Raw genomic sequence first — 288,358 nt, forward strand, 5'->3', positions numbered from 1 at the left:
TGCTCAGGTGGGAGTGCCGGAGCAATGACATCCAGCTTTCATTCACTCGGCTCCCTTTATTAGAGCAACAGCCCCCAAAGCGCTGAAAGAACTGAACAAGAAAGCCCTGGAGGTACAGATGAGAAAGCGATAGGTAGCAGAAATCCTAGAGAATTTCTAAAAAGTTGGCTTCCAGAGGTAAGCGGCTAAGTGGATTGGAGGGATGGGTGAGGTTGTGTGTCCTCCGAATAAGTGTAGTAAATAGGAACCTCAGCACCTGTAGTCATCCCATTTGAGACCGGGTGGTCTTTCTTAGGTTAACAAGGCAGGGTTAGTTTAAGGTGTGTCTTGAGTTAACCTCTTATAAAATAAGATTACGTAAACAGAGATGGAGGAAGACAGATGCCAAGCCGAACAGAGAGCTCCAAGCAACCAGGAAACAGCAGCAGGCTAGACAAGGGCTTTCCTCCAGAGCGGACTACGTTACCGGTACGCTCGGTTGGCGGTGCTGCTGAATTCCGGCTCACAGCTACCCATGTAGAGCAGAAGGAAACACTGCCCGGTCCTGCACCTTCTTCACAAGTGTCCTCGTTTGAGCCCATGTTGCAGCCACTGTGTCAGCCCATCGTGTCGAAGCTCCTCCTCTTTTTCACTGCCCTCTACCAAACATGACGACCTTCTCCAGAGGCTGGGCTCTCCTGACAGCATGTCCAAAGTATGTGAGACAAAGTCTTGCCAGCCGTGTCTCTACAGAGCCTTCTGGCTGTACTTCTGCCAAGTCAGACTTGTTTGGGGGATTTTTTTGGTTTTGTTTGTTGGCACTTCATAGTACCGTCAAGATTCATTGCCAGTAACCACAATTCAAAGGCATTGATTCTTCTTCAGTCTTCCTTATTCAATATCTAATGTTCACACACAGATGAGGCCATTGACAATACCATGGCTTGGGTCAGGTACACCCAAGTTCTCAAAGTAACCTCTCTGCTTTTCTCTAAAGAGGCCTTATGCGGCAGATTTACCCAATACAATGCATTGTTTTGGCTTTGTTTTATCTCGACAGCTACTTCCATGAGCACTGGTTGTGGATCTAAACAAGATGAAATTCTTGATGACTTCAATCCTTTCTCCCTTTATCATGTTTCCCATTGGTCCAGTTGGGAGGATTCGGGTCGTCTTGACATTGAGTTGTCATCCACACGGAAGGCTGCAGTCCTTGACCTTCACCAGCAAGTACTTCTCGGCTCTTCCCTTCTAGCCAGCAAGATGTGTCACCTGCACATCACAGGTGGTTAACAAGCCTTCCTCCAAGCCTGATGCAGAATAATTCTTCAGCGAACTCAGCTGCTCTGGTGACTTGCTCTGCGACAGACTGCGTAAGTGTGGCGAGAGGATGCGAATCTGGTGCACAGCTCTCCTGGTTTTAGCTCCTTGTTTGTTTGGGTCATGTTTCCCAAAAGACTTAATGATACACAAGTTCTCCTACGCTGAGTAAAACACACCGGGGCAGAAAACCACAAACAGTAGGATATCTATTTAAAACAAAACAAAACCACACAGCACACATGCATGTGCATATGAAAAAATAGAGGAGGGTTAACAGTGGGGAATCTACATGGTGGTGGGCTTCCAGATAACTTTCTACCTGTTATTTGTTTACGAAGTCAAAATATATGCAGATTTTTAAAATCCCCTGGAATGTAAGTGTTTTGTGGCCGGCCCCGGAGACTGCTTCCCCCGAACTCTTTAAACAGTAACAGGGCACAGGGGCCACAAGGAAGCCTGCAAGGAGATTCTACCGAGAGCAGGAGGGCTGAGGGGGTGGCTGCAGGTCAACACCAGCTTCACTATTTAAATAGGCCTGTGACAGCAACTGTGGGCATGCAAAGCCACCCCCTCAGGGTACTTCTGCTATAGCAGCACCAGGTAACAAGTTCATGCAAAAGGGTGGACATTACAATGTTGCGGCAGTTACATAATCTCCTGTTGACTTATGAAAGAGTGGAGCCTAGCCTGTCAATCAGGTCGCAGCTTGAGGACCTTACTTGGAGTTGCAATGGAGATAAACAGCTCACTGGAGGCCAAATAGACACACTCTTTCTGCTGATCTCCCAGGGATATTCCTGTTAAGCCATATGTGAGTTATACCCATAGAGCTGGAGGAGTCACATGGAGAACCCTGCCAGCTCTGAGATGCTGCCACCGCCACTGGGGGTCCACAGGCTTTCCATCCACTGGCCTGTGAGCTTCCTCCATTCGGCATCGTTCCATGCGTTTCACGAGTCTGAAGAGGACTCTATAGATTGGTATCTGACATATGGACTAATATTGCACTTATGGACTTGATCTGGACTGGGCTGTTTTCTCAATAGCCGATTCAGTTTGGTTTAGTTTGTTCTTGTATATAAAGCTTTTTTTTAAAAAACATTTTATTAGGGGCTTATACAACTCTTATCACAATCCATACATACATCAATTGTGTAAAGCACATCTGTACATTCTTTGCCCTAATCATTTTCAAAGCATTTGCTCTCCACTTAAGCCCTTTGCATCAGGTCCTTTTTTTCCCCTCCCTCCCCACTCCATGAGCCCTTGATAATTATAAATCATTATTTTGTCATATTTTGCCCTGTCCGACGTCTCCCTTCACCCCCTTTTCTATTGTCCGTCCCCCAGGGAGGTCACTCATAGATCTTTGTAATCGGTTCCCTTTCCAACCCCCTCTCCCTCTACCCTTCCAGTATCGCCACTCATACCCCTGGTCCTGAAGGTATCATCCGACCTGGATTCACTGCACCTCCAGCTCCTATCTGCACCAGTGTACAACCTCTGGTCTAGCCAGACTTGCAAGGTAGAATTCGGATCATGACAGTTGGGGGGGTTGGGGGGAGGAAGCATTTAGGAACTGGAGGAAAGCTTCATCAGTGCTACACCGCACCCTGACTGACTCATCTCATCCCCTAGACCCCTCTGTCAGGGGATCTCCAGTGGCTGACAAATGGGCTTTGGGTCTCCACTCTGCACTTCCCCCTTCATTCACTCTGGTAAGATTTTTTTTGTTCTGATGATGCCTTATACCTGATCCCTTCGACACCATGATCGCAGAGGCTGGTGTGCTTCTTCCATGGGGGCTTTGTTGCTTCTGAGCTAGATTATAGAGCTCTTTCTTATACACATATGCGTGTCTCTGGTATTTGTTTCTCTAGGCTACGGGGACTAACACAAATGTGTTTATATCTTAAAAGCGAGGACGACCAAGGGATGCGTGGTGAAATACGCTGAGATTGGTGATTGCATTAGAGCTTAAACTCTTGGCACCCCAGTTTGTACCCCCAGCAGCCCTGTGGTTGGGCGGAGTGGTCAGGACCGAGCAACAGCGCACTCCCCAGAGTCAAGAGCACCGCGTCCTTCCTGCTAGTGAAGAACAATGCCAGGAGTTCTGTTATCACCCTCCATTTTATTCAGGTTGGTCGAGATGCCATTTACGTGTTTACACATTGACTTCGTTTTTGGTGTGGTTTCGAGTCTGTCTGTAATTTAGGCACATCGGCTTGTATTTTGTAGAAAACTCTTAACTTCAGGACACAAATAATAATGAATTTGCAAATTCTAGTTAACAGATTTCCCATACCACAACCACTGACATAGTGTTTAATGAAAAATAGTGACGGAAATAAAAAACAAACCCCAAGTGTCATTCTGGTGACTAAGAAATCCCTGAAAGAGCAGTAAGCCAGGATCACCACTGGCAAGGCTTAACAGACGACAGTTAGCAGCGGACCACACACGTCGCTTTGCTTTCCTAAGAGGAGCGGGAACTACAGGCATCAATTATTTATGCATTGAAATGGCATTGCCTAGTGTGAGGGGTTCACAGAAGCGTCGGCTCACCTCCTCTTCATCTTTTATTTTGGATAAGCTTCAACGATCATAGCATGGCCCTGCAAAGGAGGGGAAATCAGTCAGAAGAGCTAATACGGTCAAGGGTAACATAGTCAGGAGGCAGCAGAGAACAACGGGAAGCACAGAGACTGACTTCTGCTCCTAACTCCCAACTCCCCACCTGACCTGTGATCTTGGGAAAGCTCACTAACCCCTGTGAACACCAACTGCCTCATCTAGCAGATGCTGCTCAGGGTGCCATGCACACAGTGGTTTGGTGATCACTAAATGCCAGAACAGACTATGTACCATGTTCTACTGCTGGGTCTGCCTCCTAGTAGCTGCTCCACAAATGGTCATCAGATGAATATCCACTTTTCAGTCATTCCAAAATAAAGATTAAACAGAAAATGCCAGCAGAGGTAGCATCCTAGATAAGGAGGAGGCGGCCGTGGAAGTTTAAGTAATTCACTTAAACCATCAAATAATTAAGTAACAGGACCAGGGCTTGAAGCCAGGTCCAGATGCCACTAAAGCCCGGGCTTTGCCGTCTTCACTGCTTTCCACAGGCTGAGATGAGGACCACTGACGGGGTATGCCAACGGTGATTCCATGAGTTACGGTCCGTCTTATACCACACATGGTCCATCTCTCGGACTGTCTATCACCAACCCAGTTAGGAGACTAATCTCCACAAACGCTTATGGCACGATAGGTTTAAGGCACCAAGGTGAACTGTATGGGTATACATATTTGCTCATTAGTCCCTGTCTTCAAATCTAGCATTCACCGTAGTTGGGAACACTTTAACACAGGCACAAACAAGAGAACAAAATAAGAACTTAGAGCGGTTAGGGCTCAACTGCTTGGTGCGTTCCTGTAAGGGGTCGCAGCAGGTTAACATGCCTCTTCTCCAGCCTGATCTGAAAGCAGTGCTTGTGTTCCCACATCCTTTTTTTACTCTAGGCTGGTGGCTCTCAAATGGGGGCAATTTTACACACTCCCACACCTCCCCCTACCACCCCGACCCACAGGAGACCAGGAGACATTTGACACTGGCTGGAGATATGTTCAGCTGTCTCAACTGGGAGGGAGTACAGGGTGGAGACCAGGGGACAGCTAAACATTCTATAAAGCGCAAGACCTACACCAACCCATTGCTATCGCGTCCAGTGTCCTCCGCAGGGACAGAGGAGAGCGGCCCCACAGGGTATCCCAGGTGGTAACCCTGACAGAGCCAGGCACAGAAAGCACAGGCTAGTCCCTCATGATAGAGAAGGGTCTGGCCCAAAATGTCAAGCGTGCCAAGGTCCAATTCCGTCTCCAGTCTCCAAATTATGTCTGTATTGCTCATTTGGCTCATGATGAAACAATGCCAGGTTTCATCTAGCTTGTCATGTGTAGCATGTCATCGCCTCACTATAGAGCAAGCTTCTAGAAGAAAGGTATTGGGTACTATTCTTTGCCCATCCACAAATGGGCCCAGTGTTCTAAACAAGAGGACCTATGTGCCTCCTTCGCTTTGCAGTGGCGGAGAAGCACACCAGCTGCTCCTATCTTGCCTGCCTCTAACAGATGAAGCCAGATTAACACAACGCGTTGAGCGCAAAGCCTGAAATGTTTAATCTGATAAATAACTGATGCTTTGTTTTCTCAAAGCCCTTTGTGTGTGTGTGGGGGGGGACACCCAATATAAATAAAGGCTTCTAAAAGCAAGATGTTTCCGTTTTATCTATCTGTCTGATTCATTCATCTTGACTTGCTTATTCATTTATCCATCAGAAAATGAAAGTTTCTGTTAGCCTGGAGGAAAAGAACATCCATTCACGTCAGGAAGTTTAAAAAAAAAAAAAGCCACAGGCAGCTCTCCCTTAGATATTATGTCCAAGTAGGAAGCTGAGTCTGTGTCCAAGGGAGGCAGGTAGGCAGCACCTGCCAGAATAGCGCCACTCCCCTCAGCCACACTGCAGGAAGTTACCCCCAGGCACATTCATCCTCCATGAAAGCAAAGCTCAGTTTGCTAGAAAGACAGTTTTACCGCATGGAGAGATTTTCTAGGTAAAGTCTCAGAGTAACAAGTTAAGAAAAGAGCTTGGGTTGAAACAGCATTTTTCTTGCAAAGGATTATTGGAATTAAAGCTGTACCCCTCCTTTCATCCGCTACTCCATCCTTAAAAAAAAAAAAAAAAGCTTGCACTTTGTCTAGCTGCCTGTCGTCAGAAATATCGTGTGAAGAATGTTTTGAACTAAACTAAACCGAGACTCTGAGGATGGGCTTGCGCTTCCCCGAGAAGCTGAGTGTCTGGGACTTTTGTCTGAGGCCGCAGTGCCGTACCTGCCCTCCTGCTGCGCAGGCCGCCACCAAGGCGTACTGGCCGCCATCCTTCCGCAACCTGTTGGCAGCTGCCATGACCAAGCGGCAGCCAGTGGCTCCAAACGGGTGCCCGAGGGACAGCGATCCACCCCAGGTGTTGAACTTCTCTAACGGAGGTGCTCCAACCTGGCTCCCAGAAAGCAGAGGCACGTGTTAAAGACAGGTTTTTAATAGCGGACCGGGCTCTTCATCCGAGAGAACGACTGTGATGTTGGGAAAGAAGGGGCTGTAGAACAGCAACTGCACAGATCGTTTTACTGCCGAAGAAAAAGGCTCGAGGGGCACTATGAACGTCAACACCAAAAAATCCAAACCCAGCGCCATCAAGTCCATTTCAACTCACAGCAACCCTGTAGGGCGGGATAGAGCTGCCCTGTGGGTTTCTGAGAGAGTGCCTTTACAGGAATAGAAAGTCTTGTCTTTCTTCCTCAGAGAGGCTGATAGTTTCGAACCGCTGACCTTGTGGTTAGCAGCCAACGCAAAACTACTACGCCACCAGGGATCCCTTTCTGAAGGATCTATTTATTTTTTTCATCTAACATCAGTGTGAAGAACAAAAGACATCACAGAAATTTTGCTTTTATTTTTGCAAAAGAATTCCCAGTAAATATTTTAAACTAAGAAATCCATAAATGTTGCAAATCATTAAGATCTTTCATATGAAAGAGCTTCCCCCTCACATTCACACTACTAGTATGTTTTGGGAAGCCAAGTGCATTTAAAATCAGAAACTCACCTTGGTTTTTCTACCCATGTAGTTTTTTGCAAACCAATCAGAATCCATGGCTTTAAAATTAGCCAAAATCTGGCCCTGGGAGGGAAAAGAAGTCAATAAGGACTAGTTACTAATGTTCCTCTTTCTTTTAAGCATATGTGCATCTCATCTGACAGTTCAGTGAATCTTTAAATCCATTTCAGAGAAATTTTACTAAATAAACAGCTGGCTATTTCTGAAGGACTTTTACATGAGAATCTCGGGAGCTGTCTTTGCAGAATGCATGTGTGACCCTTGAGTCCCTCCCCTGCACCTTGTCCAGCAGGGTCAGTGCCACAGAACGTGGCAAGTGCCACCTCTGCTTATTCATATTCTAAACCAGGCCTTGCTCTCTTCCACCAATATGGACGGCATTTACTGTGGTTAGAGTCCTCTGAGAGGGTTCTTTCAGATGTTAAGTTCCACCTCTGCTTATTCGTGTTGTGAACCAGGCCGTGCTCTCTCCCACCAACATGGAGTATGTTCACTCTGGTTGGTGTCCTCTGAGAGAGGTCTTTCAGATGACGTACCGAGAAAGCTTCATGAAACTCAAAAGCATCAACATCAGTCATCGTTAGTCCTGCCTTTTCTAGAACTTTTGGAGTTGCGTAAGTTGGGCTGAAAAGGAAAAACAAGAAATATCTTAACACTTTAATTTTGTAATGTAAGCGACCCTATGTGTCCCCCAAACAGAGCTTTCACGGGTGTCAGGGTGTCCTCCCCGGCACACTTAGTAAGTGCTGGGGACCTCGGAGTGAATGGAACAGACACGGCCCTGCCCTTATGAGAGCTCTATGCTGGAGTGGGGGAGCAGGTAATTAAGAAGTACACCAATAAACAAGATCCACATGGGCTGTGATGTGCACGTCATGGAAAGTAAGTGGAGGGCTGAGACAGAGGCAGGCCCCTTTGACAAGTCCATCAGGGACACTCTCTTTGAGATGACACTTGACCTGATACCTGCAGGGTCAGGGCAACCTAAGGACATGTCAAGCTAGAAGAACCGGGAACTTAAAGGGAGAGGCAGGGGACAGGGGCAGGGTAGTTTGAAGAACCATGCAGACCGGTGATGCTAGAGCCTTGTGTGACGGGGACATTACCTAATATGAGGTTTTTATAAAAAGCTGTTATGAAGGTTGTGTTATTAGAGTAGGTAGCAACAAGGCGGGGGGGGGGTGTTATGAAACCGTCAATAGCAAAAGCAGAATACAAAGTTATACCTACATTGTAGTAAAAACGACACAAGGCAAATGATAGAGCAACAGAAAGTGCTGTTGTCTTAAAAGTCCTTAACACCCAGTTTAAAGAATTTAAGTCATGTTCAAGTTCACGTGAAAGAGGTGAGTGATGGAAGCAAGGCGCACACTTCAGATCGCACTGCTACCTACCCAAGTAGCAGTTGGTCTTTGGGGTCCTGAGACACGTACACAAAATCCCTAGGTAGAAAAACAGGGGTGAGCTCCAGTAACAGCCCAGAAACAGCCGAGGAAGTTCATGCGAACACACTTGTACTTTACCTCAAATATGCCTTTGGTTTATAGCCCATGGCCAGAGCCTTTTCCTCGGACATAATCAGCATCGCGGATGCACCATCGGTCTGAAATGCGAGCCAGCAGAATGTTAGCCCTTTAGTTGCCAGCTCATGACACTGACCCAGCGAGGCTACGTAACAGCACTTATTTCACGAGATCCATCCTGAAACCACGATTCAAAACCACGGACCCAGTTTGGGAAGAGGAGGATAGAGGAGTCTCTTCAAAAAAGTCCGACAATGATCAAAATGGATAAATGTAACAGGATGCCTAAGAGCTATGTGCTCAGAGCACACTTAGAGAGAACAGGAGGCAATCCATGAATTAAACAATCTTTTATCTATCTCTATATTGTTCTGGGCTGTTTCTCAGCTGCGGGCTGCCTGTCTATTTTCTTCTGCTTTCAGACTCTACAAATAACAAACCGACAGGAGGAGAAGAGGCAGGCAGGCGGGGGTGAGCATGGGTGCTGGGGTCTTCCCTCCTCTGACCCCATTCACTTTCCATCTCAGAAGCTCTTTACCATCTCGCCAAAAGAAAAAGCTCCCTCGGGACAAAGGAGCCGACTTTGTAAAACTGGAAAAATCAAAACAATCTCTATCACATTCTACCACATTTTTATAGCCCACTGACCCTGCAAACCCTCAGGTTGGTGGTTCCAATCCACCAGCCACTCCAAGGGAGAAAGAGGAGGCTGTCTGCTCTTGTAAAGACTTACAATGTTGGAAACCCTACACAGGGTCCCATGAGTTGGGAGTGACCAGATGGCAGTGGGTTTCAGAGTCCCCGTGAGGAGCTCTGGCAATGGAAGGGGTGAGGTACTGGGCTGTTACCTCTAAGGTCAGCGGTTCAAACACACCTGCTGTTCCCAGGGAGAGAAGATGAAGCGGTCTGCTCCAGTAAACATTTACAATCTTGGAAACCTTCGTGTCACTATGAGTCAGAACTGTCTAGCTGGCAGGAGTGGCAATTAAGGGCCCTGGTGGCGCAGTGCGGTAAGTGAAAGGCCAGCAATTCAAACCCACCAGCCCCTCTGTTGGGAACAAGACCATGCAGTCTGCTTCCATGAAGGTCAGCGTCTCGGAAAGTCCTGAGAGCAGTTCTGCTAGGAGGGGAATCCACGCGGTAGCACACTTATCTCACTTCAAGTGATTCGTGCCCCGGAGCTTCACGGAGCAAACCTGTACCGTTTCCATTTCTTCCTCAATTTAAAAATAGAGTCAGATTTGCATTGGGTTGCTACTGTATTCAATTAAGTAAGCAGGCATCAAATGGCTAGGATTTGATGATGTTTTTGTAAGGTGTGTGTTATGAAATGGTTGTTTCTTTGACCAGCTTTATTGAGATAGAATTCACATACATACCACACAGTACACCTCCATTTAAAGTGTCCCGTCCAGTGTTTCCAGTTTTTCCAGTCTATCTATAACTGCTTTAGATCTGATTTTAGAACCCTTTTAGCAAACCTCCGTGTTCATGAGCAGCGAGGTCCTCCAATTACCTTTACCCAGCCCCTGGTATCCATACAACCACTGCCGCTGGGTCCAGTCCAACTCACAGACCCTGCAGAAGAGCACACATACCCCACTGGGTGTCGAAGGCTGGGCATCACTATGACGCAGCACGCTACATTCTGTCTCCCTCGGAGCAGCTGGTGGGTTTGAACAGCCCCATGCGTACCACTGCACCCCCAGGTCCCCTTGGCAACCATACAGAATGTTATCTGTGTATGACAACCTTGTGTGGTTGTGTCTATATGAAGCCTATTTATTTGTATCTATTTTCTCTAACAGTTGCCAGACTCCCTAAAAGCCAAGGAGCTGACACGCTAGAGAGCAGCTGAGCACTCCAGCACGGTGGCACAGATGCGCAGGGATCCTTCTCTGCTCTTTGGAATGAAAGCTACTCGTGGACTTTTCCACTTCCTGCCCTAAAATGCTAATTCTACTCTCTCACCTGCGCTACCAATTGATGAGAAGACGAAGAATGCCTGTTGAAAAAAAATAAGTACGTAAACCTGAGTCACGCATATCCCGGGGGAGTAGCAGATGGACTATGGGCCCCCAATGAGCTCTAACCCTAATCTAGGAACAGTTAGTTCTGATCACGTGGCCCTGCTCCATACTCACCCTCATGTAGTGATCACTGAAGACAAGGGGCTACAGCAAAGTGTGGTGAAGAAAGCAGATGGTGCCCAGCTATCAACCGGAACAGTGCCTGGGATCTTAAAGGCTGGTATTCAAACAAGCAGCCATCTAAGCAAGGAGTCAACTAAGTCCACAAGGAAGAAGCACACCAGTTTGTGCGATCCAAAGATGACAAGAACAAAATTCAAATATGACAAAGGGAAAAGAGTCCGTATTGTGAATACCTAATTTGTAGAAGGCTATGGAGGGCAATGGGAACCCAAAACTCACCTGCAGAGTGTCTAGTCAGAAGAAGCGTCTGGCAGATCCCTCTAACTACAGGTAAGGGTCTTAAACTGCGTTATCAACAGATAGGGCTTGTTGCAATCATGACTATACTGGATCAAACTGGACACTTGGTCAGTTGACCTCCCTCTGAACCCAACCTGAATTTGCTCTTGGTGCAAGTATTTCTTGCTTGCTCCTTAAAAATTTCCCCTTCGCCTTCTAAAGATTCATGGTGGTCTTTCCTGTCTTACTCATTATTTACATTGTTAGCCCTGTATTACTATTTTATCCTTACCCCTTTATTTAGTTTTTGGTTTTATTGTTTCTGTTGGGTTTTCCAGTTTGTGAAGCGCAGAATGAGTAGCTGCATAGAGATAAGAACCATTGCCAAGGTTTATAAGGGAGGTGGGGAGGGATGGGAGACAGGGAGGGCGGGGGGGGGGGGTTGGGGGAACAAACAATGTATGTGGGGAGGGGGAAATTAAGTGCCAATAAAACTGTTAAAAAATTATGGCTGATCGGCATCCTGAGGATTAATAAAAGTACATTCATCTCAAAAAAATAAAATAAGCAAAGGGATATGATGTGGAACGGGAAAGGGATAATCATTTGGACCAGGTAAAGCCTAGCTTTCTAGCTTGTAATACAAATCCAGGAGGCTCGCTTTGGGGCAAACACTGCAAAGGAGGCAAGAGGGCAGCTCACTGAATCCACAGGACCACATGGCCTGAGCTGCAGCTACCCGTGTCCCTGCTAATGCTCCCCCTGACCAGCAGCTCCACAGGTGCTTCAGCGCCTTGCCTAGAGGTCAGGACTTTACCTCAATGGAGGCCGACAGACGCAGAGACTGCCCTAAACCAAAAAAACCCAAAAAACTGTTTAAAGCTGAAAACAGCACAGCCCCCCGCCCCAGCCCCCCATCTGGGTAGAAGAAAATGCCCAGGGGCTGGCAGTGGGATTCCATTGTCCAGCCCTGCCTTAGTCCACCTACTGCCAACTAAGGCTCTCTTCATTTTCGGAGACGTGGAAACGTCTTCTCATATTGGTTAAGTCACTTGTCTTCCTTTCTCTGACACACTGAAACTCTCTGAAGAGCTCTAATCTAGGAACATGGCAAACAAATTTACAATGCATCATCTCTACCTTAGTAGATGTTGGAAGAGGACTGAGAGTTGGTCACCTGGTGTCCCTGACATACTTTAGTAGCCACGCTTCTTATTTAGAAGAGGAATAAAAGAAAATTGGGTCCAAAAAGCCACCAGCAAAACCTTAAGAGTTTTTGGTAAAATGGCAGAGAAAGAAAATCTCCCCAAAGTCACGAAATGACCCCAAGAATCAGCAGGAGGTCGGAGCGACACAGAACAAAGCTGGCCCAAGCCTGTTTGGTGAGCTTCCCTCTGTCCCCAGGGCTGGTCTGAGGGCACCGTGAACAGGTGTAAAAGGGACCCTAACCATCTGGACTATATCTCCAGAAGACCCCGTCCTAGGTGGGTAGTGAACAGAAACCACATCCTGTAAGCAATGACAGCAGATCAATAGAAATATTCATTGAGGAGTGTACACACACACACACACACACGGACCTGAGAGTGCCATATGGGAAATGGGGGTCAGTTTACCCCATGGCGCATACAGGAAAGTAACCCTGGGGTCGGTCAAAAGCCGAATTCTCAGTGCTGCCAGAAGAGGCATCTCATTGGTTTTCTGCCTACTCTTCCCGTAGTTCAGGTGGCTGCTGTTAGCTCATAGTGACCCTCTGCACACAGAAGAAAATACTGCCCACACCCCCCAATTCACATTTCAACCAGGCCTTTCCCAACCAAAGAGGCCTTGCCCCCACCGCCCCTGTGCCTGGAGTGCCTCTGCTGCATTTCTCAGATCGGCTTTTCCTCTTTCTTCAAGACTTGTAGCTCAAGCTAAGGGATCTCTTCTGAGATTCCCTGACCACCCCCGCACCGTCCGTCTATCTGTGGTGTTTATCTTCAGGCTCCAGCACAGGCCGTGCTTCTTCTAACTGAGAAAGGGCCTGACAAGAACAGCTCTCTGTCATCACAATGGTGGTTGAATTAGGTGATTTCTACGATGTCTCTATTTTGTTTAACTATCATTTTAACCCAGTCTTTATCATGAAAAAACGGTATCTTGCAAGCCCCTATTCATAAAAACACAGAAAAGTGTACTTCAGGCTCTTCTACAGAGAAGACAGATAGCATCGATGGTTACCAGGAAGGAGGAATTCGCAGCTGTCACGGTGCCGTAGGGCTTGATGAAAGCAGGTTTCAGCTTGGCCATCTGCTCCAGGGAGGAAGGGCGGATGCCATTGTCTTGGGTAACTGTATCTTTTCCTACAAAAACACGGCCTTTTAAAACTCTAACAAGCATACGAGAGCACCTCCAACCATCCCTGTTCACGAGAAAGCAAGCCTTTCCTGGCATCAAGACGTTTGGACGTTGTCACGCTTTAAACTAGACACGTAAGAATTTGAGTAAGAAAACGATTTCACACTGTAAATATGTACTATGTTCTGCAGACGCCCAGTCACATTTACTTACCCTACTCAGTAGTCATCACATGATTCAGGACATTAAAAAATAGGTCAGGAAAATCTATAAGGCAGCAGTTCTCAATCTTCCTCATGCCTCAACCCTTTCATACAGTTCCATGTGGCGGTAATCCCCGAACCATAAAATTATTTTCGTTGCTACATCATCACCGTCATTTTGCTACTGTGATGAATCAGGCGACCCCTGTGAAAGGGTCGTTCGACCTCCAAAGGGGTTGAGACCCACAAGTTGAGAACCGCTGCTGTAAATTGATTCTTAGAAAAGCTCCTCTAAAATGTTTGTCAGTTATTATAACATAAATCAAAACTTGAGCACCACATTTTGTAATAAAAGTTATGTAATCTGGGAAAAAACAATTTACTTACTGAAAAGGGTTTGTTTGGTTTTTTTGTACTTTAGGAAAAAATCAGAACTCCCAATCAATTGCCCTGACGCATTCCCCTTTATAAAGGTAAATATGTACTGCACTTTGGACATGTCAGGGGAGAACAATCCCTGGAAAAGGCATGGTACTTGGCAGAGGGTCAGCGAAAAGAAGGCAGACCCTCGACAAGCGGGATTGACCTACTGGCTGCAACACGGTCTCAACCCTAACACTGATGAGGACGGTACAGGGCTGGGCAGTGTTTCATTCTGTTGGACACAAAGTCGCTCTAAGTTGGAACCAATTTGATGGCACTGAACAACAACAGCATAGACTGGATGCTAGGTCATACAACACGCCTCAATCATTGAAAAATCACACTGATACTGAAGTACTACAAAGCATTCCAGGTCACAATGCTATAAAATTAGGAATCAGCAGTTGAAAAAAAATCAAATGCAAGAAAACTGACTAATAGCTTCAAACTACTAGGTAATAAAATAAATTTTTTTAAATGAAAAATTGAAATCCCTTGAACCAAACAAGAATGAAAACGCAACATACCAAAACGTTGGGCCGCTGCAAATGCAGAGGTCAGAGGGGAATTTCTAACAAGAGATACGCACATCTGAAAAGAACTGACGCCACAGTTCACCCAAACCTCCACTCATTAGAAAACGAGCAGCAGCAAGGAAAGAATAGACACGAGCAGAAATAAACGCAACAGAAAGCAGACTCAATAAGAAGCCGGTTCTTCGAAAGTACTGATTAAATTGCCAAACTACTAGGAAATCTAGGGAAGGAGACGATGCACACAACACGAGTAAGAAATTAAATGGGCGATGTTAACAACAGAACTAACTGCAGAAAGGAGGATAATAACAGGGATACTGGGAAGGATTGTTTTTCAACAAACTTGAAGACCTAGAAGAAATGGATACATTTCTAGCATCAAACTACCCATCTAAACTACCATGGGCGGAAGTAGAAAATCTGAACACACTCCCAACAAAAGATCAAGCTATTCAGAAAACATATCGTGAGGAAGCGAGTCATACCAGATATACGCGAGGACGTTCAACATCAGAGAAACAGTGCGATCCCTTTTACCTGGGACTTTGAAGGGGACAATATCCGAAAGGAGCCCTTCATCCTGTGCTTTCTTAGCCAGCCTGTGAGACCGCAGTGCATATTCATCCTGTTCTGTCCGAGAAACAGCAAAGGCAGCGGCCAGGCGGTCTGCAGAGTGGCCCATGGTCTCACTGGTGGAGAACTCAGCCACTGCCGGGAGCTGGACAAGGAGACACACAAAGACCAGGGACATGGTTATCAGGCATTTTATAACATCAAGAGTCGTTGGCTTATTTGGAAAAAATAAAATCTATAAGGGGACTTAATAAAGTTCATGGAAAAATTCCATTATCTTGTTTTTCTATTTTCCCACAAACTTTTTGAAGCCCCCTCACAATACGTGTTTACTATCTCTCTATGAAGCCCAGGGCAATTTGTGTGTGTGTAGGATGTCTATCAGGGGGTTACAAATTCACGTTTTCTGACCATGTCTCTGACAGCAGTGAGTTTGGTTTCAGGGTTTTTTTTTAAAATCTTGCCCACATTGTCTTAATTACACCTACATCTCTGCAGTGAGATGCTTTGGAAGTACATGTCTTTTGTAACTGTGTACAGATCTTACCTCAGGTGCTAGGAAGTTAAATCTGAATTTAGAGATCAATGACAGTCGCTGACCCACAGTCTTGGCTTTATTGAGATCCAGCATCATTTTCCTCATTTTCCTCGAATGACGAATAGGGACATCAGACATTAACTCTACTCCACCGGCCACCACTACATCACACTGGCCAGAAGCAATTAAGCCAACACCTGTAAGACAAAGGTCATATGTACATTAACACCTTCTGTGAAAACTACTGTACCATTGATAATTTATATTCTCCATTAAAATTCTTTTGGAGGAATATGCAATGTTTTAAATAACTTAATATACTGTATATACTCGAGTATAAGCCGAGTTTCCCTACATATTTTTAATGCAGTTTTTGTGGTAAAATTAGGTGCCTCAGCTGAAATTTGGGTCAACTTATACTTGAGTATATACAACCCATCAGAAAAAAACAAGTTTCATTCAGGCCACATCGACATCAGTTTCTGGAAATATCCATTGAACCAACTCTTAAATCATATTCCATACTGGAATATTTTATATATTATACAAGGGGGCTTCAAAAAACACATGGAGAAATTCCATCATCTTTTAATCACATTTTCCCACATACTTTTATAAGCTCCATGTATAAGGCCCCCAGCTTTTGTTCTTATAGAAAGATTTCTTTCTCTATGAAAGGACTTTTAATTCCTACTTTGATTTTTACTTACTGAAAGCCCTCAAGAAACTGTAGCTTCTCAGATATAAGGCAAATGACTCACCCCCAACACACATACACACACAACCTTTTTGTGGCCACTAACAAGTCTTTGGTGTTTTAACTGGGAGCTGGTCACATGCTGTACAACATGGAGAATGATGCCACCACAGCATGACTCCCTGAGACCAAGGGGTTGAGGTAGTGTGTCCACACGAGCCTTGACGTTACTAAGAGAGCAGACGGTTACTCATTCTTTCAGGTTTCTTATCTTCTCACACTAAGGATGGATGCCAAAAGATGTCCCATGGTTTGCAAAAGTGTTTTAGGAGAATTTGCAACTACTTATAAAAATGCCAAGGATACGAGGAGGAAGGGAAGGGCAGAGCTGCACTATCTAAGCAGTGATCCACAACCACGTCACTACGGAAGGAGCTCTCTAATACCGCGCGTGTGTGCGCGCAATAGGGGGTGCCCTAGTGGAGTCACACAGGGCGCAGTCCTCTTCAAATTGCAAAGCAGTTTCCTTCAGTTGACAGCCCTGATGTCGCCAGCCACATTACCCATAGAGACAGCACAAGTGTACTTTTGTCTCTCAGGTAGAGAGAGTAAGAAACAGGTTGAGAACTCTAGTCAAGAGCCAACATTTTTAAATGTCACAAATTGAGATATTTTAATCACTTCTTTTAAAAGGGCACATTTTAAAAACCTTTTTAAAAAATATGGTTAAAAAATACATCAATAAGACACTGCCATTTTAACATTTTTACAGGCATAATTTAGCAACATTCATCACACTCATTATGTTGTACATGCATCCCCATTACCGGCCTGCAAGTTTTCCCATTACCCTTAACAGAAACTCAGTGCCCCTGAGCACTCTCTCCTCGTTCCCCTCTCCCGCCCACCCCCGTCAACCATGAGCGAATGGTGGTCTCTATGCAGATTATTGCATGGAAGTGAGGGCCCACAGTGTTTGTGCTTTTGTGGCTGAATGGGAACTCGAGACCGCCCTGAGTGTGTATAAGCCTTGGTTGGAAATACGTTCTCTCTCTCTCTGAGCAGATCTGGCTCTGGAGGTCACGATGGTCCCGGAGGGGAGCACTCGCATGCGCTATCTTGTCTGATGGCTCTTTAATTTCACCCCTCAATCACACAACCGCCCCTTGGACCCGGTTCGGTTGTGGAGGTTGGTAGCCCACAGCTAACTTATTTCACTTAGCATGTTTCTCAAGGTTGATCCACATGGTAGCATGTATCAGAACTCCATTTCTGAACGAGTACTTCTGACCTACAGAACAGTCACGGGTGGAGGACTAACATGTACCTTCTGCTTTCAAGTAAACGTACCTGTGGTCATGGCTTGATTGGCAGAGATGCAGGCCATTGTGACCGTGTGCGCAGGGGTCTTGTCGGAGAAGCCAGCTCCCAGGGCGGCCTTGGGGAGATAACAATGAAAGATGGTTTATTAAGAAAATGCAGCATGTAACTAATGCTCCACGTACGGCTTCCCTGCGTGCTGACTCAGGAGAGGGCTTTGGTAGAATATTCTGCAGTTATCACTGGACTGAAAATCCAAGTCAGCTCATCTCAGAAACGGCTTACTATATTTGCATCTACTTAGGAACTGGCAGGCTCTCTGTAAAATTCCTGGGAACCTGGTCTGGTGTGGTTTCTATCTCACTTGATTTCTCAGCAATGCTTTGCTTAGGGTCTTCAAGCATATTAATTTATCATTTGATTTTAACTGGCTGACATTTTCAAGAAGACCAAAAGTAAACCTGTTAAGAATAAATTCACGGAGTAATGAGTTCTATTATGGGGCGAGATCTTCATGGCCTGTGACCCTGCCTAGGCCTAATGGTAAAGCAAATGCCAAGCGAGAAAATAACTTGAAGAACTGACCACCAAAGAACAACGTGCCCCAGTAGCAGCAGCCCCTTGTCCTGTGCCCCACGAAGGGTGATCCTGATTGTAAGCAAGTCTCACTCACCAGCAACACAGTGAGGTGCCATGGCAACGAAGAACTGAAAAGCTTGCCAAACATGCCAGATCGATAAAAGAAATTCTGGAAAACTGAGTCACAAGTGAGCCACAGACAAAGGAAGGGCTGGCTCAGGAAAGAGCAGGAGAGCAGACACTGGTCAGGATGATGACAGGCTATGGGGTTCAAGAGAGAATAACCTAAGAGGTCCTGAGAAAACCCTGCCCTCTCCCGACTTGCTAGGTGCGCGGGTGTTGCTTCAAACTCACAGCGACCTCAGGAACAAAAGAATGAAACATTGCCCGATCCCGCATCCTTCGCACAATGGTGCCGCGTGGGCCCAGTGCTGCTGCCACTGCATCAATCTAGCTTGTCAAAGGTCTTCCTTGCGCTTTGTCTCTGCCCTTGGCTTTAGCAAGCATGATGTCCTTCTCCAGGGTCTGGACTCTCTGGAAAACACCCAAAGTATGTGAGATGACATCTCACCATCCTTGCCTCTAATGAGCATTCTGGCCATACTTCTTCCAAGACAGATTTGTTTGTTCTTTTGGCAGTCCTTGGTACTTTCAAAATTCTCCACCAGCAACCATAGTTCCAATGGATTGATTCGTCTTCAGTCTTCCTTATTCAATATCTGAATTTCACACGCATATAATGCATCTGTGTCAGGCACACACGAGTCCTCAAATCCTTGCTTTTCAACACGTTAACAAGGTCTTGGGCAGCAGATTTAGCCAATGCAATGTGCTGTTTGATCTCTTGACTGCTGCTTCCATGAGCGTGGATTGTGGATCTAAGTAAGGTGAAGTCTTTTCTCCATTTGTCATGATGTTACCTAGTGGTACAGTTATGAGGACCTTAGTCTTCTTGATCTATTGAGTTTGAATCCACACTGAAGGCTACCATCTTTGATCTTCATCGGCAAGTGCTTCAACTCCTCTTTACTTTCAGTAAGCAAGGCTGTGTCATCTACACATGGCAGCTTGTTAATAAGCCTTCCTCCAATCCCAATACTGCATTCTTCTTCTTATAAGCCAGTTTTTCTGATGATTTGCTCAGCATACAGATTGAATAGATACGGTGAGAGGATACAACCCCGTCACAAGCCATACCTGATTTTAAACCATGTGGTTTTCCCTGCTGTCACAACTGCCTCTTGAGCCAGGTGCAGGTTCCGCAGGAGCACACAGTAGTGTTCTGGAATTCCCATGCCTCTCCTCTTTTTCTCTGCCCTTCTAAAAGCCATAATCTATAGAAATATGTGTTACCATCATGTGCATTCAATATGACTGTCTTTTGCTCTTCCCTCGTAGGCCTGATATTAAGTGCCCAACCAAACCCTTATGTAGAAATGATTTGCTGAAAACTAGCCCCTGGGAATTGCATGTCAGCATTTCAACTTGGACTACTTCAAAGGGAAGCCAGGGGCAGGTCTTCAGAGAACGGGAGGAGAGTTGTGCAGTGGGACAAGGCAAGGGCACTCTGCGGTCATGATGTGACGAGTCCTTTCCAGCCTGTGTTACCCTTGGCCTCAGCAGACTCAGAACTGACGAAACTTTAAATAGCAGTGGTTGCTGGTGACCCATGTCCAGACACATGCTGCTGTTTAAAATTGGAAGAGCTCTCAGGCAAGCCCAGGCTCCAGATAGTCGTGCCCTATTTGGAAGGAGGAAGATGCCCTTTTCATTAAACTACAGAGCTCAGAAATATGAAGGGGCTTCAAAAAGTTCATGGGGGAAAATGCCATCATCTTTTTGCTCCATTTTCCATGAACTTCCTGAAGCCCCTTTATGCTACTTAAGGAGGCTCTGAGTGGGACTCAACTCGATGGCAGTGAGTTTAGTTGGGTTTTTGCATGTTGAGGCCTTTGGGTAAAGGCAGCTTCGTGGAAACTTAGCACCAGAAGCCTTTTAGGGTCTTATGTGAGCACAGTTAATACAAAAACAGGCAAGGGTCCCTAAAGAAATTCTTCAGTTAGCAAGAATATTAGCTTTTAGATCAAAACACAGCTGACACAGCCCCTCCACCCAAGTTTTCTCTGTAGCTCCTGCCAAATGATGGCACACTCCCAGCTGGTACTAGTCTCCAGCTGCTGATGCTGGGGCCATCAAGTTGCCCCTAACGGGGCTTCTGAGTAGAAATCCTTTCTAGGGCTTTCAGAAGATTGCCAAAGTGCCCCTAGTAGTTGGGCAATGAAATTGGTTTACTACTTAGGTTCTTCCAGTACGGGGCAAACAAACAAGCCCAAACTTACTGCCACTGAGTCGATTCCAACTCAGGGACCTTAGATAAGGTTTCCGCTGCCGCACCTCTTTACCGGAGCAGACAGCCCCATCTTCCGGCTGAGGGGCAGCTGGTGGTTTCAAACTCTGACTTTGTGGTGAGCAGACCAAGGTTCATCCGATGGTATCATAAGTATACAGCAGGGAGAGAGAACAATGTCCAGAATTTTTTACAGAATATTATCGGAGGGAGCTCCTTCCAGCTAGTTTCTGTGTCTGTCTTGATTTTGAGATAATATTCTGGGGTCAGAGCTCCAGAGAATATACATAGAGAGAAAAACATGGTAGGTTTAGCTTTAGGATAGAAGAAAAAAATGTAAACCAGATTTAATATATACTTGTTAAATGCTCTTTTAAGAGTCATTTTGAAATAGGAAAATTGTAAGTGTCTTGTGAATACCTTGCTGTGTTCATAAAACTGCCATATTCTAAACTGTTCATTTAGAAATGTGGAGGTCCAGGGAAAACAAACATTTCAGAAGGGAATTAGCATTCCTGTTCATTAATTCTTCTTTCCTACTCCCTCCCCCCACCCCCTACAACAAGCAGTTATTTTTTTGGTAGGCCATGTATTACTATGTCTTCTATGACAGTAAGAGACAAAGGTGGGTGGAACACGTTCCTTCAGTCCTGCTCACTTTCCCTGCTCTCTAGAGGGGCAGAGCTGGACTTTAAACTCCCCGACAATACCGAGCACAGCAATGCAGAAAGCATGGTCTAAAAACAAGGAAAATGGTTTATCTAGCACATGGAAGTGAGCCAACTCTCTCCAGAGAATCGCTCTCATACGGAAACGAAATCCTGAAGAGGAGTCTGGACTGTTCATTGTGAAATGCCTCTTGGGCACGTCACCCACAGACATTCCAAGGCCTGTCGTTATCTAGATTGCCTAACACACAGTAGGAGCTATGCCAACTGGGGCAAAGGCAAGCCTCTGTGAAATCAGTTTGCTCTAAAACCTGGAACAGGTGAGTAAGCAGTTATAAACAAGTTACAAGCAAGTCGTAAAATGAGCTCTTAGCAAATTGTAAAAGCCACAGTGCATAGAAGTACTCAGAATAGCACCAGCCACTTCCCTGAGCACTGCCCAAGCTAGGTCAATAAGAATATGCTATTTGATTTACAGTGGAATACTTTTAAAATAGATTAAAAAAACTGGTCATTATTTGCCTTTTGTCTGTGTGTTCAGAGGCTAAAAAAACTGAAGCTTCAATTGAAAGGGCCTGGTCAACGCAAACAAGCGATGCACAAAAAAGGCTTTCTTCCTTCACAGTCTTCCGGCTAATGCAGAAACTTCTCCACCCCCTTGCCCTACGCTGTGCAGACGCTTAAATGCTATGTAAATCATAAAGTCACCCTTTCGGTGAAAATGAAACAGGCAAAATTCACGTTAAGAAGTAAATTCCCGCCATCGAAACCCCAAAGGACTTTCTTGTCGGTCTTCCACTCACCTCTCTTGCCACATTGCTTGTTTTCACCTCCTGAATGACCGTGCCGAAGATGAGATAATCAATCACTTCCTTCGGGACATTGGTGCGGTGCAACAAGCCCCTGCGAGCACAGGGCCCAAACAAAGAGACAGTTCACGCACCAACCCATGGCACATCACTCTTATCTACAAAGGCTAGCCTGGAATCTAAAAACAGGGAGGCTGGGAAAAAAATCTACCATTTATTCAGTGTGCACGAGGGTGGAAGAAGGGGGGAGGGAATAAGGAGTAGCTGATATCAAGGGGCTCAAGCAGAAAGGCAAAAATGCTTTGAAAATGATGATGGCAGCATCTGGACAAGTTCATTTGATGTAACTGATGGATGGATTTTTGTAATATCGATAAAGACAAACCACAGGGAGGCCGCAGCTCTGCAGCAATCCCATAACTGGTTAGCTAAGAGAAGCCGTTGGCTGCTTATCCCAGCGTGGTTAACTCAGTCAGTCTCTTGATGCCTGATGCCAGGAAAAGCGGGAGAGCAGAAAGAACAATCGTATGGAGTAGGATAGAAAAAGCACGCTCATGCAAGCGGGGAAGGACGTTTTGGTAAAAGGAGGAGCAAGAGGCAAATATAAAATCAAGGAAAAGAAGCAAACATCCAAGTATATTAACATTAAATTTGAAAGGGTGATATAAACATAATATAAACAATAAATGTTTTTCTAGTTCTGCCCACTGATGGGCACTAGACGCAGCAACACCACAGTAAAGGGTAAACATCTGCTCCCAGACTTAGCTTCTAAGAGCGGTTCTCCACTGAAGGAGCCCAGGGTTCTGTTTAAAAATGAGTGGTACCAGGAAAAGCCCAAAGTGAGCCCCATTCACACCGTGTGCAGAGGAAGGCACTGCTCAAAGACCAGAGGGGCTGTATCACAAACAGACACGTAGGGGTACACGTTTGCCATAACCCATTACACCATATGCTTGAAATGTGTACATTGTATTGCAATACACTGTACTGCTGTATGCTGTATCTACAGACTAGTAAAATCACTGGAATCTAGATATCCCGACTCACAGCAACCCTACAGGTAGACCTGCCCCTGGGGTTTCAGAGACTGTAACTCCTTACAGGAGTAGAAAGTCTCATTTGTCTCCCTTGGGGCGGCTGGTGGTTTTGAACTGCTGACCGTGAGGTTAGCAACCCAAGGAGAAACATACTCTGCCCCCAGGGCTCTACAAAATAGAAAAAGGGAAAATACTAACTAATAAAAGGGACATTGGAGCCAGCTTGAAAGAGCTTAGACTGATAAAATGTGAGATATTGAGCATCAAAAAGAACAACCAAATTTGGTTTTCACACAGTGAAGGAATAACAATCTATCTGTCCCTATCATTTTAAAAGAAGGAAGGAGGAAAGGAAAGGAAAGCTGTGCTATTCAGGTAGAACTACTGTTACAGTTAGGTGCCAGTGAGAGAGTCCCTTAGGATTTCTGGAGAACCACATCAGCTGACAAGCATAAGAATAGAATTAGAAAAGTCACATGTCTGTAATTGCTAATGGAATAACTGGTTCGGGCAGAAAGACTTGGCAGATCTAAAACTATTTGGCGAAAGGTTGGTGGGGAATACGACAGTCATACTGTGCTGGGGCTTCACTTTACACACTACCAATTACAAAAGGCAAATACTATCTGTACAAAAAGAGTTGTTTTTTTCTCACCACATAAAAGCTAATAAACCCTGGGTATAAAAATTCTGCTAAATATGTAATTTTAAACTTAGAAATTGAAGAACAGCATCTTTAATTTAATATATATATAATCAAAAAAAGAAAAAAACAGAGAGAAAATGCATCTACTTACAAAAGTGCAGCTCTGGCTAAATCATGTGGCATCAATTCTTTATATCTGGAGAAAGAAAACCAATCATCTCAATCAAAACCCTGGAAGTTTACTATTTCTTCCAATCTACCTGAAACCCCCAGTGTTTCTTACCACATGCTGGTGTATCTAACAACGCATCGTCTCCACACAGGTAAAGTGGGGGAAGTTCTCAGTACTCGCCCTAGACCAGTGGTTCCCAACCTTCCTAATGACATGACCCTTTCATACAGTTCCTCCTGTGATGGTGGACCACCAACCATAAAGTTATTTTCTTTGCTACTTTATAACTGTCATTTTCGTACTGTTATGAATCAACTATGTAAATATCTGATATGCATGATGTAATTTCATTGTTACAAATTGAACAAAATGAAAGCATCGTGATTAATCACAAAAACAAGATGTAATTATATTTTGTGAAATATTTATTTCTAATGACAAATAAATGAAATTTTGTCTTGAAGCACGGTGTAGCATGTGTAACAGTCTTCACGCCGGGCACTCCTATGTGGGCGTATCTGCATGTGGGCGGACCTGCCTGGAGATGGATAGAGGAGTGGTGTCTCAGTTCCTAAGATCATCGGAAAGATGTGTTTTCTGATGGTCTTAGGTGACCTCTGTGAAAGGGTCATTGGACCCCCAAAGGGGTCTCAACCCAGTGATTGACAACTGCTGCTCTAGACTCTCTTTCCAAACAGCGCTGGTTTAAGCTAAGAGAACACTATTACTGTGATGCCATATATAATACTATACTCAGCACCTATAGGCTTCTTCCTGAGAAGAAGAAGGTGGTCAAACCAGTTTTGCCGCGTTATTTCACTGCTGGCTTTACTTATTCTCCATCGAGTTCATGAATGCGCTGTCTATAGATTAGCCCACTAGCAGTACGACTGCCCACAGAGTTGTATTTGTACAGCCCCCTGCAGTGCCTTGGAAGCAGGAGTAGGCAGCTCCAGCGAGCGTCGGTACTCACGAAGTGCCGGACAGCAAAAAGGGGATGCGAACACCTTCGACCACCACGATATTCTTCATGCTGGGCTTGGCCAAGGTCTTCTTCGTCTTGGTCTGGGTGGCTGTGAGGTAAAAAGTTCAAAGAACTATCAGTGAAAACTCGTGAAGTCTGACATCGTTATATTTTCTTTTAGTTCCCAAGTTTTATTAAAGGGCTTATACAAAATATTCCCAAGAAGACTTAATCCTCATCTTCCTCCTCTTCCTCATCCTGGTTAATCTGGAAGTAGCGTAATTCATAGCTTTCTTGGCTGTTGGCCACCACAAGCAACCAATCACGTAGATTCTTCTTCTTCAAATATTTTTTTGTGAGATATTTCAAATACCTTTTGGAGAAAGGCACCTCAGAGGTTACCGTAATCTTGCTCTTGCTTCTTTCAATGGTTACGACTCCTCCCCCAAGATTACCGGCTTTCCCATTCACGTTGACTCTTTCCTGAAGAAACTGCTCAAAATTGGCAGCGTCCATGATTCCATCTTCTACAGGGTGGGTGCAACCCAGCGTGAACTTCAGAACCCGCTTCTTTTTTTGACCCCCCTTCGCCACAGGCTTTTTCACAGGCGCCATGGCGGCAGCGGAGGCAGAAAGGGAGGCCAGCGCACTGCGCTCACGCCGACACTGTTATTTTTCACAGACAGATCTTCTTTTCAGATTAGTTGTATGGCTCAAGGCCACGTTACAATTGCCACTTAACAAACCATTTTAACAGTTCAAAGAAAAGCCAAGAAGCTGGTTAGCATTTACAAGTTTCTAAATCACATTGAAGGAAAAGAGATTACAGCAGCGATGAAACCACTTACGTCATTCACAAAATCCTTTTCACCCACGTAGTTTGATAACATCTTATGTTAAAAGCAACCGATGTTGCACATAAAGCCCCCAAAATACACCCACTGCCATCATGTCTATTCGGATGCAGTGACCCCGGTTGGTAGATCTTGCAAGTGCATTATTATAGCTAACTTGACCTCACTCCTTTCCTAACCAATAGGTACTGTTGGAATCCACTTACTATCCTCACTCCTTCATTACTAGGTGGAGGAAAATCCTAAATCACTGGAAATAAAATGTTAGCCACTCATACCCATTAATGTCACTGAGAAATAGTTACGATAAACAGATCTATTTTCACAACATGTATTCTACAAGGAACTTGGGAAACTGTGTCACCAGGGCCAAGAATTAGGCTGACAGGCAGGGTACAAAGATATTCTGGAGGTGTGCCAAAGGAGGCAGAAGCAATGGGGGAGAGGTGGTCACCCAAGCATGACACACTAAATGCTAGGAATAGAGCGGCTGTCAGTGGGGCTAGAAAAGAAAGGCCCAGTGCAAGAGGCTCTACGGAAGAAGACTAAGAACCTTGGCGGCTAATGAGATGAGGTGACTGGAAAGCGGGATTGCGGAGGAACGCCCCTCTTCCCCTGCCATCGGGTCCACCCTGACTCACAGCAACCCCCAGACACAGCAGAATTGCCCCTGTGAGTTTCTAAGGCTGTCAATCTTTCTTCGGTAGAATGGCTGGCGGGTTCAATCTGCTGACCTTGCAGTTAGCAGCCCAGCGTGTAATCTATGCCACCAGGCTCCTTAGAAACTAAGAAATCTGACTGCCTTACAAAGAGTGAGACTGGATTTGGAAGGAAGAGGAGGACACCCCTTTTTAAGCACACTAACTTCATCATAATGAGATATATCTAAGTGGAGGCATTCACTTGGCAGGTAGCTAGAGCTACAAAATGAAAACGGATGTGAGTTTAGAATACAGAAAAGGAAAACCAGGGGCAGATTCTTCTAGAGTTCGTCCTTCCCCAAGGTCGGGCAGAGACAGCCTGGTGTCCTTAGGCAAAGCTGATCAGAATCAAGCCAACAGCAACCCACACAGCTGACTAATCAGTACTCAGTGTTGTCTTCAAGCTTGCATGGCGTAAAGAAACTAATTCTAAAAAAAAAAGGAAAAATGAATTCTACAAGATGCCTTTTTGTTCCAGTCCCTTCAAGTCTAACAGCTCAGTCAAGGGGGTGGGGGTGGGGGGGGGAGTGGGAGGTGAGAGGTGGCCATGTGAGCTTCAGGAGGAATGAGTTATAAACATCATTGCAACCTAAAACCTGCTCAGCAGAGGCACACATGCCTGCTCCCTGTGCCCGCAGTCACCGGTGGGTCAGTCATGTTTCTTGTGCCTTCTTGCCCCACTGTCACCAAAGTATGTGAAAGCCACTGTGTGGAAAGCTGGGGATACAGAAAGGCTTAAGACTCTTAGAAGTTTGCCATCTAGTTTGGAAGAAACATATAAAAGAGTAAAGAGTCCTATAAAGGAGGCTCCTCTCAATGCGAGCTCAGTGCTTCCCCTCTATTGGTATTCAGTCATTCAGTCTGACTGCCTCCAGGTTGGCAAGGAGCAGGCCTGCTTGTGTGCAAAGCCAAGGCCTGGGCGAGCATTACAATCAGGGGAAAGGTGACGTGAGACAGAGAGGAATTCTTCTCTGTAGGCTATTGAAATTCTACATTCTGATTAGAGTTGCGAGGCTGCAGGAAATGGATTTGGTATCTGAAGCATTTCAAGTCAGACTTCAGCAGCTTCTGGGAGTATTCAGGGAATTCCTGAGAGCAGGAACTGGGGGCCAGAGTTTGCTTTTCTGGGTCTCACAAGCTTTTACCTTTGACAGCGTACAGTCACCACTTGTGTGTCAGTCTATTTAATGTGAAATTTTGCATTTTTCTCTTTTGGTCAGTTTCCATCTAACACAAACTCTGGCATTTGCAAATTTCACTGTATTGAATGTCCAATGATATAAAAATACCATCAAGTTTATAGCTTTCAAAGTGCTTCTAGCAATCTTCACCACTCCATTTTCTTCTTAGACACTACAGCACAGGAAAGTACAGTGACCAGTATGTGGCCACGTTACCCAGAGAGAAGCAAATCTGGAAGAGAGCCATCTTTTTTCATGAAGTTATTATCCAAGTACAAATACTACAGTGAACCAGAAACCAGGCGTTAGAGTACGCATGGAACCTAGGCAAGGAGAACAAGTATTAAGCATCTATCTGATAGAAAGTCTCAAATTCTGGGAAGCAGCCTCCTGTCAGCACGCTGGAGCCCAATGCCACCCACACCAGGCTGTATGCCCGTTGTCAATTTTAAAGTTAAAGGCAATAGCATCACTCATGGCTCTCACATAAAGGGGGTGGGCATAAATGAGTCTTGTTTTTTATATATGACATGAATGCAGAATCTAGACTCTGATATTTCAATCGGAAATGTGTATTTTACAAAATGACTGTACCTTGCGCGATCTGAAGCTTGGAGGAGCAGCTCAGTGGTCTTATAGCTGGAAAACAAAATACGCAGGCTTAGAGACAAGCCGGACGTGTGTATGTTTATAAGATGCTTCTAAACCCAAGTCTAATCTCAGAAAAGAAAGGAAGGAAGCAAGGTGTAAACTTACAAAATCCGAGGGCCCATTTGGATAGGTTGGGAAGGTTTTTCAAAGTGCAAGTCAACATGGTAGTCATTCTGAAACCTGAAAAGAGAAGGACAAAAATACATTCCGGGTTATTTGAACACTTACAGCTATGTTGAGGGGCAAACGTCCTTGGGTGGTACAAGAAGTGTGCTCTCAGCTTCTCCCCTAAGCACTGGTTGTCCCAAGCAAGACAGTGGTGCTTCAGAAAGGCCTGGAGATCAGCTTCCATAAAGATTCCCCTCAAGAAGAGTCTACAGAGCACGCGGTTCCACTCTGCAGCCCAAGCCCTCTCCAAGAGTCTGAATCCACTCGACAGCAACGGACTGGCTCTCGTTTTTTGCCATTGTAATCTATGATGTCCAATAACCTCATCTATGGCTATTAAAATAATATAAAATGTAACCTGTTGCCAACTACCCTTCCTCTACACTGTGACAATCACTTTTCTAAGCAGTTCATCTAATCTCAGACCAATTTATGAAGTGCGTATTACAATTCTACCCTTTGTGAGGTGAGGACACTGATGCCCAGGTGGGTGGGTGACTCACCCAAAGACCACAGATAGCAGGCAGCAGTGCTGGAACGTGAGTCCAAGCAGCCCAACTTCAGTGGGTGCCTTCTCCTCTAGGGTCAAAGGGATAGACAGACTGCTGGCCTGATCATGCAACCACCGATCCCAAGTCCCTGCTGTAGAAGGTGGTGCTGTGGTTATGAAAGCGCCTGGTGGCCCAGTGGCTACGTGCTGGGCTGCTAGCCAGAAGATTGGCCCTTCACACCCACCAGCCAATCTGCAGCAGAAAGATGTGTCAGTCCATTTGCTTCAACATTCAAGCAAACCAAACCTATTGGCTCTTGCGTCGATTCCAACCCATAGTGACCCTATAGCACAGAGCAGGACTGCCCCATGGGGTTCCCAACTTTACAGAAGCAGGCTGCCATATAGTTCACCAGCACAGCCACCTATAGATTCCAACACCAGCCTTCCGGTCTGCAGCCAGCTGCTTTATCCACTGCACCACCACGGGAGAAACCTCTGAAACCCCCAGGGCAATTCTACGCTACCTATAGGGTTGTTAAGAATCAGAACCAGCCCAAAGACAAAGGCCGTGGGTTACGGGCTTGATCGTGAATACGTTCTAGTCGCGTAATCCTTGTATGTCAGTCTGCTTTTCAGTGGTGGGAGGCATGTTGCTAAGATGCTGGAAGCTACTCCACCAGTATTTCATAGACTAGCGGGGTCATCTGTGATGGGCAGGTTTCAGTAGAGCTTCCAGACTGAGACAGAGTAGGAAGAATGTCTGGCACCATACTTCCAAAAAATTAATGAATGAAAACCTTATGTACCACAGTGGAATCTTGGGATAGTGTTGGAAGGTACGACAGAATGGTCACAACTGTGGACTCAGACACACCAGTAATCATGGATTGTGGCACAGGCATTCCATTGAGTTATACACAAAGTCGGTGTGACAGCAACTAGCAACAACTTTGTGATTATACAGAATTAAGTACAGAATGTCTATCTCTGAGGGACATACCCACTGACGTATTCAAGGAAGTATTCATACTCATTCTCCCAATTCACTGGAAACTTTTTCTAAGTTTGATATTACTTCAAGATAATTTTAAAACATTTAAATAACTACATATAAAAATAAATTTAAAATATAAAACCACTCTCCTTAAAAAAAAAAAGAAAAAGAAACAGGAAATTCCTAATAATGAGTTCCCACAAATCAGAAGGGGAGAAAAATAGCCAAATGGGCAAAGGTTATAAATTGACGCAGCAGGAACAACCGCTTTCACTGGCTCTCCGGGGCTTGATCTCCACCAGCAGCACCCTATGAACTAGCAAGAGATAAGAGCAGCCAACAAACAGGGAACTGGTTAAGTAAAGCATTTGTTTCACTGAGTGAAATAAGATAAAAAATCTAGAAATGTACCAATATGGCACCCCAGCTAAGCTATGACATTAAAAGTTAAAAGCAAGGGGTAAAATGGGGTGTGAAGCATGCTATTACTTGTGTTAGAAACAAGAATGCATGCATTTCCTTGTCAGGATATAAAACACAGTACCTGGTCAAAGAGGGCTAGAAGGGAACTGAGTAACTAGGACAGAGATTCTCAACCTTCCTAGTGCCGTGACCCTTTCACACAGTTCTTCATGTGGTGGTGACCCCCAACCATAGGATTATTTTCGTTGCTACTTCATCACTGTCATTTTGCTACTGTTATGAATCGGGTGACCCCTGTGAAAGGGTTGTTTGACCCCCCAATGGGGTCGCGACACACAGGTTGAGACCTGCTGAACTAGGAGAACAGGTGTCAGGTGACTTTTTGTTCCTAATTTTAAAATTTTGAACATGTTATAACCTAGAAAAAAACAAACTTGTAAAAAAAATAATAAAACAAACAAAAAAACCAAAAACAAACTTGTAAGGTTTGTCAATGAAGGCTATGGAAGCCAATCTCCAAAATGGTCCCCAAGAATTTCCTCCCCATGGTCGACACCCCATATTATCTCCTCATACTATACCCAAGTGGGTCTGCGACATCGAAGGGCAGGTGTGTCCCTTCTCAGATGAGGCTGGCACTGCAGTCTCCTTGGTCTCTTTCAGACCTCTGCTGTGGGGGAAGCCAGCTACCACGTTATGAGAAATCCTAAGAAGAGATCATGTGGAGAGGGACTGAAGCCTCCTGCCAAGTCATGCAAGTGAGCTTGGAAGCAGAGCCTGCAGATGACTGCAGCCTGGCCAGCGTTCTGACTACAACCTCACGAGACAGTCCACGTCCAGCATTTCAGTCATGGCAGCCCCAGATGCCTGACGCCCAGAAACCATGTGAGCAATTACTGCTTTAAGCGAAATTTTGTGGTGACTTGTTACACCGCAATAGATTTCTAATATAAAGTGCTTAGGGTTTAATTTTCACAAGGTCTTATAGACTAAAAGGGAGCCCTAGAGGTAAAGTAGGTTACACATTGGGCTGCTAACTGCAAGGTAAACAGTTCGAACCCATCAGCTGCTCCATGGGAGAAAGATGAGGCTTTTTTCTCCCCTCAGCCTAGGAAATCCACAGGGGCAGTTTGACCTTGTCCAGTAGGGTCGCTATGAGTCGGAATCCATGGCAGAGTCTGGTTTAAAAAAGGAACATGGGCTCAAACATGTGGACTGAAAAGAGATGGAAGAGTGTAAGCTCCGGGCTCACCGGCCTAGGTCCATTCAAGGGACGCTGGCTAGGGACACACATGAGACGGGCAGCACTGTTTCCAGAAGGTACTGATGATGCCACAGGGGTCTAGGACACAGATTTCCTTACATTCATTTTTAAATACAATTTTTAACAATGCTGTTGTTGCTCTTCAGTGCCATGGCATCTGTTCTGACCCATAGTGACTCTGTGCAGAACAGAACGGAACCTCAGAGTTGTTTTAGGCTTGAAGCTACTGTTGCCCGGTGTTAACCAATCTGGTCCACGGCCTTCCTCTGTTTTGCTGTTCCTCCACTTTACCACGCACGATGTCCTTCTCCTAGGACTGCAGCAATCTTAATACACGTTAAGTATCTTTTAGGCACTATTGGCTATCCATATAAACCCATCTATTAAAAATATTTTGTCCAGAGACTCTGTCAATATTGCAAAACTCGAGGCCTGAATTTTTTTTTCAGTTTAAGATATGCTGAATGTATTTTTCATTTTCAGTTTTCTAAATCTAGGTCTTTACATATTTCATTATATTACTTTTGTCTTCTTGAGCTGCCCTCAAAAATTTTCTGTTCAGCCTTCTGACTTCATCATTGCTTCCATTTGTCTTAGCTACTCTACAATTAAAAAGCAAGTTTCACAGTCTCCTCTGACACACTTCGCTCTTTCCCTCTTTCCTGTCCTTTAAAGGAAGCTTCACTTTTCTCACGCACAATGTTCATGAGGTCGCCTCACAGCTCATCAGTCTTGTCACTCGTGTTTCATGAATCAACTCTATTCTTGAGTGGTCTCAAAACTCATGTGGGCTATCTCCAGGGTCACATTTTGGCTCTCATGGACTTGTTTTTATTTACTTCAACTTCATCCTTCACTTACATACGAACAAGTGATGGTCTGTTCCACATTCATTCCCTGGCCTGGTTTTAGCCTGGTCTCCTCCCACAGATGTAGTCAATTTGGTGTCTGTGCATTCCATCTGGAGAAATTCACATGTATAGTCAGTCACCTTTTATGTTGTTAAAAAAGGGTATTTGCTATGTAGCATTCAAAATTCTGTCCTGCAAGTTCCTGCTTTCTTTCTGTCACCAAGACCATATTTTCCACCTATTGTTCTTTCCTATTTCCAACTTTTGCATTTCAATTACTAATAATCATCAATGCATCTTGAGTGCATATTGGATTAATTCCCGCTGGAAGGTGTTGGTAGAATTATTCAATTTCCGCATCAGGCTAATATTCATAGATATTAAAACTTTTTATAAAGTACCGGTAATTAAAACAGTGCAGTTCTGACATAGGAATAAATGAAACTGATCAACAGAACAGGGCACAGTTCAGATGCATACCCACACATATAAGAATTTAAAACTGAGCACTCTGAATGAATTTGTTGGGAAAATGGCAAATTATTTGGAAAAAAAAGTTTCATCCATAGCTAGTAACATATGTATAAACAAATTCCAGCTAGAATAATAAATATTTAAATATATATATTAAACTATACGAGGGAGCTTCAAAGGCTTTGTGGAAAAGTTCCATTATCTCTTAATTTCATTTTCCACAAATTCTTTTAACCCCCTCATGAAAGCATGAAAAGAAAGTGCCAGAGAATATTTTCACAATCTTGGATGGAGAAAGGTTTCCAACATATAGCACAAAATTAAGAAATCATAATGAAAAACATTTTTATCTATTTAAATAACAATATCTACAATGCAAAAGATACTATACAAGGATCTACATATAATCTCCTCCCTTGGGCATGGACAACAGAAAAGTGGGTGAAGGGAGACGTCGGACAGTGCAAGACATGACAAAATAATAATTTATATATTATCAAGGGTTCATGAGGGAGGGGGGAGTGGAAAGGGAGGGGGGGAAATGAGGACCCGATGCCAGGGGCTTAAGTAGAAGGCAAATGTTTTGAGAATGATGATGGCAACAAATATACAAATGTGCTTGACACAATGGATGTACGGATGGTGATAAGAGCAGTACAAGCCCCCAATAAAATGATTAAATAATTTTTTAAAGCTAAAAAGTGAACAACAGATCGAGGAGATATTTGCAGTATATGAAACAGAGAATGAGTTAATACACATATTCTTTTTTTAAAAAACAATTTATTAGGGACTCATACAACTCTTATCACAGTCCATACATATACATACATCAATTGTATAAAGCACATCTGTACATTCTTTGCCCTAAAATACACATATTCTTTAAGACTTATGGGATACAGAAAAGTTGTTCTCCATGTTGTCCCCCATATTATATGCCAAACCTAAAATGTTGCTTGCTAACACATGGTCAATGGCTATACATTTGGAGGTCAACTGCTTAAAAGTTATCTCCCTGAGGGTTATCAGCCAGCTAGGGCTGATCAGACCCTACAGTCTGTCTCATCCTAGGTAGGGCCCACTCCCTTATAAGGATAGATTGCTCCCCTGAAAGATAGCCCAAAGACTAGGTCACACGAACTCAGGGGGCACCAAGGTTAGGCTGCCATCTTGACTCGACTCTGCCCATCTTGTCACATGCATGCCCTTAGTGCCTCTCCTCCCTATTGCACATGTACACCCCTAGTTCGTCTCCCTCCTGTTACTATGTAATTATGGGGGTTTGCGCATCCCCTAAGTGTATATAAGCCGTGATTGGAAATATATTCACTTTCTCTGTGCTGATGTGGCTGCTGAGATCATGGCCGTCTGGGAGATGAGCAACTACATGCTTCATCTTGTCTGATATCTTTTTAATTTTACCCCTCAATTATACAACCGCCCTTTGCACTCATTGATTGTGGGGGCTGGTAGGCCACAGAGACTTCTAATAATTAGAAAATGAGAAACAGTCTGTAGTGGAATTTGTGGTTCCCACCACAATATCCATTCTACCCCAGTGTAGCTGCCATTTGGTACACCAAGGATTTAACTCAACCCAACATCAGGGCTTAAACCGAGAACTTACATAGATTATCAATTCACTTCAACTGCCACCCATCTCAAACAGTGTATGACATTCTCTTGACCACCTGCATTGATTTAGGGGTGATCTTGACATTCAAAACTTCTGAATGGAATTTGGGACACAAAGCATCTTTCCTCTTAAGACTGGGCATTGCAATTCAGCAGCTTGCAATGTGAAAATTTTTAGTCTGATGATAAAGCCAGGCGGAGCCAATAAACCCAGGGACAAGGGAACAAGAGAGGTAAAGTCAATTGCCAGGAGGGCACAGAATGCCTGATGGAGTTGGATCAAGTGCAATGTAGCCAAGAGGAAATACAGAAGCCGAATGAAGCTCGAACAAGATAGTGGGACAGGAGGAAAGTAAAAGGAAAGAGAGGGAAGAAGTAGGAGGCAAAAGACAGTTACAAAGGTATAAACACAGGCACGCACATATGTAAATATATTAATAAATACATATAGATCTATGTACATATATTTATAGGTCAATTATTAAGGTAGCAGACGACATTGGGCCTCTACTCAAGTCCTCCCTCAACGCAAGAACACTGTTCTAGTAACCTGGCATTCTGTGATGCTCACTTTCCAACATAATCACCAAAGACAAAATAGGTGCATAAGCTAATGTGGTGAAGAAAGCTGATGGGGTCCTTAAAGGCTTGAAGTTAAACAAGTGACCATCTAGCAGGGAAGCTACAAAGCCTACATGGAAGCACACCAACCCATGTGATCAAGGTGTCCATGGGATCAGGTATCAGGCATCAGAAGACCCAAAACAACCATTTTAACGCCAATGAGGGGGCTTGGAATGGAGACAGAACCCATCTGTGACAATTAGACATCCCCTCACAGAAGGGTCACAAGGAAGGGATGAGCCAGCCAGGGTAGAGTATAGCACCAACTAAACACACATTCTCCTAGTTCTTTAATGCTTCCTCTTCCACACTATCATCAGTCACATTTGTCTTACAAGTCTGGCTAGACCAGAGCGTGTACGCTGGTAAAGAAAAGAGCTCTTGACACAGCACAGATAAACCCCTCAGGATCAATAATGAGAGTAGTGATACCATGAGAGTAGGGGAAGGTGGGGGGAGGTGAGAAAGAGGGAATGATCGAAGTACAACACCTGTCCCCCACCCCCCAGCGAACAGAAATATGGGTGAAGGGAGACAGTGGACAGTGTAAAATATGAAAATAAAAATAATTTATAAATTATAATGGGTTTCACGAGAGCAGGAAGAAGGGGAAAAAGGAGCTGATACCAGGGGCCAAGTAGAAAGAAAATGTTTTGGAAATGATGATGGCAACATGTGTACAAATGTGCTTGATACAATTGATGTATGGATTGTATAAGAGCTGCAAGAGCCCCCAATAAAATGATTAAATTTTTTTAAATAAAATTTTAAAACAATCATAATGATAAAGCCAACTCCAAGAGGCCAAAGCTGAGAATCTAGAAAATGAAACCAGAACCCTGAGCACCTCACATCGGAAACTATCCTACACGGTACTTCTCAGTTCAGTTGAAGTCCATAAATACGAAATCAATAAGCCAACTTGGTTGAATTTTCTGTTATTTGCAACTGAACGTCTCCTTCCTTAAGTAGTTGGGGAAATGAGCAAACAAAAATTTAAAAGTATGGTTGATATGCAATTCTGGTAAGAATGCATCTAACTAAATAACTGGCTCTTTAATATACAACTGCTAGACGTGTGAATCCGAGGCCAGTAATTCCTCTTATAACTGACAGAAATGTTTAGCCCATAGACATGTTCAGAATGTTTGATGTAGCATCATTTGCACTTGTGAAAAACTAGTCTATGTGCACACCAACAGGAGACGGTTAACTAAATTATAGCATAAACATACTACGGAATACTGTTTAGTCGTTTGGAGGGAAAAAAGTCATGCATATGCTGAAGCATAATGATGTCCACAATTATACAATGAAAAGTTGAGTTGTGGAGCAATATGTATAGTAAGATCCAGTTTTGCGACAGTCAAGAAAGCCCATAGGGCTAATGAGTCTATATTCCAAAGGAATAAAAAGGGCTTTTACATTCTTGTTTCTTTTTTACAAGGAGCAATTTTTTTTATGTACAGCTTGCTTTCCATCTACATTTATACAAGGGGAAGTAAAAAAATACTGCTACAGAAATCTTTATTAAAATACCAAATGTGAAGCTATTGTAGTCTTTCACCTTCTCCCCATTTTAGTTTATATACTTCTGAAGATGGTGTTTCCACTTCTCAAACCTTTTCCCGGAGAAATCTGTGCTTGACGTTTTCATGTCAAAAGGCAGTGGGGCAGCCCCCAGGGGCTCACATCAGTGCGCTTTGGAAGTCTGAATGGGTGCAAGCAGGGCTCTAAGGTGGATGGGGTAAGGATGCCCAACAAAAGTCTCATAGGGCAGCTTTTGCTACCTTTCAAGTATGAGCAGCTGCATTGTCACGATGGACGTTTTCCATGGACTTTTTGAAGCCCCCTCATATACTCAGAACAGTGTCTGATGTCTACTAAGGGTTATACATGTATTTGCTACTATTAGTAGGTGGTGACATAAACTCATTCAGTTTCTATTCTGTATAAGCTACTGCAAAAATGTACTGAGGATCCAGCAAGCAATCTAATATTTCTAGAGCTTATAATTTTGTTGAGAGCATGCCACCTCCTACCACCCCCCCAAAAAAAACAAGAGCCAAAAGGGTCACCTAAATCAGTGACAAAGAGGGCAAACTAATAGCCCAATGGGACTCTAGTTAAGAAGAGTTTTATAAAATAGAACAAAGAGGGTGATAGGTATCTGTGTCGGCTCTTTCCTAGATCTGTGCAGGAAAAGCTTGCCATCCCTGATCTAAATAAAAGTGCTATACATCATCAGGTGCTGAAGGGAGCATTATGTGTACAGGGGGCAGGCCTGAACTGTAAAAATCCTGGGTATGGAAATCATTAGGAGCCCTTTTTATAATTTCCTAAGAAGTGATCACTGATCAGTCTGTTTTTTGCATAAAGGGCTCAAAGTGATGAGGGACTCATTACGTGACGTGAGCAGAAACTTCTCTCTCCCTATTCCTCATTTCAATCTCAGCATCCCTATCATTTACCCCCTTGTCTCTCCCTGGTTTCCTCTCTTGCCAGAATGTCCGTCTAATGAGGAATGGGGCTCAGGACTTATTTTTGAATTCTGGTTCCACCGCCTATCAAAAGTTTACTTCTCCCTCGACTTGCCATCTTTATCTAACAATGCAAACGATCCTACAGCGTGTAGGGTTGTGAGGATGAAATGAGATGATGTGAAAGTGTCTGGAGCACAGCAAACCTTCCGGGTCCCTTCCTTGTGGGACACATCACCTATTTCCATACAGGTCGACGGAGTACCAACGCAGCTGTCAGGCCTCGGTTCTAGGTCTCTCTCGGTACCACTAGTGATGTTGGGTAAAATCACTCCATCTGATTTCAGGGCTTCCGTTTCCTCATCGATAAAATGATGGGAGTAAATGACCAGAGGATCTCCTTTCTGGACTTGGAAAACCGAAACGCCTGCCGCCTTCCTCCTCCCCACTCCCACGGTACATGGGTGCAGGATGGAAGACTGCCTGAATGCCCACACGTCAGTGGCACAAGGTCACATGACCAGCTCCACCCTTTGTAGCAGAAAATGTGGTGGAGTCCAATCTGCGAACCATTCCCTGTCAACCACTCATTTGGGGGACGTTTACTCCGAGTTAACGTGGAGGCCCGTGTCTGTCCCAGAACTGCGCCCCACGGGGGTTCTCGGTAGTTGGTTTTCAGATGGCAGATCTCAGGTTTTCATCCCGGATGCTTCTAGCTGCCTCTAGAGTCTAGCACCTCCGTCCTTTCAGTGGCGGCCCGACTGGCTACCACTCAGAGAGCAGGTCGGCTCGCCTCCGAGTCGCTACAACTGATGTGCAACATCGCTCCAAAGTCACACAGTGTCGCATGCGACCGCAACAACCCACTCGCCCGTTGTGATACACGATGTTCATTATAACACCAGTCACTACTCAAGAGCCAAAAATAATACCACGAGCACCCAGACGGTAGCCTTAACGAACGCGCTCCGGGTACGGCAGACTCGGCCCGGTTAGCTTCCGTCCGCTCGCCTGAACTGGGGCGTCGGGGCCGGCGAGGACCCGCCTCAGGGCGGGCGGTTGAAAGGCGCGCGGACCCCGCCCGAGGGGAAGGGAAACGCGACCAGCACGGCACACGTACCTGAACTAGCGTCCGCTGGAGGTGCGACTCCCAAGCAAGCTTCGGACCCAAGTGTCAGGACTCGGCCAGACCTCGGGGTCCTGCCCGGAAAGGACCGCTCCCCCTTGGCGCCGCCCACGGGCTCCGCGGGCTGCCCGCCGAGCGCCTGACTGGAAAGCCTGGGGCTCCACCCCCCCCGGCCTGTTAAGCCGCCCTTGGCCGCTGAAGAAAGTGTCCTTTCAGTTCAGTCTCCCGGAAGCGAAGGGCATCCGCCCAACTCCGTATCTAGGTTTTCATCAGGCAGTACGTTGGACGCCGGGCCGGGCCTCGGTTGCTGGAAGAAAAGTCTTCTGCTCGAGCCCCGCGGCTGGAAGCGCTTTCCACTTCGGCTCTCTCCTCAAGATGGTGGCCTCCCGGGCGATTGGCAGCCTCCGCCGCTTCACTGCCTCCAGGACCCTCCGCTTCCCAGGTAAGCCTGACGGAGGGTGCTGCGGAGCCCGGGCCGAGGTCCGGAGCGGACAGGACGGCTCGGAGCTGCGTCTTCCCGCCCGTGCCTCCTCGCCGCCCCGGCGCTGGCGACCCGGCCCTAGTGGGCAAGACCTGGTCCTGAGACCCCGGCCCCTGCGTCCTTGGGAACGGACTGCGGGACAGGGTCTCCCGAGCCCCGCGGCGATGGCAGGCTTCCCAACGCCCCGATCCTTGCCCTCCTGCGGGTGCTTTCCGCCCGTCTCCCTCTCCGCGCTCCCGGGTTCACGCCCCTCGTTATTTCCGTCCGTGACAGCCCGGGGGCCTGGGACCCCAGCCGGTCACACCTCCGGCTTGGTGGCACCTACCAGCCACAAGCTCTGTCTTGAACGCTGCTTGCGTGCAATCAGCCAGCCTTGCACCTGACCGGCCCCGGCCACGCTCCTGCTGGGCCACCCCGCGTCTGTGCGTACCTGAACTAGCGTCCTCTGGAGGTGCGACCGACGAGAGGCCCCGAAACCTGCGAGAAGACACCTCGCGACGGCCCTGCGTTGGTGTTTGAAAGGAACAGGGCGCCGTCTGATCTTGTTTCTGACAGTTACCGGCCAGCGTGCGTTGTGGGGCGATCGCCTTCTCTGTCCGCGGGCAGTGAGAGGGTTAAAGTAAGCCCGGGCCTTGGAACACCGAGCCTTGGACGATCTCCCCAAATCTGTGAGGCAAAATGCGCCCGACTGCTTATTGCAGGATGTGCTTTCACAGGAATGGCGTGGCTCGAAATTTTCATTTGTAACGTGAATGTCATCTTTTTTCCCTCCGGGGTCACGTGCTTTGTTTTAGTCGGGTCGCTAGAGTTTCTCCTTGCTGTAAGGGACTCGTTTAGGAGGATTGAATCGTTTGTCTGCTTTCTCCTCAGACCAGTGGGTTTAGTCTCACCACGCCTCGAGTGTATACATAATCCTAATGTCAGTCACTTTACAGAAAATGGAGATACTTAAACATTGGGAGAGGGGTTAAAAAGCAAAACGAAACACAGCAAACTGATTATCTTACTACTCATATCTTATATCACTGAGCTGAACATAGGCTTTCTAGTCACCAACCTTTCACTCATCAGCTATGTGACTTTGGATAAATTTTAAAATGTAACCTGGCTCTATTTTCCTCATGTAAAATAAGTGATTTTCTGTGGCAAGAGAAGTAGCATGACAGACAGAGCAGTTAAAAAGCATTAAACGAAGAAAAAAAAAAGCATTAAACGTAGCATCTGACTTGGCATCAAGGCATGCCTTTCACCCTCTGGTGACCTTGGGCAATTACTTTAATCTGTGAAATGCAGAGTAAGCCACATTATAGGGTTGTTAAGAGAATTCTGGGGACTCTGAAGGCCAAAGCACTTGGCTACTAGCCAAGAGTCCCACCAGCCACTCCATGTGAGCAAGATGAAGCCGTCTGCTTCTGTAAAGATTTATAGCCTTGGGAGCCTTATGGGACAGTTCTAATAGAACACGCTAGAACACAGAGGTTTCTAGGGTTGTTGACAGCGGTTATTTTAGAGGTTGTATAAGTTTTTCATGGATTAAGTGCTCAGTAATTGTTAGCTACTTTCCAGCCCTGAATAGGACTCTCTAAACATTGTATTTTTAAAAAGGTAATTTTTATGTTTTACAGATGTGGAATAAAAAAAACTACGAGCTTCATTTTTCCATATAGAAATATATATACATGCACATAAATGTATGTAGATTTTATGTTGTGTCCGCATTCCTGAGAGGAGCACTGGTGGGCACAGTGGTTAAAGCAATCAAATGCTAACCAAAAGGTTGATAGTTTGAACCCACCAGCCACTCCAAGGAAGAAAGATGCGGCGATCAGGTTCAGTAAAGACTCCAGCCTTGGAGCCCCTGTGGCGTTGGTCTACTCTGTCCTGAGAGGTCACTAGGAGTCAAAGCCTACTAGTGGGCATTGTGTTTGGTTCTGGCTCATTTCCACTACTGCCAATTGTAATAGCAACCTAGACATTTTGAAAAGTAGTCTGGGGTGTGAAGTTTAAATCATCAGAACACCTGGATTGTTGGTCTCTCCCCAGTAAGTGGCTTTGTCAACATTCCTCAAGATTGTGACATTTGCTGATGGATGCTTACTTCCTTTGTAACCTGTTTTAAATTCTCGAATTTAAATTGAATATGACTACCAATTAATCATCTCTGGAACAAAATATTTCAGCTACCAATTCCCATTCCCACTTTTCTAAATTCCCAAACATGCAAGTGGCTAAATATTAAAGCAGGAAATGAATTTAAAGCCAATACTTACCCCCCCCCCCCAAAAAAAAGGCCAATACCTGTGTAGACTCCAAACCAGACCAAACTCACTAGGATTGACTCAGAAGGACATTAGGGGACAGAGTAGAACTGCTTCTTCAGGTTTCTGTGGCTAGAAATCATTATGGGAGCAGAAAGCCTCATCTTTCTCCCCTGAAGGAGCTGGTGGTGGTTTTGAACTGCAGACCCCACAGCAGTTGAGTCCGTAATCCACTCTTCTACTCTCCTTTAAATGTAACCCTCACTTCCCTATTCCAATTCCTCCTTCAAGACTGAATTTTGAGAAAACACTTGATTATAACAAGCAAGATAGATGAAGGGAGACATTGGACAGTGTAAGACATGAAAAAATAATTTTTAAATTATCAAGGGTTCGTGAGGGATGGGGGGGAGAAATGAGCTGATACCAAGGGCTCAAGTAGAAAGAAAATGTTTTGAGGATGATGATGGCAACGAATGTACAGATGTGCTTGACACAGTGGATGTAGGTCTGGATTGTGATAAGAGTTGTAGGAGCCCCCAATGAAGTGATTTTTAAAAAGCAAGATAACATTTTCAAATTTAGAATCGGTGTCAGCATACTCTAGCTGACCTCACTGACCAGTTTTTGCGGTCTTGTAGGTTTTTCTTGAGTTAGATTAGAATGATTAAAAAGCAGTGCAAAGGCTTCTGTGTCTTGGGCCGGCACAGTAAATGTAGGCTGAAGTTCACCCGACTGCTATCAAGTAAACTGCTGATTAGGTAGTTGGCACAGATCTTGGGCAAAGCTGCTTTGTACTGCTCCAGGGTTTGGCCTGTTGTGGTTTGCCATTCTTTTCCAAAATGCCTTTTTTTGTTCACTGGTTCTCTTCTCTTCTCTTCTCTTCTCTTCTCTTCTCTTCTCTTCTCTTCTCTTCTCTTCTCTTCTCTTCTCTTCTCTTCTCTTCTCTTCTCTTCTCTTCTCTCTCTCTCTCTCTCTCTCTCTCTCTCTCTCTCTCTCTCTCTCTCTACATATGGGTAATGGCAAAGATAGGCTAGTGGATAAGAGTTAAAAAAGGGTTTAGAGAGGGGGAAGATGGCCGACAGGGACACCCGCATACTCTGAGAGCTCCTCCAAACAAAGCGGGATTGGCGACCAGGTAGCTGAATAGTAAGAGTCTGGTGAGTGAAATATCCCCCTGGGACAGCACCCCAGTCCTACCCCACGTATTTGTCCGGAGCAGGGGTCTAGGTCAATGAGGACCGGACTAGTGGGACATCTCTGGCCACTAAGCTGACGTGAGCTCACTGGCGACCGGCTTAGGCTCCATCCCCAAACGGACGCCAGCCCAGAGCCACTTGCCTGCCCTGCCTACTCCAGCGGCCCACTCCCCACTCCCCATACGCGGATCTCCACTGGGAGAGAAGCTTTCCTCTCCCGCAGTTCCCCTCTCCCCGCAGGGCAGCGATCTGCCCTCGGGCCCACGTCCCTCCCTCCATTCATCCAAGCTCAGGGGAGCGGACCCGCGGGTTGTCTGGCGACCCCCACGGGGGACCATCCACCCGCACCGCTGCCGCGGACCTCTCCACCTGCCCTCCGTGCGCTGGCCTCCCACCCCCGCCCGCCCCCGCCAGCCCCTGGCAGCCTAGCGCCAGCTCCACTCCTGGCCGGGACCCTGCGCTGAGCACTTCCCGCCAACAGGAGCCATAGCCCAACCCGCGCCTGTACCGGACCCTGAGCTTCCGCGGAGCGCCGCGCCCCGCGCTGCTGAGTCTGCCCACCAAGGGCCCCCCCCTGCGCAAGGCACAAGAGTAGGTGCCCTCCCCAGGGTGCTGCGGGGACCCCGGCGGCCGTGACTCTGAGCCTGAGCAGAGGAAGGGCGCCATTGCCCCCTGCGGTTTCGCGCCAAAAGGGCGGAGAGCGAACACCATTGTTCCCTGCAGTGTCCAGCCCGGGCAGATCAAACACTCCACCTGCAGTCTAGGCTTTGCAGTCCCTGAGGAGCCCTCAGTGAGCTCCAGCCAGCTCTCACCACCTGGGGCCCTGTTGGGTCCCCAGTGCCAGCCCTAAGCCTGCCGCAGCCCGCCCCAGCCACCCCAGGAGACGGCACAGTGGCCTGAGCCTCCACACAATAAGGTTACTCCTGTCTCCCAGAAGCATGGGGCCTATTAAAGGATCAAGGAAAAATCAACAGACCACATCACTCCCAACAAAAAAATCAGAAAAACGAGGCACTTTAACAGACCTAACGTCACTCATAGAAGAAACAGATATAGATCAGCCACAAAAGGAAATCTTCAGAACTCTGCTTGCAGTAATACAGGAGCTAAGAGAAGAAAACCAAAATAAGGATGCAACGATAGAAGGGATGAAATGCACAATAGAGGGGATGAAGTCCACAATAGAGGGGATGAATACTATCCACCAAAAGGAACTGCAGAAACTAACAGAGGAGGTAGCAGAGGCCACACAAAAGGTCACAGAAGCTATATCTAGGCTTGAGGAGGCTGAGAACCGTATCAGTGAACTCGAGGACGCTCAAAACAAACGAAGCAAGCGAGAAAAACAATCAGATAGGAAAATTAAAGAAACAGAAGACAGCCTGAGATCAATGACAGATGCTATGAAGAGGAAAAATATTCGAATAATTGGTCTACCGGAACACAACATAACACACAAATCGACCGCCAAGATAGCAAAGGAATTCCTGGAAGAAAATTTCCCCAACCTAACAAAGGAGAATCCGACTCTCATACAGGAAGCAGAGAGGACGCCGGCTAAGCTAAACACCAAGAAGAACACGCCAAGGCATATAATTGTAAAATTATCCAACTTAGAGGAAAAAGAGAAAATTCTACGAGCATCAAGAGAAAGGAAGACAGTCACATACAAAGGAGCGCAGGTAAGGGTATGCTCAGACTTATCAGCTGAAACCATGAAGAGGAGGAGAGAATGGAGCAGCATCTTCCAAATTCTGAAAGATAAAAATGCCTCCCCCAGAATCCTATACCCTGCCAAGTTATCCATTAAGATAGAGGGTAAGATAAGGGTCTTCCAGGACAAGGAAGAACTCAAAAAATATACTGCAAGTCACCCGACCCTGCAGAACATACTGGCTGACTCACTATGGCCAGAAGATCAAGCTCCAACTAGAACCTCCAGGAGACCACCATATATCCCATCTCCATCTAGAAGCCAACATGCCAGCAACACGTACCAGGACAACACGGTCTCAGATGGAAAAGAGGACAGGATAGAAACCCTCCACTCAAACGCAGTACACTGATATGAAGGAAGATAGGCAAAGACCCAAAACACAAAACAGAATATGGCAACCATGAAGCCAGAGATTGTAATAATCACTTTGAATACAAATGGGCTCAATTCATATGTTAAAAGAAAGAGGCTGGAGGATTGGATTAGAAAACATAACCCATCAATCTGCTGCCTGCAAGAGACACACCTTAAGCAAGCAGACAAGCATATGCTGAGAATAAAGGGCTGGCAGAAAGTTTACCAAGCAAATGGTAACTCCAAGAAGGCAGGAGTGGCTATCTTAATCTCCGACAAAATGGATCTCAAGATCCAAAACATAAAAAGAGACAAAGAGGGACATTACATAATGCTCAAAGGCTCAGTAAACCAGGAAGCAATAAGCATACTGAATATTTACGCACCTAATAATGGTGCGGCAAATTTCGTCAAACAAACTATTAAAAAAATGACAGAAGAAATCACGGAAACAACAATAATAGTGGGGGACTTCAACACTCCACTATCAGAGAAAGACAGGTCACAGGGAAAGAAGCTCAGCAAAGAGGCCAGAGAGCTAAACAATGTAATTAGGCAACAGGGCCTGATAGACATCTATAGAGCCTTTCATCCAAAAGCAAAAGGTTTCACATTCTTCTCCAATCCACACGGATCTTTCTCAAGAATAGATCACATGCTGGGGCACAAGGCCAGCCTGAGTAAATTCAAACACATAGATATTATCCAGACGTCTTTCTCAGACCACCATGCCATAAAGCTGGAGATTAATAGAAGGGCACCCAGAAAAGCAAGGGCCACCAATTGGAGAATAAACAACGATCTCCTGCGACATGAATGGGTTAAGGTCCAGATCAGAGAGGATATCAGGAAATTTCTAGAAACTAATGAGAACGAGCATACAACATATCAAAACTTATGGGACACTGCAAAGGCAGTTATCAGAGGTAGCTTGATATCACTGAATGCATACATGAAAAAAGAAGAAAGGCGTATGACAGATATGTTAACACAAAACCTCCAACAACTAGAACAGAGTCAACAGAACTACCCCTCCAATAGCAAGAGAAAAGAAATAATAAAAATCAGGGCGGAGTTAAACCAGTGGGAAGACAAAAGAACAATGCAAAGGATTAACGCAACTAGAAGCTGGTTTTATGAACGAATTAATAAAATTGACACTCCCCTGGCAAAGCTTACCAAAGATAGAAAGGAACAATCATCAATAGCCAGGATGAGGGATGAATCGGGGGCAATAACAACAGACCCCAATGAGATAAAAAGGATAATCACAAAGTACTATGAAGGTTTGTATTCTAATGAATTCAGAAACCTGGAAGACATGGATAAATATTTAGAAAAACAATCTATCCCTAGATTATCTGAGACAGAGATCAAGAACCTCAACAAACCCATAGCGAAGGAAGAAATAGAGAGTGTCATCAAAAACCTACCAAGGAAAAAGGCCCCAGGGCCAGATGGCTACACAGCAGAATTTTACCAAACATTCAGGGAAGAGCTGACACCGATCCTCCACAAAGTATTCCATAACATAGAAAAGAACGGCAAGCTCCCAAACTCATTTTACGAAGCCAGCATTACTTTGATACCCAAACAGGGAAAAGACCCCACAAGCGTAGAGAATTATAGACCAATATCTCTAATGAACATAGATGCAAAAATCCTTAACAAAATATTGGCCAATAGAATACAAAGGAACATCAAGCATATCATTCACCACGACCAAGTAGGATTCATCCCAGCGATGCAGGGATGGTTTAACATCCGAAAATCCATCAATATCATTCACCACATCGAGAAGAAAAAGGATAAAAACCATATGATAATATCCATAGATGCAGAAAAAGCATTTGACAACATCCAGCATCCATTCCTAATCAAAACACTCATGAAGATAGGATTGGAAGGTAAGTTCCTCAAGCTCATACAAGCTATCTATGAAAGACCAACAGCCAACATCATAGTCAATGGAGAAAAGACAAGAACAATACCACTGAAAAAGGGTACAAGACAAGGATGCCCCCTGTCCCCTCTTCTATTCAATATCGTTTTGGAGGTTCTGGCTAACAACATAAGACAGCGGAAGGACATCAAAGGGATCCAGTTGGGAGAAGAGGAGGTGAAACTATCGTTATTTGCAGATGACATGATCCTATACATTGAAGACCCCCAAAACTCCACAGTTGGAATACTTACAGCAATAGAGGAATACGGAAGAGTAGCAGGATACAAGATCAATAAACAGAAGTCGGTAGGGTTTCTATACACATCGGACAGGGCCATGGAAGAGGCGATTAAGAGGGAAGTACCCTTCACAGTAGCCAAGAACAAACTGAAATACCTAGGAATATACTTAACAAAAAATACTAAAGACCTATATAAGCATAATTATAAAACCCTATTACAGGAAACCAAAAGTGACCTTCACAAATGGATGAAGCTCCCCTGCTCATGGTTAGGTAGGCTGAACATAGTAAAGATGACAGTTCTTCCTAAAGCACTCTACAAGTTCAATGCTATACCAATCCAATTACCATCAACCTTCTTCAAAGAATTGGAAAAACTGACCACCAACTTCATATGGAGAGGGAAGAAACCCAGAATTAGCAGAGAACTCCTCAAGAAGAAGGACACAATTGGAGGACTCGCCCTACCTGATTTTAATGCCTACTACACAGCTACAGTGGTCAAAACAGCATGGTACTGGCACAATGATAGACACTCAGACCAGTGGAAAAGAATAGAAAGCCCAGGAGTAAAATCATCAGCATATAGACAACTGATCTTCGACAAGGGCCCCAAAAACGTCAAGTGGGAAGCAGATGCCCTCTTTAATAAGTGGTGCTGGAAACAATGGATATCCACATGTAGAAAGTTGAAACAAGACGTCTACCTCACCCCATGCACAAGAATACACTCAAGGTGGATCACAGATCTAGAAGTCAAACCCCAAACCATCAGGACCATTAAGGAAGGAATTGGGACTAATCTCAGAGCACTGGCCCAGGGAGCACATAGGCTCACTGCAACAGGGAAGGGGACACACACAGGTGATCTGGAAATCGACAAATGGGATCTAATAAGAATAAAACACCTGTGCACCTCGAAAGACTTTGCCAAGAGGGTGACAAGGCAACCCACAGACTGGGAGAAGATTTTTAGTAATGACACGTCAGACAAAGGGCTCATTACTAAAATCTACAACACCATCATGACCTGCAAAAAGAGGAAAACAGTTAACCCCCTAAGGAAATGGGCAAAAGAAATGAGAAGAACTTTCACTAGAGAGGAGATCAATATGGCCAATAAATATATGAGAAAGTGCTCGAAGTCCCTTGCCATAAGAGAAATGCAAATCAAAACAACCATGAGATACCACCTAACACCCCTGAGGCTAGCCCAGATCAGTAAATCAGAGAGCAACAAGTGTTGGAGGGGCTGTGGTGAAATAGGAACCCTCCTCCACTGCTGGTGGTCGTGCAGATTTGTACAGACACTGTGGAAAGCAATCTGGCGATACCTAAAGAAAATGGAAATCGATCTACCTTACGACCCAGCCATCCCTCTACTGGGCATATACCCGGTTGAAGCAGCAAATAAAACACGACCAGTCATATGCGCTCCAATGTTTATTGCGGCACAATTCACAATAGCAAAGACTTGGAAACAGCCTAAGTTTCCATCGATAGACGAGTGGATTAGCAAACTTTGGCACATACACACAATGGAGTATTATGCAGCATTGAAAAGCACCGATGAGCACATGAAACACGTTATTTCATGGGAAGAGCTGGAAGGAATTATGCTAAGCGAGGTAAGCCAGTCCCAAAGGGACAGGTACAACATGAGTCCCCTGAGGTAAGTACAATCAGCATGACAGAAATGGGGCATTAATCCACCCAAGGGGAGGGTATTGTTTATATCTCCACAGGGAAAGTGGGACCAGACTTCAACCCAGTGTCGCAAGGTGTGAATGCATTATCCCGGCGTGGAGGACGGAACCGGTGGAGAGGTCTGGGAGGCAGGCCCCAGCACCATAAATTAAGTGGATTCCTGCCCCTCCCCCGAAAAGAACTTGTTCCAAAGGACGACATTGACCCTGCAGCTATGGGAGATGGTCATATTTGACCAGAGCACACGGGAGCAGATGAAGGGGCAGGAGGAGAGAGTGGAGCACAGCCTGGCCCACCAGGCCGTGATGATGATGTTCCTGAGTAGAGCAGCCAGTCCACAGAGAGAACAACATGGCTGGCCCTACTATGAGACATGATGCCCCTCAGTGACTAAGGGCGATACAGGGGACAGCACCGGAGACACAGTGCGGGAATTGCACCTGACCTGATCCCACCACACCGAGGCAATGCACTGGGGGAGTGCAGCGGAACAGCAAGGGAATGGAGTGGCAAGGTCCCCAGGGAATGCTGAAAGTGGACTTTGGGGCCAGGGCGTGGTGCCCCAACAGACTGGACTGGAAAACGCTCCTAAGGGCCAGCAAAGATCCCTGAACTAACTACAAGCTTTTCTCTTGTGAACTGTTTTGTTCTGTTCTTTTTCAGTGGTTTGTCTTGGTTGTTTTGTTGTCCGGTTATATACTGTTGCTTTGTGTTCCTCTGTCTAGTTTTCGTGCATGTTAGTGACTCCACAGGTCTGTCTGAATAGGACAGGCTGGATGAACTATCGGGAGGAAAAACAACGGGACCGACAGTTCCGGGGGGACTTGGGGTGGGGGGTAGGGGGGGTAAGGAAGTGGTGTTAACAAACCCAGGGACAAGGGAAAAACATGGGACCCCAAAGGGTAGAGAAGGGGGAGTGGCAGGCCTGGTGGGAAATGATCAAGGGTAAGGTTGATTAGAGAAGAGGTATACTCTAGCCCAGGTGGCAATGAAGCATGGTAGTAGGGCAGGAGGAAGGTCAAGGGAGATGGAGGAAAGAGCTAGGAGTCAAAGGGCATTCATGGAGGTCTAGACAAAGACATGTACATGCAAATATATATAGGAGGTTGGGGAAATAGATCTTTGTGTCTATATTTATAGATCAAGTATTAAGGTGGCGGAAGGACCTTGGGCCTCTACTCAAACACTCCCTCTATGCATGAATACCTTCTTTTATTAAATTGGAACTCTATGATGCTCACTCTCCCGACACAACAGCTGGAGCCTACATGGGTGAACAAGCAAATGTGGTGAAGAAAGCTGATGGTGCCCGGCTATCAAAAGAGATAGTGACTGGGGTCTTAAAGGCTTGAAGATAAACAAGCGGCCATCTAGCTCAGAAGCAACAAAGTCCACATGGAAGAACACACCAGCCTGTGTGATCGAGTGGTCCCAAAGGGATCAGTTACCAGGCATCAAAGAACAAAAAATCATATCATTGACTGCACACCTCCATGATAGGATCGCTGAAGACAAATGGGTGCATAAGCAAATGTGGTGAAGAAAGCTGATGGTGCCCGGCTATCAAAAGAGATAGTGTCTGGGGTCTTAAAGGCTTGAAGGTGAACAAGCGGCCATCTCGCTCAGAAACAAATAAGCCCACATGGAAGAAGCACACCGGCCAGTGCGATCACGAGGTGCCCAAGGGACCAGATATAAGGCATCATGCAAAAAAAAAAATATGTGTGTGTATGTATGTGTATTTATGTGTATATGTATATATGTATGTGTATATATATATTATATTAAATGAAGGGGGAAGTGCAGAGTGGAGACCCAAGGCCCAAGTGTCAGCCAATGGAGATCCCCTCATAGAGGGGCTTAGGAGAGGAGATGGGTTAATTAGGGTGTGAGGTAGTATCGATGAAGAACACAGCTTTCCCCCAGATCCTGGATGCTTCCTCCCCCCAACTACCATGATCCGAATTCTACCTTGCAGGGCTGGATAGGACAGAGGCTGTACACTGGTACATAGGAGGGTTGGAGATACAGGGAATCCAGGGTGGATGATACCTCCAGGACCAAGGGAGTGAGGGACGATGCTGGGAGAGTGGAGGGTGAGTGGGTTGGAAAGGGGAAACTGATTACAAGGAGCCACATGTGACCTCTTCCCTGGGAGAGGGACAGCAGAGAAGGGGGGAAGGGAGACCCCGAATAGGGCAAGATATGACAAAATAACGAGGTATAAATTACCAAGGGCATATGTGGGAGGGGGGGAAAAGGGAGGGAGGGGGGGAAAAAAAGGAGGACCTGATGCAAGGGGCTTAGGTGAAGAGCAAATGCCTTGAGAGTGATTGGGACAGGGAGTGTATGGGTGTGCTTTGTACAATTGATGTATGTATATGTATGGATTGTGGTAAGAGTTGTTGGAGTCCCTAATAAAATGTAAAAGCAAAAAAAAAAAAAAAAAAGAAAGGATGTTACAAGCACCTTTCTTGATTTTAAGCCATGCACTTTCCCCTTGTGTTGAACCATTGAACTATGTACACAGGTGAATACATTGCACATGAACACAGTGGAGTGATCTGGAATTCCCATGATTTGAATGCTATCCATAGTTTATTATGATTCACCTCGTTAAATGCCTTTCATAATGAGTAAAATACAAGAAAACAAAAAAAAAAAAAAAAAAAAAAAAGGGTTTAAATGAAATTCTAATAAATAACCTATTGTCTCATATTTTATCTTTAAAATTGCAACCCATGTCCATACCTCCTTACCTTTTTCTTATTTTGTTGAAGCACTTTCAGGAACTCCTGGTGGCATAGTAGGTTAAGCATTAGGCTGCTAACAAGTCTTCGGTTCAAACTCATCAGCCACTCTGGAAGAAAGATGAGACTGTCTGACCCCATATAGATTTTCAGTGTCTAGGCTCTAGGGAGCGATGAGTCCGAGTGACCTCAATGACAGTGAGCTAGCACTTATCTCCTAACATACTAGTTTCAACGTGATCCGATTTCTTGGGTTTTATCTATCTTTCCACACCATTTTCCCTAACCAGTTCATTCCCTCTCTAATTCATGTTGTCCTGCTCTAGTTTGAATCGCCTATTTCACCTCCCACTGGAACTTTTAGTACTTTACAGGGAAACGTTTTCTTGTTCACTTAAAATTCTTATCCAGTAGAGCCAAGTCTTCCCAGATAATATCTCGTGTTGCCTGAAAAATGTACATTCTGTTTACTCCAAGTACTTAGACCAGTGCAGAGCACGTGGTAGTCCAGAATGCAGGGCTTTCCTGCTTTGGGAAACGTGGTTGTACACTGACTTGCTTTTAGGAAAGTACTACAGATTTTTGTTGGATGAATGACTGTGGGGTGATGTTGAAAACCAAACCCACTGCCTTGGAGACCATTCTGACCCCTTTCAACCTTATCGACATAGTCGAACTGCTTCCTGTCGAGTTTCCAAGGCTGTCAATCTTTACGGAAGCAGACAGCCACGTCTTTGTCCCTGGGGACAGCTGGTAAATTTGAACCACTGACTTTGGTTGGCAGCCCAGTGCTTTAACCACTACCCTTCTAAGGATCCTCAGTGTTGGAAGAGGATGTCATTTAATGGGGGAAACACCTGATACAGATGCAATTAGAGTAAGGTGACCAGACATCTCGCTTTTGGCAGGGCAGTCCTGATTTTTAACAATTTGTCCTGCGTCCTGCGGCATTTTAAAAGATGTCCCGATTTTTGGAATGAATGCATGACAAGCTAGGGTATACGGTTTTTGGCTGCCATGTGGCTATTTTACCAGGATATGAGTTTTATCAATGGTGTCCCACTTTACCAATGTTTAAAATCTGGTCACCTTAAATTAGAGAACAAAACCCGAAATAATGAAGATCAAAATGCAGAGTGGGAAAGGAAAGATGGCTGTAGGTTGGATCTGAAGAACTGGACAATGTTGGAGCTATGATACAGATAAAAAGAAGGCAGAGTGCTAAGTGCAGATGACACAGATTTCAAATGAGGGGGGTGGGTGTGCCACGAGTGAACGAGAGGCCCCGAAGGTCAAGGAGGTAGCCAACTACCTCCTTCTATCTTCCTTTGGTGTAGCACTTTGACTTACAGGTATTGTTTACAATCATTGCATCACCTTTCTGTCTGTCTTTATAGAAACACCAAGTTTCACTAAGAGGGAGTTCATTTGTTTATGACCACACAGCTAGTAAATGATAAACCTGGTATCTGGATCCGAGTCTCTTGACTCTCAAAGTCCTTTGTCTTTTGCACTGAGGGCTGACTTGGATTCCTTTCAGAAAAAATACTGACATAACTTGAGGTCCTCCTAGTGTGGTTCCAGTGCCACCCACACAGCTCTCTTTTTTAAGTAATGTGTTGCCTTGCCTTTCAGATCAGCATATAGCTGCTGCTCTTTTCTGGGCTTTCTCTTCCTTTCCCTTCCCTTAAAGAATTGAGTCGTCGAAAAGGTGTAGGAAGCAAGAACCTTGGCTTTTATTGATGAGCCTCTCCTTTCTCACCCCACTAGCGATGGGTTCCCGGAAGCAGTGGTTTCCAAATGTATTGTTTGTTAGCTGTCTACTGTGAGGTCACCTTTTTAAAAATACAGATTCTGAGTTCCAACTCCACTAAATTCTGATTCTGTGGTGCTCAAGGTCTAAGAATATATTTCTTCAACTAAAGAAAACAAACAAAGCATTTTTTTTTAAATTACAAAAAAGACAAGAAACAATCTCACAACCAAACCAGAAGGCAACATCATGAAACTTGGAGAAAGGTTTGCCAAAGGTTTTGTTTTCTCAGGATCCACAGTCAGCACTCCAGGACTCAAACGATGTGTTGCATTGGGCAAATCTGCCCAAGACCTATTGAAAGAACCACGATGGTGCTTTGAGGGATTCTATGTACCTGTCCCAAGCCATGGTATTGTCAGCCACATAGCATGCATGTGGAAGCTAGACAGTACGGAAGGAAGACCAGGTAATCGATACAGAGGCATTATGATGTTGGCAAAGGACACTGAAAGCACGGTGAGCTGTCAGCGGAAACAGATTCGCCTTAAAAGAAGTGCAGCCCGAGCCCTTCTTGAAAGCAAGGGTGGTGAGGTGAACCTGGGGAAGGAGACACTGGTCCCTGGGAAAGGACATCGTGTTTCTTTTAAGCTGGGTTCTCTGAAGAAACAAAACTAGTGATGTTTGTTTGTTTATAAATTTATTTCAAGAAAATAACTCACTCGGTTGTATAAGTAGTCAAGTCAAAGTCCAGTCAGGTTCTGAGTCAACGGGTCGAATGGTAGCCTAGAGGCTTCTCCTGACTCCTATAGGTGTGGGGGCTGAGGAACCCAAGATTGACGGAAAGGTAGCAGACCATGGAGGTGATTAGATTCAGGGTCAGCAGGTCAGACTTGTGGCTGCAGAAGCAAAGGAATCCAAGATGGCAGGTGAGGTGGAAGGCCAATTCCCAGGATCAGCAGGCCAATGACTCAAGTCCAAAGAACCAAGGGCTGAAGAGCCAGATAGAGGACCCAGACCCAACCAAAGGCAAACAAGGTTATTTTTGGTTTGTTTGTTTGTTTTTCTGTTGAATACACTTCTGCCTGAACAGCTTTATTAATTGCTAATGTAATTTAGAACTTTTCTGTGATCTTCTGACAAGATTTTCATCTCCATCTAAAACGCTTTGTCTCTTCAGTGAAGCCATCTTTGGAGCTCGTCACTACTCTCCATTTGTCACCATGACTCTTCCAATGGGAGCAGCCTCTTTTGGTCCAGACTCTCAGATTTTCAGAGTAGCTTCGAAAGTTAAGGGAACGGTCATTATTCCACAGTTCAGTTCTCTGAAAACCTTCTATCTCCCACTGAAAGTCACAGTCCAGGAGGAAAGCAATCAAATGCTAGAACGTCAGGGTCAATTGGAAAGTCATTGTGAACATTTGCAATGGTCGGTCTTATTTATCCCACAAGCCTGCAAATGCACAGCCCTGGACAAGGGACCTCTCTGTGCACACATGTAACTTTTAAGAAGAGGAGGACATTATGAAGGGGCTGAGGTTGGATCACCAAAAGTCAGCACAGTGAGAAAACGCTACTGAACACTGCCAATTTAATAAACGAAAGTATTCATGCATTGAGGGAGTGCTTGAGTAGAGGCCCAAGGTCCTTCAGCCACCTTAATATTAAACCTATAAATGTAGACACTTAGATCTATTTCCCCATCCTCATATATATGTTTGCATGTACATGTCTTTGTCAAACAAGGTTTTTTACAGTATCCACTTACCCTATAAAGATAAGAGTCAAGCCACATCCTGAGGAAATGTCAATTGTCTGATTCAGGGCGCTGGCCTTGAGTACAGGTTGTATTAAGGTTGAATCCAACCCTAATATTTTTACAACTGATTGTAATTACATTGTGTCCAGGGGATATTAGATGTTCACCGCAAAATCACTAGGCATCCTGGCTCAACCTAGTTTACACAAAACCTAACTATCACACTTGGTGTAAAGTAGAAGGCCATTAAAAGAGAGGAAGACAGGCCCTTAAGGCTTAAGGAGGTAGATTAACATGATGGCTGTCATGGTGGGGAGATGGATCAACATGCTGACTGTCATCATGGGCTTCAAACTTGACAATTGTGATGCTGATTCAGGACCAGGCAGTGTTTCATTTTGTTGTACATCCCGCTGCTATCCTGTGGAGCTGGCTCCAGCAAAGACCTAACACCAACATGCTGGTCTAAATGAGCCCTGGCGGTGCAGTGGGTGAAAGGGACTGCTAACCGCAGATTTGGCAGTTCAAAATCCCCAGCCACTCTTTGGGAAGAGGAGACTGTCTGCTCCTGGAAAGATTTATAGTATTGGAAACCCTGTGGAGTAAGTGGTTCTGTTCTGTCCTATAGGGTTGCTATGAGTCAGAATTGACTATGGCGGGGATAGCTTGGTCTAGTGCTCAGCTGGGTTCTGTCATCTCTTCGCAGTACTGTGGTGGGCGTCAGAGTCCAACTGGAGATATTGGGCAGTCTCCCTCCCATTGTTGGAATTGGCTATGGTACAACCCCTTCCTGTTAGGTATGTGATTACCTGTAATTAGGGGGCCTTGCACACCCCTTAAAGATATAAGCCTTGGTTAGAAATACACATCTCTCTTTCTCCTCCTCATCTCCCACCTCCACGTGGACTACCAAGAGGGGCTGAGGTGAGCATGCTACCATGATATGTGTTTGACTCCTTCATTTTACTCTCTCTTATCTCCTATTTTCTATGACTTTACTATAATTTTTATATTTTATCGCCATGCAATTGCGCCTTTGGACCCCGTGATTTTGTTAAGGGCTGGTTTACTCTAACAGAAGTCTAGGGGAGAATCTATTTTCTTTCCTTTTCCAACATCTAGAGCATTAGTTCCTAAAAGGGGCAGTACCGGCCCCCCAGGGGGGTGCTGGAATAACCCGTGGGGGCTGCAAAAGCAGATGCCTACACTTTATCCTGGGCTTTGGGCTCCAAAACAAAAGATTTTAATTGCCAGAAGGCAATTAATCCTGTAGACTAGTGGACCACACGAAAATTAGTCTCTACACTCCTGAGATCAGAAGAACTAGATGGTGTCCAACTACCACTGTTACACATTTTTAGGGCCTGATGTACTCTAATAGGAGTCTAGGAGAGAATCACACAACTAACTATGCTAACCACAAGGTCAACAGTTCAAAACTACCAGCTACTCCGAGAGAAAAAATGAAGTTTTCTACTCCCATGAAGAGTTACAGTCTTGGAAAATGCCCTAGGGGCAGTTCTACCCTGTCCAATGGAGTCACTATGAATCGGGATCGACTTGATGGCAGTGAGTTTGGGTTTTTTTGGAGCTTGGACCCTTGAGAAGAATCGGAAGAAGCAAGAATGAAAACTAAACACAGGAAGGAAGTGGGAAGAGTGTTGTTACTTCCTGGGGGGTTGCAGTCAGTGTCAGGAAGCAGGATGTGCACGAATCGAATAGAAAACTCATTGTGCTTTTTAATCATCCTACTGGGGGCTCATACAGCTCTTATCACAATCCATGCGTACATCCATTGTGTCAAGCACACTTGTACATATGTTGCCATCGTCATTCTCAAAACATTTTCTTTCTACTTGACCCCTTGAAAACCCATTTTCTCTGTAACCTTTCACCCGAATTGCAATAAACAAATAACAAGAAAACATACATATAAAGACACATTTACAGCCCTAAAACCCCAGAGGTAGGTCTTCTCTCCATAGGGCCGGGAGGAGTCTGGGCTGACTTCCTAACGGTGACTATACTACTCGTTGCGATGTTGACTTTGAATTTGTCCTTCTGACCGACTTTCCATGGTAAATTCCAGGTTTGTTATCGGTAACAGGTGCTACAGAAATTCTGCTTTGCAAATGATTTTGAAATGCCTTTTTTCTTTCAGGTTATATTTGCCGCAGCTTTACTAGGTCCTCTGCTTTGCTGGGTGAGTTTAATTTCTTGCAGATATGCTTATGTTGATTTTCAGACTTATTTAGTAATAACTATGTTTATGAATATGCTTTCCTTCTCTTTCTAGCCAGAACCCACATTAACTATGGAGTCAAAGGGGATGTGGCAGTCGTTCGAATTAACTCACCCAATTCAAAGGTACCTGACTTAACTTGCTCCGGTTTATTTTTACTAAATACCATGAGTGAATTCAATTCTGAATGAGAACAAAATTAATTCACCTGTTTGACAAAAATATTACACGGGCTTAAAATTTTGATTTTTAAATTAGTTGGGGTTTGGCAAGGAAGGCAGATTTCTGAAGCAAGCGTCCTTGGGTAAAAAGGCCTTCTAAATACAAATGTAAAGATCTGAACGAAAGCCCCCACCTAAGTTACATTTTAAAAAAAGAAAGTCCCTCGTGTTGACCTTAGGTGTCAGGTTAACGGGAGGATTAGTGAGACTAGCCTTGTGTTACTGTGTAGAATGGGGAAGTGACGTCGTCACCAAGAACTGATGTACAGGCTTCATTTATCAGAATCTGAACCGGCCTTCACATCTTAAATTCCAAATTATAAATCTTGCTTTCTTCCCTCCTTGCCTCTGACACGAGTTGGTATTCATGGTGGGACAGTTGACTGGTTTAAATGTGGACCGTGGTACTTAGGCTTGCCGACAGGTTGGAAAGACTCCTTGCCGTTCACATACTGGAAGCGGGGATCTGTTCAGAGTGGAATTTGGTTTGTTCTTGGCACTTGAACAAAGTATGCAGCACGAATCCAGTCTTTTGCCAAGAGCTTCATTGCAGAGACTCATGCTTTTTCCTCCATCTAAAATTAGTGCACAGATGTGATACTTCAGAAGTCTTGTATCCAGCGGCCTAGGTAAAATAGAAAGTCCTAGATGGAAGCAATTGACAGAGGTCACAGATGGTAAACATTAGCTATTCCTTTTCACTAGCGTGAATCTTAGCACCCACTTACCAGCAAGTCAAATTTAAGATGCTTTTTCAAGAGCCTTTTTCCTGAACACAAGTATAATACATGCCTATTGAAATTTTAGAACCAGGGGGAAATATATTTTTTAAGGATGATAACAAGTATTCATAATCCAAATTTAAGGACAATTACTTTTAGCATTTAATGCAGTTTCAGTAAATTGCTTGTCTTCTTAATTTTGATTCCTTTTCCCCCTTAATGTTAGACAATGTTTTCATGGGAATTAATATTTGTAGTCTTATTTACAATTCATATATGATTAAACTTATATGAATGTGAACCTGAGCTCCTCTGGGAGTTCTTATCTTTAACCAAAGCTGCTTGAACATAAAGCTATCAGTTGTGTTGGTTTGGTTTCTTTGTTTACTTATTTGTGTTAATCCGGGTAGACTAGAGATACTCAGATGTGTGTAAGAGAGAACTTTGTATCAAAGAGTAATTGTATATTAAGAAACATTCAACCCAGTCCAGATAAAGTCCATAAGTCTGATATTAGCCCATAAGTCCAATACCAATCTATAAATTCCTGCAGACTCAAGCAACGCATGCAATGACGCCGAATGTAGGAAGATCACAGGCCAGTGGGTGAAAAGTCTTGTGGATCCGGTAGCGGTAGAAGCATCTCAGTGCTGGCAGGGGTCTCTGCGTGGCTTCTGCAGCTCCAGGGCTCTGGCTCCATCAGCTCCATTTGGCTTGTCAACAGGAACATGTAGCAGAGAATGTGTGCCTGGCCTCCAGTGAGCTATTTATCTCCATCATGCCTCCAAATGAGGTCATCAAGCTGTGACCTGATTGACAGGCTAGACTCCACCCCTTCACTCTTAATAGTCTCCAGTTGACACCAGATTATGTAACTGCCACAAAGGGTTCGGGGCTAGAGGGCAGTTTCTGCCTCTTTCTTTTTAATGGAGCCCTTGTTTTAGAGTGGGTTACAAGTGGGCTGTTACCACAAGCTGACTGTTCGAACCATGAGCCAGCTCGGCAGGAGACAGATGAGGTTTTGTGCTCCTGTAAAGAGTGACAGTCTTGAAAACCTCCAGGGGCACTTCTACCCTGTCCTATAGGGTCACTATGAGTCAGAATCGACTTGATGGCAGTGAGCTTGGTTTTTAGAGTTCTTTGCTTTGAATAATGTATTTCTGCTGGATAAACATATTTCCTACCATCAAAATGACTTTCAATGGTGAGATGCACATCTGGCACTTGGAGTTTCAATTCTCAGGTTCTATGCACTTCCTTTGGCAGGTAAATACACTGAATAGGGAACTACAGACAGAGTTTGTAGAAGTGATGAATGAAATCTGGGCTAGCGATCACATCAGAAGTGCCGTCCTTATCTCCTCCAAGCCTGGCTGCTTCATTGCAGGTGCGGATGTCAAGTAAGTGCTAGGAAGTTTCACTCACCTTTTGTCTTCATTAATCATGTGTTTCTTGAGCTTAATAATGCTGCCTTTTGAAAGAAGATAGAAATATATCTCCTGAATGATTTCCCTTAAATTATCCTTTTGAATACAGTAAGATTGATAGGCTTAGTGCGACAATTAGCCCTTCCTGAAAGAATATGAAAGAAGCTCAAGAAAGAGTTTGATGAGAATAATTGAAAAAATTTTAAATACTTTATGATTAAAACTGACATGAGTCCTTATTAACTCATTAGAACAGCAAGGATTTAAAAATCTGAAAATGTCATGTGTTCGGAGCAGTTTGGTAGTACTTATTAGCATGTTTAAATGCATGTGTGGTGTGACCCAGCAGTGCTTTTTTCAGCTTCAGCTTCATGCACAAGGGGAGCCTTTGTTCATTAGGACTGTGGGAGGCTATTCATCCAGTATTGTTTAAAAGAATGACATTTCAAACTAGCTGAAAATCAGTAAGGAAATGGATAAATAACATGTAAAATAGTCACATGGTAAAATGTTTCAAAACAGTTGAATTAACTAGATCCACCATGTTGGATCTCAAAACATTATGTTAAGGTTTTTTTGTTTGTTTTTTAAGTAAGTTGCAGAATAGTTCATACAGTCTATCACCTCGTGTGAAGTCATGTGTTTCATTGTTTATGGGTATAAATGCATCGAGTTGGTTTAGAAGGAGCATGCGATTTCACAGGAAGTGTCATGAGTGGTCGGACCGAGGGGATGGTCCAGGAACCTGTGCCAGGCAGTACCTGCTTTCTTTCTCCCTTTCAACTGGCCACTGCTTCAGGGATTTGTCTATCTATGTTAAGCGTGTAGAGGGGGAAATATCCCATGATTAGTTTCATAGGTTAGTTCTGTCAAATATGGGTATTTGTAATATGAGGATTTTCTTTGCACTCATGGGAGATTTTCATTTTACTTTTCCATTAATTTTTAAGGCCTTTATAAGCTTAGGAATTTGTATGTAAGATGTTTGTATTTTGCTAACTCTGCTCCACATTGTGTGCCTATAATCACTTGAAATTAATGAATATTGCTTATTGAATGGGTTTTTGTGTTTGTTTTAACAGCAGGAAAAACATGTGCTCATTCTCATAACTCATATACCATAGACTCGTGTATAAGCCGAGGTTTTCAGCACGTTTTTACTGCAGTTTTGTGGGAACATTAGGTGCCTCGGTTGATAGCCGCTCGGCTTATTCTTGAGAATCTACGGTGTGTGAGCCTAGCTGGACACTAAAGGTAGCAGCAGCTGCCTTTTATCCGCAGGAAAATGCATGCTCACTGAGTAAACCACCAGTGCATAAAGTGCAAAGGCACCAAGCCCAAAGCTTAGAATGTTTAGAAACCCAGTCGACAGCAGATGAAGAGACTGGTATTAAAGGACATTGAGTACACCTCTAAGGAACCCATTGGACTCTCACCGAAAGGGAGAAAGGTGAGGCTTTCTATTTCCACTGTCTCGGAAACCCACAGGGACAGTTCTTCCCTGTCCTATTGGGCCGCCTGTGAGTCGGAATTGATTCAATGGCAGTGAGTTTTGATTTGGATTTTGAGACTCTTTGAACTGCATACCATCTTTTTAATTATTAGGGATTTATTTAAAGGGTCTAGATCCCTCCAAACAACTCGAAAGCCATTATTTTTTCCTATCGTTTTGCTTGCTGCTTAAGCTGATCTTTCTGTGGTAGTGAAAACGCTTACTCTGATAGTGAAAACATGGTTGTCTCCCCTACAGAGCTTTATTATAGAAGCACAAATAAATTATTGAAAACTCAGTTCCATGCCCCTTGGGCCCAGAAATTGAATTGCTTCAAAAAAGGGCGATGCTGCTGATACTCGTGCTTATTCATCTTAAGCTAATATCACCCTCAGTGCATCTGAAAAATCTGCATTTGACAGGGAAGTACAGTGAAACCTGTGAGGGCTAAATGCACTAGGACTGCTTGGGTCCTCCGGGCCCACAAGGTTTCTGCCGTTGACAGTGCGGCCTTACCACTCCCCTCACTCGCTTGAGTGGACGCCACTGGAGGTTTCTGTCCCTGACAGGTTTGTACTGACAGCAGTTCTGGTTCTCACAGGGTTCGCTACATGCAGTGGATGTAGGATCGTGAGCAAAGTAGACAATCTAGCTTCATCTTTGTTTTGTTTGTGTGTGTGTCTGTTTCCCTCGTTTTTTTCCATGGACATTGCAGCATGTTGGCCTCTTGTAAGACCGCTCAAGAAGTTTCGCAGATATCACAGGAAGGACAGAGAATGTTTGAGAAGCTTGAGAAGTCCCCAAAGCCCATTGTAGCTGCCATCAGTGGGTCCTGCTTGGGAGGAGGACTTGAGGTATGGCTGTTGCAGTCACTGAGTCACCAGCAGGGACAGAATCATCGTTCCTTCTGGTCATCACCCTTATCCTGTCAATAACTAACAATGTAACCAAGGCGTGAGCTAGACCTTGAAGGTTCCTTTCCGTTCTAAAAACCTGGTTCGGTTTTGGAAGGCAGAGATTCCAAAGTGTCCGCCGTGGCCGGGAGCTGTTTGGTGTAGTTGAGACCCACGGGAGGGCCCATGTTTGTGAAGCGCTCTGGGAGCAGAGAAGATGAGAGATCATGTAAGACTGGAACATGGAGGAAGGAAGGAGGAAAGGGAAAATGACGTTTACTGAGCCTTCATCTGTCATGTGCTGGGCTCTGTGCTAGACATGGTCACATATATTATTTAAGGAAATCTGAGCCTGGCCTTAAAAGATGAGCAGAGTTGAGTAATTAGAGAGTAATGGAGAAAGCCTTTCACATTTGACATGTTGTAAGCAAAGGCAGGGATAAACAGAGCCTATGAGACTGCCACAAGTCCTCTCACCTAGTTGGAAAGGAGCCTACAAACAAAACTACTTAACATGAGGTCCAGATCAAACTGTGTGTTTCTTTCCAGAGCTTCCATAGCTTTCAAGTAGAGGAACAACCGAAACAGGTTAAGATTAGTAGGGAGAAAGTATGAACTAAGTCTGCTAAGATAAATTACAGAAGGCACCAAACACCAGCCTGAAGAATTCCCATTGACTCTGTGGGCATTTTCCTGCTTTGTAAGTAATCTTGACACCTTCATAGACACTACTGTAGTATTATACAGCTGCATTTTCTAAAATTGCAGTGGTTCACAAGAGGGCTGTCTGACCGAGTGCTGTAATTGCGGTCAGTAAGTTCCACGTCTCTGAAACATTGAAGGGGAAAGTTATGTGCCATATTTCCTACTACAATAACAAGAGCGAGGGCCACTTATGGGCAATCAAATACCATTGGACTTTGGTTTCGGGGTACGCAGGACTAGGGCTCATGGTTTCATGAGACAATCTGGATATTTGGCCTACTAACAAGTTTAGTGCTTCTGTTCCAACTCCTAGTTCGTTGCTTGGGCTCTTTAAAAGTTGCAAGCTGCCATCTAAGGCTCAAAACTTGGTCTCTATTTGCCTGAAGCAGCAGATAAAGGAGAGTCAGGAACAGGAATGGGATTTGGGATGTGTGACTAAGTGCCCCCATGAACAACGGCCTCCCGTGCTGAGAGACCAGAGGCACTGGGTGGTGCTCAGCTACCATCACTGAACATTGTGATCAAAGATTCCACAGCCGGATCTTAATCCAAGGGGGGAAAGTACAGAACAGAATTTCAAATTCTCATGGATCCCAAACCCTCTGTGGCCATGGAGGTTAGACGAATGCCTGAAACTGTCACCCTTTAAACCTTAAACCAGACATCTTTCATCTTTAAGCCTGAACCCAGTTAGTAGTTCAAGTTCACCGGTTAAGAAATGATCTGTCTTGAGCATTATGCTCTTTGAAGAACTATTTCTATGGGATCCCATTAATAACAGCAAGTCGTCAAAAGATTCGACAGAAACCTTAAGGGGCAAATAGTTTAATAAGGGATGTTGCACAACTCTTTAATATGTTTAAACCACTGAACTGTAAAGTACATGAGTTATAAGTCCATAGAAGTGTTTTTAAACAGTTAGTAAGGGAGGAACAACTCAGAAAAGGAGGCTGACAATGACTGAACAACTTCCAAAATATCACCAATGTCCCTAGATTGTACACGCAGAAACTGTTGGGTTGGTGTATGTTCGCTGTGTGTATTATCAATAATGACACAATAAGTAAAATTTACAGGGAAGAAAGCTACATTTTCTAGCATTCTAATTTTCTCTTATTTGTTTGAAGCTTGCCATTGCATGCCAATACAGAATAGCAACAAAAGACAGAAAAACAGTATTAGGCGCCCCTGAAGTCCTGCTGGGAATATTACCGGGAGCAGGAGGCACACAAAGGCTCCCCAAAATGGTAAGCTTAAGGCCGTCTGTGAACTTTGAAACTTCTGTACCTCTGTGCTTCTTTAGGTCTGTTTCATCTTATGCAAAAACACATACTATGGGTCTTTGTTGTAGACTATGGAAGCCAAATAATATGTGACTATGGAAAATTAATGGTATACTTCTAGCCCTGGTATGCATTTGTTTTGGTTTGGTTTTTTACTTCTACAAATTACTGATCAAAGCCCTTTTTTAGATGCCGAAGAAAAATATAGGTAAGTAAAGTGTATGTCTTGGCCTTTCAGAGCTCATAGTCTGCAATGCCATCTTCACTGTTTGTTTTGTGTTTTCATATTCATGGGTCATATTTCATGTAGAGTATATAGTAGACCTTTCTTTCCCTCCATTGCATGGTTTGAATCTCATTGTTGTATTCCACAGTGTGAGGTACCAGCCCCCACAATCGAACAGGTCCAAGGGCCGGTTGTGTAATTGAGGGGTAAAATTAAAGAGACATCAGACAAGATAGAGCATGCGAGTGCTCCCCTCTGGGAGACAGCCATGATCCCGGGAGACAGGTCCTCATAGAGAATGAGAATATATTTCTCATTGCGGCTTGTATACATTTTCGGGGACGTGCAAGCCTCCCTGATTACATCCGTGACGTGAAGGGTTGTACCATAGGTATACATGCAATAGAAGGGGGCGAGCTGGGGGTGTGCACGCAATAGGAAGGAGAAGCACTAGGGGCACACATGTGACAAGGTGGGCGGGCTCTAGATTAAAGGTGGCAGCATCACCTTGGTCCTCTTTGAGTTGGCTTGACCTTGTCTTTGGGCTCTCCTTCAGGGGAGCAATCATTGTCCTTGTCAGCAGGGAGTGAGCCCCACCGGGGGTGGGGTGAACAGTAGGGCCTGACTGCTCCAGATGGCTGAGAACCCGCAGGGAGATAACCTCTAAGCAGTTGACTCCACATGTGTAGTCAATGGCCATGTGGTCTTAGGTTTGGCATATTTATGGGGGGACAAGCCAGGGAAAAACCTTTCTGTATCCCACCCTATAGAACCAAAAGAGGTCCCTCAGACTTTTCCATTCTTAAAAGAGAAGGAAAAAGCAGACTTGGATGCTGAAGCTTATATACATACAAAGAGAAGTTTATAGCAAAGAAATGCTCACACGGTTGTGAAGGTAGACAAGTCCAAGCCCATGAATCAAATGTCGGATTGAAGGCTTCTCTTGACCTTGCATAGAGGCAGGGGTTGATGATCCAAGATCAGCAGGTCAACTGGCAGTCTTCTGGCTATAGAAGAGAGACTGAAGACAAAGTAGACAGTCTCCTAGGATCAGCAGGCCTTAGAGCTCAAGTCCAAAGAACCAGATGTCAGAGGATGAGTCAGATGTCTGGGCCCCCAAAAAAACAAGCAAGCTTTTCCAGAGTGTCCACTTAGATTGGAAGCAGGCCACACCCCTAAACAAACTTCCTTTCAGTTGATTGGGTCAGGCCTATAATGTGAGTCAGCACCCTACCCTAATCTTCTTACAACTAATTGGCTGCTCATAGCAGATCCCATCATTGAGGTGATTATATTGTGTTGGATCACATCATCCAGGGTTATTATGTCTTAATTGCCAAGCCACTAAGAATCTAGGCCCACCCCAAATCTTGACTATCATGGCAGTAGAGCAATCTTAATTACATTTGAGAGCCCACTAAAGTGCATGACTTTGAATGATATAAATTCCTCAAGACTCAGCAGAAATACTCTTTGGAGGGAAGTTGATATGAACCGAGTACAGGAAAATAGGAGGGCCTATGGTGTTAGTTTTCAGACTTGTGCGTGCCTAGGTATGATATTCATAGACATGTCCGGAGGGTTCATTGCATGAATGACTAAGTCTCTGTAGTAGCGTGGAAAACACTTGCTGGTGTTGTTGTTCTTTACTGGAATTGGCATTTGAATGTTGCTTGAAGCTATTCTGGTACCCTATGTGAGAAACCCCAGCCTAAATTTCTGTCTGGACATTTTCAGAACTATCAGGTTTCTCAGAGTCTCTACTGCTGTCAATATGGGAATGTAAAATATTATACAAACCATAAGAATGACATAAATATACAATTTTAGAAAACATCTATTCAGTTCCTAACTTATTGGTCCCTTAAGATAGAAATCCTGGACAATGAATTGAAAGAGTGAAAGCTTTTTGCTCTCAAAACCCAAATTATTGCCGTGAGATTCCTAATTCCAAAGTTATCTAAATGTGTGCCAGTTTGTCATGTAACTTTTGACGGGCACGCCGCTGGCCATGCTGAGTGTGGCTCGTGGCTGCCCCGTGTGTGTCAGAGTCGAACTGCATCTCGGAGTCTCCAGTGACTGACTTCCTAAAAACCTCCAGGCCTTTCTTCCAGAAGGCCCTTGTGAACTTGAACATCCAGTCTCTGGGTTAGCAGTTGAGACACCCAATTTACTGATAAATAACGTAAAAACCTGGTTGGGTTTTTTTTCCTCCTTTAAATTATTTACACTGAGATGTTCTTTTTCCCATTCCTTTGCTCTGTGTGTGTTACTAGCTGGGCATGCCTGCTGCTTTTGACATGATGCTGACTGGCAGAAACATCCGGGCCGACAGAGCAAAGAAAATGGGACTAGTTGACCAATTGGTGGAGCCCTTGGGTAAGTGCTAACTTGTCTCAAAAGGGAGGTTTATAGAGGTATTTACTTTCTTAGGAGTACTTTCTTTAATACTCGATATATTGAAATTATTCTGGAGTGAAGTTTTCCAAATTAGCTAGTATTAAATCACTTTTCCTTTCACCTCAATTTGTATTTTACTGATAATTTGGACAGCAAGAGTATGGAATTGAAATGTCTTTATTGTTGATGCTTAAGGTACCTATATCATGCATAACGCTCCTTCAGTTTTTGTGTCTGTTTTAGTAATGTAATAAACGTGAAGCAACTAACCTAAGAACTAGAATAGAACTTGTTCTCCAGAGTTTGTTTGTTTTCTATTTTTGCCTTTCCTTACACAAGGAAGCCAGTGTGCGAGTGTTTTAGAAATCAGCATCACTGAGGTATTCTGTCCGTAATAGGAAGTCCATCCATATTACACGTGCAGCTCAGGGTTTGACCGTGTGGATGGCTGTGTGAGCGGCACTGTAATCATTGCACAGGACATCTCCAGTGGGGCCCCTTCTGGCTTCTTCCCTTGGACCGGCTTTCCAGTCTTACCCACAGTGTCGTGTGTGTCAACGCGTTGCCCCTTCTTGTTGCTGAGTCCTACTCCATCGCACAGATAGGCACACCGTCCACCAAACGAAGACCAGCTGAGCTGTGTCCAGTCTCAATAGAGCTCCTATGGACATTCCCGTACAAGACTTGGCGTATATCCACTTTTCGTTGCTATTGGGTAAATAGTAAAGAGTGGATTATCTGGGCCATATGATAGATACACGTTTAGCTCTGAGGACACTTCCTCACTTAACCCAAAGTGGTTCTATCCTTCTGCCTTCCAAACAGCAATGGATGAGTTCTAGTTGCCAGCCGCTTAATATGGACCCCATAAAAATTAAGACCCAAACCCACTGCTAGTCAGTTGATTCTGAAGTACACAGGGTTGTCAAAACTCTAAATCTGTACCTGAGCCGACGACCTCACCTTCCTCCCACAGAGCAGCTGGTAGGTTTGAGACACCTACCTTGCAGTTCACAGACCAACACCTAACCCGGAGCAGCACCACCATGTCAATCTTTTTAACTTCAGACATTCTAATAGGATAGTAAAAATATGTCCTTGTAGGTTTGGGTTTTATTTTAATTTTATTTTTTTACTTTTTATTATGATTTAGGTGAAAGTTTACAGGGCAGATCATAAGTTTTACATTCAGCGATTTATAAACATTTCATTTGCACTCATGCATTTAATCTTCTCAGTGTACCATTGCGAGTCCTACTTCCTGGTGTTTTTCCCTGTTTCCGTTTGTCTTCTTTCCCTAACCCTCTGTCCTTAGGTAAATGCTGCTCTTTTGATCTTCAGGGGTGATTATTCTAACACGTAAGCAAATAACCACTATCAGACCTATCTTTTTTGTGGTATACTCCCACTCTCCCTCCCACCCCTGGTCCTTTTCTTTCCTGGGAGCGTAATGATTTGGGTATAAGCTAACAACTGGACGTGGCTCAAGCAGAAGGGAACCTCCGGGGAAGCGGGAAACCACCCGAGCTTGTCATGGTTTCAAGCGGATCAAACGCGAGAAGTCCTCCCAGGACATTCGTCGGGTTCTCTGTCAGTGTGGAAGGCCTCAACGTACCACCACATGTAGGACACACGTACTTCTACAAAGAGGGCCTGCAAGTAAATACCATCTGGGATTCCAAAGGCCCGTGGGAAATTTCCATGATCTTTTTGTTCCATTTTTCAACAAACTCTTTTGAAGTCCCCGCATATAAGACCCAGGACACCCACACAGGCCCCTTGGAGCTCCAGCCTGGTGTTCCCCTGCACAGCCATGAGAAAACCCCACCAGCAGCTGGGAAAGAGCCACATGAAGCTTGGTGCGGGCACACACCAGGGCTGGCCACTGCTTCCGTTCCCCGGAAAGACCCTGGGTCCGTGTGAAGGGCAGTAGGACAGAAGTAGCTCCCGACTGTAAAGGCTGCGCTGGATCGGCCCTAAGCACGCCTGTGAGAATCCAGGGCACCCACAGGGAGAGTGGCCCCGTCCAGAGCCATGTCCAGAACAGCTACAGGGATAGGACAAAATCTAGTACTCGGGCATGTCCAATAAAATTATAAAATCAGAGCCTCCCCGCCCCTCCCGCACTGCTCTCCTCGCAGCTCCCTCCCAGCGCTCCAGTCTGACTGCCCACCATGGCGGACAAGGAAGCAGCCTTTGATGACGCCGTAGAAGAACGCGTGATTAACGAGGAGTACAAAATATGGAAAAAGAACACCCCTTTTCTTTACGATTTGGTGATGACCCATGCTCTGGAGTGGCCCAGCCTAACTGCACAGTGGCTTTCAGATGTAACCAGACCAGAAGGGAAGGATTTCAGCATCCATCGGCTTGTCTTGGGCACACATACATCGATGAGCAAAACCACCTTGTGATAGCCAGTGTGCAGCTCCCTAATGATAACGCTCAGTTTGATGCCTCGCACTACAACAGTGAGAAAGGAGAATTTGGAGGTTTGGGCTCTGTCAGTGGCAAGATTGCAATAGAAATCAAGATCAACCATGAAGGAGAAGTAAACCGGGCACGTTACATGCCCCAGAACCCTTGCATCATTGCCACCAAGACGCCATCCAGTGATGTTCTTGTTTTTGACTACACAAAACATCCTTCTAACCCAGACTTGCGTCTCCGTGGACATCAGAAGGAAGGCTATGGACTTTCGTGGAACCCCAGTCTCAGCGGGCACCTGCTGAGTGCTTCAGATGACCATACCATCTGCCTGTGGGACATCAGTGCTGTTCCAAAGGAAGGAAAGGTGGTGGATGCAAAAACCATCTGTACTGGACATACTGCAGTAGTGGAAGACGTTTCCTGGCATCTACTTCATGAGTCTCGGTTTGGGTCGGTTGCTGATAATCTGGGATACTCGTTCAAACAATACTTCCAAACCAAGCCACTCCATTGATGCTCACACTGCTGAAGTGAACTGCCTTTCTTTCAATCCTTATAGTGAATTCATTCTTGCCACAGGATCAGCTGACAAGACTGTTGCTTTGTGGGATCTAAGAAATCTGAAACTCAAGTTGCATTCCTATTCCAGGTTCAGTGGTCGCCTCACAATGAAACCACTTTGGCTTCCAGTGGTACTGATCACAGACTGAATGTCTGGGACTTAAGTAAAATTGGAGAGGAACAGTCCCCAGAAGATGCAGAAGATGGACCACCAGAGTTGCTGTTTATTCATGGTGGTCACACTGCCAAGATATCTGACTTCTGGAATCCCAATGAACCTTGGGTGATTTGTTCTGTATCAGAAGATAACATCATGCAAGTGTGGCAGATGGCAGAGAACATTTATAATGATGAAGACCCTGAAGGAAGTGTGGATCCTAAATGTTCTGTACTTGTGATTTTTAGGCTCCCCTCTTTTTCTCTCAACCAAGAGATGGATTTTTAACACTGGTTTTGAGATGAAAGACAATGTTTGGCTACCCCTCTTAGGAACCATCAGCAGTGCTCTTAGCCCAAGCTGGGGGCTTTCTAAATGTTAACTGGGAGACTTGATTTAGCAAAACTACAGACTTCTAATAAATTTTCTTCAGGAATTTTCTAGAAACAAACCCAGGTCTGAAGTGGCCACCGAAAGGGGAAATAGATATGTGGTTATTTTTCTTTACGCTATGATCCCAAGTTTTTCTGACTCATTTAAGTCAAGGCTAGAGTGGGTAAGGAATAGAGCCAAGTGAGGTGGGTGTCTGAGCCATGAACTATAATACTGCAAGGTGTCATGTTTACTCAGGAAGCAGGGGAGGTTCCAGTGCTCGAGAGTCCTACTCCAGAATCTTCACGCCTGACTTGCCGTGATGCACCTCTTCCCAGTAGCCCAGTCTTTCCATTCCTTCAGTCAAGTCAAAACTATTCATGTTTCTCTTTTCCCATGTATTTTTGTTTGTTAGTGTATTTCTTAAACGGATTGCATATTCTTTCTTTCCTTTCTGTGAAATGGTTGTTTTCATTTTGTTGGATTTTTTTTTGTAACTTGGGACCACCAAGTTGTAAGGAGATGTTTTTACCTGCCAGTTATACCACAGGTAGACTGTCCAGTTAAGTTGAGAAGAGTGCATTGATAGCTGATACTTGTTTTTAAAAATAAATTAATCTTGGATGAGTTGGGTTTTTTAATAGAACGTTAGTCTTTGACCACTATTAGGATACCATTTCCCTTTTGGGTGACCTGTTCCACAAGCAGGCCTGTTGCTTTCCGTGACTAACTGTAAGTGCTTCTAATGGAATAAATGCTTTTCTACAGAAAAAAAAAATTATAAAATCAAGCAATAAAAATATACCATAATCAAGAGAAATAACAATGGCTAGAGACAGAATCAGAAACGGCAGAGAATGATAGAATTGCAAGCTTCGTGTATGTGTCATATAGTCAAGAAGGGAGATGAAAGCAGGAACACAGTGAGGAGAAATTGAAGATATAAAAAAATGAACCAAATGTTACTTTAAAGATAAAACCCTGAACCAAATGTTACTTTAAAGATAAAACCCATACCCAAAATGAAAACTGCGCAGGACTGGATTAGTAGCAGAGATTTTATACACTAAAGATTATATGCTGCTTGGTGAGTTTTGAATACATGGTAATAGAAAATATTCTAGATGAAATTCCAAAAAAAAGAAAAGGGTCTATTTGAGGACAATTTCAAGTGATGTAACATGTGAGATTAGACCAATAGAAAGAGGAAACAAAAATATTTGAACAAACAATAGCCAAAAGTTTGATGGAAACTACAAGCTCACATGTCCAAGAAACTCAATGAATTCTACATATAACACTCTTTTTTTGGTCATCATGATGCATCATAAACAGACGGCTAAAATCTATAATCAAGGTAACCCTTGGAGCAGTCACTAGTTCACCTCCGGGTCTCTGGAGCCTTAGTGCATTTCAATGTCTTTAGAATCGTGATGTACTCGTTTTCGCCCCAGTTCTGCAGAGTGCCTGCAGGCCTCATGAAGCGTACTACACCTTCTCAGAAGCGGAAGCTGGCTGAGATCCTTTTTTTAGGACCTTGCTTTCTGCCTGCAGCATGTTGTTGCTGCACCTTGGTTCAGTATTCATCCCCTTCTTTAGGCCCGTGGGAGAAATGCAGGGCCTTCTACTCCGGGAAAGTTACAGTCTTGAAATGCAGTTCTACCTACCCTATCTGGTCCCGGTGAATCGGCATTGACCCAATGGCAGTGAGTTTCATTTTTTGGTTTGTGGCCCGTAGTTCATGGTTCTGCTATCCGTCAGTCTCAGTCTAAGATGGAAAAGGTACTGCAGGTAAGTGCTAGAGCCGCCTGCTTTGGCTGCCTGGGTTTTTGCCTGCCAGGGACTGATCTAAGCCTGATTGGCATTGTAGTCTTTTGTGTTCATTTCTATAGGACCAGGAATAAAACCTCCAGAGGAACGGACAATTGAGTACCTGGAGGAAGTCGCAGTTGATTTTGCCAAAGGACTAGCTGATAAGAAGATTTCTCCAAAGAGGGACAAGGGGTTGATGGAAAGTGAGTGTCGTCTTTAAGGAACAAAGACAAAATGTCTCTTTGGGGATTCATTTTACTTGCTGTGGCCCCAAATGAGCTGGCGATGAGTCCACGGTTGACGCCCTTAAAGCCATCCCTTGGGGGTCCACTCTGGGCTTGAGCCGGACCTACACTGCTCAGTTGAGACCATTTTCCTTAATTTATATATTTTTTATTACTTTTATTGGGACTCTTACATCTCTTATCATAACCCACACAATCATCCATTGTGTCAAGCACATTTGTACATAGGTTGCCATCATCATTCTCAAAGCATTTTCTTTCTACTTGAGCCCTGGATATCAGCTCCTCGTTTTTCCCCCTCCCTCATGAACCCTTGATAAGTTATAGATTATTATTTTCAAAATAACGATTATTATTTTCATATCTTAAATCATCCTGTCACCCTTCACCCACTTTTCTGATGTTCATACCCGCCCCCTCCCCATTTTCCCCTTATCCTCCTGGTATCTATACTCTCATTGTTGGCCCTGAGGGGTTTATCTATCCTGGATTCCCTGTGTTGCAGGCATTTATCTGTAGCAGTGTGCATGCGCTGGTCTAATCCGATTTGTAAGGTAGAATTGAGGTCATGATAGTGGGGGGAAGGAAGCATTAAGACACTAGAGCAGTGGTTCTCAATCCTCCTAATGCCGCAACCCTTTCATACAGTTCCTCATGTTGTGGTGACCCCAAAACTATAAAATTATTTTCATTGCTACTTCATAACTGTAATTTTGCTACTGTTATGAATTGAGTTACCCCGGTGAAAGGGTCATTCAACTCCCAAAGAGGTCTCGGCCTACAGGTTGAGAACCGCTGAATTAGAGAAACCGTATGTTTCATCGGTGCTAAACTGTACCCTGACTGGCTCATCTCTTCCTTATAACTCTTTGTGAGGGGCTGTCCAGTTGCCTACAGATGGGCTTTGGGTCTCCACTCCACACCCTCCCCCTGCCACCTCCATTCACATTGGATATGATTTTGTTCTGGGTCTTGGATGCCTGATACCTGATCCCATGGACACCTCATGACCACACAGGCTGGTGTGCTTCTTCATGTGGGCTTTGTTGCTTCTCAGCTAGATGGCCACTTGTTTCTCTTTATTCTTACACTTTTTATTTTGGACAGTTTTATATATCAGCCCGCCCAACTTAAACATTTATCAGCTGACTAACCCATATTTAAAAAGGTGCTTTGGGCATCTTGCAACATAAAGAGCCATTAATTCCCGCTTACATTTTAAAGGCGCTTACAGAGCAAGCTGACAAGAGAGGCAAAGCTCTTTCCAAGATGTGACCCCTTTTGCCTTACAGAATTGATGTCGTACGCCATGACTATTCCATATGTCAGGCAGCAGATTTACAAAAAGGTAGAAGAAAAAGTACAAAAACAAACCAAAGGCCTTTATCCTGCACCTCTGAGAATCATCGATGTGAGTCTGTGTCCCCAAATCCCACGTGTTCATGTCCCTTCCCTTTTCACAGAGCAGTAGCTCTTTGTTGGCCATCTGGGCCATGCACAGAGCACTGAGCTGCTTCATTCCGTTCAAGCTGGCGGAGCGGAGTGGGAGTGGGGGCTCACCTGCACTGGAGGACAGCTGGAAGCTGGAGGAGCCCTTTAAGCGGCTTTGGCAGTAGTTGGGGAGGGGGGTAAGGGCTTGAGGAGGGATGGTCCTCTTGCTCTGACAAAACAGCAGGATTCAAAGGGGGAGGGGGAGGAAGAGCTTGAGCTGCGGAAGCTTTGTTCTGTTCCTGGCTGGATGATTTTCTCTGTCCTCTGCTCGCATGGGTGCTAGAGCTAGCTGCGGTCTCGGATGGAGAATTCAGCCCAATTTAAGCAAATGGGCCCTCAATCCTCTCTTTTCCTCATGCCATTCTAGACCCTTAGGAGGCTGACCACCCTCAGGATTGCATTCAGTTCTTTGTGTCTGTTCCCGTGCTGAACCAGTGTTTTCTGTGTGTTTTAGGTGGTAAAGACTGGTATCGAGAAAGGAAATGATGCTGGCTACCTCTGTGAGTCCCAGGTAAAAGTTAGGCTATTGCTTTCCATCTTAAAACTGTATTATTAGCTTTAGGAAACCCAAAGATCCGATTCTCTGGATAAAGCTGGAAAAGGGGAAAGTATGCAGACCCTAATGAGAATCTTCTGTCCCTTCCTCTACTTACCTTGCTTTACGGTTAGTCTGAGGAAGCAAGGAGACGTTCCTTGGGGTGGGGGTGGGGGGCACCGGAATTTGAACTAGCAGCTCCAGGAGCAGAGTCAACAGCCTTGCACCATGAACCCGATGAGCCCGCTTGGTGCTTCTGCCCTCTACTTGGCTGGGTTTGTTGTTTATAAAATGAATACAGGGATAGAACGTTGGGGTCTTGAGTTAAAACTGGAGCCCGGCCTCCTTTTGGAGAATGAGAACATGCCAGGAAGTGACTGGGGAACCAGCCTCTCCCCGTCCACTTTGTAGGATTGGAGTGCTTCAAAGGGAGGAGTAAGGGAAGTTGTTAATGATTAGCCCTTGACAATAGAGCAGGAGTAACTGAAGAAATCAGGATAACGTTCTACAGAAAATATTTCTTGTACTGAGGTGTATTTCTGACTTTTTTAATGTGATAGTCAGAGGCACATATACATAATAGACTGTGCTTGCTTTGGCAACACATATACATAATACAGAAAAAAAATAAAGCATACGTCTCACAAGTCAATAAATAGCCTGACAGTGTGTGTTTTACATTCAGTGGTTTATATAGGGGGACCCCACGGCAGTGGGTGGGGTTTGGGTTTTTGTTAGAGATGGCTTCTCACCACCCAGAGTGTGTGGCTACTGATGGGTCTCTACCCACCTCTTGAAAAACTCTGGTTTACCACCTTGACCATGCTGTGTCCACATGAGCAAATCACTGTGTCTAGGAAACACTGTTTGCTGCTCTCTGGGGCAGAAAAGCAATGTTAGTCAAGGGCTGCCTTCTTTGATGTGCTATTTGTAACATTGTAGCAGGTGTGTAAGGATGAGAGCTAAGATGGTGCGTTCTGGCATTTTTACTAGGGTTCTTATTTACTCCCCGCAGCTTTTTCTAAAACCGATGGTAGTTTTGCCCATTTTAAGGAGGAGGGCAGCTGGGCCACGGCAGGGCCAACATTGGAACCCAGTTCTGGCAAACCTGAATTTTAAACCTGCCCCCAAACCAAGACGTGTTCTCTGCAAGAGTTAAGAGGCTTTTTCAAGTGGCCTGCATCCTGTGGGGTCCTACGTCCGTGGGACAAGCACTGAGCACTGGCATTGGGGGTTCTGCCTGAGGAGAATCACGCCATCCCTCTGAGCTGCCTTCTCCATGTCTGTAACATCAAGCAATGAGGAGATGACTGGGAAGGGCCCTTCTGACTCTGACACTCCAAGTGCGTGAAAAAGGAAGGGGCGACCACAGCCTCCTGGGGTAGATAGACAGATCTCAGCTCTCCACACACACACCTTTCAACACAGTGGTTGGCAGGCCTGGGGGGTGTGGGGTGAAGACCCCCGCCAAGTGGGCAAGTCCTACCTCTGTGCTTCCCCCTTTCTTGGCAGAAATTTGGAGAGCTTGCAATGACCAAAGAATCCAAAGCCTTGATGGGACTGTACCACGGCCAGGTCCTGTGCAAGAAGAATAAATTTGGGACCCCTCAGAAGGATGTGAAGTAAGTTCTGCTATATCTGTGCAGACGCCCGTGACCCTCACCGAGTGGCACAGCTCAGAGACCAACAGGACCCGATTCAATCTTAAGCCTGTCTTGTCCACACTTTGCTGTCCGATCACATTAGGTCCCTGAATCCTGAGTTTTCTCCAAGGCCCTAATAACCAGTGGTTATTGGAGAAGGCGCTTCTTGTCTCACTATTGATATCACCAAGAAGTTACTGCTGATCGCAAGGTTAGCAGTTCAAACCCACCCGCTATGCTGAGCGGGGACAGGCAAGATGTCTGCTCCTGTCAAGGTTTACGAGGAAACATGGGGAGCCCTTCTACTCCGTGTCGGAGGGATGCTTTGAGTTGGAACCCCCTCAAGAGCAGTGCGTTTAGTTTGGAGTTGCTAAATCAAACACGCACAGTGTGCACTCTTGATTGACCTTATTTAATCTTATGACTTGAGATCGTATCTCTGGGTACACATGCTTCTTCCTCATTGTATAGTATAACGCAAACCAAGAAAGGCCTCAGCACCTTTCTGTAGCTGTGGAAGCCATGTCCTCAAGCCGCCCCAAAGGAACCGTTAGCTTCGGCTTGCCTGTTTCATGTCTAGTCTCTCCACTCACCTTCTGAGCCTTTTAATGTGATACTCAGACTACGTACGATTAGTAATGCACGTGAAGCAGTCCACGCGTATTTAGGGGTACTACTAAGTAGTCCTGAGAAACCCAGGAGGAATTTGAGGTGGGGGAGCAGGTTGAGGTAGGGTCAGGTCTGGAAGCAGCAACCATGAAGGAGATAACCCATATGAAAAGGCACAGATGCGGCCGGTGACTGGAAGGACGGCGAGAAGAAAAGAGCACACGCTAGAAGAAATCACGGATGACCAGCAAATGGTAACATGGCTAACGAGCAATTGATGGTAACATGGCTAACGAGCAATTGATGGTAACATGGCTAACGAGCAATTGGGAGGAGATGGTTAGTCCGTGCTGAACACTGCGAGCTGGTTTTTGTTCATCACCAGACGAGCCAAGATCAATATAATTCTATCCCCCATGGGTATACCAGTTCTTTAGACCTAATGGATGTTTGCACTTAACTCTGAAGTCAATTCTTTACTAAAGTACATTTTTACAGCTAAAAATGTTCTCAAAGGCCATATTGCTGTGTCAGCTTGCTGGGTCACTGGACGCTCTCTCTCTGGATGACAACGTGGGCAGTCTCCCGCTTCCACTGAAATGAGTGAGCGTTGTTACAGAGCCGCTTTGTTCTTTCCTTGCAGGCGTCTAGCTGTTCTTGGTGCAGGGCTGATGGGAGCCGGCATTGCCCAAGTCTCTGTGGATAAGGGGCTAAAGACGATACTGAAAGATGCTACGGTCACCGGGCTGGGCCGAGGGCAACAGCAAGTCTTCAAAGGGTAGGCCTGCTCTCTGACGAGTCCCTCCTGAGTCGGTCTTAAGAATGTGTTCTCCCCCTTTTCCTGAACATCGGGACACTAGCTGCTCCATAGTTGAACTGTGTCCTTTGTTGTTAGAAACACGAATTCCTTCTTTTCCATAATTCTCACAGTTCTTTGAGACTCTTAGCACACATGTCTTCTTTGGGTGCAGATCTGCCAGCCGTGTTCAAGAGCCATTTCCCTTTAGTTTTACTAGCAGATGAGAAAGTCACCATGTGGGAATTCTGGCCCTCGGGGACCCTGGCACAGCACGGGTCCATCTCCGTTCACATCTGGGAGGCTTTGGATAGCAGCCTGCTTTTGGTGGGGCTGGGATCAGCATGCTTGCACCTTCTCTTTCTGGCGCCTATGGACGAGCATTAGCTGATTTGGCTCCTCACTGACTGTCTGAACCTAGCAGGCGGCATCTCCACCTTACCTTGGAATTGATAAGGGTTGGGTATTAGCCTGCCTGCCTCTCGTTTCTCTCTCTCTCTCTCTCATACACACACACGCACCCTCGTCCCTTCCATCCATCTGTCTGTCTGACAGGTGATAAATGATGGCAGACTGGAAATTGGTTATAGCATCATTCTCGGCCTCAAAGTAACGGACAAGCTGACTGCACTTAGTCTGCCCTGCAGGTGCTGTTTAGCTGAGCGAGTGCTTTTTTGTTCTTTACATGGATGATGTAGCTTAAGCATGTCATTCTCCCTTTTCTGTAGGGAAGCGCTACATTGTGCCCAGATGCCGTGGTGGCAGATAAGCAAGGAGTCCTAGTAAATGATCTGGGGGTGTGATTCCCCACCCCCACCTCAAGGGCCTGTGCCAGAGAACAGAACTGCCCAGGGGCTGGCACCCAAGCATCCCCAAACCTCATGGCATACACTCCCCAAAGGGGATTGCTGCTCTAGAGGAGCCTCTGCCCCATCTCCCATGAACAGAGCTGCCCCGGGTTCCCTTTCCCTCAGAGCGTCAGCCCCTTCCCAGTGCCCTGGACCATGAACATGGCTCCTGGCCACCAGAGACCTGTTTCAGGAGAATCACACCAGCCACCGATGCTCTGAATCTGCCCAGTTCTTGCTTGCTGCCCACTGACATAGTCGTCAGAGGGTTGAGCCCATACTTTTAAGACCTTGAGTGTTTCTTTGCGTTGACCTGGTGTTTTAAATGGTTTCTGCTAGGCATAAAAAATGAATGAACGGGGTTCAGAAGAACTTAGTAGGTCTTCCCCTCCAAAGTGTGATCAGATTGAAACCTAAAAGCGCCTGTTTCCCTTGGCAATCCAACGTGCCCTGTGAACTGTTCAGTCTTTTTACAAAGAAGGAAACTTGGTTTAATTGTGGAGTAGCTTGTGTTCATATGCTCAGGAAAAGGGAGCTTGTGGGGGACACATTCCAATGGCTGTTCATAATAACAGGTTATTATGAGTAGCCCCTGTGGGAAGGAAGAGATCCCGAGTTGATATTTATGTCACCAGTAAGGTGTGCTGCTTGGTGCTACATCGCGGAAAGTGGATTGAGTTAGAAGCAGTAATCTCTAGGGGACTATCATTACCGAATGACTTCCTGTGCTGGGTCAGTGAGTATAAGACTGTGGTCAGGGCCCCTGTAGGTTGGTGTGGTGTCCCTGTTGCAGATGATTACCAGAGCTGTGCTCTTGCCTTTGCCACTTTGTGCCCTTGGTCCATGGAAGGGTTTCTCAGGTTAGAACGGTCTCTGGGAGTTGGCCATTGGAGGCATCCTGGAGGCCAGTCTGAGCTGGAGCCCCAGGGCCCTCCCTGAGCAGCTGTTGGACAAGAGTCCCTCTGAGCCTCTTTGAGGAGCTTGGCTGGCTCTAAAGGGCGACTACCGCGACTGCCTCTCAGAGCGGGTGGTGGCAGAGTGCGCCGTCTGATTTGCGGACACTCCGTAAGTGGGAGTTGTCGGTTCTCCTCCTCTAATCCGGAACATGTTCTTTCCAGATTGAACGACAAAGTGAAGAAGAAGGCTCTGACGTCATTTGAAAGGGACTTTATTTTCAGCAACTTGACCGGGCAGCTTGATTACCAGGGCTTTGAGAAGGCCGACATGGTGATCGAAGCTGTGTTTGAGGACCTTAACCTGAAGCACAGAGTACTCAAGGAAGTGGAGGCGGTGAGTGGAGGCTACGTGGAAACACAGGGTCCTCTTCATAGGCTGTTCGTGTCGAGCGTAAGTCTTTACGTGAGTCCGGCACGCAGCAAATACTCCGGAGGTCAAACCAGGTCCTAGGAAAGACACTCAAGTGGAGCAGGGTTCACTGGGTTTAATTCTTGTGGGAGCTCCGTTACCCAAGCTCACGAGTGACAGTGCCGTGGGGGTTGGGGGCTGGCGGCAAACCCGAACTAAACTAGGCAAAGGACAGGGGGTGAAGCAGCCTCCCCAGGCAGGACTCAGCCGTTCATTCTCTGGGAAGGCTGCTTGGGTCCTGATCTCAAACGCTCCACAGTAGCGATTCTTGAGCTAGCAAGTGATGTGAGCAAAACAAGCGCTTGGGGTGAGTGGTGTCGACAGAGCCCTGGAAGGTCGGACTGGGAGTGATCCAGGGTGCGTCCGCTCAGACCCTAGCCTAACCTGGTTTTCAATACGCAGCACGAGTTAGTGGACGTGCACATGAACTGAGGCTGACTTGGCTACACTCTGGGTGTCTGAGGCAATCCCCCAGGAGAAAGCAGGCAGGGCTCACAAGGTGCCCTTGTGTGTGTGCACAGTCCCTGCTCTCCTCGTGACTCCAAGCCCAAGGAAAGCTAAAGACGAAGAGCTCTGTTTGGGGCAGACTGCACCACGAGACCCCTGTTCCAGAACCCTTCTGTAGGCACAGCAGACTGCTGCATTCAGCTGAAGGACACAGTCAGGGCCATGGGGGAGATTTGTGTCCCGTTTGAGCGTAGGGAGCAGCTAGAGGCTGTCCCCCACCCTCCATGCCTGGGGAGAGCACTGCTCAGGTGATGGAGGTGGAGCCTACCAGCATGACAGCAGACAAGGCCAGGGTGGAAGGGCCCTTACCATTGAGTTCCGTGGTGTTGCCCTGAGAAACTGGGGTGTGGTGTATGAGAGTGGAATAGTAGGGGAAGCCACTGGTCAAGAGAGAGCTGTGGGCCAAACGCTGACCGGCATCGCCGCTGCAGATGGGGCGGCACAGTTACGAGGGGAAAGGGCGGACAGAAGCTGCCGGCAAAGGGAGAGAGAAGACAAAAGGGGTGCGAGCTAAGCATGTAGGAGACAGAGGGGAAGGAAGGAGGTATCAATGAAAGGGATGAAGAGGAGAGCGTGGAGGGGATTAAGGGGTTTTAGCAGAAAAAATAAGATGTACAACTGGTAGAGCTCTATGACCACAGAGAACAGTAAGATCCCAATGACGTGTGATGTGTCCTGTGCCCAGCATCTTAGTGAGACTCATGCAGTCCCTGAGGGGATGAAGAAGACTGGGATCCAGAAGAAGGCTGGGATCCAGAACAGCACAGGCTTAGAACCCAGAGACCATGGGGAAAGCCCTAGGAAAGCCCTTCCGTTGGTATTGGCCTTTGCTTTCCTGATAAGAAACATTTGCATTTGAATCCACATGACAGTCCTTGGAGGGTTTTAAACTGGCCTGCTTTCCTCCGGTGCTCCTTCCTCTGGCATCCTTCCCAGACATTGGTCCTAGCTCTTCCACTGTCTTCCTTGTTGCCTTCAGAGGCTCAGTGGGGCCCCTGCACACACCCTGCAGCGCTACATTGTCTCTCCTTTGGCGCTCATGCACTGTGGGCGGGCGTCCCTTGCAGGGTTTCTTTCCGCTGGGAGCTGGGTGGTGGCACCCAATGCTGCTCCTCTTGGCTTCTCTCTACCTGGGGCCTCTAGAGACTCGGTAGTCGAGCCAGTGTCTCTCCAGCCTGGCTGCTGGCGTCCATGAAAGCAGGTGCTAGCGGGCTCATGAAGAGTACAGCTGGGACTGGCAGGACCACTTCTGCTGCCCTGGGCTGGTAAAGCAGGTCACCAGGCCCACCCAGGTTCAAGGTACAGGGGAGATGCCATGTCTGGAGCTGTCTGCAGCCATCTCGGAAGATTGGACAGCACACGCGCCCAGTTAGTGCAGTGTGAGCTCTGTCCGCTTCATTGCAGTCACGCTGCGCTGGGACCGCGTTGTGCTGTGGATTTACTGGCCTCCTAGGACCTGTACCATAAACTTATTGCCAAGAGGTTTTGCCCATCCCATAGCTACTCACTTCTTGTGTTACCCCTTTCTTCTTTTCTTTAAATCTTAACAAAATGGTTTACCTTTATCCATTTAATAACTCATCTTTTTTACACTCACCTAGTTTTTCAACACGTTAAAGGTATCTTGAATCTTGATTCTCATCTCTGACTCTGCCTGTCCCAGATGTGCACACATTTGGCAGGTGTGCCTTCCATGTCTTTGATTCAAGCGTCTGAATGACAACATGAGTAGGTTGGGGTCACAGACTGGATGCCAAGACCGTCTGCATCAGGGTCTGCTCTCCAGGGTGATGGAGCTCATCGCTAATGTTATTCGGGTACTACAGGTACCACTCCTGTGAGTTTATCTGGTTTTGCAGTAACACACAGTATAAAATGAAGCATGCTCCGTCTTGCTCTAAAGATGAAGGTAGGGATATGAAGTTGTCGGCAACTTTGAGGCTAGAAAGCAGAGCCCCATAAGGGGGCGGACACCTGTACTTGGTCTTGAAATGAATGAGACTTGACTCAAAGCCATCTTTTCAGTTATGTAAGGTCTCTTATGTACCCAGTTGCTGGCATCTAGTTCCTAGGTGAAGGTCAGGTAGAACATAGCCAGAGGAAAACTGGGAATGGTGCAGAGATGAGGTCAGTGCATTCTCCCAACACAGAAGCCCGAGCTAACCAGGAACAGTCTGGGTGAGGAATGCAGTCAGTCCTCTGTCTGAGCAGCACTGGGTGAAAGGGTGGGCTGCGCCCAAGTCCCACTCGTTAGGCTTGCTTTGGCCATTTCCCCAGCATGCCTGACAGATTCTTAAATGCTATCCTTGCAGGTGATTCCAGATCACTGCGTCTTCGCCAGTAACACCTCTGCTCTCCCAATCAATGAGATTGCAGCTGTCAGCAAAAGGCCTGACAAGGTAAACTCCGAACCAGGGAACGCTCTGCTCTACTGCTGCTGGCTGGGAAGGCACGGGTGGAAGGGCGTGTGGTGGCTTATGAAGGGGACGAGGTGACGTAGTACTTCCAAAAGCTGGGCACAGAAAAGCCAGTCTGAGATGCAGGATATTCTTGTACAGCTAGTCTCTCACGTTGTAAGTGATGTGCACGCCTAGTGTGTATGACCTTGAACCTACAATTATGCATTCAAGGACAGGTCCTAGGAGAAGCACTGCTCCCCCAAATGGCTTCTGCTCTAGGGCAGGCTCTGGGGACAGACTCAGATGGCCTGGTTCCAGCTTCAGATCAGGGAGAGAGGACAAGGATGGGCGGGATGTGTCCTCCCACAGGGTCACGTAGAGCTCTGCGCAGGACAGGAAGGGGGAAGAGAATAAGTCAGGGGGGGTTAGAATGATGCATTTGTCTGGTTCCGGTAGCTCCAGAGTAATTAGAGAGAAGTGAAACCCTTTAAGGAGGAATGAGACACCCCACTTCTCAGGAAGATACTGATTAGCCTCTGCTAACCAGAACCAGCCAGAGGCAGGCAGGAAACATAAAAGGCCTTTCAGTCGCAGGAATTGTTAACACAAAGTCCATGTGCTAAAAGCACAAAAGCCCGTTTGTTCTGAGTCTGTTTATCCACGCTGGCTAATACGGGCTAACCGAGCTTCCCTGCATGTCGCAGATTAGCGGGGATGCAGGCCTGATGGGGGCAGGACAGAGACCCTGGAGAGGGATCTCGGGGAGAAGTGGCAGCTGATCGTCTGACACTGAGGAGGATGTAAGACCAGTGTAAAAGGGGCCATGGCCCTGCACTCAAGGCGCCTGACTCTCCCCCACCACCCCAGCAAGTGGAGCCAGTATTGCACCTGCTGCAGGTGCTGAGGTAGCACTGCCTGCTCCTGTCTGACATAAAGGAAGGCCCAGGCAGGGTGACCCTGTTTGGGGGATTTGCCGGGACACAGGCCCTCGATGCAGTTCCACCTCTCCCCAGGGCTGGTGCTGCTGGCACGGGTGCTGCTGGGCCAGGACTCACTGTAGAATGCCTGGTGTCATGAGTCTGCATGTGCGGAGAAGGGCTATTTCCACCCAGTGCCCGGGCAGGAAACCCATCAGCAGATCATCTTGCTCCCCCCCCCCCCAAAGCAGTGGACCCTCTCAATGTCACAAGCACAGGTGGAACCTGCGCACAGTCTTCTCTACAGGGGTCACTGGGCCGCTACCGGCAATGCCAGCCCTGATTGTTGGTGGGATGGATGGCTCGGGGCCCTTCATGAAGAACTCCAGGAACAAGTGGATGAACGAGGGGGATTCCATGAAGCTGGCCTCAGACACACTGAACTTGTCATCAGAGCCAGGGACCAACCCACCGGATTGTAGCCAGCAGTGCCACTAATCTCACCCGCTCTCTGCCCCCTGTCCCTGGGGAAAGGGGTGCTTCTGACTCTGACCCTCCCTCCCCTTGCAGGTGATTGGCATGCACTACTTCTCGCCTGTGGACAAGATGCAGCTGCTGGAGATCATCACGACCGACAAAACTTCTAAGGACACCACTGCATCAGCTGTCGCCGTCGGCCTCAAGCAGGGCAAGGTCATCATCGTGGTGAAGGTGAGTGAAGCTCCAGAAAGTTCTGCACCCTGAGACCCTCAGGCTCTTTCTAACTCTTCTGAGATAAACACACCCGCTTCCGATAGGACACCACCCCACCCCCCCCCCGGTTGTCCATAGTAGGGACGGTGCTTACGGATGGGAATAGCGAGCGGCTGGCTTGACAGGACTCTCCCTGCTGGCCCAGGAAATGGATTCCAGCCATGCCTCCTCTGGGCGGCCTGGCTGGCCCCGCAGTTTAAATCTGAGAATTCTAGTAGAGACAATCTCTTTCCACTGTCAAATGAACCTTGGGAAGGGACAGTTGTCCCAGACTGGGCAGCCATGGGCCCAGTGAACCCTGCTCGCTCCTCTCCCTTGGCAGGATGGACCTGGCTTCTACACCACCAGGTGCCTCGCACCCATGATGTCGGAAGTCCTCCGGATTCTCCAGGTGAGAACTGCTGTCTGGAACGTTTGCAGCATCTCCCACCCCTTCGGTTGGGCCGCCTCTGCTGTCCTCCAGGAGGGGGCCCCGCACTGTGCTGTTTCCACACAGCAGTGGGGAGTCAGGCTTGCTGCAGTGACCACGGCACGCTCATGACTACTCTTAGCCCCTCACTGCCACATTACACACGTGTTCTCACGTGCCCCTGGAGCTCCTTCTGCCACGTGCAGACACCTCTGCTGGCCATACAGGCTATTCACTGGCAGGAGGAGGTGGATTCCTACCCCTACCCAGGACCGTGGTGCTTTGAAACATGGGTCCCCACTACTGCACCCACCTCTTTGGGCCTGGAAACAGCCCTGTCTACTGAGGGCTCTTGTTATTACTGGGACTCCAAGCTGAAAACAAGAATAATTTGTTCAATTCAAAACTTTCCCAACTACTGCCCCTTAGGGAGGGCTCTCGTGTTCCACAGACGCCACCCAAGAGAACATTGGGTTTCCACCAGGCCGTGTCTGGGCCGTATGGGCCCCTGGGGAGGGCTTTCAAGTGGCCACCTTCTGAGGCTCCTGCTTCGCCGCCCCTGCAGGAAGGAGTCCAGCCCAAGAAGCTGGACTCCCTGACCACCAGCTTTGGCTTCCCTGTGGGCGCAGCCACACTGGTGGACGAAGTTGGTGTGGATGTCGCTCAACATGTAGCAGAAGATCTAGGCAAAGCATTTGGGGAGCGCTTCGCAGGGGGCAACTTGGAGCTGCTGAAGCAGATGGTGTCCAAGGGCTTCCTTGGTGAGTAGCCTCCAGGAAACAGTAGCACTGAGTTCTGCGCAGCCTCCCAGGCCCCACAATGCCCACGGGGGCGAGAGGACACAGTGAGCTTAGGGCCCAGGAGAATCTCCAGTACCTTCTCATGAGAACTGCTTAGGCGGGCGAAAGGCAGAGTGATGGCCCTCCAGGGCTCTGCCATCACCTGGCCCACGGCAGGCAACACTGGCAGACCTTGTTCCCTCCTGAGGCCTGGAATACCTCTGCGAGGCGGCGTGCACCTCCTGGCACCCAGCACAGGCAGGCCCACAGGAGAGGTCCGCTCTCAGCATTCGAGCACCAGAGTCTGCTCACTCACCCATGTGCTGCTCCGCTCCGACAGACACACGGGTTTCCAAGCTCCGGGAAACAAATGCTTTCTACTTCTCTGCCAGCTCTTCTGACAAAGGCTTGATGTTTAGGGTGAGCTAGGTAGCCATTCAGAAACACGAGAGGCGAGAGCTTTCTAGCAGACCAACAGAGAGGAGAATTCTCAGGTGAGAGGTAACCATTTAAACTACGCCGTCTGTTGCTGCTTTCAGGTCGCAAGAGTGGGAAGGGCTTTTTCATCTACCAGGAAGGCGTGAAGAACAAGGATCTGAATTCTGATATGGATGGCATTTTGGCAAGTCTGACGGTGCCGCCCAAGTCTGAGGTGTAAGTCTGCGGGACAGCGGCTGTCCGGGACAGCATTCTGGCAGCCCAAGGCTGCCCTGCCCCGCCCCATCGCCAGCCCCGAGCAGCCTCTGAGCCCGCCCCTGTGCCCCATCAGCTCAGCCCTGGCCAGGAAGGTGCCAGGGTAGAGCTAGGCAAATTGTCCTCGGCCCTGCACTCACCCAAATCCTCTGTGGGGCATGGACAGTTGCTAAAGTCAGGAGACTTGAACTGATTACCTACTGTATGCCAGGTCCGTTCTAGGTGCTGTTTCAGGGCCTTGGGGATGAGGGGAACAAGGGCCCCAGGGCTCAGCGGAGGCCCAGTGCCGTCCGACCCCAGAGCTCTGCCCCACCAACCCCCGTGTCTTCTGCTGACAGCTCCTCTGATGAGGACATCCAGTACCGGCTGGTGACGAGATTTGTGAACGAGGCTGTCATGTGCCTACAAGAAGGGATCTTGGCCACGCCCGCCGAGGGAGACATTGGAGCTGTCTTTGGGCTGGGCTTCCCGCCGTGTCTTGGAGGTTGGTCTTACAAATGGGGCAGTTAAGTGCATGAATCCCCCAATTGGAGGTGCCTTCGCTTCCAACCAGCCCCGATTCCCCATGCAGGGCCCTTCCGCTTTGTGGACCTCTACGGCGCGCAGAAGATAGTGGACCGGCTCCGCAAGTACGAGGCTGTCTACGGAAAACAGTTCACACCGTGCCAGCTGCTGACCGACCACGCGGCCAGCCTCAAGAAGTTCTACCCTTGAGTGGCCCTCGGGCCTGTGCTCAGTGAGCACACTGACAGGGCTGCGGCGGGCAGGCTTCTAGCTATATCAGTTACCAGGGGGGGAAACCAGGTTTGCCCTTTAATTAAAGTGCCTTCACCTGTGACTGTGTCCTGCCCTCTGCTGCTTGTGACTTAGGGGCTGGGAGGCCAACCCTGTCATCGGGAATTTATATTATGTGCCCTGAAGTCCAAGGTGGCAGCACCTGTGGAGCCGGCTCTGCTGCCCCTTCCTGCCCAGGCACCTGGGGGGGGTTGGCGAGGGCAGCTCTGCAGCCAGCTGATCACAAGAATAAAACCCAAACTGTAAGCCTCTCCGTGGACTCGTTTCTCTGTCTGCCCAGCGCGCGCGCATGCATGTGTGTGTGTGTTGGGGGACAGGGAGCCCAGCACCGAGGGCCAGAGTGGCACCTGTGCTTGAGAGAGTGTGTGTGTGTGTGTGTGTGTTTTGGGGGACAGGGAGCCCAGCACCGAGGGCCAGAGTGGCACCTGTGCTTGAAGCCCCTCGGGCCTGGTTTACACGCTTCGGCTGATGTGCCCAAAGGAGCAGAAATGCCGGTCTGGCACAAACACAAACCCACTCAGAGTGAGGTTGCCCCAGAGGGTGTCCTTGGCTGGGAACCTTACAGCAGATTGCCAGGCAGGGACATTCTCACCACCAGTCCATAGGTGAGTGGTCAGGGCAAGCCCAAGGACCCTCAGAGGTGACACACCTATGCTGAGCTTCCCTTGAGACCTGTGCCAGCCTCGCCTTAGTGTGGCTCACGTGCATGAGTTCCGCAGAGGCAGTGAGGGTACGCCACCCCGATGTTCACTTCTGCCCCAGAGCTCAGGTGTTGAGTGGCACCGTTTCTTCCTCCACCACCACCCGAGGCTCCCCTCCCCCACAGGTGTGGAAAGGTCCTGCCAGGCTGAGGGCAGAATAAACCCTGTGGGGGGGGGGGGTCCTACCAACCTGGCAGAAGGAGCCCCACTGCGGCACGTGCCCAGAATCCCACCAGGGCCTTGCCTGCCACACTCCTTGAGTTCTAACCCTCAGATAGCCCCTCCTGCCCGGGTCCCTCTCCCAGCTCTCGATGAGGCTGCCAGGGGAGAGGTTTAACTCTGGCTCTGGTCAACACTGGCACTTGCTAGGAAGCCGGACCTTAAAACCCAGTTCCCTCTCTGGGGTTTTCAGGCTGCCCCTGCCCAGGCCATGCAATGCAGCCCCTGAGCACCCCGGGTGGGCATCTGGCCAGGGAAACCAGGGCCATGGCTGGTAGTGCCACACTCAGGAGCCCTGGGTGGCTGGCAGCGCACCCTGGCACACAACAGGGTCAGGGCAGGTGGGACTTTCTGAGCAGAAAGCAGTCTGGCACTTCCAGCTGGTTCAAGGGAAGCACCTATGAACGGGCCCCATGCACAGACCATACCAAAGTCCTCTCCTGCCCCAACGGTCCCCATCGTCCTCCCCAAGAAAGAGCAGATGACACGAGACCCCTCACACAATACCCATCAGTGATCTAGCGTTTATTTCACGAGGCTGCCAAGATCAGTGACGCCTCTTGCGACAAAGCCAACGGCCTCCGCTCCCTCTGTGTGCTCCACCTCCCAGCTGTCCTCTCTCAGGGCCCAACCTGCCTGCTCGGCCCCGGGCACCACCGAGGAAATAAATATGTAGATTAGGTAAGGCAGAAAAGAAGGCTGGTACCGAGGGACCTCTGGCACTAGAGAGCCCAGGAGAATTAATGTGGCTCTGGTTAGTGGAACAGGTGAGAGGTGGCTGGTTGGACCCAGTGACACCTCTGCCAAGCCCACCCACAGGTGTGCGGTGAGACTGCCAACAAGGAGGGTCCCTTTGTGTCCATGGTCAATGGGGCAGCTGAAGGGCGGGCGAGGATGGGACAGCATCAGGAAGCCTACCTCGGCTGCCTGCTTTCCATCGAGACAGGGCCGGAGACAGCCCCACCTGAGAGCATCAGAAGTTGCCAGGCGCGAGAGGCATCTTGGAGCACCTGCCTCCCTAACTAGTTAAGTAGGTCAAGGGCAGAGCTGTGCTTGTCAACATCGGCACCCACAGGCCAGAACGCTGAGGGGCGGGGCCTCTCCAGTGCTGGGCCAACACTTGGACAGGTTCACTCCTGCTCTCAGCCAGGAGCTTCAGTCAAGGTGGAATCAGGGTGGGGTGGGAGGGAAGCCCCACCCCCTTCAGAGACCCAGCCACCAGTCCCTCTGACTCAGGAGGTTTAGGGCCAAAGCCCACAGAGCACACAGGATAGAGGGCACTTGGGGAATCTGTGCTTAACTTAGGGACTCCTTCCCTTGTCTCCCATGCACCCACGCGCTCTAGAGGTGCAAGGTGTTGGCGAAGCTCTGCCACAGGGCAGGCTGGCTAACTCCCACCCCCCTCACCTCCAAGGGGGACTGCAGCAAAGGTCTCAGCCCCTGTGCACTGCCACCTCCAGCCCCCACCCCTCCTGCCTGCACACTCAGAAGACCCCCTCCCCTCCAACACGGCACACTCAGAAGGCCCCCTCCCCTCCTGCCCTGCACACTCAGAAAACGACACCCCCATGCCGAGGCTCACATTCCCAAGTGCATCCCCCTGATCCACCCTGCCAGGCTGCTTCAGTCTTGGCGTGGCTTCTCCCTGAAGGCAGGCCATCGGCCACTCCGGGGCTGCTCTTCAGGGCCTCCGAGCCAGAATTCCACAGGTACAGCGGCCAGCCAAGCAGTTCAGATCTTGGGTCGCCAGCCTTTGATGAACTGCATGATCTTCTTGACCTGCAGCTTGGTGAGGTGGAAGTCGTCCGCCAGGATGTCCTCACTGAGCTGCACAAAGATGCTACCATCGATGCGTTCTCGGACAAAGAAGCTCACCACGTCCTCAGAGAGCCCAATGAAGCGCAGGCTGCGGGAGACCTCCTCCAGAGAGAGCGCAGACAGGTCCGCGGGGGGCTGCCAGGAGGAGGCATCCCGGCCAGGGGCAGCACCATCCCGGGGACTGGCAGGGGGACCTTCCAGGCGCCCCTGGGGGAGAAAGAGCCGTGCCCCACCTGTCTCAGGTCCCTGCAGGACAGCAGTTGACAGAGGGGATGGGACCTGTCGCAGCATCAGACTTTCAGGCTCAAAGGTCTTAGGGGGACTGAGGGGTGAAAGACTGGGTCCAGGCCCAGGTCCCCCCACAGCTCTGGGTTCCTGGTAGCGCAGCAGCTCAGGCTCTGGGGAGCCACCCTGGCCTAGCTCAAAGGGGTCAAAGGGCTCCGCAGCTGGTTCCTGCCACTCAGAAGAGGATGGGGAGGAAGTGGGGGCGGAGGAGGCAGGGGCAGCTGGGTAGGCCCGGCGGGGTGAGGCTGGACCTGGAGAATACGCAGGGCTGGAGGTGGCTGCAGGCCCAGAAGAGGAGGCTGTGGACAGGGCTGCCGGGTAGGCGGGCCCGGAAAAGGGGTTGAGAGCTCCAAAGGGGGCAAAGCGTTTCTGGGGGTGGGAGGACTTGAATAGGGGTGGGCAGCCGTGGTAGGTCTTGACAGGTGTATCAGCCCCCAAGATAGAGGCGGCAGTGCCACTCAGGGGCTCGGCGTGGGCCCGAGAGGCCTGGCTGGGCTGTGTGGTCGAGGGCAGGGGTCCTGGGACTGGGCGGCTGGAAGACTCGCCCACCTTGCAGTCGCCCCAAGTGCAAGGGTAGCAGTAGAGGGAGTATGCATCCGGGGACGGAGAGCCGCTGCCACTGCGGGAGCCTGCCCTGCAGGTGGAGATGGAGGGTGGGCAGTGAGGCAGGTGACCTCCGATCCCAGCATAGCTGGGCCGTGGCACAGCAATGGGGCCTGGGAGAAGGAGACTCCCCATCCAGGCCCCATCACGCAGGAAAGCAGGCAGGAGGGTGAGTGGGAGGCTGCATCACAGGACCCTGACCTGCGGTCCAGCAGCCCCAGGCCTGAAGCGTTCCTCTTCCTCAGCACTGTACCAGCCCCACCCCCTGCCTCCATCCACCTCTGAGAAGACGGTACTCACCCATCCTGAAGGCCAGAAGAGTAGAAAGAGAGGCTGGAGCTGGGTGAATGGACAGACTGCAGCTTGGGAAAGCGCGGGGGCACAGGGGGGCTTCCTGAGAGCCAGCCGCTGCCACTACCCCCCCGGGGAGGGACAGGGGGTGCGTTGAGCAGGCGGCACTCCTCCTTCACCTGCAAGCAGAGTGCGGGTAGGATGGGCGAACAGTCAGAGCCTCGATACCCCTTCTCTTCCCAGTCCTGAGCAGCTGGACAGAGAGGCACCTTGCCCCACTCTGCCAAGAGGCTGCCTTGCCCTCCACCCCCACAGCTCACTCAGCCACCCACCACCTTCTACCCCTTCTGGTGGCTCCCATCTATTTCACTCTCTGAGGACCTCAACTGTCCCCTGGTCCCTTCGAAATTCACCATAAACATATACTACAGCAAACAAAAGCACTAGGTCAAATACAGGCAAGCAGACATGCTTTTCCAGGGGGATAAGAGAACCAATTTCATAGGGGTGTGAAAAATGACAGGATGAGGCAAATATCTGCCACCCGGATCCCTTCCTCAAAGCAGCCCCTCCCCGCTTCCTCAAAGCCGACACCAGAGGGAGCTAACAGGTATAAGGCAATAGTGGGAGGTGTCCTGGGAACCAGAAAGTTTGGAAAACTGTGCATTTAACACAGATAAGTAGGTTTCCTCGGTGCCCTTACTGCACCCGGGCTTGGTGAGGACGAGGGTGGAGAGAGGGCTGGCGCTCACCAAGGAACCATCTGTTCACTGGAAAACTTAAAGAATTTGTGTGCTCCAGAACCTGCAGGGTAAGTCTGCTCTGAGCTCAGCCCAGGTTCTCTGAGCAAGGGGCTAGTTGGCATCTTAGTCCCACAATTCCAAAGCCAACACCCCTGTATCCACCACCACCACCAATGCTATCCGTGTCTGCTCCCATCCCCCCCTCACCACCACCCCTCCACCACCATCCTGTCACCCACACCAGGGGCTAGAAGCTGGACTATTAAGACTGGGAGTCAAGACACCTGGCCTTTCAGGGCCATATGCCCCTTGGCTGGGTCGTTTTCCTATAGTCCAGTTAAAGGGGTACTGCTGTCGGGTGACCATGCATTGGGCTCCGATCTACAGGTCAGCAGTTCGAAAACCCCCAGAGACTTTCTACTCCCGGAAGGGGTTACAGTCCCGGAAACGAGAGAGAGAGAGACAGAGAGAGAGAGAGAGAGACAGAGAGAGAGAGAGACAGAGAGAGAGACAGAGAGAGAGAGAGAGAGAGACAGAGAGAGAGAGACAGAGAGAGAGAGAGAGAGAGAGAGAGAGAGAGAGGACAGAGAGAGAGAGACAGAGAGAGAGAGAGAAAGAGAGAGACAGAGAGAGAGAGACAGAGAGAGAGAGAGACAGAGAGAGAGAGAGACAGAGAGAGAGAGAGAGAGAGAGAGAGACAGAGAGAGAGAGAGAGAGAGAGAGAGAGAGAGAGAGAGAGAGAGAGAGAGAGAGAGAGACAGAGAGAGAGAGAGAGAGAGAGAGAGAGACAGAGAGAGACAGAGAGAGAGAGAGAGACAGAGAGAGAGAGAGAGACAGAGAGAGAGAGAGAGAGACAGAGAGAGACAGAGAGAGAGAGAGAGAGAGAGAGAGAGAGAGAGAGAGAGAGACAGAGAGAGAGACAGAGAGAGAGAGAGAGAGAGACAGAGAGAGAGAGAGAGAGAGAGAGACAGAGAGAGAGAGAGAGAGACAGAGAGAGAGAGAGAGAGAGAGAGAGAGAGAGAGACAGAGAGAGAGAGAGAGAGAGAGAGAGAGAGAGACAGAGAGAGAGAGAGAGAGAGAGAGAGAGAGACAGAGAGAGAGAGAGAGAGAGAGAGAGAGAGAGAGAGAGAGAGAGAGAGAGAGAGAAAGTCAAAGAAGACTGACTCGCTAGGGTTCCCACCCTCTCGGCCTCCACCTCCTTCACTCACCGCCTCGGATTTGGGAGGGACAGGTGGCGGGGGCGCCTCGAGCTCCAGGCGGGGTGGCCCCGTGGCCCCGAAGGAGATGAGGTCGGGCCCGGAAGGCGGCCTGGCCCTGCCCTCGACCAGGAGGCCTAGGCTCTCGGCCGCCTGGTGCGTCCACAGCTCCTCGTAGGGGATCTCGGCCGGCGGCGCGCCGGGCTCTGGCGCGGCCCAATCGGGGCTCACGTACTCCTGTTCGCCGTCGCCGGCGGGCGCGGGCGCGGGCAGGGCGCGCGCGGACACGGGCGCGCGCGGCGCGGGCAGGCAGAGGCGCGCGCGGCGCGGGCTGGCGCAGTCGTCGGCGAGCTCGGCGGGCGCCTCGCGCACGGCCGTGGAGTACTCGTCGGGGTCGAAGCGCTCGCGGCAGTAGGAGACGCTGTCGCGCACCAGGCGCTCGACGCGCGGGTCCCCGGCCAGCAGGCCCTGCGGCAGCGCGAAGCGCGGCGTGTCGGTGAGCAGCAGGAAGTGCAGCGGCGCGGGGCCCTCGCGGCGCAGCGCGAGCCCCAGCACCACGGTCTTGGAGATGATGCTGACCAGCTTGTAGCAGTGGCCCTCGCGCACCGGGTGCAGGTCGTAGGGGTTGCGGGGCGGCCGGCTGGGCACCAGCACGTTCACGGGCAGCCGCACGCGCTCGATGATGGCGCGCACCGTGTGCTCGCCCTCCTGCATCTGCAGCTCCAGCGGGCTGCGCGTGCTGAAGCGGCCCTGGCACTGGAAGGGCAGGCTCAGGCTCTCGTTGGTGCGGTGGTTCATGCAGATGAGGCAGGGCATCTTGCCTTTGACGGGCCGGCTGCCCCCGCCAGCGCCCGGCGCCCCTGAGCCCCCCGGGCCGCTGCCCCCCACCCCGGCCAGGGCCCCCGCCCGGCCCAGCTTGCGCAGGAGGGTGGTGAAGCGGGAGCGCTCCTTGGTGGTCTTGGCGCACAGAATCTCCGCCTGGCCCATGAGAGTGAGCTCGTCGCCCGCGTGCAGCGTGAAGTTGTACACCTCGCTGTCCTCACTGAACTCGCCTGACACCACCTGGGGAAGGGGGGCCGGGGAGGTGGGCAGAGGCCTGAGCCACGGCTCTGGAGAAAGCCTCAAGGGGACCCTCCTCTGGGGACTCCAAGAATGAGGCTCAAGCCTTGGGGCTCGGAATGCCCCACGCAGAGGTCCAGAGGGAGCTAAGCAGCCTCAAGGGAGACGCCTGGCCGGGCTTCCGTGGCCGCATGTAAAATAACGGTCCTGCTTGGTGCAAGAGTTGATGTAAAAGAAAAATCAATGAAGATATAAAAGTGACATACTTTTGAACGTATGCAATATCGCTCTTTCTGTTTTCTCATTATCTTTAAAACATGAGTGATCATACACCACCCATCCAACAAGTCTATTGAGAAGGGCAGTTAACTGGGTAACAGAGGGTTTGCAAAGTACAGGTGCGGCATGGGGACTCTCCGGTGGAGGCAGGGACAGGTTGCCCCGGAAGGCCGCAGGTGACCCTCCACACACTCGCCCTCCAGTTTCACCACCTGTGGCAGGAAGTCCTTCGGCCCAGTGAGTTATCTCCTCAGACGTGGTCCAATTGTGCCAAAGCCCATCACGGGGTTGTCACAACACACTGGACACCGCTCCTTCCGGAACTGCCAAGGGCCCCTCCCATCAGGGTCCTGGTCACCCCTGCGGGGTGAGGAGAGGGCAGCCTGCCTGGCATGGGAGACTAACCTTGACGCTGAAGGTAATGGCTTCCATCACAAAGATGCGGTCTGGGAAGACGCTGGCTACCTCCTCCACGCTGCTGAAGTACCTGACTGGCTCCCGCACATCTCGGGCCTGCTCCAGGAGCTTGAACTTGCCTGCACAGGAAGAATGCAGGCCACCGGAATGGGTCTGCTGCTGGGGCAGGGGTGGGGTGGGATGGAGTGGGGTGCTGGCCTGGATCCTGAGAGCCCTCGGGGATCCTGGGTCACACTGCCTTCACTCAGCCAGCCCTTCTGGGATGCAGGTGGGCAGGGGTAGTGGATGCAGGTGGGCATGAGCTGGGGGTGGGGGGTTGTTCACCCTGTGCAGGGCTGGGTGAGGGGAGAGCCCAGCCCTTCCGGCTGTGAAAAGGTTGTGGGTGATGGAAGTGGTGGACACAGAGCTGGCCTCGGACCTGTGGGCCATCAGGATGGCATTGGGGGTGCTGGCTCAGAGCTTCATCCCAGCCTGGCCTCTGACTTGCTGTGGCCCTAGAAGGGCTTCTGGGACCTCACCTGGGTGTGGGAGGCAGCGATCCTGATGCACCAGCCCTGAGCCTTGCAGGCCCTGGGAGCAGATTCTTTGACCCCAGCTCTGCTCTCTGATCCAAAGCCCAGACCTCCATCCCAGAGGCCACTGAGCAAAGTCCTGCAAAGTCAGCTCCCTCCAATGGGGCCCTAACCTACAGTTTGGGGCTCTTTTTGGGCTGTCTCAGCACATGCCTCCCAGAGCCACAGATTTAAGGAAGGGGTGATGCTCAGTAAGGCTGACACTGAATGTAAACCTGTGTAAACTGTCGCACCTTTATGCCCCCCACCCCATATGCACATAAGAAGAGGCTGTAACTGCCCTAGTTCCTCCTCCCAGGGCTCACAGAGGAGGCCAAGACTGGTTGGCCGAGGGATGACAGGTTGAGAAGAAAAAGGGGCTGTAGTCTCAGAACATTCTCTGTGCGTGACTCAACTGCTGTTCCCTCTCTTAGGCATTCCACAAACAGTGGGGTGTACCTGTGTGCCAGAGACCATGCTAGGCCAGAACCAGGTACAGACTTGTATAACATACAGTCTGCTCCCGGTGAAGACAAGACAGTCGGTGGGAGGGGAAGTACCCCATGGTGTCAGGAGGTGACAAATGCTATGAAAGAGGAATGGGGGGTATTCAGAAGGGTCACTGAAAGTGGGGGTGCCCGGGGGGGTCACTGAAGGGGGGGGCAGACACCGGCAGCAGAATCAGCCAGGATCATTGTGCTGCACCTTGAATGAAAGAGATTCTCCAGAATGAGCATCCCACATGGAAGAAATGGCAGCAGCAAAGGCGAGGAGCCGGGAAAGCAGGCCAAGTGCCTCAGAGGGAGAGTGCCCGCGGGAGGGTGGCAGGAGGCAGGGCAGACAGCAGCTGGAAGACTTTCCCTGGTAGGAAGTGAGACCCAGTGGAGTGTTTTGAGCAAGGAAATACCTGGATACAAGTGAACTCCATCCAGACCACTGGGAACCCACTCAGGTAAGTGCCCTGGTCATGAGCTATTGGATGGGACACTCCTCAATCTGGAGTGACCCAGGGCAAGGGAGGGGCTGAGTAGGGTGTCTCAGGCTACCAGCCGGGTCAGAAGTGGAGATGGCCAAGCCCAGAAGGAGCAAAATGTGGGCAGGAGCCAATCCTGGCCAGAACAAGGGAGGGGCCACCAGGTGGTACTGTCCCCGGGCAGGTGAGCCTCTAGGAGCAGAGCATGAGGAGGCCATCTGCCCACAGATGGTGGCCTTGGCTGAGGACGTGAGAAGGCTCAAGGAAGGAAGAGCTAAGGATCTTAACCCTTTTTTGGGAGGAGGGTTCCCAGAAAACCCATACTGTGCTCTTACGCATACACAATTTGTATATGATTGGGGTACCTGGGCCCTCCCCAAAGGGAGCTCTGGTGGCACCAGAGGGGAAGCGCTCAACTACTGACAAGCAGCAGTTGGTACCCATCAGCTGCTCCTCCAGGGAAAGATGAGCTGAAGGCTTTCCCGATGTCTTGGGAGCCCCGGGCCAGTTGTACTCTGTTCCACAAGGTCACTACCAGTCAGAGTGGTCTGTGCATGCTTCAGAAGCGCCTAGAGCCCGCCAGAGCTCGGAATCCCAGCCCCTCTTGGTGACAGCATGGAAAGCCCAAGTCCAAGGGCAGGGCCTGCAGTGCAGACCCCCCGTTGTGGGACGAGAAATGAGAGCCAGAAAGCCCACAGAGACACCTGGCAGGGAACCCTGGCCCTGCCCTAACCACACTGGGTTTTTCCTGGAAAGAGGCTGCAGATATGCTAACCGTGAGGGGATGTGGGGAGCAGCAGCAATCTGAGAGTTAGGAACAGGAGATCCAGACAATGTGCTGACCCCCTCTCCCCACAACCCCCAGTCACACCCAAACCCAACATTCCCCTAGTGGAGGCTGGGAAGGGGCTGCGTCCCAAGCAGGAGCAGCCTGAAGAAAGAAAGGCCCCGGAGCCCCTGTGGCCACCTAGGGTCGATGTAACCATGGCACCCAGCCTGAGCCCCCGCCTGGCCTGCCATTAAGGCTGTGCAGAAGGAAGGAAGAAACACACCCCTTCCCCCGGGAGCCAGCTCTGGCCCCTGGAAGCCTTTTCCTCCCCCAGCCTGAAGGCAGGCCAGAGGTAGCTTTCTCTCCGGCCACCCTTTGTGTGAGACCTGTGTCCCCCTCCACCCTGACCTGCACCATACTCCTGTCTCAGACCCAAAGAGCACAAAGCGCCTGCCTGATTGTCCTTCCAGGGTCTCCTGTATAACCCACCTACGTCTTACATACTTTGGACATGTTGTCCGGAGAGGCCAGTCCCTGGAGAAGCCCATCACACTAGGTAAAGTGGAGGGGCTGTGAAAAGGAGGAAGGCCCTCCAGGAGGTGGACGGACACCGTGGCTGCAACGATGGGTGCAGACATAGGATCAACTGTGAGGAGGGCCTGGGACCGGACAGTGTTGTTCTGTTGTGCTTAGGGTTGCTGTAAGTCGAAACCAACTCATGGCACCTCACAAAAACAACAACTTACCAACCTCCTCAACCCCCGCCCCTAAGGCTGGCTGATAAAGATGCTCAAGAAAAGGCAAGACCCCCAAAAAAACAAAAGCCCACTGCCAGTGAGTCCAGTTGATCACAGCGACCCACAGGCAGAGTAGAACAACTGCCCCAGTGGGTTTCAGAGATTGTAACTCTTTTAAATCATTTTATTGGGGGCTCGTACAATTCTTATCACAATCCATACATACTTCCATTGTGTCGAGCACATGTCTACATTTGTCGCCATCGTCGTTCTCCTGCTACTAGTGGAAAGCACCCTTTCTCTCCAGGAGAGTGGCTGGTGGGTTTGAACTAGTGGTAAGGAAACCATGAAGATGAGGACAAAGGCTTTGAAATCTGACAGGCCTGGTGGAAACCCAGCTCTACCACCAACAGACTGCGTGTCTTTGGGTAAAATCTTTCCCCTCTACGGGTATCAGTTTTCCCATCTGTACAGTGGAAGCGCGCTACTGAGCTCCCCAGGCAGAGCGCAGGCAGAGCACAGGCAGAGCACATGGGCAAGTGCCCAGGGCGGAAAGCCCGGTGCAGTGTTCCCTATGCGGTGCCAAGCCTAACACCCTCCAACAGACCCGTGGGGTGTATTTGAGAGCCACATTTAGGCGCCTCCCAGTGGGAAACAGGGGTGAGGTGGGGGCGCTCTAGCAGCGCCCCACCCCCTACTCTACGCGGGCACCGCCCTTCCCACTTCCCCCCTCCCCCTCCACTCTGTCCGAGCCGGCCCGCCCCTGCCGCCCAGCTTTCATTATTAATTCATTAGGAGAAATCAGCGTCCGGTCCGCAGAGCACTCGGCGCAGCCTCGTTAACCCGGTGGCCTGGCCCCTCCCCCACCTAAGGGGCATCCGCTTCCCCTCCCTCACTGGGGGAGGGGGGAACGGCAGAACTGCTCACAAGAAAAATGGGGTACAGACGAAGAAACACCCAGCTGTCGCCGCATGAGCACAACCATACACACACTCAGGGGGGCACTACGGAGATGGAGGGAGAGGGCCATGAGCCCCCTGGATGCCAAATTCCCTAGGCGACTGTGTGCCTTGATACACCCCCTCTGTAAACGGAGGGCAGCCTTTCTCAGAGGCCTCTGGGTGGCGCAGCCCGTTTGCAAGTAGTGGCAGGCGGAACGTTGCCCCTCAGCTAAGAAAACACTCTGGGCGCCGTCCCGCCCCGCCCCGTAACGCAGCTCGAGTCAGAGTGCACTGGGAGGCCAGGTTTGGTTAAGTGGTCATCTTTACCAGAGCTCTGGCACCCGGCTGAGAGGTGGAGACCCTAAAATCATGCTTCTATCAGCCTCGGTGTTTGCCGCCCTGTGCCCTCTCCTTGGACCAATGGCGGATTCCTAGACTGGGGAATTTCTAGCTTGGAGAAGTCCCTGCCCTAGTCCAGACCCCAGCAAGGGCTCCAGGCACAGGGCAGGACCCCAAATCAGAAAGACTCCGGACTCAGTTCCCATGAGGGGCACACAACACAGGTAGCAACTTCACAGATCTGTGGTCAAGAGCTTGACCCTGTCCACTCTGGTGCCAGGGAGGAAAGCCAGGGCAGAGAGCAGACTGCCTGGGGCCACGTTAGAAAGGTTCCCAAGCTTTGCTGTCCACCTTATCGGAGGCAGGGTGCACAGACCTGGACAAACGTGAGAAGCTCCGGGCTTCTTGAGTTCACTGGAGTTAGTGAGACTTTCTCTCAGGCTCCAGGTGAGAAATTCACTCTGGAAACAGCCCGCCCACGCTCCACTCAGGTTAGGGGAGCTTCTCTGGGCAGGGGGCCGCAGACTCCCAAGCATGTGGCAAGCCCCAGCCTTGGGGTCAGGGTACCTGGGTCTGACCCTCCCTCTGCTACTGAGAGCTATCTGGACCCTAAGCAAATCACTTTTCATCTTGGGCCCTCTGGGCCATCCTCAGGACAGCAGAGCGCTGTCCTTCCTTTCTGTCAGCAGAATCCCCTCATCAAGCACAAGCTTCTGTAGGACATCAGCATCGTCTATACAAGAGATCCAAGTGGAGGTCTGTTAGCACCATCTCACTGGGGACAGGAGCCTACCACTGTCACTGTCGCTTCTAAAGCCGATGGATAAAGACAGGAAGCTATTCGACCAGCAGAAACATTGGGGGACATAAGATTCAAAGCTGACCGGGGCAGCCCGGGCACCTCATTTGTTTCTAAAGTACACAGGCTGCACACTAGGGGAGGAGCTCCTGCAGGGTGTCCTCTTTGACGGTCTGTATGGAGAAAGAGTTCACAAGGCAGTGCCAGGTCTCTAATTAGGGTCCGAGTTTGATTTGCAGCAGTTTGGGTGTCTACTTTCTCAATCCTTTGTTTCAAATCTGCAAATCTAGGAGCCACCTCTGCAGAAGACTGGAGCTCCAGAGGGCTCCTGGGGACCAGCCAACCACCACTGTGCCTGCCAGCCAGGGGCTTTAACTTCATGCCCGCGAGCATCTCTGTAAGGGGCCCTGGCAGTGTAGCGGTTCCGAGCTGGGTTTCTATCCTCGTGATTGGCAGCTTCTCAGGAGACAGACTGGGATTTCTACTCCCATGCACAGTGACCATCTTGGGAGCCCACGAAAGGGATCTCTATGAGGCAGCATGGACTGGATGGTACTTAGATTTAGCATCCCTGTAGCTCCCCAAAAGCCTGCCCCACTCCCTACCCTGGGCTCCAGACCCTCTGGTCTATAGCCCTCCCCCCACGAGAGGCCTTATGCCGCAGCTGGACACACCTGGGTACTGCAGGGGGATGTCAATCTTGGGCCCGATGACGTAGTGACCTTCCTCCAGGGTGTGGGCAGTGACAGTGGTCCACTGGCGGCAGGAGTGGATGAGCAAGATGTCACGCTCACTGACGCCCTCAGCGTACTCCCCTGGGAGTAGGGGGAGGAGGTGATGGCCAAGGAGGACAGGACGGAAGGAAGAGAGGCTGTTAAAAGGGGCAGGAAGAACAGACGGGGTGACCTCCTCCCCAAGACAACATCCTGGGATAGGGCCCTCATGATCCCCATCCTGATCAGCCATGCTCAAGGGACTGTACCTTCAGGACTCTGAGTCCCCTCCAGTCTCTGGTGCTCCAGCTCCCGGTGGGGCCCAGGGCAGCCCCACACCCCAATTCATCAATGCAGCTGGAGCCCCTGCTGGTGCGGGCAAGGACCCTGAGCTGGGGTCTGGGAACTCCCCGGGGACAGGGGACGAGCCCAGGCCCTGCTTCCAGAACCCTTTGGCCCCCGGGGAGGTGGGAAGGGAGGTGAACAGTGACTCCAAGGCCAGTCTAAACCTCGCTCTCTGAGTAGCCACTGTCTGGACCACTGGGATTGGAGAGCAGCAGACTGAGCTGAGCTGAGCTGAGCTGAGCCCCAGGACCATGAAATTCTCAGCCCTTACATCAGTGCCAGGCCAGGGGGCCCTGTCAAGGAAGGAGAGAGAGGCGGTGTGCGTGGAGCGCTCATGCAGGACCATAGGGAATTCTCAGTTCTCTCAGCACAGCCCCTCCCTTTCCACCCAGTGTCATGGGCAGTGTCCTACACTGGGGGAGAGGGGGGCCGCTCTCAGATACACCAGCTCTCTCCCAGGCCTGTCATGCTCCCAGCTTGCTATCCTAACGGCTGCAGGAGGGGTGCTGAGGAGGTGGGAGGACCAAGGGAAGAAGGGGTTTGGGGGAGGGCCTGGTTTGGGTAGCAATTACTCCCTGGGGACAGAGGTTTAGGAGGAGACTGGGCCCCTCTAGGCTGAGGCTCCGACCTAGGCAACCGTTTCCAGGGGAGCAGAGGGGCTGGCCCAGCTTCCAGGAGGCTGGTGGGTTGTCTCCTGGTTGCAGCTGGTGTGCAGGGTAGGGATGGGGGTGGCTGGAAAGGGTGGTGGGGGAACAGGATGCTTCTTCCCAGGCCCCTGAGAGACAACTTATTAAGTTCCTGTCTACCAACCACATGGGAAATGGTTCACTCTGTGAGGTGTGTGTGTGTGTGTGTGTGTGTGTGTACTGTGCATTGGTGGGGCAAGCTAGGCAGAGCCTTCCCTTCTCTGAGGACAGGCTTCAGCCACACTGGCACACACCAACATCCAGGGGACATGGTCCCCAGCAGTTACACGGAGGTGCTTGTCACCCCAAGAAAACAACTTGGTCCCATCACGGTCCCACTGAGGGGCTCTTCCCAATGCTCAGCCAAGCCACCCGACTGGGCACCTTTAAGACCACACACCTGTGATCACAGTCACACTCCCAGTGTGACCACAGCCAGGCACTGTCACAGACAGCTGGGTCATCGCACCAGTCAGTCATTCAATCCAGGGCGACAAATGGGCCATTCTAAGGGGGCAGGAGGTGGGGAGAGGGCGGGGTGCCACGGAGGGGCCCTAGGGAGCACAGAGGAGCCCTACCCAGGCTGAAGAACTCAGAGAAAACCCCAGGGAGGGAGTGGGGTATATCAAAGTGTGCGAAGTGGCTGGGCAGAAACTTAACAGAAGACTATCATAGATGGATGGAGATAGATAGATAGATAGATAGATAGATAGATAGATAGATAGATAGATAGATAGATAGATAGATAGATAGACAGATAGATAATCTACACACACACAGACCCCGGTCACACGCAGCGACCAGGAAGGAGACGTTGGGCCACCGCATCCCCCAGCCCGACGACGAGCGGGGCACAGGGGCACAGTGCGGCTCCCTATGCCCAATCCCGGCCGCGGGTCAGAGGAGGGGCGGCAGGGCCCGCCGAGCGGAGCGTCGCCGGCTGCCGCGGGCCCCATTAGCATTCCGGGAAGCGAGTGTGCCAACGCGGGCCAAACCCCTATTCTTCTCGCACACAAAACCCCTGGCCTGGCTGCCAGCCCCGGAGCCTGCCCCTCCCCCAGCCAAGCAGCCCCCTTCCCCCAAACGGCCCCCCTCGCTCGCCACTACCTCCCGGCGTCCCTTCCCGGGCTCCCAAGCACTGTCCCATCCTCGAGCGCCTCCCAAGCCCCATGGAGAAATGGGACAAGGCGCAGGGGAGATCTTGGGGGCCTGCGCGCCCCCGCCCCCAGACTTGGAGGACCGGGCTGGGAGTTGCGGCAGTAGGAAGACGGAGTCCGAGGCCCCAGGGATGCGGGGGGGGGGGGGGAATCTAGGTGAGAGGCGGGAGACAAAGGACCGGAGGGGGTGCAGCCCGGGCAGGAGGCCTGAGGGGTGCTCCGACGGGGCGGCCGCGGTCTCTCCGTCGCGCCGCGTGCTCCCGGGGCGCCCGGAGAGTTGGCTCCGGTCCCCGCCCCCACTCGGCTTCCAGGAGGAGGCGGACCCTCGGCTCGCGCCCCGCGCCCCGCTGCGGGAAGGCGGCAGGGAGCCCGAAACCCGCGCGGGAGAGCCACGAGGGCGGGGCCCACACCCTCCACCCCCCGCGGGCACCTGCCTGGGGAGCCCCCCGTGTCCCCGCGGACGCCCCCGCCCTCCCCGCAGCCCGGTACCTGGCCCGAGGCAGGCGAGCGTGGGCAGGCGGCAGCGGCTGACGATGAGGTCCAGCGGGAAGGCGCCCATGCTCCAGCGCAGGCCCGCCAGGCCGGCTGCCAGCTTCTCCATGGCATGGGCGCCCCGAGGCCGCCGTCCCGGGGCCCCGACGGCCAGTCCCGCGCGGCCCGGGCTCCCGCGCGCGCCGCCGCCGCCTCCGGGGGCCGCCGCGGCGCTGGGGCTCGGCCGCCGGGCCGGGCCGGGCAGCGGCGTCACGTGGCCGGCCTCCCCGCGGGGCGCCCCGCCGCCCCTCGCCCCACCCCCGGCCCGCGCCCGCCGCCAAGGCCCGCCCCGCGCCCGGCCCCCCGACCGCAGCCGGCCGCGTCCTGAGCGCGCAGGTGACAGCAGCGTCTGCCGGAGCGGCCGGCGGCTCCGCGAGGGGCGCGGGAGGGCCTCCCTGGGGTCGCGGCTGACTGTGTCCCCCGGCCCGCGCCGGTCCCGCCCCGGCTTCCCGAGGCTCCTGCCGGAGTCCGCTGTCGCCGTCCCGGCGGCAGGCGGGCGCGCGCGGTGGGGACACTACTACCGCCAGCTTTGCAGGGCGGGGCGGGTCTCACAGCCCCGTTTCACGGACGAGCAACTGAGGCCCGGGAAGGTCCCCTGCCCTCCCTGAGAGCCGCCGCAGCTTCAGACCCCAATCGGACCCGCTGGGGCGCAGGCGGCGGCTCCCCGCGCCCTTTCTAAACCCGATTCTCCCCATCGCCCCAGGAACCTGAGAGCACCCGGTACCCGATGGCTCCCCTTCTGCTGGCGCGGGACTGAGGCCCAGACAACCACGGTGGGCGTCTCCTGGGGTTCCTGCATCCTCGCGCTCCTGCCCTTCGCTGGACACGCTCTCCGCAGCCGCTCCGCTCCCCGCCCCTTCTCCCAGCCTCTCTCGCCCCGGGGCTTCCCGCGGGAGCCCTTCCCAGAAGCTGCGCGGGCTCTGTCCCCGGCCTTCCAGGTTCGGCCCGAGTCCTCTCCGGCCCTCGCCCTCCGCGTGTCCGCGCGCCCTCTGCGGGCGGCCAAGGGCCGGTGTCTGCCTGTCGCTGGACCAGCCGGCCACGCTGGGCTGAGAGCACCTGGAAGCGGGCTGGGCGCTCGGGCTGGTACACAAGCCGAAACTTCCTGCCTTTCCAACTCACCGCGACCCTATGTTAGGGACAGGGCAGAGCTGCCCCGCGTGGGTTTCCGAGACGGTGACACTTGACTGCAGTAGAAAGCCCTGTCTCCCACCCCCACCCCCACCCCGCCCCGCCGTGAAGGGCTGGTGATTTCAGACTACTGACCTTGCGAAGAGCTGTCCGAGTGGAACCGCTGTGCCACCAGGGCTCCGGGCTAAGCCACCACCGAGGGGTTCCTTTGGTTCTAGTCCTCAGCCTCAAACATTCAAAACCCTCTCTTCCGAGACGACTGACCTCTGACCTCGAAGGCCTGGCCTCCCAGAGGAAAGCTCCAGATAAGATGCGGAACTAACTCCCCAGTTGCAAGAGACCTTTCAGTTCACAGAGCGACAGGTGGAGCGAGTCCCGGGCTCCCTCTGGCCATTCGGGACACACACCTCCCTCCCTGCCCCTCCCCCCGCCAGCGGTGTGACTTAGGGGGACTCACAAGGACTGACACTCCCAGGGTCTGTGGGACGGAGTGGGTTCTTTCTTTAGCAAAGTAGCCAGAAGAAGCATGGCAGAGCCTGGAACTCTCTTTCCAAAGCATTAGCCATGAAAAGTCCTATGTAGCCCAGCTCAGATTAGGACCTGCCCCCTTGTCGCTCACTCTGAAAATCCTCTCCCTAAGCCTAATTCATATTCACCACGTCCTGGAAATTCTGCTCCCATCAGAGATGCGTAGCCCCATTGCCTTCCCTCCCACCTTACTGTGCCCAGCATGCTTCAGTGCCTCATCAGCCCTTTCTCCTGTTCCCCCCACTCCCCACCCCCACCCAAGCCACCCTTCAGATTCTGTACCCAATCCCATGTAACTGTGGGTCTGGACTGCGTTAGAAACTATAAAGATGCGAACAAGCAGGAAGATCCACAGGACCGCCTCCCATTTATTGGCTGATGTCCCAGAGCCTTTCCAGGGCTTCTTGGCAGTTGACATGTCTCCAGACACCTGATCAGTAGCCCAAACGCCCTCCTTGATCTGATTGGAGCACAGAGTCCCCCAGGAGCGAAGGAATTGAGCCTCAGTGGCAGTCAGAGATGCTTGCAGTCCTTAGCTCTTTCCTCAGACAGCCATGGTAGGTTGAAGGCTGGCAGGAATACCCCAGAGAGGGGAAGTTGTTCTACAGAGAACTTAGAAAGAGCACCCAGCCTTTGAGTGAGGGAGCCACGGGGCCTCTGTGGTCCCAGGGAACAAGTGCAGTTGGGAGTGTGTCATTTGAAGTCAAATGAATGTGCTGGGAACTTGACTTCTCTCTAGTGATGGTCTGTAGTCAGAATTTCAGGCATTTTGCAAGAGGTTATTAAACCAGGCATTATTAATAATTGAAGGATAAAAGTTACAAAGTAACGAACGATATTAGAGAAACCCTAATAGAGACTTAAACTCTATCACTTCCTTACAATTATATTACACTCGATTCTTGTCTGTGCCCTGGAGACTCTCTGTAGCTGCCGTCACCAGGTGGTGGGAAGCTCCTATCACGGTGCAGTGTATCGCTCCCTGACTCTGCATCCAGGGATGTCGAAGTGACAGCATGAGATCGACCACAGTGGGGGGCTTCCATTGTGGAAACTGGAAAATGAATTAGGCGAGGACTAGGACGTCCCTTCCCCAGGCCTGAGAGTAGTTACACAGTGTTGATCAGCACATCGCAGTCTCCCATGGTGACAGGGATAAAAAGAGTGCCCATTTCACATTCCAGATGTTCGGAACAAGGGCACCCTGTCAGGGACATATTTTAATAGGTGGTAGTCACACAAAGAAAGAATGAAGAAAGGAAGCCCGACCATCCAGTGGATTCCGACTCACAGCGACCCTGATGTCCCTCTTTCTGGGAGTAGAAATGCACCCAGAACCCACGATGCCACCAGGGCTCCTGTTCCAGCCCACAGTGGCCTTGCTTTGTTTTCAATGATCTATTTATTTTAAATCATTTTATTGGGGGCTCTCACAGCTCTTATCACAATCCATACATCTATCCATTGTGTCAAGCACCTTTGTACATATGTTGCCATCATCATTCTCAAAACATTTTCTTTCTGCTTGAGCCCTTCACCCACTTTTCCGTTTTCTATCCCCCTGGGAGGGGGTTATAGGTGGATCATTATAATCAATTTCCCCTATCTCCGCCCCTCTACCCCTTCCCCTTCTGGTATGGCTACTCTCATTATTGGTCTTGAAGGGTTTATCTTTCCTGGATTCCCTGTTTCCAGCAATTATCTGTACCACTGTACATTCTCTAGCCAAATTTGTAAGGTAGAATTGGGGTCATGATAGTGGGGGGAAGGAAGCATTAAAGAGCTAGAGCAAAGTTATATGTTTCATTGGCGCTATACTGCACCCTGACTGGTTCGTCTCTTCCTTGTGATTCTTTTGTGAGGGGATGTTCAAGTGTCTACAGATGGGCTTTGTGTCTCCCCTCCATCCTCCATTCACATCGATACGATTTTTTGTTCTGGGTCTTTGATCCCTGATACCTGATCCCATCGACACCTCATATTCACCCAGGCTGGTGTGCTTCCTCTATGTGGGCTTTGTTGCTTCTCAGTTAGATGGCCGCTTGTTTACCTTCAATTCTTTAAGACCCTAGATGCTATATTTTTTTATAGCCAGGCACCATCAACTTTCTTCACCACATTTGCTTATGCACCCATTTTGTCTTCAGTGATCATGTTAGGAAGGTGAGCATCACAGAATGCCGGGTTATTAGAACAAAATGTTCTTATGTTGAGGGAGTACTTGAGTAGAGGCCCAATGTCTGTCTGCTGCCTTAATACTTAACATATAAATATTTGTACATAGATCTATTTCCCAAGATTATTGCTCTTTTTGCAAATGGAAGGCCTGATTTTTCTCCTGTGGAGCATCTGGTAGTTTTGAACTGCTGGCTCTGTGGTTAGCAGCCCAACGTATAACCCACTAAGCCACCAGAGCTCCTAGATCTATTTTCCTATCATTATATAAAAATATATTTACATAAGTACATGCCTGTATTTAGACCTCTATAAATGTCCTTTGCCTCCTAGTTCTTTCCTCTATTTCCTTTTACTTTCCTCTTGTCCCACTATCATGCTTGGCTTTCATTCAGATATCAGTAATTCCTCTCGGCTACATTGCCCTTGATCAAGTCCCACCAGGCATCCTATGCTCTCTTCACCATTGATTTTAGATCCCTTGTTGTTTCCTTGTCCCTGGGGGGTTTGTTGGCACTTCCCTTCATAATGACCTTGTATAAAGTTTACAAGGCTTTGTCAATCTTTACAGGAGTAGAGAGCCTTTTTATTTCTCCCACGGAGTGATTGGTGGGTTTGAACTGCCAACCTTTTGGTTAGAAGTCCAATGCTTTTCCAAAAGTGCCAACAGAATCCCTAATGGTGGTCTCAAATTTGCATTTTCCTATCACCTTTGGACTGGGCAGCTAAGAACACTGTACTGTCTTTAAGCATTTCTGCATATACATACATATCAGAAGTCCTGGTGGCATCGTGGTAGTGCATGGGGCTGTTAACTGTAGGGCCAGCAATTGGAAGCCACCAAGAGAAAGGCGAGACTTTCTCTTTCCATAAAGAGCAGCTCTACCCTGTCCAATTGAGTCTCCATAAGTCAGAATTGACTGGATGGCTGTGAGTTCATTTGTTTGATACAAACATTGCTACACACGCTACAGAAATGATACTTTCCAAAGAGGAAATTCTCACGCTATAGTATTATGAAAAAATCTGATACAAGATTGCACATATGATAATGCCTGCAGTGTAAAATAGGAATAAGTAAAAGTAGCACATGCTAATGTTAACCGTGTTTGTGCCGGGGGGATGGGATGTGATATTGGGTGTGTGTGTGTGCGTGTGTGTGTGTGTGTGTGTGTGTTTCTGCTTCTTTTCCTTTTCAGCATTTTGTATTGGGAGACTTCTTTGAGAACTAAATGAAGCTGGTTGAAACTTCCAAGTCCATGGATGGTGCAAGCAGCTGACATGCTTAGTTGCTGCCGGAAAGACTGGAAGTTCCTGGCCACCCACAGGGATCCAGGTGACAGGAGGAAAACCTGTCCATCAATTTCCGAGTATCAGCCAGTGTGCACTCTGGGGAGCACAGGCCAACTGTGCCAGCCCCACCTCCCCAGGAGTCAGAGTTGTAATCGCAAGTGAGTACTGGCTTATTCCAATGTTTAAAGTGAGGGAATGACCCCGATGGTGGCTCAAACCCTGTCCAGCGAACATTTTTCTATTTGGTTAACGCTTGACTAAGGAGGATAACGGGCTAGCTTGCTAACCCAAAGGTCCGTGGTTAGAACCCACCAGCTGCTCCTCCTGAGAAAGATCTGCTTCTGAGCTGACTGCCGCTTTGGAAGCTGTAGAGGCCAGCATGGACTTGCCCGCAGTGGATTTGGGTTTGGATTCTCAAGCAGGCCTCCTGCTGTCCAGCAGAGGGCGCCACTGGGACTCTCAGCGAAGCTATACCACCTGTGGTGAAGACACGTGGAGCTAATCCAATGCCACGTCCATCCCAACTCCCAGGGCCCCTCCCAAGAGGACAGGGTACAACTGTCCGGTGGGTTTCCAAGATAGTAACTCCTTATGGGAGTAGAAAGCCTCACCTGCCTGTCTTTCCCCCTGGGAGCCGCTAGTGGTTTCAAACTGCTGACCTTGCAGTTAGCAACGCATGCCCAGTTCCCCACCGGCTCTCCTCACTTAGAGCACCGACCGGGTGAGAGCAGGCCAAGACAAGAATTTGGGCAGGTGGTGGGTCATCGATGAGCTCACCTCATGACAGGGCCGCCCATGTGAACACCCACACAGACTCCTACCCTCATTCAACCTGTATTTCTTGGATAGAAAATGTCATCCTTTCGCACATTTATTTCAAGTGTTGGAAGTTGTTACTTGCATGAAATGTACATCATCTTTTGGTTTATTTGACCTTGCCTCTCATTTCACTCACAACCACTAGTTAATTTACCTGGGTGCTGTTGCAATATTTGGATGAAATGACGTTTCCTTTCCTCTTCAGCTTCTCTTTCTGCACGAATCAGGACCAGGCAGCTGATGGGGCATGGGTTAGAGACTTCCTAACTCTGCACCGCAATGGCCGGGCTCCATGGACGCATTTCTCAGCCTCAGAATGGCAAGCGCGTCTGTCCTTGGGCATCCTGAAAGCCCTCGAGATGGCAGGGCAGCAGCCGTCTTGTTGCAGGTGCCATAAAACACACCCAACAGCCATAGGGACACAACCTATAAGAGCAGGTCCCTGGAGGGGGCCAGCAACGAAGTGCTTGGTTACTAACCAAAAGGTGGGTGGTTCAACCCCATTCAGAGGCTCCTCAAAAGCTGGGTCTGGCCCCCTGCTCCTGAAACGTCCCAGCCTTGTAGACTCTGGGCACCGTTCAACCCTGCATGCCTGTGGTCACCAGCAGCCAGAATCCACTGGACGACATTACCAACTCTGTAAGGCACTTGTTTCATGGACCCAAGGTTAATGGCGCCATGGCTCTTGTTCAGCTCAGTGGTGTGTGGTCCTTATATAGAAGATGTTGTTTTCATTGTTAGGGGCATTGAGTCCGTTCCAACCCATAGTGACTCCATCGATGTCCACAGAAGGAAATACCACCCGGACCTGCGCCAGCCTCATGAACGCTCTTCTGTTTGAGCCCATTCCAGCAGCCACTGTATGGATGCATCTTGTTGAAAGGCCCTCATCTTTCTCACTGCCCCTCTGCCTTCCCACACACACTGTCCTTCTCCTGGCACCAGTCTCTCCCGACAACGTGTCCAAAGTAGAGAAGACACCTGCTGTTTATGTCCTCCGCACAATTGGATATTTATACCTCGGCAACCTTAACAATTGTGTGCCTTAGGCTGAGCAAGTGGCCGAAGAAGCAAGCAGGGGACCAATATTAAGAGTAGTGATCCCAGGAGGGAAAGGGGTGGGTGAGGGGAGAAAGGGGGAACCAACTGCAAGGATCACCATAAAACCTCCTCCCAGAGGGACCGACAACAGAAAAGTGGGTGAAGGGAGACATTGGTCCATGTAAGATATGAAATAATAATTTATAAATTATTAAGGGGGAGGGAGGGAGTGAAAAATGAGGAGCTGATCCCAAATGTTTTGAAAATGATGATGGCAACAAATGTACAAATGTGCTTGACACAATGGATGGATGGATGGATTGTCATAAGAGTTATAGAAACTGCCAATAAAATTATTTTTAATCATTTTATTGGGGGCTCATACAATTCTTATCACTATCCATCCATGCATCCATCCATTGTGTCAAGCACATATGTACATTTGTTGCCATTCTCATTCTCAAAACATTTGCTTTCTACTTGACCCCTTGGTATCAGCTCCTCATTTTTCCCCTCCCTCCTACCCCCTTCCCTCATGAACACCTGATAATTATAAATCATTATTATTTTGTCATGTGTTACACCATCCGATGTCTCCCCTTTACCCACTTTTCTGCTGTCCATCCCCCAGGAAGGAGGTCATATGTGATCAGTTCCCTTAGAACAACTTTCAAATGGGGCAGAAGGGGATCGAATGATACAGTGTTCAGTTTCAACCATCTGCTGCCATCCACTCCCCAAGGCCCTCTGCATGATAGCTGGGGTACTCACATCCCTGGGCTGTGGTCAGAGGGATTCACCTGAGACTTAATCCGCACATTTTTGTTTTTAAACGGAAACCACTTTTAAATGTGTCAAAAGGAAGATCAGACGCGATATGACGTTTTAACGCAGCTCGATCTGCCCTAATCGACTTTGCATGAGCTCAGTGTCGGATATCAGGTGAGTCGCACCACTTGGCTGTGGTCCGAGGGGATCCAGGGAGGCTTCATCTACGTGTGGATCCTGCTAATGGGCTTGGGGCTTCCACTCGTCTGCAGCCTTCTGCAAACCAGGTGTTCACACTTTAAGGCTCTGATACCGTTCTCTCCTTTGGACTTGGATTACATTATGTACAATCCTTGGATCACACATTTGTCTCCTTTAAAAAATAATTGCTGGGAATCTTTACTTTGGGGTGCGTGGAGGTGTGCACAGAGCTGGGTGTAGTGCAGGTCTGATGGCATTGATTAATTTAGTTTTCCTTGAAAAAATTATTTCTCCTTCCCTATTTAAGTAGTAGTTCCTTGAAACACCCCCCGCCTAATTCACAATAAAAATAAAAGTTGCTAAAATATCTAACTATTATGTGCAGACTTAACACTATGATTATTATACAGCCAACATCAAACTCATGCAATTCTTGTTTTCAGTCCTGTGAGTCACAGCCACCGTCGCCTGTGTCCGGTGTCCTAAAGTCTGGAGCCTTTAGAGAAACCTCTAGGAGGACTGGAGAGCAGCCCTCGTGTTTGGATGAGCAGGGAGGAGCCCCCGCGGAGAAGTGGGTGAAGCTTTGGCCTGTTAACAGCCAACTTGGCAGCTCAGAGAAGAGGCTTTCTGCTTCTATGAAGATTTCATCTCACAAACCCATAGGGTAGATCTACTTTGCCGTGTGGGGTTGCAATGAATCAGATTCTACTCAAAGGCAGTGGGTTTGGGTAGAAAGGGTGGGAGCATCCCCTGGCTGTGAGAAGTGGGGGTCCCACTATTTCTTACCCAGACTTCCTACCAAACCCAAAGCCAAACCCACTGCCATCAAGTCTATTCCAATGCCTAGAAACCCAAGGGCAGACTAGAACAGCCTCTGTGGGTTTCTAAGACTGGAACTGCTTATAGGAATAGAAAGTCTCATCTTTATCCCTCAGAGAGGCTAGTGGTTTTGAACTGCTGACCTTGAGGTCCGCAGTCTAACTAGTAACCACTAGGTCACCAGGGTCCCTAACATCTGTTCTAGGAGAGTTCCACGAGTCCTGGGGGAACAGTGGTTAAGAAGTGGCCTGCCAACGGAAAAGTTAGCAGTTCTTGTGGACTGCGTGCGAGAGGATGAAGCTGCCTGCTTTCCTAAAGGCTGTGGCCTGGGCACCCGGTGGGGAAGTTCTATGCTGCCCTGAAGTATTCAGATGCTAGAAGTCAGAATCTACTACACACCAGTGTTTCCCTGGATCTGATTTCCAGCTTTCCATTTTAAAGAGTTGGGGGTTCAGTGTTTGCATTAATAAGATTTAAAATTTTCACTTGCACATGTTTTTGCCTGCTTTTCCCCCTCCCCCGTGTAGGCTTATACTAAGGAGACCTGGTGGTGCCATGGGTTACACTTTGAAAGATCAGGGGTTGAAACCCACCAGTCCTTCCATGAGAGAAAGACGAGGCTGCTCTTGTAAAGACTTAGCCTCTTGGGAATCCAAAGGAGCAGCTCCTCTCTGTCTACACACGTTTGCTGCGTTGGCATTGTGGGTTTGTAAGCTTATACTTTAAAAAATTCCTTACTGGAATTTCAGTGGGATTTGTGAGCGAGGATTTAATTATATATGGCTCTTGTGGTGCTACTCATTGGTCAGCGGTTTGAAACCACCATTCACTCTGAGGGAGAAAGATGAGGCTTTCTACTCCTGTAAAGATTTAGTCTCATCTTCTGCCCTCTCTGCCTGCGCTGTGCACAGACCTGGCGGGGGAGATCATGGCCATCCAGGAGGTGAGCATGCTACCAGGAAATGTGCCATCAGGTCAATGTTACCCACAACAGAATGAAACTCTGCCCGACCCTGCGCCGTCTTCCCAATTGTTCCTGTGTTGCAGCCACGGAGTCAACCCGTCTTGTCGAGGGCCGTCCTCTTTTTCGCTGCCCCTCCACTTTACCAAGGAGGCCCATGATGTCCTTCTCTGGGGACTGGTCACTCCTAACAGATGGCTAAAGTGTTCTGTTTGTTTTTTAATTAACAGATCATTTTATTTGGGGGCTCTTACAACTCCTAACAATCCATGCATCAATTGCATCAGCATATTTGTGTCTATGTTGCCTTCATTCTTGTCTGGACCTTGACTTTCTATTTGAGCCCTTAGTATCAGATCCTCTTTTTTCCCCTCTGCCCTCCACCCCCACCCTCGTGACCCCTTGATAAATGATTATTATTTTCATATCTTAAAAAAAAGATTTCATCTCAAAACCCACAGGGCCAGTTCTACTCTGTCCCAGAGAGCTACCGTGAACCAGGATGGACCCCAGGACAGTGACTTGAGTAAAGCACGCTGATGGGGTTAGCTTGGACCAGGGGCAAGTTCCTCACAAGGCAGCGCAATGTAGTTCCCAGGAGTGGTCACAAGGTGGCTCAGTGACGCTGCAATTGATTTATGAGTTTTCCAGGACACCATGCCAACCCTTGACTAGATAATGTTGTATTCAGAATCTGGGTTAAACCAGCGAAGGGGAAACAGAGAATGTTTACATAGCACAGAACCTCAGACGATTGCCTTCCTTCAGAACAAAGATACACAAAACTACAGAAGTTTTAATTAATGTATCCACTTTACGGAAGCCCAGGTGGTGTAGTGGTTAGCCTTGAACTGCTAACCTCAAGGTCAGCAGCTTGAAACTGTTGCGACTTATGTCATGTCCGGGGGCTCCTGGTCTTCAGAATGGAAGAACAGACTCACGGACCACAAAGCGGCAGTTTGTTTGAAAGGGAAAGAGAAGGCCCTGACATAGCAGGTGGGGGACTGGAGTGATTTGCGGCTGTGTCTAAGGATTTTGTCATCAGGTGTAGGGTACCTGATCTGTCTGTGTCTCCGGCTTATGGATGGACTATCCCAGGTCTGGTCCTATTTCTCAGGTCCAGTCATAAATCCAGCTGGGCCCACGGCGGAGCCTGGCACAGGCATGGGCAGGGAAGTAAGCTGGCAATGGATCAGCAAAAAGAGTCTTGGGTTTGCTGACTTTGGAGTTTAGAATCAGCCTAGGGGTCTGATGCCGGCAGGCTTTCGATTGAAATTGTCTTAGGCGCTTAAAGTCACCCCTTCAGCCATCCTGCCACTCCCAATACTTCCAGAAGCCAACTCTTTCCCCCTCATTCTGCCTGCGGGCTCTCCATCTGCTGTCTCCCACAACCACCTGCGCTCATCAGGAGGAAGATGAGGCTCTCTGCTCCCCTAAAGAGTCACATTCCCAGAAACCTCCGGGGGGGCAGTTCTACCCTGTCCTTTAGGGACCCGATGAGTCGGAATTGATTCAATGGCAGTGAGTTTGGATTTTTATCCACTCACTATCGATTTGCAAAGTTATGTGTAAGATATTTTTTTTTTTTTGGCATTCAGATAGAATATTCTTACCCTTCAGTTTCTTTCTTTTACATTTTATTAGGGGCTCACACAACTCTTATCACAATCCACACATATACATACATCAATTGTATAAAGCACATCCGTACATTCTTTGCCCTAATCACTCTCAAAGCATTTGCTCTCCACTCATAAGGTATTTTCAATGGTCTCCTATGCATGTGCACGTTGGACATGGAAGAAGCGGAAGACTGGGAGGAATCGTGCATTTGAATCATGGTAGTGGAGAGAAACATTCAAAGTAGCATGCCCTGCTAACGGACGCATCGATCCGTGCTGGAAGAAGTACGGCCAGACTGCTCCTTAGAGGCAAGGATGATGAGACTTTGTCTACGTACTTTGAGCATGTTGTCAGGAGAGACCAGTCCCTGGAGGACGTCATGCGAAGAAAGGGAGGCCCTCATGGAGGTGGATTGACTGAAGTGGCTCCAACAAGGGGCTCAAGCACAGGAACAATTGTGAGGACGGGGCAGGACCAGGCAGTGTTTGATTCTGTTGCGTAGAAGGCCGCTATGGGTCAGAACTGCCTCGATGGCACCTACGAACAGTAACAATCCAGACGGTGATTACACTCTGGGCTGCTAACTGCAAGGTCAGCTGTTCGAAACCACCAGCCACACTATGGGAGGAAGTTGAGGCTTTCTACTCCCAATGAAGATTTAGTCTCAGAAACCCACAGAGGCAGCTCTGCTCTGTCCTGTGGGGGTCGCTGTGATTCAGAATAGACTCAGTGGCAGTGAGTTTGAATTTTATATACTTAGGAGTCCCGGTGGCATAGAGATTCGACGTTGGGCTGCTCACTGAAAGGTCGGCAGTTCAAAACCACCAGGCCCTCCTTGGGAGAAAGACGGGGCTTTCTACTCCCATAAAGAGTTACAGTCTCAGGAACCCAAAAGGGCAGTCCTCCCGAGCTCTGAGGGTCACCCGCTGAGTGGGCACTGACTTGCTGGCAGTGCATTTGGTTTGAGTTGGTATCTAGGGATAGTCAGGAGTAATGGTAAGCTGGGCTTGATGAGACCATTATTATAGAAAGTCAAGAGAATATTTTCACACTAAAGGACGCATTCTTTGATGGTCACCAAAGGTGAGAGGGGACGATGGGTAAGCGATTCCTGCTCATTTGGCGAAGTGGAAGGCAATCTACGAGGAGAGAGGAGTCAGCCCTAAATACTCGAGACAGGGGACTAGACTGGGGAGAGAGCACGGGTAAAAACATCAGAAGTCAGCACTGTTGTGTGCACCCCCTGCAACTCCAGGGCCCCCCGAGTGCTTGCTGGGCTAGACCCGCAGGCCGAGCTGGTACGGGAGGGAGTGGGAGTGTGTCCCTTCAGAGGTTTGACGGTCGATGTTGTACATGAGGATGTATCTTTGTTGCAAATATGTGGACGAATGTGGTGGCACATGCAGAGGGCAGAGTTATGAAAACCTCTTACACATCACCTGGAGGGAATGAGCAACTGGGTCTGGGAGCTCAGGACCTTGGACTTGGGGGACCCCAAGGTGCATGGGGTTGACAGAGTTCGTTTAGGGTCTTACATGCTTCTTGATAACCATTTAAGATGTAAGTATCTGTCTTGAGGAAAGGAAATGGAGATGCCCAGAAACAATCAGCCCATTGGACTAATGGACCGCTGGCCTCCGAGACCAGGAGACGTGAACTCAATGGCAAATGTAATTTGTCAAATTCCAAGTTAAAGCCAGACTGTCAAGGGTATGGTCTCCCCAATTCCTTCTCAGAGCTCTTTGTGTCAAGGCATCGGATTTTTGTAGGTTGATTTTGCCCTCTGCCATTCTGTTGAAATTGGGTTCCAATCCTGATCGGAGTCTTTGGGATTTTCCACGTCCGGGATCACCACTCACACCCGCGTTGACGGCCACCGGGTGGATCCGGTGGTGGGATTCAGCTGGTTCACGCTGGTTCAGCAGAACTGTTACCGACTTTTTGCGTTGAGTGAGGCAAACCGCTTGTTAACACGGCCCTGGCCCCGGGGTTTTAACACGGCCCTGGCCCGGGGTTTTCGCTGGGTAGGTGTCGGAGGCGGGAACGACAATTTCTCATTCTTTACACATGCTCAACATCACCTGCGCACCGTGCATTTATTTTAAGCACCTGGAGTCGTGTTCATTCTGCCCATAGGTGTAAAAAAATCAGATAGACTTCTGCTTGAAATGTTGATTCATTTCATAAAACTCATTCTACTTTGGGTGGCGTGCTTTTTAAAAATTATTTTATTAGGGACTCATATACCTCCCATCACAATCCATACATACACCAATTGTGTAAAGCACATTTGTACATTCGTTGCCCTCATCATTCTCAAAACATTTGCTTTCCACCCAAGCCCCTGGCATCAGGTCCTCATTTTTCGCCTCCCTTCCCCCTCCCTCATGAACCCCTGAAAATTTATAAATTATTATTTTGTCATATCTTGCTCTGTCCCATGTTTCCCTTCCTCCACTTTTCTGTTGTCTGTCCCCCAGGGAGGAGGTCACATGCAGATCCTTGAAATAGGTTCCCCCTTTCCGACCCACCCACCCTCTGCCCTCCCAGTATCGTCACTCTCACCACTGGTCCTGAAGGGATCATTTACCCTGGCTTCCCTGTTTTCCAGTTCCCATCTGTACCAGTGTACATTCTCTGGTCTAGTCAGACTTGCAAGGTAGGATCCGGCTTATGACAGTGGGGAAAAGGAAGCATTTAGGAACTAGAGGAAAGTTGTATTTTTCATCATTACTACATTGCACCCTGACTAGCTCCTCTCCTCCCCAAGACCCTTCTGTAAGGGGATGTCCAGTGGTCTACAAATGGGCTTTGGGTCTCCACTCCGCACTCCCCTCCTCATTCACTATGGTAAGATTTTTGTTCTGATGATGCCCGATACCTGATCCCTTGACACCTTGTGGGGTGGCATGCTTTTTATCTGCGTGTTTGTTACTTCCGTAAACAGACAGAGCACATAAAGAGAAAAGGTGCCAAACAGCCATGGGGGTCACGCTGCGTTCCCTCCAGCGTCATTACTCCCCAAAGTCCTGTGAGAGATCGCACGATGCACACAACCTGAAAGGGTTCACCCAACGAAAAGCAGGGCCCAACAGTGGCTGTCGGGTCAGCAGAAGCGGAAAGGCTTTCGTTTTCTTCTTTGTTCAAAGATGAACGTGGTATATTAGAGAAGTCACCTGTTTCCTACCCATCAAACACCGTGACCGCTGTCTAACTGACCTGCCTCTACAGCAGTGGTTCTCCACCTTCCTCAGGCCGCCACCCTTTCAGACAGTTCCTCGTGTGGTGGTGACCCCCACCTATTAAATTGTTTTCCTGGCTACTTCATCACTGTCATTTTGCTACTGTTATGAATTGGGTGACCCCTGTGGAAGGGTCGCTTGACTCCCAAAGGGGTCACGACCCACAGGTTGAGAACTGCTGCTCAAAAGGCATGGGATCCTGCTCCCACAGTGAAAAGATGGTAAAGGATCCCGGCCACTGATGCCCGGATAAAAACGAGGAATATTGCAAATGGGGCTGACAATCAAGAAGCAATATGGAAATATCTTAAATAAGAACTGAATTCTTTTTTGTCCGGTATTTAATATTTCATTGATATTTTCAAGCCTAATCTAGTTGTATTGTTCTTATTTAATAATTGTATGAAATAATAAACTACCTTTCAGTATATTTTTTATTAAATAATTTTATTGGGGGCTTGTACAACTCTTATCACAATCCATACATCCATCCACTGTGTAAGCACATTTGTACATTTGTTGCCATCATTATTCTCAAAACATTTGCTTTCTACATGAGTCCTTGATATCAGCTCCTCATTTCCTCCCCCCCTCCCCAGTACATCCTTTTTAAGTACAGTCATTAGGACAGTGAACCTAAAGTATTTGAATCCCACTACTGGTGGATGGCGACTCTTAGCCATGCCATGGTGTCCCGTCCCACGGGACATTCACCATGGATCCTGGAGGAGAGAGTGGGAATTGGAGGGGTACAAGAGGCATGGAGAATGAGGACAAGACAATATCCTGATCAAGTCCTCTTTTAATGAACAAAGAGTCACAGCTTATAAGGGCCAGCCAAGGGGGGGAGCCTCAGCCGCACATGCAGATTAGGCTACCTTGGCAACAGGCCAATCAGGGAGTTCAGGGGAGCGCGCCCTGCCCATGAGTCAGTAAGGGCTTACAGTCTTCAATTAGGTACGCAGAGGAGTGGCATGTACACGCAAATCAAGCATAGGGGAAGATGATCTTTTGCCCAATCAAGGGGATGCAGGACACGGGTGCTTATCTAAAGAGCATCACCCCTTGTTTGCACAAGCTTTACAGCTGCAGTGCTCTGTCACGTAGGCTGGGGTAGAAGAATGCCCAGAGCTCAGGCTAATAAATTCCAAGTAATGGCCAGGCTTCATGGCTCCAAGCAGGTCCTAATAAATTCCAAGCAATGGCCGGGCCTCGTGGCTCCGGACACCATGGGGCAGGGTAGAACTGCCCTGTGGACTTCTTAGACTGTAACTCTTTATGGGGCTGGGAAGCCTCATCTTTCTTCCCTGGAGCACGCAGCTGGGGGTTTTGGACTGCAGCCCCATACGGAACCACGGAGGCTCCCAGCCAAGGCTCCTTGAATAGCACCATAACATCTGTAAATAGAGAGAGGGGTACTTTTTTTTTTCTTCCCCAATTGAGTTCTTGCCATTTGATTGCGTGGCTGATGCTTCCCTGGTCGTTGGTGGAGGAGCCAAACAAAACGAAAGCCTGGTAACTCTGATCGTTTCTTTATTGATCATGACCCTGTTTGCTGGTCTAGTCGTGAGGATTTTTGACTTCCTTCTGTGGGGATGTAGCCCATGATGAACGAGGGAGTCTTTGGTCCTCTTCGGTGAGAGCTCTGTCCTCTGGGCTTCCAGCAAGCAAGGTTGATGAAGAACCTTTCTCCAAACCTGATGCCACCTCCTTCACACAGTCCGGCTTCCAGAGGGTTTGTTCCGCAGACAGAGGGAGTGAGTAACCTTCCGCATTTTATACCACGCCTTGTCACCCAGACACATACCCTTCCGCATTTTATACCACGCCTTGTCACCTGGCTCTGCTTACTTTATGCACAGGTTCCACATTAGCACAGGTAAGGGTTCTGGAATTCCCATTTTTGAAATTGCTATGATTTGTGATGAACCACAATGAGCTGCATGCTTTGCTTAGTCTAGGGGTCCTCAAACTTTTAAAACAGGGGACCAGTTCACTGTCCCTCAGACCACTGGAGTTTATAGTTTTAAAAATAACTATGAACAAATTCCTATGCACACTGGACAAGGCGTCTGCTAAGCAGGACAGGCAACGACAGCAAAAACACCCGGCGGGCCGGATAAATGTTCTCAGTGGGCTGCATGTGGCCCACGGGCCATAGTTTGAGGACCCCTGGCAATTAACCACAAATAAACATCTTTCTGGTATCTCCGCTTTCAGAGATGTTTGTTTGGCATTTCTGCTCCATCTGATTCCAGCCTTCCTTTAGTATCCTCTTCGGAATCTGGCTTCAATTTCTGGCAGGTGTCTGTCAAATGTACCACTGCACTTATTTTTGAATTATCTTCAGCAAAACTCGACTTGCATGTGACAGTCATGATACGTGTGATAATGTCCACTTTCTGTTGGGGCAGCTTTCTTTGAAATAGGCAAATGTGGCTCCTTTGAGTCAGTTGATCAGGTAGCTGTTTTCCAGATCTGGTCTACACAAGTGAGGCTGTTCAGCATTGCATTCATTTGTTGAAATATCTCAATTGCATTCATTTGTTGATTGAGGTAATTAGTTTATTGTGCCAAACTGGCCAATAAACATATGTGGGTTAATTGAAGGGCGGAGAAATAAATGGCTAGGTGAGCCTCACCTTTCTAGTTCTCATGTCTCTTGCTTTGTGATGGTTGGACTAGGGTGCAGCTGCTTTAGCCAGTTCCCTGCTTCAGCTGGCAAGGCTCACTTCCTGCAAGACATCCCCAAGGAGAAGCCACATGGACCTACCCTGATGCAGCCCTGGGTGCTGGAGCAGCCGTGTGGAGACCCCTGCCAGCGCTGAGATGCTTACACGCTCACTGACTAGTATGACTGGCTTTCCTCCTGCAGTCAGCATCATTGTGTGTGCTTGGTGAGATGGAGGACTTTGTGGATTGGTGTCGGACATATAGGTTAATGTTGGACTTTAGGCTTGGGCAGCACTGGGTTGGGATGTTTTCTTAATGTGTAATTAACCTTTATATAAAACTCTCTCTGATGCCTGGGGCTTTGTTGCTGGCTAATGCCTTCAGGTCAGCTTGGACTTCTTCCTTCAATACCACCAGTTCTCGATCATATACTATCTCCTGAAATGGTTAAACCTAGACCAATTTTTTTTCATTTTCTTTTTGTTTCTTGCATCTTTCAATGTTTTGCTTCTCTCTCTCTCTCTGCCATTGAGTCAATTCTAACTCAAAGCAATCACACAGAACAGAGCAAACCTGCTGCCCCTTAGGGTTTCCAAGACTTGAAAAATCTTCACAGAAGTAGAGAGCCTCATCTGTCTCCTGTGGAGAAGCTGATGGGTTTGAACCACTGACCTCGTGGTTAGAAGCTCAGTGAGTAATCCACTATGCCACCAGATGGCCTTGCTTTGCTCACAGAGGCTTCAATATTACAACCCAAAGCTTGGAGTTTCTCTTCAGTTCTTGGGAAATGGTTTCCTAATGTCGAGTCTTGGTACATTTCATAAGAATGTGTTGAGTCGCCCTTGGGAATCTGCTCAGCCGCTTCTCTCCATCCTTTCTTCTGTTTGTTTTAACTACATTCAAGAGCAAACTCCGGACTCGCTCCTCAGACCCAGGGTGGCTGCTTCTTTGTGTGTCTTCTTTAAGGACCTCTGTTTTCACCTGTGATGTTCCCAGTGTCCTCCCACAGCTTGCCTGGTCGTTAGTCATTTGTGTACAGTATGACAAATCTTTTCTTGGGATGGTCTCAAGTTCAGGTGTGATGGACTCAAGGTCCTATTTTGGCTCTTGTGCATTTGTTTTGATTTTCTTCAGCTTCAATTTTTCAACTTGAACTTTTGTATGAGTGATTGATGGTCTGTTCTGCAAGTAGCCGCTGACCTTTTTTTTTTTTTTTTTTAATCTAGGGAATTCAGGACAGATGAAGCCCTCAGGACCAAGGGTGAGAGGGAAGTGGGGGTAGAGAGGGGGAACCGATTTCGGGGATCTACATATAACCTCCTCTCTGGGGGATGGGCAACAGGAAAGTGGGTGAAGGAAGACACCGGGCAGTGTAAGATAAGAAAAAATAATAATTTATAAATTATTAAAGGTTCATGAGGGAGGGGGGAATGGGGAGGAAGGAGAGAAAAAAAGGAAAATGAGCTGATTCCAGGAACCCAAGCGGAAAGCAAATTTTGAGACTGATGAGGGCAACGAATGTATAAGTGTGCTTTACACAATTGATGTATGTATGGATCGTGATGAGTTGCATCAACCTCAATAAAATGATCTAAATTAAAAATAAGACACACACACAAAAAATCATTTTATCGGGGGCTCTTACAAATCTTACGACAATCCATCATTCAGTTGTATTAAGCACACTTGTACATGTTGCCATCAACATTTCTAAAACATTTTCTTTCTACTTGAGCCCTTTGTCCCAACTCCTTTCCCCCTTACACCCCTCACCCTCCAACCTTCATGAATCCTGGATCAATTATATAGTATTGTTATTTCGAGTCTGACACTGTCTGTTGTCTCTTCACCCATATTTCTGTTATTCACTCCCCTGGGAGGGTTATACCCAACCTCGTGATGGGTTTCCCCCTCTCCCCCGTACCATCCCCTTACCCTCAAGATATTGACTCCCACTACTGTTCCTGAGGGTTTTATCTGTCCTGAATTCCATGTGTCAAGAGCTCTTAGCTGTACCAATGTGTGTACTCCAGTCCAGCCAGATTTGTAAGAGAGAACTGGGTCACGGTAGTGTGGGGGCGGAAAGCATTCAGGAACTGGAGGGACGATGTGTGTTTCATCAGTGCTATATTGCATCCTGGTTGAATCATCCCTTCCTTGTAACACTTCTTTGGCAATGCCCAATTGTCCACAAACAATTGGGGCTTTCGGTCTCCACTCCAACCCCCATCACTCACATCGATTTAATTGTTTGTTTTGGATCTTATGATAACCTGATCTGGTTAACACCTCACTATCACACAGGCTGGTGTGCTTGTTCCATGTGGGCTTGTTGCTTCCCTGCTAGATGGCTGCTTGTTTACCTTCAAGTCTTTAAGACCCCAGACACTATATCTTCTGATAGCCTGGCACCATCAGCTTTCTTCACCACATTTGCTTATGCACCCATTTTGTCTTCAGTGATTGTGCCTGCAATGTGAGTATCAGAGTGTCAGGTTCTTAGGCCTTGAGTAGAGGACAAAAGTCCGCCTGCTATCTTAATACTTAATATATACCGTGTATAATATATACTCGAGTATAAGTCGACCCAAATATCAGCCTAGGTACCTAATTTTACCACAAAACTGCATTAAAAATGTGCTGAAAAAACTCGGGTTATACATGAGTATAAACGGTTTTTATATACTCTATCCCTTTCATTATAAATTAATATATTTACATATATACACACCTATAGCTATGCCTCTATAAATAGCTTCTGCTTCCTACTTCTTTCCTCTATTTTCATTCACCTTCCTCCTGTCCCACTATCATGCTCACCCTCCACTTGGCTCTCAGTAATTCCTCATGGATACATTGCACTTGATCAAACCCCACCAGGTCTCCTCACCATCGTTTTTAGGTGTTGTTCCTTCATCCTTGAATTTGTTGGCCCCCTACATGCCCTCCCCCTCCATGTCCTCTCCCATGTCACCCGGGACCAGAACCAGAACCATTGGTCCTATTGTTTTCTCAGGATTGTTTGTGCTGACGTTTTTCTGATGATACTGAGTTTCTCCATAATTTTCTTTCTACAGATGAGGTCAATTTGATTCCTACATATTCCATCCAACAGGTTCACATGTGTAGTCCTCGTTTATGGTGTGGTGTTGGAAAAAGTTATCAGCAATTAGTAAGCCAATGGTTGTGGCAGTTACATAATCTGGTGTCAATTTGAGACTATTAAGAGTGAAGGGGGGCAGTTTAGCCTGTCAATCAAGTCACAGCTTGATGACCTCATTTGGAGGCACTAGGGAGATAAGTAACTCACTGGAGGCCAGACCCAGACTCTGTGCTTGGTATTCCTGCTGACAAGCTACATGGAGCTATGCGGATGGAACCAGAGCCCTGGAGCTGGAGGCGCTGCATGGAGACCTCTGCCAGCACTGAGATGTTTCCACCACCACTGGATCCACAGGATTTTCTACCCACTGGCCTATGATCTTCCTTCATTCAGTGTCATTGCATGTGTTGCTTGAGTCTGAAGAGGAATTTATAGATTGGTGTTGGACATATGGGCTAATATAGGATTTATGAACTTGATCTGGACTGGGTTAAGCTATTTTCTTAATATGCAATTGCAACACACACACAATTGCTCTTTTATATAAAGCTCTTTCTTATAAATGAGTATTTATGAATTTGTTTCTCTAGCCTACCCTGAGTAACACAATGGTATTGCAAAACTATACCATATAGTTACTCTTTTATATAAAGCTCTTTCTTATATAGGAGTGTCTATGAATTTGTTTCTCTAGTCTACCCTAACATAATGGTGTTGCAAAATTCTACCATGATATATATCCCCAGTATCTCTTTTCCATCTACTAGTCTTTCTGTGTACCCAGCATTTGGAACATTCCAATCACTAGTGATTTTCAATGTATCTTAAATGTATGTTGTATCAAATTCAGACTGCAGAAGTGGTATAGACCCTTGGAAATCTTCATCTTTGGGATTCGTGGTAGATGCATAAATTTGAAATCGTCTAATTACCTGGTCTTTCTTGTAGGCATCTGTGTATGAGCTTATCACTAGCAGTGTTGTACTTCAGGATAGATCTTAAAGTGTTCCTTGTCCTTTGGCACTGTAGACCGAATGACTATCTGATTCAAAAGGGCCAGTACCAGTCGTTTCAGGAGGTCACTGGCAGCCCTCAAGACCCGATTGACAGGGACATTGTTACACTGACTGAGAGTTCTTTGTTGTCTGATACAATGTTCTGGGGTCACGCTATAATCATAGCAGCCACCATGGCTGTTAGGGAGAAGAGGAAGGGAGGAGAGAGAAGATACAGTTGTCAAAATACATTGCTATAATCAAACACCTGATGGGACTAGTTCGCATGGTTCTACAATCAAACACCTGATGGGACTAATTCGCATGGGTTGAAGGCTTCGGAGCGTAACTTCATGGGACTGTCCAACCAGCTAACCTAACACAGTCTTTCCGGATCCGGTTATAAGCCACCTCTCAGTTTGTTTGTTCAGCAGTGCTTGGGGGCTCTGTTTGGCTGCAGCAACAGAGAAAGAGGACGCGGGATCGGGGAAGAGCTGAAGGGCAGGTCTAGTTGCCCCCGTGAACGACTGCCTCCTTTGCCAGGAGACTGGAAGAGCTAGCTGGTGACTAGCTACACCTGACCCTATTGACGGAGGACTCGTTAGATGAACAGGAGAAGGTAGGGAACAGAATAGGGAGCTGAAAGCACTGATGATTGTAGAGTCCTCTCGATGGGATCAACAGAACTGTATGTGAATGGATATGCTGGGTCCTGTAAGATATGGCAAAACAAAACCAACTACTCTAGGGGGAAAAATAATAAGGGTTTGGGGGCGAGGGGGAGGGGTTAAGGGAGCTGCTATCAAGGAGTTCAATAAAGAAAATGCTTTGAAACGGATTGTGGTAGCAATTGTACAACACTGCTTGATGTGATTGAACTATGGAATGATATTCTATCTGTATTAGCTTTCAATAACATGATTTAAAATGTAAATAAATTAAAAAAAGAATTTCCGGTATCTTACAGTCTCAGCTTACGTGACCCACTGAGGCAGGAGAAATCTCTGAATCTGGTCCCTGAGGAAAAATTTTCAACCTTGAACTGAAATGATCCCCGTTGGTCAGCTTCAAACGGACCAAGTTTTGCTGAATTGGTCAAGCACCTTACTACACCCTTTGGAAGGTGCTCTCTGTACCGGATCAAACTGACAACAGACGCTTGAGAACTATGCACAGGTCAGCAGTGTCGAAGCCAGCGAGTCCACGCCAGTGATGGTGCAGCAAAGCAGGTGAACTGGACATGAAGACATAGTTGAATGGGTACGTAATCTGCTGCGTAGGTTTTCACCCTATGTCTTAAAAAAAGAGATACATCAGGGCAATCCTACACATTTCCTGACACAAACTTGGAACCAGCCATTTCTTCAAGCCCTAGTTTCTTTAGCAGGGGAAAGGGCCCAGCCTGCTTCCTGAAGATTTCCACTCTCACTTGCGACTGCAGTGTGCAAACCCTGGCAGTCTTGGCCACTGCTCAGGTGGGCTTGTGGAGTCTGGCCTTCTGAGGTCCTCCGAGGCCCCGGCGCTTGGCTCCCTCTATATACAGACCTTCTTCCTGCCAGAGGGCCGTCTCCACCTGCTTGCATGGGGGTAGGGGAGGGCATCCAGGCGCCTCGTTTTGCTCACGTCTTTCATGCTTCTGCTCTCGCAGTTGTGTTTTTAGAGCGGAGTGCATGGAAGATGGAAATACGGATACCGCCTGATCGGAATCCAACCTCAATAGCCTTTGACTGAATGCCATTTTTCGGCTAAAATTAAATGATACGGATGTTAATTAGCTAGGGAGTGGCAGAAGAAAACATTTGGTGACCTGCTTTGAGGCCCAGAAAGAACTGAGCGGGTTGTGTTGTGCAGCTTTTTGGTGAAAAGCTGGTTCCGAGCCCGGGCAGCGACAAGCTGAGTGCACCAGGGGAGACCCTGGTCCGGGGTGATGGACGCCCCTGGGGATTCTGGGACAGGAAAGAGGTGTACTGGGAAGACTCCTCTCTAGATCTGTGCAAGATCGGCTAGATCTGTGTGCTGGGGGCTTTGGGTAATCAGACAGGAATCTACCCCAGTGATCTAGGTGCCATTCACTCAGTTCCAACTCACAGGGACCCTGTGTAGGACAGAGCGAACACAGCCCCGTGCTGCCCAGCTGCAAATCATTCCATGTCTGAGCCACGAGTCTCTTTTGACATGTGCAAAGCGCACGAGACAAAGTGTCACCACCCTTGCCTCTAAGGAGCATTCTGGCTGGACTTCTAAGCCAGATGTTTGTTCTTTTGGAAATCCATGGAACTTTCAACATTCTTCCCCAGCACCATAATTCAGATGCATCAATTCTTCTTCAGTCGCCCTTATTCAATGTCCAACTTTCACATGCATATAAGGTGACTGAAAATACTTTGGCTTGAGTCAGGCCCACCTTAGTCCTAAAAGTAACATCCTTGCTTTTCAACACTTTAAAGAGGTCTTGAGCAGCAGGTTCACTGTCACTTGATCTCCTGACTGCTGCTTCCATGAGCACTGATTGTGGACCCAAGCAAGATGAAATCCTTGACAACTTCAATCCTTTCTCTATTTTTCATGAAGCAATTTATTGGTCTAGTTGTGAGAATTTTGGTTTTCTTTACAATGAGGTATAGTCCATAGGGATGGCTGCAATCCTTGGTTTTCATCAAGTGCTTCTTGTCCTCCTGACTTCAGCAAGTAAGGTTGTGTCATGTGCATATTGCAGATTCATATGCTTTCTTCCGATCCTGATGCCACGTTCTTCTCCCTATAGTCCAGCTTCTCCGGTTAGCTGCTCAGCACAAGACAGTATGGTGAGGACACAGCCTCGAGGCACACCTTTCTTGATGTGAGACCATGTAGTTCACAGAACTACCTCTCCTGCCAAGAGTACACGTGTTCTGGAATCCTCCGTCTTCCCAAGGCTACCATAGTTTATAGTCCAGTCAGTAAAACACAAAGTCCCGTAAACAAGACCCATCTGATGTCAGCGGAACAAGTACTTGAACCAGAGCTGTGGAAATATGAAAGGGAAGACCCAAGGCAATGCAGGGCACTTCCACGGCATTGGCTGACTCAGCGAGGTGAAGTCACCGTCGTTTGAAGGTTTGACGCCTAAGTGTTTAGGAATAAAGACAAGAGCAAGAATATGGATGTAACCTTCTACCTGATCTAATGTTCGCACAAGCAAAGTGTCCCGGTCCTAAGAACATACTCCCCAGTCAATTCTAATATTTATCACTTGGGTAATGCTTACGTGTTCCGAAGTAAAAGCAGTGCTTACACTGTATTCAGAGGGATGAGTGGCTAGCTCCCAACTCAACTGCAGGAATGTGAGGCATGACAAAGTCCTGTAGTCTGCAGGTACCTGGAGAGTGCCTGGAGGCAGTGCTGCTGTTATCACCTTCACCTGCAGGAAGTCTTCCAGGCCTAAGGCATTTCTGTGCTTCACAATGAGAAACATCTGCAGTGACTGGCTTTCCTAGATACTAAGGGAACTTTAGAAGATTTGCTACCCACAAATCTGGTGTCTAAAGCCGAGGGTTGCTTTTATTTAACACTATAGAACTATGCTTCACACATAATCTCAAATTCACTACTCTCAAGTTTTCACCAAAAGACTAATGAAGATTCTCTATAATGTAAGGCTGATGTCTCTAAAGTGAACTAGAGACATACATACACCATAGGTTTCGGGCTCACACTTAATTCTAGGCCAGTCTAAGAACAATGAATTCTTATGACATGACCTTACTTTATCCTCAAGAAGAGCTCACTGATGATATGGTGCTAAAGTGTAATGGGGAAACTAGATGGTGCCTGGCTATCAGAAAGAATAGGAGCTGAGGTCTTGAAAACTTGTCTTCTTCCAACAAGTAGTCATCTAAGTGAGATATCCACCAAGTCCTCATGGAAGAAGCACAACAGCCTGTGTAATCCAAGGATTCTAAATAATACAATCCAGATCCAAAGGAAGGAATGGTATCGGAGCTTAAACTGTGAGCACGGGGTTTGCAGAAAACTATGGATGACGGTGGAAGCCCAAAGTCCATCCATCTGCAGGGTCCACACATGGATTGAGTCCCTGATGAATTCCCACTGAGTGTAGTCTAGGAATGTGGATCGTCTTGCTATCAGAGAGCATTGTAATTTTAGATTAAAATTAACACATGTAACATCTCTTAATTGGATTTTCCTCAACCTATTTTAAAGTTGTTTCTGTTATTTTCTGCTTTCAATTGAGTGGTTTTTTTCTTTTCCTGCTTCTTATTTACCACTACCGTATATGAAACCCAGGATCTAAAGGGCATGGCAGGGAAAGTTAATAGTACAATAAGAAAATGTTCCGAAACTATTATGATTGTACACCTCTTCTTGATACGAAGGAGCAATTGTGTATGTGAGATGGTTTTTTAAAGACAAACAAAGATTGATTTCAGAGTCTCATGTTATCCTTCCTTTAGAAAGCCAAGTGCATGCGGGAGTTTCAGCGTTTGTGAGACTCACATAATGTGAACTCCCTTTCCACACCTCGTGTGTGTCTGTGGCAAGAAAAATCACAAGGTCAGGCTTTAGGACTTCAGTTTCCTGTAGAAAGGCCATCATCAATTTCCAATTTAATCTTGACTTTCACTGCGATTCCATCACTGCTGGGATTGTTTGCAATCTCAGTTTAACTACCTCCCTCTGCAGCTCCTGACCTTACATTGTCCTAGTTATACGATACTAGTCATTTATTACACACGAGCCCGGGATCCACCTAGAGTTGGCATACACTACCTCCTCCTGAGTTTTTTATTTGACCATTTTTACTGTTGTAGCCATTAAGTAACCGAAGTTCCCTTCAAAGTACAGTCTCTGAAAGCCCATGAAGGCAAGTGTGGAAAGCAGCTGTGGTTTTATACTCGACCAAAGGATGGTTAGGAGCAGGAGAACATGCAAGAGAACTACAAGGCGAGTAACAGTTAAAGTAGAAACAGTAAGGAACTTGGCTACTTTTCAAGAGCATGCCTCCTTCTTTAGAAGTACCAGGACAAGGTCAAATGGTTACATTAACTAGGTAATACTACAGCCCACGTGCTGGTTCTGTTTGCGTTGGCACTTTTATCACCTGGTGGGCATCACCTTGATGGCAGTGAGTGATTAGAACCATTCAGGAACCCAGGTGGCTCTACGACTGGTCAGTGGTTCCAAACCACAAGCTGCTCGGAGGACTTGGAGGAAGTGGCAACTAGATTTAGTCTCGGAAAACCTAGACATCAAGGGCTGCTGAATTACAATTGACCCCATGGCAGGTTTTTAATCATTTTATTAAACTCATAACCAAGTTTACAGCCTAATCCTAGGAAATTGTTATATGGTACAGTGCAGAGAGACTGAGCAGCTGTCAAGACATCTATCTAAAATAAAACTCCAGGGGCCGTGGCACTGTAAAATCAATTACATAAGGTGTTTATTCTGTAAAATGGGTGGTCATTACCTGCTCTACCTGGCTGCAGATACTGCCACTGTATCCTAACAGTCTCTCAAGGAAGTCTTTCCCATGATCACCCTCAACTTCAGCCCTGCATTTCCTCAGCCACTTGTAGCCAGGTCTTAATGTTACACTTTCCAGGTGAGTGAGCTGTCGTTTCTCCCGGTCCACCCCCTCCAGTCTTCTCTTCCTCAGACTGTTGCTGTCATCACGCTCAAGAGCCTACCAGGACTCCCCATTGTCGCCAGCTTTCCGGTTTCTGACTTGCTTCTGCCCTCGCTTTGTAAAGCCCTCCTAACTGCCCTCGCCAGCCAACCCACACACCCAAGAACCAAGTCAACTCAAGTCAACCCAATAACTCACACCAACTTAACTCATTCTATTAATACAGCACTTCAATTTAGACCAGCGCTATGATTCAGCTCTTGTATATACTTGGATGCTCACTCGGCGGAGGCACTGCAAACCCAACAGGTTTTCCTTGGGAGGCGGCTACAGCTGTTGGCTCCCCCCACGAAAGGCTATGTAGGGCCACTGAGACAGTCAACTCAATGGCAGAGGGTTTGGTTTGGTATACACTTAGATGACATTAACTTTTGTTTTATAAAACAGAATACCCCCACTATCATGATCCCAATTCTACCTTGCAAACCCAGTTAGACCAGAGGATGCGCAGTGGTACAGATGGGATCTGGAAACACAGGGAATCTCGGACAGATGAACCCCTCATCGACACTGGGAGGGAAGAGGGGGAGTTGAAAGGGGGAACCAATAATGGGGATCTACATATAACCTCCTCTCTGGGGGATGGGCAACAGAAAAGTGGGTGGAGACGCCAAGCGTTGAAGTCAAGCCGAAGGCGAATTTTGATGATGGCAACGAATGTATAAGTGTGCTCTACACAATTGATGTATGGATTGTGTAAAAGTTGCATGAGCCCCAATAAAATGATTTAAAAAACAAATTTAGGCAGAGACTATGCCCTTTTTTCTATACCAACACCAAAGGTATGTCATAAACTTCATCCTAAACATATAATCAGAAATATCCTGGGGATGAGCTAGCATGTAAGAAAACCTTGACATCACTTTAGTCTTGCCCATAAACGTTTATCTTTATTGTCTGTGAAAGAATTTTTGGGGGGTGCGGGGCGGAAGAAGGGGACTACAATGCCAAAGTTGTCCCTTACAGTTAACAGAACTAGGAGAAGCTTTAGAGAATCAACAACCAAAACCCAACTCATTGCCTAGTCAATGCGGACTCAAAGCGATTGCCACAGGACAGGGCAGAACTGCTCCTGATGGTTTCCGAGACTGCAACTCTTTAAGCCCCGCCTTTCTCCGGGTGGTTTTGAACTGCTGACATTGTGGTGAGCAACCCGACGCTTAACCACTATGCCACCAAGGGCCAGCTCTGGGTTATGGGCCCATGTTACCTGTGACACTAGGATGATTCTTTCACCGTGTTAGGTAGTTTCTTACCTAAGACAATTTTTGAAAATTCACCCCTGGATTTCCTTCCACAGGCCGAGGAAGCTATTCTCTCCCTGTGATTCTTCTAATATGTAGCTCGTGATTTCTACTTTCGGGGGGGGGGGGGGGGGGACGACAAACCATACGGTCTTCAACTCCATAAATAAATGAAAACCAAACCACACATTTGGAAATCAAGTTTTGGTTTTATATGAACAGAAGTAGACCATCTAGAAATATTTCAGTTTATTTAAATTGTTAAGTAGAATATGAAACCGAATTTGTAGCTAGTACCAGAGAATGGACTTAACTGTTTGGTGTTTAATGATAACAGCTTCTACACAGGATCCCAAGAGACTTACAGAAAAGGGGCAAAGCCCTAATATTAAGCAAATAAAACTCATGTTTCCAACAGATTATACAAAAATTGATTTATACTCCATTTCCCTTTTTTTTGATATTTAGAAAGTGCAGATTTAACAAAGGTAGCCATACCCTTTCTATGTACAATGCCAATTTTAGCGATGCAAACAATAAAACTGTCAGTATGTTACCCAAAAATCCCAGTGTTCAGCTCTCAAACCTGAAGCCACTAAATTTAACAAGGATTAAAGAGAGTTAAAACTAACAGAGCTAGGGCCACATTCCAGGTCAAGGGAAGAAACAAGTATGTTAATCTAACAACAGTAGGTTTAACCTTAAACTTGTTGAGAAGCTTAACATCATTTCAGTATTATTTTTAGTGGAAAATCCGGGATTATTTGGCGATGCTGCTTTCACTAGTAGTAAACAATGATAAAGTCAAGTGAGGGAAACCCAAGAACCGCCACAGCGAGGCGCCAAGAATGGTTTTAGGGCACTATCTGGAAATCCACGATCTCCGTTGCAGATGTGTCCCTTACGTTGCTGGCGTGAGCCAACAGGGCATTAAGATGCGACTCACAACACAGAAAGACCTTTCAATGGAAGCCGCTGTCCTAAACTCAGCCTCTGCTAGAAATGAATCATGCCATTCACAATTATCTCAGAAAGGTGTCACGTTAGGATGCTAGCAGCGGAGGGAACTTGACGTCCCCAGTCCTAATGAGGCAGGGGAGGCAGGCTCGGACGACCAAAGGGAAAAAAGGGCAGGGCGGGAGGAAGCTGGAGATCGAGCGTATCTTTACCCGAAAAGCCTGTTTGCTGTCCTTTTCCCAAATCCCTGGTAACACATGTTCCCAAAGGATGGGAAGATAGGACTTAAAATGAATAGTATTCCAAAGTTATTTCTAAATCTTAAGGTAAAGACAACTTAACACTGAAAGTGTTCTTCAAAGGCCAAATCTTAGTACATTTGGCAGTTAGTAAATTTCACTCCTCCCCGTCTTTTTCTTCTTCTTTTCCTCCCCCCACCCCCCTTTAAAAGACCTTTACTGGGCTACCAAACTGCTAGAGGAGTGGCCAAAGGGAGACTACTTGAATTCGGATGAGGAGGGTTATTCTAGTATGGGAACAGGTTACACACCTAATTAGAAAGACACGACACGACACCCTCCAAACACTAGTGCATGCAATAAACTCTTCCATGTCGTAAACTCCAAGGACAGGGGGACTGAGGAGGAGGAGGAGGAGGAGGAGGAGGAGGAGGAGGAGGAGGAGGAGGAGGAGGAGGAGGACACAGACCCAAACAGCCCAGGAAGGAATGCTGAGAGGAGAAGGAAGGAGAGGACAGGAAGAAAGGGCAGCTGAGAGGAGGCAGTCAGAAGGTATCTTCTGGTTGACTCAGGCAAGCTAAACCAGTGCTTTGTGTTACATAGGACAAACCTACCAGTTTGCCCCTTTCATTTTTAAATAACTCAGGTCAGGGTTTAGGGCGGGAGAGGAGGAGAAGAAAAAAAAAAACAAGCAGCATGCAAGAAGAGAAAGGAGGGGCGGGAGTGGCCAAGGAGAGGAAACGGTGGGCAGGAATCGTCTAAATATCAAGGCCACTTAAACTGAGACTCAGCAAACCAAAGAGATCGTTTCTGCATTATCCTTTGTCCTCAAAGAACTACTCTGACATTTACAGCCGAGCAAACCACAAACATGTGAATGGTTTCCGTTTGGATGATATGTCTCCTGCACATGCTCCCACCAAAACAAAACAAAAGGGAAAAACCTTTCCACATAAGGCACAGGACAAAAGTAACCCCACTGACATGTTCAGGGAGAAATGAGTGTTTTCCTGGCTTTTTGTTCGTTTCTTTTGCTATCGCATATCTATAGATTATAGGGACTCAAGCACATTATCGATGACAGAAAATTCCACTGTTGTACAAAATAAAATTGTTAACTCTAACTTTTATTCTTATACAATTTGCAGAATAGAGTTGAAATGATTGCTATAGGTTTTAATGTTAAGAACCAGACTATAATACAACCGAAATGCAGAGGTGAGCCGAGCAAGTACATTTAAAAATGAAGTCACAGACATGATTTTTCTATACATCTTTTTGTTTAAGTTTGAAGAAAATGATAAAGCCAGCAAGCAGTCACAGGTGAAAGAACAAATAAAACAGGGCAATGAAGAGTTACCACGAGGAACAAAAGGCAGGTGTTTAGGGTTAAAGATGGACAGAGTGGTTTATTTTGCAGCAAGAGAAAACGGGTGGTGGATGGCATCTGATGGAACAGGAGGACGCTCAGCAGCATTTGCTCCTCCAGCCTGGCCCGCCGCCTCCGCTGCTGATATCTACATGCTCACTGTTGGGCTCTTTTACAGGGGTCTGGAATGAACACAAGGAAAGGGCCATAAAGAAGTGCTACCGGGATAAATCTAGAGTCAGCAGAAGCATCCTCATCAGTGTCGATTCACGCAGCGAAATGCAGTCAGTCAAGGTTTTCTCCACACAGAGAAAGCTTTGGAAATTTCCTTCTTACCAGTTTCCCCCAAGCTGTGAACAGTCCAAGGGCCTCCCTCCAGCCTCTGTGTCGTTTCCGAGATCATCTCTGCCTTAGCGCTTTTGGTTAAGAGGTGCGGAACTCTTAGCCCTAACCCTGGATTGCTTCCTTAAAGGCTGGGTGATAACCCAGTGTTGGGTTGTGTCTAACTTACATTTGGGAAATAAAACCAGTCTTTTCTGTTTTGAGATGGGACTCTGTATTGCTGTACCTTAACTTTAAAAGACACTCCCAATTTTGACATACTACTATCAGGGAGAGAGGTTGGGGGGCGGAGGAGGAGACAAGCTGTAGAATTCATGTTAAAATCGTTATGGAAAAACACCAAAGGATGCACACCAAAATGTTAACAGTACTAGCAACCCTTAGGTCAGCTTATGGGCAATCTTAATTTTGTTCACTGCGCTATACTAACTTTCTAAAACATTAAAGTTTAGAATGCCCCCTTAAATGAGCAGCCTTATATATAGATAAGCAGTATTTTTTTTTTAGTGGTAACTTCAAGTGCGGTGAACCTAAGTGTTCATAAACTGCTGGATTTCCAGTACATACATACTGCCAAGCTACCTGATAAAAATTTAGAACATTATCAGTATAGCCCTTGAAGGCGCTCCCAGTCAGTACTACTCTCTCAAAGGTAACCAACATTTTAATCTGTTCCCATAAATTAGCCCACCTCATTTTCTTACTTTCATATGCACAGAACACACTTTATGTTGGAGACATGGTGTTCTATGTATTTCTTATCTCTGCCTTCTTTTCCTCAGTATCCAAGGATGAGACACAGCTACTCTGCTGCCTTGGAGGCCACTGCCGCTCCTGGCGAGCCTGTGTGCACAGAGCCCGGTTCCCTCTGCAGGGCTGAGTCTGGGGCCTTTCTGAAATGGACTGCCAGGCCTGTCTTCGCAGGCGTCTCGTCTCTTGGTGGATTTGCACTTTCAGCTAACGTGCCCTCATTTTAGCAATGTTATTACCTCAACAAAAATTTTAAAATTTAAATCTAGAACTTTAGAAGAAAATGACTGCTCACGAGTCACTCATGAATTTAGGAGCTAAGCAAAAGTAGGCGCTTACCTTTCGAAGGATATCTTCAGCTAATGTGAGGAACGCCTTTTCGATGTTTATATTTGCTTTTGCACTAGTCTCAAAAAATCTTATACCATGCTCCCTTGCAATCTAAAATAGAAGCAAAATGTTATCATAAAATTACCAAGCATGGGCATTAGCAGTTTAGAGAAACATTAATATTCTAAAGGCAAATCTTGACTAAATTATAAAAAATACCATATTGTTTCAATGAGTCAAGATTATAGAGCTCTTTCCAATTTTTTTGTTTGAGTTGTCATAGATTTTCTGAGGTTAGATATTCCAATTGAGAAATCCTACAGTGGGTAGAAGGAAAAGAAGCTCACACTGGAAGCATAACTAGGGGTGGGAGAGATCCTAAATCAATGAACTGAGCATCACTGATTGTCATTTCCCCCTTTTGTAGTTTAACCAAACCAAAGTCCACGGCCACAGAGCCCCTGTGGACTGTAGTGATCCTGCAGGGGTGCAGAGAACTGCTCTCCAGGAGTCTGTCAGTCATTACAGAAGCAAGCTTCCACACATTCCTCCTGCTACTTTCATAGATTTGATTGTCTTATCTATTGAACGTGGGGAAGGGGGGAGAGAAAATCACTCAAATGATAAACTATGGTTCCAAGATGATAGGTGCACACTTGGCACCTTCCATCCGCGTTGCTATAAGAGCAAGCAACAGTAACAGTCGTCAGGAAAGGGCTGGCTTTACCTGTTCTCCTTTGCCTTTTGGTACAACTCTTTTATCGTCCATGTCGCACTTGTTGCCTAGCAACATTCTTTCCACATCTTCATTTGCGTGCTAAAATGGAATGGAAATTCACCTTTACACATTTCCATGAATCAAGGTTTAATAGTCTCTAAAAGAAACTTTCTCAATTTAGGGTACTGGTTCCTATAAGTTTAAACGATCTTATCCTAAACAGACTACAAAATAAACTCCTACATGACGGAGGAAAAGAAACATGACCAAGAGCCATCTCTGTCCACTATTCTTTTTCACTGCATTTTAACAGTTTTTTATGGCATACAATTCACAAATCATACAGTTTGGTAGTTCAATTATATTATAAAGGGCTATACAATCACTACAGTCAATTTCAGGCTGTCAACTCTCCTTTGTCCCTATCGGAGGCCATCTAGCTTCTATGTTCTCACCAAAAAAGGGAGGACAGAGGGAAAAGAATGGCCCATGTGCAACATTGTCATGATTGTAGTTAATGCATAATATCGTTGAAAACATTAAGTTCGAAATTTTAAAGACCTTTAAATCTCAAATAACACAGACAAAGTCCCATGTCAGGTTGCTAACCAATGTGTGTGTAGTATGGAATTTCCCTTTTCATACTTCACCTTGTTGCTATTGTTGACAATATACAACTTACAGAGCTTCAACGCGCCTCTTTAGAAGCAGATCACTGAGCCTTTCTGCTGAGGTGCGCCTCTGGATGGGTCGGAACCTCTGACATGATGGCTAACAGCTGATGCACTAACCATTTGCCCCAGCCAGGGACACCTAACTGAATTTAATGCCCCTTGAGCTGTTATTGCTATAGCAAAGGCAACTTGGCAAATATCCAGTAACACACCAATTCCAAGTACGTTGTGGATGTGCTAAGAGTCATTAAGTGTCATTCACTTAATATGGAATCTATCTACACATGGATGTTGAGAGGAATCGCCAAAAATTCCAGTGAACACACAGTAGAAACTTTGTGGGAATGTAAAATGGCCCTGTACTGTGGAGAGCAGGGCAGTGCTTCCTCAAAAAGCTAGGAATAGAAATAACATGAACCAGCACTCCCTCTATTTTGTGCTGGTCCACAAGAAAGAAGAGGCATGGCATGAATACAGGTATGTGCCCACCATGTTCACCGCAGCACTATACAGAGCAAAAAGATACAGGTAACCTAAATGAAGACAAGACAAACGCACGTTGGTTCAGTCACACCATAGAACACTGCACAATGGTAGCAGAGTAACCAGTCTACAAAACACTTGTTAATGCTGGGTGAAGAGGAAGCCAATATGCAGTAAGAAATGATGGAGGCAGGGCAAGACACGGGGAGGTCTGCAAAAGTTAAAAGAAACAATGGCAAATACTGTTGCAAGCCCAATCCTGCAGTAGTGTTGATCATGCTGAGACACACATGCAGGCTGAAGACATGTGGGCGAGAGAATTGAGTATACCTATGCTTATGTGTGCACGTGTGTGCTTGACAAAGAACATCTATACATGTGTATTTATCTTTGCAAATACATCCATGAATATGGTAAAGCACACAGGAGGCAAAGTTCTCAGACATACACAAACGATTCAAGGGAATGAACTGCTGAGCTGGGGGTATCAGGACCATAGTCTTGGGGAACACCAGGTCTACTGGTTTAACAGTTCAGGAAAACAATATTCTACTTCTAAGGGGCAACTACTGGTCTCTCCCGTCTGGAAGTCAGAAGAGGGATGAAAACTGGTGAGAGACACATGGAAACAGTCCAATGGACCACAATGAAGACCAGAAGAACTAGATGGTGCCCAGCTGCCATTGCCAACTTCTCTGAAAGGGTCACATAAGAAGACCCTGGATGGAATATAAGAAACACGTGGAACAACTCAAAATCATAAAAGAGATGAGGCTGACTTGTTGGATACAGACAATTAGATCTCCGAGACTAGAGTTCTGAATCACCCTGTAAGTCTGGAAACAAACCCACTCCTGTGGTAAAATAATCAACAACTTAAGATCCAAAGGGCATAAAAGCAGGAAACGGGAAAATCAGAATATGTGATGGTACACTGAGGGTGTTCAGTGGATGAGTCAAACAAAATATATGTGAATCACTGAATGTAAACCTGACGATCTACCCTGTACTTTTATGTAATTCACAATAAAAAGCATTTTTTAAAAGCTCCCTCCCCCCAAGAAACCCCAACTTTGTGGGTTATGAACAAAGTACATTTTGGGAGAAAGATTCTAAATTCTCAAAGAGGTCCATGACATGCCCCCTACGCACCCCTCCCCCCAAGAACGTAAAGAAAGAATCATTTCTCAAAAAGTCTCCCAGCTACTAGTTGGCCAAGCTAACTTCAAGAGACACTATTCTCTAATAAAAGTTACTTATCAAAATAAAAGGGATAAGAAGGCCAATGAAAGGAGGATAAAGTAAGGGAATCGGATTTAAAATTAATTTAGATGTAAATTTGTAAGTGTTGGAGCATTTTGCGTGCATGAAAACAATCATCACAATGCTTCAGCAATATGACCACCAATTTACAACTCTGCATCCTCATGTCCACATACATTATTCTGGGGCTAGGGAGGGGACAGGCAAAAATCTTTACATGTTTGTGGAATTCTAGGGCAGATATATGGTTTCAGTTCAAATATAGATTTAAAAGTAACCCTGGCGGCCACCTAGCTCAGAAGCCACAAAGCCCACATGGAAGCAGCACACCAGCCTGTGTGACCACGAGCTGTCAAAGGGATCAGGTATCAAGCATCAAAGAACAAAAAGCCATATCACTGTAAATGTGGGTGAGTGCAGAGTGGAGACTCAAAGCCCATCTGTGGGCAACCGGACACCCCCTTACTGAAGGGTTATGGGGAGGAAATGAGCCAGTCAGGGTGCAGGGTAGCAATGATGAAACATGTAACTTTCCTCTAGTTCTTAAATGCTCCCCCCCCCATCCCCACTATCATGATCCCAATTCTATCTCACAAATCAGGCTAGACCAAAGGATGTACATTGGTACATATAGCATCTGGAAACACAAGGAATCCAGGACAGATGACTCCTTCAGGACCAGTGGTGAGAGTGGCGATGCCTCTAGGGTGGAGGGAATGTGGGGTAGAAAGGGGGAACCTATACAAGAATCTACGTAAAGCCTACTCCCTGGGGGAGGGACAGCAGAGAAGAGGGCGGGGGGAGACGTCGGACAGTGTGACATACGACAAAATAATAATTTATGAATTATGAAGAGTTCATGAGATAGGGTGGCGGGGGGGACTTGGGAGGGAGGGGGAAATGAGCAGCCGATATTAAGGGTTCAAGTCGAAGGCAAATGTTTTGAGAATGATGATGGCAACAAATGTACATATGTGCTTGACACAATGGATGCACCGATTGAGATAAGAATTGTACGAGCCCCCAAAATCGTGCCTACAACAGGAACACATAAACACAGTGGTTACCACATTTGAGGGTTTCTTCTGAGAATGCACAAAGCAAACGGACTAGATGGTGCTGCTTTGTCTCCCAGGACAGCTTTCCCCTTACTCAGCGCCTGGGCTTCTGGGTGAGGTTTAGGAGCCTCTTACTTAAAGGGAAAAGGATGACAGAAGGATGACAGGTACCATGAAAACATAGTCTCCCATCAAGGTCTGTCAGTCTCAAAGGGTCCTTTCTCTTTAGAATTAGTAACTTTTTTTTTTCTGTGAGGGTGAAATTTGGAATTTTATTTAGTCTGACTCAAAGCAAAGAATCACCTATTTATTACTAATTTTCCTTAGGAAATAAAAGTGTCTGTTGCATTAATGTTCTAGAAAGAACAAGTTACCTCTTGGAATGACCAATAACCCAGAAACAAAACACTTGGCTTCATAAAATATGTTCTGACACTGTGAGGTTCTGTTACAATTCTTGGCTCCTGCATATACTCGTGTACAAGCCGAGTTTTCCAGCACATTTTAAATGCAGTTTTTGTGGGAAAATTAGGTGCCTCAGCTGATATTCAGGTCGGCTAATATACGAAATATATGGTAGGTAATCATGACTGTCATAAATGCCTTACAAGGTGTTATATTTTAGTAGTACACCAAACAAAAACCAAGTGTACTGCTGAAAAAGTGGATTCTGACTCATGGCAAGCCCACTTGTCATCAAGTACAACTGCTCCAGGGTTTTCTTGGCTTTAATCTTAATGGAAGTAGCTCACCGGGCCTTTCTGCTGCAGAACAGCTGAGTGGGTTCAAACTACCCATCTTTAGGTAGCGATAGTGCATAAACAGTTTGTGTGTCACCTATGGACCTAAACCTGTCTCCTTATTTGTGAATGCCCTAAATGTCCATGTAAGCTGGGTCTCAAATATAGAAACAACAACAGCACAGTGGTGGATGCTCCCCAACTGACAACACACATGTGGGCACTCCCTCTGGGCAGAATGAGTTCAGGACAAGTCTCAGGGGACAGCTAGGTCAACTGACACACACAGTCCACAGAGACAAAGTTCTATATACTCCTTGAAGGTGAACCATAATGCCAGGAAGTACTCTTGGAGCAATCAGTTATGTAGTATCAAAAGGGCAGCCTGGGCGCAGGGAGTGCTCAGAAAGAAGGACAAAGGGAAACAATACACACAGGGCAGGAGCGGGAAGAGTGCCATAACATTGTGGGCACTGCGATCATTCAAGGCACTAAGCAAAATGTGTGTCAACTGCTGAGTGAAAAACCAATTTGCTCTGTAAACTTTCACCCAAATCACCAAAAGCAAAACAAAAAATCACCCCAAAATGTTATAAGCCTTATTTGCTTCACAGTAAAATCAACTCCAGTGTTTTTAAATAAAATCGTCTTCTCAACTATTAATTAATGGAATAACTAACGTATGGGTCGTTATGACGAATCTTGCTGGCTTTCATTAGGGCACTTTCCAATCTGTTAAGGGCATAGTCAAAATCAATTTTTAAGCAGTGCCGAGTTCAATTCTTTCTAAGTCACAAACAGTCATAACAACCCCGACTCTGCCAGACCAGACTTGGAACTCTAATACAGAGGACACACCAGAGGAAGTGGCCGATTAAAGATGTGGCCGAGGCCGCAAAGCACTGCCTTGTCTGTTTGCTTTCCCCCTCCATCAGCAAGCAGGCTCTCCTGGGGGACCTTGAAGGAAGCCTAAGCTCCGCAAACCACTGTGAGCTAACAAAGTGCTTCCTACACTTTAATGCACACACACATTAATCACTAGGCCCAAAGACAAATATTCATTTAGAAGATCTAGAATGGGGTTCCAACTCCTATTTCTTTTTTTAAATCACAATCCATACATACATCAATTGTATAAAGCACATCTGTAAATTCATTGCTCTCATCATTTTCAAAGCATTTGCTCTCCACTTAAGCCCTTAGTATCAGGACCCCCCCACCCCCATGAGCCCTTGATAATTTATAAATTATTACTTTGTCATATCTTGCCCTGCCTGACGTCTTCCCTTCACCTACTTTTCTGTTGTCCGACCCCCAGGGAGGAGGTCACAATTAGATCCTTGTAATTTGTTCCCTCTTTCCAACCCACTCACCTCTACCCTTCCAGTATCGCCACTCACACCCCCTGGTCCTCAAGGTATCATCTGACCTGGATTCCCTGTGCCTCCAGCTCCTATCTGCACCAGTGTACATCCTCTGATCTAGTCAGACTTGCAGGGTAGAATTCAGTTCATGGGGGGTGGGGAAGAAGCATTTAGGAACTAGAGGAAAACTGTATTCTTCATCGGTGCTACATTGCATCCTGACTGACTCATCTCCCCTAGACCCCTACCCCTCTGCAAGGGGATCTCCAGTGCCCGATAAATGGGCTTTGGGTCTCCACTCTGCACTCCCCTCTTCATTCACTATGGTAAGTTTTTGTTTGTTTTATTGGGCGGGCGAGTGAGAGTGAGTGAGTGGATTTTTTTTTGTTCTGATGATGCCTATACCTGATCCCTTCGACACCTCATGATCGCACAGGCCAGTGTGCTTCCATGTGGGCTTTGTTGCTTCTGAGCTAGATGGCCGCTTGTTTACCTTCAAGACCCCAGACGCTGTATCTTTTGATAGCCGGGCACCATCAGCTTCCTTAGCCACATTTGCTTATGCATCCATTTTCCTCAATAATCGTATCATGGAGGTGTGCACCCAATGATATGATTTTTTTGTTCTTTGATGCCTGATAACTGATCCCTTCGGCACCACATGATCACACAGGCTGGTGTGTTCTTCCATGTGGGCTTTTTTGCTTCTGAGCTACAAGGCCGCTTGTTTATCTTCAAGACCCCAGATGCTATATCTTTTGTTAGCCGGGGACCATCAGCTTTCTTCACCACATTTGCTTATTCACCTACCTTGTCTTCAGCGGTTGTGTCAGGAGGGTGAGCATCATAGAATGCCAATTTAATAGAAGAAACCATTCTTGCATTGAGGGAATACTTGAGTGGAGGCCCAATGTCCTTCTGCTACCTTAATACTAAATCTATAAATATAGGCACATAGATCTATTTCCCCATCCTCACATATATATTTGCATATGTACATGTCTTTGTCTAGACTTCTGTAAATGCCCTTTGCCTCCCAGCTCTTTCCTCCATTTCCCTCGACCTTCCTTCTGTCCCACTATCATGCTCCATCCCTACCTGGGTTTCAGCAATACCTCCTTGCCACATTACCCTTGATCATGCCCTACCATACCTCCCACACCCACCTCACCACCAATTTAGATCACTGGCTGTTCCCTTGTCCCTGGGTTTCCAACTCCTATTTCGAAAAAACTTTCAAAAGATGCTGATGGGTCTATGAATCTCTCTGGGGAGCAAGGATTGAAGTCACTATTTGGCCCTTTGTTTTGAAATATATGTGAAACAAGCTAATGTTAGGTGAGTGACCAGGCTATTCACAAAAGGTAATTTACAATATGTTCCCGATCAAAGTCCTTACAAAGTTCATCAATTCTGTGGCGATCAGAAGGCTATGGAGCACATTATTACTACCATGCTGTTGACCATTTTCCTGCACTTCTATCAGAAGGAAGTGCAAGGAAATAATAACAAAACACCAACTGGAAATCTTATTTCATAAATTCTTAAGAAATAAGTTGTGAAAATACCTTACGCTATTTGGTTTGGAAATCAACCTTATCCATGACACCATCACAAAGTGAATCAGGATCTCCTGGCAGGTCCTGTGAGACTAGATACTGTGGGTGTCCTGTGCAGTTATGTTAATGGCAGCCCTGCCCGGAAGGTAGACATCACTAGCCCTTCATTAGAGAAGGGAAAAGGGTTGGAGTAATGATTCTCAAACTTTAATGAGCATTTGAATTACTTGGTTTCTTACTACACAGATTGCTGGGACTTGCCTACTTCACACAGTCCGGAGCAGGGCCTGTGAATCTGCATTTCTCACAAATTCCCAGGTGATGGCGATGATGCTTCATTTTGGTGAGAACTGCTGGTTTAAAGTAATGTTTCCCAAGGTGTAATGAACTAAAACACTAATTCCAAGACTTGATTCTTGATGCAAAATGTCATGAAGCATGTGAGCAGGTTTAGCAGAAACTACATACCCTGCACTCCTTTTCTACATCCACCATACACCAGAGCATACAGATGGCCCAAACGCCCCCAATTAGAAGTTTATTTGTCCAAGAACCCTTTATGCGAAGTAACACTAGAATGTAGGAACACCATGAATGTCTGAGATTTTAATTTAGCTATTGTGATTCTCAGCCTTGATGAATTCTACCTTTTTATCGAGTGATAGGAATTCTTTGTGCATTATACACACGCAAGTCCCTTGTCAGATCCAGCGTATTAACACGGTCTTCCACTGTGTGAGCTGCCTTTTCCTTTTCTTGATGATATCCTTTCAAGCACAACACTTGTTTCTTTCATGGGGGCTAATTTTGATGAAATAGCACGCATTGATTCCCCCACCTTTTTTGTGTGTGCTTATGTTTTCGGTGTCATAACTACGAAATCATCACTTATTCCAAGGTTGAGACTTATGCCTAGATTTTAAGAGTTTTATAGTTTTAGCTCTTATATTGCCCGACAGTTTGACATAATTTTTGTATATGGCAATGAGGTAGGGTTCCAACTTTATCATTGTTTCCCACAGGCCTAAGGTGGGACCCACACCTTCTGCCATTTACAATCCCGGCATTCACATGCCCCTTCATTTGGCATGGTTATCGTAACCTTGTTAGGCACACTCCAGCCTGCAAATGTCTGAAACAATCAATTTATTCAATTAAAAAACCATCTGATAAAGAATCCACTTAGAATTTGGAGAGAGGTACTATGAAACATCTGAGGTACTAAGAAACTACTATTAGGGGCCATTTTATAAGATGGTTATAGAGTGAGTAATTTAGTAATTTTCATAGATAAGGTTCAAAATAGACCTGCCAAAACGCCTATAAAAATAAGTAAAATAACATTATGCTCTAAAAGTACAAATACCTCAATAATGACTACTTTCATAAGAATAATGGTACATTACATCCTGAAATTCATTTGGGATATTTATTCTTCCCACTCAAGTACGGGCTCATTAAGGTTTATACAATTTCTTGGACTTACCTCATCTATGTTTCTAAGCCATTTGCTGATGTTTTCAAAACTTTTCCCATTGGTGATGTCATATACTAGCATAATACCCATTGCTCCTCTGTAGTAGGAGGTTGTGATGGTGTGGAATCGCTCTTGGCCTGCTGTATCCCTGAAATAAACAGCCAAGATTTTATGTTAAGTATTTTGTTATTACTGTATTCGAGATTAAAAAAAAAAGGATAGTTTGGCAACATAGGCACAAATTAAAATCCACTACACACCTGTAAGCTGTTAAGTTATCAGACACCAATCACCAAACATGTATTTGATGAGTTATATGTCAACTGACCAAGTTGTCCCACAAGACGGTGGTGGTAAAGCCCAGAAAAACTATTTTGTGAGGTATTTGGTTATACACAGTAAGTATTTGTAACCGTGCCTCTTTTATGAGAAAATACATATGCACATGCTGCTATTTTTAGGTGCTGGTGAGTGGGTCCTGACTCCTGGGGACCCAAGACCACGGTTTCCAATGACTATTTCTCTCTCGTTGCTTTCAGCTTTTGCATTCCGATTACTAGTAATTATACATGCTCTTGACTGCATGTTTATCAATTGAAGACCTTGGTAGAATTCTTCAATTTCTGCACCACTAGGTTTAGAGGTTGGTGCATAAATCTTATTAATAGTTGCACTGACTAGAATTCCTAGAGTGTGGATAGATAATATCACAGACAGTATTATATTTCAAGACGGATCTGGATTTTATTTTATTTTTTAGTAAGAACACAACACTATTCCTCTTAAATCTCTCATTCCAGGTATGGTAAGCCCTGTTTTTCTGATTCAAAATGGCTAGGGCTACTTAGTTTCAACTCACCAATGTCTAGCCCTAGATTCTAGGCCCTAGAGTAGCTATATTTATGCAATTCCATTCTCTTTTCTACAACTTCTAATTTTCCTAGATTCATACTTCTAAACATTCCAAGTTCCATTTATTAACAGATGTTGGCAACTGTTTCTCCTCATTGAGTCATGCCCCATCAACAATTGAGATCCTAAGGGCTTTATTCCTGTAGAATTTACTCCATCTACATCATTATAGTTGACTCTAACTTGAGATGGCAGCTCTTTAACAAGGTCACACAAGGGTACTCACCAGGCCCAGAATCTCGCCCCCCCCCTACGTATTATTATTTTTACAAAACAACCATATCACCATTGAAATACTCTCCATTACACATTATACACTTGTCAAATCTGTGATTCCATTCGTGGACATTTTTCAAACTCATCTGATTGGATGGTTGACAGCACCTCCCTTGTTTTGTTCTTCACTTTTACGTCATCAAATCACTGTCCTTTCATTCCCTTTTCATTCATAAAAAACAAAAAGAAGTCGCAGGGAGCCAGGACAGGTGAGTAAGGTGTATGGGGCAAGAGAAGCATGCCGTTTTTTGCCCAAAACTTGGGGCACTCAGATGGCTGCGTGAGCAGGTGCATTGTTGGGTGGCAAAAACAGTCCCCTATCTGCCACAAATCAGATCTTTTTTTGGGGGGGGGCGTCATGCTAGTCTGACTTGGTGGAATGAACTCCAAATACACTAACTCCTTCACATCACATCCTTTTGTATGTGTGTGTGTGGTTGGGGGACCACCCCCCCTTATATTCTGTGTGACTTCTGATCGAGGGGCTCATCTTCTGGCACGGACTCTGACAATGTTTTAGTGCTGTGCATAAGGTTTTCTTTCAGAGTCAAATTCCTCAAGAATGGACAGCCTATTTCTTCTTCGTAGTCTGAAAGCTCTGCTTAAACTTGTTCACTTTGGGTGACCTCTGCTGGTATTTGAAATGCCAGTGACATAGTTCCCAATATCACAGCAACACACAAGCGAGTAGAGCACAACAAACTGAAGACAAGTGGTGGTAGACGCACACAAATATAAACATATATGCCTGTATGTGTACATACATGCACAGGAAACCACACATGTATTTACTGATTATTATAAAATGTTATGCTATAAGTACTGACCAACCCAAAACATCCCTTTAAAAAAATTTTTTATTTTTATTTATTTATTTTTAATAATTTATTGGGGCTCATACAATTCTTATCACAGTTCATACATATACATACATCAATTGTATAAAGCACATCTGTACAGTCTTTGCCCTAATCATTTATTTCTCCTCTTTTCTTTTTTTACATTTTATTAGGGACTCATACAACTCTTATCACCATCCATACATATACATACATCAATTGTATAAAGCACATCCATACATTCCCTGCCCCAATCATTCTCAAGGCATTTGCTCACCACTTAAGCCCCTCGCATCAGGTCCTCTTTTTTCCCCCCTCCCTCCCCTTTCTCCCCTCCCTCATGTGCCCTTGGTAATTTATACATCGTTATTTTGTCACATCTTGCCCTATCCGGAGTCTCCCTTTCCCCCTTCTCTGCTGTCCCTCTCCCAGGGAAGAGGTCACATGTGGATCCTTGTAATCAGTTCCCCCTTTCCAACCCACTCACCCTCCACTCTCCCAGCATCGTCCCTCACACCCTTGGTCCTGAAGGTATCATCCACCCTGGATTCCCTGTACCTCCAGCCCTCATATGTACCAGTGTACAGCCTCTGTCCTATCCAGGCCTGCAAGGTAGAATTCGGATCATGGTAGTTGGGGGGAGGAAGCATCCAGGATCTGGAGGAGAGCTGTGTTCTTCATCGGTCCAAAACATCCTTATTGACATTATTTGCCTTGGTTAAGCTAAGCACAGTGCACCCACATTGCGTATTACCTTTCCCATTGCCCGGAATAGCAAGTTCTATTTATAGAGTGACTTCTTCTCTGACCACACTTACTCAATTTACTGCTATCAAGTTGATTCTGACACACAGTGACCCTTTTGGGCAGAGTACAACTGGCCCTGTGGGGTTCCAAGACTTTACATCTCTGTGGGAGCAGAAAGCCTCATCTCTCTCCTGTGGAGTGGCTGGTGGATTGGAACAAATCACCTTGTGGTTAGAAGCCAAAAGTGTAACTCACTACACCACCAGGGCTCCTATTCTTCCTACTTAGATTCCTGATAATCACCAACTGGTGCTAGTTTCTGTATGCACACCTATTATTGTCGCTTTATTAAAAAGTGAGATCATACAATACTTGTCCTTTTGTGATAGACATATCTCATGCAACATGTTCTCCAGCTTCATCCGAAACAAGATGTTTCCAGAACTCATGATTCTCTGTGACTGCAATGTACAGACTGCCCCAGGGTTACAAAAGAGATTACTCTCTGAGCACATCTTTAAGTCAAAAGTGTAGTTAAGTGGGATTTTGCCCCACTTTATTGGCAAGGAAAGGCCTGAGATCTTTTCAATGATTTAAAAGCTGCCCAAACAGCAAGTGACAAAGCATTTATTCTGAGTGGGGAGTTAGTTCTAAGGACCAGCTTTATAAGAAACTGCCAGAATGACTGAATCACTTACACTCCCACAAGCAATGGAAGAGTGACTCAGCTTCTTTGCAACCTCCCCTGCTTTTGGTGTTGTTTCTTGTTTTACTTATTATTTACTTATTATAAGGGCATGTAGTAATATCTCACCATCATTAAAAGTCGTATCTCTCCAATGGCTAATGATGTTGAACTTTGCATGCGCTTACTTGCCAATGATAGGCTTTCAATGAAATATTTTTTTACTATTTTCTAATTGGATTGTTTGCTCTCTATTTCACTGGAGTTTTAAGGTTCTTTATATACACGTCTGTTGACAGATGTAGTTTACAAATACTTGATCGCAAACACTGAAAGACAAGTCTTTTCATTCTTTGACAGAGTCTTTGCAGAGAAAACATTCAAAATTTTGATATTAGTCTGGGTAGACTAGAGAAACAAATCCATGGACACACATGTGTATAAGAAAGAGATCTATATACAAGAGCAATTAAACATTGAGAAAACACACCAGTCCAGTCTAGATCAAGTCCATAAGTCCAACATTAGCCCATATGTCCGATACCAATCTATAAAATCCTCTTCAGACTCACAAAACACATGCAATGATGCCAAATATAGAAGATCACAGGCCAGTGGGTAGAAAGTCTTTGGATCCAGTGGCATTGGAAACATCTCAGTGCTGGCAAGGGTCTCTGCATAGCTTCTCCAGCACCCAGGACTACATCAGGGTGGGTCCATGTGTCTTGTCAGCTGTTATGTGTCCCAGGATGTGAGCAGAGAGTCTCCCACCTCCAAGGAGGAATACTAGATTTCCCAGAATTCTCAGGCTATACCCACACAGAAGCCTCATTGGCAATGATCTGATTGACAAACAAGAATCCACCCCTTCACTCATAATCCTCTCAAATCAACAATTACATAACTACCACAAAGCTCGATTTATTTTTCAGTAGCTCATATTTTATGGGTCATACTTTTGGTGTAAGTTTAAAAACTTTTTACATAATCTTAGGCCCCAAAGATTTCCTGTTTTCTTCTAAAGGTTTCATATTTAAGTTGATAATATAAGAGTATAGAGTTAATTTGGCCACAGAAAGTGAATATTTTAGGTAGAAGTGCACTTTTTTTTAAATCTATGAATGTCCAATTAGAGGCCCAACTGGTGCACTGGTTACTGCGCTCATCTGCTAAGTAGCATGCAGGTTCGCGGTGTGAGCCCCTAGCTGCTCCCCAGAGAAAGATGTGGCAAGTCTGCTTCATGCTCACAGATATCACAGCCTTGGAAGCCAGTTCTCCTCTGCCTGCAAATGAGTAGGAATCAACTGGATGGTGAATGGTTTGCTGATTTGTACCTTTCTTCAGACTCGCATATTTTAGAGAACTTCATTTTCTTGACCAGCTTCACTGTCTAGGTAGAGGAGCTCCTGGGCTAAGTGACCTCCCCGGACTTCTGTTTTCTCTATTCAGAAACAGGAGCAATAACCAGAACCAAGCCAAGCTCACTGTCCCCAAGTAAATGTTGATTCACAACTGACCACAGCAAGTTGAAAGATTAGCTGGGAACCTTAGGGATCCGTGAGTTGGTGGTAGTGTGGGAAGAATGGCTCAGAAAAGGATGAGAAAAGCGGCCCAGCTTGAAGAGCACGCTTCATGCCACTGAAGTGTACATGCAGAAATTGTGGGATTCTTCAACATTCAAAATAAACTGTACGAAAAAGAAAAACCACTATGATGTAGTGAATTATTTTATATGGCTCTTAATGTAGTCTTTGTGTAACTCCCACAGAACAACTTTTTCCTGATGGGTAGGGGTACATCCTAATAGGATTATATGTCAGTTGTGAAGACACTGTTAACAGGTAACCTAATTGTGATTGAACTGAGTGCGTGCCTTTGGGCTGAGGCTTTTGGTAGAGTGGAAGGTCTTTTGAGCATTTAAAAAAAAGTTTATTTTTGTTATTGATGCTGTTTTGGTGTATTTTTTTGCTCTTTTTTGGGGGGTGGGGGTGGAGGGGTGGGTTTTAAACAATACAACTTTATTTTCTTGTAATTATAAAGGTTTCAGAAGCCCAAAGTGATTCTCTTTGGGTTAAAAACCAAGCTGTTAGCAAGGCTGTTTATTTCTAGAGTGTTTTTGAAATCATTTTATTGGGGGCTCTTACAGCTCTTATAACATTCCATACATTCCATACATCAATTGTATCAAGCACATTTGAACATATATTGCCATCATCATTTCCCCCCCGATAAATTATATATATAATAAATTATTTTTGTTTTCATCTTATACTGACGGCCTTCACCCACATTTCTGTTGTACATTGGGGGAGGGAGGGTTATTCATCCATCACTGCAATCAGTTTCCCTTTCCTCCCCCCTAGCCTTCTGGTATCCATACTCCAATTTCTGTTCCAGAGGGAGTTATCTGACTGAATTCCGTGTGTCATGAGCTCTTATCTGTACCGGTGTACATGCTTTGGTCTAGCCAGAACTGAGGTCATGATAGTGGAGGGTAAGGAAGCCTCAAAGAACCAGAGGAATACTGTGTGTTTCATCGGTGCTGTACTGTGCCCTGTTTTGACTCATGCCTCCCTTGTGACCCTTCTGTGAGGGGATGTCCTATGGTCTATAGATGGGTTTTGGGTCTCTGCTGACCCAAAACCATGTGTTTTTTTGGTTTTATTTTGTGTCTTCTGGTGCCTGCTACCTGATTCCGTCATACCTCAAGCTTTCTAGGTTTTAAGGAGACTCCATTAGCTTGACTATTTCAGATTCTTAAGGTCACACAAATTGTTTGGCTCATGGACCTCGGCCCTCCATCTTCAGGCCAGTGTAACACCAAGCAGCATTTCTTAGGCTGTCGTCTCTCTGGTTCTTGCTCCTTTGAGCATTTCTATCAGCCATGTTAAATGAGCTTTTTAACACTTGCCAGAGCAGGGCATATTAGGCTAAGGGGACATGTGGCTAGGAAGATGCTGCCTGTGTCTTGAACATTTCTGATATTTAGTTAAAAACTGTTAACTTCCATCATAATCACAAGTATGGTCTGTGAGAGTTCGGTGTGGCCACTGTAATTAATTACTGAATCTACGTGAGAAACAGATAGTGCTGTATGAGGGACAGTTGGTATCAGAGTGGCAAAAAAATGTTGGAGTGTGGGGGCATGGCCGATCTCTGCCTCACAGGAATTGGCTTTGGGCTGATATGGAGCTTAATTCTCCTTCCTGAGTGGATTGCTAACCGAACCATCAGCATTTGGAAACCACCAGCAGCACTGAGGGAGAAAGGTGAAGCTTTCTGGTCCCATGAAGTCTTAGAAACCCACAGGGGTAGTTCTACCCAGGCTTGTAGGACAGTATGAGTTGGAATCAACTTGATAGCAGTGAGTTTATTTGGGGATGGGGGAAGAGAGCTATCAACTCTTCCGGGTTTTATTCTAAACCACTAAGACTATGCACTAACGTGTACTGACTGACATTTATAGACTTAACTTACATTCTTAAGATCCCAATTCTTATTTCCATGACCTTATTTAATATAATAACAACTTACTAAGACTTATTATAAGAAAAACCATTATGGAATGGAATCTTACTCTGTATACCGGAATTCCACCCCACCTTAATTTTGTAAAATAACAATGTAATTTACCGGGAAACTCTCCTGGTTTTGACTGCCAAGAAGTTTAAGATTAATTTTATAAATTGATAACAGTAACTAAGTTGTCCTTTTAGAGATACTGTCATCAAGGAAATTCAGACTTAGCGACCCCACAGACTCACAAGTCCCTAAAATTTCCGAGGCTGTAAATCTTTGTAGGAGCAGGCTAGTGCATTTTTCTCAGTGGCTAGTAGGTTCAAACCAACCACCAGGTGGTTAGCATCCCAATGTTTAACCACTGAGTCACCAGGACTTCTTGCTTAGTAATAGTAGTACATTTACAGCTTCTACCTTTCTCTTTTATTAAACTTGTGTATTCCATTATGTCTTCAATCAAGTGTAATAAGAACTCTCATGGGGAGTTAGATAATCAAAGATGCATCGAAGGAGTAGAACTAGCCTTTTCGGAAAGGGTAAAAAGTATAAATTAATGAATAACTCCACCCGTAGAGGGTGTTACAAAGTGCTCTACTTAAAATCCAGACTGGAAATGTACTTATCCAAGACAAAGAGTTTGGAGGGCCTAGGCTGCCAGTGGTGCCTAACTGCGACAGTGTAGGAGGGATAGAAAACCTTCACTTCCATTTTTGTCATGACTAATAGCCACTTAGAGAAGCACTCACTCTGCATACCACCCCAACACTCTCTAGCTATTACATGCTTCCTCCTGCCCTCCTCTTCCACATCACACAATTAGCAAATTATATACACACTTCAAAGTCAAATCGATGACTAAATTCCCGCAAGGGAAGAACACGCTGCAAAAGGGCCTACTCTGCAAAACCTCCAGCAGCATCTACACAGAGGAGGGGTTTTATGGTGCTGACTGGCTATAAATTATCAAAATAAAAGACGTAGAAACATTAACAAAAAGAAAGAAAGAAACATTAAGGGTCCGTCTAAAATGAAAGGTAAAACTGTTCGTGTTTAAAGTTTTGATCCCTGGCATACTCCTTGCAGAAGCTGTCTTTTCCACTCTTTCAGAGGCTCTTACCCAACAGTCCTTTTTACTTGACCCCTCACTGAAATGTTAAGTTTTTCTGTCTTCATTTGTACATTTTCAACATGACTGTGACTGTACCATAAAATGAGCTGCCGCTTTGATTCCTGAATCCCAAATTATCCTTGTCCTGTCTATATTCTCATTTTACTGGGTCCTGCCAATTGTTAAGGCAACCAACAATTTATTTCACATCTGGGAACAAGGGCCATGCTTCACTACCTTTAAGTTGTAGGTTACCAAATTTATTTAGCCAATTCCACTCCCTTTGCAGAAAAAAATTACTCAGTGCTCTCTTGGCAATTAAAAACCTTTGTACAGCACACAATCCAGGATAAGTCTTGGTGTGTGGTTTTGCAGCCCCTCCCGATCCTTCTAGCACCCTCCAGGGAGCGAGATCACTCACTTTGGGCAATGCTAACTACTCTAGGCTGATCAGTGAGCTCTTGCTTAGGGCTGGGGGGAGCCATAGCTGCTTGTTCATCTGTCAAATTATTTAGGTCTGCGTACATCCATATGGCCAAAGTCTAAAATCAGCAGGTTGAACTCAATACGTAAGCCAAACCCACTGCCATCAAGCCAATTCCAACTCATATTGACTCTATAGAACGGGGCAGAACTGCCCCCATGAGTTTCCAAGGCTGTAAATATTTACAAGAGCAGAAAGCCTCGTCTTTCTCCTTTGGGAGTAGCTGGTACATTCAAACTGCTGACCAACAGTTGTCAGCAGTCCAACAGTAACCCCACACCACCACCAGCGCTCCTTTCCAGTAAGCAAATATCCGGAGAGCAATTAAACCCTGTAGATATTCACAATGACTGCTTATGCCACCAAAATATAGCCTTTGAAGCCCGTTTCCAAATCACTCCATTTTTCCCTATTAAAAAACTTTGCTCAGCCAATGCAGTATGATCAAGTATCTGAAATTATTCACCAACGGCAGTCTCTTCCTTACATAAATAATAGTTACACAGCTGAAAAAAATGTTAGAAAATTCTATTTTTGCTCACTGACATATTACAAAAGGAGTGATATGTTCCTAGGAACTAAAATAGCCTACCTTCTGAATTGTTAGTCTTACTAGCAGGGCCGGGAAGCTGAGCTCTCTGGCTGCTAGGATGGCGGGTATTTTTAGTCTGAGCACTGGCAGCCCTGGAACAGGCCGGAGGCAACGTCAAGTTAACCTCAAGGCTGAGATCCCAAGTTTCCTAAATGTACACTTTTTGGTAATGCAATGTACTAATTCTCTATAAATTAGGGTGTGAGATTTCACTTGTTGATTTTTATTTTCACAAGACCTACATGTCCTCAGTGGTAAAGAATGTTGACCTTGCACGAGCACTGTGCTGCCAGGATTCCTAAGAAAAACACTAGTGAGAGCCAGGGTGGCGTGATGGAGGAGCGGCTCATCAGTGAGGCTCGGTTCCAGTGGTGATGATGTTTAGAAGAGATGTAAGAAAAGCTGTCAATGACAGGCATTCAGTCACTAAATACACCAGGGAGGGGAGGACACTTTAGAAGTTCACATAAAACCATTAGAAGATAATGAAATGTTTCTACAAGGGGGAGGGGTGCTTATATTCTAGTGGAGAGAAATAATAAACACGTTTTAAAATATGGTAAATTTAGATAGTAAAAAAATTGGTATGAAAAGAAACTAGGATAACTGTGATAATGGCTGGAGCCTGGGTTGCTTTAGCTAGCAATCATTGAAGATAGCAATCTCGCAACCTCCAACGCCCCCCCGCCCCCCCCCCCCCAAAACCACTGAATTCAGATCCGAAAGCAAGCAGGCAGCAGAGCAAATTCAGCTGTGAGAACAAGCATTCCAAAGGAGGAGGGCCAGGAACAGTCCAAAGATGCTGAAATGGCCCCGTGCCTGGCATGCTGCAGGGGAAGGAAAGCAGGGAAGAGCGGCTGCGCACAGCCGGTGAGCTGAGGGTAAAGGCAAGCAGTCACCAGACGTGGGAGCTTCCCATTTTCATTTCGGTTGAACTAGGAAGCCTCTGTAAAGGAGTGGTGCTCACCGAGGGCAGGTGAGTGGGTGAGGGTGCGAGAGAAACAGAGGGAGAAGAAAGGGGAAGACAGAGCATGTACAGTAGCAATCCTAAATGGAAAAGAGAAGCCAAAGTCCACCCTGTAAGCTGTGCAAAGCATTACCATTTGGAGCCTTTCACTCGCAGGGCAGGCACCCTTATACCACAAATAGACTAAAGCATTCCTAGAGAGAAAAAGCGAAGATCACAGAGTAAAGGAAAGCAGGCCACTTTATGTCACAAACTGAAGGAGTTTTCCAAAACTACTATTTGGTTACAAAACAGGAGCTCTCAGGAACGGAATCTAGAAATTCAGCATGCTTTCTGTGGTAACAAGCAGAAGTAAAAAAAAGAGCCCTAGTGGCGCAATGGATATGCATTTGGCTGCTCATGTAAAGAAAGGGGGAAGCCCACCAGCAGCTCTGCAGAAAAGACCTGCAATCGGCTCCCCAAAGATTGCAATAGAAGAAACCCTATGGGGCAAATTCTATTCTGCCAGAGTTACAATGAGTCAAAACGGACTCCTGCTTCCAGGACAGTGTTCTAAATTTTAGAAAAAGTTACAAGCACTGGGTTCTACATAGGATACGCCTTCTGGAATTCCTATAGCACATCCTAGAGATCCTTAACCTGGAGCTAAAGGATTTGTCTTCCAGGAAGGTTAGCTTGTCAACTCGGTAAAGAATCAAAATCAGCTGGCACACTAGAAACCTCTTATGAATAATTCATAAAAAAAACTTTAGCCAGTCACTAATTCTTAATTTTCACAGGCAAATGGAAATTTCAACTTTCAGGAAGTCACTTGTGTGTGAAAACCTAGATAATAAATAAAATTTTCCTTTGAAATGTTTGCTTAGGAGAGATACTATTTAAAATACAATAACTACATTAGAAATGTTACTGTTCCTTTGTTTAAATCATTTTATTGAGGGCTCGTACAAATCTTATCACAGTCCATACATACATCCATTGTGTCAAGCACATATGTACATTTGTTGCCATCATCATTCTCAAAACATTTGCCTTCTACTTAAGCCCTAATGTCGGCTACTCATTTCTCCCCCTCTCCACTCCCTCATGAACCCTTCATAATTCATAAATCATTATTATTTTGTCACGTGTTACACTGCCGACGTCTCCCCCGCCCTCTTCTCTGCTGTCCATCCCCCAGGGAGGAGGCCATAGGTAGATTCTTGTAATCAGTTCCCATTGTTTCTTTTTTAAACACCCATACCTCAATTATTGAAAGTTAGGTTCATCGTGTGAAAATAAGCATTCTGCAAAAATGCAAGACAATCACTTCAGACCCCCAAATGGAGGACTACTGCATCGTTATTTAGCTGCCAACCCACTGTAAAGCACGGCCCAGCCAAATTATCACATAATCTTAAGACCACAACCTGACCTAGTTTGGGCTGATGATGTTGAGCTTCTCTATTGACTCTTCCCATAAATGTTGTTACTTTGACACCAGTGTATCTCATCTGGCAAGGTCCAAGTGTGCAGTCAGTTTATGTTGTTGAAAAGGTACCGGTGATGATGAAGTCACTGATTGATCGTGCAAAATTCTATCACAGGTCTTCCATTTCTATCACCAATGACATATTTTCCAACTACTGATGCTCTTTATTTCTAACTTTCTTATTCCAACCACCAATTATTAATACATTAAAAAAATCACGTTTAGACAGAAGGTTGGTATACTATTTTTCCATCTTTTTAGCTTTAATGAATGGTTAGTCTTTCTTTATCAAGACATAGATATTATTCTATTACAGGCAGCATTGTATTCCAAAATCGATCTTAAAATGTTGGGTTTTTTTTAAATGAATGTGATATCATTTCTCTTGAATTTGTCATTCCCAAAATAGTAAGACCTGTATTTATCTAATTCCAAAATGGTCAATACCAGTCCATTTTATCTCGAAAATGCCTGGTATACTGACCTTTCTTTATGTGTTAACACTTCATTTTTGATGACTTCCAATGTTCCTAGGTCACCTTCATAGACTGTTCTTGGACTGGAAGCTCTGCTGAACCTTTTCACCGTTAAGTGACCCTGATAACATTTGAAATACTGGTGGCATAGTTTCTAATATCACAGCAACATGTAATCCATCAGTGTGACAACATGAGGACAGTCCCACCCTTGGCAACCATCAAAAAATGTTTCTTTCAGTGCAAACACTCATTCTTGACGTTTTCAAAAAGTCATCTCATATAATACACTGTGGTTGTTAGGTGCTGTTGAGCAGGCTCTGGCACAACAGAAGGAAACACTGCCCAGTCTTGTGCCATCCTCACACTTGTTCTATGCCTGAGTATGCTGTTGCAGCCACTCTGTCTATTCATCTTTTTGAGGTAATCTTTTTCTCTGCCCCTCCACTTTATCAAACATGATGTCCTCCAGGGGCTGGTCTCTCTTGACAATATGTCCAAAGTATGTAAGACAAAGTCTTGCACTCTTGTCTCTGAGGAGCACTCTGGACTTATTTCTTCCAATCTAGATCAGTTTGTCCTTTTAGCTGTCCATGGTACTTTCAATATTCTTCTCCATCACCACAATTCAAATGTGCCGGTTCTTCTAAGGTCTTCCTTATTTAATGTCTAACTTTCACATGCATGATATGTCATGGAAAACACCATGGTTTGGGTCAGGTTCACCTTAGTCCTCAAAGAAATATCCTTGCTCTTCAATTCTCTAAAGAGGTTGTGTGCAGATTTACCTAATATAATACGTCTTTTGATCTCTTGATTGCTGCTTCCCATGAGTACTGATTGAGGATCCAAGGAAGAAAATCCTGGACCATTTCAAGCTTTACTTCATCATGGTACCTACTGGTCCAGTTGTGAGAATTTTGACATTGAGTTGTAATCCATACTAAAGGTTACAGTCCCTTATCTTCATCCGCAAGTGCTTCAATCTCTCTAATAAGCCTTCCTCCAATCCTGATGCCACGCTCTTCATATAATCCAGCTTTTGCTGGTGATTTCCTCAGAGACTGGGGGGGGGGGCGGGGGGGGATCACGCTTTAAAAAATTCATGTAACAATTCAATTACTCTTTTTTTTCTTACTTGGCAACTTTATTACAGCTAAAAACACAAATTTGGCCAAGGCAGCCTGCTGGTAAACCACTGAATAATATAAAACAAATTTTTAAGGGAAAAAAAGGGGGGGTTTAATGGATAAGTTTTTATTCATTAACACAGAGCCTAACACATTATTGTATTGCAAGGCAGAGTAAAGCTACAAAAAAGAAAAATAATAAAAGGTAACAGAATAAGAAAGAGCAAGAACTGTGGTTCTAGATAAAGAATTCAACAAGTCAGACTCTGAAACAGGCACTCAGCTCAAGTGGCCTAAACCTAAACAAGGGTCACCACACCGCTTCCCACCCTCCCGCCCCCGCCCCCACCCCGACCCATGGAGTAAAAAGGAAATGGCCACAAGCTCACATTTGTTTGGTTCTCACCAGTATTAACAAAGAAAAACAAAATGAACCAAGAAATACTTGAGGGGATGTCGCAAGATGTGCAATCAGTAGGGTGAGAATCTCTGTTTCTCACCTTTCAGTTTGTTAGTGACACAGAGCACCGCAGAGGTGGTGGCGGCGGCAGCTGAGGCCCCGGCACCCTTAGCAGCAGACACAACATTTAGAGCCAGGAGAGGGATGGGTTTCATGCCAAGCAGACTGGAGACACAAGAGGCGGTCGAAAGAGGGTTGGGGAGGCTGGAGGGTGCGTCGGAGGTCTCCGCTGTGGCGAGTGAGGGGGTGGTGGTGGAGGAGGAAGAAGAAGGGGTGGAGGAGGGTTGATGATGAGGTGATCGGGGATTGTGATGGAGGCTGCCTGGGAGGAGAGTTAAGCGTTTTCTAAACTGACATTGATTAGATATTGAGCCAGGCTAATGCTGGGAGCAGATCCATTGATGGTAACCTGCCTATCAGTAGATCCTTCCACTGGGTTCGCAATTTTGATCTGTGTCCCAGATATCTGACGAATCTCATTGATTTGGGTGCCTTGACGCCCAATTATGCAGCCAATCAAATCATTTGGAATGGTGAGTTCATGAGAAGTAGTCTGAGCAGACGCATCCAAACCTGCCCAATAGCCTTTCACCTCTGGAGAGCTGGATTCAATGCCACTGAATCCGGTGTTGCCATGCGTCATAGGAAAATGAGACTGTTGCATTACCAACTGGTGCAGCTTGGTCAAATCTGGCTGTGGAATGGCATACTGTCCTTGAATGGTATAGGCCTCTAGAGGTGGTCCCTCCAGGTCAGGGTTGAGGCACATGGACGGGGTGGTGTGGGGAAAGCTCGCACTGTCGCTGCCTGTGCTGTACCTGTCCTGACCACCTGAAAAGATGACTGGAGAACTGGACGGCTTGGGCCAGTACGGGATGGTCACGCCCTTTGGGGGGGACTCCAACATGACCACACAGATCTGTTTGACACACTCAATGATGGATTGCGGAATGCCAGCAATAGTGATGGCCCGCTCAGTTGAGTTGGGAAGCATATCTCCAGCCACCTGGACCTGAGCCCCTGTACTCTCTCAAATTTCTTTGATTTTGCAACCACCTTTCCCAATGAGAGAGCCACACTGACTCGCAGGGACCACCAGCCTCAGGGTGACTGGGGGCCTTCTCGCAGCTGTGCTATTTGTCATAGAACTGCTGATGTCCTCTTGCAGTTTGTCAATGATCATCGCAAAGGCTTTAAAGATAGCATTAGTGGGTCCAGCCAAAGTGATAATTCTCTCAGGACAATTTCCTTCTGAGATGTTGATACATGCACCACTCTCTTCCCGCATCTTCTCAACAGATTCTCCTTTCTTTCCGATGATACTGCCAACTTCCTTTCCATGCATAAGTAGCCGGATGGTGAGAGTGATATTTAATCCACCTTCAATCACACCGGTGTCCATGTCGAGCAGTGTTCTGGGGAGCTGGACTTTGAATGGTCAAGTCTTTGGTCACTACAGGCGCAAGGCGACTGAGGGGGAAAAAGGGGAGCTGGCGGGAAGGGGAAGGGGCGGAACAATAGGGGCTTTGAGAAGGCGAGAGGGGCCCTGCGGGTGGGTGGAGGAGGAGGAAGAGGAAGGGGGAAAGAGACCCCGGGGTGGATGGAGGGCGGCAAAGGGCAGGCGGGAGAGGGCGCAGGCGGCAGCTGCTCCGGCTGCTGCCTCTGCTGGTCTGGCTCAATTACTTTTTAATTCAGTCATTCCCATGAGCTTCTATAAGACCCGCTATTTGTCCATTTATTTCACATAGCAAAATGTCCTCCGGGTTCATCAATCATTTAAGGCAAACACTAAAAACCAAAAAACCATTGACATTGAGTTGGTTTTGACTTACAGCAACTCTATCTAGGATTTCTGAGGCTGTGAAAACTTTATGGGAGCAAACAGTCTCATTGTTCTCCTGAGGAGTCACTGATGAGTTTGAATCAAAGACCAAGTGGTTTGTAGTCCAAACGCTTACCCAATAGCACCACGGGGCTCCTAAGTAGCATAGAGGAATCATGAGTCTGTGAAACATCTCTTAAGATGGACAAAGCACTTTACATTGTTCTCTTCTCATTCTAACTCTCCAAGTATGGTTTTACTGTCTGTTGCCAATTTCCTCCAATGCTCATCCTCCAAATGACAATATTGTTACTCTAATGAATCTACCCTCTGAATAGGAGACCCCAAATAAAAATTGTGATTTATTGAACATTACTATTCTAAGTGCTCTAAATGATGCATCACTCAGTCGTATAATAATCCTGCGTAAGTCCTATTACATTAAAGCCTGTGATAAACCTGGGTTCAGATGTAAGACAATGAGGGAAAGAAAAAAAGACAGTGTAGCTGGAAAGGGCAGCAAAATGAGCTGACAAACTAAACATATTCTGAGCATGTTTATATCCAACCTTGCCAGGCTTTGAGAGCTTAGTTAAATTATTTCCAAGTGCTACTGTTTTGTGATTCATGGAACAGGGTAATGCAAGGGAAGTAAAAACATGTGCCTATGGAAGGATGTGGACAGGACTGTCCGGAGCAGCTGTATTAAAAAGAAACCCCCCAACCTCTGGGGATCAGCTTTCTGACAAACAATAGAAAAAAGTCAACAACAACAACAGGGAGATGGTACACTCATTCACATGAGGCCCAAACGGCAGGGACGGCCCAGGTGGAAAGCACAGAAGGCAGGAAAGGAGAGGAGGGCAAGTCTCAGAATCTAAGTAGATGACAAGGGACAATCTCACCGTCACACTTATATTCCAGTACATTAACATGAGAACATGTGTATCACTTACCATATCTGTAGCTTGATCTTCTTTCCTTGTAATTCAACGGTTTTGATCTTAAAATCTATTCCTGCAACAATAGAAAATGGTAAATTTTAACAGTGGCTGTGGTTGGTTATATTAAATAGAAATAAAAATGTTTACACTTTTCAAATTTGTATTTAGCTATGAAACATTCCAAGTATGCAATTCTGAACTAATGTGTCCTATTTAAGACCTTTAGGAATCTAGGATGGCCTAAGAAATAGCTATAGAAAGGACAAGAAAACCAAGTATCGTTGACTGAGTTACTTGATATGGCTTTCTTATTATAAGCCTGCCCACTGTCAGCGTTAATTCTGATTCATACTGACTTGGTACTGCCCGTTTGGGTTTTCAAGAATGCAAATCTGTACACAAGACTGTAAAACTTTATAGACAACCTTGCATTTCTCCCAGGAGTAGTAAGTAGCTGGTAAGCTTGAACCACCAACCGTGTGATTAGCAACCCAACACTTAACCCCACTACACTGCCAGGGGTCTTCTAACTACAGTCTTTGTATTGCTTGCCAAATGACTGGGTAAAACCCCAAACCAAACTCTTTGTCAATCAGTTGATTCTGACTCAAAATTACCCTACTAGGACTGAGCAGAACAGCCAACCTTGCAGTTAGAAGACCTCCGGGTTAAACAAACCACTTATCCACCAGCAGGGTTTTCTAATGACTGGGTAGGACTGTGCAAATGTAATGTGGGTGTTCTACGTTGGAAAGTGTTCTTATACAATACTGTTACTCAATCTCAAAAAACACTCTATTTTTCATCTCTGTTCTAGAATTCATCGCAATGGCCACGAAGAACACTCAATCTTCATGATTACAACAGAGCTAAGAAATGCTTAGAATGTAGTTGTTCAGTCACACATTTTACAAAGTTCCTTTAAAGTTGCTAATAAATCCCCAAATGGCAAACCACCCCACTACATGCCTCAAACCGAAGGTACTCAGCTTCAGTTCCATGGGTCAGCAAACTCAGCTTCCAAAATTAAGTGTCCAGAAGCATTCCATTCCAAATGCCAGCCCCAGAGCACGAAGCTTTATTTGCTCTACAGGCTAGGAACCCCACTACTCTGTCTCATGCTCTGGCTCCTGGTTCTACTGGGACTACGCTTCTGCTACTTCTCAGTTGTCACAACTGTCTTCCTGGTCAAGGAAGTTCACTGTGCAGGGATATTGGGGTTCAGGAAACAAGCTCTTGCTGAGATATTCACCTTTCACCCCTCTGCCAAGATAGTAAATTCTCTTACCTAGACCCATCAAAAACAGGTCTTTTGGTGGGACTGTGCTTAGAAGAACACAACAAAATAATTGACTGTCATGTAGATAGCAGCACCCTTGTAGGGTAAAACCATGCAAGTAAGATGTATAGACTCCTCACATGGGGCTTCCACTGGGCTTAAATAAGCCACCCCAGGAGTACCAAGGGTACCATCAGGAAAGAAGAGCCAGGAGTGGAGTGTATCTTTTAGACCCCAAAATCTCCGGGCTGAATCTCCTTGACATTGGAGACAGACCTGTGAATACAAAGAGCAAGAGAGGTAACAGAAATGTGGTAGAGATGTGGTGTCAGTAGAACCAAGAGGATGAGAAAGCTGCATGGCCTTCAGATAGGAGGCTTACTGGCAGAGTGAGCTACCTCCAAGCACTAAATCATGGAGAGCTGACCCATGGAACGAGAGCTGATTACCTTCAAGCTTACCAGCAGAGTGGGGATTTATTGGAAGTTATACTTGCCCAAGAAAGCCATGAGGCTGAAGGCCTGTGCATACCTATGAGAGAACACTGTCAGCATACTCAGGCTATGAAGAACTGTATCACCCATGCTCCTGAACCTGAACTGTAATGTACTTCCTTAGTAAAGACCACAATTTTTTTTTAAAGTATACTTTAAAATTTGGTGTAGCCACTGCAACAAAGTATAGTGTCTAGCTGATGTAGAGACTGCTGTGGGAGGGAGAGTTGGTAAAGAAAGTTTGAGAGCAGGGGCTTGTCTGACCTTGGGCTGATGTTGCATTTGATACTCCTTCCCTCCTCCTTGTGAAGTCAGAATTGGACCTCACCACTGGACTACTAGACTTCATGATAAATGAAGAAAAGGTTGAACTTGTCAAGAATTTCAGTTTAAATCACTTCTCAGCCTTTTAGCTAAGATCAAGTGTAATAAGAATTTCCATTTGCTTGGGTCCACAATCAATGTTCACAGAACAAATAAGGATTGCACTGGGAAAATTTGTTGCGCAAATCTCTTTAAAGAGCCACCCCTCCCCCCAAAAAAAGAGCAAAGATGTCACTTTGAGGGCGAAAGTGAATTTCACCAAAGTCATGGCATTTTCAATTGCCTCATATGCAGGGCTTTAGAAGTTGGTCAATGAATAAGGAGGACTGCAAAAGTTATGATGTTTTTGAATTAAGGTGTTGGCAGAGAATATTGAAAGTACTGTGGCCAGCCGAAACAAAGGTGTCTTGGAAGGAATACAACCCAGGTACTTCTCAAGAGTGAGGTTGGTTGAGACTGGGTTTGATGTACTTTAGACATGTTACTGAGAGCTCAGTCCTTTTAAAGGGCACCATGCTTGGTAGAGGGTACAAAAAAGACGACCTGTAATGAGATGGATTGAAATTGTGGCTGCAATAAGTCTCAGACAACAATTGCGAAGATGGAGCAGGACTGAGCAGTGTTGCTTTCTGTCCTACCTAAAGTCTCTAAAAGTTGGAATTAACTAGACACCACCTAACAACATAACAATAACTTGCCCCTCCTGTCTCATTCCCCTCCCCCCATCTTCCTCCAGCAGTCATATTCAGACACAATTTGTATAGTTCTGCACTTTTCCAAAGTACCTTTGGGACAATAACATTTATTTTCCACATCTTTACACACATACATAATTATGGGAGAAATCAGGTAAGATACAGTAGGAAAGTTTTGATAAAATTTAGGAATTCAAACATCATAGATCAGCTACCAAGAGAAGCTAGAAAAACCACACTTTAAGATTCTGCCAACAGACTAACTTGCAACACTATCATTTTCTTAATTACTACAGACTAGAACAATAATAGAGTTTGAACCAACCAGTGATTCCTTTTGTAGACTTTGAAAATACCCCACTTTTTACAGATTCTTGGAACCTAAATCTAAGAGTATTTCAATTTCCCACAGATTAACCCATTTTCAATTTCAGGGGCTCAGCAAAGATAAGTGCCGGACAACACACCTGCCTTAATGATGTTGCAGAAGCACCATCCAGCGGCAAGAGGAGTAAAAGCAACTTTAAGTCACTGTGCATTACTCTTCCGAAGCTTGGCTTCGGGCGACACATCAGTACATGGGATTAATGCAGACAGAGCCTTTATGATAAACTCCAGGCAGCTAAAGTTCAAGTGAATTTATAGCTACTGATTGGTATCTGTAATTTCTACTAAAGTGAAGATCAAATGTTTTCACCACACCAGGAGAGAAAGTAAAAATCATATATGTATGTGCATCTTTTGTCACTTTTTCTAGATTTCAAGGGACCTTAACTTTAGTCTTAGCTCTGCCACTGATTAGACACAAATTTAGCAAAGACTACTTCCTAATAAGGACATTACTGTTTTAATCTGTATGTAAATATAAAATGCAGAATGTGAGTAAGTTCCTTCTAACCGTCTTTTATATAATTCCAATTAATTGCTCAGTTAACACAGTGAGAACTTACAAAATGTTAGCATTATTCTAAATCATTTGAATGAATTACTAACACATTAAATACTCAAAATAATCCTAGTCTGTACTATTACTTCCATTTTACAAATCACAAAACTCCAAATTCACTGCCATCAAGTAATGCTGACTCATAGTAACACCCCTACGCTCCCTGCCCCTCTCTGGGTTTCCAAGACAATGAAGTTTCCGGGAATAGAGAGCCCAGTCTTTCTCCTGAGGAGCTGTTGGTGATTTTGAACTGCCAATCACGTGGATCTCAGCCCAACAAGTAACCACAGGACAAGGGATCTTTCACTCAACAAAGGAGGAATAAAATAAAAAGCAAAAGCAATAATAGATAGGATTGAACTATCAAATTGCACGATATGTGGGTTAAGTGCCAAAAAAGTTTAAGAAAACAAACATCCAAAAAAGCTAGCCATTCAATTTTTAAAAAGCAGTAATGGTAGGGGCATTCCTAACATTTAAGGGATAATTACTAAGCATGCTAAGCATTTTGCATACGGTGCTGCCATTAACAATCACAAGAATCCGCCCAGGCCACCTTGACAAGGAGAAAATTAAAGGCAGTTTACTCAAGGTCACGGGCCAGGACCAGCATTCAAGTCTCGTCTGTTTGACTTCACACCACGAAAGCTATAACCCTACGTCAAATTCATAGTGTACAATAAGTTCCATAACTCCACTAATTTTACTTTTTAAAATATCTGTGAACTTCCAAGGAATTGATTCATTCTAATGAAGGAACCAACCCCCCAAATCATCTTTTACCAACTACAAAGATCTAAATCCAAAAGCAAACTCAATTTGAGTCAATTCTGTCTCAAAGCTACCCTAACTAACAGGACAACGTAAGCATTTCCAATGTAAGGTGTGCTCTTCATCACACGTATTAAAAATAAGTAGGCTTCTGTGAAACATTAGCTTCTGGGAAGACCACTCAGGCAATTTTGTTCAATGCCCTAAAGAAATAAAGGTGTATCCTTTAAAACAGTGGGTCTCAACCTTCGTAATGCCACAACCCTTTAATACAGTTCCTCGTGTTGTGGTGACCCCCTCTCCAACCATAAAATTATTTTCGTTACTACTTCGTAACTGTATTTTGCTACTATTATTATTTTCAGATGACCCCCGTGAAAGGGTCGTTCAACCCCCAAAGAGGTTGCAACCCCCAGTTGTGTATGAAATCTAGACGAGGTTAACTCTATAAGGACAGTAAAGTGGATTAATGGTTCCTTAGGGGCTAGAGCAGGGAAGTTGAAGGGACAGGAGGAGCTAATAACAATGAGTTATAGGAATGAAGAAAAATGTTCTAAAACTGATTGTGGTGATGATATACAATTCTTTTGATGTGATTGAACCACTCAATAGTATGATATCTGAATTCTATGTTAAATACCAGTTTTTGATTAGTATATGACTTGGTGTGGTATTTTATCAATATTTGGGGGGTGGGCATTATTTCTTCCAATAGTCTTCATGCGCACCACCCACCTCCTTGCTGAATCCCAGTTACTTGTATGCTAGACCACTTGAATAGAGAAGATCAACAGTTCAAATGAGCAGCTCTGCAGGACAAAGCCGAGGCGTTCTGCTCTCACGAAGATCTACCGTAGAACCCTGGTACTGGACCGCATCAGTACTGGACATCATGGGATTTCGACATGAAACGTGGAGAAAACTTTGCATTGGAGCGCAAACAAAACATCAGAATCCGACTTAATGCACATATGTGCAAACAAAAGCAGTTCATGTTCTGGTCACTTTCCATTAGTTGGAGTGGTTAGTACTCAGTATTTAAACCTTCTGCGGCTGTGGTCCAAGAGTTTTGCTATAATTTTGTTTTTGTGGTTTTTTATACTGTTTTTAGATTTTAAAAAAAACATGTCCTCACAAAGTGTTTTTGAAAAGAATCATAAGGAAATGGTTAACCATGTTATCGATATTGTTGATAATTTAGTAAGACCTTTTAGAAAACAGGTAAGTAAATGCCAACCGCTCACCACTTTAGATAAAGCCAGCCAGGTCCCAGTGACAAAAAGGCAAAGCAGGGAAAAACTCCCGAAGGAGATTCTCTTTCAAATCAATGACTCTCTCTCTCTCTCTCCATACACCTCTTCTCCATTTCCGTGTCCACAGATCCAAATCCTCATCCATCTCGAGGTATGGACCATACAATAGTCATTAAAAGCTTTTTAAAATACTGTGTTTCTTATTTAAATTATATTATTTAACTCTGAACTTTTTTTTTAACTTTGAAATTTCTGTGATTTGTATAAAAAGGCAAGGTTAGGATAAAAACTTGGTGGTAGAGAATGGATTACTAATCTATTTTCAGTTATTTCTTACGGGAAACATTGATTCAGAGCTTGACTGCATCACATCTCGACGCTCCTACTCGAAAGGAATAGCGCGCAAGTCTGAGGTTTACTGTAGAGCCTCAGAAACCCCAGGGAGCAGTTCTACTCTGCCCTGTTGCTGTGAGTGGTTGTGGGTTGGTTGCTATTGCCCTACATACAACTCAAAATAGCTTCAAAATTTCGCCATCAGGCTTCAGAAAGATTGTGGGAACTTTGCCTTATTTTTAAATCCCATTTTTCCGTGAACTTTCTGAAGCCCTCTGTATTAACGTGGCTGGCACTCTTGAATTTTATTTTGTTTTCCCCCTTGATTCAGTTTGGATAGCTATTTCCCTACCATTTGGCTCTTCTTCAGTAATGTCTAAATGTGCAGTAAAGTCTATCAACTGACTTTCTTATTTTAGATACTGTACTTATCAGTTTGAAATATTCCACTGGTTTTTTTCATCTTATATTTTCCCCTCTTGTTCTTGTTTTCCTTGAAATACTTCAACATATTGCTGAATACTCAAATCCTTCTCCATCAATTCTGGGTGTTTCTACCAATTGACTTCTTGCAGTTAAAGGTTAGAGTTTCCTGTTTCTTTGTCTAGTAATTTTGAATTGGATTCTGAATGATTTTTATGTTTCCTTGATGAGTCTGTATGTAAACTTGTTGCTGAGGTTTAAAAAAATGCTCTGAGTTTTTGTTTTGGTAAGTAGTAAAATTACTTGAGCACTGGCTTCATCCTTTGAGGCTTCTTTTCAAGTGGGATGAAATAATCTTTTCTAAGTTACTTTAGCTCTAGCCCGAAGGAGGACCTGCAGTGCCCTTTTAAGGGTCTCTACCACACCAAATGACTCTCGTATTCAACAAGATCTCTCCACTCTGGCTGGTCAGAACTAGAACATCTCTCAACCAGATACAAGCTCCGATATTTCTATCAGTAGATAGTCTCTCTGCCTGGTCCATGAAACCCCATCATGAACATGTCCAGCTCAGAACCCAGTCTAAGACTTGGAGGGACTCCTATGCAGACTTTTTTATCTCGTCTGAATAACTCCATCTTCTATGACAATCCACCTCGCAAATCCAGCCTCCCCATTCTCTCTGAACTCTTGATTTCTATCTTCTTAAATCAGCAAGACCGCCTTGCTCTCCTTAGGCTCTCCTCTGGAATCGTTTCAGAGAGAAAGTCAGGGAGATCGTAAGTTCAGCTCATTGGTTCTCCGTCTCTCTAGGATCACAGTCCTGCCCTGCCTGCTACCCAACATCTAGAAGCAGTTGCTTCCTAGGTTTTGTCCAGTTCTCCATCTATTTACGGCCAGAGGGCTAGTCTGGATCAGTTACTCTACAATGATGAGAAATATTGTCTTCAACAATTTTGCCTTTTAGAGGTTAAACAGTTCATAATCTTTTCTTTTGCAATATATTCTAATTGAAGAACTTAACAAAAAAGCCACCTTGGAATAGAATCTCTGGTGGTTCATCATCTCTGCTCTAATCCCCTTGCTTACCGTACTATAATCATTACAGTATATAATATTATAGGGGTTATGAGTTATAGCACTGGCATACTAAAAGATCATTCTTGCAAAGTTTTACAGCCAATTTTACTTTAATGAAACTTGTAGGGCTGATTATTAAAAAGTATTTGAGCCACGCAATGTTTTTATTTACTCTTTGATCAAAAGAAAACCCCCATTTTTATAAGACTATAGTGTAAACTTTTAAAAACAATGATGCTATCCTTTCTCCGTGTATAATTAATGTTATTTCTCATGTGTCTTTATAATATACTCGCAGTCTTATACTATAGAAAGCTGGGCAGAGATGATGTAACACCTAAATTGTTTCCTAACTAGCCCCTTTTTATTGTGTAATTGTTGAAATCAAATTGTTCCTTAATATTCTAAGTCCGTCACCAACATAGCAATATTGATACGGAATTTTATAAATATACACAACATATCTATTCATAATTCTCTAACTGCTGTCAAAAGCTTTGGCATCTTCTTAGGTCAGTCACTATCCTGGAAAGCACCCACAGCTCTGACAGCCCAGATGTATGTGGATAAAAATGGTCTCAGAACAAATCCTAGTCTCATTTACTGAGTTAAGTACAGGGAAAAAAATGACAGGACTATTAGGAAAAAACACCAATTTAAGGTAATGGTCTTTACTTATTGATTTTTAAATACAACAAAAAGAATGCTGCAGTTTTGCAACAATGTACACACAGAATAAAAACTGTGTTACCAAAAGCTTAATTAAGTTAATCAACCAGTTACTGTGCCCTGAAACACACCACTGGATTTCTAGCAGGACAAGTATTGCACCAGGGCCATCCTTCCTGTGGGCAGAATGCTCGAGCTACAACTGAGCACAACAGCGCGGACACTGGTCTTCTCTGGCTAACTACTTGTAGCCCTGAATGTACGGTGTGGGAACAGGAACAGGAGCTACCATTACAGGAAAAAAATCACCACCACCACCACCACCCCCCCACAAAGAAGGAAAATATCCCACTTGAATTTATCTGTCTTCAACAAGCATTTTTCTTAAGTTCTATATGCATCAGAGGAGTCCTGGTGGCATAGTGGTTACACACTGGGTTGTTAACCCCAAGGCTCACAGTTCAAAATCACCGTTTTCTACTCCCATTAAGAGTGAGTGTAGGAAACCCAAAGGGGCAGTTCAGTTTTCCCCTGTCCTATAGGGTTGCTATGAGTCAGCACTAACTTGATGGCAGTCAGTTTGGTTTTTAATATGCATCAAACCCTCTATCAGATGCATCCATGTCTCAAGAAGTTTATAGTGAAATAAATAGAATTAAAAATGCAGTACAATAAAAGTGCTGCAAAATAAAAATAAGGTATCACAGGGGTAGTGACAGGTAAACATACTCTGGCTTTTGTGGCTAGTTAATACTTCTGTCCTTAAGCTTCATTGGAAATGCTAATTAGTTAAGAAATACCAATTGCTTTCTCATGTGTATGTGAGCATGAACACACGGGCACACATCTGTGTTCTTTTTCATGTAAAAAGCCTGTCCATTTGGTTAAATGTTCTGACAAGGAACAAGCACACTACTAGACAAAAATATGTAAATTTTAATTAATTTTGATGCACAGCTTTCCTTGCCAAAGTAGAGTTTTCAAATAATAATAATAATAAAGGTCGAGAGGAAAAATATACAACTAACAGATATGATGGCAGGATATGTATCCAATACATACAGCCAGATGAAGCAACAACATCGTGAGTGACTGTGGTGTCAATGAAATCTGAAAGCTCATAAAATGTCAGTGACCGAAACATGGCAATGTCATTAGCCTGGCTTTAGCAATACCAGTGAATAAAGAAAGAGGAAGGAAGAACTGAAAGAAGAGGTATGCAAGAAAAAAATATTAAAATGAAGGGGACTAATAATAAATCAGCATCGCAAAAATTCTGGTCAGCAAAAAGCATTTATCTATAAACTTTAAAATAGCTTTAAGATATAGTTCCTGCATATAATTTAGCTATACGAGCCAAGAGGCTTCAATATAGTCACATGGTTGTACTAGCACTCGCTATCTAGTTCTATAATCTTTTCATCACCCTCAAAGGGAACCCATGTTAGCAGTCTCCCCCCACTCCCCTCTCCCTACAATTCCCACTAGTCTAGTCTCCGTGACAGTGAGTTTTAAGTTTTTTGAAACATGTCACACAACATACGATGTAGTCTTCTGTGATTGGTTTCTGTCACTTACACAGTGTTTTCAAGGTTCATTCATGTATGTAGTCATGGGATGTCAACAGGGCTTTCTACTCCAGTAAAGAAGAATTTACAGTCTCGGAACTCACGGGAGCAGTTCTACCCTGTCCTACAGCGTCATCATGAATCGGCATCGACTCAACAGCAATCAGTTTGGGCCTTTCCTTTTCATAATCAAATAAATACTGTTTCCACTTTGGGGTTTCTAAGAATGCTACTGCTATGATTCGTGTACACGTTTTTGTATAAACTGCAGTGACATTGTAATAAAGAATAATTTCATTGAAATCAACAAAAGATGACATTCCACAGTATAATATACAGTTTACAGCCCAAAATAATTTGATCCATAGGTAAAAGCCAGAATGAAGAAAGTCTTATTTGTGAAACCCTAATTTCAGAGAATGTCCCCTAATTTCCTCAATTTCAAGCTCTCCTTTCTAATACTTTTCTATATAAAAGAAAGAAAGACTTCTTGGTGTCAAAGAATAAGTGGGTTCTGTGGAAAAAATATCATTTGCAGCCACTTCCATGATCCAGAATTCTAGAGGCCCTCTCCAGATGCAGGTGCTGTTTTTTGGATGAAGGTGTTTCTTAAGGGTATGGCAGTATCTTTTCATATACGTGTTTGGTAGCTAACCATCAACATTAACCCTGCCTCAAACAGTTACCTCGATGCCTACAAAGCAACTCTAAGCTGTGAGGACACTGCTGTAGCACTGACATCAGTTTCACTTAGGGAGGAGGAGGGTTACGAAGGCAGCATTTAGAGTACAGTGATTAAGAAGATTCAGACAAACAGACTCAGGATTTGTCACCTACGAGCTGTGTTGCATGAGGCAAAATTTTTCTTAGACCTCTGCTTTCCCTCACCTACACTGGGCAAGAATTGTCATCTCAACTACGTTGTGAGGGTTAAATGAGACCATGTGTCCATAGAAAGCCTTGAACACTGCCCGGCACTGTAAAAAGCCCTCAATTCAGCTATTCCAATTCTGTTATGTAGACATTGGTTACACATTATTGGTCGGGCTATTCAATTTTAGCCTTCTTCCAGTTCACTTCTTTACCACTCGTCGGTCGTCATCTATCCTTTTTGGCCTGCCCTTATCATCCTCTCCTGATACACCCTCCCTGACCCAGCTTAAACTGTTATCCCAGGCCTGCAGCTTTCTTCTCAATCTCAAAAACTGTTCCCTTCTCTCCTAACCCTTTGCCTGCCTTTCACTTCCTTCCACCTTTAAAGATATTTAATAACTTTTCATAAACATTTTTTCTAAATCATTAGCTCCCAAAGCCACAGTCTTAAATCCAATATGTGTCTTAACTATTTCAAGCTTATTAGTAGGAATGCACAATACTGCCTCTCCATGATGCCACGGCAACCTACCCTTTGTTCATGAGACCTCTACACTATACTAGTATTTTACAATAGGTTTTTAAAATTACAATAGTTATTTTTAAGAGAGGGCTTTAATATGTTTGTGGGAAAGGGGAAATGAAAAGACAATGGAATTTCTCTACAAACTTCTTGAAGCTCCTTGTATTTGCTACATTGTCACATTAAATTCCTATTTATTTACTTGATGTCCCCAAACTTTTACTTCTCCCTTTCCCTGTCTTTCAGTTTAAATTTCATTTTGTGATTTTAATTCTTAAAAATCTTTTATACACATTGTTCTCTAGCTTATCAAAGGGACATAACATCTACTTAAACAAGACCAATCTGCTAATCCATTCAAGCCACTACCAGCTGAACCTCGGGCTCATACTACACAACAGGGGAGCAGACAAGGAGTGGGAAGGAGCATCATATAGGGCCAGACAATAAAGGACTCAATGGTGGAAACAGAAAATGAAGACCTCTCTTTCTCCATACAGAACAAAGAACTTGACTTTGAGCACTAGAGTATGTCGGGTGCAACAGCCTGTTAAGAATATCTGATGTGGGAAAGGGAAGGCAGATAGGCTCTAGTAAAAATTGAAGATCGTGTTCTCTTAACTCCTTACCAATATCCTGCTTTCAATTTCTCATCTTGCTTTTTTCATGTTCTCTAGGAAACCAGAATCTTCATATTACCAATCTAAGCCAAACCAAAACCACACTGCCACTGCATTGATTCTGACTTATAATGACCCAAAAGGACAGAACACAACTGCTCCTTTGGGTTTCCACGGCCTCCTCTTTCTCCCTGGGAATGGCTATGTTCAAACTGCTGACCCTATAGTTGTTAGCAGCCTAACACATAAAGTCACTATACCACCAGGACACCTTGCCAATTTAGCTGCTTTTAACATTTAGAAGTACACCTGGCCCTGTCTCTCAAAGAGCTCCAAATTAATCTCCAACACTACTCCATAGCAACAGAAAAGAAAATGCCTTTCTCCCCAACTTTCTATCCTTTCCTGAGGCTCTTAGCTTGTTTTACTTAACATTTGCATAGTTCTCACTGTGTCAATCGCATCACAAGCAGTTTACAGACACTACCTCATCTAGCCCTCACAATAACTAAACTTTCCATTAGTGAAAAACTAAGGCTCAAAGAGGTTAGTAGCTTTCAAAGGGCACAGGCATTTTAACTCTCGCTGTTTGACTCCAAAGTCCATGCCCTTAATTACAGACTGCTATCTCTCGTTAACCTTAAAAAAAATCTGCAACTGATCGAATGCCTTACAAGAAACTTGAGCAAACAGTCCTCCCTCCTTAACAGGATCAAGTGCAGATTATTTGTTCACAGGTGTTAAGAAAGGAAGGGACTAAGGGTAGTCATCAGGACACAGTGCAAAACTACCAATGCTAATTCTCTAACAAAGCCCAAAGTAAGCTGTTCTGTAACCTGCTGCTACTATTAAGTCAGGTGGTGTGGTAGATCAGACACTGGTCTGCTAATACAAAGAGAGCAGTTCCCGGTTGTCTCAAAAACCCTATGAGTTGGAATCAGCATGTTTGCCGTGAGTATTACTACGTATTAAGTACTGTTATTTTGCTTATCATTTAAGTCACTTTCTTGCAAATCCCCTGAAGAAACATTTCTTTATTCTCCCCCAAAAGCATTTGTGGACACACAAGGTTGTTTCTCCATATATTGACATCTCTAAGGAGCCTGGGGGGGGGGGGGGTACAGTGGATTAAGCCTTGGGCTGTTAACCACTAAGTCAGCTGTTCAAACTCACCAGTCAGCACCACAAGAGGGAGATGAGGCTGTCTGCTCCTGTAAAGATGTACAGCCTCGGAAACAGTTCTCTGTTGTTATGAGTCAGACTCAACTCAGCAGCAGTGAGAGAATGTGAGATGAATCTGGAGACAGCACGTTTCAAACAGTACGGAAACAGGAATGAGAAAGAAAATCTGGTTTTAAAAAAAAACTGCCAACAAACCTAATTGTCCGTCTCCAGTCCAAGGTTCCTTCTATGTAAAAAGATCATTACAGAGTCAAACAAATAAAGTAGTCCAGTTTATAGCCTTTGAACTCTTTTTAGTAAGTCAATGAATGAATCATCCAGTAACTCAACCCCCATCCATCTCTACCCACACCTTTAACATACACCTCCACCCCTTACTCTGCCTCCCACAGGGAAAGGAGCCAGTGAGTACTGTGACCTGACTGTTAATTGAGTCAACCAGGGTGCAGTAGAGCACTAATGGGTCACGCAATATACCTCTGTTCCCTGGAGGCCTCCTCACCACCATCTCCTGGCCCCTATCACAACCCCAATGCCACCTCTCAATCTAGACTAGATGAGAGCATGTACATAGGTATAGGCAAGAGATAAAACTCACAACACATGGATCCCAGCAATGGGAATTGAGATACCAAAAGGGTAGGAAGGAGGGGAGAAGTGGGGAGAGAAAGGGGGCACTGATTGCAATGAATGGCACATAACCACTCACCCCCAGTCAAGGGGGAAGAACAACAGAAACCAGAGAGGACGGGAGACGGAGGTTGGAGTGAGATTTTTTTTTTGAGTGAGATTTGAAAATAATTTACAATCTATAATCTATCAGGGGGCCACGAGGGTTGGGGGGGAGGGTGGGCAAAAAGGAGGAGCTGATCCCAAGGGCTCAATGGAATGTAAATTTCTAAAGAAAGATGGAATACATGTACAAATATGTCAGATACAATTGATGTATGGTTTGTAACAAAAGTTGTAAGAATTCCCAATAAAATGGGGTGGGAGGGGGGTAATTCCATGAAGGAAAAAAACTTGAGGTTCAAAAAATTAGCCCTAGAAGCCAACTTTAACTAAACAATTATTAGCTAAATTACTAAACAAAGTTCAGCATGAGAACTATGTTCATTTAAAGAATTACCTGTATGAAATAGAATTGTCAACAGTAATTCTACAGCATAGAGAAGTTGAAGGGGTAGGAGGTCTTAGTCAACGGTGCCAATACACTATGTATTGGCAAGATTGTAACCAGTGTTACTGCAGAAATGAAATGAACGGGTTGTATTCTACCTGTTATGTTATCAGCAAAATTTTAAAAGAAAACTTGTTTTAAAACCAGTGAAAAGAAAATAAAACTCTACAGATTTAACAGTTGATTTACTAATACTTTGCTCAAATCCAGGTGCCCTGGTGGCATAGTGAGTCACACATTGGGTTGCTAACCTCAAGGTGCACAATTCTACTCCACCAGTGAGTGACTACACGGGAGAAAGATAAGGCTCTCTGCTCTCATAAAGATTTGCAGTCTCAGAAACCCAAAGGGGCAGTTCTAGCCTGTATCACAGACTCACTATAAACCAGAATCAACTCCAGGCAGAGCTTTTTAAGTTTCCTTTCCTTACTTGCTCAAATCCCAACTTCTTGATTTACTCTGATCTTCCCCATCATTCCCAACCGAGTTCTCAACTTACCTTTCTGAGGCAAGTTTGAATTTCTGAAATTCCCAGAAAAAGCAAGTCCTCTATTCTTTGAGCTAAAGCCAGCAAGCCAAATCCAGAGAAAGAGAGAGAGAGAAATTTCAGGCTAAAAAGACCAACTCTAGTGATAAAACCGAAAGTATATACCATAACCTCCAAACCCAAGGAGACTGATTCCCAAACCTACTGGCTCTAGTCTATGTAAAGTCGCACACCTGTTACAGACCAATATAAAAAGAGAGTTAAGACCAACAAATGCAAAGACCCCCTGGCCAAGTCTATTATCTTCAATGCTAAGTACTGAAAGTTTAAATTACCATATATACTGGAGTATAAGCCGATCCAAATGTCCGTGAAGGCACCTAATTTTACCACAAAATCCGCATTAAATGATGCCAAGGGCTCAAGTAGAAAGCAAATATTTTGAGAATGATGAGGGCAACAAATGTGCTTGATACAATGGATGGATGTATGGATTGTGATAAGAGTTGTAAGAGCCCCCAATAAAATTATTTTTTTAATTGCATTTAAAATGTGCTGGAAAATGACTTATACTCGAGTATATAGGTAAACAAATGACTAACAAACAAAACCATTATAGCCCTTAAAAACAAACACTATAATCTATCATTATTCTTGGGTCAGTTAAAAGTGTTACTACAAAGATAAAGGTTGCTAATTAAAAAAAAAAAAGTTGCTAATTCAAGTGTCTAGGGGGGGGCCTGCTACTGGTGACAGCGACCCTACAAGGTTAGAACTGCCCTCTAAGTTTCCAAGTTTCTGGAAAACTACAGAAGCAGACGGCCTTACCTCTGTCCTGCAAAGTAGCCAACTCTCTGCCCAAGCACTTAGCCACTGCACCACCACTGCTTCCCGCCACCCCCCCCCACTATACTGTAACTCAGTTCTCTTCTACAGAGATCTGCAAAGGTAGATATGCTAAAAAAAAAATTTTTTTTAAACAGTTAAAACCTTAATAAACCTACCCAAAAAACTCCCCTACTTCATTTGACAGCCATAAGAGGCAGGAGATATCACTAAGTTTGCTTGGCTGAATTTAATTAGTCCTCACAAACAGTCTGAGAAAATGACTCAGCAAGATTCAGTCCATGTGGTTACTAGAGTTAAGTGCAAAGTTAAACACGCATTTCTCCAACATGCCCAATTTACAGATTAAAAAATGAGCCATACAGGTTAATGGCTTGTTCAAGTTCACAAAGGAAATTAAGCATGCTTGGAACCCTGTCTGCTGGCTCAACATATGTGAGACTCAAAGATTAGTTCCAAAGCAACATTAAAGGTTCATTGTCACGGTCCTGACAGGCATATGGTATTTCTCAGGATGTTAAAGATCAGGGTGCAGTGTAGTAACAATGAAACATACAACTTTCCTCTAATTCTTAAATGCCCCCTCTCCTCCCCTACTATCATGATCCCAATTCTGCCTTACAAATCCGCTAGACCAGAGGATGTACACTGGTACAGACAGGAACCGGAAACAGAGAATCCAGGACAGATGTTCCCTTCAGGACCAGTGCTGAGAGTGGGGATACCAGGAGGGTGGAGGGAAAGGTGGGGTAGAAAGGGGTAACAGATTATAAGGATCTACATATAACCTCCTCCCTGGGGAACAGACAACAGGAAAGTGGGTGAAGAGAGGGAAACATCAGACAGTGTAAGACATGGTAAAATAATAATAATTTATAAATTATCAAGGTCTCATGAGGGAGGGGGAAGTGGGGAGTGAGGGGAAAAATGAGGAGCAGATACCAAGGGCTTAAATGGAGAGCAAATGTCTTGAGAATGATGAGGACAACGAACGTACAAATGTGCTTGATATAATGGATGGATGGATGGACTGTGATAGGAGTTGTATGAGCCCCCAATAAAATGCTTTTTAAAAATCATTCAATGTATAAAAAGAATTTAAAACACATCTTTGATAAATCTTTAACTAGAAAATTCCAACTGTGGCCAGCTATCTTTTACAATTCTGAATCAAATCATGTCACAGCTTTGCTCAATCTTCTATGTACTCCAGGTCTCAGCTCAGTGTCCTAGATGAGGCCTTTTCTGGCCCACACCTACCTCTTCAACGACTAGCTCTCTACTGCACGTACAATGAAAAATTAAGTAAGATTTGCAAGAAAGCAGACAACAAACAACCAAACCTTGTCCCAAAAGTCTATAAATTTTATCAGACACTCCTGGCAATGCAGGGGTTACTTATTGGGCTGCTAACTGCAAGGCCAGTAGTTAGAAACCACTCATTGCTCTTAGAAACTCACAGGAGCAGATACAACTACCCTGCCCTATAGGGTGGCTGCCAGTTGGCATGACTTGATGACAGTGAGTTTATAGAAGCTACACCTCTTAGTGGAACAAACGATTAATGCACTCAGCTGCTCATGGAAAGGTTGAAGGTTCATGTCTACCCAGAGGTCCTTAAACTACTTCTAAAAAATCGCCATTGAAAATTCCATGGAGCACAGCTTTACTCAAAAAACAAGGAGGGATTGTACGTAGGCTGTGAGTCAGAATCAACTCAACGGCAACTGTTACTGGTATTGGAGCCCTACTGACAACACTGACATGAAAACAAAAGAAATCTGAAGAACCATCAGCATTTACCTCAAAAGGTCATGGTGATTACAGATCCTCCCTGAAATGACATGATAACCAGAGCAGCTGCAAACGTCTCCATGTAGCATTCTGTGAAGCATGACTTTTTATAACAGATGACTGTTCTTCTAAAATAATTTTTTATTATTTTCAATTCCTAGTTCTCGTCCATTCAAAAATAAGAAACAATAATGGCTAATCTATTAGCTCCATTAACAAAGCTGCACACAAAGATAACCAACAGGTTTATCATGAGATGGTTTAAGTAGAAAATTATTTAAACTGAATCCATTAACGGTTTGATTGCAAGGTATTTAAAATCAAAATTAAGTTTCTAATTTGGATGATAAATTATAAGGCACAGTAATCAGTTTTGTTTACTGCTTGCCTAGAACATAAGCAAAGTAGCCACAATGGGTGCATGCCTCCTGGCTGAATGAATGTTTCATTTCTAACAGGGTTTAGAAAAATGAGTAGAAACCACATAAACTAAGTCACAAATTGTAAGGAGGTGAATCCTCGCCTCTATACAGCTTCTCACCTACCATTTGCTATTTTCCTTTCTACTGTCAGCACTTTCCTTTCTGCAATACGAACAATATTGAAAAGAGGTGGAATAGGCCACTTAAGGTTTCAAAATCACCAACTGTTTCTAAAGCGGTGTTTTATTTAAAGGAAAATTAACTGGCATGTATTGTGAGCTCAAATTTGGCAATGCCCAAGTAAATTTTAAGTAAATGTAGTTGACTGAGACAAAACTAAAAAGGTATTTCTCAGTTCTTTTGGCAATGGTATAATTTTTGCTGCTGGTTCAGCAAGGATCAGTCTCTGATTTTTAAATATTTCGTTATGTGAATCAACATCACCCAAAACCAAACTCGCTGCTGACTTATTGTGACAGTACCCTACAGGAAAACTGTTCCTGTGAGTTTCAGAAACTTAACTCTTTACCAGAGTTAAAAGCCCCATCTTTCTCTCAAGGAGTGCCTATTGGTTTTGAGCTATCAATCAGCAGCTTAACTCACCACCACGGCACCCGAGAAACTGACAATTCAACGCTAAATCAACTTTAAAACACAGAATCAGACTTTCTCATGTATGATAGATACTGGACTAATTTACCTCAGAATCTTAGTATTTTTTCAAAAATTGAATACACACACCCCAAAAAGCCACAAATGAAAAATAAAATTCCTGGCAGATAGTAGGCACACACAAAAATATATAAATTCATATAACATGAATCTCATATAGGTATGAAAAGGTATGAAAATTATAAAATAAACATACAAAGATGAAATGACAGCAAATACCAGAAGAAATTTGCTTGATACCTTTAAAAAGGTTACAAAACCAAAGTTGTAATACAAAAAATGGAAACTTATTAAAGATCATGCCAAAGAATACCACAGTTAAGGAGATATGTAGAGTAAATAAAAACAGATGTGGCTGCATCTACTAGAACAAAACAGTCAAATCTATTTTTTTCTCACTATAAAAAAAGAAACAAACAGCATGCAGCTGGACTCTTAAAGTCTTATCTTGCAAAAAGGGAAGTAAATAATGCCTAAAATTGTTAAGTTGTATGAGCCTCCAATAAAATGATTTAAAAAAAGAAAAAGGAAATTGTTTTTAAAAAGACTGCAGGGAATGGCTATAAGAAGCATGTGATAGCTTTGTAGAAAAAAGATTTTTTTTTTAATTTTACATCATTTTATTGGGGTCCCTTCAGCTCTTAGAACAATCCATACATCTATTGTATCAAGCACATTTTTACATATGTTACTGTGGTAGTTACATAATCTGGTGCTAACTTGCAAAGGGGTGGAGTCTAGCCTGTCAATCAGGTCACAGCTTGATGACCTCATTTGGAGGTCCACACAGACTCCCTGTGAGGCATTCCTGTTGACAAGCCACATGGAGCTACGCTAGAGCCCTGGAGCTGGAGGAGCCATATGGAGACCCCTGTCAGCGGTGAGACGCTTCCACTGCCACTGGATCCACAAAGACTTTCCACCCACTGGCCTGTGATCTTCCTGCATTCGGCATCATTGCATGTTTTGCATGTCTGAAGAGGCCTTTCTAGATTGGTATCAGGCATATGGGGCAATATAGGGCTTAGGGACTTGATCTGGACTGGGCTTGGGTGTTTCCTTAACGTACAATTGCTCTTTGATTATAAAGTTCTCTCTTACACACAAGTGTCTCCCTGGATTTGTTTCTCTAGTCAACCCTAACACAGTTGCCAACATCCTTTTAAAAACATTTTCTACTTGTGTTCTTGTGTTCAGTTCCTCTTTTTATCCCTCCCTCCCCTACTTTCCCATCCTCATGAACCCTTAAAAATGAATATTATTTTCATATCTTACACTGTCCACTGTGTCCCTTCACCCATGTTTCTTTGTTTGTCACCTGGAGTGGTGGTGGAGAGGGGTGTTTGTTATATATTGGTCGATCATTGCGATCGGTTCCCCCTTTCTCCCCCCACCTTCCTCCTTCCCTCGTGGTATTGCTACACCCATTACTGTTCCGGAGGGAGTTTATCTGTCCTGGATTCTGTGTGTTGAGAGCTTTTATCTGTACCAGTGTACATGCTCCAGGCTAGCCATATCTTTTCCATATTAACATAATATCAGGTACCGAAATGTGAGATTTAAGCCACCTCATTACCCTGGTCAAAGTTTTCATGCTTTTCAAAGAAGACAAAAAGAGAAAAATAAACATTTTGTGATTCGTAATGTAGTAGTTTATTCAACTGAGTCACAGATCCTACCACTGGGTAAAATGCTAATGGAGAATAACAACTCACACAATCTCAAAGCATCACCCTACATATTACTTATTAACCACAAAGAGGAAAGGTACCTTTACTAGAGAAATTATGACTGATAGTGCTCAAATGCAACTTCTTATAGGATGTCCTCAAAAAGAAAACCTGTGTATTGTTTTTGCTTTTGTGTGTAACTCCAACTTAATCGCGAGCAATCTCGCAAGCCCAAACTGTGGGCCATTCTCTTTAAAAAATGTGTAGACATTCAAAACTATCAGTGTCATTATCTGATCTAGGTTACATAAAGAGAAAAGGAAGCTAGATACAATGCATGATCCTGAATTAGGCTATGAAATCCCCCTGCCATGCAAAAATCGGTTTAAAAAATGATGGATCGGTTGGGGAAATTGGGAAAATAAGGATTCAACAACCAAAACTACACTCACTGCAATCAAGTTGATTCCAAATTAAGAGGCAGAAGAGAACTGCCTCTTTGGGTTTCTGAGACTTTATGTTTTAATAGGGATGGACAGCCTCATCTTTCTCCCTTGGAGTAAATGGTAGGTTCAAACGGTTAACTTTGTGGCTATTAACTCAATACGTGGCCCAGGAGGCCACCAGGGTTCCTTTAGATAAAGACTGTAAATACATACAGCATCACTGACTGATATTAAACTGACTGTGATGATGACACAGTGGCTACGTAAGAGACTGTCCTTGATTTATAGAAAATACATACATGCTGGAGTATTTAGGCATTAAACGTCCTATCTGCAGTTTTCTTTGAAGTTTTCAAATGGACTAACAAAAATATAAACACACACACACACACACACACACACACACCTTGATTACCCAAATACAACAACCTGTTAATAATCAAAGAATGTACATGAAAGGTGTATGTGTGCTCACTATAGTATATTTCAATTTTTCAGATGTGAAAGTTGTCTAAACATAAAACTAGGAGAGAAAGAGGCGGTTCCTCTTCTAGGTGATACGTCTCACTAGCCTGGAGCCTGAAATTGCTGCAGTCGTCTCCATGCCAAGAAGAAACGAACAGAGTAGGAATAGTGGAATGGAAAAATAACTTGGGAATGTCATGAGGTTGTTACACCACTGAACAAAATAACCTAAAATGCCACATCTTGAAACTTTTTATTGTTGTTTAATCCAGTCTGTTTTTGTTTTGGGAGAAGAGAGAAATGGCTGTTATTTCCAAGGAATAATTCAATACATTTGTGTAAAAATGTATTGAAAAAAGTCTTGCTATAAAATTACATAGACAGTTTGGAGAAGTGGAGATATACTTCAGAAATATAACACTTAACAGAATGTATACTACTGCACATTCTATTGTATTTTGAAACCAATGCATTATCTTAGTGCACTTTTAAATACAGTTGATTCTCATGGTCTGTACTAGTTCTGCTTTATAAAGTCACTGCAAGCATAAATTAAGGATCGCCTCCACGGAGCGGATTCTGATTCCTAGCTACCCTATGTAGGGTTGCCGAAACTGGACATCTGCATGGAAGCAGATAGCCTGGTGCTCCTCCTGTGGCAGGACTAGTAGGGGGATGAACTGCTCCTCTGTAGTTAGTGCCACCAGGGCTCCTTTACACACGACTGTGAATAATAAGCTACTGTTCCTAAGGATAACAAAGAGTTAGGTTCCTGTGAATCTATGGTGACATTTTCATCACTCCACCGAAACAGAAGTGTCTTTTAGGTACATTTTTATTTAAAAACTTATTTAGCATATTTTATTGTTACTAATAATGAACACAGTCAAAACTCAAAAATGAGTGAGGTTTCTCTAATATACTGCATATAAGCCGTTTTCCAGCACATTTTTAATGCAGTCTTTGTGGTAAAATTAGGTGCCTCGATGGATATTAGACTCAAGTATATCGGTAGTTTTCTCCACTTTAAGGTACATCATAGTTAGAAACATTAAATGGCATTTCAATATACTTCAGCTCATTTTACACAGCAAAATTGCTAACAAAACGTACAAAAATGCAAATAACACAGCACTAAATAGGCCATAAAAAGTAGGCATGTCAACAGTAGGCAAGCTTAGAAGGAAGGCTGAGCACACATTAGTCTGCCTCCGCTGTGATCATGCATGCCAGGAGACACAAACTTCTTACTATTTTGTACATGTCTGTGAAAGACCACAAGAACTCAGGGCAAGTATTGATTCTGTGTTACATAAACATTTTAGCAAGTAAGCACATTAAAAAATAAAGGATTAAATATGTAGCTTGGAAATCAGGCAGCTGATCCAGTAGGGTTATCGTAATTTATCACAAGATAAAACTATTCCAAACTAAAGATGTGTCAAATATTAAAACCTCTATGCTAGCCCTTTTCCAAACACTCCTTAAAAAACATAGCTATTAATTAATTTGGAAGTTCCAGTGCGTTCCATTCAGAACTTTCATTTTGGTTTAATCCCTTGCAATGTAATAGACTCTAATTTCATTTACCTAGGATGCAAAGACAAACTCCGAAAGAGGTCAAATGGAACCGAACCAGTTTGAAGTCCTGGTTCCATTTAAGGGTAGGATATGCTTAGTGTAGAGAAGAGATCAAACTCAAAACCAAGCGTCACTGAGTCAAATCTTAGTCATATTGACCCTATATAGAATTACCGAGACTGTAAATCTTTACAAGAACAGTCTCATCTTTCTTTAGTGGAACAGCAGGTGTGAACCACCAACCTTACAGTTAGCAACCCGACACCAATCACACAGTGTTACTATGGCTCCTTACTTAAAATTATCAACAGGAGAGAGAAGTGAAAATGAACTCAGCTAACAGCTCTTTCAACTTAAACAATCAAACAAACACAAAGAAAAAAACATGTTTATAAATAAATCACATCTAGTCTGTTTACAACTACCTTCAAAATTTTATTTCCAAAGAAATCACTCATCTAAAGTATATATTTTTTCAACAAAGCTCTGTTTAAGTCACAAAATGACAGCTCCTATGACAGCCACTCTAGGTTTGGGTACTTTTTTAAAAATTTGAATTATCTGTTTCTAAAAAGTAAAACTGTATTTCTATCTTCTATGATGTAATGATGTCCGGGAAAGAAGTTGGTTTTTAAAGTCTAACAAACCTGGGTTAAATTCTAGTTTTAGGACTTACTTACTAAATCTCAATTTTCTCATTAGTAAAAAGGGAGTATACAATCTTCCTCAGAGGATTACTTTAAAATGTATGTAAATAACATATGCCAAAGTGCTTCACACAGTGCCAGGCACACAGCAGCAATGGGTAGTAAGTATGAATCTCCTTCTTTTTTTAATAGCACGACTATTTACTTACAAATTCTGGATCCAAACAAGCTTTTCCAAAGTCTTGCCAATAAGGAAAATCATTTTGGAAAAGACTAACATAATATGTTATCCACATCAACTTCTCCTCACAGGCTATTATTATTAAATGGGTTTATGACTATGGTAGTATGACCTAGACTAAACTATGTAAAGTCCAACCTAGTCTGTATAGTCTTAATCTCAAAGGCACTCACTCGCAGCTTTTACTCCAATAAATTTAACCATGTTTTTTTTTCAAAGGTTTTCATTTTGGTTGCTGCCTTACCCCCCAATAGGTATAAAATGAAAAGTTATCCTAATGTGTGATTTATTCATGCTACTAAATATTAGAGCCATGTTATAGTTTAGTCTGAGTATATGTGTATGTGCTTCCATGATGTGTTCACCACTATCCCTTTAATTTATGGGGAGGTTTCAAAAAGTTTGTGGAAAAAATTAATTTAAAAGATGAGGGAGAAAACAATAATGGAACTTTCACATAACTTTTTGAAAACTCCTGATATGAGCCATGAGAAGAAATGCAGTATTAATACAACAGCAACAACAAAATTCTGTGTTCTCTAAATCATTGGTATTGTGAAAGTGGAACACCAAATAAGGAAGGTTGAAGAAAATGGATGCATTTGAAAACAAATCTGTCACGAAAGAGGGAGAGCCAGAATGTTCCTTCAAGTGAGGAGGGTGATGAGATTTCATCTCACGGACTTTGCATATGTTATCAGAACCGGTCCCTGGGGAAAAAAGGACATCATATGTGGTAAAGCAGAAGGGAAGAAAAAAAAGGAAGATCTTCAAGGAGATGGACTGGCACAGTGGCTGCAACAATGGGCTCAAACATAACCATCTGTAAGGGTGGTGGCAGGACCAGGCAGTGTTTTGTTCCATTGTATGGGCAGCTTTGTGGGAATAAGATGAGGCAGTCTATTCCAGTAAACCCTATGGAATAAACTCTACTCTGGTTATAAGGTCGCAATGAGTCAGAACCAACTTGCTGGCACCTAACACCATCAAGTCAATCTGGCTCAGAATGAGCCAAAGTAGAACTCTTCTCCAGGGCTTACAGAACAGACCTGATCTTCCCCTTCTGCCCCCCGATCCCCCAACATTCAAGTACAACAGGGCTCCTACAACAGCCCATTGTTAATGATCCAGATACAGGTTCCCAGAGCACTGGTGAAGAAAAGAATTAAGATAGTTTTACTTAGCCATTCATGTTAAAGCATCATTAACATTTAATAAAGTATCTGTTATATGCAAGCAACTCTATTAAATGTTAAAATAAAATAAAATATATCAGAGATGGTCTATGATTGGGAGGTATGCTAAAAACCACAAATGGCAGTTTTATTGTTCCTATACCTGAGAAACTACAGGCATTGCTATAGGTACTACAGATATAGTAATGAACCTATACATCAGCTCTCATGCAGGTTACATTTTAGAAATGTGAGAAATAAAACCAGTAAGCATATGGTACGTCAGAAATTATATTAAATGCTATAAAGAAGAGTAAAGGGGAAGGAAATTGTTGCTGTTTTATTTATAAGGCAGAGAAAACCTTAATGATTAAAAGATGTGTGAGTTAAAGTCTGAAACTAAAGAAATAAACTGGGAACAAGGAAAAAAGTACCTTGGGGCAGGTGTCTACTTGGCGATTTTATATTTAGCAATGAGGCAGATTTATCAGAAGGAAGACAAAACAATGTGAGTTAGAAGTAGGAAATGAGAGCAAGGAGGGAACAGAAGACCAAATCACACTAAGCTTTGCGTGCTCTTTTTTTGAGATTTCAATCTCAAGATTTTAAATGACTCACTGTTGGTGTGCTTTGTCAACAAAGACCTGAGGGGCACAAGAAAGGAAGCAGGGAGACAAATTAAGAAATGCCTACAGTGATGCAGGGAAGATGATGGTGTCATGCACCAGGTTGGTAGCATTAAGGAGCGGGAAAAGTAGAACTGTTTCATGAAGGCAGAGCCAAAACAATCTACTGATCTAAGAGAAAGGCGTCAAGGGAAAAGCAGGTTTTCTGTTTCCCCAACAAATATATTAGTGGGTGCCTCCTATGGCAAAGACCCTGTACATTATTACATGATTTCACTGTAATCCAGTCAATTTTGCAAGGCAGGCATTCTTAATTGCCATGTAAAGCGAGGTTCAATAGCACGCCTGAAGTTACTGAGAGCTAATCTACGCTCTTGTCTACCATTCTTTTTATCACTACCTCAAGCCATTGCATCTTCAGCTCCTACCTGGGTTCCTATCTGTCTATACCTGAATACTGGTCTTCCTTACAATTTAGGGCGTTCGCGGTTCACTGGCTCTCACTGGGAATCTCATATACCCAGAAATGAATATACAAATGACGACAGACAATACCGACCTAAACAGCAGGCAGGCACACGCCCTAGCTCAGTAACTGACAAACTGGATATTATGCCTGAGATCTCCTCATGCTCACATATTTCCTGTTAATGGCACAATGCACAGTCAGGGACACAGATCCAATCCATCTACATGATGAAGCAGACTTATCACTCGAAAATAAAAAGTCCTTCACACTCAGCACTAGACACTTCACACAGACACTCAGTACCAGCTTCTAAAGCACTAACCATGATGATGCTCCAGACCTACCTAAAATGCTGATCAACAGAAAATCAGTGGAATAAAACATGCACCCAACAGAAGACCATTCCGGTTTGTTTTTAATGGAGCTATTTAACGGTGACAAGGAATGAACAGGGGATGGGAGGGTATGAGAAAAGGGAAAGAACTGTGCACATATGACACAACATGTACGGCAAAATTAACAAAAGTATTATTACGTATGTTTGCTTCTATATGCATACTACTGGAATCACATAAGAAAGAAAAAAAACGAAACACTGATCCTGTTAGCCTCCAAAGAGAGGCACTACAGACTTTCAAGCCTTTCTAATTCTGAACAACCAACCCATGACAACTTATCAAGTCCAAAAAATATTTGGGTCAATAGCCAATATTTGAGAAGAACAAACTATTAGGAATTATGTCCAGACAATAAAAAACAGTAAGTGTGTCAGAGATCAAAGAAAACAATGATACAGAAATAACCTTTTGTTTTATACCAGGCCCTGCAAACAAAGTATCTGATGAGGTCCCAAGCCCTGTCCCCCAAGTCTGTATTTGGGATTCCTCAGGGACTTCATTACTTTGCCCCGCGTGCTGCTTTGTTGTGCTCCCTTCCTGTTTTGCCCCAGTGTGTATGAGGGTCAGACTGGGCTGTCCCCCCTAGCGCTATGGGTCAGTAAGGGGACACCATGTCTCGTGGTGGGGCTGGCCCTACAGTCCTCTCTGTGCATTGGCTGCTCCGAGCAGGAATGTCATCCTCGGGGCTTGGTGGGCCATGATACAGTTGGTTCGTTCTCTCTCTCTCTCTCTCTCTCTCCCCTTCCCTCTTAGTTTGTGCAAATCCGCCCCTCTCCAGGGCTGTATCTTTAGTGCCTGTCCTCTGCAGTACATTCTTCTGGGGAGAGGGTGCCTAGCTACTATTATGATTAAAATTTCTAAAAAAGTATATTGAACAAAAGGGAAGAAATACAGAACTAACTTCACATTCTCATGAAACCTAGATTTTCTGGAGCCACGAGGCTGAATGAACTCCTATAATTACTGCCCTGAGATAATTTTTAAACCTTAGACCAAAAAACTCCCCTGAAATCTTCTTTACAACCAAATTCACTGTCATCAAGTCAATGCCAACTCATAGCGACCCTATAGGGCAGGCCATTATAGACCTAACGATCCCCGTGAGTTTAAGAGTCTGTAACTCTTTACTGGCATAGAAAAGCCCTGTTTTTCTCCTGAGGAGCAGTTAATGATTTCAATTGCTAGTCTTGGGGTTACCAGTCCAACGCAGAAGCACTAAGCCACCGGGGCTTTTACCAAATCCGTAAAGGTCTGCACTGAACACTGTCTGTGCAGAACTATCTATGTGGGATCGCACTGACAACAGAAGGTTTCGACAGGGAAACTTAAGGGGCAGAGCCTGTATTAATGGGGGAAGAGTGCAATTTGAAAAAGGATGAAGAGAACAGCTGTACAATTTGAATAATATAATCAACGCCACTGAATTGTACAAGGAGAAATTGTTGAATTGGTTTGTTCTGCTTTGTATATTCTCAACAACAAAAATTAAATATAATAAGGGAAAAACAGCAAAAATGATTGGGTTCTAGCCAAGTAGTTTGATTCAATAAATAGATCAGAGGCAGAATGAAAGAATTTCATTTCCTGCACGTTTCGAGGTAAAGCTGATGTGGCTAATAAGAGTTCCATACTTTGGAATCCGTTTTCACCCTCCTTAATAGACTTCATTAAAAAATATGTATTGTTTTTTACCATCTCTTAAAAAAAAATCAATCAACCATAAGGCAATTAAATTACACAAAGATTGAGGAGGCCAAATACTGCCTAACAGCTGATCATCCACTAAAGCAGATCATGGCAATTACATAATAAAACTGAGCTATTGCAAGGAGGTGAGCCAAGCTCTAACATTTTTCATAACATGGTGCATTTCAAAATCTACAAAACAGCCTGTGTCAATACATGTCAAACAGGCATCCCATCATCGCATAAGCAAAAATAGAACTGAGAAAAATATTAAACTTTACTTTCGGAATGTTAGCTATAATATTTCTCCTTAAGATTTATGTTTAAAACTTCCAATGTCGGGGGAACCGATTACAAGGATCTACATACAAACTACCCCCTGGGGAACCAACAACAGAAAAGTGGGTGAAAGGAGATGTCAGGCAGTGTAAGATATGACAAAGTAATAGTTCATAAATTATCAAAAGTTCATGGGGAGGGGGGAGGGAGGAGGAAAAACGAGGAGCTGATGCCAAGGGCTTAAGTGGAGAGCAAATGTTTTGGGAATGATGAGGGCAAACGAACATACAAATGTGCTTTACACAATTGACGTATGTATGGAATGTGATGAGTTGTATGATTCCCCCAATAAAATGATTTTAAAAAAACTTCCAAAGTCTACAATAATTTTTAAGCAATTGATTCATATTCTCATCCATCAACAAATATTTCCACCTAACAGCATATAAGAGCCCTGGTGTGGTTAAATGTTGGGTTGCTAACCACAAGATCAGCAATTTGAAACCATCAGGTGCTCTGAGGGAGAAAAGCCAGGCTTTCTACTCTCATAGAGTTGCAGTCTCAGAAACCTATAGGAGGCAGGTTCTAGCCTGTCTGGTAGTGAGTGAGTGAAACAGAATTATTCCCAGGAGATACAGAATTTCAAGGATGTGGTTATTATTTGTCTCTGAAGACAATGCTGAAAGGCAAAATGTGATGAGCTAAATTGCTGCTGGAGTTGGAAACCATCATTAAAAAGGAAGACACCCTAAGGCAAAGGGTAAGAACATTCATGTACATCAACTGTGCCTCATCGCCAATATATTAAAAAAGTGCCTGCTAAAAAGCATAACCTAGAAAAATGTCCATATCAACTCAGTAAGACATGTGTTATAGACGAAAAAAGGCTTCAAATGCCTTGCATTCCAAAATGAGGGGGAAATCCCACATTTGTGGTACCTATACATAAAAAAGGGTACCCTGGTGGCTTAGCCATTTGGCTGTTAAATGTAAGTGGGCAGTTCAAACCCACCAGCTTGGGAGAAAAGATGAGGTTGTCTGCTCCAGCAAAAAGTGACCATCTTAGAAACCCTACATAAGGTCCTATGAGTTGGAAGCAACTCAACAGCAGCGATTTAAGGAGCCTTGGAGTGCTATGAATTAGGCACTGAGAAGCCAGCACAAGATCAGGGGTTCAAACCCTCCAGCCGCTCTTCCAGACAAAAAGATAAAGATGAGGCTGTCTGTTCTAGTACATTATCAGAACCACTATACACAGTCGCTGATTTGAAATGAACTCTACAGCAGTGGTTTGTTGGTTTTTTTCTTTAATGAATCGGAATGAACTTGTTAGCACTGGATTTAGCCTTTGGAGTTTGCATTACACAAAAGAGAAAAAAACCACACACCCTTAAATTGAAATGAATGCTGGGCATGATAGTGGGACGAGAAGAAAGTAAAAGGAAATAGAGAAAAGAACTAGGAGGCAAAGGACATTTATAAAGGTCTAAATACAGGTATGTACATAAGTAAATATATTTATATGATAGGGAAATAGATCTATGTGCACATATTTATAGGTTTAGTTTTAAGGTAGCAGTTGGACATTGGGTCTCCACTCAAGTACTCCCTCAATGCAAGAACACTGTGTTCTATGAAACTGCATTCCATGATGCTCACCTTCCCCACACAATCACTGAAGACAAATGGGTGCATAAGCAAATGTGGTCAAGAAAGCTGATGGTGCCCAGCTATCAAAGATATAGTGTCTGGGGTCTTAAAGGAATGAAGGTAAACAAATGGCCATGTAGCTCAGAAGCAATCAAAACCCACATGAAAGAAGCACCTGGGTGATCATGAGATGTTGAAGGGATCAGGTAACAGGCATCAAAGCACAAAAAAATCACATCATTGTGAATGAGGGTGGGTGAGGAGTGGGGACCCAAAACCCATCTGTAAGCAACTGGACATCCCCTCACAGAAGAATCACAAGGAAGAGATGACCCAGTCAGGGTGCAGTATAGCAACGAAGAAACATACAGCTTTCTTCTAGTTCTTTAATGCTTCCTCCCCGCCCACTATCATGATCCCAATTCTACCTTACAAATCCGGCTGGACCTGAGGATGTACACTGGTACAGATAGGAACTGGAAACACAGGGAACACAGGAGATATGAACCCCTCAGGACAAATGGTGAGAGTGACGATACGGGAAAGGTAGAGGGAAGGTGGGGTAAGAAGGGGGAATCGATCACAAGGATCTACTATATAACCCCCTCCCTGGGGGACAGGTAACAGCAAAGTGGGTGAAGGGAGATGTCGGACAAAGCAGCACATTTGTGTTGTTTGAAGCCAAAAAAAAAAAAAAACCACTTAAAATTTCTTCAGAAGATAAATTGGAAAAAAAATTAAAGGGGAAATGGTGATACTGTCTAAAAATGTTACTCTGGATTCTGTCATCAGATTAACACTGAAACTATATGTGTGTCCTTACATTAACTCTAACATTAACCACAGACAGTCTGTCCCACAAAGTAAATACTGCTCGTGGTGCTTAATTTAAACTTCTCTGTATTATATATTACTATTTAATATTTTTTAAAGTACCTTATTGTACAGAGAAACATAAAACTTGTCTCATCTAAACAGCCAGCTATTCTTCTTGAGAGGCATATTAAATGAAAAGCACAGCTGACCGCTCCAAAATCCATCTGAAAGGTTAGTCACAAGTCAGCTTCACCAAGATGCTATTTATGGCTCTGACATTCATACATGGGTGCAGACCCTTTGTGAACCCATTTGAAACAGAGAATAACTGCCTTAAATGTACGGGGTGGGGAGGAGATTCAAAGAGTTTGTGGGAAACTTTCATTATCTTTCCATTTACCCATGAGCTCTCTGTTATCATTCAGTGTGGAAAAGTATTTAACAACAACTTAGTCGCATTTCCAAAGGACAATCCCTATAATAATCTAACACTGGTGAATTGATAAATAAGCCTTAATTTTACCTTATCAAGACTGTAACTCATTTTGAATTATACTCATGCTCAAGTTTCACTTTCTCACTGACATATCTCCATTTTTGAATGTATCTTCTTGAATATATTGCCTCATTTTCATTATTTTATAATAAATAATTTATCTAGCATCTTGTAGAAACAGTCCACCTAAGTTAAACTGTACATAAAAATGTGGGATTGGTGTTATGTTTTGCTGTGCGAAGGAGGAAAACACAGTTTTGTATTTTCCATAATTCTAAGTATATTGAAAGAACAGGAAAAGTATTGTAAATCAAATACTAACTTAAGTTACTAAGAAAGTTGTGGCTTTTAAAGTAATGTTACACTTTCCAAAATCTCCCACCAAACTGGAGACTACCAGGGAGGGTATCAAGCATGTACTCTTCCATCCTTAGTACTTAGTGGTGCCTGACACATTTAAAAGCCACATTTCCCCCCCTTAAATAAATGACAAATAGGCTTACAACTTAATTTCCTCATCTAGTTCTTAAAAATTGCTGCATTCACCAGTAAATAAAAATCTTTCATCTATTTTGTGTCAGATAGCACATCATATTCCAACTTCCTTGAGAAGTTAAGAGCGAACGTAGCAAAATGGTGACAGCTGGTTAATATAGAGGAAGGAAATAAAAGGACTTGCTGTAACAATTTGCTTAATTTCCAAGATTTTAAAACTGGAAAAAAATTTTAAAACTTTCAACCACTTACGCAAAGAGCTAATGTTTGAACGATTATTTTGGTGTTTACTGTCTACAACAGAAGGTGCTCTGTCGTGCAGTGGTTACGCATTGGGCTAACAACGGGAAAGTCAACCTTTGGAGGCGACAGGCTACTTCCTCTATCAGAGAATGAACCTGGTCACCTGCTCCCACAAAGATCACAGCCTAGAAAACTCTAGGAGCCTAAAATTGCTGCATGGGACCACTGTGAGTGAAAATCTACTCCACTGCACACAACACAGAACAGTATTCTCAGCCACTTACTATGCGAAGTATGTTCCTACACACCAACCCCGGCAGACCATTCAGAGACCAAGCGAATAGTGGGGCTAATATCAAGAAAAGTGAGATGTAGTCTTTCACCATATATAGTCAAGCTGTGTGCTCAGCAAACAATTTGAGAAGCTCAACTGTATGAAAACAGGGCATCAGGATCAGAAGGCGGCTTATTTATACTGTAATATGCAGATGACACAACCTTGCTTGTTGAAAGCCAAATGAACTGAAGCACTCCCTTGCTGAAGAAAAACCAAGAACTTCAGCCTATAGTGTAGTTGCAACTTAGTGTCAAGGAAACCCAAATCCTCACATTAGACATCATGATAAATGTTTAAAAAAATTGTAGTTGTCACGGATTTCTGTTTGCTTCAATTCACAAATCAAAGCTAATGGTAGCCAGCAGTCAAGAAATCCAATAACATACTGCGATGGGTATATCTGCTGCACAAGACCTTTGACGCGTTAAAGAGCAAGGATGTTACTTTTAGGAGTGAGGTGTGCCTGATCAAAGTCATATTTTCAATCACCTCATATGCACACAAAAAGTTAATGACTAAGGAAGACTAAGGAAAAAGCAACGTATTTACATTATTGTGTTGGCAAAGTATAATGAAAGTTCCGTGGGCTGTCAGAACAAACAGATTTGTCTTAGAAGAAAACCCATAATGCTCTGAGATATCATGAGGTACCATTTCACGTGTACTTTGGACATGTTATTAGGAGAGACTAGTCTCTGAAACATAACTGCATGCTTGGCACAGTAGAGGGGGGAGTGAAAAGGAGGAAGACCCTCAACAAATGGAATGACACAGTGGCTGCAACAATGGGCTCAAACCTAACAACTGTGAGAATTGTCCAAGACAGGGCAGTGCTTCATTCTGTGGTACTTAGGGTCACTATAAATTGGAACAACTCTGGTACCTACCAATTATCTTGTCAAAAAGGCACCAATGAATGCTTGAAACTCATATTCAACAGTTAATGTCTAACTTAAGGAAGACAAAGACATTTTTATAAGACTAAAATTATGAATATTTTAGTATATTAAGAACTCATGGAGTATATAGAGGCCTTGGTCAGAAATAACAAGGAGACTACTCTCTCCTGAACTCTTCTCCCCCTCCACCTCCGCATAGACCTCCAAGCAGGGCTGAGCTCTTTCCCCATCTCCCAGCAAGCAGGCAGGACAGAGGCTGCGGCAGTTACATAATCTCCTGTCAACTTGAGCAAAGGGGTGGAGTCTAGCCTGTCAATTAGATCAGAGCCAATGAGGCCTCTGTGTGGAAATGGGCTTCTCCTGAGGATTCTGGGAAATCTGGTATTTCCTCCTTGGTTCTGCTCACACCCTGGAGACATACCAGCTGACAAGACACATGGACCAACCCTGATGCAGCCCTGGGTGCTGGAGAAGTCATGCCACTGGATCCAAAGACTTTCTACCCACTGGCCTGTGATTTTCCTGCTTTCAGCATCGCTGCATGTGCTATGTTGAGTCTGTAGATGATTTTAAAGACTAGTACCGGAAATATGGGCTAATATTGGACTTATGGAGTTGATCTGGACTGGGCTAGGATGTTTTTCTTTTTAAAAAAATTTTTTGGGGGTATGTTTTCTTAATATACAATTACTCTGATATAAAGCTCTCTCTTACACACACACACACACACACACACACACACACACAAAGAAATAAAACTGTTTTTAACCCATAATGACCCTATAAGAAAGAGTAAAACTTTGTCCAAAGCGTTCCCAAGGCTGTAATATTTACCAAAGCAAGCAGTCACATCTAACTTCTGTGGAGTGATTAGAACTCAAAAAACCAAACTCATTGCCACTGAGTCAATTCTGACTACCGGATAGGCAGGGTAGACATGCCCCCTGCGACTTTCCTAAACTGTAACTCTTTATGGGAGTGGAAAACTTCCTCTTTTTCCCTTCTGAGTGCCTGGTGGTTTCAAATTGCTAACCTTGTGGTTAGCAGCCCAATGCATAACCACTATGCCACCAGGGTTCCTGTGGAGTGACTGGTGGGTTTGAAATGACAACCTTTAAGTTATCAGTCAAGAGCTTAATCACTGAACCATCAGGACTTCTAAAAATATACAAAGCAGTAGAAAATTCAAGATGTTCAAAAATCAGCAAAATTGAGCCAGATCCCTTATTATCCAGTACTACCTGCTATAATGTGTGGCTCCCACTGGAGTTTTGTAACAAATTATAAATTTGCTGAACCTTTGAGATACCTTGTTGTTTTTATTCGTTATTGTTTTTTGTATCTTACAAAGTAGGATCAAAATTAACTCAATACTTTATTCTTGTTGTTTTGATTTTCTTTTCAATCCTACAAACTGGAATACATCAAGAAACTAAGACTCAATTCAATAATTTTTTAAAATGTGGGATCAATAACCTTTTGGAGACAAAAATTACTTCATATTCCAGTGACGATGGTAAAGAAGAAAAAAAAGATTGTGAAGAAAGATCTTTCAAACTGCCCCCTTCTCTCCAAAGCCTCACTAAGAAAAACAATAAACATAAATTTCATCTCAACAAAGACACATAACTTTAACCACACAAAATATAAAGGAAAAAAGTTTACAATAACTTCAGGAAATACTGATGAAGATACAAGGAGCACTCCGCAGATTTCCAAGGCTGTGATGAACTCCTTTTATCGGTAATTAGATCACCAGGCACAGAGACCCCACGAGGTGGGTTTAAACTGCCAATCTTTCAGTTAGTACGCAGGTGCTTAGCCATTTTACTCACCCAAAAACTAAGCTGAAACAGGGAGACTAAAAAATAAGGACTACAGACAAATTTAAACAATGAAACTAAAACTAGTACCTGACCCATCATCCAAATCCATTTCCATATTCAGATTCAAGAACGTAAGTACCCAGACTGATTAAACTCTGGCCCCCAAAGTAGGAAACTCCGAAGGTCTTTAGAGAAACGGAGTGGCGCCAGAAACAAGGCCTATAGCACTATAAACAAAGCACTACTGCTTTGAGTGTGTCCCCAATGAAGAAAGCACAGGCTCTGTTCCATCACCCTGTAGCAGTGCTCACAAATTAAAAGCCCTGCCTGTATTTATAGAGCTTGCAAACATCTTGTAATGACCCATTGTTAAAACCTGAAATCACCCATCATCTGAGGGAAAGCCGGTAGACCAGTGGTTCTTAACCTTCCTCATGCCGCAACCTTTTAAAACAGTTCCTCATGTTGCGGTGACCCCCCCCCCAACAACAAAATTATTTTAATGGCTACTTCATCACTGTCATTTTGCTACTGTTATGAATTGGGAGACCCCTGTGAAAGGGTTGTTCGACCCCCAAAGGAGTCCGGAACCGCTGCTGTAGAGAAAGGGTTCCCTAATTGACTTAGTCTACCACCCCCTTTTCAGGAAAAGAAATTAGTACCTGCCTCCCTCAAAATTAACTACTTTTGTACTAAGAGTCCATACTCCAGGACAAAGGGTAGGTATCTGTTTTTTGTTAATCGTTTTATTAGAGGCTAATACAACTCTTAAAACAAGCCATACATACATCAATTGTTAGAACAAATTTTACATTCATTGCCCTCATCATTCTCAAAACATTTGCTCTCTACCGAAGTCCCTGGCATCAGCTCCTCATTTTTCCCTACCTTCTGCTCCCACCTCCCTCATGAACTCTTGATAATTTATAAATTATTTTGTCTTATCTTGCCCTGTCTGACGTCTCCCTTCATCCCCTTTTCTGTTGTCCGTCCCCCAGGGAGGAGGTCACATGCAGATCCTTATAATCAGTCCCCCCTTTCTAAGCCACCCTCCCTCCACCCTCCCAGTAGGTATCTGCTTTCACAACTCCCCTGAATCATTCCAGTGTCCTGCAGAGGACATCACCACCTACTTTGGGAAAACACTGCTCTATCTAAAGTAAAATACAGATCAAACAGGAAGGAGAAAGAAGTTGAAGAAAACATGTTATCCTCCAACAAGCAAGAACTAAGCCATAAAACCAACTGCCACTGAGTTAATTCCAACTCATATGCCCCTACGTAGCATTTCTGAGGCTGTGAATCTTTATAGGAGCAGACAGCTTCATCTGGCTTCTGTGGAGCAGCTGGTGAGTTTGAACGCTTACCCAACAGTACCCCAGAGCTCCTAGTTAGCAAGACTAAGATGCCTAAAAAAAAGAATAGAAAACAAGAAAGAGCTATTAGAAACTTAAAATATGGCAGCCAGTAGAAAATCTCCCAGAAAGTAGACTAAATTAAAACTGCAATTAAGAAGTTAACCAATATATGAAATCAAATGATCTAATTAGAGAAGCAAAAAGAGAAAAAGAATATAGGAAAACTCTTAGAATGGAAAGACCTGAGAAGGTCCAGAGTGACCAACATAACGGATTAGTAAAAAGATCCACCAAGGAACATTATTGTGAAATGTCTTACCAGGAATTAAGGTGGGTGTGGGGTAGACTTCCAGACACAAAACTGATGGCATCAGATTTGCCAGCCATCACAAGCTAAAAGACAATGGGGCATGCTTTCAAAATTCCAAGGTAACCTATATTCTATACAGATTTCCAAGTCTGTGAAGTCCATTCAATGGAGAAATACATCAAAAAATGGTACCAGGACAAATGGATTTCTAAAGGCAGAAGAGTGAAGCTGGCCCCTAACTCACACTGCATGTGAAAATTAAATACAGGGAGAAGTCTTCAGAACGTTTGTGTTTGGCAATGGATTCTAAGAACACCAAAAGCACAATAAGAAGAAAAAAAAAAAAGATAAATCGGACTGCATCAAACTTTAGGGCAAAGAATGTTATCAGGACAGTGGAAACGACCACCTTAAAAGTATTTAAATGAGAGTAAATACTTAGAAAGCAAATATCTGCAAAATAAATAACTTTTAGAATTCTGCCGTCAAATTAGGTACACTAGGTCTTTGTTCATTTGAAGCAACCGTGGAAGAGGAGGAAAAAGGATTCCCCTCCATGAACAACAAAGGACCTCCTTTGTCACGAGACCAGAACTAGATATTGCCCAGCTACCACTACTGAGCATTGTGACACACAATTACATTGGAGAATCCTGATCAAAAGGAGGTAAATAAGGGACAGAATTTCAAGCCTAATAGAATCAAGACTTTCTTCCAGTCTCTGAGGGTGAAGGAATTCCTTAAACTATTTTTCCAATATAATCTTTAAACATTAAATTTTAAAATATCATAAACCCACCTGTTTTAATGAAGCATATTATCCTCTAGTAGCTTCTTGAGAAAAGGGTGCATTTATGGAGTAGAATGCCCAGTCTTTCAGTCTTTCCCCCGTGGAGCTGCTGGTGGTTTCAAACTGCCAACTCTAAGGATTGCAGCCCAACACACAACCACTATGCCACCAGGGCTCTTCTAAAGCAAAAGTTGAGTTTAATTATTAATTAGTAAACTACAGCTGCCTTGAACATTATGTTCTTTTAAGAACCAAATATGGGCTCAAAACGGCAACAACTAAAGTAGTTACATAGGAAGCTTAGGGGCAGTGAATTGATGCTGCTGGAGGAGCGAACTCAGAAAAGAAAGTGAAAATGGCTGCAGTCTGAGAATACACTCAACAGTACTGACTGACACATGTAGAAATTCTTGAGCTGGTGTATGAAATTGTTTCTAAAGAGCTCTTATACCTCAACAAAAAAAATAACCCAATTAAAAATTGGACAAAGGTTTTAAACAGGTATTTCTTCAAAGACACACAAATGACCATTGAATACATGAAAAGATGCTCAACAGTAAGGAAATGCAAATCAAAACCACAATGAGATACTAACACTCACTAGAATGGCCATAATTTAAAAAACTAACAGAACCAGAAAATATCTAAGAGCAAGAGGTTGGAGAAGCTGAAACTCATTTCCATTGCAGCTATGATGCATCACTGATGCCATCACTCCGAGAAATAGTTTGATGGCTCCCCAAAAGGTTCATCACAGAATTACCAACCAGATGACCCAGGATTCCATTTTGGGGTATATATGACTAAGAAAGAGAGAGGGATCCAAGGAGAGACGTGTACGTCAATGTTTACTGCAACACTATTCACAACAGCCAAAAGAGAGAAACAACCTAAGTGTCCATCAACAAATGAATAAACAAAGCAGAATAAAATGCAGCCTTAAAGGGAAAGCGTAACATAGATGATCCAAGAAAACATGTGGTGTGAATTAAGTCAGACTCAGAAAGATAAATACTGTTTGGCTCCACTTGTAAGAAATACCTAACATGGGCAAATACATAGAGCTCAAAGTACATTCGTGGTCATCAGGGGCTGAGAGTAGGGTGACAGGGAAGAAAGGCTTAACCAACACTGAGTGTGCAGAACGCTGTGAACGCCATTAATCTCATTGAATGGTGCACTTAACATGGTAAAACAGTCCAAGCTTCCAAAAACTTTACTCCAGCACGAACCCTTTTCTCAAGAAGCTACTAGAGGATAATATGCTTCCTTAAAATAGGTAGTAACTCAACACATGACATGGCAAAAGCAAGGTATCCCACAGAACAGAGGCTAAGGGAATCCAAAGCAATAGCTGTCCGACTTGCCTGCCTTAGACGTGTGATGAACTTGTGGAGAATGTAATGCACGTTCCAAAGTAAGTACAACTAGTAGTTCTGCTTAACTCATAAAAGGATGAATGCCTGCTGTACACTTTCAAGATCTGTCTACATGGGATCAAATGACAAGAGCAACTAACTGAAAAATTAGATATGAACCTAAGAACTCAGAAAAGGGGGTGAGAATAGTTATACAACGCAAAAAATGTAATCAATGTCACTGAACCGCACATGCTGAGGCTGTTGAAATGGTATGTTCTCAAAAACAGTAACCTAAGACAGACAGACACACACACACACACACACACACACACAAAACCATTTTAATGATGGGAAGAGGGGGTACACGATGCTTCCAAAAAGTTCATGGAAATATTAATTCCATGATCTTTTAATTCCATTTTTCCACAAACTTCTTGAAGCCCCCTCATACAAGTAAAACTTGGAAAAACCTAAATTTTAGGTATACTGCACTGATGTCAATATCCTGGTTATGACACTGTATCATCTAAGCTATTTGGTTTTCCATCCCTCAATTTATACATAGTTTGTTCGTGGCATTATATATTATAGCTTTGTAAAATGTTACCATTGGGGAAGCTAGGTAAAAAGTACAAAGGATCTTTCTGTATTGTTTCCTACAATTATCTCAATAAAAATTTCCATTTAAAGAAGGATACGTAAGCACCGATATTAATATGAAAGAAATAAAGCAACACTATCCTTTGTTCTGATTTTGATACACAGTACTTTTTCTGTCTACAGAATAATGGTTTTCCCTATTTGTGAATATTTTATAAGAGGGGATGCTCTGTTTCTGGGTCACACTGGAAGTGTAGTTCTATCCTCCTTTGCTTTTTTCCTTAAAAACACATTATCGTCCCTGGAAAGAGCTCTGGCGGTGTAGTGGAAACAGAAAGAAACATAAAGCTCTCACTTTGCTAACTGAAATGCAAATGTTTTCTCTCATTTCAGATCGTCCTTCAGAATGAGTTTTCTTCATCAGAATTTCAGTCGTCTTTTTTTTTTTTTCAAATTTCTCTTCTCATAATCCAAATTTAATCCAAATTCTATCAGCCCAATTACTCATTTATTTAAAAAGAGCCAAATCGATGACCTTTACAAGATCTCTAAAGTCTTTATTACTAAATCATCTCCACAAGCAGTTTTCAAATGCACATTTTAGTCAAATAATTTATGATTTATGCTAAATAACAGTCTCTCTTGGAAATCCATATCCACAGTATAAATCCCAGTTCATCACAGCTGCTGACACAGTACTACTGACTGGGCAACTCTGGACAGCTATAAGTTCAAAAAAATTGCCAGTATTCCTCCAATCATTCATTCCCTTTCACAAACCAAACAAGAATATGTCCTTTGTCACACCTTGCACACTGTTACACCCCATAATCCTTGGGGGAGGGGGAGCATGCAGAGGGGATGCATTCCTACTATCGGTTCCTCTACTATGCTCTGGCTGCAAAGACAAGTAAATCGAACAAAGACCCCTGATAATGAGTGCTGAGATGTTTGTTGCTCCCTTTCACAAAAAATTTTCATTATTTTTCCATTATTATTATCATCTAGTTTTTAAACTATTGCATCACTTCCCCAGTCCTCAACCAATGAAAGAATTCACAGAATGGCATGAACAGAATTTACCTAGATTCTGGTCAAAGCTTCCTCAGTAATTAGTGTAATTAGCACCACACCAGTCTCAGCTCCTCAATCCTTTCTGGGTTCTTATTCTTTAAGATTCTTACTGCACTGTCATTCTGCGATTCTGACATTCCAAGGAGGTACACACAGAAACACAAAACAAAAAAGACAACTCTATCTTCAGTATCTTAAATTGCAGACCAAAACAAAAACCCATTCCACGAGTGGATTCTGACTCATTGTGGCTCTAAAGGACAGAGTAGAGCTGCCCCACTTGGTTTTCAAGACTGCAATCTTCCAGATGCAGATTGACACATCTCTCTCCCCTGGAAACAACTACCTTAGCTTTGAGTTCACAGCCTCGCAGGTTGACCACTGTGACCCCAGGGTTCCTTGAGGACAAGAACTAAGAGCATGGGAAAGCACCACAGAGGAACCCCTAGGACTCACTGTCTACCTATTAACAGTAGCGATAACCTGCAACAGGGATTGGTTGGCTCTGATAAATGCTCTGAGGGAACTGGGTCAATGTTAACACCGTTTTTATTCTAAAAGTACATGTTCCAATGAAAGAACTTACTCAAGAGTGCTGGCATTCCTACAGCATGAGCCTTAGTGTCACAGTGGAGTCCTGACATGTTTAATTGGACAAAAGATTTAGCTCATTTCTGTAAAAAGTGGCCTCTCCCTACACAATGGGCTAAACACAATTTCATCATCTGGTTCTTAAAAACACAGGTCGGTAGAACCAACCTAATCTTCTTCCAAAGCTTAGCAAAAGCAAATAATCAGGAAGACAATGAAAGGGGATGCATTTACCCCTCTCAGGAACAAGAACCTTTACTAATTTCATTTCCTGCACAAAGCCCAGAGACTCCATCCCAAGCTTGAGGTGGAGGGAGACTTAAGACACCAAAAGGCAACAAGTCAAGTTCAAACATCGGTCTACTAAGTAAAAACTTTCTTGATTCCAAATCAATCACTGAAACGTGTTCATCTAAAACCCAGTATACCTCTCTTTAGTACTTCTTTTCAAACAATTTTTGAACTCCCAAGACCACTCTTGGCCTAAACTTACTCTATCATCAAAACAGCTAATATTCTTAAAATCTGATTCCAATCTAGTTCACATCATTCTCAAAGAGTAGGTGAAAGGAAATTATTAAAATTAAAATGAGTTCTGTACTGCAGGGTCCTAGTTGTACTGAGTCGGCCTGCATGCCTTATTTATTGTGCACCCATTAACACGGGCTTTTCTAGGTGCTTAGGAGCCCTGGTGGCACAGTGGTTAAATTGTTTAGCTGCGAACCAGAGGTCTGCTGTTCACACTCCCTAACCTCTTCAGGAGAAACAAAAGGAGCAGATGCCACCACTTCTGTTGCACACAGGGTCAATGTGAGTCAGAACTGACTTGATGGCACCTAACAAGAATATTAGCCACCGCCCAGAAGATTATAATCTCGGAAGCCCCAGGAGGCCATTCTGCTCTGCCTTAGTTAGAATCAACCCAAGCAAGCAAGGGCTGGGTATCTAGGTGTTTAGCACGTATCACCAGAAAAATGCTGAAAATCTCTGCCCTGGTACAGCTAGTGGGCTTGAATTCATTTGAGATTGGTGACTATGAAACAGACACTTGTTGCAATCAAGTCTGCTATAAACCTGACCATAAAAATATACACAACATCTGACATAGATATGTAGAAACTGAAAGTATAGGGAAAATATTTCAATACAGTAATTGGGATTTTTGGTTGTTTTTAACAGTAATCTTTAGATTATGAACAGTAATCTTTATAAAGACTTTTGTGTCTGGGTGGCAAAAATGTTAAGCATTTGACAAATCAACTGAAAGGTGAGGTCTCCCACCACGAGGGTCTTTGGAAGACATACATTCAACTTCCCAAAGGCCTTGAGGACCCAAAGAAGTGGCCTTATTTTACACACATGGGTTTGTCACAATATAGAATCAGTACAAAATCAACTCGACAGCAATTAACAACAAATGAGCACTTTTGCACTCTAAGTCCTATAAAAAGCACATCTTCAAAGAATGGATGACCAATAAACAAACTGCCTGAGATAATGTGGGCCTGCCTATTTTGGCCATTTGGCTCTTCTGAACACCTGCAAGATAACCACATCTATACAAACCTCTAGGTGTTTTAATAATCAAGTAACAACCCATATACTTCACTATCATTTACACCGAGAATGCTCTAAAAAAAAAAAAAGGCCTCGTCAACTGATTAAAAATCCTACAAGTAATACATATTCAAAGTAAACCTGGTCTCTATCCATTACTCAAGTGGCTAGTGACTGTGACTGTACAGAACTGCTTAGGCATGTCCTGCCCAATATGGCTGCCACTCACAAGGAGGGACTGAGCCCTGGAAATGTGACTACGATGGTCTGTTACTGTAAACTATACACCAGAAAAAAACACTGTACGGTCCCTCATTTTTCAATCTGGAGTGAACAATACAATAGCAATTTGGGTCTACTGAGTTGAAGTTATTATCCCACCTGTTCCTTAACATGGCCACTTTCCCCTTTCATTACATGGTTTGCATCACATTCCTTTTGGACAGCATTGACTTAATAGACTTCCAATACGCTCACAGAGTTAATACATACAATGTGTCCCCATTCCTAATAATTGTATACTTAGGTCTTGATTAATTTACTTAGCTTAAACTGTTCTATATATATATATCACAAGCCAATCAAGTTTATATCAAAGCTGTATATAGTTTTAGTCAAAAATGAAAGGGTTTAGCAGGTTACTAACAAAAATGTGGGTGTCCACTGTGTGAAGGGCAAGCACGTAACTTGCTGCCGCTCTCCAGCAACAGAAACCACATACAAATATTTGGTTACTATGTACTGCATTCCTATAATGTGCCTTCCACCATACTTAACTCTCAGTGAGCCCTAAAATCACCACCACCCTATTTGGTGGGTACTATTATTACTACTGTCTAAAGAAAAATCTGAGGCAGAGGTTAGGCAACTTGCCCAACGGACCCACTGCTACTAACCTGTGGAACCAGAATTCCAACCCTGCCAGTATGTTTCAGAAAGACAGGTCTTTCTACTCGGAAACTCAGGTCTACCCTGTCCTATAGGGTTGTTATGAATCGGAATTAACTACTAGATAGCAGTGGGGTGGGGGTGGAGGGTGGGTTGGTGGGTAGGTAGGTGTCAGAATGGACTGGGTGGCAGTGAGTGGGTCTGAAACAAAACCGCCACACATTTTTCTAAGTGAAAGAATTAGCCCAAAAGATGATGTCATGACTGTACAGGGCTGGATTTTGGTTGTGAGTATGCATCCATTACAAAAAAACTTTACAGGGTTCATGGAGCTAGCACTTTGCTTCCTCCTTTCTACCCCACCCTTCTCAAAGGTGCCACATGAATAACATTGACCATATGAATTAAACCCCTTATCTTACAATAAATTGGTTCTCTACTCCCCTTCCCAGAAAGGCCCCATCCCATTTCTCTGGGCTATTCCTCTAGGTGTCCTTCAGACTTTATCTTAAACACCATCTTATCTAAGCCAACCCCCTTGGAACTCATCCTTTGCTAACCCTTTTGTGGTCCTTTCCACAGTGATAGCCCTCACCAGACTGCTCCTCAAGACATTCCACAGTGCCTAATATTAGATGCTCAATAAATATCTGCTCAACAATGGAGTCACCCAATCTACCAGTGATGGCTAAAAGTGGATTAAAAGCAAACTTAAACGTGCTAATTCATGGGACAGACAAGTCCTAAATTTCACGAAATGTGACACAGTATAAAGGTACCAGATGAAAACTTTAAATAGCCTCTTGACCAATTTCAATATAATTTGTTTCATATGAAAATGAATTAAGTAGGGGATGAATATTTGTCATACGAATCCAAATCAATGATTTCAGTATTGCTACAAATGGTTTCGAATCAGTTTAATGTCTGACCATTCTCAAAGATCACAGAAGCCTGCAAAGGTTTTTTCAAAATCATTATCAATATGAAATTACACTTAAAATGGGTGTTTCCTTGCACTGTCCCAGAACCGAGTACTTGCTGAGCTCTAAGTGACCTTTAAGAAATGTATTCCGTGGGGGAGGGGGGGAGTGAGGAGGGGGGTGTTCACGTACAATTCATGGGGCACAATTAAGTTATTGATGCCCCAAAAATCTCCCAACCACCAGAAAGGGGCTTTCCTAGAATCTTCCCCGTTCTTTTCCTGAACGGGAAACCGACTCAAAAGGGCCATCTTTAATGAGCCACGCGCTAAGTAATACTGAAACATGAGGTGAAAGTACATTAGCCGTCCTTAGGGCTATGACTGGCAAAATACTTTCCGTAAACGCCAGCGTGAAGTAAAAGGGAAGGAGAAGTTGACTTCACTGAAGTCGGATTTGAGCCCCAAACCGGATCGTCTCCCGAGAGGACGGCTTCTGCTGAGGTCAGGAGCAGCACTGGGAAACCAATATGCCGGCGTGTCCCACCCCAAGCCCCGGGAGCCTCCGATGGTTTGACACATCAATGGATTGATTAGTCAACGCGGGGTCACTCACCCCCCCCTAATTTGCCTTAATTACTCTTCACACAAACCCTCAAGTTTACTCTAAGTTATGACCATATGGAAGCTTCTCTTTGCCCCGCGTAGAAATCCAGGCCTTTACCAAACGACCACGAACTGCTCAATCCCAACCACGAAAGCAGAGCCGTGACAAAGAGCAAACAGCGAAGGGACTCCGCACGGCTACGGAAGACGCTCGGAGGCCGAGGGAACGCCGTTCAGAGGCGATCTGGTCACCGAAGGCACCTAGCCCAGGGGGAGCCTCCAACGCCAGCGATCGGGTGGAAGGAAGGCAGGCAGGGGAGGACCCCGCCCCAGGAAGCTCGATGCCGATTCAAACAGCAACTTGGGTCTGTCGCCTGGGATCGGAATCGCGGGAACAAAGGCGTATATTACGGGAAGCAAGATGTCTGGAGTCAAAGGGACAGTGTGCAGCTACCGAGGCTGGGCGCCCTCCGCCCACAGGTCTTACCTATGGTGGAAATGAAGGTGGTATTGAAGGCATCATCCGAGAAACGAAAGAGGACGCAGGTCTTCCCCACGCCCGAGTCCCCGATCAGGAGCAGCTTGAAGAGCAGGTCGTACGTCTTCTTCGCCATTGGGAGGAGCGGCTCAGGCTCTCGCCGCCGGCGGCCCCAAGGGATCGGTCCCTCTCACTACGGCCAACTCCCCACTCCGGCGTCCTCAGGCCGGAGGACCGGGCAAGCGAGGGGAAAGGGGGGGGCTCGGAGGGCGCGGGCGACCTACGAACGGCCTCGTCGAGGAAGCCCCGACGGTGGCGGCGTCCGGTGCCTCCGAGGGCGGCGACCACAGCCCCACAGCCTCTCCCAGCCGCTCCGCCCGGTTCCGGGGAGTCGGTCGGGACAAAATGGCCTCCCCTCCCCCCTCAGAGCAGCTCGGTCGGGACGCTCCCACGGGCTAGCGAGCAAGCTCTGCCGTCGAGGGAGCGCAGCGCGGGTGACGGCCGCCTCTCTCCGGAGCAGCAGCTCTGCGTTCGACCGCGGCGATGGCCACCTGAGAGGAGCCCGAGCCGACAAGCTCAGCTACATAGCCACAGGAAGCCGCGCCGCCCCGGCCAGAGCCACCTTTTCCCCGTGCCCTCTCACGCCGGCGTGCGCGCTGCCTGAGACGCACGCAAGGACGTACGCCCGCCCTTCCCTCTCGCCCTCAGCCTGCGGTCCCGTCTTGCGCATGCGCGCAAGAGCGCGCGGGGGCACCCGGGGGCGGAGGGTGGAGCGCTCGGGGCTCCAAACCTCGTTCGGAAACCTAGCCGAAACCAGAGCGGCCCGAGGGCGAGGCCGCGGGCGCGCTCCCTGAGGCCGCCTGATAGTGCGCGGCGTTACGAGCACGCCCTGCGGGCAGGCGCTGCCGAGAGACTGCGCAGGCGCAGGGCGGGGACCTCGCCTCCCGACCCCTCCCGCCCTCCTTGTCTGGGGCCGTCCTCCGGACTGTGCTCCACCGGGCCGCTCGTCAGCATGTCGAGCAAAGATGTTAGCGATGGTCTTGGTGGCCTTGTATCCCTGTGTGGGTGTGGCTCGTAAACGCAAGAAAGGGTCGCGTCCCGAGTGCCTTAATAGCCTCTTTGCTAAAAGGAGACGCATCCTGGAGTGCTCGCCCTCCGGGGGATAGACCTGACCAAAGACGCTTTCCGTCTCCGTCCCAGTTTGCTTAAGGAATGAGAGCCGGCGTTCATGAGGGCAGGAGGCTGAAAACGCGAAACCTGGCCATGCTGCTCAGGTTAGAATGATGTCATCGGCCTTCCTGGGCGAGGAGAGAAGAGGTCTTGAAAACACTCGGGCACATGGAGAACCTCCCCAGTGGAAACTAAGGGGCTGCGCCCTGCAGAGAACACTGGGCTCCGGCTCTTGGGGTCGGGCCCTCTTGGAACCCGGGAGATAGCAAGACCTGTTCTCTGAAGGCAGGGCCCCTCCCAGAGTTGGAAATCCAGCCACGGATGTCAAAAATTAATGGGGAAGCCTACCCCTACCCCAAGCCCACTCCACTACCTTGACCCTTCCATTTTCTCGGCTTGCTTCACTCCAAACGCCTGGGCTGTGATGGTCAAGTCGTTGACCGCTATGGGCTGGTTCCACCTGATAGCAGTAGAAACCCTGGGACTTCGGGAAAGCAAGAAACAGGAATTGGAGGAGAGGGACAGCAAAATAAAAACTACGCTCGAATCCCCCCCCCCAACAGGTTTGTATAGTTAGTGTATAATTAAAGCTGATCTTTCAGACAATTGTAATCCTACTTCATTCTGGGGCTTAAAGGTTTGTCATACATTTTTCCTTCCCAACCACCTCTAAACCATCCAGTACTGAAGACGCTTGTTTTCTTTAATACATCCCACTCCTCGGTTCATGTCTCTGACTGTCCAACTTAGTCATGTCATTTAAACCTCTTAACCTCTATGACTCATTCTTCTTCCACTTTGTAATGTCTTATGATAATGTCAACAATTCTGGAATAGACCGCCTATGTTGTTAGCTGCTGTCCCGTCAACCCATGGCCACGTATAGACAACAGAATTAGGCCCTGCAGGATCTCCACAGTCACCAGAGTGTCTTCAAGTTCATAATTGCAGCTATTCTACCAATTCATCGCACTGAGGGTCTTCTAAGCTCTTATTATTGGCCCTTCATTCACCAAACAATGTCCTCCTCTAGCAATTGATTTTTCCTAATGAAATGCCCAGCACAAGCAGCTCAGACCATGTTCTGCTGTGAACCGTAATCTGTTTACACTGGCCCGTTTTCTGGAGTAGATAACCAGACCTACCTTCTTAGTCTGCCTTACTCTGGAAGCTATACTGAAACCTGTCCCCCAGGAGTAACCCTGCTGGCAGTTGACCTATCGATGGGTTCAAAAGTCTGTGATGAAAATGAAGTGAAAAGATGATCGAATTTTTACACAAACTTTTTGAAGCCCACCTTCCAGCAGTATAGCAACATGCAAACCACCACAGAGCAACAGACCAGACAGATGGCTGTCACAGACAATCTATACAATGACAAAATAGATAATACTCAGTGCTTCACAAATCTGTGATCCAGAGTCACAATGTCCAACACTTGCGGAAAATGTTCAGAGTTCGCTTGATCCTTCCTTTCAAAGTACGTTCAATTAACCCAAGCCCCCGTACTCTTAAGCATTTTAGATGTTTTTTAGCTATAAAAATTCTTTGGAAAGTAATATGACTACATAAACTCTAAGGATTACTAAAAGTAATCAAAACTCAAACGGAAACAAAATGTATTCTACGTGGTTATTCTATGTATGTGGGGAGATCATTCTGACTCCAAACCAACGATCAATAGATGGAAGTGGGTGCGGAGGGAGAAGAAAAGAACAGCCATTGGCTAATTTTAACTCAATTGAATCCTGCCCTCCCCCTTTTACTGAATCAACAGATACAAAATCCACTGCCATGAAGCCAATTCTGACAATGGCCCCAATAGAGAGCCTCTGAAGCTGCAAATCTTTCTGAGTGCCGAGAACGCCATGTTTCTGTCCCAGAGTATCTGGTGTGTTTAACCATGGACCTTGCAATTAGCAATCCAACGCTTACTAGCCAGCTCGATCAGGGTTCCTATGAAATCAACTAATATCAGGTCACAGAGTGGTCTCTGCAGGTCCATGAACTTGCAATCATGACATCTTTTGAAATTGAAATAAACTTGGCTTCATCCCAGAAAGAGAAGATTCGCAACCAGGGCTGAGAAAAATAAGCTGCTGGGGGGGAAAAAACAACAGAGCTTCACTTTTTATCACAATTGTTTCCAATGGTTTTATCAATTAGAACGTGTTCTTCCTGGGCCTCATATTCTGCAACTTTAGGAATTAACTGTATTTCTTAACCAATGTATTATAGGTCAAGGTCATAGAATTTAGGAGGAACTATCCTGTAAATAATAGTTCATCTCCTCCATGTAATTCAGCGGGGCCCTAGTGCCACAATGAGCTATGTGTTCGCAGCTACACACAAGGTCAGCAGCTTGAAATCCGCAGCTGCTGCTAGAGAGAAACGTGAGGCTTTCTACTCCCATCAAGAGTTACAGTCTCGGAAACCCACCGGGGCAACTCTACCCTGTTCTATAGGATCGCTATGAGTAAGATTTGGGAGGGGTGTTAGGAAGGGACAGGTTATGTAATTAGGGGACACCCTAATGGCATAGTGGATTAAGCATTGGATTCTCAACAAGATCAGTGATTCAAACCCACTAGCCACTCTTCCCCTTAAAAGTTTTCCAGCCTTGGAAACCCTATGGAGCAGTTCTACCCTGTCCTATATGGTCTCTAAGAGTCAGAATCTACTCAGTGGCTCTGAGCTCTGTGAATGTTAGTGGCACAATCAGGACTTTGTGGGCAAGAGAAATGGAAAGGAAACCAATGTGCACACTGCCAATGGTTAAGAAACCTTCCTCCAATCCTGACGCCACACTCTTCATCTGAGAATCCAGCTTCCCTGACGATTTGCTCAGCGTGTAGATTAAACAAGTTTGGTGAGGGGATACACCCCGGATGCACACCTTTCCTGATTTCAAAGCATGCAACGTTCTCCTGTTCTGTTCCTACAGCTGCCTGTTAATCCATGTACAAGTTTCCAATGAGCCAATGAAGTGTTCTAGAATTCCCATTCTTCTCAAAGTTGTCTACAGTTTATTATGGTCCACACAGTCGAATGCCTTTGAAACACAGTAAACATATTTCTGGTATTCTCTGCTTTGAGCCAAGATCCATCTGACATAGAAATGATATCCCTTGTTCCATGTCCTCTTCTGAATCCAGCCTGAATTTCTGGTAGTTCCCTGTCAATGTACTGCTACAACAGGTGCTGGATGATTGTGTTAGTCTGGGTTGATTAGAGAAACAAATTCATAGATACTAATATGTGTACAAGAAAGAACTTTATATAAAAGAGCAATTGTATATTGAGAAAGTATCCCAGCCTAGTCCAGATCGAGCCCATATGTCCATATTAGCCCATATGTCTGACACCAGTCTATAAATTGTGTGCAGCACATGCAATGATGCCGAATGCAGGAAAATCACAGGCCGATGGGTAGAAAGTCTTGTGGATCCAGTGGCAGTAGAAGTATCCCAATACTGGTGTGGGTTTCCATGTGTCTCTTCCAGTTCTCTGAGTGTCTCAACAGCATGAAAGGGGAGACAGAGAGAGTGGGTCTGGCCTCCAGTGAGCTATTTATCTCCATCATGCCTCCAAATGAGGTAATCAAACTGTAACCTGATTGACAGGCCAGACTCCACCCCTTTGCTCAAGTTTATGGGAGATTATGTAACTGCCACTTATTCTTCAGCAAAATTTTACTTGTGTGCAATATCAATAATATTGTCCTACAGTTTGAGCATCTTTCTTTAGAAGTCACAAATCTGAATCTCTTCCAGTCAGTTGGTCAAGTAATTGTGTTCCAAATTTCCAGGCATAGTGCTTTCAGTGCTCTGAGTGCTTTCAGTGCTGCTTCAGCTTTCGGAAACGTTTCAGTAGGTCTACCATCAGTTCCTGGAGCCTTGTTTTGGGTGATGCATTCAGTGCAGCTTGAACTTCTTCCTTTAGCACCATTGGTTCTTGTTCATACACTACCTCCTGAAATGTGGACTGTTGGCTAATTCTTTTAGGTACATCGATGCTTTCCACCTTCCCTGGATGCTTCCTGCATCATTCAATATTTTGCCTACAGAGTCTTTTAAAATTTCAATTCAAGCCTTGAATGCTTTCGTGAGTTCTTTCAGTTTCAGATATGCTGAGCGCGCTCTTCCTTTTTGGTTTTCTAATTTTCGGTCCTTGCGCATTTTGTCACAATATTTGGCTTTGTCTTCTCAAGTTGCCCTTTGAAATATTCTATTGAGCTCCTTGACTTCATCCTTTCTTCCATTTGCTTTGACTACTCTAAGATTTAGAGTAAGTTTCAGAGTTTCTTCTGACACCCACTTTGATCTGTTCACGACTTGTCTGTCAGCTTGTCACACTGTGGTGGCTTGTGTGTTGCTGTGATCCTGGAAGCTATGTCACAGGTATTTCAAATGCCAGCAGGGTCACCCACAGTGTAGGCAAAATATTGAAACTTTCTCTAAATCTTAGAGTAGTCAGAGCAAATGGAAGAAAGGATGAAGTCAAGGAGCTCAGTAGAATATTTCAAAGGGCAACTTGATAAGACAAAGCCAAATATGTTGTAACATTAGAATGTAATCACTGGTCTTGTTGAGAGTCCAATGCTTAATCCACTATGCCATAAGGGCTTCACCTAATTACATAACCGGTCCCTTCCTAACACCCCTCCCAAATCTTACTCATAGTGATCCTATAGAACAGGGTAGAGTTGCCCCGGTGGGTTTCCGAGACTGTAACTCTTGATGGGAGTAGAAAGCCTCACGTTTCTCTCTAGCAGCAGCTGCTGATTTCAAGCTGCTGACCTTGTGTGTAGCAGCGAACACATTCCTCACTTTGGAGGAAGAAGCCACTGACAATCTTATGCGTATCTTTGAATCATTTTCGAATACTGAAAGACTAAACAAAGGAGACAGAACATTGCCGGAGATACTGCTGGCAGATGGGTCCCTCACGTCTCAGGACACTCGAAATGTGATGGCAGAGGAGCTGATTTCTTGGCGGGTGTCGGCCATGGAGATATGAGTCAGGGAAAGCCTGTAGGCGTGGAGCTTTCAGGATCTTCACATGCTGATGGGGCATGACTCAAGGTAAAGAGAAACAGCTGCAACAATCTTCTGATGATTGGAATGTAGACTGTGCGAAGTAGGAATTTAGGAGAACAAATTGGTCAGTAATGGAATGGAATGCATAAAGATCAAGATCTTAGGCATTAGTGAGCTGAAATGGGACTGGTGCTGGCCATTTTGAATCAGAAACTCAGATGATTTATTATGCTGGGAATAACACAATCAAGAAGAATGGTGTGGCATTCATTGTCAGACAGATTCTTGCAAAATCCATCATGAAGGAGAATGCTATCTGTGATCAGATTATATCCATCTTCCTTCAGAGAAGTCTGATCACTGTAGCTATTATTCAACTCTATGCACTGTGTTAGGCAGGGTTCTCTAGAGAAACAAAACCAGGACTGTGGTAGTTACATAATCTGTTGTCAACTTGAGACTATTAAGAGTGAAGGGGTAGAGTGTAGCCTGTCAATCAGGTCGCAGCTTGACGACCTCACTGGGAGGTGCTGAGGAGATAAAGAGCTCACTGGGGGTGGGGCACACACTCAATCCCTGTGAGATAGTCCTGTTGACAAGGCACATGGAGCTATGCTGATGAAAGCCAGAGCCTTGGAGCTGGAGGAGCCATGTGAAAACCCACACCAGAGCTACGAGGCTTCCACCGCCACTGGATCCACAAGACTTTCCACCCCCTGGCTTGTGATCTTCCTGCACTCGGCATCATTGCATGTGTTGCATGATTCTGAAGTGGAATTTACAGACTGGTACTGGGCATATGAACTGGTATTATGGGCTTGATCTAGGCTGAGCTGGGATGTTTTCTTAATGCACAATTGCTCTTTTATATAAAGTTCTTTCCTATGCACATATGAGAGAGGCTGGATTTGTTTCTATAGTCCACCCAGACTAACACAAAGACACGAATGATTATGTGTATATATGAGGATAGGTCTATACAGCTAGAAGGAATGTAATAGTTAATTAGTCCTCACAGCAGTACAGAGGGCTCAGTTAAACTCACCTCCATGGTATTCCATGGAATAGTATACTGGAATAATATACTGGAAGTCCTTCAACACACGTAGGCTGCTGGGTCCAAGATCAAGGAAGCAACAGTGGAGTTCTCCCTCAGGCAAGGCAAACATAGTCTGCCCACAGGCAGCAAACAGCAAGGTGAGTCACCAAGAGAAAGTGGCTCTTGAGATTAGCAAGCAGGCTCGGATGGGATATTGAATGCAAGCAATGCAAGGCGACAGGACCCACCAGCCTCAAACTCTAGCAACACGACCCACGGGTTGGCTTGGCCACAGATGGTATAGCTCACAGGCTGAGGTGGAGAACTGGCTAAAGCAGCAGCATGCTCCAGCACACTCTGATCACTAGAGAGCCAGAGAGAGGGGAGTTGGCCTTGCAGAGCCCTTTATCACTTTGCCCTCCAATCAAACTGCAACCTGATTAATCCCACACGTTCCTATTGCCCAGGTTGGCACAATAAACCTAACTTTCCAATGCACCAATCACAAAAGCTAATGATAAAGAAATTGAAGAATTCTACCAATAAGTTCTATTGGAAACTGATTAAACACGCAATCAAGATGCATTGATAGTTATTGGTGATTGGAGTGCAAAAGTTGGAAACAAAGAGGAAGGAAGAGCAGTTGCACAAATGGACTTGGTGATAGAAATGAAGCTGGAGATTGCATGAGAGAATTTTGCAAAGCCAATAACTTCTTCATAGCAAATGCCTTTTTTCAACAACACACAAAATGACTGTGCACATGGACTTTCCCAGATTGAAGTTTAATATCTGTAGCTGAAACCAAACGAGGGGCAACTGTAAGCAGACCATCAATTGCTCATATGTAAGTTCAGCATACAGTTGAAGAAAATTAAAACAAATCCACAAGAATCAAAATACAACCCTGAGTCTATGCCCGGTGAATTTTGAGAACATCTCAAGAGCAGATTTGATATGTTGAACACTAATGATGGAAGACACTACATGATGAGCTGTGGGGGCACATCAAGACCTTCATTCACGAAGAAGCAGAATGTCATTAGAGAGACAGGAAAGAAATGAAAGATCAATGTGGATGCCAGAAGTTATCGATACAGGTTCATAAATAGGAATTACCATAATATTGTAGGTAAAACATCAGAAGTTTTGACAAAATAAGTAACTACGAAGATTATACCAGCCTCAAGGAAAACAACAGAATATGGTTGCAGCACACCGAGTGACGTGAAAAGCCTCTGGGGGCCCATAAGGACAGCTCTGCTGCAGCAAACGCGTTAGGAGCCGTGGAGTCCATTCCAGACTGTCGTGGTTGTCGTGAGGTGCTGTGGAGTCCGTTCTGACACAGAGCAAACCTGCATGGCACAGAAGGAAACGCTGCCGAGACCTGCACTGTGCTCAGAACTGCTCATGATTGAGCACATCGTTGGAGCCACTGTGCCAGTCCATGTTGTTGAGGGCCTTTCTCTCGGGAGATCCTTCCATGCATGATGTCCTTCACCAGGGTCTGCTTTCTCCTGACAACATGCCCAAAGTATGTGAGAGGAAATCCTGCCATCTTGTGTTTGCGCTCTTGACCAGGGCCTTGCAAGCTGATGTCGTCCTCCAGGGACTATTCTCCCCTGACACCATGTCCAAGGGATGTGAGGCAAAGTCTGATCATTGGAACACAATAGCTGCCCTCTCCCAAGGCAGATTTGTTGACTTTTTTGGGCAGCTTATGGTACTTTTAATATTCTTCACCAGCTGCCCGGCTATCAAAAGAGATAGTGACTAGGGTCTTAAAGGCTTGAAGATAAACAAGCGGCCATCTAGCTCAGAAGCAACAAAGTCCACATGGAAGAACACACCAGCCTGTGTTGTGATCGAGTGGTCCCGAAGGGATCAGTTATCAGGCATCAAAGAACAAAAAATCATATCATTGACTGCAAACCTCCATGATAGGATCGCTGAAGACAAATGGGTGCATAAGCAAATGTGGTGAAGAAAGCTGATGGTGCCCGGCTATCAAAAGAGATAGTGTCTAGGGTCTTAAAGGCTTGAAGGTGAACAAGCGGCCATCTAGCTCAGAAGCAAAAAAGCCCACATGGAAGAAGCACACTGGCCAGTGTGATCACGAGGTGCCAAAGGGACCAGGTATAAGGCATCATGCAAAAAAAAAAAAAGATATATGTGTGTATATGTGTATATATATGTGTGTATGTGTGTATATATGTATATATATATACACCATATTGAATGAAGGGGGAAGTGCAGAGTGGAGACCCAAGGCCCAAGTGTCGGCCAATGGAGATCCCCTCATAGAGGGGTTTAGGAGAGGAGATGGGTTAATTAGGGTGCGAGGTAGTACCAATGAAGAACACAGCTTTCCCCCAGATCCTGGATGCTTCCTCCCCCCAACTACCATGATCCGAATTCTACCTTGCAGGGCTGGATAGGGCAGAGGCTGTACACTGGTACATATGAGGGCTGGAGGTACAGGGAATCCAGGGTGGATGATACCTTCAGGACCAAGGGTGTGAGGGCGATGCTGGGAGAGTGGAGGGTGAGTGGGTTGGAAAGGGGGAACTGATTACAAGGATCCATATGTGACCTCTTCCCTGGGAGAGGGACAGCAGAGAAGGGGGGGAAGGGAGACTCCGGATAGGGCAAGATATGACAAAATAACGATGTATAAATTACCAAGGGCACATGAGGGAGGGGGGAAAGGGGAAGGAGGGGGGGGAGAAAAGAGGACCTGATACAAGGGGCTTAAGTGGAGAGCAAATGCTTTGAGAATGATTAGGGCAAAGAATGTACAGATGTGCTTTATACAATTGATGTATGTATATGTATGGGTTGTGATAAGAGTTGTATGAGTCCCTAATAAAATGTAAAAAAATAAAAGAGGAGAAAAAAATGATTAGGGCAAAGACTGTACAGATGTGCTTTACACTATTGATGTATGTATATGTATGGACTGTGATAAGAGTTGTATGAGCCCCTAATAAATTGTTAAAAAAATATTCTTCACCAGCACCACAATTCAAATGCATTGATTCTTCTTCAGTCTTCCGTATTCGGTGTACAATTTTCCCATGCATATGAGGTCATTGGAAATATCCATGGCTTAGGTCAGCTTAACCTTAGCCCTCAATGTGACATTCTTGCTCTCAACACTTTAAAGAGGTCTTACACACAGCAGAGTTATCCAATGAAAGGAGTCCTTTGATCTCTTGACTGTTGCTTATATGAGCATTGACTGTGAGCAACACAAAATTCTGGACAACTTCAATTTTTTCTGTTTATCCTAATTATGTCCAGCTGTGAGGAGTTGCTTTTTTTTTCTAACATGGAGTTGTAATCTATGTTGAAGGTTATAATCCTTGATCTTCATCAGCAAGTGCTTCAAGTCTTCCTCACTTTCAGCAAACAAGCTTGTGTCTTCTGCATATTGCAGGTTGTTAAGAAGCCTTCCTCCAATCCTGATGCCACACTCTTTTTTTTAAAACAATTTATTGGGGCTCATACAATTCTTATCACAGTTCATACATATACATACATCAATTGTATAAAGCACATCTGTACAGTCTTTTCCCTAATCATTTTTTCTCCTCTTTTCTTTTTTTACATTTTATTAGGGACTAATACAACTCTTATCACCATCCATACATATACATACATCAATTGTATAAAGTATATCCATACATTCCCTGCCCCAATCATTCTCAAGGCATTTGCTCTCCACCCAAGACCCTTGCATCAGGTCCTCTTCCCCCCCCCCTTCCCTTTTCCCCCCTCCCTCATGTGCCCTTGGTAATTTATACATCGTTATTTTGTCATATCTTGCCCTATCCGGAGTCTCCCTATCCCCCCCTTCTCTGCTGTCCCTCTCCCAGGGAAGAGGTCACATATGGATCCTTGTAATCAGTTCCCCCTTTCCAACCCACTCACCCTCCACTCTCCCAGCATCGCCCTCACACCCTTGGTCCTGAAGGTATCATCCACCCTGGATTCCCTGTACCTCCAGCCCTCATATGTACCAGTGTACAGCCTCTGTCCTATCCAGGCCTGCAAGGTAGAATTCGGATCATGGTAGTTGGGGGGAGGAAGCATCCAGGATCTGGGGGAAAGCTGTGTTCTTCCTGATGCCACACTCTTCTGAGAATCCAGCTTCTTGATGATTTGCGCAGAATACAGGATGAATAAGTATAGAGAGAGGATACAACCCTGACAAATCCCTTTCCTGATTTTGAACCATGCTTGATCCATTCACACAACTGCCTCTTGACCCATGTACAAGTTCTATATGAGCACAACGCACTGTACTGCAATTCCTGTTCTCAAAGCTACCCAGAATTTGTTCTCATCCATAGAATCAAATGCCTTGCCACAGGCAATGAGACCCAACTAAACGTCTTTCTGAGATTCTCTGCTTTGAGCCAAGACACATCTGACATCGGCATTGATATCCCTTGTGTCATGCCCTCTTCTGAATCCAGCCTGAATTCCTGGCAGTTCCCTGGTAATGTACCTGCTGCAACAGTTGTTGGATGATCTTCAGCAAAATTTTACTTGCATGTGATTATTATGGTAGTGTTCTATAATCTGTGCATTCTGTTGGGTTACATTTCTTTTAATCTGTGCATTCAGTTGGGTTACCTTTCTTTGGAATGGGCTCAAACATGGTTCTGTTCCAGGCAGTTGGCCAAGTAGCTCCCTTCCAAATTTCCTGGCGTAGACAAGTGAGTGCTCCCAGTGCTACATCAACTTGTTAAAACATTTCATTTCATATTCCATTAATTCTTGAAGCCTTGTTTTTGGTTAATGCTTTCAGTGTCCCTTGCATTTCTTTCTTTAGTACCTTTGGTTCTTGCTCATATGCTATTTCTTGAAATGGGGGCATGTTGATTAGTACTTTTTGTTATAGTGACCCTGTGTATTATTTCCATTTATTTTGATGCTTCTGGCACCGTTCAGTATTGTACCCTTTCGAAGTTTCATTCAAGGCTTGAATTTTTTCTTTAGTTCTTTCCATGTAAGATATGCTGAGTGTTTTCTATATTTTTGGTTTTCTAACTCTAGGTCTTGGCACAGTTTGTTATCATATTTTACCTTGTCTTCTTGAGCCGCCCATTGAAAATTTCTGTTCAGCTCATTGACTTCATCATTTCTTCCATTTGCCTTAACTGCTCTGCAATTAAGAACACGCTTCAGAGTCTCTTCTGACATCCACTTTGCTCTTTCTTCCTGTCTTTTTAATGACTTTTTGCTTTCCTCGTGTATGGTGTTCTTTATGTTCTTACCGCTCATCAGCTCTTATTCTGTCATTTGAATTCAATGCATCAAATCTGTCATTGAAATGTTCTTGAAATTCAGGTGGGATAGACTCGAGGTAGGATTTTTGCTCTAATGAACTTGTTTTCATTTTCTTCGACTTCAACCTGAACTTGCATATGAGCGATTCATGGTCATCCAGCCACCACTACAAAATTACAGAAATAAGGGCCGATTGGGAAATTCTCTAAGGCTCAGGAGTTTGGTGCCTGATTTAGAAGAAACCACCTTCCGGATCAACTCTACATGGTAACTATTTGTAACAGTTTTATTGTCATATAATTCACATTTCAATAGGTCAATCACATCAAGAAGAGTTGTACAGCTATTCCAAGAATACTGAATTGTTGGTAGGCAGACTCCTATTTGCTTACTACGTCAATGTCGTATTTGAAGATGTGTATTGTTCTGGAAGACCTGGGTCTGACTTTTTCATTGCATATCGTAAGTTTTGCCTCACTACCAACTCCCATTGTTGTATAAATAGTGTTCCATCATGTGTAAGGATTTAATCTGTACAAATCAATCCATGTATTTCAATTTGTAGCTAGCCTACACTTGTTTAATTTCCTTTTCTCAATTGTGTTGTAAACACATTGTCATGGCCTAAATCGATGACACCAGAAACAGAAGGACCTTACCCCCAGGGAGATGATTAGTAATGTTCCCTAACATAATATAACAAAGATGTCTCTAAAGTGAACTAGACACATATAGAAAACATAGATACAGGAATGGATTTTGGTCTCACACTTAATCCTAACTCCAACCTAAGAACAATTAGTTCTTACAACATAGCCCATCTGTACACATGACCTCATGAAGGAAGCATGGAAGATATGGATGCTACAGCAAAGTGTGGTGAAGAAATTAGATGGTGCCCGGTTATTAGAAAGAAGAATGTCTGGGGTCTGAAAGGCTCATTTTCAAACAAGCAGTCATCTATGTGAGATGTCAACTAGGCCCACATGGAAGAAACACACCAGCCTGTGTGATCCACAGATTGTAACGAACATAACCCAAATCTGAAGGAGGGAATAGGATCAGAGATAAAATCATGAGATTTTGGCTTGCAGAAGGCTATGGGTGACAGTGGAAGTTCAAATACATTTGCAGGATCCACACATACAACAAACCTTTGGTGATTTCCCTCTGACCATAGTCAAGGGATGAGAATAACCTGGTTATCAGACTGAGAATATTATAAAGACCATTAGAGTAGATTGAAATGAAAAATCTGACTTGAATGGTTAAAACCTTATTATTTGATCTTCTGTTTGACACATTTTGAATTTGGTTTGGTTTTTAACATTTTCTGTCTTCTTTCAAACTGGAGTTCATCTTTGCTGTATTCTGTTATCGTTGGTAGTCTATTCGATCCTCTGCTATCTATTTTTCTATGCCTTTTGTTGTATGAGACCTAGGATGGGTGAGTCAGATGGCTGAATAAATATGGAGGGTATATGGCAGGGGGAGTAAGGGGTAAGGGGGCGCTAATAACAAGGAGTAGAAGAAGGAAGAACATTCCTTGAAACTGAGTGTAGTAGCAATAGTACAATACTTCTCAATATGACTGAACTATTGACTTGTACGATCTTTGAATTATGTCCTAACAAAATAGTACAGAAGGAAGAAGGAGAGTTGTACAATCATCACCACAATCAGTTTTAGCTTATTTTCTTCATTCTTGTGCTCATCATTATTAGCTCCCCAATTCCTACCAACCTCCCTTGCCAGGCTCCCAAGAAACCATTAATCCACTTACTGTCTCTATGGATTTAAGCAACTTATTCTTAGTTTACATAAGTTATTCAATTAATAAGGATAAAAATGATTTCTTATATATACCAAAACCAAGCTCATTGCTACCGAGTGGATTCTGACTCATGGTGACCCTATAGGACGGGGCAGAACTAGCCCTGTGGATTTCTGAGACTGTGAATCTTTACGGGAGTAGAAAGCCCCATCTTTCTCCTGCAGAGTAACTGGTGGTTTCAAACTGCTGACCTTGCATGGAACCACTATACCAACAAGACTCCTATATCTCATCTATACAAGGGTCCAATAAGCTAGCCAAAACTCTAGACAATTCACAGAAATATGTGAAGGAGTTTATAATGGTCAAAAGCTAAAACTCACTTGTCATCAGAGAAATTCAAAGAAGAACAATCATTGGTGGTGGTGGTGGTGGTGGTGGTGGTGCATTGAGCCGTTCCTGCTCATAGCAACCCTCTGGGAATAGAACTGTCCCATTGGGATTTCTTAGCTGTAATCTTTAGGGAAGCAGATCCCTAGGTCCTTTGGGGTAGCCACTGAGGGCTTATCTGTTTGTGCCACCCAAAGAACCCAAAGCCAAACCCACCTGCCACGAAGTCAACAGTGACTGTAGCAAGCCTCTGTGCAGAGCTGAACTGCTCCAGGGGAGTAAAGTCCACAGGGTTTATAGGACTCGAGCCTCTTTATGGCAGGAAGTTGCCTCATCGCGCTCCTGTGGAGTGGCTGGTGTGTTTGAACCACTGAACTTTTAACTCACTGTGCTACTAAGGAGTATATGGCACCTCCTCATTGCCATCAGTTAATTCTAACACATTGTGACCCTACAGTGGTTCCAAGGGTGTAAATTTTTTAATATTTTTTTGTTTGTTAAATGTTTCTTTTATTTATTTATTTATTTATTTTTAAGCAATTTAATAGGGGCTCATACAACTCTTATCACAGTCCATACATATACATACATCAATTGTATAAAGCACATCTGTACATTCTTTGCCCTAATCATTTTCTTTTTTTCTCTCCTCTTTTCTTTTTTTACATTTTATTAGGGACTCATACAACTCTTATCCCAATCCATACATATACATACATCAATTGTATAAAGTGCATCCATACATTCCCTGCCCCAATCATTCTCAAAGCATTTGCTCTCCACTTAAGCCCTTTGCATCAGGTCCTCTTTTTTTTCCCCTCCCTCCCCGCACGCCCCTCCCTCATGTGCCCTTGGTAATTTATACATCGTTATTTTGTCATATCTTGACCTATCCGGAGTCTCCCTTCCCCCCCTTCTCTGCCATCCCTCTTCCAGGGAGGAGGTCACATGTGGATCCTTGTAATCAGTTCCCCCTTTCCAACCCACTCACCCTCCACTCTCCCAGCATCGCCCTCACACCCTTGGTCCTGAAGGTATCATCCACCCTGGATTCCCTGTGCCTCCAGCCCTCATATGTACCAGTGTACAACCTCTTCCCTATCCAGCCCTGCAATGTAGAATTCGGATCATGGTAGTTGGGGGGAGGAAGCATCCAGGATCTGGGGGAAAGCTGTGCTCTTCATCAGTACTACCTCGCACCCTAATTAACCCATCTCCTCTCCTAAACCCCTCTATGAGGGGATCTCCATTGGCCGACACTTGGGCCTTGGGTCTCCACTCTGCACTTCCCCCTTCATTCACACATATATATATACATATATGCACACACATACACATATATCTTTTTTTTTTTTTGCATGATGTTTTAAACCTGGTCCCTTTGGCACCTCGTGATCACACTGGCCAGTGTGCTTCTTCCATGTGGGCTTTTTTGCTTCTGAGCTAGATGGCCGCTTGTTCACCTTCAAGCCTTTAAGACCCTAGACACTATCTCTTTTGATAGCCGGGCACCATCAGCTTTCTTCACCACATTTGCTTATGCACCCATTTGTCTTCAGCGATCCTATCATGGAGGTGTGCAGTCAATGATATGATTTTTGTTCTTTGATGCCTGATAACTGATCCCTTCAGGACCACTCGATCACAACACAGGCTGGTGTGTTCTTCCATGTGGACTTTGTTGCTTCTGAGCTAGATGGCCGCTTGTTTATCTTCAAGCCTTTAAGACCCCAGTCACTATATCTTTTGATAGCCGGGCACCATCAGCTTTCTTCACCACATTTACTTGTTCACCCACTTTGGCTCCAGCAGGTGTGTCGGGAGATTGAGCATCATAGAGTTCCAATTTAATAAAAGAAAGTATTCATGCATTGAGGGAGTGTTTGAGTAGAGACCCAAGGTCCTTCCGCCACCTTAATACTTAACCTATAAATATAGACACATAGATCTATTTCCCCATCCTCCTATATATATTTGCATGTACATGTCTATGGGAGCAGACCCCCCAAACCAAACCAAGCTCACTGCCGTTGAGTCAATTCCAACTCATAGCAATCCTGTAGGACACAGGCAAACCACCCCTGTGGGTTTCCCAGACTGCAAATCTTTACAGGAATAGAAAGCCTTCGCTTTCTCTTGAGGAGCAGCTGGTGGTTTTTGTTTGTTTGTTTTGTTTTTTGTTATTCGACTTTTAATTGGGAAAAAGGACGCAGACAGATTGCAATCCCGGCAAATAAGGAAAACCATTAATTTAGCAAACTCTATTGATGGTTTATGAACACTCCATTCTACTTTTCTTTGACACCTTGTGATCACACAGGCTGATGTGCTTCTTCCATGTGGGCTTTGTTGTGTTGCTTCTGAGTTAGATGACCTCTTGTTTGCCTTCAAGCCTTTAAGACCCCAGATGCTATATCTTTTGATAACTGGGCACCATCAGCTTTCTTCACTGCATTTGCTTATGCACCCGTTTGTCTTCAGCTATCGTATCAGGGAGGTGAGCACACAATATGATTTTTTTTTGTTCTTTGATGCCTGATAACTGATCCCTTCGGCACCTCGTAATCACACAGGCTGGTGTGCTTCTTCCATGTGGGCCTTGTGTAAACTGGTGGTTTTGAAATGCAGACTCTGAGGTTTGTGGTCCCAGGTATAACCCACTACACTGCCAGGGTTATTGGAGCCAACAGCCTCATCTTTCTCTCTCATTGTGCTTAGTGAGTTTCAACTGCCGACTTGGCAGTTAGCAGCCCAGCACCTTGGTCCCACAGTACCACCAGGGATCCTGAAAACAACACTACATTCAAGCTGCCCACTCACCCAGCAGAACTGCCAAAATTAGAAAGATAGATAATAACAAGTGTTGGTGAGGATATGGAGTGTAATCTGGAAAGCAATCAGACAATATTTGCTACAGTGCAGTGCACATCCCTGAGACAACAATACCCCTCCCAGTTGTGTTCCAGAGAGCTTCTTACATGGGGTCCTCACAGCTTTGTGTGTGGTTACAGAATGCTGGAGATAATCTACAGTGTCTGTTGCTAGATGAATGTGTAAGCAAAATACGGTAGATGCATACTGAGTTAGTGCACATGACAAAGAGTTGGCCTGGATTTAACCAAGAACATGGCTGCTATTACTTCATTTTACTAAGAAACTAGCAAAACACAGAGAAATGCTTTTGTAGTTCCTCACAAATACATGTTCAATTTCTGAGAGCAGTGCAGCCCTCTCAGAAGCAGAAAGTATGGACTGGCTGCTCTGAAAAGCCATCTTCGCATGGTTCCCGGGTTCCGCTCGCCGCAGCCACCTCCACTGAGCGCCTCCTCTGCCGCCAGCTCCCTCGCCAGAGTCCCCGAACTCACGCTCTCTTTGTCATCCGCTGTACCGGATCACCAGCGTGCCCCACCATGTCAGACACCAGCTCGGAGATCACCACCAAGGACTGAAAGGAGAAGAAGGAGGTGGTGGAGGAGGCGGAGAATGGGAGAGAGGCCCCCGCTAATGGGAACGCTAATGAGGAAAATGGGGAACAGGAGGCTGACAACGAGGTAGATGAAGAAGGAGGGGAAGAGGAGGATGAAGAGGAGGAAGGTGATGGTGAAGAAGAGGATGAGGGTGAGGAGGCTGAGGCAGCTACAGGCCAACGGGCAGCTGAAGATGATGAGGATGACGATGTGGATACCAAGAAGCAGAAGACTGACGAGGACGACTAGACAGCAGAAGGAAAAGTTCAACTTACAACAAAAAAACAAAAACACAAAGGCCACCGTGACCTATCCACCCCCCACTTCCTGTCTCAGAATCTAAACGTGGTCACCTTCGAGTAAGAGTCCCGCCCCACCCACCTCGGGCTGCACCACTGCAGACACGCGCTCACCACCACCCCACCAAAACGACACCGTGAATTTGCAACAGGGGAGGCAAAAATAACCCAAACTTCCCGGGCCCTGCTTTTTTTCTTAAAAGTACTTTAAAAAGGAAAATTTGTTTGTATTTTTATTTACATTTTATATTTTTGTACATACTGTTAGGGGTCAGACATTTTTAATGATCTCGGATGACCAAGCCAGCCTTTGGAGCATTCTCTGTCCTATGTCTGACTCTACTTGTGATGTGACCATGTTCATTATCTCAAAGGAGAAAAAAAACCTTGTAAAAAAAGCAAAAACAACAACAAAAAAATACAATCTTATTCCGAGCATTCCAGTAACTGTTTTTGTGTATGTACTTAGCTGTACTATAAGTAGTTGGTTTGTATGAGATGGTTAAAAAGGCCAAAGATAAAAGGTTTCTTCTTTTTTTTTTGTCTATGAAGTTGCTGTTTATTTTTATTTATTTATTTTTTTTGGCCTGTTTGACGTATATGTGAAGCAATGTTGTCCAACAATAAACCGGAATTTTATTTTGCTGAGTTCTAAAAAAAGAAGAAGAAGAAACTATGTCTATTCAGTTCGGAATTGGGACTATGTTTTTGTAAGATCAGGCTTGGGGAAAGGCCAAACCAACATCCAAGGATCGGCTTTTTCCCATAGACGTATCCCCATGCCACGTGGCATTAAGAATCTACTCACTGGCTGCACATTTAATAACATGCAGAGCTCAGGGAAACATAGTGAGAAGCAGAGGAAACAGAAAACCATTTTTACATGAATAAAAAGGCCATTCGCATAAATTAAAAACACTTTCGACCACACTTTATATTTTATGAAATTTCACACATATGTAATGACACACAGCAGACACATTAGAGAAGGAACTTATGGAAAGGGACAAAATGAGAAGGGAAGAAGAGGAAAATCATTCAGCAGAATACAGTGAGAGGAAGCTTGCCTAGACTAAAGATCCGGTGGTGAGTGTATTGGGAAGTGAGGAATATGATGTAAAACCCCAGATATCCAATTTTAAAGTTAAGAAGGGATTCTGAGAAGACCGGGCCATACAATGGTGGAGAAGACTCAAAAGAGTGTGAAGATTGCTCCTGGATCCTGAGTGTGCGTAGAAAGTGAAATCAGAGAAGATGTAACTATAGGACCGAGGACCGTGATGCACCCCAAAGCAGGACTTATTGCCGAAGCCGGGCCCAGCGTGATTGGTGAAGGGAACCCAATAGAAGAGCAGGCCCTCACCCTCAACGCTCACCCTGATACGATCACCCCGGATGCTGGAGATGGCGAGCTCAAACCTGTCATCACTGGGACCAAGGATGTGTTTGAAGTTGGCTGTTCTTCTCAAGCCAGGAAGACGAGAGATAATACTGTCATTGAATAAAAGGCACATGTAGGCAGAAATGTGATCTTGATGAGCGGCCGCATCATTGGTGCCTGTTGCAGTCGGAGCACCTTTGAAGTCATCCCTGAGGTCATAGGGCTCCCGGTGGTGACCGCCTCCGCCGGGTGCAGACTGAGCGATCACAGCCCCAGACACTACAGCTGGATTTCCCGATGAAAATCTTGCCCAATTACCACTCCTTCAAGAAGCCTACAAAAGGAAGCCCAACTCCAGTTAAGAACGAGAAACATGATAACATTTTGTCTTTGACCAGTCTTGTAAAGGGCCATCGCGTACCTGCCGTCTTAGCTCATAGTGATGCAGGTAGGCTTTATTTTGTAAAATTGAGCTAGAAAAGAAAGTAATGTCTTTACATCGTAACTGTCTTCTTTAATTTATATAATACATTCGTATAAAATGCATTCTTTTCTTATATACTTGCTCCTTTCCTGATAATTTACACTTTGATGTATTTCCTCTTCTTATATAAAATATTGGCCGTAAATTTTAGTTCTGTAAAACACTAACCTATGATAAGATAGAGCCTATAGATATACATTTATATGCTAACATTTATTCAACTGAATAAAAGTGCTGACGACAAGGAGAGGAAAAAAAAAGAGAATTCCATGGTACATAGAAGTGGGGGAAAGGGATAATGGTACACCTTCTGGATATGATATCCGAAAAGTAGCAGGTAGCGGAAAAACACAACCATTTGGTTAAGGTTGATAAAAAGAACGGGGAACCATTCAGGATGATTGACACATAACCACACACCGTCCAGGGGGACGAATAACAGAAACCATGGGGGAAGGGAGACAGCGGTTGGTGTAAGCTATGAAAATAATAATCATTTATTGATGGGTAACAAGGGGGGAGCGGAAGGAGGTAAAAAAGAGGAGCTGATACCAAGGGCTCAATAGAAAGTAAATGTCTAGAAAATAATGCTGGCAACATATGTACAAATGTGTTTGATGCAATGGATGTATGGATCGTTATAAGAGCTCTAAGAGCAAAAAAAAAAAAGAGCTCTAAGAGCCCTCCCAATAAAACGATCTTTTAATAAAATAAAGAAAGATGGCTGCTTTCTCATGCAAAAATAAATAAATAAGAATACAGCTTCCAAGTCCTTGTTATTTAGACCCAATTACTGCAGAGCTTAAGGGCAGCGATGCCCACGTTAAAATGGGAGACCGGCTTCCTGTGAGCCTGGAAGCGCAGACTTGACACTTGCTCCTGAAGCTCGGTGTGGGTGTCCGCCCTTGGCTCTTGCCCTGCCCTCCCTGGTCCCACCGGTATGCACTAAGCATCTAGTTCTTTGCAGACTGCCTGCTCCATCTCTCTCCTGTAGCCAGGAAAGGATAGACTAGAAGGGCAGTGCACCCCAAAGCCCACAGGCTGCACATTGATTGCATGAGGTTCTCCCGCTACACCTGAGAGGAGCATCCTACTGTCCCAAAGTACCCCCAAGAGAAAACCAGGCCATTACTCATCTACCCTGTGCTATCTTTTTTTCTGGTTCTACTATTTTTCCCCCCTCCTGTCTCAGGTAAACCTCTCATCTGGCCCCCAAAGCCAAATGGTGAATCCCTCTTTGACTAGGATCCTCTCTGCTATGGCTTTTCCACACTGAGTCCTCTCCTCTCATTGTATTCCTTTCCTCCGTGCCAGGAAAGGGGGGGGGGGTGGCTACACAGGCTCATCCTCCTTCCTCCCAGGGCCACATCTGGACTATTCCGACAGGAGCTGAGCTCTATCAATCAGAAGCATCAGCCCAAAGCCTTGACCTGGGCAGGGGGAGGCTGAAGACACAAAGTGGCAGGGACAGGAGGGAGATGTGTGTCCTGAGGGCAGGAGACTGGTGGCAGCACCAGCAGTTGCTTTGTGGGTCACCTGTGAACATGAGACCCACAGGGTATCCAGGACCCAGAAAAAAGACTGCAAGCTGCAGAATCTCTCCGGGAGCCTGCCAGTGATGTCCTCACCTTTTGACCTCAACAGGCTGTATTTGTGGCCTGTTTATGTGCTCGATTCCTGAACCTGGACTTCCCTGTGCTCCCGAGAGCTTCTCAATGGCCTTTCAGTCATTCGTTTTCCATTTCCATCTGCCCAAAATCAGTTTCTGTTTCAATCAAGACTTTTGACTGATAGACTTGTTTCCAATTGAACTCCTAGGGTGTGTCCAACTCTGACAGTCCCACCATGTCTACTTTCTCTTGGTCATCTCTCCACTGGAACACATTGTCCCTAGGCTCAAAGTTGGCCCCTGGCTGCCAGCTTCTCTTCCCAAAGTGCTGCAATTTGGATCCCTCTTTCTAGAGTCCCTGCTGTCCCCTTCTAGCGCCCTCATCCTGGACTCAGCCCCCTTTGCTCCAGGCACAGACTGAGGCCTCAGCGGCTGGGGCTCATCCCAACCCTGAGGTGCTGGTTGGGGTGAGGTGTCTCAGACACCTGAAGAAGATACCAGGAGGGAAGAGAGGCACAAGCAGAGTTACAGGAAGGTCTGAGAGGCTGATGTATCTGATTCGTAGGTTCTACCCAATTACATGAGCTGCCAATTCCTAAGCTACTGCATTAGGCTGGCCCTTTATATGCATGACCTCCCAAGAATACTTTGAGAAAGGGACTAGTCTAATCCCCATTTTCAGATGAGGAAACAAGGGCTTAAGGAAGTCAAAAGAGACTGGCTGAGATGAAACCTGGGCTCGCTTTCAAAACAATTGGGTGCGGGTGGGGAGGCTGAGAGGGTACAGATGAAACAAGATTGGTCCAAGGCCAATCTTGGTTCAAGCTGGATAATGGCTATGTGGAGATTCATGATGCTGTCATGTGAATTTATAGATCTTTGAACCATCATACTTTGGGTTTTCTTTTTAAGTTCATTTGATGTTTTTAAAAGAGAGAAGATCCATCCAAAAATAAAAAAGTGAGAACGGAAGAGAAAGATGGTCATTGTTTTTCCACAGAACACAACTGACCTATTTTAAAGTGTTTAAAAAAAAAAAAAAGAACCACAACAAAACCACAGCAGTTCAGTGTGATCAAAGTCAGAAAGAGCCAATGAGAAAGTTCGGTTTTGCTTATCGGTTTTCTTGCTCTCTTCAGAACCTGTTCGCTTCTGCTAGACTCTGGGTACCTGGCAAGGTGCCTCAGAAACCTAGGGGCAGGGCCCTCTTCTGTGGGGTGTCTGATCTAAGAAGAAAAGGGGAGCGATTTTCAGAGGGGAAAAAGGGAAACTGAAACCTCCTGACTAATCTGCTCTTGTTTTTCAAGTACCTCATGAGGAGCATCTACAAGAATGTAACCCTGTGTTAATACCGCTCACCCAGAGAGGTATTGATACCAATATTTAGAAGATGCCCTTGCTTTCTCTGCCTGCTCCTGGGTCCATAGGGAAGAGTATTTGGTCACCAAAGGCTAAAAGCGCCCCAACAATAGACCTCCCTTATCTTCACCTGGCTTCACCAAACCCGGAGTCAGCACCACTCCATACCCAAGCTCTCCTGCTGAGCCAGATCTGACTCACTCTTTCCTGGCTGGGCTGAACCGGTTGGGCCAGCCTCGCCCTACCTTCCCCCAGCATCCTCCTCTGCTGGGTTCCCACCCTTGCAAACTGCCCTTGTCCTCCCAGTCTGTAAACTCATCCCGGAAACTTTAGCTCTGAGGAGAATGGGAAGACCATCTCTGAGCTCCTGGAGATACAAAGGCCATCTCTCGAATCTATGCCTGGACAGAAAGGAAGAGCGGGGCACCAGGGTCTCCTACCACGTGTCAAGAAAAGACTTCTCTGAGTGACTCAGAGATTTGCTTTCAGGAGAAAGCAGAAGGACATGTAAAAGCACCCCTCCTCTCAAAAAAAAAAAAAAAAAAAAGCACCCCTCCTCTCACAGAGGAGCATTTGACCCAGAGGCTCAAGTCCAGTGTAAAACAGTGCCCGAGCAATGTGGGAACCAAATTCTTGGTCTGCGTTTCCAACAGACACTCTCCTGGGTTCTCTCAGTCCCTTCTTCCTGATGTACACTTGAAGCTCCAGAAGTGTCAGCAAAGCACATGCCCCAGGACTGCATGCAAGTGGAGCCTGACATCACCATGGAAGATACAGACATCTGATTGCTAAGGCTCTAAAGTTAGCCTTCTCCTTAACATCGAACACCCACTTCCTCCGGCCTGCAGACCAGCCTGACCTGAATCCCATTCTACCACTTCGATGTGAATGACTTTGGATTACTTAACTTTTCTGCACCTCAATGGTTCGTCATCTGGAAGTAGGAGTCAAACACCTACCTTGCTGGGTTGTTATTATCTAAGTAATGTAAGTAAAGCATTCAGTTGTTATTGTCAGATAACCACGGATTCCCACTCATGGAGACTCTATGAGACAGAATCAGACTGCCCATAAGGTTTTCTAGCCATAGAGATAGAGTTATAGGTATAATTAGATACCAATATAAAGAGAATATATTTAAAGAAACATACATTTATTGTTTTTAAGTTATATTTTATAACCAATATATAAGTCGATATTGATACACACAAAATTAAGTCAGTTGTAAATCAGCTTAAGTTCTGGAGGGCTGTGGTTTGCAGGACGAACCTGAAATCCATGTTTGAGTGTCCCCATAGATTCAGCCCCCACGACATTTGTTCTCTGACCATCGACCAGGCACGTGCAAAGCCCTGGCCAGGGCAGTGCAGCCACGTCCTCGGGCTCCTGCCTGCGCTGCCCTGATGGGAACTGGGGTTCCAGGGTTGGATCAGTGTGAGTCACATCCTGACGGCCTTGGTAGGAGGACCCTGAGCCAATCCTGTAATCTTTTCTAATCTACAATAGTGTTGTCCCAGCCACGGCCCTTTCCTGCTTCTACAGTCCTGCCTACAACCGAGATGCACGTCTGCCCCTCGTCTGAATTTTGGGCTGTTCGTTTGTTCTCCATCTCTTATTTAAGTAACCGAGGGGCCGAGGAGAAGCCTTGGACCCCATGCTGGCCTGGTGCTGAAGGTCTCCTTCACCTGCCTCTCCTGCTGAGCCTGTTTAAGACTTCATAACTATGTCTCTGTGAGTTATATCTGAATTTGGGATCTTTTTTATCCTAGATGAGTCAATCAAAAATGACAATTTACAAGAGGCCTATATCATATGTTCTACAAGTGTACAAATCTTTAAACATGCGTAGGAGTTGATTGAAAATACCGTGGCTTGGGTCTGACGCACCTTAATCCTCAAAGTAACATCTTTGCTTTTCAACTCTTTAAAGACGTCTTAGAAGTTTTGTGCAGCAAATGCAACACATCTTCTCATCTCTTGACTGCTGCTTCCATGAGCACTGATTGTGGCTCAAGGAAGACAAAATACTTAACAGCTTCAATCTTTTCTTTCTGTTGCCCCTTGGTCCAGTTGTGAGGACTTTGGTCGTCTTGACATTGAAAGGACTTTGGTCCTCTTGCTAGGGAATCGTAATCCACACTGAAGGCTGCGATCCTTGATCTTCAGCAGCAAGTGCTTCAAGCCCTCCTCACTTTCAGCAAGCAAGGTTGGGTCATCTGTGTACTGCCGGCTGTTAAGAAGGCTTCCTCAGATCTTGATGCTGCATTTTTCTTCATTTCACCTCTTAGGGCAGCTGATTTAAATCCAACAGGCTGTTGATGTTCACCGTCAGGCCCTGTTCCTTTCTATTTCCCTCTGAAATCCCACCTCTTGTTTCTCTGGAACAGCTGTTGCCTTCATCTTCATCATCCCCATAGGATGGAAGCTCTGTGGGAGCAGATTGCCAAGACCCCCCACACACACACACACTTAAAGTGACTTGGTGGGGGCCAAGACTTCAAACAGTCAGACTTCTGATCTGATTCACTGCCAGGCGCTTAACTCTCCGTGCCACAGGGCCCCTTAAAGCACTTTGTCAAACTAAACCCATTGCCAGCCAGTCGAGGCTGACTTGTAGCAACCCTGGAGAAGAGGGTAGAGCCACTCCTGTGAGTTTCCAGGACTGTAGCACTTCACCGTTACCGTCTGGGAAACCCACAGGGGGTCGCTGTGCGTCAGCATGGGCTCCATGGCAGGGAGTTTGGCTTGGGTTTCTGTTAGAAGTAGAACAACTGTGTCATAGTGCTGACTCTGAGGTTTGCAGTCAACGACATCTCACTGTAAAGGAAACAAAAATCTGCCCACCTGGACCAGCAGATGTCAGTCAGCATGATAAACGGAAAAATGATTGCAGTTGTTAAAGATTCCATTTTACTTGGATCCACAATCAAGCCTCGTGGAATGGTCAAGAAATCGAAAGCTGCATCCCCTTGGGGAAATCTACTGTACAAGGATGAGAGAGCAAAGATGTCGCTTTGCGGAGGAAGGTTTACCTGACCCAAGCCAGGGCGCCTATGCAGGTGAAAGCTGCCTGGTGGACAAGGAGGACCAGGAAGAACTGACGCATTCAAGTGCAGGTGTTGGTAATGGACACTGAAAGTGCTGTGGACGCCCAGCAGAACAGACACGTGTCTTGGAAGAAGTGCAGCTAGACTGCTCCTTAGAAGCAAAGCTGGTGAGACTGCCTTCACCTCATGAACTCTGGGTGTAACATCAGGACAGACCAGTTCCAGGAAGAGGCTAGCCTGCTTGGTAAACTAGGTCAGCAGAAAGAGGAAGATCCTCAAAGAGGTGAATCGACCCAGAGGCAGCCACGATGGGATCGAGCAGCGCCATGGGGAGCCTGGTGCAGAACAGTGGTGTTTCTTTCTGGTGTCCACAGGCGGGCACCAGACAACAACAAAATCCCAGGCCTTTCTTTTTGGCCTCTCTCTCAAACTGGACTCAAGTCTCTCCCAATTTGTACTAGTATAAGCTGATTCTTAAAAACTTAGCTTTAGTATTTTACCTCTTTATCTCTACTTGCCGTCATGTTCCTACAAAGGTTCTTTGCTTCTTCAGCAAGTAAATTGCAAGCTAGAAAGAGGCAGAAGGGTAATTGTAGATTTAAAAAGACTTACATGATGTACCAACCACCTGCGAAACGTGGCCTTTGGATCTTGGTTTTAGACATATAAACTGTTCATTTGCTTGTTTTTAATTGTTTTCTTAATGTATTAGAAGACCATTGGAATCTGAGCATGATGTTAACATATTATTAGAACTTCTTGTTGAATATGATAATAAAGTTAGAGGGTGGTTGTCGTGTTTTAATGATATGATGTCTTGGAATTGCTTCAAAATAAAATATAAGGAAGGGGACATTCCTCTGGATGGAAGAGAGATTGGCCAGGCACTGAAAACTGCTGAAGCTGGGTGAGTCCTGCCTGGGGTTTATTATGTCGTTTATATACCTTTGTGAGGGTTGAACATTCTCTAACATCGAAAAGAAAAATTGTAATCTTGTCTCTGTCATTCGCCATATTCACTGTTTTCAGGCTTGCACTCGCCTTGCATCCAGTCCGTGTGATTTCTCTACGTCTTTGTAAGAAAGAAAGAGGTCGACTGTTCTCTGCGGCCCACCACCAGCCACTAATAACCTGTTACCATTGAGTTGATTCCACATCATAACAATCCTATAGGACAGAGCACAACTGCTCCCCAGGCTTTCTAAGGCCGCATGTTATTCCTCTTAAAAATGACTGCTCACTGAACCGTGACTCTACTTCACGCAAATATCCAGTCTTTGTTAACTCACTCCCATTGAGCGGATTCTCACTCATAGAAACCCTATAGGTCAAGATAAAACCGCTCCTGTGAGTTTCTGAGATGGTAAATCTTTATAGGAGTAGAAAGCCCCATCTTTCTCCCACAGAGCAGCTGGTGGTTTCAAACTTCTGGTCATGTGGTTAGCAGCCCAAGGTGTACCGCCAAGGCTCCTTCTTTGTTTACCAGGCTATCCTTAAAGATGTGTTGAGTGCCTTGGTAAAATAAAAATGCAAACTTCCCAGCATTTCTTGATAATATTAGTGCTTTTAAAAATGATACAATATCTGGGAATTGCTTCCAAATAAAATAAAGAGGGGGACATTCATGCAGATACAGGAGAAAGAAGATTGGCCATGCACTTTAAACTGTTGAATGTTTCTTTTTTTTTAAGGTTTCCATCATATTATTGTTACGAGGTGCCCCCCCCCCCACGCAAGTGGGGCCTTGCAAGCTGATGCTTGTGGTCCCAGGGTCACAGGGAGGTCACGATTGCATACATGATCGCCACAACGGAAGGACACGGCCCAGGAATGCAGGAAACATGATCAGATGGGCTGGAGCGAGGGCCGGACTCTCACTCCCGCTTCTTGTAGTTCTCCAGGTGCGACATGACCCAGCCCGAGGGCACGAAGAAACACAGGAAGAAGGAGGTGAGCGCAACATTCCATGGCCCCAGAGCTGCTCCCGTGGAGGCTTCGAGCGGAGGTGGGCACGCGGCACCAGGAGGCGCAGGGTCGAACCCGTCAGGCCCCTCAGCAGCAGCGGCGTCAGTGCGGACATGGCGACCGGCATTGTTAGCTACCAGCCCGGCCCAAGATCGGGCTGAATCTTTCTTTTTTTTTTTTTTTTTTAACAATTTATTGGGGCTGATACAATTCTTTTCACAGTTCATACATATACATACATCAATTGTATAAAGCACATCTGTACAGTCTTTGCCCTAATCATTTTTTTCTCTTTTCTTCTTTTACATTTTATTAGGGACTCCAACAACTCTTACCACAATCCATACATATACATACATCAATTGTATAAAGCACATCCATACATTCCCTGCCCCAATCATTCTCAAGGCATTTGCTCTCCACTTAAGCCCCTTGCATCAGGTCCTCTTTTTTTTCTCCCCCCTCCCTCATATGCCCTTGGTAATTTATACCTCGTTATTTTGTCATATCTTGCCCTATTCGGGGTCTCCCTTCCCCCCTTCTCTGCTGTCCCTCTCCCAGGGAAGAGGTCACATGTGGATCCTTGTAATCAGTTCCCCCTTTCCAACCCACTCACCCTCCACTCTCCCAGCATCATCCCTCACGCCCTTGGTCCTGAAGGTATCATCCACCCTGGATTCCCTGTACCTCCAACCCTCATATGTACCAGTGTACAGCCTCTGTCCTATCCAGCCCTGCAAGGTAGAATTCGGATCATGGTAGTTGGGGGGAGGAAGCATCCAGGATCTGGGGGAAAGCTGTGTTCTTCATCGATACTATCTCACACCCTAATTAACCCATCTCCTCTCCTAAGCCCCTCTATGAGGGGATCTCCATTGGCCGACACTTGGGCCTTGGGTCTCCACTCTGCACTTCCCCCTTCATTTAATATAATATATATATACACATACATATATACATATACACATATATACACATACATACACACACTTATATCTTTTTTTTTTTTTGCATGATGCCTTATACCTGGTCCCTTGGGCACCTCGTGATCGCACTGGCCGGTGTGCTTCTTCCATGTGGGCTTATTTGTTTCTGAGCGAGATGGCCGCTTGTTCACCTTCAAGCCTTTAAGACCCCAGACACTATCTCTTTTGATAGCCGGGCACCATCAGCTTTCTTCACCACATTTGCTTGTGCACCCATTTGTCTTCAGCGATCCTATCATGGAGGTGTGCAGTCAATGATATGATTTTTTGTTCTTTGATGCCTGGTAACTGATCCCTTTGGGACCACTCGATCACACAGGCTGGTGTGTTCTTCCATGTGGACTTTGTTGCTTCTGAGCTAGATGGCCGCTTGTTTATCTTCAAGCCTTTAAGACCCCAGTCACTATCTCTTTTGATAGCCGGGCACCATCAGCTTTCTTCACCACATTTACTTGTTCACCCACTTTGGCTCCAGCCGTTGTGTTGGGAGAGTGAGCATCATAGAGTTCCAATTTAATAAAAGTAGGTATTCATGCATAGAGGGAGTGTTTGAGTAGAGGCCCAAGGTCCTTCCGCCACCTTAATACTTGACCTATAAATATCGACACAAAGATCTATTTCCCCAACCTCCTATACATATTTGCATGTACATGTCTTTGTCTAGACCTCCATGAATGCCCTTTGACTCCTAGCTCTTTCCTCCATCTCCCTTGACCTTCCTCCTGCCCTACTACCATGCTTCATCGCCACCTGGGCTAGAGTATACCTCTTCTCTAAGCAACCTTACCCTTGATCATTTCCCATCAGGCCTGCCACTCCCCCTTCTCTACCCTTTGGGGTCCCATGTTTTTCCCTTGTCCCTGGGTTTGTTAACACCACTTCCTTACCCCCCCTACCCCCCACCCCAAGTCCCCCCGGAACTGTCGGTCCCGTTGTTTTTCATCCAGATAGTTCATCCAGCCTGTCCTATTCAGACAGACCTGAATCTTTCTTTAATGAAAAGTTTTTATCTATTTGTTCTAAGTGAATTACTGGTTGCTGTTTCCACGCACCTCCCGCCACCCCCAGTGGTTCCTCTCCATGCACGCCCCCCCCCAAATACTCAAAAGTTACTTGTTTTAGAAATACAATATTATATTTATATTATATACAAAAATTATACATCAACCCGATCTCACAATAGCTTGGCTCTTGCCATAATGTCTAGTCAAAGACAGGATCATGTTCCCCTGGTGGCAAACATGACCCAGGTCAAGGCCACCCTGGTCTAATTCTGGACTTTCAGGTAAGACATTTTCTTTCACTGCTAACTTGAAAAGTTATAAACCTGTAGACACTGGTGGCCACAAAACACAATCTGGAAAACGTCTGCATGCAAGTGAAGTTAAAATGAGGGAAAGTAGAGCTGAGGGTGAAAAGGGGGCATTATTGGATTACATCAATTGATCCTCTGATTTAGCTGTGTTTACTGCCCAACAACCCTGATACTTTTCAGCTATCTGAGCCAATATGTATATTTTATTCTCTGTTTAAACTAGTTTAAGCGGAATTTCTGTCACTTGCAAAAGAAGTCCTGATGAATGTTTCAGGGTACAGAAGAGACTTGAATCTCAATTATAGTTTAAGGAGGAGATTTATTAAGTCTGAGACAGGACAAAGACAAGATAAAGAAACATCACCCAGATGAGGGAGACCATTAGCACAAGGTCAAATTGGTGTCTGAGGGTTTATAGTCAGGAAGCTAGTGAAACAAGATATGGAACAAAGGAATCGTCACAGATTCATGATTGGTGGCAGATGAGTACATCACACGTCCTGGTGAGACTACAGAAGCAGGAAGAGGACCGCGATTGGGACACATACATTATTTTAGGTAGAAGACCTTACAAGATTGGTCCAGGGCCTTCTGACCAAGGCCGTCAGGGCACGGCTCATGACTATGTGAGGGAATGGAGGCAATCCACTTCCCAATGCTCTCTGTCTGAGGGCAAGATGACCTATATCCTCAGTTAAAGGTCAGCAGGAATGAAGCCTCAGTACAGGCTTAATCCAATCAATGACTCTGTGAACGGTTTTGGGTTTTCACTCACATTCACAGCCTTCCAGCACCAAAAGAGAAGGTGGGAAGAATGCACAGTCATTGTATCAAAAAGAACGAGGCAACAGCCCACCATTGCATGAGGTAGCACATGATCAAGAACCAATGGTACTGAAGGAAGAAAGTCAAGCTACACTGAAAGCACTCATTAAAAGCAAAGCTCGTTCCTGGGGGAGGGGGGAGCAGGGAGGGAGGAGGAGGAAAAAAGGGAAAATGAGCTGATTCCAGGAACCCAAGTGGAAGGCGAATTTTGAGAATGACGAGGGCAACTAATGTATAAGGGTGCTTTACTTAATTGATGTATGTATGGATTGTGATAAGATTTATATGAGCCCCAATAAAATGATTTATTAAATTAATTTTTTAACATTTTTTGGGACTCATTCAACTCTTATCACAATCCATACATATACATATATCAATTTTATAAAGCACATCTGTACATTCTTTGCCCTAATCATTTTCAAAGAATTTGCTCTCCACTTAAGCAAAATGTTAAAAATATATTTACTTGCTATATGGCTCCAAGAAAATGACTTAATTTCAAATCTTACTTTTCACTTTTATAAAGTATATTTTATATGCTTTAAGTGAAAAATGCTAGTAAATTCTAAGCACAAATTTTGGCTTTAATAAATGTGCATTAATGATGCTACTTATTTTTGTTACAATCATATTTGATTATATATTTATATGATCATATTTTGATTATAATAAATCAACATCAAAGTTTTTATTTTTTTAAAAAAGCAAAGCTCCAGGAATCGATGGGATACCAATTGAAATGTTTCAACAAACTGGTGAAGCACTGGAAGCACTCACTCGTCTATGGCAGGAAATTTGGAAGACAGCTGCTTGGCCAACTGACTGGAAGACATCCATGTTTGAGTCCATTCCAAAGCAAGGGGCCCCAACCGAACGCTCACATTGCAGAATAATATTATCATTGATATCATATGCAGTACATTGACAAGAACTTCAGATGGATATCAGCTGAAATCAGAGGATACCAGAAAGATGTTTACTTGTGTTTTCTTGGCTACGCTAAGGCATTCAACTGCGTGGGTCATAGCAAACTATGAGTTCGCTTGAGAAGATTAGGAGTTCCAGAACGCTTCCTTGTGCTCATGCGGAATTTGTGCCTGGGTCAGGGGGCAGTTGTGTGAACGGACAAGGGAACACTGCATGGTTTAAAATAAGGAGAGAGTGTCAGGCTGAATCCTCTCACCACACTTATTCATCCTGTGTGCTGAGCAAATCATCAGAGAAGTTGGATTATATGAAGAAGGATGTGGTATACAGAGTGGGGGACGGCTTCTTAACAACCTCCCAAATGCCAAAGACACGCGCTCCTTTGCTGACAGTGTGGAGGACTTGAAGCACTTGCTGATGGAGATCGAGGATTGCAGCCTTCAACATGGATCACAGCTCCATGTAGAGAAGGCTAAACTCCTCACCACTGGACCGATAGGTGCCATCATGATAAATGCAGCAAAGGCTGGAGTTGTCAAGGATACTGTCTTGCTGAGATCCACAGTCAGTGCTCCTGGAAGCAGTGGCCAAGAGCTCAAAAGACGAGTTTCATTATGTAAAGCTGCTGCGCAAGACCTCTTTAGAATATTGAAAAGCGAGAATATTACTTTGAGGATAAAGTGGGCCTGACCCAAACCATGGTGTTTTCAAAGGTCTCATAGGCATGCGAATTTGTACATAGTATAAGGGGGACTGAAGAAGAATCGATGCATTTGAATTGTGGTGCTGGGGAAGAATGTTGAAAATACCATGACTGGCTTAAAAGACAAAAATATCTGTCCTGGAAGAAGTATAGCAGAGCGCTCCTTTGAGGCAACGGTGATGAGACTTAGTCTTACATACTTTGGACATGTTGGCAGGAGAGGCTAGTCCCTGAAGGACATCATGCTAGGCAAAATAGAGCGGCAACGAAAAAGAGAAAGGCCCTCAAGAAGATGGATGGACACAGTGGCTCAACCAGGGGCTCGAGCACAGGACCACCTGTGAAGAAGATGCAGGACCAGACGGTGTTTGGTTCTGTTGTGCATAGAGTTGCTAGGAATCAGAACCAACTCAACGGCACCTGACAACAACAGTGAAGATGACACAGCCTTCCATAGCAAACAGTGTCCTCAGAATGTAAGCTCCAACTTGCTGTGTGCCTCGCTGGGAGAACAATACAATGTATTCATAATCTGAAATATTCAGTTTTGTGTAGAAATACTTGGCATGATTATATAGAGGCAACATCATTTAAAAAAAACAACAACAACCTTACCAATTGCCATTGAATTGATTCCCTTTCTCTCTCTCCTATTGTGTTGTTGTTCTGGTGTATCATTGAGTGGTTACTGATTCATACAATCCAGAAACAACAGAACAAAATATTGCATGGCCCTGTACCATCCTCACCGTCATTACATTTGAGCCCATTGTTGCAGTTTAAATACCATACTCAAATAAAGCACAATAAATCAAACCAATGGCTGTCTAGTCCATTATGAGTCACAGTGGGCCTGTTGAAAAATTTAAAAATCAAATACACTGCCATTGAGTCAATCCTGACCCAGTGACCTTATGGGACAGAGCAGGACTGCTTTGGGCTTCCAAGATTGTAAATCTCTATAGAAGCAGACACCCCTTAATCATAGAGGGGAGCCACATCTTGCTCCTGCAGAGCAGCTGATGGGTTTGAACTTCCAACTCTTAACTTAAATCCTGGACTGCCAAGGCTCCAACATCACATTTGTTACCCAAAACAACCCATTATTTTTTATCAGGCACATTCCTTGGGAAAGCAACAGGCCAGCTAATCTTTCTGAACAGCTTTGTCTGAGCAGCTTCCAAGCCACTCCTAGACATCTTCATCAGCTGATAAAGTTCCTCTGCTTAACACGCCTCATTGGAGAGACAGAACACATGTTACCATTTCCTTTTCTGAAGACTGGACAAGGGAGGTGCAAGGACACGGCGTGATTTTGCATCTCAGATGGTATTTCCCCACATGGAGAGAGAGAAGCATCCCTTGCTGGACAGGATCTGGACTCCCTTGCTTCTGTGGGAGTCCAAAACCATCTATCTTTAGCAGAAGATGTAAAATTGTTGCAGAAGTCTCGTTGGGAAGCCACGGTGCAAACTGTAACCAGTGAAGGACACTGTGTAATCTGGCCACTGTAACATGAAGTGACCCCCGAAAGGACTGAAGCATTATGATTGATAAGGAGCCCTGGGAAGGAAGAGTGGGAGACAACAGGCTGCTCGGGCTTCTACGACAGGGACGGGAAAGGAGATCCTCGCTTTGGGCAGGGCGGGATCCTTTCCAGCAAAGGGCCTCTGTCTCCGTGTGGGAAAGCTTGACTCATCAGGGTGCCACAGCCCAGGGATACAGCCTCCTAAGATCCTCCCTTGTTAGCCTGGACCAGCGACTCTTGACTCTTTTCTCAGCTTCTGAAGTGAGTCTTCCGACGGGGTACAGAATGTGCTGACTGGGTTACTCAGGCCCATTGTCAATTATGCTTCCCAGGATGAGTGGACAATGCTGCCTCTGGCTTCTCCCTCGTGAGTTTGGTTAGTGTGAGTTTACTCATCCAACATTAATTCAACAAGCACTTACCGACACAAGCACTCGGCGGAGCCCTTGTGATCCCTATCGGATAGGGAGGGCTGATATATCACAAAGAAGAAACCAAATAAATCAGTAAGATTGCTTGAAACTGTGATGCTCCATGCCGAGGGTTACTGAAGGAGCACAGGAGGGTTACGAATGGGGTTTTTAACCACAAGGTCAGCAGTTTGGAACCGCTAGCTGCTCTGAGGGAGAAGGGTGAGGCTCTCTACTCCTGTGGACAGTTACAGCCTCAGGAATGTGCAAGGGCAGTTCTACCCTGTCCTGGAAGGTTGTCTTGAGTTGGACTCAGCTCCTTGACAGTGACTTTGAGTTTTGCGGGTTACTGACAAAGAGCCCTAGTGGTGGTGTCTGACCATTGTTAGACCACTCACTGCAAGGTAGGCGATTTGAACCCATCAGCAGAAAGATGAGGCTGTCTGCTCCCAAAAGGTTTATAGCCTGAGAAACCCTATGCAGTCATCCTGAGTCAGAATCAGTTCAATGTCACCCAACAGCAGTGGGGTTACTACCTTCCTTCCTACGGGCTCGCGTGTACTTCAGAGTCTGAGACTCTCCACCTCTCATCCTCACCAGGAGGATTCAAGAAAATATAGCCTAGCTTCAGAGGAGAGGGCACCAAATATTCCTTCCAGAACTTTGAGAGGATGTATCCCAGTACACTCAGCTTAAGACCTAATGTCTCCCTCGCCACGGCAGGTCTGGCCCCAGACCCCAGACATGGTTCCTTGACCTAAATCCGTGTCTTGTGTCAAAAATTTAACTCTATAGAGAATCACCCCAAAATGAGTATAACAGACTCTATTTATTGTGAGTAGATACAAACAGGAAGCAACCCAGAGGAATCAGGAAGGCAGTCCGACAAAGGGATAATGGATGCAGGTTATATCGGGGCGCTGGGCAGTGCAGGCTAGTCTCCTGAAGGTCATAGTTCTCCCAAAGAGGTCAATGTCTACGGCTGAATAATCTGCTCCTCTCCTCCTGGGCTATTGTTTTACTTGAAGGTGATTATAGAAAACAAGTCCCTTAGAGGTTCAAAAGGACACCTAGGGACAAAGGGCCTGCACGGGTGACCCCAGCTCCATGGACCCAGAAATCTGAATTCCAGGAGAATTAAAATTGTTCCTCACTTGATAACATCATCCATCAATTCACTTACGGAACTCCTGGGGTGGTTGTTAGGAGTCTCTAGAGCCCTCCCAGGGCAGCCCTCTGTGTATAACAGAGTAGACCGCTGCCCAGTGCTGCGTCCTCCTCCCACCCACAGCTTGGTGTCAGCCCGGGCCTTTTGGCACTGTGTCAGTCCATTTCCTTGAGGCGCCTCCTCTTTTTCCAGGATCCTCTGCTTTCTCGAGCATGACATTCTTCCCCGGCGATCGGAACCTTCGATAAAGCACCCAAAGTATATGGTAGGATGAAATCTCATCATCCTTTTTTTTCCCCCCTAAGGAACATTTTGCTTGTATTTTTATCAAGATGGAGTTGTCTTCTTCTGGCAGTGCAAAGGATAGTCTTCATCACCTCCAGCGCTCAAGTTCATTAATTCTTCTGCAGTCGTCCTTCGTCTCTGTCCAGCTTTCCCATGGCAATGAGGTGATTGAAAAGGCTGGGGCTGGAGTCAGAGGCCCCGTATCCTCAAAGTCACTTCTTGCTAGATCTCTTTGGGGGCAGATTTACCCAACTCAATACCTTGTTAGATTTCTTGACTGCTGTTGATGATGCACCTAAATAAGATAAAATCCCTGACAACTTCTGTGTTTTCTCCATCGATCGGGAGATTGTCTGTTGGTCCAATTGTGAGGATTTTCATTGAATTCCTTACATTGAGTTTTAATCTACACTGACGTCTGTGGTCTTTGATTTTTATCAAGTGTTACAAGTCCACCCTCCCTTTCAGCCAGCAAGGTTGTGGCATGTGAAGGTCGCAGACTGAGGCTGAGTCTCTCTCCAGCGCTGATGCTGGGTTCTTCTGCCTAAAGTCCAGTTTCTCAGATATTTTGTCTGGCGTAGAGATAGAAAAAGTTTCGTTTATAATCAGGAAAGGTGTGTGCCAGGGCTGTATCCTTTCTGAATTCCTACTATGTGCCAAGCGTTATGTTCGTGGTGGGGGAATTCGAGATAACTAAGACATGGTCTCTGTTTTTCAGCTCAGAGTCCAGGAAAGGAGACACGTAGGTAATTCCTGTGCTTGCCCTCTGGGCTAGGAGAAAGATGAGCACAGCAGGTTTGGGAATGCAGAGAGGGAGCCCCAAACCACACTGGAGAAAGGGGGAACAGTGAAGGGTTTCCTAAGGAGATGATATTTAAATTGAGGCGTTTTTTGGTTTTCATTCCCAGGAGCCGTAGTCTTTAACTTGTTTCATGCATCCTTTAACAAAAAAACTAAATGTATTGTAATAAAACCCTTGCCATTTCCACATTTTTTAAGTGGACAATTCAGGGACGTGAATGATATTCATCATGTGCAACCATATCCGTTTTCAAGTTTTCGTCACCTTTAACAGAAACTCAGTGACCCTTAAGCAATAACTCCCCCGTTCCCTTCCTCCCACCTCCCGTAAGTACTAATTGTTTTTAAGTAACTTCTACTGTGTCTTTCTTTACAAAAATAGCACTTCAGTGGTCAAACTTCAGAAAATAAAAGGGCTTATAAAACCATCCATACACCCACCATGGTATCTTCCAGTCTTCTCATTATTTCAGCTTAGTTTTAAAGAATCCGTTTGAGAGTGAAGGCAGGAAGGAGAACATATTTGGAAAAGAAAACTGGGCTTTGGTTCGACTGTGTGAAATGGAGATGTGACAGATAAAGGCTCAGACTATATGTGTTTCATTTATTGGCTCATCAAGGGCACCTACCCAGTACATGGCACATAGAAGTCAATATTTTAAAAATAACCTCAAGCTGTGTTCAGCAAGCATCAAGTCAATCTGATTCATAGTAACTCTTATGACTCAATATACAGCTTGTGTGAGTCTGGGTTCACTCGAGAAACAAATCCAAGAAAGAGGTTTATATACAAGAGCAATTGAACTGGAAAACATCCCAGCCCAGTCCAGATCAAGTCCATAAGTCTGAGATTAGCCTATGCACCTGATACCAATCTATAAAGTCCTCTTCAGACTCATGAACACATACAATGACACCGAATGCAGGAAGATCACAGGCCAATGGGTGGGAAGTCTTGTGGATCCAGTGTCATTGTAAATCTCAGCGCTGGCAGGGTCTTCACATGGCTCCTCCAGGGCGCTAGCATAGCTCCATGTGTCTTCTCAGTTGGAATGTCTCCCAGGGAGTCAGCGTGTGTCCCGCCTCCAACAAGCTATTTATCCCTTTATAGAGACTCCAAATGAGGTCATCAAGCTGCAATCTGATTGACTGGCTAAACTCCATCCCTTCACTCTTCAGCCTCAAATTGGCAACAGATTATGTAACTACCACCCAACTCAACGTTTGTTAATTGAGGTCGGGGAAGAGCAGGATATGGTGGAAAGGTGAATCCTTGAGTATAAAAATGCAGCCCATTTTCCAGGCTGGACGCCTGTAAGGTTTAAGAGAAAGGTGAGATGATTTGACCTGTCTTTGCTGCTTCTCGGGCAACCTGGAGGAGTTTCTCCTAAGGAAAAAGAACAAGGGTGTTTTGAACGCCTGACCCGGGATCTCCAGGCACAGTGGTTCCCATTGAACACTGCACGAAGGGCTCCACATAAAAGGAGCTCGTGTATGGATTGTGATGAGCGTTATACGAGGCCCCAATAAAAATGATTTTTAAAAAAGAGCTCATATTCACAGCCAGACATAGACCAACCTGAATGCAAGTCCATGGGGACAGTCCAGGCCTCCTGGCTAGAGCAGCCCCCACCTGCCTAGCGTCCCATCTGCACACGCAGCCAGGCACAGACTTGTGAGTGAATGCCTGTACACGCTCACTGGCACACACCCCAGGGCTCAGCCACAGCCTGTCCTCAGTGCACTGTGACTGTTCCTGAGGTCTCTGCCCTGACCACCTGCTCTCTCTGAAGCCGAGCATCTAACACCCCACCCCCCAATCCAAACGTCACCACCGGCATTTCACCCAGGAGGCTGGGGGAGGGTAAAGTTGTGTTAGGCTCAGAGCATCTAAGTTGTGGGTGAAAGGACAGGGGCATGAGTGTGCCTGGGCCGAGCCAAGGCTTACCACCTGTCAGGGCTCTGGCATGCCCTCGGGCCCAAGGCAAGTAGCTGGGCTGCCTTATGCCACCGTTCACATTGTCCAAGGAAGTAACACTAACTTAAGATGTCTTTAACTGGAGGAAGGACACTTTTTCTAATTTGAACAAGCTGGAAGGAGTTTTTCCTCGCTCCTCTTTTTATATGGTAACTAGTTGAATAACTTCTGCTCCCCGTTGTCTTCCAAGACAGGGATATTTTAAAAGACCAATCCTCATGTTTGCAAATCTCAGCTAGGATCACACATTCAAGGAGTATGGTAAAGCTTTTTGAAAAATCGAAAGCACTGGTCAAGGATTGCAAGCTCATACGCACATGCTGGAGCCCGAAGGAGGCAGGTAGTTAATCTGCTTGTGCAAAATGAACCTTATATTTAGTTATTCTTTGATCAACTTTATTGAGGTATAATTTACATCTCGTCAAATTCACCAACTTTAGGTGTGCAAGTCAATACACATTTTTTCTTCTTGAAAGATGAGCGCAACAAAATTGCACTGAGTATAACGATAAAGCTAATAGAAAATGTGCAGTTTGAATATTCCTAATACTGCAGATCTCGGTCATCGATGTCCCCAATCTGTTGAATCTTAGCAAGGTAGCAAAAACACAAAAACCTACTGGGAAGTGTGTTATGGCCATGTCCACAGCAAATCAGAAACGGCATTCTAAAAGCCGTGATAGTGACTACCAATTCAATAAGTTTTGACAAATCTTCATAGACATGCCACCGCTATCATAATCATGACATAGAATATTTCTGTTATTCCCAAAAGTTCCCACATGATTCTTAGCAGTTATTCTTCTTCACAGAACTTCTGATGCCTGGGAATTACTCATCTGTTTCCTCTTATAAAGGAACACAAAAGAACTGGGTGCTTGGTGTAGGAGAGGCTTCTGCCAAAGATGTAGGTCAGACTCCACCCTGCCCCCTTCTGTTTACTGCTTATTTTCAGCTGACTTTCAAGAGTCAGCTTGTCAACATACTTCAGGAGACCTGCAAATACCCTCCTGCCTCCCTCGCACATAGCACCCTCCCGAGAAGAGCATGCGTTCAGGCTGGCCCTGGAAATAAGCATAGACGAAGCTATTAAGTGACTCAAACTTTTAAAAAAATCATTTTATTGGGAGCTTGTACAACTCTTATCACAATCCATCCATCCATCCATTGTGTCAAGCACATTTGGACATTTGTTGCCCTCATCATTCTCAAAACATTTGCTTGCTACTTGAGCCCTTGGTATCAGCTCCTCATTTCCCTCCTCCCTCCCCGCTCCCCCCCTCTCCATGAACGCTTGATAATTGATAAATTATTATTATTTTGTCATATCTTACACTGTCCAACGTCTCCTTCCACCCACTTTTCTGTTGTCCATCCCCCCAGGGAGGAAGCTATATGTAGATCCTTGTCATCGGTTTCCCCTTTCCACCCCACCCGGTATCACCACTGTCAGCAGTGGTCCTGAAGGGATCATCTGTCCTGGATTCCAAATGACTCAAACTATATGACTAGCAAAATAATGTTTAGTCTTGTCGTTGCCTTGTTTCTCTGAAAGCGTGATTTTGAAAATGCTCACCCATCAGTCTTATGCACTCGAGAAACCTTGTATCACTCACAGAAGCACAATGTGACCACAGCTTTTGCAAGATCAAAATAAAAACAGGCAAAACAAACGGTCACAGACGGGACACAACAAAACCAGAATCCTTCCATCACGCTCAAAGAGCTCAGAGCAGGAAGGCAGAGCTCAGATTTGAGAGAGGCTCATTCCAGACAGTCCTGAGAATCTGAGCAATAGATGAACTTCGAAGAGCTCGTGTGGCCAGAACGCTAGGTCTTCAGCCTCTCGGAGCTTCTGACATCAAGAAATGTCAAGGAGCAAACTGGAATTTCTGTCAAAAATCAAGTAAAAGTTCCTTGAAGGAAGAAAGCAGTGTAGGGTTGGGCAGACTCTGGAAGGACTCACCAAAGGGAGTGGCAGCGCTTACATCGCGGAGGCTCCAGGAACTTGCAAGAGGGGCCAGCCTTCTCTCTTGCCAGGGGATTTCAAACCTCTGGCTGGTGGGGGTGGTGTGGAGGGAGGTATTGGTTGACCCCATTGGCTGTATTAAGCCCACCTGGGTAGGATCATGAGCCTGGGCCTAGTTTGGGCCACCCAGGTGTACCTCCCATCTGCCTTGGGGCCTGAATTTGAGCATGCCCCAGTTCAGGGACCTTAATGGGTGTCTAATGGTCACCTGATTCCCTTCGAACCTTCTCTAGGGGCGCTGAACAGGAATGGGGGGGACACCCCCCCCAACCCTTTTGTCCCTGATCTAGCTACCTAACAGTCTGAGTTTGTTCAAATTTTAGGACTCTGAAACTCAATAAAATTCTTTTTTTTAAAATCATTTTATTGGGGCTCATACAACTCTTGCCACCATCCATACATACAGAAACTGAACAAAATTCTAATGGAGATTGCCACAGGGTTTGGACAGTGCGTTCTGCCTCCATCAATGTGTGCCTTGTTAAGACATTGTCTCGTAGTCTGCTGTGTCCTGTGGACAGTCTATTACTTCTGACTGGCCCTTGAACTGGCCTATCCCAACCCAGAGTTCTGTAATTGTATCTCATGACTGGTCACCATTCACTGATTGCTCTGAACTCGGTATGTCTTTATGGGGGATAGAGCCGAAGATTCCACGAACTCAAAAACTTCTAGGATAATACATTTCTCAGAACCTCACACCACCACCACCACCGTCACCCTACTACTGTTAGGCTGCTATAGACAGGGACAGGGCATTGTCCCTCCCATGCCTGCACACTTCCCCTCTAGGAGGTGGGGGAGGAAATCAGGCAAGCATTAAACACCTGTGACGATCTCTTAACTGAGCATGCTCCAAGTCCAGCCCCCTGCCAGCTGGGAGGTACACCTGGGCGGCCCAAACTAGGCCCGGAAGGCTGGCCTGTCTCTTACCCTGCTCCTGGTCAGTGGCTGGTCAGAGGGGGACACTCTCTTCTAATTTACTCTCCCCCCAGCACCTGCTTGGGCCGTGCCACCCCCTGTCCTCTCTGGCCTCAGGTCCATAGGTGTGGGTCCACTACTCCATGAACTTCCTCGTGGCCCGGCGCGCTTCCCTAAAATAGAGTGTATGCTTTTGAGACGGTAAACCTGAAGCTTGTTCCGTCCTTCCTAAAAACCCACTTGGATTACAAACGGGCTTCCGCGTGAATTCTTTCTCACGTGAAGCAAAGAACCGAGGGATTACCCACTGGCAAAACCTGACAAGACCATTCTCGGAAGATGGGATGCGGTGTCTCAGGGAAATGTGGAGCTCCTTCTGAAAGGCCTGCTTGCTATCTGGACAAACACGGGGATGCTGCGACCTTAGTGTACCTTTCTAGTTGGCATTTTCTTGCTGAGGACAGCTGGGAAATAAGTGGTCCTTCTCTGGCTCTTTTGAACAACTTAGACATTTGCTTGCGGCCAGGTAGAAAAGAAAGGCTCCCCAACTAAAGAGAAGCAAAGGGATACTTTTTGTTTTATGGAGTTTTGAAACTTCTAGAAGATGTGATAAGAATAAAACAGCTTCTGCACAGGGAAAATGTTTCAAAGTTAACTAAGCAAAGACGGAATTGCAATTCCAGATTTGTGTTCCAAGGACTCAAGCTGCCCCTGTGATCGTCTCCTCCTTGTTGGCTGCCTCTCGTTTGTATCCCTCTCTGCTCCCTGGCTTCTCTGGTGCTCCTAAAGGTTGTTCTACTAATATTTTGTCTGGATGTTCCCTTTCCCCTAAAGAACCTACAGGAAAAACAAAACCTAGTCCTGAACTGCCTTTAAAATCATATCCCAGTGTTGGCGCTTCCCCATGTTACTTTTGGATGTACTTTAAATCACACAAAAGTGCTCGAGAGCTTCCAAAACTGTGGGAGGATTCTTACAAGTTTTTGTTGCAATACCTGATTTGTATCAACTAGCACAGACCGAATGGAAAAATCCCAATTATCATTTAACTCTAGACCTGACTCAAACAGCTGCTGACCTGGAAGATTGGAAGGTGATCAGTCAAAGATTGCTAGAAACTATTCTAAAGGCATTTCCTCCACAGTAGATTGGGGAAAAATTCACTCTTGCGTACAAAATACAGGTGAGAGTATGGATGATTATCAGACTAGATTATTTAAAAGGTTTGCTCAACAGTCTGGGATTTGCCCAACATCCCAGTGTGATAAGAGCTTTTCTTTTTTTTTTGATAAGAGCTTTTAACCCAGTGTTCACATCTAGCCTAAATCCTGAACTTAAGTCCTAGTAAAAAGACTTCAGCGAGATTGGAAAGTAGCTCCCATTGCTGAGCTGGTCAATTTAGCTCATGAAATTTCTCAGGCTTGGAGTCTCAATAAACCTCTAAGACAAATAAGTTAAAGGTTTCATAAGTACAATCGAGGTCTCCTAACCAGCAGGATAAGGCCTTTTGGAAGTACTAAACCAACACCTGCAATTATTGCAAGAAACCCAGGCACTGGGGGTAAAAATTGCTATAAATTAAAGAACTAGCTTAAGCTAGAGACTTTTTCATTAAGCATTTTTTAAATTTAAAGATCATTGTATGGGGGCTCTTACAACTCTTATGCCAATCCATACATTAATTGCATCAAGCATATTTTAACATATGTTGCCATCGTTATTTTCTAGACATTTACTTTCTATTGAGCCCTTGGTATCAGCTCCTCTTTTTTCGCTCCCTCCCCACCCCCTCGATAATTTTTTTTTTACACTGACCAGTCTTCCCCTGCGGTTTCTGTTGTTTGTCCCCCTGGAAGGGTGTGTGTGTGGTTATGTGTCAATCATCATGATCCATTCCCCCTTCCTCCCCTCCTCTCCCCACCATCCTCCTACCCTTCTGATATTGCTACTCCCATTCCTGTTCCGTGTGTCTTGGGCTCTTATCTCTTAGCTGTCTGTACCTGTACACATGCTCCGGTCTAGCCTGCTGAGAAAGGCAGTACTGGGTCATGATAGTGGGGGGTGAGGAGACTCAAGGAACCAGAGGAATACTGTGTGTTTCATCGGTGCTTTACTGCAGCCTGATTGACGCATTCCTTCCCTGTGACCCCTCTGTGAGGGGATGTCCCAGTAGGCTGGGGCAGATGGGCTTTGGTTCTCTGTCCTAACTCCCCTCTTTCTCAACAATGTTTTTTGTTTGTTTATTTATTTCTTTAGGGTCTTCTGGTGCCTGTTACCTGGTCCCAGCGACACCTCACGATCGCACAGGCTGGTATGCTTTTTCCATGTGGCCTTGTTGCTAAGCTAGACTTTTCTATCAGATATGGCACACTGGATGGCCTGAGACACAATGGGAACTTTTCCTACGGTGGCATTTAGTACACAAAGAGACATTACCCAGTATGCTCCATGGAAAATGTTACCAATTTCTAATTGACGTGAGTATTACTTTCTTTGCAATTAACCTCACACATTTATTTCAAAAGTTACGAGGGTCACAAACTGAGAACAAACTTTAATTCAAAACCCGCTCAAGAGCCCCCCAATAAAAATGATTTTTTAATTTTAAAAAATCTGTTCATATTTCCTTGGTCTTATTGAGGATTTATATCTTTTTCTGCTTAGCCCGAATACTCCTGTTAATTTGTTGGACAGAAACCTTTTGTCTAAATGGGCCACTAATATGCAGTTTTCAAAAATGAGAAGTATTATTAAGCATACCAGATGTCCCCCTAAAGAACTCTAATGAGAGACCTAAAGCAAACCTAATTCAAGAGGTGTTTTTAAGCATTCATCTTATAAAAGGACAGTTTAACTTGCTTCCCCCTGAACTTTAAAAAAAATCATTTTATTGGGGGTTCGTACAACTCTTATCACAATTCATACATCCATCCACTGTACATTTGTGCGTTTGGTACCATCATCCCCCTGAACTTTTTATGAGTTCTTGAAACTCTGTGGACCATCACACCTATTGAATATGACACGTTTTATCAGCATAACTCATTGAAGTTCAGTCAGACCCTTCTAAGCCTTTGCCAGGATTTCTCAAGACCCCCTTAAACAAGAAGCTAGAGAGGTATTAGCACCTATTATTCAGGACTTTCTTTTTAAAGGATTCAGCTTTGCACAGTGGCAATATCGTAGCCAGTGAGGTTTATCTGAGGCGCGATTATTGCTGATTGAAACGAATAAAGGATTCCTTGTTCCTGTGCCTTGTAATACCCCTGCGCTCATTTAGAAATCTTACCATCGAACCTGGAGATTTTTACGTGAATTAAGAGCTATTATTTGTATCCCGACCCTTAGATTTCCAGCAGTCCCAAATTCTCATTTTATTGGTTATTAGGGATCCCTTGGATACTCCCATTTTACTATAACCGAGGTTTGTCTTGCCTTTTAAGTACTCTTTTCCATTGTGAAAGTCAATATTTGTGTGCCGTGATCTGGGTGAAAAATCTACACTTGACCTGGACTGTAATGTCTCAGCATTTTTAACTGAATCTCCCAGGTATTTATTTCAATTTCTCCATGTTGGCTTACAGCCCACACTCGCTACTTAAAAAAATGCATCTAAATTACTGCAATATGTCAGTGACTTCCTCACATGCGCAACCTCCCAACAAGCCTGCATTGAAGACCGTATACTCTTATTAAGACAGCCATTGGAGATATGTTTCTTGACAAAAACTATAATTAGGCCAGGCTTCGGTTAAGTATTTAGGTCATTTGATTTCTGCAGAAGACATTTCTATTGACCCTACGTGGAAGGAAGTTATTTTTTCTTTTTCTGTCCCCTTGGGTCTCTGAGGCATTTTGATTACTGCAGAATTTGGATTCCTATTTTTTCCTTCTTAGGCCAACCATTACATAAGTATTTGAAAACTTCCACACCAGATACTTTCCAAATTGCACCGGATGATCAGAAAGTCACAATGAGACAGAAAGAAGGTCTAACTACACATCCTGGATTAAGCTTTCCTGGTTATCACCTAGATGTCCCTGTTTTGACATAAGGCCTTTGGAAATGCTTGCAGTGTTTTAACCGAGGAGCCTGGAGAACATCAGAGGTCAGTTCCTTAGTGCGGACTAAATGTTGGCCCTGTAGCTAAGACGTTTCCTCCTTTCTCAGGGCTATTGCTGCTACAGTCAAGCCAGTCAAACACTTTAGATGTCGTTAGGGAAAGGAAAAGATATGTTTGTGTTCCCCAGGCAAGCATCTGATCTCCTTAACTGATGTGACCCACCGTCTCTCCACCGGTAGACTCACCTCCTATGAAGTACCCAGTATCAGACTTCATTGTGTCACTTATTTAAATCCTACAACTTTCCTTTAAGAAAATGACAATGAAGTTTAAACAACACATGATTGGCTAAATGTTGTAAGTGAACTGCTTTAATTCTCAGATTTTTCAACAGTTTTATTGACATATGATCCACATAGCATACAATTCAATCACACCAAGACGCGTTGTACAATCATCACCACTCTCAGTGTTGGAACATCTGAAAAGATTTCTAAGAGCAACTTCTTTGGCAAACGCTCATTTGATTATGTTTGTTGATACCTGATCACTATCAGGCTGGGTAAGAGGTTCTTGAAAGTCAAGTGTTTCTCCAAAGCTACTTCGGCCCAATTAGCTGAGTTAATTGTCCTTACCTGAGCTGGTAAAGTTGCTATACAAAGATCCGTGAGTGTTTACATGGATTCCAACTTTGTCTTTGAGGTGACACATAGGTTTTCATGTTATGAAAACAGAAAGGATTTCTAAACTCTTCTGGGCCAATTGAAAATGGGCCTTTAGTTCATGAGGGGGATAGCGGGGGGCTGGGAGAGATGGGAAAAATTGAGGAGCTGATACCAAGGGCTCAAGTAGAAAGCAAATGTTTTGAGACTGATGAAGGCAACAAACGTACAAATGTGCTTGACACAATGGATGTATGTATGGGCTGTGATAAGAGTTGTATGAGCCCCCAGTAAAATGATTTTTTTTAAGAAAGAAAGAAAATGAGCCTTTAGTAGAAAACTTGCTAAATGCGTTTCTCCCTTGTTGCAACATAAAAACACAGACTCGCCAACCCAGGAATCCCTCACACTGCGAAGAGCCTGGGAAACACCTTGCTGATAAAGCAGCCAAGCAAGCTGCCTCCCAAGTTATTCTAGCTCTAATGAAAACAAGAGAAAGGAGACTATTCTGATTTATTTAATGAGTTAACCTTAGAAAAACGAATAAAAATCCAAAAATTAGTTATGATTGAAGAATTTGAGAAGTATAAGAGAACAGATTGTTTTTAGAATCCCATAGCCAAGCTATAAACCCAAACCAAACCAAACTCACTGCCATTGTCTCGATGCCAACTCACAGCCACTCTAAGGGCAGAGAAGAACTGCCCCTGTGGGTTTCTGAGGCTGTAACTCTTGGCAGGAGTAGAAAACTTCATCTTTCACCCCCAGAGCATCTGGCGGCTTCAAGCTCTTTGCCTTGAGGTTTGCAGCCCAACACATCACCACCACATCCAAATGAGGATCAGGCCTGTGTTAGACAGGGTTCTCGAGAGAAACACAATCAGAATGCTAATAATTTTATATATAGTTATACAGATCCATAACATAAGAAATAAATTAATTAAATTATAAAGCAGTACAAATGGCTCAGTGCAACTCACTCCCGTGAGACAGTTGTGAGACACTGGCTAGTCCTTCAAGTCTTGAGGGCCACCGGGTAGTCCTCTGTAGAGCAATGCAGGCTATCAGGGCACAGGCAGCAAACAGCAAGGCAGGTCACCAACAGTCAGCCAGATGACAGGGTTCAACAATCTCCAGCTCAAGAGAAGTAAATTCCAATGGTGTGGTGAAGCAGGTCTTGAAGCAACCTCAAATTACAGTGACACAGTCCACGGGTTAGGTGTCGCACAGGTAGTGTAGCTTGACAATTGAGGCAAAGAGCAAGCAAGGCAGCTGAACACTGGGCTGATGATCAAAGAGCAAGAGATAAGAAAGGCAAGGCTTGCTGAGCCATTTTTCTCTCCGCCCTTCAATTAATCCCACGTGTGTTTATCGGCCAGGTTGGCACAATAAACTATGTCAGGACCCAATCAGAAGTTGGTCTTAATTAAATCATCCATTTCCCTAAGTTAAAAGTCCCCCATGAGAGATTCCATTAAGGCAGAGATGAAATGGTTGAGATCTTAAAGAAAAATACTACTGGGCACAATTTTTAAAAATCACCAATCATGTTGCTTCTCTCTGTTCTGATTTGTTCCCACTACAATCTAGAGCAGTGGTTCTCAAACTTCCTAATGCTGCAACCCTTTCATACAGTTCCTCATGTTGTGGTGACCCCCTCCCCCAACCATAACATCATTCTCATTGCTACTTCATAATGGCAATTTTGCTACTGTTGTGAATCGGGTGACCCCTGTGAAAGGGTAGCTTGACTCCCAAAAGGGGTCATGACCCACAGGTAGAGAACCCCTGCCCTAGATGATCCTGTTAATGTTTTGTTGGAAATTATCCATGGTGTTAAGGGTCCATGCTGGCAGGGCAATTAGATTTTATCCAGTTCACACCTTTAAGTAATTACAAATATGGATTGATAAGGGTTTGCAAAAAAAAAGTTTGCATATTTTCACATTGGCAAGAGGTCTTTCTGAACTCTAGAGTCACAGCTCACCTTGGAACTAAGAGCTCCCTTGTAAACATAATCCCCAGTTGAGGAGCACCAGCTATCTTTGCAGGAACTGAGAACCCACTAGAGAACTATGTGAAAGAAGAAAAAAAATTATTAGACATTTCATTGCCTTTACAATCCACAATCTTCTGGGATTCATAGGAAAACTAATGATAAAAGATAATAAAAAGACAATTAGGGAGGGGAGGGAGGAAGGGAAGGGATAAAAGAGGAACCCAGGGCTCAAGTAGAAAGAAAATGTTTTGAAAATGATGATGGCAACATATGTTCAAATGTGCTTGACACAAGTGATGTATGGATTGTGATAAGAGCTGTTAAGAGGCCCCAATAAAATGATTGATTAAAAAACAAATACACATTAGATGCTTTCTGAGTTCTTAAGCTTATCCTAGACAAAAGTCCTTCCCCCAGTGCTTCTAAATTTGGGGTCTGTTCCATTTGGGCCATATAAATTAACCCCAAAGGAAACTATTGCTGCAAGGCCTTTGATTTGCCCTTAGTTTTTCAGTTAACTCTGATTCCAATTTAATTCAACCTGAATTACTCAGATCCTGTAAATCTTTGACTCAGTCCTCCAAAGACTTTCATCAGAGTCTTTTGATAGTCAAAATTTAGAAATGAAAATATTACCTACAATGTGACCCTGTATATTGTAGAGAGAATATTAAAATATTCCCTATAGTCTCAATGTAAAGGACTCTGTGGATCCTTCTCACTAATCCTGTGTTACCAACTCCCAGGGAGTCAAAACCTGGAGCCACCTTCTCAGCTGAGTAGAAGGGACATGTCCTCCTGGACTATTCAACCGACTGAAGGATTGCCATGGAACTTTGGACACCCCTGGGGCCATGGCCAGAAGTAGACAGCATCGGTAACAGAGACTGACCCAAGACCCTGAGCCAGGACTGAAAAATGCACGCATTTTTCTTTCTTTCTTTCTTTCTTTCTTTCTTTCTTTCTTTCTTTCTTTCTTTCTTTCTTTCTTTCTTTCTTTTTTCTTTCTTTCTTTCTTTCTTTTAATCACTTTATTAGGGGCTCATACAGCTCTTTTCAACATACATCCATATATCCATTGTGTCAAACACATTTGTTGCCGTCATCATTTTCAAAACATGTTCTTTCTACTTAAGCCCTTGGTATCAGCTCCTCATTTTTCCCCTCCCTCCCTCATGAACCCTTGATAATTTTTTAAAATCATTTTACTTGGGGCTCATACAATTCTTATCACAATCCATACATACAGCAATTGTGTAAAGCACATCTGTACATTCATTGCCATCATCATTCTCAAGACATTTGCTCTCCACTTAAGCCCCTGGCATCAGCTCCTCATTTTTCCCCTCCCTCCCTGCTCACTTTCCCTCATGAGCCCTTGATAATTTATAAATTATTATTTTGTCATATCTTGCCCTGTCCAACGTCTCCCTTCACCCACCTTTCTGTTGTCCATCCCCCAGGGAGGAGGTCACATGTAGATCCTTGTAATCGGTTCCCTCTTTCCAACCCACTCTCCCTCTACCCTCCCAGTATTGCCACTCACATCCCTGGTCCTGAAGGTATCATCCGCCCTGGATTACCTGTGCTTCCAGCTCCTTTCTGTACCAGTGTACATCTTCTGGTCTAGTCAGACTTGCAAGGTAGAATTCGGATCATGATAGTTGCGGGGGGTGGGGAGAGGAAGCATTTAGGAACTAGAGGAAAGTTGTATTTTTCATCGTTGCTACATCACACCCTGACTGACTCATCTCCTTCCCTAGACCCCTCTGCAAGGGGATCTCCAGTGGCTGACAAATGGGCTTTGGGTCTCCACTCTGCACTCCCCCGCTCATTCACTATGGTAAGATTTTTTTGTTCTGATGATGCCTTATACCTGATCTATTCGACACCTCATGATCGCACAGGCTGGTGTGCTTATTCCATGTGGGCTTTGTTGCTTCTGAGCTAGATGGCTGCTTGTTTACCTTCAAGCCTTTAAGACCCCAGATCTTTTGATAGCTGGCCACCATCAGCTTTCTTCGCCTCATTTGCTTATGCACCCATTTGTCTTCAGCAATCTTATCATGGAGGTGTGCACCCAATGACATGATTTTTTGTTCTTTGATGCCTGATAAGTGATCCCTTCAGCTCCTCATGATCACACAGGCTGATGTGTTCTCCCATCTGGGTTTTGTTGCTTCTGAGCTAGATGGTCTCTTGTTTATCTTCAAGCCTTTAAGACCCTAGATGCTATGTCTTTTGATTGCCGGGCACCATCAGCTTTCTTCATCACATTTGCTTGTTCACCCGCTTTGTCTTCAGTGGTTGTGTTGGGAAGGTGAGCATCATAGAATGCCAATTTAATAGAAGAAAGTATTCTTGTATTGAGGGAGTACTTGAGTGGAGGCCCAATATCCTTCTACTACCTTAATACTAAACCTATAAATATAGGCACATAGATCTAATTCCCTATCTTCATATATACATATATTTGCATATGTACATGTCTTTATCTAGACCTCTATAAATATCCTTTGCCTCCCAGCTTTTTCCTTTATTTCCCTTGACTTTCCTCCTGTCCCACTATCATGCTCTGTCCCCACCTGGGTTTTAGCAATTCCTCTTGGTTACATTACCCTTGATCATGTCCTACCCGGCCTCCCACACCCACCTCACCACCAATTTTGATCACTTGTTGTTCCCTTATCCCTGGGTTTGTTAACACCGCTTCCTTTCCCCCACCTCCCCCTATCCCGTGTCACCCAGGAACTGTCGGTCCTATTGTTTTCTCCTCCAGATTGTTCATCCAGCCAATCTTATTTAGACAGACCTGTGGAGATAATAACATGTACAAAAACAAGACAGAGTGAAACCAAGCAACAATATACAACAAAACAACAACAAACCACTGACAAAGAACAAAACACAACAAGAAAGAAAAGATTGTAGTTAGTTCAAGGATCGTTTGTTGCCCTTTAGGAGTGTTTTCCAGTTCAGTCTGTTGGGGTACCATGCCATTGCCCCAAAGTCCACCTTCAGCACTCCCTGGGAACCTTGCCGCTCCATTCCCTTACTGTTCCACTGCACTCCCCCAGTGCTTTGCCTTGGTGTGACAAGAACAGATCCGGCGTAATTCCCACAACTGTGTCTCCAGTGCTGTTCCCTGCAGGGTCATGGGTCAGTGAGGGGCGTCATGTCTCATAGTGGGGCTGGCCATGTGGTCCTCTCTGTGGACTGGCTGCTCTAATTGAGGTCATCGTCCTCAAGGCCTGGTGGGCCAGAATGTACTCCACTCTCTCCTACTCCCCCTTCATCTGCTCCCGTGTGCTCAGATCAGATATGTCCCTCTCCCGGAGCTGCAGATTCAATGCTGTCCTTTGAAATAAATTCTTCTGGGGGGGGGGCAGGTGTCCACTTAGTATTTGGGACTGGTGCCAGCCCCCGAGACCTCTCCCCTGGTTCCCTACTCCACGCCGGAATGCTGCATTCACACCTTGGAGCACTGGGTTGAAGTCTGGTCCCCTTTTCCCTCTTTATGATGCTCCCCCTGCGTTCCAGCTGTGTTCAAGTTCCCTCGGAGCAACTCTCCTGGGCTGGATTCTGCCGAGTCCCTCTGGTATGTGTCATTCTGTCACCACCACGAACCCTTAGTAATTTATAAATTATTATTTTTTCATGTCTTACACTGACCAATCTCTCCCTTCACCTGATTTTCTGTTGTCCGTCCCCCAGGGAGGCGGTTAAATGTAGATCATTGTGATTGATTTCCCCTTTCTTCTCCCACCTTCCCATTCCCCTCCTGGTATCAATACTCTCATTATTGGTCCTTAGGGGGCTTATCTGTCCTGGATTCCCTGTGCTTCCAGCTCTTATCTGTACCCATGTACATGCTCTGGTCTTGCTAGATTTGTAAAGTAGAATTGGAGTCATGATAGTGGGGGTGGTGGTGGGGGAGGAAGCATTAAAGAACTAGAGGAAAGTTGTGTGTTTCATCTGTGCTATACAGCACCCTGACAGGCTCATCTCTTCCTTGTGACCCTTCTGTTAGGGAGTGTCCAATTTTCTACACATGGGCTTTGGGTTTCTACTCCACACTCTTCTTCATTCACATTGAGATGAGTTTTTTGGTCTGGGTCTTTGATGCCTGATACCTGATCCCATTGACACCTCATGATCACCAGATTGGTGTGCTTCTTCCATGTAGGCTTTGTTGCTTCTCTCCTATATGGCGCTTGTTTGTCTTCAAGCTTATAAGACCCGAGACACTATATCTTTTGATAGCCAGGCACCATCAGCTTTCTTCACTACATTTTCTATGCACCCATTTTGTCTTCAGTGATCATGTTAGGAAGGTGAGCATCATGGAATGTTGACTTATTAGAACAAAGTGTTCTTGCATTGAGATAGTACTTGAGTAGAGGCCCAATATCTATCTGCTACCCTGATACTTAACATATAAATATATGCACATAGATCTATTTCCCTATCATTATATATAAATATATTTACATATGCACATGCCTGTATTTAGACCTCTATAAATGTCCTTTGCCTCCTAGTTCTTTCCTCTAGTCTACTTCCTTTGACTTTCCTCTTGTCCCACCATCATGTTTGGCCTTCATTTGGGTTTCAGTAATTCCTCTCAGTCACATTGGCCTTGATGAAGCCCTACCAGACAACCTACACCCTCCTCAGCATCGATTTTAGATCACTTGTTGTTCCCTTGTCCCTAGGTTTGTTAACCCCACTTCCTATTCCCCACCTCCCCTCTCCCATGCCCCTCCCTGCCCTCTAAACCATTGGTCTGTTGTTTTCTCTTCCGGATTGTTTATCCTTTCTTTTTGTTTTTGTGATAGTCAAGTTTCTACTGTTCTCCTGGATTGGGTTAATACTTATGCTCAACTTTGTAAAAGGTTTAACTCTTAGATATGTGACATGCCTTCCCAACCTCAAGTCAAATCTTGCTTTCCTTGGTGATCTTTCCATTCATAACCATCCAGTTGATGCTGACTCATAGCAAGCCTATAGGACAGGGTAGAACTGCCCCTGTGAGTTTCTGAGACTGTAACTCTTTTTTTTTCTCAAAGAGTAATTGTTTATTAAGAAAACATCCCAGCCCAGTCTAGATCAAGTCCCTAAATCCAATATTAACCCATATGTCCAATACCAATCATATAACACATGCAATGACACCTAATGCAGAAAGGTCACAGGACAGTGGGTGGGAAGTCTTATGGATCCAGTGGCCGTGGAAGCATCTCAGTGCTGGCATGGGCCTCCACATGGCTCCTCCAGCTCCAGGGCTCTGGCTCTATCAGCATTGCTCCATGTAGCTTGTCAGCAGGAAGACAAGCAGAGCATGTATCTGGACTCCAGTGAGCTATGAATCTCCCTTGTGCCTCCAAATGATGTCATCAAGCTGCGACCTAATTGACAGGCTGGATTCCACCCCATCACAAGTCATCAGGAGATTATGTAACTGCCACACCCTACCCTCATAGTATTGCTGAGGATACCTGGGTTTTTTAAGTCCCTTTCAGATGACTGGTGCTGCCATTGACTGAGATGGCACCAACTTGTGGGAGCCTGTTTGTACCTCCTATCAAGAGTAAGTATTTTGCTTTGTGCAATAAGTTAAGGGTTGTTGTTAGGTGTCATTGAGTCAGTTCCGACCCATAGCGACCTTGTGCACAACATTACAAAACACTGCCTGCTCTGCACCATCCTATGCTTGAGCCCATTGTCTCAGCCATGGTGTCAAGCCACCTTCTTGAGGGCCTTCTTCTTCCTTGCGCCCTTCTACTTTACCCAACATGACGTCCTTCTCCAGGTGCTGGTCTCTCCTGACAACATGTCCAAAGTATGTGAGATGAAGTCTAGCCATCCTTGCCTCTAAGGAGCACTCTGTCTGGACTTCTTCCAAGACTGATTTGTCTGTTCTTTTGGCATCTCATGGTACTGTCAATATTATACATCAATTCTTGTTTGGTCTTCTTTATTCAATGTTCAATACAAGACTCACCGGAGGTAGTCTGGGTTCTCAAGAACTGGGTCTCAGCTCCTCTTGGTGGTACACGTGGAGACGGGAGAGGAGAGGTCAGAAGAGAGCGAGACTGTAACCCTTTATGGGAGTAGAAAGCCTCGATTTGTCCCATCATCTTTCTGCTACAGGGATCTAATTCGGTTGCTCTTGGTCTATGGATACAAGAACAATGGAGAAATAGTTCATTATTACAGGAAATCATTATTACTAAAATTTCTATTGATAAAGATCCATTCAGATCTTTTTTGGATCTGAACAAAAGCCAGCCATAATTTAACGTTAGTCTTGATACAATCTTTATTTTAATGAGTAAAGTCACTCAAAAAGGATTAACTAAAAATCTTTCAGATCTGTATTAAAAAGTACTCTTTGTATTGTAGGCTCATAGTCAATAACTGTGTGGTTGATTCATCTGGTTAACAGCTCAAGTAGCAGACCGAGCTAGGATGTACCCTTTGCTGGGAACAATCTGCCCATGCCATTGTGATACCCCAGTCCTTACCAGACCTGTGGGATGGCTTCCATTAGCTAAATGCGCATCAGTTATAGCCTCACAAGCTATTGATTACTGTACCACCAACTGGCTATGACACTCATGGATGTATTGGATTGCTCCTAAGGGTACCTGCTGGCTCTGTGGAACTAAGCTTTGGTCCTAGCTTCCACCAGGATGGAAGAGAAAATGCACTCGAGGCGAGAGATGGACTCGAGGATTTGTTTTAACTGAACTCACGTTAGCAACTAATGCACTCAATCAGTGTTTCATTGATATCATCATTTAGTGGTAGTATTTACATTTCAGATAGGACATAAAGATCTTATGGGGGTGGGAGACAGGGAGGGTGAGGGGATTTGGGGCACAAACAAGGCATCCTGGAGGCGGGGAGCAAGCACCGGAACTGATTGTGATTATGTGTATACAACTCATTTTAAATGTGACTTAACCATGGAGGTGTATGATTTGTGAATATACATTTTTAAAAGTGTTGATTTAATGTGAGAAATGTAGCCAATGTCATTGAGCAATATGTATAGCAATTGTTTAATGGGGTCCTAATTTGCCATGTAAACTCACCAGAACACAATAAAATATATATATATATTTTTTAAAACTTTTGGTACATGTAGAATTGTTGCCATTAAGTCAGTTCCAATCCATAGTCCTCATTTTGATGAACAATTAGTGTTTTATCTATCTATTTATTTTTGAAGTTGAGAAAGGTTTTATTGAGGCAGGGAAAGAACTCCTGGGAGGGAACGGAGAGCTGAGAAGGTCGGGGGCATCGTGAGCCCCCAGGCGGGTTCCAAGAACCAACAAGTTAGGTCAGGGAAATCACCAGTGCATTTGTTTCTGTTGTTAAGTTCTTAGGTGCCATCGAGTTGGCACCAAGGCTTGGCGACCCTATGCCCAACGGAACCACACACTACCCAGTCCTGTGCCACCCTCACAATTGTCCCTGGGCTTGCGCTCCTTGTTGCAGCCATGGTGTCAATCCATCTCCTGGAGGGCTTTCCCCTTTTTTGCTGCTGATTATTTTCTCAGCATACAGATTGAGTAAGTATGATGAAAGGATACAACCTTGCTACACACCTTTCCTAATTCTAAGCCACTCCGTGTCCCATTGTTCTGTCTGAGTGACTACCTCTTGGTGTAATGTGAAGGTTTTCTATCAACACAACTGAGTGCTCATGGAAATAATATTGCATTCTTATATTCTGTATAGTGTATTGTGATTCACACAGTCAAATGCCTTTGCATAGTTAATAAAACACAAGTAAATATCTTTCTGGCGTTCTGTTTTTGTTTACGATCCATCTGATGTCAGCAATGGTATTCTTCCTTATGCTCTTCTGAATCTGACTTGAATTTCTGGCAGCTTCTTGTCAATGTACTGCTGTGACCATTGTTGAATGATCTTCAGCAAAAAATAAACAAATAAAAGGCTATGCACATGTGACATCCATGATATTGTTTACTAATTTCTGCAGGATTACCTTTCTTTCGATTCCTTCCAGCTAGTTGGTCACATAGCTGTTTTCTAATCCCTGGCATAGACTATTGAGGGCTGCTAGTACTTTGTCAGCTTGTTGAGACATTTCAATGGGTATTGAAATGTCAGTTTCTGGAGTCTTGTTTGTTTTTGCTAACATCTTCAGTGAAGCGTGGACTTCTTCCTTCCTCTTTCTTTCCTTTTTCCTTCTTGATCATATGCCAGCTCTTTTTTTTTTTTTTTTGCCAACTCTTGAAATTACTATACCTCAACCAATTCCTTCAAATTCCTTTCAAAGACACAGTGACTCTGGGTATTCCTGCCATCCTCTTTTGACACTTCTTGAGTCAGTCAATACTGCGCCATAGAATCCTTCGGCATTGCAACATTTTTTTCTTCATTTCTGTCAGTTTGAAAATAGGCTGAGCATGTTCGCCCTTTTAGAATTTGTAACTCCAGGTTTGTACACATTTAATTCTATTACTTCACTTCGATTCTATTACTTCACTTTGTTTTTTCAAGCTGCTCTTGAAATTCTCTGTTCAGCTCTTACTTCATCTTTTCCTCCATTCCCTTCAGCTACTCTATATCGAAGAGCAAGTGTCAAAGCCTCTGTGGACATCCACTTTAGTCTTTCTTTCCTGTCTCTTTAATGAGTTTTTGCTTTTTCATGTATGATGTACTTGCTGTCAGGTCGCTAGGGTTTAGTGTATAAGATCTGCTCTTGAGCTACTGTCTAGCTTCATTCACGTGGGATGGACTCAAGGTCGTATTTGGCTCTCGTGGACTTATTTTCATTTTCTTCAACTTCAACCTGAACTTGCACGAGGACAATTGGTGGTCTGTTCCAGGTGGTTCTTGTTTCAGCTGGTGATCTTTCACTTCTCCACCTTCTCTTTCCATTGATGTGGTCAATTGATTCCCATGTATTCCAGCTGAGGTTCATGTGCATAGTCACTGATTATGTTGTTGGAAAAGGTATTTGCAATGAAGAAACCATTGGTTTTGTAAAATTCTATCCCATGATCTCCGTCTTTGTTTCTAACCAAGGTCAGATTTCCAACTGTGACCCTTGTCCATTGGAGAAAAGTCGTATTCCAGAAACAGAGCGTCATCATGAGATCTGATGGCTGGGTGTATATTCCTGACAATGGTGCTAACATCTCCTTCTATGCAAAACATATGCAACGCGTAGCATCTCATCTCATGATCGCGTTCCCTCTTTAAATGAAATTGTGAGTAACTGGTTTTCCTTTTGGGAATGGATGGTGGGAAAAAATGCTACTCTGTTTTGGAATCTTTCTATTCTTTCTAATTTCTGTTGTAAAATACTGCTTAGCTTTAGTTCAACATATTTTACACATGAAACGCTGTGTTTCACAACCGTTTGCCCAGCTCATAAAATTATGGAAATGTGTCTACCAGAAGGTATCTGTGACTAGCCAAACCAGCTGAAGCCTCCCACTGAGACTCTGATTCATCCTCTCCTGGCCAAATGACAGATCTTCACAATTGAAAGGACTTTCATCAAAAGCTGATGTGCTTCACAACCAATCCTTAATCCCCATACCAAGTGTTCTTTTCTTTATATTTTAAATCAGCTACCTATTGAAACTGGCTCTAACTCTGTTTAGTTTCAAAAACTGGATTCATTCTCTGAATCGCTATAGCAAGTAGTATAGAAATACATTAGATGTTAATGCTTACGCCCACAATGCAGCACTAGTTGTTATGCAAAAGGTCATGCATTTTGAAGAAACAGAAATTCCTTAAAGAACAATTTGGTTCTTCAATTTGATCAATGACCTTCTTTCAATGATTCCTATTAATTCAGTCATGCTCCTACATACCTTTCCTAAAAGCAAAACAAAAAAAGGAAGAAAAATCACGGAAGCAGATGTCCAAGCTATGGCGGGATGGATGGGCATCAGTGGTGGTGCCCTGCTATCTACATGAGAGTGACTGGGCACTTCCAGGGAAGCATCCTCCAATGAACAGGTGGTGCCTAGCGACATCCTTTCATGGCAATTATCTAGGGTCTTCAAAGTCTATTTTGAATAGGCAACCATCTAATAAGCATCAAAACGTCCTTGCAAAAGACAAGTTACTCATTTGTGGGTGACATGCCATCTGCTTGCCCTGAGACTGAAGCACCACATACAGCAAGGTGAAGAATTGATAGACAGAAGAAGAAACTCATAATAGGTGTCAGGAATTTCTCTGAAAAATTCTTGATTAGAAATAGAGATTGTGAAGGAGCACAGAAGGACTAGGTGCTTAGCATAAGAAAAGCCTTCTGTCAAAGACGCCGGCTAGAATCCTTTTCTTTTTTCTATGTACTGCTTATTCTGAGCTGACTCTCAAAGGTCAGCTACACCCCTTAGGGATCCCTGGAAGAGCATGCATTCGGGCTGATCCTTGAGATAACCGTAGAATAAGTCATTCAATGACCAACATGTTATGATGAGCAAAATGATGGTTAAGGCAACTTGCCACTCTCGGGATTCTGTGAAAGCTTGATTTGGGAAATGCCAACTAGTCAACTAACCCCAAATTTTCTTTCGGGAAGTTTCTGGATCCTCTGTTTTTCACCTCTGTGAGACTTTCCTTTTGGTGCGGTATGATGGAGAATCCCGAGAAAGCACCGCTTGATCCTGGATTGCTTTCTTCTCTCCAGAAACGCTTTCATTTTAACAGAAGCTCCAGTTGGCTCTTAGACATTCTCACAATTGTTTTTGCCTTTTCTGGAAGGATACAATATGCATCTTTCAACTTTTTTCCTTTGTTTGTTTTGCATGGGGTGAATGTTTGCAGAGCAAAGGAGCTCTCCATTCAACAAGTTACACACATTTGTTTCATGTCATTGATTGCAGTCTCTACAATGTAACATCACTCCTCCCATTTCCTCCCTGTGTTTTCCTATCCATTCTTCCTTCCTTCTTCCCTACCCCTTCTGATCCTTGTCCTTGGGTAAGTGCTGCCATTTTGATCTCACCTGGTCGATGACACCTATCTTCCTAGTGCTGCTGTTCCTGTGGTGGACCTGCCTATTGCCCCGCTGAGCACTGAGTCAAGGGGCTGCGTGCATTTCCAAGCCTGAAGTGTGACTACATCGCTTCCACCAGTCTCTAGCCAACCAGTAAGCCTGGTCTTTTTAATATTTTTGAATTAAGAGCTTGGCTGCTAACCAAAAGTTGAAGGTTTGAACCCGTATGCTGCTCGGTGGGAGAAAGATATAGCAATTTGGGGTGGTTTTTGTTTGTTTTAAAGGTATATAGCTTTGGAATTCTCCCTGTGCTATAGAGTTGCTAGGAGGCCATAGGCAATGGGAGCTGTAGGGGCAGTGAATGATTCAATGTGGCTTCTCTAGTCAAAACCGCCAACTCCCCCAAATGATCTTTACCTGCATGGGTCTGTTAAGGAGGTGGGAAGATACTGATAGGATTCACCTGTGAGTAATTGCAAACAGGATTTCCTGGAGTGCCAACCTGCTGTGTATAAAATAAGCCATCTGGGAAACAGGAGGAGGAATCTCATTACCACAAGACCCAGGAGTAGACTGGATCCTCTGGACCCAAGATCCCGGCACAGTGAATCTCCTGGATCCATAAGACAGCTATCCCATCAGAGGAGCAACCGCAGATACAAGAGCCAGAGCATGGAATGAAAGATATCATTCCTGATGTCAGTTGGATCGCAGAAAATAACAGAAATATGCTTACTTGTGCTTTATTGACTATCCAAAGGCATTCCATTGTGTGGATCATAACAACCTATAGATAGCGTTGAGAAAAATAGAAATTCTAGAACATTACATGGTGCACATGCAGAACCTCTACGTGGATGAAGAGGTAGTTGTACAAACAGAACGAGGGTATACTGCATGGTCTAAGATCCAGAAAGGTGTGCATCAGGGGGTTGCATCTTTTCACCAACTTTATTCAAACTGTATACTGAGAAAATAATGAGAGAAGCTGAATTATATGACAAACTCGGCACTGGAGAAAGGTTTATGAACAACCTGCAATATGCAGTGAACTCGGCACTGGAGAAAGGTTTATGAACAACCTGCAATATGCAGTGAACTCGGCACTGGAGAAAAGTTTCTAAACAACCTGCAATATGCAGTGAACTCGGCACTGGAGAAAGGTTTATGAACAACCTGCAATATGCAGTGAACACGACCTTGCTTGCTGAACGAGAGCAGAACTCGAAGCACTTGCTCATGAAGATCAAGGGCTGCTGCCTTTTGGATGGATGGCAACGTAATAAAAGAAAATAAAAATCTTCCCACCTGGACCAATAAGTAACATCATGATAAATGGAGAAAAGATCAAAGTTCTTAAGGATTTCATCTTCCTTGGATCCACAGTAAAATGCTTATGGAAGCAATAGTCAAGAGTTCAAACAACATATTGCATTGGACACATCTGCTGCACAGACCTCTTTTAAAGTGTTAAAAAGATTGGGTGGAGGGAGAGTGGCTTGGAAAGGGGGAACCGATTACAAGGATCTGCATGTGACCTCTTCCCTGGGGGTCAGACAACAGAAAAGTGGGTGAAGGGAGACATTGGACAGGGCAAGATATGACAAAAGAATAACTTATAAATTATCAAGGGTTCATGAGGGAGGGGCCAGTGAGGAGAGAAGGGAAAAATGAGGACCTGATGCCAGGGGCTTAAGTGGAGAGCAAATGTTTTGAGAATGATGATGGCAATGAATGTACAGATGTGTTTCACAATTGATGTACGTATGGACTGTGAGAAGAGTTGTATGAACCCCTAATTAAAAATAAATAAATAAATAAATAATGTGTTAAAAATAAAATGGCCACTTTAAGGACCAAGGTGCGACTACCTGACACAAGTCCAGGCACTTTCAATCGCCTCCTCACATGCATGTGAAAGTTAGACATTGAGTAAGGAAGACTGAAGAAAAAGCACTGCACTTGAATTATGGTGCTGGTGAGGAACACTGGAGGTACCATGGACGTTCAGAAGAACAAACAGATCAATCTTGGAAGACATACAGCGAAAATTCTTGTTGCAAGCGAAGATGGTGGGATTTTGTCTCAGGTAGCTTGGACATGTTATCAGGGGAGACCCCACCCCCCCACCCCAAGGAGGACATCGTACTTGGTAAAGTTGAGGGACAACAAAAAAGAAGGAAGACCCCCCCCCCCAATGAGACATATTGAAGCAGTGGCTATAAAAAAGGGCTCAAACCATTGTGTAGAGGGTGCATGACCAGGCAGTGTGTCGTTCCATTGTGCATTGAGCGGCTATGAGTTAGAACCGACCTGCCAGCATCCAAAAACGGATAATGATCAGGAGCTCTTCTTCATCATCATCATCATCATTTTATTGGGGGCTTTTACAGCTCTTATGACAATACATCCATTGTGTCAAGCACATTTGTACATACGTTGCCATCATCATTTTCAAAACATTTTCTTTCTACTTGAGCCCTTGGTATCAGCTAATTTTCTCCCTCACTCGTGATAATTTGATAACTTCTCCCTCCCTCCTTGATAATTTATAAATTATTATCTTTTCATTTCACCCACTTTTCTGTTGTCTGTCCCCCTGGGAAGGGGTAATAGTTAATCATTGTGATTGGTTTCCCCCTACTGCCCCCCACTTCCCCTTCCCCTCCTTGTATCCTTACTCTCATTATTAGTCCTGAGGGGTTTATCTGTCCTGGATTCCCTGTGTTTCCAGCTCTTATCTGTACCAGTGTACATGCTCTGGCCAGCTGGATTTGTAAGGTAGAATTGGGGTCACGCTAGTGTGGGGGGGGAAGAGCATTAAATAACTAGAGAAAAGTTGTATGTTTCATCAGTGCTATACTGCACCTGACTGACTCTTCTCTTTCTTGTGACCCTTCTGTAATGGGGTGTCCAATTGTCAACAGATGGGCTTTGGGTTTCCATTCCATAATCCCCCTTATTTACATTGATATGATTTTTTGTTCTGGGACTTTGATGGCTGATACCTGATCCCATCGACACCTTGTCATCACCCAAGCTGGTGTGCTTCTACCATGTGGGCTTTGTTGCTTCTCAGCTACATGGCCGCTTGTTTATCTTCAAACCTTTAAGACCCCAGATGCTATATCTTCTGATAGCCAGGCACCATCAGCTTTCTTCACCACATTTGCTTATGCACCCATTTCGTCTTCAGCAATCACGTCGGGAATGTGTGTATCACAGAATGCCAGGTTATTAGAACAAGGTGTTCTTGAGTTGAAGGAGTACTTGAGTGGAGGCCTGTGTCAGTCTAGGTAGACTAGAGAAACAAATTCATAGACACTCATATGTGTATAAGAAAGAGCTTTATATACAAGAGCAATTGAATATTGAGAAAACATCCCAGCCCAGTCCAGATCGAGTCCATAAGTCTGATATTAGCTCATATGTCTGATACCAATCTATAAAGTCTTCTTCAGACTCATGAAACACATGCAATGATGCCAAGTGCAGGAAGATCACAGGCTGGTGGGTGGGAAATCTTGTGGACCCAGTGGCATTTTAAGCATCTCAGCACTGGCAGGGTTCTCTGTGTGGCTCCTCCAGCTTCCAGGGGACAGGCTCTATCACCATAGTGCCATGTGTCTTGTCAGTAGAGTGTCTCTCAGGGAGTGAACTGAGTACGTGTCTCCTGCCTCCAAGGAGGAATACAGGAGTTCCCAGAATCGTCAGGAGAAGGCCATGCCCACACAGATGAGTCATTGGCTATGACCTGATTGATAGGCTAGCCTCCACCACTTCACTCTTAATCCTCTCAAATTGACAAATGATTAAATAACTACCACAAGGCACAATGTCTGTCTGTTGCCTTAATATTTACCATATAAATATATGTATATAGATCTATTCGATATCCTTATATAAAAATATATTTACATATATACATGCCTGCATTTAGACCTCTATAAGTATCCTTTCCCCCTAGTTCTTTCCTCTACTTCCTTTTACTTTCCTTTGTCTCACTATCATGTTCGGCCTGCATTTGGGTTTCAATTATTCCTCTCGGCTACTTTGCCCTGATCAAGCCCCACCAGGCATCCTATGCTTTCCTTGCCACTGATTTTAGATCACTTGTTGTTCCCTTGTCCCTGGGTTGGTTGACAACTCCCTTAATTTTCCTCACCTCCCCCTCTCCTGTGTCCTCTGGAAACCTCGGTCCCATTGTTTTCTCCTCTGGATTGTTTATCCTGCCTATCTTATCTAGATAGACATGCAGTGACAATAATAAGCACAAAAACAAGGCAGAGCAAAACAAAGCAACAAAAGAAAACAAAACCAATGACCAAAAAAAAGAAAAGAAAAGCCTATAAATAGTTCCAGGTCTGTTTTTTGACCTTTAGGAGTGTTTTCGGGTTGAGTCTGATGGGGTGTCATGCCCTGCCCCCAGAGTCTATTTTTGGTATTTCCTGGGGACTTCATTGCTCTGTTCCCCTTGCTGCTCTGTGGCATGACCTTAGTGTTTCACCTGGTGTGGTGGGGTCAGATCAGGCACGATTCCCACACTGTGTCTCCAGTGTTATCCCCCGTAATGCTATGGGTCAGTGAGGGACATCATGCAATATTGTCCTCAGGGCTTGGTGGGCCAGGATGTATTCCACTCTCTCTCCTTCCCTCTTTGCTCCTGTGAGCTCTGATCAGAGGTGCCCCTCTCCCTGAGCTGTAGCTTCAGTGCGCTCCTCTGAAGTGCATTCCTCAGGTGGGGGAGCAGTTAGGGGGGTTTCTCATAGTTGGGATTGGGGCCAGCCCGCAGACCTTTCTATTGGTTCCCAGTTTCATGCTGGTATGTTGCATTCATGTCTTGGTGCTGGAGCATTTCTTTAACTATTTGTTAGTTACCTCAGTGTCTTCTTGAGTGGTGTGTCCATTCATATCCTCTGCCCACTTTCAAGTTGCATTATTTGTCCTTTTTCTTGCTCTGGTGTTGATGTTGAGAGATTGCTCCTTGTCGGATCTGTCATTGCTGAACAATTCCCCCAGTCTCTTTGGACTCTTTTGGTGAAATCCTTTGATGCTCTTAAATGTCTAATTTTCAAGAGGCTGCAATCATCTAGCTTATCCTCTGCTATTTGTATGTTTTCAGTTATGCTTGATAGTGTATTTATGCCAGCTATTAGGACCCATAAGCTTGTCCCTATTTTTTCTTTTTTTGAAATCATTTTATTGGGGGCTCATACAACTCTTATCACAACCCATACATACATCCATTGTGTCTAGCACATTTGTACATTCATTGCCTTCATCATTCTCAAAATATTTGCTCTCCACTTAAGCCCTTGGCAACAGCTCCTCATCTCCCCCCTCCTTCCCCATTCCCTCCTCCCTCATAAACCCTTGATAGCTTATAAATTATTATTTTTTTTTCATATCTTATACTGTCCAATGTCTTGTCCCTATTTTTTCATTGATGATCTTTATAGTTCTAGGTTTTACATTTAGGCTTCTGATTCATCTTGACTTGGTATATGCTGTTTCATTTAACTGTGAGTGGATATTAGTTTTCCAGCTCCATTGGATAAGATGACTGTCTCTTTCTCATTCAGTGAGTTTCAGTCTTTGTCATACATCAGCTCCCTAGGTGAATAGAGCTACTTCTGGGTTCCCATTTCAGTTCCATTTGTCTGTCTATCATTGCACTATCAACTTCACTTTTGAAAGATTTTAACACCCCCTTAGTTGACAGTTTTTCTTTCAATGCTTTTAAAATGTCTCTTCAATCTCTTTTGATGTAATGGTCTCCAATAAGATATTTGCTACCATTTTTATCTTTGTTTTACATATATATTCTGTGTTTCCTCTGGCTTTTATTATTTATTATTATTTTTGTTTATCATTTTATTGGGAGTTCTTGCAGCTGTCATAACATGCCATAGTTCAATCACATCAAGCAGTATTGTACAATTGCTACCACAATCAGTTTCAAAACATTTTCTTGAACTCCTTGATCCCCTACCTCCCTCTCTGGCTGCTTTTAATATCTTCTATTTGTCATTGGTTTTTAGCAATGTGATTATAACGTCTACTGACTTGGCTTTCTTTGTATTCCCTGCCCCCTGCTTGCAGTTTGTTGAGGTTCTTGGATATATGAATTTATGGTCCCTGAAAACAAGCCTGGTAGTCTGCTTCTAGCAGGTCAGTCTTGAAAAACCAATGGAGCAGTTTACACTGCCCACCCATGTAGTGTCAGCATAAGTGTCCTTACGTGACCATAAGTGTCAGCAGCAATGAAAAACAGTTTTCACCAAATTTGGAGAAGTCTCATCCATTATTTCTTTGAAAATAATTTCTAACTTTTTGTTATGGCACGATTTGTGACCCATCACCACCTCCAAATAGGTTCAAGTCTTAACCCTCAACTTTACCCATAAAAGTGACCTAAGTTTTTACTGGGATCTTCAAAGAAAAACCACTGATCCTTTCTTAAAGAAGAGTGAAGAAAAACAAAGATGCAAAGAGAGAATTCATTCAAAGGACTAATGGACTATGAGAATCCCCAGCCTCCTCAATCCTGAAACTAGAAGAACTGGATAGTGCCCAGCTATGCTGTGGACTTGCTCTGAAGGGATGTGTAGTAGGAAGTCCTAGGTAACGTGGGAGAAAAAGATTTAGACATAACTCACAATCAAACAAAGACCAGGCTTACTGACTTGTCTGATTGAGACTGTGATCTTCAAAATCATGGTCTTCGACTCCCTTCAAGGCAGAAACTGAATACACCCTCGTGGCACAAAATTTAGTCAAATGAAAGAAGGGCCCATGAGCAATCACACCCGCAGATACCCACTCATTAGAAACATCAGCCAAAGGTGCAAAGGGAGCATTTGTCCATGGGGAACGCAGCGAGGGCAGGAAGGGAAAGGGCAGAAGGACAAAAGGACACAGTAAAGACAGGGATGAAGTGGGAACAGTGCTGTGACATTGCGGAGATTGTAATCAATGCCACAAAACAGTGTGCCTGAGTTATTGAACTGAAAACCAACTTACTCTGAAAACTTCCACTCAAATCACACACACACCCCCACACAAATGTGGTCTAATTTGAAATAGCATTTCTGCAGTTGAAATTAGCTTACATGAGGTTCTATTGAGGTAGGATACACCCTAATCCATTATAACTGCTGTGGAAGTTACGTAATCTGTAGTCAATTTGAGACTATTAAGAGTGAAGGGGTGGGGTTTAGTCTGTCAGTCAAGTTGCAGCTTGCTGACCTCATTTGGAGGTGCTAAGGCGAGAAATAGCTCGCTGGAGGCAGAGTACACACTCACTCCTTAGGATACATTCCTGTTGACAAGGCACATGGAGCTATGCTGACGGCAGCCAGAGACTTAGAGCTGGAGGAGCTGTGGAGACCCATGTCAGTGCTAAGATGCCTCTACCGCCACTGGATCCACAAGACTTCCCACCCACTGGCCTGTGCACTCAGCATCACTGCATGTGTTCCATGAGTCTGAAGAGGAATTTATAGACCGGTAGTGGACATATGGGCTAATATCAGATTTATGGACTTGATCTGCAACTACTCTTTATATATAAAACTCTTTCCTATACACATATGAGTGTCTGTTAATTTGTTTCTCTGGTCTAACACAACTGGTGTCCTCATAAAATGAGAAGAGGCATGGAGACACAGGGAAGAAGGCCATGGGGGAATGGAGGCAGAGACTGGTGTTTTGCTCCCAGCCAAAGAATGTGGGACTCCCAGGAACTGGACTCCCAGGAACTGGACTCCCAGGAACTGGAAACGCAAGGAAAGAGCTTTTGCTTGAGGTGTCCGAGGGAACGTGGCCCTGACAGAACGTTGATTTTAAACTTCTGATTTTCAGAACCGTGAGAAAACAGATTTCTATTGATTGAAGCTGCTCAGATTGTGACTGCCTGCTAGGGCAGCCCTAGGAATCTAACCTCCCCCGCCCCCCCCCTGCCTTGCCCCACCCTCTCATTCTGGGCTGCAGTAAGGCTGCTTAATGCTGCATCACCCTCGTTGACTTCTGCTCATTCTTTTAAGTCAGTCTTTGTCTGTGTGTTTTCACATTCAGCACTTTTAACTTACTGAGTGTCTAATCTGCTCTTACTCTCATCTGGTTTATTCTTTATGTCTTTTATCTTTTCTGTTTTTCTCCTCATGTTGATCCTGCTTTTGGAACATATCGTACAGGTGATCCCCAGGTTAAGGGGGCCCTGTTTACCTACCACCAAGAGCTACGAACCAATCCTCCTAAACCCTTATATTACCCAGTAGGCTAAAACTTTGAGGTACATCCAGTGAGTCACAATAACGAATAGACATTACCTGAAAGCAGTGTTATTTCTTCACTACAATGTTATCACTTTGCAGATGTTTTAGTGTCTGAGCGTTCTGCAGAGGAAGGCACACTATTTGAGGGAGGATGTCACACAACCCTAACTGTTTGGGCCGACATCCAAATTAGATTGCAAACAGACTTAGGAACAAAACCCATTCATAGTCTGGAGACTGCCTGCAGTCATGATTTAAATGTCCTTCTTTGCCTACCTTTTTTTAAATTAATTAATTTATTTTTTTAAATTATTATTCAAACAAGCTTCATTTGTATTTATTTAGCCTTTTGACTCTGTGCTTGTGCCTTCAACACTTTCACCACGATTTTCTGCTCCTCAATCAGGAAAGCGCGCTTGATCCTGTCTCGGACACATTTAGCGCACATGGACCCACCATAAGCCCTGCTGACGTGTTTTTTGGTTTTGGACAACCTCATGAGAACTTTGGGTCTCACAGCACGGACCCCTCGAAGTCGGCCCGGGCACACGCCACATGCAGATTTTGGAGCTTTCCCAACCTTCTTTGTATACAGGTAAATGATTCTGTTACCAGGGGTTCGGGACAGTCTAGTTTTGTTAGAGGCGGTGTTGTAGGACAGCCTACGCCGGTAGGTCAGACGCTGAACCATTTTGAATGCCTCCACACAGCGTCTCCCGAAGAGCCTTTGCCTACCTTTTTTTAAAAAATAATTTTTTTTCTTTCCCAGCCCCCCTCCTCCCGCCCCTCCTAAAAATAATTTTATTGGGGGCTCTTACAACTCTGATCACAATCCATACATACATCTATTGTGTCAAGCACATTTGTACATTTGTTGCCATCATCATTCTCAAAACATTTGCTTTCTACTTGAGCCCTTGGGATCAGCTCCTCATTTTCCTCCCACCCTCCATGCTCCCCCCTCCCTCGTGAACCTTGATAATTTTATAAATTATCATTATTTTGTCATGTCTTACACTGTCCGACATCTCCTGTCACCCACTTTTCTGTTGTCCGTCCCCCAGGGAGGAGGTTATGTGTAGATCCTTGCAATAGGTTCCCCCTTTCTACCCCACCTTCCCTCCACCCTCCAGTATCTCCACTCTCACCACTGGTCCTGAAGGGATCATCTGTCCTGGATTCCCTGTGTTTCCAGTTCCTATCTGTACCAGTGTACATTCTCTGGTCTAGCCAGATTTGTAAGATAGAATTAGGATCATGATAGTGGAGGGGAGGAAGCATTTAAAAACTAGAGGAAAATTGTGTGTTTCATCGTTGCTACACTGCATCCTGACAATCTCATCTCCTCTCCATTTTTATTATCAGTAGCTTCTTGATCTGTTAATAGTGATTGGTTTTCCTCCTACTTCTTTGAATAACTCGTATTTTTTAATGCCAGATATTTTTTGGTACTATAACTTTTGAAAAAATCTTTTAAAATATTGTGGGGCTGTTTTGTGGGGTGCAGTTAAGTGACTTGGAAATATTTTACTTCGCTCAAGCTCGCTTTGGGCCTGAGTGCAGGCAATTTGCTTCAAAGGCCTCTAGGCTTGGTGTTTTCGGAAGTCTTTCCACACTAGCTTGTGGGAACACACACTTTGTCCAGCCTGTTGCCTCTGAGGGATGGGTCTGTCTGCTCCTCTGCAGTCTGTCTGCTTCCCTAACACCAAGAGCTTCCTCACATTTATGTACAGAATGGTACCCAGACAGGGATGCCGGGAGACTCCTAGGCAGGTAGGGTGTGTGTGTGTGTGTGTGTGTGTGTGTGTGTGTCTCCTCTCCCATCCTCAGTTGCACAACTTCCCATCACCTGGCTCTTCTCTGAACTCTACCCCATGACTACAAAAGGCCTGTTGGGGGTTCCTCCTCCTGAAACGCTCCCCACACAGGGATCTGGAACACGTGTGGGGCTCACTCGTTCCCTTTTCTCTCAAAAACCACCTGCTGCTGGTTGCTACTGCCTTAAAACCACCATCTCATACATTCTGTTAAGTTTTAAAGTTGACTAAGGCAGAAAAGAAAAAAAAATCTGATCCCTAGATTTCCATCATGGCCCAAAGCAAAAGTTGCCTTTATTTTTTTAAGTGACTTTTAAAAAATGGAAGCATGACATTCATACATAAAAGCGCACAGATCCCAGCAATTGCACTCCTATATATACACGAACGTTTCTCAGAGTGGGCGATACCCTCTGGGGGCGCTGGGATGATCCAGGGCGCTGCAAACGGTGATTCCTACACCTCATCCTGGATTACGCGCTATAGTAACAATAGGTTTTAATTGCTAGGGGGAGCAGAGTACTTTTTTTCCCCCTGAAAAGGCAGTGGTAGATCAAATAAATCTGGGAACCTCCGGTATATAACCAAAAGATGTGAAAACGAAGCTCAGACAGACACTGGTACACTCATGTTCATGGCAGCGCTCTTCACAGGAGAGAAAGCAACCTAGATGCTTGCCAACAGACGGATAATAAACAAGATGCAGTAGTCCACACCTGTGATTGGGTCCGACCCAGCCAGTGGAAGGAATGAAGTCTGGATGCATGCTGCTATATGGGTGGAGCTTGAAAACACGATGCTAAATGAGATAAGTCAATCCACCCAGCCTGTGGACCAGCAGTCCGAATGTATAAATCTATGCATCCCTCACTGCCATGAGAGTCATTGCTGACTCAGAGCGACACCCTGGGGGTTTGTCAGTCTGTAACTGTTTCAGGGTAGTAGAAAGCCCAATTCTCCCCTCCACACACACCCCCGGGAGCTGCTGGTGGCTTTGAACTGCCAACCATACAGATCACAGTCCTACGTGTAACCATGACCCCACCAGGGTCATGGGTATGTTTCCCAATATACACACACTGAGGGATATAAAAATCATGTGCAAAAATGATCATGTGAGTCGCCATCTAGTTGATCCCTGACCGGCTTGGCATCATAGCAACCTGGCAAAGGAGGCAGCTGTTGTGGGAGGCAATTAGCTGCCCGCTCCAGTTCCACTTCCTCCTCCTGACGCTCCTCTTGCTCTTGCATGTGGACAGAGAGCAAGTGTTGTGTCTTGATGGCTACTTGCAAGCTTTTATGGCCTCAAAAACTCCACCATGAACTTGAGAGCACAGCAGGTGGCCGGTGGAACCAGGAACCTAAATCTCCAAAGCCAGGAAGCAAATCTCTGGAAGTGTGTGGTTGTATGTAAGCATTCTCAGCAGCTGCTCTTCTGTCTTTGTCACTTTTATCAGCATATCACACAATTTCTGCCAGTTCCACTTTCCATAGGTGTATAACTTATTGATAGAAATTATAATAATTGTTTGTACAACCCGCCCCCCCCCCAAAAAATCACTGCCATCAAGTTGATGCTGATTCATGGTGACCCTATAGGACAGGTCAGAACTGCTCCTGTGCATTTCTGAAACTGTAATACTTTACAGAAGTAGAAAGCCCCATCTTTCTCCCAAGGGGTGGCTGGTGGATTTGAACTGCTGACCTTGAGGTTAGCAGCCCAACTTGTAACCACTATGCCTCCCAGGCTCCTTGGTGCCACTGTACCCCTAATGTGTTTTGTGTTTCCGCCATCACTGTGAATCCCTCTTCCCCACCCCTCCCTGTCCCTGGGAACCGCTAATAAATTCTGGTCTCTGTGCGTTCGCCTTTCTGGTGAGATTTTACTGGCTGCTTAGAACATTCTGTCGGCATAATCACCCTCTCAGACTGAAGCCGCTGCAGGGTGCCAGATTGAAATTCTTGGATGTGAACAGTTTCTTCTTCTCAGTGACGCTTGAGCTTTCCAGAGGACAAGGGTGGCGGACCTATTTTCTGCCAAGGGCCATTTGGATACCATCATTTTCCATCCATACAAATTATCCACCTAAAAATGAGTCTGCGCTGTGTTGGTCTTAGGTGACGGCTGGAACGGCTGCTCCATGGGGAGGTGGGTATCGATGGTGGTTGGTATTGATGGCTGTGCCGCACATCCCCCAGCCCTGGCCGCAAGCGTTCACTCCTTGCCCTTTGTGCTCGCCCACATGGTTTGATCAGGATTTGAACAGGAAGAGATAAAGGTCGTGGGAGGGAAGCAAAGGCATTCCTGGCAGAGAAAAGAAGTTGTGAGAGGGCCGGGATCCAGACTGCCTCTTCCAGGACTGCGTGATTTCTGAAGCTGCCCCTTACTCCTCTGTCTGTGGAAATGGCATCCCTTGGAATTGTGCAGTGCGCAAGCTGGGGCGCCGTACACAGCGGGCGAGTTTGTCGTGCGAAGGATCGATAAGAGAGTCGGTGTGATGGGGTCAAGGTGGGCAGGATACAGCAGCAAGAGAAGCCAGCGTCAGAGTTAGAACACTGTCACTGACTCGGCCTTCCACAGAGGCTTACTTTCAAACCCCACCACACCCCCGCCCATAGGAGAAGAGAGACGGTCCTGCCACCAGCTCCCTCCTCCTGGGTCCTTTAGCCTTCTGAGCCAGCAGGGCGGGTGTCCATTGACTGGGGCCCAGGTGCAACCCGAGCCAGGAAGAAGAAATGTTGAGCGCGCCCTGGCTTGTCTTGCTACACAACTCTGGTCTCAGCGAGTTGAGGAACCCACGCCCTGCCCTTCCTCTGTCTTGGGCTTCTCTGGCCGTGTCGGTTCAGCACACTCCTTCGCCTGGGAAAACTGGGCAAACCTGGCCGAACCCCTGGGTCGCTATGACTGAGTCACCTGGGATGGTTTCTGAGGATGCAGACAAGTGAAAAAACCCTGGAGTCCTCCAGCGTCTCCCCCATGTCCCTCAGCCTAGAGGGTTTTCCTCCAGAGAAATTCTTTGGGTTGGCGCTCTTTGCCCCTACGTGCACGGGACCTTTTGTTTCCCTGTGTGCCTTTGTTTTCTTTTCCTAAATCAATTGATCAGGAGCTCTTACAGATCTCATAGCAACGCACAATTCAATTAGATGACGATAGTTGAACAATGACTGCCACCATCAGTTTCAAAACATTTTCTTTCTTCTGGAACTCTTTGATATCAGCTCCCCTTTACCCCTCCCACCCCCACCCTGCCCCCCAGGTGCCCGTGTGTCTAGCTTGCTTGTTAATGGCATTGAAGGGTTAAGGTAGAGCCTTCCTTGGGGGACACAAGAGGCTGCTTGCCGTCTGTGCACGGAGGAGTTACGTTCAGAGGCAGGCTCTGTCCTCCTTCCAGCGACCTGGACAAAAGGTGTGTTCCTTCAAGTAGAAACCGGGACTAATGAAAGGGCTCCAGGGAGCGGCAGGGCGAGAACCCCTCTTGGCTCTGGCTACAAAGGGAGGGAGTGGGAAGAGAAAGAGGCAGGACACGGAGCCCAGGAAAGGCGCTCATCCATAGGGGCACCAGGCTTCTGGGGCTTGAGCTTGTATTTCCTTCATGACGCCAGATGTCAGCTAAAGGCTGGGCGCCCGGGTCTAAGTGAGAGACACCAGGAGTAGGAACTTTTCCAACCTAGCTTTTTGGTTTATTCTTCGGCTTTGTACGAGGCCATCTTTTAAATCAACCAGGGGGCACCTCTGTGCGTTTAAAATGGGTTCAACATGGGCTTGGGCCCTCTGAGGAGCAGAGAACCCCAGACTCAGACTCTCCCTGTAAGGAGGCCACTCAGCGAGAGGCTGCCCAACTACACACGCGAGACTACCTAAGGAACAGCCCAACGGCATGTGATGTTTGTTTCTATTTTAAGCCAAAATTAATATTAGCATGAACTCCCCGAGCAGACACCAGCTGGGTGCCAGAGAGAGTGTTGAAAGTATCCCAGGAGGAGGGGAGAGGCTGGAGCTCAGAATTGTGTTGATGAGCTGTGTGTGAGCTGTCACATACACTGTAATGTCTATAATGTTCTTTACAAACAAGTACACAAGCACCATGAAAGACCAAATCTCATTAGATGCTGAACTATGTGTCCTGACTACCCTGTTTCCCCGAAAGTAAGACACCCACTGAAAATAAGACCTACTTACAGTTTTGCCTCTCTCTGAAATATAAGGCATCCCCCCGAAAATAAGACCTCCCTGAAAATAAGGGTTTGGATTGTTATGGTGATGTTCCAGGAGATGACATGACTGTCATTGAATAAATGAGTAAATGTACCATAGATTGTTGTACATGGAAATAAGGGTAATAAAAAGAAATCTTGATATTGTAGGATTCACAGTTTGTCTGGTTATGCTGGTTTGTGATGACAACTACTACCATGCCGTATACAGGTAATAAATTTCCTTTTTTGTTGTTCAACAATAAATGTGTACCGTATTCTTCTTCATGGAAAAATAAGATATCCCCTGAAAATAAGACATAACGCATCTTGGGGAGCAGAAATTAATATAAGACACTGTCTTATTTTCGGGGAAACAGGGTAATTGAATTCAAGCATAGCAATAAGCCGGAGGATGGCCCAGGACCAGACAGCATTGTGTTCTGTTGGGTACTGGGTCGCTATGAGTCAGAAACAAAGCAGCAGCAGCTGACAACAACTACAATTACAACAACTCAAGGCTACCGGCAGGGCGGAGTGGTCCCCAGGCACCCAAGAGGCTCTAGGTGTGGAAATGATTCAGTCTCTTACTGGCCTAGAAGCTAAAGGGGACGTCTCAAAACGCTCAACTGCTACCCAGTCCATTTGGACCCATAGACACCCTATAGGACAGGGAGGGAGGCCCCTATGGATTTCTGAGACCATAACTCTTCAAAATCATTTTATCGAGGGCTCTTACAGCTCTTATCACATGCATCCATTGTGTCAAGTGCATGTGTACATAAGTTTGCCATCATCATTTTCAAAACATTTTTTTCTACTAGAGCCCTTAGTATCAGCTCATCCGCCGCCCTGCCCCTCCCCCGGATTTTATACTCTATGGGAGTAGAAAACCTTGACATTCCCCCTTAGAGAGGCTGGTGGATTTGAACCACCGACTCTGCCAGTAGCAGCCTAGAGTATAGGCACCACGCCACCAGGGCACAGAATTCCAAGACACGACCAAGGGGCTTCGTGGACAGGCGAAGAGAGTGCGGGGAAAGAGAAGCGGTCCTCAGAAGCATTGCCACGTGGGTGCAACGTTAATGCTTGGAAACAATGTTCACGGGCTCGCTCTTCTGTGTTTTCCTGACAGCAGCCTTGAGCCTTTGGCAGGACAGAGATCCCTGCTCACAAGGCGAGATCGCTGGCAAGGACTTGTTATGTTTGCTCCCTCAGCATTCCTCCCACGTTCGACAACCAGGAATTGGGGTTTTCCTTGGAGAAGCATCCCTGTCTACTCGCAGGCCAAGCGGGTGGGGATGCTATCCCCCAGCTACTTGAGTGAGTGGCAGGCTCACACCCACAACCTCTGCTGCGGTCATTGGTTGGGAGGATGAAGGCGACACAGAAGACAGCAGCCAAGAGACCATTTCCCGATGACAGTGGTTGGGCCCTGAGATCCAGCTGCGTCTGAAGTCAGAATGCTGATGGGAGTTTTCACCGGAGGGAGCCATGACATCTGCTTCTTCGGTGAAGCCAGTTTGAATTTCGTTTCCGTTACTTGCTACGGAAAGCGTTTTAATTGCGACAGCTGATGAACCTCAGAGAAGGGACAGGGGCGCAGGGTTTTATGATTTCTTAGACTAGATGTAATGAGTATCCGACGGCCGGGCGGACAGACTGCTGGGGCCTGACTGAAAGACGGGCTGGGGAAATCAGGCTAGGAAATACGGGATCTCAGAAGGTGTTTGGCCAATTCAGAAAACTCTCTTGACCTCAAAGGCCCTGGACAAGACGCTTCGACACTTGACATGACGATTAGCTGAGACGTAAGACCGCCTGGGAGGAGGGCGCAGGAGCTGGCAGGGTTCCTTTCTGTTGTGCACAGGGCAGCCGAGGCAGAAGCGACTCCAGGACACCCAATGAGAGCAATCCCAGAGACTCACGGTGATGCCAGCGGACAAGCAACGACCGCTTGCGCTTGCACAGGCTTTCCGAGGCAGTACTTGTGGAAGGAAGCAGCCTTTTCGCATCTTTCTTCCACCAAAGGGTCTTTGGGCTCACTGCAGAGGGCTTGACTTCTGTGCACCAAGCTGTCTCCGCCTGCCGGGAAGGACCCTGGATTCCTACCATGCAAGGAGCCAACCGGCCACGGGCAGCAGAATAGCTGAATGCACCCTTTCTCTCCTTCAAATGAAGAGGGGAGAGGTGGCAGGGAGGAGGAGCGAGAAGGCATGAAAGGAGGTGGAGAGGGTCATTTGAAAAACAAACAGCACATAAAACTGAAACCAAACCTGCTGCCCTCCAGTGGACTCTGATTCCACCCATGCGCTGGGACACAGTCAAACTGCCCTGTCAGGTGCCCAAGGCTGTCATTTCTACAGAAGCAGACGGCACTGTGTTTCGCCTACAGAGAGGCCAGTGGGTTTGAACCTTGGACCTTTGGTTTGGCAGCCAAACTTGCAACCCCTGCACCACCAGGCATCCTCTTCTCCATGCTGCCTCTCTGCTTACCTTATTCTCATACCTTCCCACTGCTCCCTGAAAAATCACGCATCCACCCTACCCTCCTCCTTCTCTTTGTCCATGTTGGGGTTCTGTTTCTGCTCGGGGGCGTTCCCGTGGATTTTGTGGGCTGGTGCCCCCTGAGAGTGCAGCAAATGAGACAGCAGGGGCTCCCTACCGGGGTCCCATGTTGTCACGATGGGGAGCCGTGGGGGGGGCTATACAGAAGGGGGTTTTAGTCCCACTCTGTGACCAAGAGACCATGGGAGAATCATGTCCCCTCTCTAAGCCTCCATCTCCCCTCCCCAGCTGCCTCAGGGGTTCTGGTGAGACTGGAGACTGGAATGAGATAAAGAACCGGGCAGTTCTTTGTAAATGATCAAGGCCTGAACAAACAAGGTATTGTTCCCCACTGCTGAGTAAATTCCATCGATGGGGCAGAGGCCTGTCCCCTTCATCCCCATGCTTCTCTTTCTAATCACCCCTCATGCCTTTATAGCTTGTTGAGTTTTCCAAAGTGCTTTTATAGAGAGCGTGTCATTTTCAGGTGGCTGGACAGGGCTGCCCCTTGCTGGGCAAATAAGGGCACAGGCGCAGAGGGGGAGAAGTCACAGCCGGCCAGCATCACGGGGCACATTGGGGCCGAGCCAGGCCAGAGCTCGGGTTTCTTGCCTCCAGGCTCTGGGCCTGCTCCCGCCTCCAGGGGCGACTGTGTTTCCAGCATGTCCCAGCTGTTGTCCTCTTTTGAGCCTAGACCCTGGGAGAACAGACAGGATCTAAGGGGATCAACTTCCCCATCATTGTGCACGCGGCCTTTGGGTGGAGCTGCTTCAGAGGACACTTAAGCCTTTGCCAGTGAGACAGACTTGGACTTGATGTCTTAAAAAAAAAATCTGTCCTAGGCTCATGGGAGCTTACCCAGCTCCTTTGTAAGTGACAGTGGCCCAGCCAACAGGCCAAAAGTGTTTAGCTCAAAATGTTTTAGACGCCTTCCTCCAGGTATGAATCTGAGCAGAAAATGACTTTAGCGAGTGAGTACTTTCCAAACTCCAGTGGATTGATCGGTTGTCCATCTAGTGAGTGTTCCGTCTACCCAACACATTGGTCGAGTGCCCTGAGCAGAAATACAAGCGGCTTCTTGACCTGGGGCTGACCATTCACTCAGAGTTGACCTATGCCCCACACGGTTTACAGCGTCGGGGTTTTCAGACTAGACTGCCACCTCTGGCTGGACTTGAACCTTCAACTTTCCCTTGAGTAGCCACATGGGTTAACTATCTGTGCCACTAGGGGACACCAGCACTTAGAAGAAACTAACAGCGGAGATGACGGCATGAGCTCCCCCTTGAGGAGGGTATGATGACCCCCCCCCCTCCCTGGGGTCAGACAGGGTCCTCAAATTCTAGGGACCGGAGACTCTGGGTACTGCCTGGCTGAGGACAGCCCCTGCCACCCCCCAAATCAGTGTCTGCGCTAGACGGAACCATTCTTACTGTTTGTGAATCACACCAGGAGACAGCCCTGCGGCATTCCAGCAGGTGGGAGCCAGGGCCTTGGTCTGACTGCTGACGGAGGGCGAGTCAGGACAGAGGGCACGGAGGGCAGCCAGGAAATGCAGAACTCTGTGCCTTGCTCTACAACTGACACAACCGCTGGGGTCACATCCTCCTGTCAGAGGATGGGCAACAGAAAATGGGTGAAGGGAGACGCCGGGCAGTGTAAGATAAGATCAAATAATAATTTATAAACTATTAAGGGTTCATGAGGGAAGGGGGAGCGGGGAGGGAGAGGGAGGGGAAAAAGGAAAATGAGGAGCTGATTCCAGGAACCCAAGCAGAAGGCGAATTTTGAGAATGATGAGGGCAACGAATGTATAAGTGTGCTTTACACAATTGATGTATGTATGGATTGTGATAAGAGTTGGATGAGCCCCCCAAAAATGATTTTTTTTAAATGTCAAATGCCAGGGTGGCCTCAACCTGGGGTGGGGGTGGGCTCTCCTGATTTTCTGATCCAGCAGCCTGCTCTCAATCCGCATGGAGCTGGTGGCCAGGGTGAGGCACCCACCTGTAGATCCTGGGCCGGCTGTGGGAGACACTCTGGGAAAACGGGGGCCTGTTTATGCTGATGAGGAGGTGTACCGGGTGACATTAGGCAGGCACTCACCTGCTAACTAAAGGTGGATGTTAAAGGCCACTAGTGGGTCTACGGGAGGAAGATGTGACGTTCTGCAGCCTTGGGGACCCCTTGGGGGTTCCATGCGGTTCTCCCTTGTCCTATAGGGCCCGCTGTGATGGGAATCGACTTGATGGCCATGGGGAAGTTTCTGGTCATGGCGGTGGAACGCTTTGGAAAGGGATAATGAATGGAGTTGCTCTCTTGGAAGAATACATTCGATGTCACTGAGTGACATTCAGAAATGACTGATAGACATATGTTGTCACATGGGTCGCTGTGCCATCATAAGAGTTTAAAAATAAAGAGAAGAAAATAAGCCCCCCACCTCCACCCGCCAAATTGTGAAACCCACAGACAAAGAAAAGAGCCAAACTGGAATGCCAGTGGCTTGGTCAGCACGACTCACCCGGTCTGACCCTCCACTTCCCCTTCCTGCGTCACAGAGCGGTGGGTGGGCGGCGGAGAAGAAACTGCAACATCATCAATGTTCGCTGAGGATTGAAGGGAGTTCACAAAACACAGTGTTACAGCAGCTAGTGCTCAGCTCCTCAAAAGCAAGCTCACTGCCATCTAGTGGATGCCCACTCCCAGTCCCCCTGTGGGATGGGATGGAATTGCGCCCACTCCCAGTCCCCTGTGATGGGATGGAACTGCGTGTTTCTGAGACGGCAAACCTTGACCCAGTAGAAAGCCCAGTCTTTCGCCCCTGAAAGGTCTCAAACTGCTGACCCTGCAGTTAGCAGCCCAGTGAATAACCATTACACAACCAGAGCTCCTGGCCTCATACCCAGGGAGCTACAACATGAGCTGTTCCCCACAAGGTCCGCGATTCGAACCCCCCAGTGGCTCTGCTGGAGAAAGACGACTGCCTACTCCGAGGCTCAAAGGGGCAGATCTACTCTGTCCTATCGGGTTGCTAGTGCCCGCCAAGCCCTGGGTGTCTATGTTTGAGCTCCTTCCCGTTTTACAGGGAAAGCACAAACAGCTCAGAGAGGGTAAGTAGCCAGCCCAGGGCCCCATAAGTTGTCCATAGCACGACTACTTCAGTGTCCGTATCACTGTGTCTCCCCACCTAGGATCTCCGTCCAGGCTGCACAGTCTACAAAATGCTCATGAGCGTGTAGGAAATGATCCTGCCTTCAAGGAAACGTACATTTGAGTGGAGCCTAATGGAGATCATTTTGAAAAGTATGACTCGTTGTTAGTTGTCACGAAGTGCGGCCTCCCTTGCCTGGGGGTAGATTAGGACCCTCTGGAGGCCTCTCAAGGCCGTCACTCCTCGGAAGCAGATGGCCAGGACTTGCTTTTAAGGTTCCTCAGGGCGCATTTGAACCAGTAACCTTTGGTTACTGATCTAGCGATGGACTGTTTGCACCAGCCAAACTCAAAAGCAGAACTCACTGCCATCGACCTCACGGGACAGGGTAGAATTTCTCCAGTGGGTTTCTGAGGCTGTAACTCTCTGTGGGAGTCAAAAGCCCCAGGGACCCTGAAAATACGAATCGTTTGCTTGGTTCACATATTATACTTCTTTGTTTTCATTTTTGGAGATCTAGCCTAAGGAAATTATTGTAAAAACAGAAAAAGTTCTACACACAATTTTCCACCCCCACATTACTTAACAGAGCCAGGGAAACCCAGAGGGGGTCTCAGTGTGCAAGCATAGGAAGGATGATTGAAAGAAAAAATCCAACTATAATCTATAGTGTTAAGTAGCCATTAAAGCAACAAAGGCGAATCGAGTACAAAAGCATATTTGTGTGACCTTGGGCTAGAGAAAGTTTTAAAATGAGACATAAAAGGCATCAATTGAAGAAAACAGATGGATCCCCGTGCCTCCAATAGAAATGTAAAAGTCCTGGTTATAAAAAGTTATCCTGGGAGGAATGATGCTTGCACAGGGTGGGAGATGTTTGCCCCGCACAATGGCCAGAGAAACCTCAGAGCCAGCACATAATAAGATCTTCTATAAAGCCAAAAGGGAAAGACAGGGAGCTCAGTAGAAACACGAGCCAGAGACCTGCACAGGCAGTTCACAGAAGACAATACCCCAGGGCCAATGAGCTTATAGAAAGGACGCTCACCTGTGTTTGTTAGCAGGGAAATGCAAATGAAAACCTCACTGCTCTGCCAGTATCTAAGAGGAGAAATCAAATATCCGGCACTAGGAATGACAATCCTACAGTGTGGAGGCAAAGAATCTGAAACTGTCACACTGCTGGGAATACCAGTCATCACCCCCACTATGGAGAACAGTCTATCCAGTGCCCCTCCTGGATCAATGCCCAAGAGAAACGCGTTCAAGATGCACGGGAAACAGGAACAGAAGTACCCAAAAGTCCTAAACCAAATTCCCTTCCCTTCCCTGCCTTTGAGTCTAGTCCGACTCGGCAGCCCTACAGGAAAGGGTAGAACTGCCGCTGTGGATTTTGAAGACTGTAACTCTTCCAGAAGTAAAAAGTCTCACTCTTCTCCTGTGGAATGACTGGGGGTTTTGAACTGCTGACTTTATGGTTAGCAGCCCAAAAAGTAACCATTACACCACCAGGAATTCTCAAGGATACTCATAATGGCTTGTAATAACCCCAAACTGGCCCAAATGCCCATCAGCACTATACCGTAAGTGCTGTATCATATGATGGAATATTGCATAATAGTGATAATGAATGGACTACATTATCATCCTTATATAGTATTGATGCATCTCACAACCTCAGTATACATTGTATGAGTTTACACAAAATTCCAAAACAGGCAAAAGAAAGCCACAATCTTCACCTATTACGGCTGAGTCCATTCCCTCTTATAGCTACCTATAGAGCCAATAGGACCAGGTAGAACTGCCCCATCGGGTTGCCAAAGCCGTACATCCTTATGGGAGGAGATTGCCTCATCTTTGTCCCTCAAAGCGGCAAGTGGGTTTGAACCACTGACTTTTCTGTTTGCATCCGAGTGCTTAACCACTGCACCACCTGGGATCCCTTTCATAATCTCTAAAACCTAAAGCCAAACTCATGTCATCATCATCATCATCATCATCATCATCGCGGGGACTCCGACTCAGAGGCCAGCAAGGGATTATCATGAAAGTCAGGTGTGTGGTGTTGGTTTTTTTTTTTTTTTTTTAACAAGTGGTGTTGGTTTTATCCCAGGTCTCTAAGCCCTTTGTTTATGTGTCATGCATTTTCCCGAGAGTCCAACTGAATGACCTGAAATTAAAACTGCTCAACCATGTTCAGCTGGCAAAGCAGCAATT

At 45.3% G+C, this 288,358-nt stretch overlaps 5 protein-coding genes, 1 non-coding gene and 6 pseudogenes across 6 annotated transcripts; 5 read left to right on the forward strand and 7 right to left on the reverse strand.

Moving 5' to 3' along the window:
• Positions 1-3,413: 3,413 nt before the first annotated feature.
• Positions 3,414-38,830, reverse strand: HADHB (hydroxyacyl-CoA dehydrogenase trifunctional multienzyme complex subunit beta). The gene is made up of 16 exons (XM_075557002.1): positions 38,704-38,830; positions 28,280-28,354; positions 28,118-28,162; positions 24,797-24,896; positions 23,803-23,847; positions 21,960-22,059; positions 17,593-17,680; positions 15,555-15,742; positions 14,972-15,152; positions 13,156-13,277; positions 8,504-8,583; positions 8,375-8,422; positions 7,517-7,604; positions 6,969-7,043; positions 6,194-6,358; positions 3,414-3,917 (listed from the first exon to the last, which is right to left on the reverse strand). Exons 2-16 carry the CDS (start codon positions 28,344-28,346, stop codon positions 3,882-3,884), a joined length of 1,428 nt encoding a protein of 475 aa, XP_075413117.1. The 5' UTR covers positions 28,347-28,354; positions 38,704-38,830; the 3' UTR covers positions 3,414-3,881.
• On the reverse strand, positions 24,953-25,417 carry LOC142454521 (large ribosomal subunit protein eL22 pseudogene; annotated as a pseudogene).
• A 56-nt stretch (positions 38,831-38,886) lies between the features above and the next one.
• On the forward strand, positions 38,887-86,851 carry HADHA (hydroxyacyl-CoA dehydrogenase trifunctional multienzyme complex subunit alpha). The gene is made up of 20 exons (XM_075557000.1): positions 38,887-39,151; positions 57,035-57,076; positions 57,170-57,240; positions 59,325-59,458; positions 61,693-61,831; positions 63,703-63,822; positions 66,361-66,463; positions 71,897-72,019; positions 73,354-73,472; positions 74,007-74,063; positions 75,600-75,709; positions 76,983-77,117; positions 79,102-79,273; positions 82,168-82,254; positions 83,742-83,882; positions 84,247-84,315; positions 84,899-85,094; positions 85,652-85,766; positions 86,144-86,289; positions 86,377-86,851. Exons 1-20 carry the CDS (start codon positions 39,085-39,087, stop codon positions 86,517-86,519), a joined length of 2,289 nt encoding a protein of 762 aa, XP_075413115.1. The 5' UTR covers positions 38,887-39,084; the 3' UTR covers positions 86,520-86,851.
• On the forward strand, positions 67,738-71,871 carry LOC142455270 (histone-binding protein RBBP4 pseudogene; annotated as a pseudogene).
• A 1,170-nt stretch (positions 86,852-88,021) lies between the features above and the next one.
• GAREM2 (GRB2 associated regulator of MAPK1 subtype 2) lies at positions 88,022-102,822 on the reverse strand. Its single transcript, XM_075557003.1, has 6 exons — positions 102,711-102,822; positions 99,995-100,135; positions 94,200-94,330; positions 92,469-93,518; positions 90,527-90,696; positions 88,022-90,257 (listed from the first exon to the last, which is right to left on the reverse strand). Exons 1-6 carry the CDS (start codon positions 102,820-102,822, stop codon positions 89,252-89,254), a joined length of 2,610 nt encoding a protein of 869 aa, XP_075413118.1. The 3' UTR covers positions 88,022-89,251.
• Positions 102,823-132,661: 29,839 nt separating this feature from the next.
• RAB10 (RAB10, member RAS oncogene family) lies at positions 132,662-206,880 on the reverse strand. The gene is made up of 6 exons (XM_075557004.1): positions 206,233-206,880; positions 160,822-160,882; positions 144,387-144,525; positions 135,769-135,858; positions 135,051-135,152; positions 132,662-133,801 (listed from the first exon to the last, which is right to left on the reverse strand). Exons 1-6 carry the CDS (start codon positions 206,357-206,359, stop codon positions 133,718-133,720), a joined length of 603 nt encoding a protein of 200 aa, XP_075413119.1. The 5' UTR covers positions 206,360-206,880; the 3' UTR covers positions 132,662-133,717.
• On the reverse strand, positions 158,350-159,525 carry LOC142455272 (poly(rC)-binding protein 2 pseudogene; annotated as a pseudogene).
• A 17,463-nt stretch (positions 206,881-224,343) lies between the features above and the next one.
• LOC142455555 (prothymosin alpha pseudogene) lies at positions 224,344-224,707 on the forward strand (annotated as a pseudogene).
• Positions 224,708-225,877: 1,170 nt separating this feature from the next.
• On the forward strand, positions 225,878-234,705 carry LOC142455556 (dynactin subunit 6-like; annotated as a pseudogene).
• Positions 234,706-246,039: 11,334 nt separating this feature from the next.
• On the reverse strand, positions 246,040-246,162 carry LOC142455878 (small nucleolar RNA SNORA32). The gene has a single exon (XR_012785990.1). It is a non-coding gene; the product is annotated as a small nucleolar RNA SNORA32 (small nucleolar RNA).
• Positions 246,163-251,583: 5,421 nt separating this feature from the next.
• On the forward strand, positions 251,584-251,651 carry LOC142455674 (U4 spliceosomal RNA; annotated as a pseudogene).
• A 23,070-nt stretch (positions 251,652-274,721) lies between these two features.
• Positions 274,722-275,138, reverse strand: LOC142454522 (large ribosomal subunit protein eL34-like). Its single transcript, XM_075555810.1, has one exon. It carries the CDS (start codon positions 275,115-275,117, stop codon positions 274,764-274,766), a length of 354 nt encoding a protein of 117 aa, XP_075411925.1. The 5' UTR covers positions 275,118-275,138; the 3' UTR covers positions 274,722-274,763.
• Positions 275,139-288,358: the final 13,220 nt, after the last annotated feature.

The sequence above is a fragment of the Tenrec ecaudatus genome, chromosome 8, assembly GCF_050624435.1.
Source record: "Tenrec ecaudatus isolate mTenEca1 chromosome 8, mTenEca1.hap1, whole genome shotgun sequence".
In the NCBI taxonomy this organism is placed as follows: Eukaryota; Metazoa; Chordata; class Mammalia; order Afrosoricida; family Tenrecidae; genus Tenrec; species Tenrec ecaudatus.

What these genes read in the sequence shown, in the direction of transcription:
- HADHB (XM_075557002.1), bottom strand. Translation starts at nt 28,346, where the DNA reads ATGACTACCATGTTGACTTGCACTTTGAAAAACCTTCCCAACCTATCC. An exon ending in TTTTTGCTGTCCGGCACTTC is followed by an intron (nt 23,848 to 24,796) that starts GTGAGTACCGAC and finishes TTCTTTCTCCAG; the next exon opens with ATATAAAGAATTGATGCCAC. An exon ending in AGTTTCATGAAGCTTTCTCG is followed by an intron (nt 7,044 to 7,516) that starts GTACGTCATCTG and finishes TTTCCCTCCCAG; the next exon opens with GGCCAGATTTTGGCTAATTT.
- HADHA (XM_075557000.1), top strand. Translation starts at nt 39,085, where the DNA reads ATGGTGGCCTCCCGGGCGATTGGCAGCCTCCGCCGCTTCACTGCCTCC. An exon ending in CAGGACCCTCCGCTTCCCAG is followed by an intron (nt 39,152 to 57,034) that starts GTAAGCCTGACG and finishes TTTTTCTTTCAG; the next exon opens with GTTATATTTGCCGCAGCTTT. An exon ending in ATTGCAGGTGCGGATGTCAA is followed by an intron (nt 59,459 to 61,692) that starts GTAAGTGCTAGG and finishes TGGACATTGCAG; the next exon opens with CATGTTGGCCTCTTGTAAGA.
- GAREM2 (XM_075557003.1), bottom strand. Translation starts at nt 102,822, where the DNA reads ATGGAGAAGCTGGCAGCCGGCCTGGCGGGCCTGCGCTGGAGCATGGGC. An exon ending in CATCCCCCTGCAGTACCCAG is followed by an intron (nt 94,331 to 99,994) that starts GTGTGTCCAGCT and finishes CTTCCTGTGCAG; the next exon opens with GCAAGTTCAAGCTCCTGGAG. An exon ending in TCCCTCCCAAATCCGAGGCG is followed by an intron (nt 90,697 to 92,468) that starts GTGAGTGAAGGA and finishes CTCTGCTTGCAG; the next exon opens with GTGAAGGAGGAGTGCCGCCT.
- RAB10 (XM_075557004.1), bottom strand. Translation starts at nt 206,359, where the DNA reads ATGGCGAAGAAGACGTACGACCTGCTCTTCAAGCTGCTCCTGATCGGG. An exon ending in GGCTTAGAAACATAGATGAG is followed by an intron (nt 135,859 to 144,386) that starts GTAAGTCCAAGA and finishes ATTCCATTTTAG; the next exon opens with CACGCAAATGAAGATGTGGA. An exon ending in CTGAAGATATCCTTCGAAAG is followed by an intron (nt 133,802 to 135,050) that starts GTAAGCGCCTAC and finishes TGTTCATTCCAG; the next exon opens with ACCCCTGTAAAAGAGCCCAA.
- LOC142454522 (XM_075555810.1), bottom strand. Translation starts at nt 275,117, where the DNA reads ATGGTTCAGCGTCTGACCTACCGGCGTAGGCTGTCCTACAACACCGCC.